Source organism: Panthera pardus, unplaced genomic scaffold, assembly GCF_024362965.1.
Source record: "Panthera pardus isolate Hobbes unplaced genomic scaffold, ASM2436296v1 HiC_scaffold_12, whole genome shotgun sequence".
NCBI lineage: Eukaryota > Metazoa > Chordata > Mammalia > Carnivora > Felidae > Panthera > Panthera pardus.
The window spans coordinates 69,202,558-69,490,915 of NW_026526677.1; the positions used below are offsets into that span (position 1 = coordinate 69,202,558).

Here is a 288,358-nt window from a genome sequence, read left to right on the forward strand (position 1 = left end):
TACTGTTTTCTGTGTTATACAATAAAATTAGTGGTTGGAAGCTGTCATCTCAATAGGTCCTAGCAATTTATTAGGGTTTTTGATTGCAGGAGCTGTAGGCTTGTCCCCACCTCCCCATCCCAGGTGTCCTCTGCTGGACATGAGGGAGGTGAAAGCTATGGCTGAACTTGTCTAAGAAACCCCCAGGACATACTGAAGACATTTTATAAGAATACTGGCCTTGTTTGCTGAATTCCTTCAGAGTAAAGGGTGGGAGACAGAGAATCCCAGAGCCAGGAAAATGAAATCAAGTCTTCCCTAGAATTCCATGGTTCTCTTTCCCTCACTGTCTCTCTTCCTCTTCACTCCTTGGCTTGCTGACCCCTCCACACCCACATTTATTTATAGTTTTCCTTTTAGTAATAACCAAAAAGGAATCCTAACATTAAATAACCCACATGTCAGTGACTATTTTTGACTAGTGAGTTGCCTTCAGCTACTCAGCCTTCATATCCATCTGAGTCTTGAAGGGTGTACATTCTTCCAACAGGGATTGAACTCCCTCATGGGTGGACCATGCTTTCTGGCCAGTGGCTGCCCTTACCTTCCTCATTTCCCCACAACCCCTACCTGTCCTTCACTCCTGGGACTCAGTGTGCACACTTTTCCCCCTGAAGCCTTCTCTAATGTCCTCAGAGGAAGTGTCTCCTCCCTTCTCTGGGCACCTTTGCTTGACCTTTATCTGCACTTCTTTCATGGACTTACCACTTTCTCCCCTGTGGCAAAATGAATTGTGTCCATACCTGTTCTACTTCACTAGACTCTGAACTCTGTCAACGCAGAGTTCTAGAAAGGAGTCTAGCTTTCCCACAAGGCCTAGCTAATTGTTGGCAATTGGATTAAGAAATTCTTGAGGAGGAAGTCAGAAGAGGGTTACAGAAAAGGGAATTCTCAGGGCTTTCAGGAACAAGGCTATCATTCACTGTGTGCCTGGGTAGCTCCCATCACACCAGCAAGTTCAAAGGAAAAACACAGTGACAAAGATGGCCATTTTACAACCCATTTATATTGTCAGTGTTACGCTGGGGTTGTTCCAGCCCATACCAGACTCTGAAACTGCATCAGACTGTTTGAACATTCATGGCTTCCTTGGGCCAAGTATAGCTGTCCAGTGTAAAGGAGTCATAATCTGGAGTGTAGACCAGGGATCTTACAAAAGCCTCCTTGTCCTTGGGCTCTGGGTAGTAGGAGGCCAGGTTGTGTTTGTACGCGAAGTCGAGGACCTAGGGAAAAACATAGTGGCTGAGGAACTGGAACCTGAGGAGGAACCTGCCTAAAAGTTGCCTGAAGGTTGCTTGGGAGCCTGTGGAAGGGGAATTCCCCCTGGAGAACCATGAACTGTTGTCCCTGAAGCCACTGGAGCAGAGGGGTGGTGAGCTTTCTGCCTAGGTAGAAATAAACACTAGGCCAGGATCAAGAGGCCTCAGACTCATGTCTGCCTCTGCTTCCAACTGCTGGTGGGTGCTGAGCAGTGACATTACCATTGCTGAGCCTCAGTTTCCTCATCTGTAAAGTGTGAGCAATGCGACCTTTCTCTGGAGTGGTGTCCAATACTGGACACCTGATTTCTCCCCTACCCCCTGCTAAATGTGGGCTGAATTGGGACAACAGCCTGGACATTGTTCTCTGCATATTAGATTTTGCTTCAGAAGAGCATGAATCTAAATATCCCCCAAAGGAAGGAAATGGACAGGGCAGAGTTGGGACTATCAGCTGAACTGTTGGTCTCGAGGGCTGATTCTGGATTTTACAATGGACAATGCATGGGGAATAGAGGCTTTTGTGCAATATGTCTTCTGAAATTATTTTGAAAACTTATGGACAATGTAAAATATATATACTAATAAAAATGACAGTATAATAAACTCTAATACAATCATTATCTGTATCAATAATTATCAATGTTGGGGCCAGTCTTTATTGTACCATGTTCTGATTCCCCGAAAACCCATCATCTCTGCAGGGTCTCTAGGATGACATTTTTCCTTGGAATATTCCATGAACCTGATCACCCCATGGCCCAGTCATTCTGAGATAAAGGGGGGGAATGAGCATCTACTCTGGTAAGAAAGGCACTGAGTATGGAGCTTTTTCTTTGTCCTCTTTAATGTTTTTCAAACTCTGGGAGAAAGGAATTACTGGCGCCTTTGGAAAAGAGGGAAACTGAGGCTCAGGAAAATGAAGTAGTTGGTGGAGCTGGGACCCAACAGCCTGAACTCTTTCCATGATACTATAAAAACTGACCTTTCTGTATAAATGGGCACTTATGATTCATTTTTTAAAAATTCCACCCACATTTTGATCCACAAGACTATGGACTTTAATGACCTTTTTGCCTGGTGTTTGAGGGGAAATCCAGGAGCTTTCCCAGAACTGGCCTGAGTGGGTGTTGGGGGTGGGGCTCAAGCTGCAGATAGGAGTTTCTCACCCAGCCTTGGGCTGCCTGCAGTGCAGCCCAAGGAGCTCAGGATGTCTCCATCGCTGCCATCCCCTTAGCTCTCCTAAACTCGCAGAGAGAGGAGGCTGTTGAGCCTCACTAACCACATTTCTGGGGGCAGGATGCTCCTTACTTTGATGGCGATTCTCAGAGACACATCTCGGATGGTGCTGAGTGGTGGGTACAGTCTCCCCTGGGACAAATGCTGCTCAGAGACCTCTTGGGCAATTTGCTGGGGAGAGAGAACCAAGAGGAATAAGCTGAGTTTCTGCCTTCCCAGAACAAGCCCAACCCATTACCCCAGAGACTTACCTCACCCCACACAGGTGGCCAACCATGGCCATTCCCCACTGTAGTCTCTGCCACCTCATGGCCCACTGGGAGCTTAATGCTTGGGCTTTTAAGCAAGGACACATCCTTTCTGTACTAAGAGACTGGCTGAAGCTTTAAGCAATATGAGACCCTGAATTCTAAAGAAGAATCACTAAGACCAAGGTGAATAAACTTGTGGCTTGTAAAGCAGACTCTGGGATATCCCCTTGGCTGGTCCAGCCTATTGCACAGAGATCCCTGAGACTCTCACTTCCCTAGTTCCATCCTCTCCCACATGCTTAGTAACATCCTGGGTACCCATCTAGGCCATCTTGTCTGTATTCAGAGCTCCTTGAGCTCTCCTCCAGCCCTGAGGAAAGGCTTCTCCTCTGAGTGACACCACCAAGGGGCCTTGGGCTTTATCTGAACGAATGTTCTACACACATCATCCTGGGAACAGCACCTCCCACAGAGTCTGTCTCTGAGGCCCAACTCTCCCCTCAAGCCTCATCCTTCAGCCTCAGGCACTGGTGCTCAGCCAGCCTTGCAGAACAGCCTCTGTTATGTGCTGGCTCTGAATCCACTCCCACTCAATCTTCTTGTGTCAGATTTAAATTTGGGAGAAGCCATGGTGCTCTCTGAGAACTATGTCCAAGAATGGATGAGCCAAAGGAGTTGGTCTTGCCTCAGAGTTTGGCTGACATTAGGAAAGAGGGCCTCCTCCTCTTCTGCCTCATTTTCATCCTATGTCTCTTTTCCATTCATTGAGTCAAACATTAACTGAGCTCTGTGAGATGCCAGGCTCTGTGCTAGTTGCTGAGGATCCATGGTGGAGAAGCCCTTTTCCTCCTGTAGTCTGGAGTCAGTGGACAATTAACAAACAGGTACAACAATTTTAACATAGAAGTGAGTGCAAGGAGAAGGGGCATAGAGGCATAGAGGAAGGCAGGGCCTAGTCTGCCATCTTCAGAAAAGCTTACCAGGAGAAGAAACATAAGCTAAGACCTGAAGGACAAAGTATGAATTACCCAAAAAGGGATAGGCAATAGCACATGCAATTTCTTGGAGAGAGGCAGGGAGGGGAGAGCGTGAGTTCTTGACTCTAAATAGAACCTTGACTAGGTTGATGGTAGTGGGGAGGCTAAAGGCTTGAGAAGGAAGGAGGGCTCAGTGATGATACATCTTATATAGAAGCCATGTGAAGGAGTTTGGGCTTTATTCTTTAAGCACTGAGGAGCCATTCGAATGTCTGAAGTGAGAGAGATGGACTGTTCTGGGTTTTGAAGGATTTTCTTGGTGGAGGTATAGAAGATGGGATCAGAGGGAAGCAGGATTTCCATGGCTAGATCTGCATCTGGAAAAGGTATCCTGTAGAGTGAGGCATGGTCACTTCTAAGACACTGGGCACTGGTAACGCTCTGCTGCAGCTTGGGGTAAATCAGCTGGGACCATCCTGGTGCTATTGCTCACAAGCCCAGTGACCTTGTGCAGATAACTTAGACGCTCTGTGCCTCACTTCCCTTGAGTATCACATAGGGATAATCACTATGTTTATTTTACAGAGTGGTCAAGGTGAAATATGTAAATCTCCTAAAAGTGATATTAGTTTTTTTTTCCATACGGAAACCAGATTCAACTTCAATTGTCTTAACTTAAAAGCACCCCTTTCAGAAATAGAACTTGCCAGTCCTTTGAAGGCCAGACTGTCAGCTCCTAGAAGGGAGTGATCTTGTCCTGCTTGTAGCAAGAGACTAATACATGCATTGAGGAGAGGTTCCTGTGTAATTGATGGACACTGTTCATGAAATGATGGAGCTGAATGGTCCCACAGCACTAGGAGGTGGGCGTGCAGATGTCTCTTGGGGTAACATAGGAAGGCTCTAGCAATCACGTTTCTGCACAACAGGGGGATCTGCTTTCATGCTAACTCCAAGCAGGAAGTGACTCTTCCATCCCATGGGGGTTTCAAATAGCTCTACCCACGGCCATGGCACACCACCACCAATGACACAGCAACAAGAAGAAATACCAGAATACTCACACAAGATGGTCAGACAGTCATGTCCTGAAGCCACAGCTAGTGTGCATATGGCTTGGGGGCTATTGTGCTTGCAGGTCTATACTACTTGCATGTCCTTGTGGAGCCAGTGCTCAAAGACCAGGATGTAGTAAGAAGGAACCTAGAGCATGAGACAGTTCCTTGTGGGGCCCATAGAAGTGGAGCTAGATAGGGCTGCATGGAAGCCATTCCCATGTCTTGCTGGGTTCAGGGCTCTCATCAGTGCCATGGTGATGGGGAAATGCAAACATGTCAGAAATCACAGCAGAACCTTTGGTGCTCAGTGGGGATAAATAGATTGAGTATTTGTTTAGGGTTTTAATTAGTTTAACCTCCCAAAACAGACATTTCTATGCCTTGGTTTCCTCAGAGTGAGGATAATTGTGAAGTGCCTGGCATTAGTAAACATTTGGTAAATGTAAGCCACTATAGCTGTTATTACTAATCGCCATTATTAGGAATGTGTGCTGTCATTCTTAATATATTCTTTCATTGCTTTCATCATGTCCAGTAAAGAATCATTTTGGGAGAGTTTCTAGTTAGAAACCTGGAGCAGGAGCACCCCCATATCTGTGCTTAATATCCAAGAACTCAGATCCAGACTTGCAACCTATCCCTTAATAAGCCCCTAATGGGGCTTATTCTGCAACAAGTTACCCTAGTAACATGGTCAAGATCAGTGTATGGAAGAATCCAATGCCTGTCATGGTCCATGAGCCTAGTTTCAGATGGTTTTGGTGGCATCTTCTCTGTTCTAGGCAAGTATATGGCAGTGCTGTGAGGCAAGGAGCAGATTGAGGTATGTCCCCTCACTACCAGTGCTTCCTGCCAATGCCTCCTCCCATTGACTATTCCTTATTCCCCCTTAAAAATTGCGTGTTTGAGAGAAGTTTAAGCCTCAAGGTGATGTTGAGAGAAGCTTGAGGTTCAAGCATTTTGAGGATCCACTGCTAGGGTGAGGGGCAGATGGGTAGAAGAGATGAGAGAAGGATTCTTTGGGAGCCCAGTGTAGGACCTGGTATAGATCACAGGCCCTGTTGGGAGCATGCAAGGGAGGAGGGACAGCGATACCTCTGCCGTCAGGAGGAAGATCTCATCTGGGATGTGCCGGATCCCCCCAGCAATGACTCCCAGAGCCACTCCAGGGAACACATAGGCATTGTTTCCTTGCCCAGGAATGAAGGTCCTGCCATCTTCCAGAGTCACGCTCTTAAAGGGACTTCCACTGGCAAAGATCCCTCGGCCCTGGAGGCAGGAAGAAAACCAGAGATGGAACCTGGAGACTGGTTTCAGGCAGTAATGGTGGCCTAGTTATTTTTCCCAGATGTTGAGCCCGTCTTCATCCTCTCCCACAGGCTCAGCGTTGTGCTGAGCACATTACAGGTGCTGAGAGCACACTTGTTCATTTGACCAGAAAGCTTAGCTCCCACTGAGTTACCTGACAGCCAAGAAATCACTGAAAGGTGAAGGTTTTTAACCTGTCACCTCCCGACAGGGCTATCCCAGGACATGACAGGTGTGCAAGTGACCTAGAGTCTACAAATGCCTCAGGTTCTGGTCAAAAGTCTACATTACTAGAGGAACCTTGAGCAGTATAACAGGATGGTAAGAGCCTGGGTTTTGGAGCCAGACCTGGGTTTGAGGGCCAGCTCTACTCCTTATTAGCTCGGTGACCTTGGGCAAGTTATTTCATCCTTCTGAACCTCATTTTGCTCATCAGTGATGTGGGGATTTTTGTTCACCCTCACAGGGTTACTCATAATTATTGTTACTGTGTCCTCTCAGCCTGGGGAAGGAAGGATTCCCCGCTGACCTCAGTGACCCGGTAGCACTTCTCAGCCGTGCACTCGGCCTTGCTGGTGGGGTTGCTCAGGGCAAAGATGATAGGGCGCTCGTGGAAGGAGGCCATGTCCCTCAGAATCTGCTCCGTGAAGGCTCCTGCGATGGCAGCAACACCTACAGGGAAAAGGCGGGGGGGGTAGTAGGGATGCCTACTCTTTATAAACAACCCATTCCTCTCCTGGTGGTAGTGGTGGTGGTAGGGAGCCAGGTGCAACATGAAAGACTTAGGAGTCTTGGAGATAGCGTCTGCCATAGGAATGAAGGGAGCCAAAGAGAAAAGGGTCTTCTTGCTCAAGCTGGGTAAGACCTCCAGTTAATCCCTAAGGGAACACTTGTCCACTTCAGGTCCCTGCCTGGTTAAGATGTACCTGTGAAGGCATTCCTGGGCATTGTCCTTTAGAGTGGGCTGCTCTCCCAGGCCAGGAAGAGGTGCCAGGGTCCCCTCTTTAGGGGAGCAGCACTCATTTGCTCCGAGACCAGCCCTGTGCTTTTCCACTGCACTGGATAATTCTGCATCACTAAGCCCCAACTTGGTGCCTTAGTTCTGTGATTTTTGTACAGTAGTCACTCAATAAAAGATTGTGGCACTGAAGCAGACATGGGATAGGGGAGAGAGCTGTGTTTCTATTGATCACTTAGGCCTCCTTGCTGAGCCTCAGTTTCCACCTGCAAGTCAAGAGGGTTAGCTGGGCTGAACAGTGGGTCTCCTGCCTCCTCCTACCTATGATAGCTGTGGGCTTTACCAGCCTCACCACCTCCTCCAGGGAGTTCACTTCAGGATGGTCCTGGGCAAACATCTCCTTCTCATGGTTCAGGTGGCTCCTCCCCTGCAGGGAAAGGAAAACACAATGCGGCTTGGCATTGAGAACTGCCGGGCAGGACATGGATGCATCTGGAGATCCTGAGAGCATTCCCTGTAGAGCCCTGTGCTTTGGTCTGAGCTATCAGAAGCCTGGTGGCTTATCCTCTTGAGCAGATCTCCTGGTAAAACCTAAGGTGGAACCTGAGGATTTTAATGTGTGTTTGTGTTACCATGTGGGGTGGTGTGTGAGGTTTCTTTAATCCAAGCCACATGTGGAGAATCCATAAAACCTTTCTTTGTGCTGCTAGGGTCATGGCTCTGGGGCCAGGACAGCAAGGCTCTCGTGAAATGTCTGAGACTGACCAGGACCCTTGGCCCCAAGGTGTCCAGCACTCACAGGGGCTGTTGAGTGATGGGGGGCCTGTGCTCCCGCCAAGGTCAGGGAGCTAATGTGAATGTATTTTACAAGGGCCATTAACCTCCCCAGGAACAATAATAAGCTAAGTTCCAGAGAAGGCTTGCCAAGGTTGGCTGTTCCCAACAAGCTCAGGATTCCTTCCATTTGTTCAAATAGCAATCAGTGGGTGACAGTATGGTAAATAGCACAAAGGTTTCTGATGACTCCTTTGGGTCAGCTGGCCTCCTGAGAATCAGAGTGAAGACACCAGCTTTGAGGGATATTTGAGTAGAGGTGAGCTCCATGGGATGAACAAAATAATGCTGGAAGGTGGCAAGAGGGAAGTGTGGCAATCTCTGGCAGCTTTCACCTGTGCCTGCACTATGCTCTGGAATGACCTGGGGTGAGAGGACGAATTCCTTCTAGTGGTAATTGGGCTCTATATGAGACAAGGGAAGGTCAGTTTCTTCTTGAAGGTCTCTACTGTTCTTGGTTGATAGCCCCATGGCTTCCCCTCATCCTATCTCCGTCATCTTATTATTTTTTTTTTAATTTTTAAGAGAGAGACACTGTTAGTAGGGGAGTGGGGCAGAGGAAGAGCAAGAGATAATCTTAAGCAGGCTCCACACTCAGTGCAGAGCCTGATGTGGGGCTCTATCCCACTACTCTGGGATCATGAGCTGAGCCGAAATCAAGTTGGATGCTCAACCAACTGAGCCACCCAGGTGCCCCATCTGTCATCTTTTTAAAAAATCTTTCACTGATATTCTATGTTAGTGAAATTTGGGGCATTAAAACATGGAGAGCTCAGTGAAGTCCTAAAGGAGGAGGCCATCCAATTGTGTCCCTCACCACATTCCAGTCAGAAGCTGGACTGTTTCTCTCTCATTCATTCTTTGGCCCACACCTCAAACATAATTATGTACTCATTACATGCCAGGCATTGGTATAAAGACTATATAGATTAGGGGCTAGAGAGACAATTAAAAGAGCAGCTGCCCTACAGTGTGGCAAGTGCAATGTATGGAGGCTGTATGAGCATAAATGTAGGAAATGAATTGATACCTAGATGTTCAGGGAAAGCAACTTGGAGGAGGTAACAGAAGACAAGGAGGAAACAGATGGGGTTAATGGTTGAGAGTGGGTATGTGGAAAAAGAGAAGGGCATTTCAAGCAGAGGAACAAAATATGCAAGGATGTGGGAGAGACAGCATGTTACTTCTGGAAAACTATGATTTACTGTGGCTGGAGGTTAGTGCAAGGCAAGAAGTGGTGGGAGATAAAGCTGGAAGAGGCATACATATACAAACTTGCTCACATATTGAGAGCTTTTGGAAGAGCTACTTTGGGGTGTGTTTCTTGCTTTGGAGATTAGAACCTTGTCCTCCTGTTTGCCTTCTATTTTGTTTGAGTACTTTGCCCCTTGGAGACCTCTTATAGTCCAGTTCCGATAGCTGTAGGTGTCAAGAAGCCTCTAGGTTTCCAGACTGACAGTACCTTGACAATGAGTCCCTTGGAGTCCACCATCCAGATCTTCCTTGTGGCCTCTGCCTTGGGTACACCTTCTTTCTCTAGAGCCATGACAAGGAGGTGGGCAATGCCCATGGCTGCCTGGGAGGGAACAACCATACGGAAGATGTTCAGATACAAGGCAAATGGCTGCTCACCATTTATCAGATGCTTTACCAAGATTCTCTCTTCTCCATACCTTTCCCCCCACTCCTAGGAGGCTTGGTTAAGTCCTTGAGACACCCAAATGTTGGTGTCCAGGCAGCTGCAATTATCACAATATACCTGTGTTGCTTCCTCTTCTCAGCACCCCTGAACACCTCCCTTCCTTCATGCTTCTCCACCCATCCTTATTCTCCTGATGTCACCTACCTCACCTGCGCCTTGGAAAACAAACACATGATTGGAGAGCTTGTTCTTGGTGATTCGCAGAGCAGCCAGGATCCCCGCTACAGCGACAGAGGCTGTGCCTGTAACAGAGGGCACTGAGATCAATCTCTGGTCATTGGCTCCCAACCCCTAAGAGAAGACCCTTGGCAGAGTTTCCCACACCTAGAATGTGTAGCCAAAGAAGCAACTTTCCTTAGCCCTTAGAGAAGCCTGTAAGCATGCAGGTTTGGAGCAAAGATATGTCCTCTTTTGTAGAAAAATGTCCTTTTGAGAAAGAGCTCCTGGATTGTTACTAGACTCTGGGAGAGAAGATCAGATAGTCAGGTATTGCTACCACCATCATTCATAAATGAAATGACAAGGACAAACATAACAGAGGCCAAAAGGAAGCATGAACCTCATAGAATAATTTGTTGACAGTATAAATGGATTAAAAAAAAAAACAAATTAAAAATGAAACTACAAAGTAGCCATGAGCCATTAAGTGACTATGTGATCTGAGCTATCTTATCAACGAAGTCCTAAGGCTGGGTGTGCCCAGTAGCATAACATCATCAAATGGCTTGAGCCCATCTGAAAGGTACAAATAAGTTGCATGAGCAGGTGGCTCAGACTCATTTGACACCTACTTCTGCTGCATGATGTCCTCTCCTTCAGTGCACACCTAGGGCCTCATATGATCAAGGAGAAAAAAGCTTGGGCTTGGTTTACAGATCATTCTTAATGATATGCTGGAATCAATGAGAAATTTATGTTGCAGCTTCACAGCCCCAATGAAAAGTAGTCCTAAAGGGTAACAGTGAGGAAAATATTCCTAATGTACATGACTTCAAGTTATAAATTTGGTTGTCCATTTTGGTCCAAGAGATGGCTAGACCTATATTGATTCATTGGCAGTTGCTAATGGTTTAGCTGATGGTCAGGGACTTAGAATAAAATAAACAGTAAGGTTGGTGATGAGGAAGCCTAGGATAGGGGTGTGTGGATGGACATCTTGGGAAAGGTATAGAGTGTGAACAAAGTTGTGCCACACATGAAAATTGAGCAAAGGGCATAATGAAATAGGTTCTCTCTACCAGGTGGACAAAATGGCATGTCATGTATATGTTAGTCAGTGTCCTTCTTCTGCCGGTTAGGGTTTGCTCAATGAGTTTATGTACCAAGTAGCCATGGTGGCAAGGACAGAGGCTATGCATGGACTTCCTCTCATCAAGGTTGACCTGCTACTGCTGAATGACTAACCTGTCAATGGCAGATGCCAACATTAAGCTCCTGGTATGACACCATTCCCTGGGAAGAACATCTATCTGGCAGTGGAATGGTTACTTTGGACTCTTTCCATTATAGACAAGAAAGACATTTATCCTCAATGGACTAAAAATATATTTTGGCTATAGATTTGCTTTCCCTACATGTAATACTCTACCAGTGCCATAATCTGTGGATGTTTGGAATCTGTGGATAGCCTATTCACCATTGATATATTCCAGACAAAAGGCTTCTGATCAGGAATTCATTTCACAGTAATAGAAATGCACCAATAGGCTTATGCCCATGGAATTCAGTGGTCTTAACATGTACTCTACCACCTAGGAGCAGCTGGCCTAATAGATCAGTAGAATGGTCTACTTAAGACTTAGTCAAGGTAACACCCTATGAAGATGGTGAAATTCTATTTTACAGGATGCAATTTGACTTAGCACATGCTACACTGTGTTCTTTCTTCCATGGCCAGAATATTTGGGTCTGGAAAGCAAAGGGTTGAAGTGGAAGTGGCTCCTTTCACCATTTCACCTGATAACTCACTTGTACACATTCTTCCATTTTGTGCTCTCTGGATTGGAGGTATTTGGTTCCCAAGAAACAAATGCCTGTATTAGAGTTCACAGCATGGTTCTACCAAATTGAGGGGTGAGAGTGCCACCTGGCCATTTGGTACTTTTTTCTTTCTTATTTATTTTATTTTATTTTTTGCCATGAAACCAATGGGCAAAGAAAGAGAGGGTGTGGTTATTCATCCTGATAACTGAGGGGAAACTGAGGATAGGGAGGACTAGATCTGAGCCCAGGGGATCCTCTGGGGTGTGTCTTAGTACTTCCAGGCTCAACAGTAGATATTAGTGAATACTACTGCAACAAAACAGGGGCAGGACCACTTAGTATTCACACCATTCAGATATAAAAGGTTTGGGTCATCCCACTAAAGAACCCTGGCCAGCTGAAGTCCTGTCTGAGGACAAGAAAGCATGGAATGGGATGTTGAGGGAGAAATGTATAAACATCAATTATGGCCTCACGACTGGTTACAGAAACAAGGAATACAGCAGCCATGCAGCACCCTACGGATGCTGAGTAGCTAAAAGGATCGACTGTGCCAATTACTGGGTATAACTGTTTCTTAGTTTCAAACCCACTCTTTACTCTGCTTTGTCTGCAGACCAGCTTTGCCAGCTTTGTCAACTGGCTTTATGCTGGGCTCTGCCAGTGAGGGGCACCAGAGGGTGACTGAAAGGCTGGGTTAGGGGGAAGGAAGAACGCTTTTTGCAGCATCATCCCCGCCTTGTGAGATTGCCCGGATAAAATGTAGGATACTTAAATTTAGATTTTTGATAAACAAATAACTTTTTTTTAATGTAAGCATTCCCATCCAATATTAGCATAAGTATTCTAAAAAATTATTCATTATTATCAAAATTCATTATTTATCTGAAATTCAAATTTAAGTAGGCATGCTGCATTTTGACCTTGCTAAATCTGGAAACCCCACAGCCTTGGTTTTCCACTTCCACAGCAATAGATTGTTCCTGAAGCAGTGGATGAATCCAGTTTGCAGTCTGTCCATTAGTTGCAGAAGCAGACTCCTAATGCACCCCTCAGAGACAACAACGCTAGCCGGCTGCCACCTGGTCTTCCCTTTGTTCCCTGAGGAGTAGGTCCTTAATGCTTTTCATTTTTAAATACATGATCAGTAGGTTGATTTTTTTTTTTATTTTTAAAAAAAATTTTTTTACATTTATTTATTTTTAAGAAACAGAGTGAGACAAAGCGTGAGCGGGGGAGGGGCGGAGAGAGAAGGAGACACAGAATCTGAAGCAGGCTCCAGGCTCTGAGCAAGCGGTCAGCACAGAGCCTGATGTGGGGCTCAAACCCACGAACTGTGAGACTGTGACCTGAGCCGAAGTCAGACGCTCAACCGACTGAGCCACCCAGGCGCCCCTCAGTAGGTTGATTTTAAATACATAATAATACATAATACATTTTTAAATACATAATCAGCAATTCTTTGTATTTTCTCTCTTAAAGCAACTGGTGTAGACCCTTACTGACAGAGAGTTCACAACACAGTAATCACATGGGGAATGGGAATCCTCCATGATAGTCAAAGAAAAGAAAGTTACAGTGGGACTATCTGTGGAATGTTAAAGTTGCACAAATCAAAGAAACTGATGTTGTCCAAGGCTGGTGAGGGAGTAGTGAAAAGTAAAAAATTCCAGCATAAATTGTATTTTACAATGCTTTGAGCTTTTTTTGGAAAACAATTTCCCAATATAGACCAAAGGCATAAAATGCTTGTGCCCTTTACCCTCATACTTCTACTTCTGGTAATCTATGTATGGAAAAATCCAAAACGCATGTCCTAGGATCTTTATGACAGTGTTATTTTTAATACAGAATGACTGGAAATAACTTAAACATCTAACAAAGGAGTAACTATTAAGAGTGTGGACACTCAGAATATATTGCAGCCATTAAAAATTATTATGAAGATGATGTGGCAACACAGAAGAGGCTATTAAGTGAGTAACTAACATCAGATAATTGTTCTAAGTGCTTTAGATGTCTAACTGTAAAGACATTTATTTGTTTAATCCTAACTACTATCATCCTCATTTTACAGCCCAGGAAAATGAAATATAGAGTAGTTTTCTGACTTGTCCAAGATCATATAACAAAGTGAGGATTTGAACCCAGGGAACCAGCAGGCTCTAGGCCTTGTGCTTTTTTTTTTTTTTTTAAAGTTTATTTTATTCATTTTGAGAGAGAAAAAGAGCAGAGGAGGGGCAGAGAGAGAATCCTAAGTAGGCTCCACACTGTCAGCACATAAGCCTGACATGGGGCTCAAACTCATGAATGTGAGATCATGACCTGAGCCAAAATCAAGAGTTGGATGCTTAACCTACTGAGACACCTAGGTGCCCCTAGGTCTTATACTCTTAACCACTAAACTGCGTTTCACTGAGTTAGTTGGAAGGAAGAGAAACTTAAAAGGTTGTTCTGTGTAACGAAAAACACAGAATCTGGAAGGAACAACAATATACTAAAGGTTGCAGGGTGGGAATATGAGTGAATTTCCTGTTTTCTCTTTCCAGTTTTCTAAGGGATTAGTACTTTGGTAGCTCTGGGGAAGGGCCTTATCCCAGAATGTGGGTTGGATTTGTGTCTGGCTTAGAGGCCATGTATTGGGCAAAGACAGGGGGCACAGCAAACAGTTGGAGCCTAACAAGTGCACGTTCTTCGTTGTGGACCTCAGAAGGTAGGACCTGAGGTAGGAATAAGAAGGTGGGGTGCAGGCTCCAGCCTGCACACAGGAATGGCCTGGGTGGGGGGGACTGCTAAAGTGTAACAGGGTCCTACAGCCAGGGCTGAGGACTACTGGGGGCTTTCCTAACATCCTTTGGAGGGTCCCCAAGAGCTCATTGTGCATGTACTGAGGCTTACCAGGTGACAGGCACCATGCTAGGCACTACAAAAGATGAATCAAACACGGTCCCTGCCCCCAGGGACTCCCTGTTCACCAAGGCTTGGGCAAAATAACTGTAACATAATCAGCAGTTAGAGGTCACTGTTTAGGGTTAATTGCATTCAGTTATTTATGAAGCATAGTTATAGTTAAGTATACTGTCGGCATCAACCTACCTTTGCAGCTTCATGCCTCCCCACATACTCTGTGTCCCAGGCGCACTACTGATCATTCCCTGACAGGTCACGTCTTTTTACACTTCTATGTTTTGCCCATGCTGTTTACCAGCTTAGAACCTTCTGGGTTGTTATTTCTTCCTTAAGACTCAGCTCAAATGATCTCCTCTGCCAGATATCCTCTGCTTTTCCCAGCCAGGCATCCTGAACCTTTCCCTCTTTTCCCAGATCTACTTTTTATCTAACCTGAATAAAGCTGGGCTATGTCATGGCCAGGCTCAGCACTGTACTGCATCCAAAAGGAACACCAAACTGATAGCCAAGAAAGCATCAAAAAGCAATTTAATTACTGAAATCATTTACATAGGTAGTGAGAATTGCATGGTATGGTGCTCCTCTAAATTCCTAAATACCTTGGTCTCTTATTTTCTTGAAGTCTACTTATTGTGTCAGCTAGTCCCCATTTCTCTTTCTGGAAACAACTCCACCCATCCTACTCTCTGGCCCCCAAGAGCTGTTTTCATTTTAGTTCTACTGAGTCAGAGCCTGTATTTCAAAAGGTCTTCAGATGACTTATATGGCCATTTAAGTCTGCGATGCACTGAACTAGACGACTTCTCTAGCTGAAGTACTAGTTTCCTTCCACTGGATAGAGAGGGAGTCTTCTGCTCATCTGATTCTATTTTGGGACATCTGCCTCCGGCAAGGAGATGTGCAAAACATGTGCCACCAGATGGCGCCAAAGATATTCCATCAGAGAAGACACCGTGCTTGATGGCTCTTTACCTTCTCCGATGCCAGGGATCTATTGTGGTTAGAACCTGCAAGCTGAATATCTGGGCTTACCTGCAGAAATCCAGTGCTGGATGGGGACTGGAGAGCATGACCTACCCCAAGCACACAGGTGAGGAAACTGGGACCCCTTTCAGTCAATCAGTTGGAAGCAGAGCAGGGATACCTGCAGTGCTGCTTCCACCCCTTTGTGGCCCATGAAGCTCAGCCAGCCTCTCCTGAGTCTGGACTTGTAGGCAACAGGTGGGGCATTATGAGCTCTCCTTGAGGGAGAACTGAGGGGTGGTGGAGGTAGAAAGAAGTGAATTAGGCAGTGGATGTCAATGGCTCTGGCAGGGGTGGAGAACACAAAACAATGGGAAATCTGATAGGAAAGAAGGGAACATTTCGATGAGAGGAGAGAAAGGCAACTGACATTTATTGATCCCTCTCACTGTGACCTTGACTCTGTGTTATGTATGTGCTTACCTGCATTTGCTCATTTAATCTTCACAAAATAACTACCAAACAAGTACTATGAGCTCCGTTTTCTCCCCATCTCAGAAGTGGAAAGTGAGGTTCAAAGGGAACAGCAACAGTCAGAAGAGAACTTCTGAATCCTCTTACCACCAAGTCTGTAAACCCTTTTCCTCCATATCCATTTGCTTTGTGTTTCCTCCCGTTACCACTAATGAACTGTCCCTGCTCCTAGCTAAAGCCACCCTCAGGTGTGTGTCAGGTCCCATTATTTTTGCCTGCTCTCCTTTGTAATTTTCTCTCCTTTTTTCTGCATCATTTTCTCCTCTACCAGATCACTGCCATCAGCACACAAACATGTCATCAAGCTCCCATCTTTAAAAAGGCTTCCTCTTGACTCTCTATAGTCCTACCCTAGTTCTTATTTGGAAGAGCTGTGTATACTTATTGCCTCTGTTTCCTTTTTTCTCAGTCTCCCTGAAACCCAGTCAAGTCAAGCAACTGTCCCCACCTCTTGACAAGGTCACCTGTGCCACCACCTTGCCACATTCGGTTGTCAGTCCTTAGTCACTTCTTCCTTGACCTCTCAGCAGCATTGGATACTACTGCTTATTTTCCCTTGGGAAACTCCTTCTCCACTTGGCTCCTGGAGCCCCACACTCATTGGCTACCTCGCTGGCTACTTCTTCATGCTCTCCTTTCTGGAACCTTCCTCTAAGGCAAGTTACCCTGTGAAGTGGCAAGTTACCCTGATTATAGACCGGAACTCAAGAGGAAGAACAGCAGTTCTTGAGCCCCATATTATAAAGTTGGCCAAAGACAGTTATCTCCATCATTAACTTTCATTTGGGGCAGCTCTTGGGTAACGTGTTAGGGAATTAAAAGTGGAGAGGAAGGAAGCTGTTTAGCTTTCTGAAGGTAACCACCTGAAGAAACCCAGGGGTGCAGAGATGTTGTTGAACATGGCTTGTGCCCATAAATGCCACGGGCCACCTAAAGTGTGACTGGCTGTTTCCCATTCACAATGAAAGAAAAACAAGTTTTCCTCTTTAGAGGGAGCTTCCATAATTACACTTCCTGCAAACTGAGGATCAGAGGTTGTCCATTCAGGAAATGCACAAAAGGATGAGCTGAAAATGTAATTTCTATTCTGTTTTTAATAGTCACATTTGACGAAGTGATAGGGAACTTCCATGGTGAACAACAGATTACTGGAGAAAAGGGAAAGAATTAGCCATTTTGTAGGTGAGGTGAGACTGCTGTCCCAGACAGGGAGAAGGGCAGGGAGTTACACTTGGTCAGGGTCTGCTCAAAGTGGCTTTGGAGGCCTAGGGCTCTGGGGGACTGGGTTTTGTCCACTGCAAGGCCAGGCCTGCTTCCAGGATCTGCATAATTACCTTCCCAAAGCAGCTGGCTACCGTCACTCACTTGTTCATTAGTGTGTCTGGGGGCCTGTTTCTGGGCCTTCACTGCACCTGGCCTTGCAGATATAAGGATAAATAGAACAGTCTGTCTGTAGGTAGTTAACAGCTTATATGTTCAGAAAAATTCAAGTTCCCTTAATGATACCAAGCAAAGGCCTTCTAAACAACTTCAGTCCTATTTCTGTGTCATGAGGAGAATTTTCTGAAACTGCTGGACCCTCTAGAAGGCAGTTCCTGGCCCATGCAGAAGATGGGTTAGATCTATTCAGACACACTCTGGGAGGAACCAGAAAGAGTAATTACCAGCTTTTTGCTTCCCTGGGCTTTTACCTGATGCAGCAGGCTAATGGGAGGTCACAGAGGAGCCAGGATCAGATGTAAGAGACCCATGGGAATCTCAGGGCTAGAGACGGCCCTGTAAGTGAAGAGCAGGCACAGAACACAGGGCTTCATGAAAAGGAAGGCTGTGGAGAGAGAAGGTTGAAAAGGCCAGGGGAGGCCTCACTGTGAGGGAAAGAGAACAGAAAGGCCAGGAAGTACTGTTCCATGTGTGTGGCCGTGGTGTAGGAAAGAGGGCAGCAGACCCCCAAGAGCCGGAAATAACTCCTGGTATCTGGTAAACAGGACAGATCAGCTGGACAAAGTCTTCAGAGCTTGGTCACTCCTTCCCATCTGCCCCTTTGGTATCATGACAAACTTAGCTCTGGGGAACTTAGAAGCGTTCTGCAAAGTGGGTGACGCCTGAGCTCTGGAGAAAGGTGGGATCAGCCAGACACCAGTGGGACAAGCTTGGCCCTAGGTGTGGTACCTTGGAGGAGGTGAAGCCTGAGACTTTAAGGCCACACAGAAGTCAGCCAAGAGCAGAAGAGAATTCTAGGCAAAGGGATCAGCACATTCAAAATCACAGAGTTGGCAGAAAATTCATAGAACCCTGAGGAGTTCAATGGGTTGGAAGAATAGGGTATATGTGGAAGGTGGATAAACGTCCTGCCTCCTTCTCAGGCTTGCCCAGATCTGTGCTCACACCCATCTCTTTCCTCACCTCCACCAAAGCGCCTCTATCCTGGGTATCAACCCTTCTTCCCTCCCTCTCATACTTATGTGCCAGGAGCATACTATGCACCAGAGGTATTTGTACTAGGTACCAGAACTAAGTACTGTTACGTGCCTGTCCCTGCCTATACATGACTCCTGTCCTTATAATGACCTGGTGCCATAAACTGGGGTAATTCTGGTGTAAAGTCGGTGTAAAGTCCAGCCAACTAGAATAGATGCTGGCCTTTTAAAACCATCTTGGTCATTCTGTACATACTGACGATTATCATTTCGGGCTGTTAATACTATGATGTCCATTTTGCAGATAAAGAAGGCTGTGAGGATTTAAGTCAAGTGGCCAAAGCCAAAGGGAGAAAAATGGGGATTCAGACCTAGGCTTGTCTCAATACAAGGTCTGACTATTAAGCACTCAGACTCACAAATTAAAATTTGAAAGTGTGAGGGGGTGATGATGGCCTGACATGCCACAGGGCACCCTGACAGGCCATCTGGCCCCAGGTATGTGGTAGGACTCGGGAGTAGTGCAGGTCCAGGGCAGGCCGGTGGGGTAGGAGGATGCTGTGGACTGGACACGCCAGCTAGACTTTCACACCCGAGCCACACTGTGTGAGGAGCTAGCAGTGGGGGCCAGAGGTCCATGGTCACTAGGCCAGCAGCATCCTGGATCTGGCTTCTGTGGAAGAAGGCAGCTGGCCTGTCCTCCAGCATGATCATTCCTATTGCTGTCCCCCTTCCAGTTCCCTCCTCCCCTAAGAGCAGGGAGGCTTCTCTGGTCCCAGTTGAAACAAGTCACCTGAGCCTCTGTCTTTTCCACAGTCTCCCGAAAAGACTGCCAGCAGTATGTCAGCACACGAGCAGCCCTGCTCACCGAGGACCAGCCTGGGGCGGCTGAGGCTCTCTGTGAGCCAGCTGGGGTGGGCACAGAGGAGACCGTCAGCAGTCCTGGGGAGCGCTTCACCCTTCCAGCACTGGGTTTCCAGAGGCCCCACCGTGTAGTCAGCCCTGTGGGGTGAGTCCCAGGTGTGTGGTACAGCCGGACTGGCTGGGAGACAGTTCAAATTATGTGCTGGAGCTCCTGCTCAGCTCCAGGCATGGCCCTGCCCTCTTGGAGCTGTCTGCTGTGATCCTCAAGCCCTCAGTCCCACCTTCCTTGTTCCACCAAGGATGTGATGCTGGGCCGGTATTCGGAGCCGGCAGCATGGCCCCAGTGTCATTTTCATGTGGCAGACTGGCTCTAGCCCCTCCCATATGTGGGGTTTCAGGTAGATTCCAATGACGAGTCCTGCTGGGGTGCGTTGGGTCTGTTCCCAGCAACCACATATAACTTGTTTTTGGGGTCTGTTTGCCACGGTCATCCCTCCCTTCTGCCCTCCCTCCCTCTCAACCCTTTTCAATTCTGCATACGGTGTTCCTTTTTCTATTTTTGAGCATGGCTATATAGTTTTATGTTTCATTTCTCTTAACTTTGTATTTGGAGTTAAAGATTAAGCATGAGCTTCATCTTCCATGTTTCCCCCTGAGTCCTGGAATTGCTCACCAATGTCCTAATTGCCCACTTAGCACTGAGAACACACATCATAGGCTTCTGGTCCTGGACTCATCAGTAACCAGCTGATGGTGTGGTCAAGCCCCTTCCCCTCTCTGGATCTCCTCTTTGGTCTGTAAACCAGGGGAGTTGGAGGAGGGGATGGGAAAGATGGGAGCAGCAGGCTTCTGAAGACTAGTGATATCCCCACTTATGTGGGATCTGGAATTTAATCCTTAGCAAGAAGACTCGTTGCACCACCTCACCCACACGGGGAAATAGGCAGCCTGATGTCATGGAGAGAGAGTGGAGAACTGTGAGTCAGAAACAACTAGGTTCTAGTCCCACTTTGTGTCTGTCTGGCTATGTGACCTGGAGCAAAAGTTAATGCTTGAACTCCAGTTTCCTTACCAGTGACAGGGGACAGCAATGTCTGCCCTCCCTGAGGGGGTGGGGGGCTGTTGCCAGGAAGTTACAAGGCAGTATGGATTAAAAAATAGCTCACACCTAAAGTTCTCTGTGCATGCAAAATATTATTTGGCACAGCTTGGGCTCCCTGGGAAGCACATTCTGAGACATGTAGAGTGTTCAGGATGTTACCAAGAAGTGCCCTTGGGATTGGCACCTATGGAAGCGAGAGGGAAAGGGGTGGGGCAGGGGGAAAGCAGGAGGGAGCAGAGGAGAAGCTGGGCTGTGATGCAGTCCCCAAAGCCTCAGCCAACCCTGTGGGGGAGCTCTGGAGTTCAATGTCCCCTCAGACTTGTCCTGCATTGGGCCAAAATGGTTGGGCTTTTATATTCCCTCATCACGGGGTGAGGACATCCCTGGCAGGGCAGGACCGTGGGCGAGGCAGCTCTGGAGCTGGGACTCTGCCCGAGGCAGCTGACAGCCCTGCCAGTAGTTGGGCATCAAGTCTTTTCTCGAAGGAAGATCTGGGTGGTGTGCCTCCACCCCCACCTCTTTACTGTTATTACTTACATGCTCCTACCTAACAGTCAGCCTGTCCTATCAAAGACTTGATATTACAGGGCTCCTGACATTATGATACTATTCGCTAGCTCTCATCACACATTTCAGATGCATGATTTTAGTTTTTAATTGCTGAGAAAAGAATGGGAAAGTCCTCTGCTGTCTGCTGTGGGACCCAGAAAACTATTCCATCCAGCTTTGCCTGGGAGCGAAATAGACTCTGCTGGGACTGGCTATAAACAGGAAATCAAAACCAATGAATTTAACAATGAATTGACTAAATTAAAAATGCTACATGTGTACACACGACGATGTAAATCCATCTGAATGTGAGCACATGTGGGGGGCACTACTGTGTAAGTACATGTATGATGACCTGGACAAGAGAGGCTGCAGGGGCAGGTGTCCAAGGTAGACATGCCCACGGGAATTGGCGGGTATGCTTATGAGAATGTCAATTTGTGTGTGTAGACTTCATTCATTCATTCACTCTCCAAATACTTATGAAGCATCTAGAATGTGCCAGGCACTGTGCTGGGAACTGGGGAATGAGAATAGATGACATAGTTTCTGCCTCTGGAAGCTTATTGTCTCCTGGGGAGACAGACAACTCCACGTGGACATTTGGGGTACAGTGTGGTAAGAGAACTGACAGAGGAGCACAGGTGACTGTGGGAGCACCTGGTGGGCACCTGAATCAGACTCGGGGAGCAAAGGCTGCTGTGAGTCCTTCCCTGGGACAGGAGACCCTTAAGCTGAGTCTTGAAAGGTACATATGAGTGACTAAGGGGCAGAACTTTCACACGCAGAGAGAACTGACAAGGAAAGGGGTTAGAGGAGTAAACATAACAGTGGGTCAGAGGACAGAGAGATTGGTGGGGGTGGAGTGGGGCCCAAAGAGGCAGATCCTCGAGGCCTGATACTTGCAGTGGGGCAGTGTGAACTTGCTCATGAAGAGGGGGTTGACGGCCATAGTTTCATCTTAGAGGTGCTTTCTGGCAGCAGCGGGGGGTAGTGGAGGCAGGTGGATTGCAGGGTCCAGATGTGTCCCCATGTTTATGAGGATGTACACACATGACTGTGTGTGTGTGTGTGTGTGTACATCTGGAGTCTGCACCAGGTGTGCCGCCCATATGGACTTGTTTTCCACTCCCACCTTCTGGTCTTGGCAGCCCAGTGGGCTCAGGGGGATGGCTGTCCTGCCTCTGACTCATGAGTGAGTGCCATGACGGGGGAGCCGGTCAGGGGCTAGCCAGCAGGTGTTTCCTTGAGGGCTGTGGCCACACCCCTGTCCGCGGGGCTGACAGTGAGGTGACCAGCAGGAGGGCAGGGAGGGAATGCTTCCTGCCACCAACCATTGCTCTTGGACTGTGCTGCCCTGTCTGTGCAGAGTGCCCACTTCTCTGGGTAATACTGGGCTATCCCAGGCCCATACATCTAGGGTGACAGACTGGTGACAGGCTGGGGGGTTGCCATATGTCAGCTCTCCCTTACTGGGTCTCCCCTCTCTGGCTACCCACTCTTCAAGTGCTGAACTCATATATTTTGATCTTAATTATCTAAAAATATGCTAAACTGTGCTATCCTGCCTCTTAAAAAATGTATGCCCAATCCAAAAACACACCCCATTCATCACATTTCTTTAGCTCTTAATGTGGGCCACAGGAAAGGAAGAAAGATTTGGTTCTGTAATAGTGCATGGTCTAGGAACAGTACGATGAGTGATTATGTACTTAGAATTTAGGGTCCAGATTTCAACTCTATACTTACTTTCTGCATAAACTACTTACTCTCTGTGCCTCAGTTTCTTCATTCTTAAAACAGAGATAATAAGATCACATAGGATTAAATGTGTAGAGTGCTTAGAACAGTGTCTGATGTATAATACATGTTCAGCTCTAAACCTTACTTATTATTATCTGGGTTTGAACCCTCTTAGGTTTAACCCTAACTCATTTGATGAGAAGTTGTGACCTCTTTGGGTCTCATCTGCAAAATGAAAGGTTGGCCAATCTTTTACTCCCAAGGAAGGACCAACACCTGTCCCTCACCAACTTGTTCTTGTCCTGACATGCATCTTTGGTTTTAAAACATTCTGCTTGCCAAACTCCCTCTATTAGATGCTAACTACATGTCATCAGTGTTTCTGTTGACTTTTACAAAACATTAGGAATAGCTCCCAGTGCTCTTACTGAGAATGCCTGGATCAGGAGAGATGATATATGAGGGACCCCCCCCCCCCCCACCCAACCCTTCCCTTCCAGTTTCACATACTGGCATCTCCACAGCAAGAAGCAAGTGCCTTCAGATACTTCTGGTCCATAGAACAGGTAACCAAGTTGATCCTGAACTAGAAAATGCTTCCCATTGGCTTTTGGAGCACCCTGGGGCCCTGGCATCAATGCCTTTCACAGTTATCATTCTGAGTAACACACATTCTAGCCAAGTTAAGAGAAGGGACTGTCCTGATTCTGACAGAGCTGCACCTAATATTTGGAAAATCCAAGAGCGAGCTATTGGGGCTGGGGAAGGACATTTTTAGGGTAATTGATGCTTTGGTCCGATGAATCCTCTGTGCTAGTGCTTTTCATATATTAGCTCTTTAAATTTTCATAATAATCTCCCAAGGCAGTTATTATCATCCACATTGACTAGATGATAAGACTACAGCTCAGAGATATGATTAGCCCAAGTTCAACCAGCTGGAAAATGACAGCACTGTTTAGTATTTCTTTCATGTATTAAATCCCATAATTCTTACTTTCCTTTGAAGCAGTAATGACATCCATTTTATAGATGAGGAAACTGAGGCTTAGCAAAGTTAAGGGACTTTTTCAAAGTCACAGAACTAAATTTAGCCAAGTGGGAGTTGAATCCAACATTAATGCTCTTTCTTCCACAGCTGCTGGCAGCAAACTAGCTAGGAGGTGCCCCCACTTGGGCATCTAGGGGAAATCTGTGAGAAGGCATGAGTCCTTGGTAGCTTTGTCAGGTGGGGTGGAAACTTACCTTGGATGTCATCATTGAACATGCAATACTTGTTGCGGTATTTGTTGAGCAGGCGGAAGGCATTGGCATTGGCAAAGTCTTCAAACTGGATGAGGCAATTTATTCCAAACCTGTGGGAAGGGAAAGGAAAGAACTCATGATTGTCTCCCCAAGGCCAGTCCCTGGCAGATCCCAACCTGCCCTGGGAGTGGGGAGGCACAGGACAGATGGTGGGGGGTGACATGGCTCATTCAGTGGGGTTTTTGCCACTTGGATGGCTCTTGGACTCCCTGGCTCTGCTTTCTCCATTATGAATGAGGATGGGGAAGGGAGAGAGTAGGAACACCAGGCTTGGTGGGTCAGCTGAGCCTATATTTTTGTCTCTAATGTAGGCTGGTGGCTACCATGAGTTATGGATGGCAGACCCTGAGGGGTGATGGAAAGACTGAGATGGGGCTTATGGCCATCTGAAATTCTAGCAGAAAGCTCACTACCCACCCAAGTGCATGAAGAGACCTCGACTTTCCAACCCCTGGGGGGCCTGGAGAGCCTCTGAAGCCTTCAAACATCTCTCTGGGTGAGTCTTGAGACCTGGAGTTCCTCCACTAACCAATGTGCAGGTATAGAACATCAGTTAGTGAGCTTGTTCAAAATACAGACCACCAGGCCCATCCTCCTGAGATTCTCACTTAGTGAATTTGGGGCAGGGTTCATGAATGTATATATATTTTTCCCTCTGGCTTTCTTGTGACATAATTGACAAAAATCACATATTTTAGATGTACAGTGGGATACTGTGATATACATTATGAAATGATTACCACAACCAAGCTAATTAACACATGCATCACCTCACAGCAACACCATGTTGTGTGTGTGTGTGTGTGTGTGTGGTGTGGACATCTAAGAAAACTCTCGTAGCAAACTTCAAGTATACGACTCAGTAGGAACCATGAACTGTGGTCACCATGCTGAACAGGAATCTGCATCTTTATCAAGCACCCCAGATTGTTTGGATTCTCACAGTCTAGAGAACTCTGAGAAACAATGCCTGGGTGGGTGAAGACAATGCCCATTAAGCCGCCTGATGTGCCTTTTTAAAAACTATGCTACAACTGACTCCTAGATTTCACTCCTAGATTTCAAGGTCAGGGAAAGTTTGTCTTTCCTACAAAATGGCTGTATCTGTAACCCATTTTTCCTGTTGACATTGTGAGAAAGCTGAGAGTTCAGTTTTCTGCTCCTGGGCTGAAGGCAGCATCAGGCCAGCCTTTCTGCACACACCCTTCCCCTTACTCCATTCTTGCTTTTGATCGTCATTTTGATAGTTTTGATCTATTGTGTCTTTTCTTGGAAACAAGCATGACACAAATTATTAAAAATTACCTAATGCACAGACAAAAAAATTTCATCTCATGGGTCCATTTGTGTCGAATATTTAATTATGTTCATGTTCATTGAGAAAAAGTGCCTTGATTGACCAGCCAGGAGTGTTGAAGCATGAGATGGGGAGAAGGGGTCTGTCACTCCCAACCTGGTGTGAACTAAAGGCTTAGGACCAGTGTGGGACCAGCTGTGGAAAGAAAGATTTATGACCCTGCTAGAAAATGTGGGTGGGGCGCATACCTGGTGGGCTTCCTGTGCTACCCGGGGCATCTTTCCAATGAGGCTGTTGTCTATGATGGGTGAGTAGTCCTGAAATAGCCCAGAAACTTCTATTTCAACTTCATAATTTTGTGCCTGGCTTACCCTATATGGTAGGAATCCAGCAGCAGGTAAATATTTGCTCCTGTCATGGTCCTTCCAGAACCTTAGCAAGTTAAAGCTGTTGGTGGGGGGACTTGGAGGTGGGTTCATGTCATAGCGGCAGAAATGGAGAGGCTGTGACTTGCCATAGTCCAGTACTAAGAGTACCGGGCATGGGTCAGCAGGCTTGTGGGCCTCACCTGGCTCTGAATGGTCTAACATCTATCCCTTCACTCCTTTATTCTGCCTCAGTTTTTCATCTGTCAATGGGCACAGTAATATCTGCCTGGCCAACTTCAGTGGGCTGTTGTGAGGATGAAAAGCTGGGGTTATTCTGAAATTGTAAATTGCTAAGCACACATGTCATTTTGGCCACAATTCCTATTCATTCACAGAGCAAGTGCTGTTTGGGGTGGGGAAGGGGGCTCTCTGTATCTCCCAACCCACCATCCAGCCCCGTTCTCCTTTTACAGTGAATACAACTGAAAAATAAAACGTCCTATGCACAAATACAGTGCTATTCTTGCTGACCCAAAATTTACTGTGAATTTTTTTCCAGGGTGTGAATTTCAAGTATTTGGATTGGGAGGGGGACAGAATGTCTTTGGTTGCTGGTGACATTTTGCTATATATAATCCTCACAAGACTCCCAGTGTTGCTCCACGACTGGCCTGGAGCTAAAATGCTGAAAAGGTCAGATAACAAAGCAATGCGATGCACGTTCTTTTTCTTTCTGTCTCTCTTACACACACACATACACACACACACACACACACACACACACACACACACACACACACACACTTGACCTTTAAGCAATACCAATCTGAGATAAAAATAAGGCAAAATTATAAATACCTTTGTTCAATGCACTACTACTCTTTCATATTAAATTCAGTTTTTTATGAGTAAAGTTTTATTTTACTTTTTATTTTTTACTTATTTTTTAATTCCAGTGTAGTTAACATACAGTGTTATAGGAGTTGCAGGCGTACAGTATAGTGATTCACCAATTCTATACATTACCCAGTGCTCATCGTGAAACGTGCACTCTTAATCCCCTTCACCCATTTTACCTATCCTCCCCCCCCCACCTCCCTCGGATAACCATCAGTTTGTTCTCTATGGTTAAGTCTGTTTCTTGGTTTGTCTTTTTTCTCCCCCCTTTGTTTGCTTCATTTCTTAAATTCCACAGGAGTGAAATCATTTGGTATTTGTCTTTCTCTAGCTGGCTTATTTCACTTAGCATTATATTCTAGATCCATCCATGTTGTTGCAAATGGCAAGATTTCTTTTTTATGGCTGAGTAATACTGTATTGTGTATATATACTACATTTTTACTCATTCATCTATCGACGGACACTTGGGCTGCTTCCATGGTTTGGGCTATTATAAATAACACTGCAACAAGTACAGGGGTGCATATATCCCTTTGAATTAGTGTTTTCTTGTATTCTTTGTGTAAATACACAGTAGTGTGATTATAAGATCATAGGGTAGTTCTATTTTTAGTTTTTTGAGGACCCTCCAAACTGTCTTCCACAGTGGCTGCACCAGTTTGCATTCCCACCAACAGCATACGAGGGTTCCTTTTTCTCCACATTCTTGTCAATACTTGTTGTTTCTTGAATTTTTGATCTTAACAATTCTGATAGATGTGACATGATATCTCAATGTGATTTTGGTTTGCATTTCCCTGATGATCAGTAATGTTGAGCATCTTTTCATTATCTGTTGGCCATATGTATGTCTTCTTTGGAGAAATGTCTGCTCATGCCTTTTGCCCATTTTCTTTTTTTACTTGGATTCTTTAGGTTTTTGGGTGTTGAGTTGTGTAAATTCTTTACACATTTAGCATGCTAACCCTTTATCAGACATGTCATTTACAAGTATCTTCTCCTATTCTGTAGGTTGTCTTTTAGTTTTGTTGGTTATTTCTTTTGCTATGCAGAAGACTTTTATTTTGATATAGTCCCAATAGTTCATTTTTTGCTTTTCTTTCCCTTGCCTCAGGACACATATCTAGAAAGAGGTTGTTTCGGCTGATGTCAAAGAAATTACTGCTTATATTCTCTTCTAGGATTTTTATGGTTTCAGGTCTCACATTTAGGTCCCTAATGCATTTTGAGTTTATTTGTGTGTAGGTATAAGAAAGTGGTCCAATTTCATTCTTTTGCATGTTGCCTTCCAGTTTTTCCAACACCATTTGCTAAAGAGACTGTCTTTTTCTCTTTGCTTATTCTTGCTTCCTTTATTGAAGATTAACTGAACATTTAACTATGGGTTTATTTCTGGTCTTTCTATTCTGTTGATCTATGTGCCTATGTTTTGCCAGTACCATACTGTTTTGATTACTACAGTTTTGTAATATAACTTAAAGTCTAGAATGGTGAGGCCTCCAGTTTTGTTTTTCTTTTTCAAAATGTCTTTGGCTATTTGGGGTCTTGTGTGGTTCCATACAAATTTTAGGATTGTTTTTTCTAACTCTTTGAAAAATGAATATGCTGTTGGTATTTTGTTAGGGATTTTATTAAATCTGTAGATGTTTTAGGTAGTGTAGCTATTTTAATAATATTTGTTCTTCCAGGGCATGAACATAGAATGTCTTTCCATTTCTTTGTGTTGTCTTCAATTTCTTTCATCAATTTTATAGTTTTCAGAGTACAGGTCTTTCACCTCTTTGCATATCTATTACTGATTTTAATTCATGGTTACCACTAGGTTTGTACATAACATCTTCTATATATAGCAGTCTATTTTAAGTTGATGGTAGCTTAAGTTTGAGCCTATTCTTTACTCCTTTCCCCACCACATTTCTGATATATGGTATCATACTCTTTTATTTTGTGAGTCTCTTGACTGATTTTTACAGATACACTTGTTTTTACTGCTTTTATGCTTCCTTTTTTTTTTTTTTTAACTCTTACTTACTGTCTTTCCTTTCCATGCAAAGAGTCCCCTTTAACATTTTTTGAAGGGCTGGCTTAGTGGTCATGAACTCCTTTAGCTTTTGCTTGTATTGGAAACTCTTTATCTCTCCTTCTATTCTGAATGATAGCCTTGCTGGATAGAATATTCTTGGCTGCAGATTTTTCCCTTTCCACACTTTCAATATACCATGCCACTCCCTTCTGGCTTGGAAAATTTCTGCTTAAAAACCTCCTGATAGCCTTATGGGGTTTCCTTTTTATGTACCTGTCTTTCCTCTTGCTGCTTTAAATTTTTCGTTGTTGTTGTTATTGCTACTTTTTGCCATTTTAATTACTATGCGTCTTGGTGTAGACCTCCTTGGGTTGATTTTGCTGGGGGAATCTTTGTGTTTCCTGGATCTGGATATCGATTTCCTTACCCAGATAGGAAAGTTTTCAGTTATTATTTCCTCAAGTAAATTTTCTGCCCCCTTTTCTCTCTTTTTAAATTTTATTTATTTATTTTTTAGTAATCTCTATACCCAATATGGGGCTTGAACTCTCAATCCTGAAGTCAAGAGTTGCATGCTCTTCCAACTGAGCCAGCCAGCCCCCTTCCCCCCATCTTTACTTTCTCTCTTTTCTTCTTCTGGAATCCCTATAATGTAAATGCTATCATGCTTAAAGGAGTTTCTGAGTTCCCTAAGTCTATTCTCATTTTGCATAATTTTTTTCTCTCATTTTCTCGTTTTGATTACTTTCCCTTACTCTGTCCTCCAGGTTACTAATATGTTCCTCTGCTTCCTGTAGCCTGCCATTTTATTCCTTCTAGTGTATTTTTAATTTCACCTATTGTGCTCTTCATCTCTGGTTCTTTTTTATGTTTTCTTTTTTTTTGTTAAGGGTTTCATGAGGTCCTCCACTCTTTTCTCAAGTCCAGTGAGTATCTTTCTAATCATTGCTTTAAATTCTCTATCAGGCATCTTATCTATTTTGCTTGGGTGTCTTGCTGTGGTTTTGTCCTGTTCTTTTATTTGGGCCATATTCCTCTGTTTCCTGTGTATTAGAAAAAGTCAGCTACATCTTCTGCTCTATGAAAGTAATAGCTTTATGAAGAAGAGGTCCTTTAGTGCCATGCAGTGCAGTGTCCTCTGTTCATCAGAACCTGGTGCTTCAGGGTTGTCTCCTGTGTGTGTTGTGTGTGCCCTGCTGTTGAGTCCTGACTGCCTTTTTTCCATCAGTCATCTGCAGAGGCTCTGACTATTGTAGGCAGAGTTTGGTCCCTGGCCCAGGTGGGGCATGCAGTTTTAATAAGGTGGGGCCACTGCTGGGACCAGGGCTTCAGGGTGTGGTGTGCAGTTTTAACAATGTGAGCCTTGGGCTTCCACAGAGCCTACAGCCATCACCATAGGGACAGAGGCCCTGCAAAAGCCCAAGTCCAGAGAAATGGTGTTGGCAAGATTTGTGCAGGTATTCTGGGGGAGGGGGACTGCAGTGCCTGGACTGAGGCAAGGGTGACTGGGAAGGGTAGATCTGCCATAGTGAGGGGGAGTGGGGCTTGGCATACACAAGTTAGGTAGTGAATGTTGCCACTGTGCTGGTTCCCATAGATGGTTATATGTTTATGCTAGGGGGTGGGGAAGGGAGATGGAGCTGGTTAGCTCCTTTGTTCCTGGAAGTCCCTCTGGGAGACCTGCCCCTCCAAGACCTGCTCTGAGATGTGTAAAAAAAAAATTCCCTCATGTTTACCCCAGGCGTTTTCAGACTGCTGCTTCTATGGGGGCTGTTTGTAGAGCTTCTTTCTAAGTGCAGGGACTCAGCTTCCTATTGCCCTTTGGGCTCTTGGAGAGCTGAGCCTTCTGATTTTTAAAACTCCAAGTTTTAAGTCTTGCTATATGAAATTTGGCCCCTCTCACTTTCAAAGCCAAATGTTTTGGGGATTTGTTTTCCCTGTGCTAGCTCCTTGGTGTGGTAGTCTGTTTCTCTCCCTCTTCAAAGCTCCCTCTGTCCATGGGTGGCCTTGGTCCATTTAGATCCCCACTGGGTGTCCACCCTTCCTACTGTCTTCGAAGTGGCCTCTTCTCTAACTTTAGTTGCGGAGTTTGTTCTTCTAGTCTTCAGGTCCTTTTCTGGGTTATTTGCACTGACACGAGTGTTTTCTAGTTGTATCCACAGGATGAGGAGAGCTTAGAGTCCTCTTACTACACCATCTTGGCCCCTTCCTACATTCAGTTTTACATAAGGGAACATCCCCAGTGAGCAATTTGATGAAATAGAGTAAAATTTCATTAATTCAGGTCACTTTAATCCTAACTTGGAATTGCACAAAATGTGCAGTGTGCTATGTGAATTGTCCATCTGATAACCTAGACTTAGTTCCCAGACCTCCTTGGATTTAAGGACCTCCAGAACTCCTGTCCACCTCAGATACCCATCCACATGGCTACTCCTTGGACCTTTCTTCACCAGGAACCACTCCTACTCCAGAATGTCATACTGTCTATATTGGTTTCTGACAGCCTGTCCTTTGCCTTCCTCATTCCTACTGCACCTTGCACCTGTTCTTTGTCTCCATTGAGACCTTTGGGCCCTTAACCATTTTCTTCCAGTCTCTCAGTCCCTCATGGCTTTTCATAAAACCCAACCACTGGCTGGTGTGAATCAAAGGTGGCTACTTCAGTTGTTCTCAACATCATCCATCCATCCATCCATCTGTCCATTCACCCATCCCAAAGCATCACTGAGCACCTATGAAAAGGTGATACTTGAGTTGTTCAATAAATGTTTAGGAAGGGGTGGATATATGAAAGAGTTGGTAGAGATTTAGTTTGCCTGCTAATTTGTTAATCTAATTAAAATCCCTTAAGAATAAACACAAAATTTCAAAGTGAAAATTTAAATGGTCTAGGTGAAAAAAATTTGTTCTCATTTCATCCATATATGTTCAAATACAGGTAATGGACCAAAACACCAATTTAAATGTTAATTGTAATTGCCTTACATATTACTTAAAATGCGCTACTACTAACAACAGTAACACAAAGAGCTAAAGTTTATTGAGTGCTTATTCCCCTCTGGGCATCACGCTGAGCTATTTACCATACATTATCTCAATTAATTTTCGTATGACTTAATGAAGTAGGTGCTGTTTCAGAGAAGGAATCCTGAGCTACAGATGTGAAGTTATTTGCCCAGGGGTTATAAACTCTACTGCAGGTGCAAACTGGTGGAGCTGGAATCTGAATCCAGCTCTATCTGACTCTAGAACTTATCTTCATAGCAATATGATGCCTTTAACTCAACCTTAACAGCAGTGTGATTTTGTAAAAGATACAACTAAATAGATAATAATGTTGGATTTCTTTCTCTATTGAGAAAGACGGGGCCGTGTGGTAAGAAAACACTCAACTGGGTAACAGGAAAACCGTGTTCTCTCTCTGTCTCCGACAGAAGCTCTGCATCTTGGGTGAGTCTCTCTCTCTGGGTCTCAGTTTCCTGCTCTGAGTGGTGGAGCTGTAGCATGAGCTACTTAATGGACAGTTGGGGTAGAAACACTATGAGCTTCACTCAGATTTTTCTAGAAGTCTAGAGTAGGGAGGTTTGACCATTCTCAGGAAGAGCAACATGTGTCAGGAAAAGCTGAAGAGTGAGTCTTTCAGAGTCTGTTTTGAGCTGAGACACAGCTAAATGAACCAGCTAAATGAACAGGGCTGAGGCAGGTACCCTCCAGGTAGTGTGGCTGGAGCAGAAGAACCCTAAGAAGGGTACCTATTCAGGCACACTATTCAGGGGGCTGGGCAGCTTTCTGATTTTAGGGCTGGCAGCCTCTTGCTGACCTTTCTTCCTGCTGGAAGATGCCCCTCACCGGGGAGGCTCCTGCTGGTCTGTCCCCTTCTGCACTTTTGAACTCTTCACCCTGAAGCCCTGGCAGGGGCTGAGGAATATCTGATGCCTCTCCAGGGGAGAATTCCTGCAATGGAGAAAGAGGCACCTCCCCAAGCCACACACGGAGCTGCCCAGACTTTTCCACCTTAGGGACTCAGCTGGGAAATGGCCTTGGAGCTGCCAGGGAAGGCATTCCAAGGCCAGGGTTCACTTAAAGTCCCAAAGATGATGGATGGCTGTTCAATTCCACCCCCCAGTGCTCAGGCAAGTGGAAGTGTGAAAATGGCAACCTGTCTCTGGGAACCCTAGTGAGCTTTGTATGACAGTGGACGAGACCCAGGCCAAGACTGACGGAACCAGGTACTTGCCATCTGGGATGCAGCCACCCCAGGATAAGGAGATTCTGAGGTGGATGCTCTGTCCATCCCCCCAGCAAGCTGATGGAATGTTGTGTGAGGGATGTGGTGAGAGGAGAACATTCCTGGCTCTGTATACCTGGTTTCTCTGTTCCGGAGGTCAGGACCTGTCATTCTTCCAAATACCTGGGTCTAACCTCTTTCAGGCCTGAATAAACACAAGGGACCTGAGAGGAGCAGGTGAATTTGCTCAGCCTGTCTCCAAACCAAATGACCAAAAGCAACATACATATTTCCAGGGGAGCCCTCTCTGCTCACCCAACAAACCCACACATACAACATTCTCACAGCAGTGTGCTCAGTGAGCACATTAGCTGTCACCTAGTGGAAAGCTATGTCTTTGATTTATTTTTTCCTTCCAGGAACTACAGCTAACAGAATTATGAAAGCTCTTGGTCTTTTTAAAAAATTTATATATTCCATTAAACTCTAGTCTCTTGAGAGGTTCTCAGAAAGTTTCTGTGGCTAAATATGTTTGAGAAACTCTGAATGTTACATATAGTATAATGCAGTGTATGTTGAAGGCTCTGAAAAATCCTGCATTGAGACACCTGTTTAACCCAGCATTTTTTACACTTATCTGACTAGAGACCTTACCCTGTGTCCCACCCTCCCCACCTATGTGTGGCAGAGACCATGCTGACAGACACAAGTCTCCACACAAAGAACTCTGTACCAGGTAGGGCTGGGTGAATTCAGAGCAAGGTCATCTCTCCCTGGGATTACTTCAATTGTCTCTTCTGGCATGGATCCTATAATAACTAATCTCACTCCCTCCAGGTTTATTCCCCTTCCCCCAATCTATCCTCCCTATCTTTCTAAGCACAAATCTGTGCAGAACACTTAGTTTTTGAAAATCCATATGGGGCTCCCACCGCCCTTGGGATTATGTCCAAACTCCTTGGCTGGTATTCACTTTGGCCCCAACCTTAATGCCTGAACACTGCCCATGTCTTCCCATACCCTAGACACATCCTGCTGTCTTTCAATTATTGTGGGTCCTTGAACAGCTCTGTGTTTTTGCTCAAGGGCCTAGCAGGCCCCCTCTCACCCAGGCCAACTCGTACTCAAACTATAAGGCCCAGCTTAAATGTCACCTCTTCTGGGAAGGCTTTCTTGTCATGTTGCTTTCCCTATTCTCAGGGTAGTACTAATTCTCTTCCTCTCTGGACTGCCATGACACTCTGGGTAGATCTTTATCACAGCCTATGTACCACATTGCATCGCAACTATTTATTGACATTTCAGCTTCAATTACTAAAGAAATGTATCCAGCAGGGTATTCTCTTTGTGTCAGGAACCATCCTAGGTATGACATAAGAATTCAATTTAGCAAACATGTCTAAGTGCCCACGGTGAACAAGGGACCACCGTACGTTACCAGATTATAGGGGCAAACGCAAGGATCTCACAGTCTGATGGGGACGCAAGAAGATAAAGCAGTTGCAGCACACTGTGGCGAGGGTAATGGTAAAGGTACATGCTAGGTATGTGGGAGGCCTCCAAGGGAGCAGGCAGCTCTGCTGGAGGGAAAGGCAGTGAGGGCTTCGCAGGTGTGGCCCGAAGGAGGAGCAGAGGTTCACCGGCAGACTGCGGTGGGGCAGGGGAGGAAGAAAGGTGTCTCAGGCACATGCATGTGGAATGAGAGGAGGGGGCCTTCCGGGGGCTGCACGAAAATAAACAGAGTTGGAGCCTGGGTGGGGCTTGGGGAGGAAGGGAGGTAGTCGGGGGAGATAGCACAGCAGCTGCCATAGGAGCCACGTGACAGGCCGTGGTCAGGAGTGTCAGATGTCGCCAGAATGTCAAGTGAGAAGGGGATCTCAAAGTGTCTGTGGGAGCTGGCATTTAGATGGTCATTCATGACCTCTTCCAGACTACCTGTACGAGAGTGGTGGAGGGGGATCAGTCTGCAGAGGGCTGAAAGATAAATGGGGAGGAAATGTCAGTGATTATGAATTTCAAGAAGGTTGGCTATGAAGTAGGGAAAGGATGACAGCCTTTGGGGGATGAGGGACTGAAGGATTCATTTTTTAAAAATGTTTATTTATTTGGGGAGGGGGAGGTGTGAGAGAGAGAGAAAGGGAGAGCAGGGGAGAGGCAGAGACAGAGGGAGAATCCCAAGCAGGCTCTGTGCTGTCAGTACAGAGCTGGACACAGGGCTTGATCCCATAAACCATGAGATCATGACCTGAGCTGAAATTAAGAGTTGGACACTTACCAACTGAGCCACACAGGTGCCCCAAGACAGATTAATTTTTGAGATGGGGCTGTCCCTATGAAGTAAGGGAGATAGCGTGGAGGAGAGGTGAGAGAGGAGTGATGGGGGAGGTCCCAGGGAAATGGGGGAGGTAGGAGCCAGAGTCCAGTTAGAGCCTGGAGAAGACATGGTCCCTCCCTCCAGGACCTTGCAGCCAGTGGAAGGGTGGACACAAAGCCCTCACACCACAGCCCCACCACAGATATGCCTGAGGGAATGACTCACTCTGCTGGGGCAGGAGTTGGGAAGGGATTCACAAGCATGATGGGGAAACTATCCTGTAGGTGAGGAAACTGGAAACCATGGATTGGAGAAGGTGGGAATACTGAGCCTGGAAAAGAGAAAGCTAAGGGGAATGAGGCATAATGATTTTCTTCAAAGACTTGAAGGCCTGTTCTGTGGACAAGGAATAATATAGTAGACTTATTTTATGTGGCCTTGGAGGAAAAAGTAGAGCCAACAGGTGGAAGTCAGCAAGACACAAATTCCAGTGATATATAAGGTAGAGATTTCAAGCGCTGGATCACTGGAAGGGATTCTGTAGTCACTGAAATGCCACTTGGCACGGAAGTTGTGGAAGGGATTCCAGCCAGGAGGTGCGGGCGGACCTCTAAGGTCCTTCCCTTCCTAGGTCTGGCACCGGGAGATCCCCCCGGTGTGCTGGGCTCTGGCAGCCAGACTGGCGGGCTCCTATAGCTGGCATTCTGGCCTAATGGGGAAAATTCCCATCAAGTAACAAGACAGTCACAGGAAGCAGTGATTTTCTAAGCAAAAGTATCAGAATAATGTGGCAATTCCTCAGTCACTGCTCTGATGGCCACCCCTGGCCAGAGAGAAAACACTTCAGGAACTATTTGCATTTCCTCCTCAATTTCCCAGTTTGTCTGAGTTCCTGGGCAAGCACATAAATGGCGCCAGAAATCCCAGTGTGGAAAGAGGATGGTGGCTGATCTGCTGACCTCTTGACCTCTTAAAGGTCAGTACTGGATTTCTCTTCTAGGGCACAGCATCTCACTCCTTAACCTTCTGCTCAGAAAGCCTGTGCACTTTTCCCAGCAACCAAATTGCTGGCCAGCTCGGGGGTGTCAGCATTTCCACCAGCTCTGGTCTGCCCACAGGCTGTACATTTTAGTTGTCATAAAGCTGCTGATGTTCCATGAAGCTTCTCTGATTAGTGTGGCTCATTCCGATCTCTCTCTGCAGGTGTACTACTCTATCACCTGTACCATACAGTCTGCCCTGCAGTCACAGCTCCAACCTTCTAAGAGTCTCAACTGCCTCTCATAGACCTGGCTAAATTCTACCCTAATTATGACAGTTAGTTGGGGGTGGAAATCCCAGTCTGTGTGTGGGCTTTCTGGATGGAAGTGAGGCACAGCTGGGGAGGTCCCCCCTCCAGGAAAGACTAAGCTAGGTTAGGGGACAGACGAGATCAAAGCAGCATGAAGCAGTGTCCTTGAGGACAGGGGAAAAGTCTTATTTGCCATTGTTTGACACAAAAGCTGAAGAAGGAGCACGGACCCCCTTTCCTGCTTCCAGCTCTGGATAAGTCAGCTTCAGATACCCGTGTTAGAAGACCCAACAAACATGCTACTGTGTGCCCGGTGCCCTGTGCTTGCCTGGCTCAGTAAGTGTCATGAACACATGGAAGCAGGAATGACTGAAAGCCAGAGAACAGTCCCTCCACAGGAGTGCCCCACTGTACACATCGGTATGACATCAGCTCCCCTTGGAGCCACGCGCTCCTCTGAGACCACAGCAAGGTATCTCTGTGTCACCTTAGTTCAGGCCATTCCCTTGAACTCGAGGGTCAACACAAATAAGGCCACTAGTGGAAGACATTCCCAGCCAGGCGGGGAGAGCAGGCAGCAGAGGGTCAGTAGTAAATGACCTCAGGTTTTGGAGTCATATAGGTTTGAGGTGAGCCCAAACTCTTGTTAATTTCTAGCCGGGTGATTTTGGACAAGTTACTTGACCTCTCTGAGCCTCAGTTTCTCTATCCCTCAAGGTTGCTGTGATAATTAAATGTAAAGCACCCCAGCACGGAGTAGGTGCTCTGTAAAAGTGAGTTGCTAGCTCTTTTCTGGGAAGAAGGCCATAACTTTTAAATCCAACCAAACGTCCCAAGTGCTCTGACCACTGTATTCCCCCTACCAGCCTTGAAGGACACTGCAGGCAGGGCCATTAAATAGGCACACATTAAATCTATACAACTCAATAGTAATTATTTGAGCATCTTTCTTTTTTTCCCTAGTTGATTATAAACTCTTTCAGAGCAAAGGATATTTCTGACTTACCACTATGTTCAATAAATGTTTCCTCTGAATGAATATACAGATAAATACATGAATAAATAAACAGGTGCTGCCTTGGACTATTTTTCTGATTATTTTATGTGTCCATGTTACAATCTTAGGAAGAACTGACTTCTTTGGGATGGGTCTGCACTTTGTACTGGCCATACTCTGGGGCACAGAGAAGGAAATGATAAAGGCTGAAGAAAGGAAATGTGGAAGAAATTTCATAAATTAAGTGAAGGAGAGGAAACAACTGGAGAGGTTCCCCTTAATTTCCCACTGCTTTTATCATTGTATGACCACAGGGAAATAATGTTCTTCCTGGGTCTCAGTTTCCCCACTTATGAAGTGCCAGACTTGGATCAAGTGAACAGGTTATTTCTTGTTCTGGGGTTCTAAGACTGTGGGATTACAGTCCTAGGGAGGGAAATGGGAAAATGAGGGAAGACATAGATTGAACTGCAGAAGGCATCCTAAAATTCAGTATATGTGAAAATACTGAGTAGTGACTATCTCTGCTGAGAATGACTCAGAAAGGGAACACTCCCTTGAAACATTATTATCAGGGCTGGGAGTGAACAATTATGCTCTTAAAATTAAGATGAAATCTTGAAACTTTCTTTGTAGTCCAGATGTCACATGCTTTTCCTTTGTTTGTATCATCTTAAAACCACCGGGAGAAGCTTAGAGCCAAAGAGCCTCAGCTTTTCCCTTGGGGGCTGAGTGCATGAGGTAGACTTGTACTTTACGAAAAACCCTGGAGGGGGCACCCAGCTCTGGTGAGTGATGGGGCAATAGGACCACCATTAAAGAAGGAAGAATCAAGAAGTGCCAGATAACTGACCCAGATGCTGGAGAATTTTCCCATCACAAAAAAGAAATGATAATTAAGTGATGTGATAGCTAACCCTATGGTGCATACTTCAATACACACACACACACACACACACACACACACACACATACACACACATACAATCAACAGGTTGTTTACCCTAAATGGACACTATAGGTCAATTATATCTCAATAAAAAATAAAAAACAAAGAAGGTGCTTCCCTCACTGCTGGTAGCTATGGAGTTTTGAAAATGAGAGTTGATGGCTGGTTCCTCCAGAGCCCCCCTTCTGGTGAGGATGGGTGGGGCACTAACCATGCCCTAGAACAAGCCGGAGAGAAAAGACATGAGTATGCTAAGTAGGATAGTTTCCAAAAGACCTTCCTCCCATTTATCTTCCTTGACGACCATATCAAGAAGGTGTCTGGATTATGTTGAACGGTCTTTCATGTAAAATAACAGAAATAGAAAGTATCCAAGTTAGAGGGTGGGTTCTGGAGTTAGACCACTTCAGTTCACAGCTTGGCTCCACCATTTACCGGATGTGTGATCTTGGACACGCTCCCTAACCTTTCTGTGCCTCGGTTTCCTCATATGTAAACTGTGCATTCAGCACATGTTTATTGAAAATCCACAGCATAGTCAGCATTGTTCTGGGTGCTTGAGAGGTAGCAGTGAACAGAAGAGTCAAAGATCCCTCCCTTGGAACTTCTATTTTAGTGGGACAGGACAATAATTGTTATCTACTTAATAGGACTATTGTAGTAAATGACTTAATGTAAGTGAGTTGCTTTGTTGTCTAGAAGAGCCTAGGTTAGCCTAGCATTGAATTCACCAAAGGGAGAAGAGTGAGATTGTTGCTTGCTTCTTTCTTTCTTTAGTGGACTGTTTGTTTGTTTTTTTACATAAGGAACTATTTCTGGGCAACAATCAGCTGCTTAACTCATTATAAAACAATTCATTATTTTTTCTAATCACAAAATAGATGCCTGTGCACAATCAAATGTTACAGAAATGGATGCCTTGGAAAGAAAACACCCCTGGCAACTGCATCCCTTAACTGTAGTCACTGTTCACAGCTTGCTGTAGAAGCATCCAGATAGTTTTTTCTTTTTAGAAAACACTTGATGAAATCATTTGTTTTTCAGAATTTTTACCAGTTATCTAACTTATGAAAAAACAATCTGGTTAAGCCTAATAAAATAAATCTGATAGAATAAGAAAAAACTGTGTGTGAATGAACACAATACAGAGAAAAAGAGAGAGAAAATGAGAATTAGTAATGTACTGTGCTATGGGATTGTTTGGAATTGCTATATCCCCTCTGGCATGGAGAGATGAGGCTTGGACTTGGGGGCTCTGGGCTTATCCATCCTTTCTTTTCTTTGCGAAATGCTCGTTTCATGAGTAGTGGCTCAGAAAAAATCTTTCCTGATAAAACACGTTGGTGTCCCATTTCCTTTCTGGATAATCAGGTATAGGAATGCAGAGTGCCTGAAATACCCCCAGGTAGTACTTTTTTTTAATGTTTATATATTATTTTTGAGAGTGAGAGAGAGAGCATGAGCAGGGGGGCAGGCAGAGAGAGAGAGAGAGACAGAGAGAGAGAGAGAGAGAGAGAGAGAGACCTACAGTCTGAAGCAGGCTCCAACCTCTGTGCTATCAGCACAGAACCCGATGTGGGGCTCGAAGTCACAAACCACGAGATCATGACCTGAAGTTGGACGCTTAACTGACTGAGTCACCCATTCACCCCCCACAGGTAGTACTTTTTGAGGGCTTGGGATTTCTGAAGGTGTCCTGCCCTAATACTAGCATACTCTGCTGGATTTCCAGGACTCTGTTTTTCATTTGCAGGAGGCTTTTGTTTTGTTTTGGTTCCTTTTCAAATTTGCTTGCGTTTTTTCTTTTTTTTCCCCAAGCGTTGGGTACTTTCCTCATTACATCATTCTTGTGAAAATTATCTCCTTAATACATTTAAGTAAAGCTGCTTTACAATCTTTCTGAGGATAATTCATTTTTCTGGGGTTCTAAGTCTTCTATTAGCTGTATATATGATTTTCCCACAGTGTGGACTGTTTCCATGTGGATTATTGTGAAGCATGAATTTATTTTCATTGGGGAGCTATTTTCCCCTCAAGGAATTCCACACAGCATGGCTCGTGGGAGTGTCCCTATAGAGAAGTTTTACTTTTCCTTCTTTTAACTAAAAAAAAATTTTTTGGGGGGCGCCTGGGTGGCTTGGTCGGTTAAGCGTCCGACCTCGGCTCAGGTCATGATCTCGCGGTCCGTGAGTTCGAGCCCCGCGTCGGGCTCTGTGCTGACAGCTCAGAGCCTGGAGCCTGTTTCAGATTCTGTGTCTCCCTCTCTCTCTGCCCCTCCCCTGTTCATGCTCTGTCTCTCTCTGTCTCAAAAATAAATAAACGTTAAAAAAAAATTTTTTTAATTTATTTTTGAGACAGAGAGAGAGAAAGAGAAAGAGGGGCAGAGAGAGGGAGAGAGGAAGACTCCCAGACTCTGTGCCCTCAGTGCTGACCCTGACATGGGGCTCAACCCCACAAACCATGAGATCATGACCTGAGCAGAAACCAAGAGTTGGATGCTCAAACGACTGAGCCACCCAGGCGCCTCTACTTTTCCTTCTGCCAGGTTCCCCAGCTGTATCACTGGCAGGGGAAAATATTTTGTACTCATCTCTTAACCTTGTGTATGTTATAAATGTGGACTCCAAATCACATGTGGTGAAGGCTTAAGGTTTTGGTTTCTTCCAAACATTCTTCCCCCTCACAAGCACCTTGTCGTTTGTCAGGCTTGCTGAGCACAGCCTGTTTCTTCTTCACTGAGAGCGTCAGCCACTGAAGGCTCCCAGTCTTCTGCAGGACTGTCGGTGCCAACATACTGCCTGGTACGGGTCTCAGCACTTGACCCTGCTGTGTGGGTGTGGGGATCCATCTCTGAGCCTGAATGATGAGAAGGAAAGAGCCATCCAAATGGAAGCACATTCATGACGGGGGAAGGAAGCATGAAGGCTCTGCATGCGGCTCTAACAAAATGACACATGGAAGGAAGAGCAAGGCAAGTGTGAGTGGAGCTGAGATGGTGGCAGGTGAGGCCATCAAAGGATTCTTTCCAGCTCCAAGAGCACAGTACAGGGGGGCTAGATGTCAGAACTGGTGGGGTAATCTCAAGGCAGTTTAGTGATTTTTTCTTCTTGGGAAAGTTTCTGTTTCTCATTTTTGTATTAAGAAATGCACACAAAGAGATGTTCAGTTATGCAAGGGGACGATGCTCCCCAATGAACCATGACTCCTGGTATTTTTGTCCTGTGTTATCTCCTCCCTTGGAATCTGGTATGGATCTATAATTTGCTTTAAGTAGTGGAATGTGGTAGAAATTTTATTGTGCCAGTCCCGCTATGGTGTGGCCTCAGGTATCAATTGTAGGATTGTGTGTGTGAGAGAGAGAGGGGCTGAGAGAAGACAAAGACAGAAAGAGAGAGAGACTGAAAGAGAGAACCAGAGACAGAAAGCTGAAGAGACTCAAAAAGAAAATTTTCTTGAACTAAAAAGCACAAATTTTTTTTAAGTCAAGGGGCATCTGGGTGGCTCAGTCAGTTAAGCGTCCAACTTCGGCTCAGGTCATGATCTCGCAGTCCATGAGTTCAAGCCCCATGTTGGGCTCTGTGCTGACAGCTCAGAGCCTGGAGCCTGCTTCAGATTCTGTGTCTCCCTCTCTCTGCCCCTCTCCTGCTTGCATTCTGTTTCTCTCTTTCTCAAAAATCAATAAACATAAAAAAAGGTTTGTTGTTGTTACTGTTTTTTTAAACTCTCATTTGTCTTCTTCTTTATCGCTCCTCTCAACATCTTAGAAACCTCTAGTTTAGAGTTGGGAGCTACAGAGAAAGGGGGTGGTTTCCCTCCCAAGCCCGTCAAAAGGCTGACACGGCTGCTGACCACAAACTCTCTCCAAGCATCAGATGGGGCCAGGGCTACAGGTGCAAACTTAAAACAGACCATTCCCATCCATTCTACTGTAAGTAACCAAACATGTAAGTGGAAACCACCGGGGCAAATGCGTCTCTCAGGTGCAGTGTTCTGGGTCCCACAGTGTTGCAGAGAGAGCAGGGAGGATGGAATGACTAGTGTTCCCTACTGGAGTGGCAGGCTATGTCTCAGCTTTGAGCAGCCCACTGATAGATATTTACTGCTGAGATTCCTTCTACCCTGGAGGGTCCTCCTCCCCAGTGGCCAAACCCCAGGATAGTAACTGAGCTACAGTGACTCTTTAAGGCCAAAAAAACCTTAAGATACACCCCCATCAGGGGATAGGGGCTTTTCATTAGCAGGATGTTTGGAAAAAGACAAGGAAGTTGAAGGCAGGAGTCAACATTTCCCAAAGTTCTTTCTTAAAATACTCTGTGTTTGGTTTCAGGGCTGCTGACTCACCCCCCATCCGGGCATCCGATCTCGGGGCTACTATATTCCCCAGAGTGCCTGGGGAGACCAGCTCATTTCCCACCTACAGTATCCACAGAAACATCTGCTTTAGCTTATTAGAGAGTCAAAACAAGCAACTGTCAACTCATCACCATCTCCACTTGAGGACACATTCCTCTTGGCTGACGCACGCCCCTCCCCAGCCCCCCACCCTGACTGCCTGCATGTCTGAGACTGTGAGCTGATTCTGATGATAAATGGAAGAGCCTCTTATATCCTCGTTTATCTAACCTTCTCACACGCATAGCAAGACTTCTCTCTGGGGAATCGAGGAACGACTTCTGACTCATCAGATAAGCAGTAGGCCCTGGAAACAGGAAGCAGAAACCGGGCTCTCCAAGCCCCTTCCATTCCCTTCTCTTCCTCTGCAGGTAACTGCACTGTGGAAAGCAGTCTGGTTTTGGAGCAGCAGACCCAGGTTCAGCCTGCAGTCCTGCCCGACACTGTGGGACCTAAGACAGGTTCCTTAGCCTCTCGGGGCCTCAGTGTCCTCTTCCATAAAATGAGAACAGTATTACCTATCCTGCCAGCCGTGCAGGAATCTTATGTAGTCCAAAAGTAATACAGGGTAGGAAACATCTTAAAAAAGAGTCTCTGATGCTTAAATTTCCTCCTATAATCACATCACCTATAATCTACTCTTGAACCTGTTCTGTGACGAGGAACTCATTCCCACAGACAGTCTAGTGCACCATGGGATACTTCTAATTTCTTTTGAGCTGAAAACTGCCTCTTTTGGCATTCTACCAATTGGTTCCTCTCTAGGTGGGTATACAGAAACAAGTTGAGCCCTCTTCTGGAACAATTGCTTTCAGCTATCTGGAGGTGTACCTCACCCTGATACTGACAAAGCAGCCCCTAAGCCCCCTCCCCACCAGGCTAAGCCTTTGAAACCCCCCCTCACTGTCATGGTTACTGTTCTCCAAAGGCACTTCAGGTAAGTTATGACCCTTAAGTGTCTTGTCCAGAACCGAATCTGGTGTTCAGGATGGCCTGAAAGGGGGAGAATGAGCTGGGACATTCACCTCTCTTGTTCTAGACACTATGCCTCTATTAATGCACTTGACCCCCAGGTGCTCTGGTGGTTATATCTCAATAGAAGCACTTCCTCTATAATCTCAGTTGTGAGCACCTAGCTTTCTGATTACCACCTCCTTTGTGGCCAGCTCATTTGATCTTTTACCTACCTCAATAATTCTTAAGCCCCATTAGGACTTACCATCCCTTGATCATGTCACTGTCCCCTATTCTCCTCTGCCCCTGCCATGTCCTCATGTCCCTTCTTAGCATAGACCTCAGGACACATCATTATAATCACCCCCTTGAATACACTCACAGTTCTCTTTTTCTCTCTTGCCTATCAAAATCCAATCTTGGTTAAATCCTACTTTCTGCCTCTTCCTGTCCTGCATCCAGATAGCTGAAACTAGCCAGAGGAAAAAAAACCACAGAAATAGGTTAAATTCATGACTAGTGATCTGTGGGGGGCCATAGGGCTGTCCAGCAAGCATCCTCACGTTTGGACATTTCAGGTCATACCTTCTCTAGCCTTAAACCTCCACCTCTGCCCTATCCTTACTCTCTGTGGATGACCTTGTCCTCTGTTAGTGGACCTTCCATCCCCAGCCCCCACCACATCTACCCACCTACCCATGACTGTGCCTCTCTGTCCCTGTGGATGAGCATCTGTGCGCCCATCTAAAGGTAAGCTCTTCAGGTGTGCACCAGACTCTCACCCTCTTGCTTACTTGGGAACTTTGGACCCCACCCCCCTGACCCCACACTCCATTACTAATTTCTGCTTTTCTACAGGATCATTCATATTCCATATAATTACAGTATTATTTTCTTTCATCTTAAAAAACAAAAACCACAACAATAAAATGCTTGCATCTTATCCCAATAGGGAGACCAGATGAGGAAAGTTAAAAGCTCAGGAACCTACTCAATGACGTCACAGACCTAGAGGAGATGGGGTCAAGAGTCAGATCTAGTTTTCCTGCCCCCAAAGCTGCAGAGGCCAGAGCAGCTCTCTTCCCAGCCCACTGCTTTGCTCTGAGCAGCTGAGCACAGGCAAGGGAGTACTTTGCCCCAGATGCCCAGTCCAGCTCTGCCATGACCTGGACACTCTTGGGACAGCAACAAAGGCTGGAGGTTCTCAAGTGACTGGGGGACCTGCGGGGTCTGCAGGGGTCTGCCCAGCTGCTGAAACTGTCTTGACTGACTTGCCTGTCAGACTATACATGGGTGGGTGGAGAGGCTATTTCCAGAACTCCATCCCAGGACCATACCAGCCACAGCAGGGCGTGTGGGTGGCCATGATGGCACACAGAGGGGGCAGGTGAGGGGGGCTGAAGCCACCGATATCACATACCCCAGAGCACAGATGACACCTCATAAATCCTGCAGGCCCATAGCCGTGTGACCTGCTATGGTGGTTCATTAATGCTGCCTGGTCCTCACGTACAGGTAGAAATGACGGCTGATGTGGTAAACTGCCTTCCCAAGCCAGTCTGTCAGAAGGGCACACTTCTTTTCTCCACCGCTCACTATATCCCTGTTCATGCCAAGGGCCCAGAACAGCTCAGCAAAGGGGTTTTCTTTCTGGGACATCGGGCACTTAGGCTCTCAGTCATCAACCCTCTTCTCTCTCCCCTCTGTTCTCAAACAGTCTCCCATGGAACAAACCCAATGGCTTTGAGTCTTCCAGATACACGGGGTCAAGTTGCAACTTACAGAACACTCAGAAAAGCATGCATCTCCTGCCTCTTGTTTGTGCATCTGCTGAACAGTCAGATACAGTGTTGGCCTGATCCAGACCATCTCCCAAGAGTCCTTTTTCAAAAGGAATAGGCTGACCCACTTACTTGTCTGTCACAGCCTGCATGAACTCGTCCAGCAGGTCATCGTACTCCTTCCCACGCACACGCTGGTGTTTCAACCCAATGTACAGAGGGTCTCTGAGCAGCTCCTGGAGAAGACAGCATCTGTTTGTTCAACTGCCCTGGTTTAGTGGGAAGGACCAGGGAGAGGGGGCGGAGGGAGCTGGACGCTGGCTGCCCAACCTGCCTCGCCAGGTGTCATCCCTAGAAGGGTCTGGAGGCTAGGCCACTGACTGACTTGGGACTCCTAGGTGGTTCCAATGTTAGGAAACAAGGATGCTTTGACACAGAAAATCCTCTCTCAGACGTGGTCTTCCAACCCCTGGCTGCAGGTGCTCTGGTTTTTTTTTTAATTAAAAAAAAATGTTTATTTATTTTGAGAGAGGGAGAGGGAGAGAACGAGCCAGGGAGGGACAGAGCCCAAACAGGCTCTGTGCTGTAAGTGCAGAGCCAGACGTGGGGCTCAAACTCATGAACCATTAGATCTGACCTGAGCTGAAATCAAGAGCCAGACACTTAACTGACTGAGCCACCCAGGTGCCCCTGCTCTGGGTTTATTTCAAGGTTTCCCAATACTGGCACTATTGACATTTTGGCTTGGAATTCTTTGATGAGAGGGCGGATCTGCACATTGTAGAATATTTAGCAGCATCTCTGGCCTCTATCCATTAGAAGTCAGTAGCACCCCCAGTTATGACAAGAAAAAATGTCTCTAAACACTGCCAAACGTCTATTTGGGGCTCTAGACAGCATCTGGATTGAGGTATTGGGTCTCGTCCAAAGTCACAGATCTGAATTCAAATTAGAAAACACTTTATTCATTCAAAAGAAATCTCACTGAATACCTACCACGTGCCTGGCACTGTGCTAGTCCCTGAGGGTACAAGGATACAATGATACAACCAGACATTTCCGCTCAAGAAAGATGTCCCCCTGCGGAATACCTCCTGTGTTAGGGGTCCCCCCATTCCACCTCTTGCAGCTCTTTCTGTCACAGCCCTCACACACTCTGGTTATCTTCTGTGTCTGCCACTGGCCAACTTCCCACCTCTTCTCTAACCCCTCACACACACACCCTACACAATCAGTGGACCCGATCATGCACATTTACTGCCGGTCTGTTACTGCTGACACTGGGCCCTCCTGGGGTCTGTAAATGAGTAAGGAGTGGTTGTTGCCTTCAAGGTGCTCACCGGCTACTGCAGGGGGCTCATGAGTAAACAAACTCTACTACAGTGAAGAGTGACACTGTTTTGGCACTAAGTCTGGCACATGGAAGCACAGGGAAGGAGTAAAGTAATTCCCACTGGGGGATAGGCGGTGACTGTCATGGGGGAAATAGTTGAGCATTAAAAGACACAGTGGGGTGCCTGGGTGGCTCAGTGGGTTCAGCATCTGGCTTCTGCTCAGGTCACGATCTCACAGTTTGTGGGTTCAAGCCCCACATCAGGCTCGCTGCTGTCAGTGTCACATCCTCCGTCCCCCTCTCTCTCTCTCTCTGCCCCTTTCCCACTCACGTGCTTGCACGCTCTCTCAAAAAACAAAACAAAGATGGGCAGATTTTGACAGGTAGGCTGGGCTCTTCAGGTGGAGTCAGCATAGGGAAGGGCTGGGGGCTGGAGGCAGAAGGAGGGAAAAGTGCCTGGTATATTCAGGAAACAGTAAGTGATTCTGTGTGTGAGCGTCTCCAGAAGTTTTGTGTCTGCAGCACCAAAACTATGAGCTCTTTGAGGATAAGCATCATGTTACGCTCATCTCTGCATTGTAGGATGCAGAGATAAGGACCCCACAGCCCTGCCCTCAAATGGAAGCTCCCCCCCCCCCCGCCCCAAATCTGACCCCCATCACAGACTAGCCGTGAGCTTGGGCAAATCACAGGACCCCTTGGACCTGTCTTCTCATTTGTCAAAAGGGAATGAGACGCCAGCTGGAAAGTGTGCTTATGATGATTAAAAGAAATAATGTCTGTGAGAGAGCTTTGTGAGTTTTAACATACGCCATAAAGTGATGACAGCAGCTTTAACTTTCACAGCGCTTCATATGTGCCACATGCTAAGGAACATTCTAAGTATGCAATTCTCCCCTAAGAGGTGGGACATGCACAGAGGTGTGTGGCTTAGAACTCCCTTAAGAGAACCTGCTGAGGAAGAGGAGTTGAGTGGACAGCCTTCAGCTGCCATGCTGTCTCTGGGCTGCTCCCAGCCATGGCCACGCACAGCAGATGCCTGGCCAATGCCGGGCCAACCCTCTGTGCAGGCAACCAGGGCTTGGGTTTTCCATCAACCTTCCTGAGGCTTTCCCAGGACCACACTGCAGACTGGGATCTTCTTAATTAATTCATAGAGACAGTGCAAGTGAGGGAGGGGCAGAGAGAGAGGGAGACACAGAATCCGAAGCAGGCTCCAGGCTCTGAGCTGTCAGCACAGAGCCTGATGTGGGGCTCAAACTCACAAACCGTGAGATCATGACCTGAGCCAAAGTCAGACACACACCCAGGCTGGGGTCTTCTGACTGAGGTCTCCTTCCTTCCTTCTCTCCTTTCAAGGGGGTCAGATCTACACTGTAGCCTGAAGGCCCCACCCACTCGCTAGCTGCTCCTGCTTCCCCCTTTATTCTTCCTGGGTGTTCCCCAACAAACCTTTCACACCTCTGTTTCTCAGAGGATCGGGTGCACAGACCTCAGGCTGGTAAGTGGAAGAGTCAGGACTCAAACTCAGGCTGCCTGGCTCCAGAGCCCACGGTCCTCCCCACAGAGCCACACAGCTCGGGCAGCTCTTTTGCACATCCACCAGAATGGAGTTATTTTTGTTAAAGACACTGCTCTAGACCCATACTGTCTTGATAGTGCTACAGACGTGGTTATGCAAAAGTGTAGGGGACAGACAAGACTAGGCAGGAAGTATCTGTCTTCCTAAACCCTCAACCCCAATCCCAAGTGCACACAACCCAAGGTAGGTGTAGAGCTTTCTGCCAAGCACCACACTCTACATTTAGCAAGAGGGTAAGCCTATCCTTCGACTCTCACTCTCTTCACCTCCAGATTATACCTCCCTGAGACAGTTTAGGATTCTGCCCTGGCAGGCATGTGTGTTTATTAGACTAAAGGATGATGGTGGGCATTCAGGTGCCCACCCTTCATGTGCCACCTTCAAGGTGACCCTGCAAAAGCCACTTAGGGGCAGGAAACATCCAGCCAAGGGCACACCATAAAGTAAATGTTATGAGGACTTGATGGAAAGCTAGACAGTCATTAAAGTTAGTGGTTTTTAAAACTGTGCAGCCACCTGGACAAATGTGGTTATTTAATGAGGTTATTTAAACCTTTTTTTTAATGTTTATTTTTGAAGGAGAGAGATAGAGCATCAGCGGGGAAGGGGCAGAGAGAAGGGGAGACACAGAATTTGAAGCAGGCTCCAGGCTCTGAGCTGTTAGCACAGAACCCAACACGGGGCTGGAACCTTCGAATCGTGAGATCATGACCTGAGCCGAAATCAAACGCTCAACCGACTAAGCCACCCAGGCGCCCTGTGTATGAGATTATTTAAAGTGAAAAGAGCAGGATATAAAAGGGCACAGATGTAATTTCAGCTATCCGAAACACACACACACACACACACACACACACACACGGACATGCACACACACAGCCCTGAAGAGCATACACATATAGAAACAGTATAATTCTCAGCATCTGCAGAAAAGACTCACAGTTTTAGTTTTTATACAGACTTAAAGGGTCCAGCAGTGAGTTACAATCTGTAATGTTGCCAAAGTGAAGATTTGAGTCACTGGTACAATCAGGCAGCGAAAAGTGAGTTTCTCAGTGCTGCGTGTGTGGTTTGTGGGGCAAGGCAAATTCTCCAGAGGTACTGAAGAATTTTAGGATTTTCCAAAACTTTTTCAGTATATCTATGTTTAGAATCAAAGGTCAACCATAACGAGGTACTACTTAGACATAAGAGTGACTATGAAAGCTTTAGAAGAGTCTTTATATTTTGCTTTTATATTAAAATGTTTTATGCCTGAAATACTTCCTAAGCACATGCAAAAAATTGGAAATAAAGTTTCTAATGGAGATAATACTGAAATATAAATACTGAAAATATTTGTATAGAACTTTCAAGTAATTTACTACTGAATCAAAAGTAATTCGATCCTTCTGTCTTACCTATTCTCATCCCCATTTCACAGATGAGGAAGGTGGACAGTTTACGGAAATTGCCCAAACGCACACATCCAGAAAGCAGCTAAGCCTTGCTTTGACTGGACCTCATGACAGTGTCCCTTCTCCCCAATATTCCATGTAGGGGGGAACAGCTGACCTGGGGGGGGGGGGCTTGTCCTCTGCCTGGTCCTCTGAAGGAACTCAGCAGTGGCTGGGAAGGTCAGGCTATCATCCTGCAGGTGAGGCTGGGGAGCAGTGATGGAGTCCCCATCACTAGCCAGCTGGATCTCCCTTGGCAGGAGGGAGAATGGCTTCTCCAAAACAGCACAGGGTGGAGCACTCACTCTGTCCTGGCACACCATGAAACAAGAAGTCCATATTCTGCCCTCTGTCCCACTGAGTGACTTACCTGTAACAATGGCTGCCAGCAAGGTGTGGAGCTGTAACTGACCTGGACTCTCTCCTTGCACCCCTCCTCTATCCTTCACTTCCTTACGTATGTGTTTAGAAGTTTTCAGTAGGTAGTATTGGCAGAAAAAATACAGAACGCCTACTTCAACTTGAATCTCAGCTAGGCAATAATTTTTTCTTTTAGCCTAAATATATCCCAAGTGTTGCAAGGAACATACATGGAACACAGGCCAAAATATGATTAGCTATTTACCTGAAATTTAAATTGAATTGGCATCGTATATTTTTCTTTGCTAAATCTGGTAACCCCAGCAAGAGAGGCAGAAGGGATCTTGAAGCTGGGAGGCAGTGTGCTGCATGCAGAGCAAAGGGCACTGCCGGGCTGGGTGGTATTGGTCAGGGTGCTCCCTCTGAGCGCCCTCAGTCTGGTCTGGCTTTGGCATTAGACACACCAGGGTTCGAATTTAGGCTCTGTCACTTAGGTCTGTGACTTTGGGTGTTTCTTGGAGACAAAATGTCACGGAAAACAAAATGGGTTTCCTCCTCTTCACTTGCCATATCTCTGAGTACTGGATTAAATAAAGCTGGAAGAGAGATGAACTTCCTGGCCTGGAAAAATATGTATCTTAAGTAGCAACAGGCATGCTAAGAGGTTACCCAGAGAACATCTGGGGGTCTGGGGAGGTCATGGGATTGGGTTCATGCGTGGATACAGCACACCCCCCCCTCTCAGGATGGCAGTTATGCCTACCACATGTGTCCCTGGTTGCTCAGTCAAACCCATGGGTAAGCTACAAAGATCCCAGGAGGGGCACCCTCAGTGGTCACATGCACACAGGGAGTGAGTGCCTCTGATGGCACCACATGGTGAACACTGGCTGTTCATCAGCCTCAGCAACGATGCTCTCGAGAGGCGGAAGCAGGCCTTCAACACCCAGCTCTGTTGGCAAACCCATGCTTCCTCAGCAGTCCGGTAACACACCCAAGGCTGTTTGCCCAGCTCTGTTGACAGTCTGTTCCCATGTGTCCCCAAGGAGCTCTCCACCCATTAGAATCCATCGAGGCTCAAGACTCCTAAGGCTCAGAGGCCATTTTAGAGCCAAGCCCCCAAGCCCCCCCCCCCGCCCAGGGTTGCCCTGCAGGACCTACTGGGCTCAGAATCAAACCCGGGGAAAGCCACTTCTGCTCAGAGGCCCCTCTTCCTGGGTGGAACAAGGGGTTTGAAGGACAAGTACACTTGGCCCTTGAACAACACAGATTTGGACTGTGCAGGCCCACTTACACAGAGATTTTTTTTTTCGATACAGTACAGTGCCATGCATGTATTTTCTCTTGTGATTTTTAAAAATTTTTTAAATGCTTATTCATTTTTTGAGAGTGCGTGCATGCTCAAGAGTGGGGGAGGAGCAGAGAGAGAGGGAGACACAGAATCTGAAGCAGGTTCCAGGCTCCAAGCTGTCAGCATGAAGCTCGACGCGGGGTTCAAACCCATGAACCACGAGATGATGACCTGAGCTGAAGTTGGACGCTTAACAGACTGAGCCACACAAGGCGCCCCTCTCTTGTGACTTTCTTAATATTCTTTTCTTTTCTCTAGCTTACTTCACTGTAAGGATACAGTATATAACACATACAACATACAAAGTATGTGTTAATCGACTATGTTATTGATAAGGCTTCCTGTGGATAGTAGGCTAGTAAGTTTTGGGGGACTCAAAAGTTATATATGGATTTTCAACTGCATGGGGGTTAGCACCCCTCACTCCTGGGTTATTTAAGGGGCAATTATCATTCCAGTCCCTTCTAATGTGGACAGTGCATGATGCTGTCTGGCCTTGCATGTGTAGGAAATAAAACGTACAAACCAATCCACACACAGCCTTGACAGAGGCCCAGAGCAGGTGGGCCTATCTGGCAGGGGCTCCCTGGCTTTGTCCCTTTAGAAGTTAAGCATGGGATGTCCCCTTTTCATGGGATCACTGCCCACCATATTTATCTTTCCAAACCTCCTTGGGGGTGGCAGGTAAAAGTGACTCAGTTTCAGGGCTGCAGGCAGCAGATGTTTTCCTTCAACAGGAAACATGGAGGGGTGTTTTCCTTGACTCTGATTAAAGCTCCTGTTGCCTCAGGGGTTTTCACAGAGCTGCACACACAGATGGTGTCATCATCCTGACCCTACAGACCCCCACAACAGCACCCTCCCTGCACTGACATGTGAGATGAAAGGTGCAAAATTAAGCCTCTCTCCCGTTGCTCTGGCTTGCTGTGTGTGTGTGTGTGTGGCGGGGGGTGGGGGTCTCCTGTTGCTCTGGCTTGCTCTGGGGGTGGGTGTGGGGAGATATGCCCCAAGACTTCTGGGCCAGGGGTGGGAATCTTGCAAATTGACTCCTTTTTTTAAAAAGAACTGTAGTGTGGGACATCATATAGTGAATGCATCTGGAAAGAGTGAAACCACTGTCTTCCTGATATGGGCCGCTTTGTAACTTTGGATTTTTGTGTCTTGAATTTTGTGAAGAGGGTCTGGTGGGAGCTTGCCTTTCTCTGGAGCAAGAGGACCCTGCAGATAACATCAGCACACCTACGCCTGAGTGTCCACAGGACCCTGACTGGTTGAAACATCTGCTTCCCAGTCTTCATTACCTAGTCTATAACATGAATGCCTGACCCCTTGAAGAAGAGTGCCACAGTGGACAAGGCAACTTTGGAATCAGAGATACCCAGGTTCAATTCCCAGCTCTGACACTCAGTGCTGTGGTACCTGAGGTAAGTAGTTAACATGTTTCAGTCTCAGTTTCTTTATCTATAAAATGGGGGAGGACAATATCTCATACAGCTGCTGTCAGAATTAAATGAGATTGAAATCTATAAAATCTGTTAAAATCTATAAAGGCTATGAAAATCTATAAAGGCCTGGCACATTGCAGATACTGGTACTGGTCTAACTGCACGGGGTGGGAACTGCTTTCTCTCACCTCATGCTGTGGGGGCAGTGCCTCCTCTCACCTTGTGTTTCCCCTCTCAGCGGGGGAATACTCTGGTCCTTCCTGACAGGAAAAGGCAGACCCAGGGGAAGCTCTCTCACTTCCACACCCAGAGGGAGAAGTGATTCAGAGTCCTAAAGCCTCAGGGGGAGAAGCAGACACTTGGTGGAGATGTAACACATTAGCCATTAAAATGATCAATTAGGTGGCAGTATTGAAACACTGACAAGTAGAATATTCCACCCACGCCTGGCTCTCATTTATCTTCCTCATGCCTAGCCAGTGCCTGACACCTACTCAACATCCAATAAACTCTTGCTAAGTAAGTAGAGAGAAAGTGTTCATGAAATACCATTCATTGAAAAAATCAGAACAAAATTATAGGCACATTACTCCATCTATGTTTATGCATAGACAGATACTGAAAGAAACATAGATGTAGCATTGTGGGAGAAATGTCATTTCTGTTTTAAGATTTTGAATAATGTGTTCAAGTGACCTTAGTAATAAAAATTCTAAAAATCAAGAAATGACCTTTGCTTACAAAGCAGCAGGAAGCCAGGCAGGCAGCTGTGGTATGGGAAGAGGAGGGCAGATACAGATTAGGATCCCTGCCTTGTCACTCCTAGCAGATCTTTGTGGGCAAATTAATTTCTCCGGGTTGTCAAGCTTAAACAGGGTGGTCTGTGAAAAGCTGCCTGGCCATGATTTACTCATAGTTTCCTGCCATCTCTTCTGGTGGGTTTATTACAAGCTGGGGCTCTAGATTTTAGCACATCATTGCAAGGGTGTTGGAACTTTAATGACACAGGACCTTATGCATGTGCTACAGGCGACTGACACCCTTCCAGGGGATACAGAGGTCTTAGGATCAGACTCAATGCTGCTTGGAGCGGGTTCTTAGGAGACAGTGAGTAAAGGTCTCAATTAAATCCAGTTGGAGTGGCATCTGGGTGGTTCAGTCAGTTTAAACGTCTGACTTCAGCTCAGGTCATGATCTTGTGGTCTGTGTGTTTGAGCCCCACGTCGGGCTCTGTGCTGACAGCCCAGAGCCTGGAGCCTGCTTCAGATTCTGTGTCTCCCTCTCTCTCTGCCCCTCCCCTGCTCGTGTTCTGTGTCTCTCTCCCTCAAAAAAATAAACATTAAAAAAATTTAAATCCAGTGGGAACACAGCAGGAAGTATTGGATGGGAAGAACAATTAAAACTTTGCTACACTTGGGGCACCTGGGTGGCTCGGTTGGTTGAGCATCTAACTTGGGCTCAGGTCATGATCTCGTGGTTCGTGGGTTCAGGCCCCACATCGGGCTCTGTGCAGACAGCTCAGAGCTCAGAGCCTGGAGCCTACTTCCAATTCTGTGTTTCCCTCTCTCTCTGCCCCTCCCCCACATGCACTCTGTCTCTCTCTCCCTCTCAAAAATAAAGAAAACTAATAAAATTTTTTTTTTAAAGTTCGCTACACTCATCCATGCCTGCATGATTCCATGCATGTTGAGACCAAAGGACAATTTCAGCAAAACCCAGGCACCTGGTCTAGGAAAGAGAACCACACACAGCATACAGCAGACCTTGAGGACTGGTCTTATGGAGCAACTCTAAGGCTTGTGTCTCCATCCTGCCTCCTGTCTCCGAGGCTGGAGGGGAGGCATGTGGAGAAGAGCTTTAGAGGTAGAACACTCAAAAACCTTCTGGTTCAGTTCCTCATTGTACCAGAATGGGTGCAGGGACTCACCTGGCTGTCAGTGATGCAGGACCAGGGTCCTTGCTTCCCACTTCCCTTGTCCTCCTTCACCTCCCACGCCCCACGATTTCCCAGCTCTTAGCAAGGTCTGCCTAGCTGTCCTCTCCTTTGATTCCACCTGTCGATGAAGCCCAAATAAGCATCATTCCTTGCTAGGAGGTACAAGTTCTCATTCATGTTTAGAAATGGGGGTAGAGATGCTTGAGTGGCTCAGTTGGTTAAGTGTCTGACTCTTGATGTTGGCTCAGGTCATGGGATCAAGCCCTATATAGGGCTCTACAGTGAGCACAGAGCCTGCTTGGGATTCTCTCTCTCTGTCCCTCCCTCCCTCTCTCAAAATAAATAAACATTAAAAAATAAAAAAGCAATGGGGATGTACAGTGTACAGGGAGGAGGAAGGCCATGCAAAGACTCGTGGCAAGTATCTTGAGAAAGATCACTGCACAATCCAAGTAAGTATAACGTTTTTGACAGTATGAATCAAGAATCTAAAAAATCACCACTCCCCTTGCCTCAATATTTCCATTTCTAGGAAATTATCCTAACTATATAATCACACCTAGAAACAAAGACTGATCTGCAAAAATGGGCTCAGAGTAAATTTATATTTGCAAACAAACTAGAAGCAACCTGGGTGTCCATCTGTGGAAGGTTTCCGATGCAAAATTTAATATAAACCCAAGTTTGTTTTTATAAATGCTTTGGTGGGGAAAAGCCTGGAAGGAAATACACCAAAACATAAACCATGATTAGTACTGGTTGTGTGACTGATATTTTATTTTATATTTAACACTTCTGATTTTCTCAAATTTTTTCCAATTTTTTAAAATACTTATTTTTTTTTGAAGAGTGCAAGCAAGGGAGGGGCAGAGAGAAGGGGACAGAGGATTCAAAGTGGGCTCAGCGCTGACAGGCTGACAGCAGTGAGCCTGATGGGGGACTCAAACTCCTGAGTTGCAAGATCATGACTTGAGCCGAAGTCAGACGCTCAACTGAGCCACCCAGGCACCCTAATTTTTTCCAATTTTTAAAAGATGAATTTGCACTGATTTTAAACTCAGAGATGAGGGTCACTAAGAAGGAATTCTTGAGTAATTTTTTGTCTTTCCTGACACAGAGACCCAGAGTGGAGCCTGCAGACACGCACAAACACCACTTCCCAGGGTGGTCCCCGTGGACCCTGCCCCTCAAAGGCACCCCCCACCCCACCCCAGCTGCCACCTTCTGGCCCCAGGGCTCCAGTTCAGGGTGGCGTGTTACCTCATTGTTGGTGCCGACGTCCAGCAGGACTGGGAGGCACTGCTGCGGGCTGACCCCTCCGCATGCTGTGTACAGGGCCAGCTTGCCCACGGGGATGCCCATGCCGTAGCAGCCCAGATCGCCTAGGCCCAGGATGCGCTCCCCATCAGTTACCACCACGGCCTGGAAACAAAACAATCGGGAAGCGCCTCTCATGACAAAGTGCTCATCTTATCAACCCTTGCACACGTCAGGCCCGTCAAATGGACACCCACCTCCTCTGCTGCGGAACAAAACCGCCTGTCTGTGGAAAGGCCAAGGGATTCATTCAGCTGCAGGTAGGCTTTCTTCTTCCCGTGCCCTCCCCTTCCTGGCAGGCTGGTGAGAAACCCCACTGAGCTAACACCTTGCCCTGCTCTGAGGTTTGGGACGGGGACTGAAGAAACAGCTGGAGGGAAATCACATCTAGGTGCTCCCCCTCAAAGAAACTAAGCAGATCTTCTCAGCTTGGGATCTGGGGGCAGGGAAGGAAGGACATAATGAACAGAGACAATGAAAAACAGGTGTTCATGCCACTGCCACCAGCCCCCAGTATAGAGACCAATGAAGTCTCTCAGACCTGCTCCTAGGGTGTAATAAACCCACCCTGCACAGGGCAGGGCTCCTATGACAGCTGCTGGGGTCACTACTCCACACGAAACCAGGAGGATTCTAGACATGTACTGGGATTTGTGTTCTGGGAAATATTCACTGAAGGCATCCTAGGTGCCAGACACGGTGCTGGTTCGGGACTTCCTTGCTGTTAACTAACAGATGCCGATGAAGCTGATGGTAACTGAAATTATTGTGATTATGATAGATATTCACTTATTCATTCCTTTAGCACATATTTACACAACACCCACTTCGCAGACACTATGCCACATCCTGGGGGAAGGAGCGTCAGTTTGTGCTTTTGTAATAACAAGTATGTACGGACTCAGACCTTCAAGAACTAAGGGGCAAAACAAGAGATGAAATATATGTATTTATAATTAACGAGTCTGGAAGGAAAGTGGGTACAGCATAAACAGCATGAGGGCAGCAGAGACAGAGAAGGGAGAGTCACTTTCTGTAGGGCAACCCTTCACGGGTGAAGGGACACATGTGCCACACCTGACACAGGAGAAGACTGTCTGCAGGGGGTGCAGCTGGGGAGGAAGGCACTTGATACAAGAGGAAATCAGGATCCAGGATAGAGATGGGGAGGGGGTGGCCTATGTGTGGGGAACAAGGAGATGCCGGTCCTATGAAAGCACAGAACAAAATGCCAGGCAGGAGTCAGACTGTGAAAGCCACAGGGATCCCCTCAGGGTGACAATGAAGTTGTCTATAGGTCACCTCCACCTGCTATCACTCCTCTGTCTTGAAATGAGTTAAGTTTATGAGGCCACCCATCCCTCCTCTGGAGCCTGGCTTTGGCCAGGTCTTAGGTCCAGCTCTGAGCTATGGAGGTCCTGGTGCCCCAAGCATGGTGCTCATGGGCACCACAGGGCTCAGTTCACTCCATGCAGGTACAACTCCAGCCCTGGGGATCAAGAGATGAAGACCCATTCTTGTCCTGGAAGAGTTTATGATCTGGTACCCAAGGGGTCCATGACAACTTATCATTTCTGTTTCTCTAGCTCTCTTAAGTGTGAGCGTGCACATGGGCTGGTGCTGCCTTTTGGTAGAAACAGGTGTAGGGATTCTTTTTTTTTTTTTTTTTTTTTTTTAAAGAGAAAGAGAGGCACAGAGACAGAGAATCCCAAGGAGGCTGCACCCTCAGCATGGAGCCCGACATGGGGCTCAATCCCATGACCCTGGGATTGTGACCTGAGCCAAAATCAAGAGTCAGAAGTTCAACTGACTGAGCCACCCAGGTGCCCCAGGGATAGGGATTCTTAAAAACACTCCTCCTCTTCTGAAAAGGGGACTCACAGGGTCATGGTACAAGAGACCCATGAAGATTATGATATTCCCCCTCAGACTGCTCTACTGCCTCTATGGAGAATGTTCTCAACCCACATGTCACCTGATTCTCTCCACAGCCCTGGCAGGTAGGTGAGTCTGAGACTGTTAGCCCATTTCACAGGTGAGTAAACAGAAGCTCTAAGACCTTCATGTTTGATACGTATTTGTTACGTATCAGCCAGATGCCAGGCACTGGACTGGATGTTTGCACATTGGGTATCTTAGGGGAGTTTAGATGACTTACTAAAGTCACTTTGTGCATGTGGCAGGGCAGGATCCTAATTAGGGTTTGGGTTCCTGGTTCAGGGCTCCTTCTACTACATTTCAGTTGGCAGAAGCACCATTAAAGCACATGTGTTCTTGGTAAAGTTCTGCCCTGCCTCTTTGCCACCCTCCCCACAGCCCGCCTCTGACCTCCCCCTTGCAGCTCTCCCTGGTGAAGCCTGTGCCTTCGTATGAAGGGTGCCCACACTCTGGGAATCTCCCATCTCTCCTAATCCAAGCTTCCTTATCCTGATTCCCACTGTCTAAGAATTTCTCTCCGCTGAGGGGCAGTGAGTTAAACAGAGGAAGTCAGTGACTACTCCAGGGTGTTATCCCTACAACTCTGGGGTCTTTCAATGGCAACGGGGCTCCTGAAATGTTCAAGGGCACTCCACTGCACGCCCACCTCCTCTGAGGGCATGTCTCGCTCCATTTGTCACCCACTCTCAACCCCACTGTGAGAATGGCTGGGTTACTGCATCAGCTTCAAGCCACACTCATCTTCCTTCCAATCTCCCCTCCCAACCAATGCCAGATTCACTGTATCAGAAGCCCATTTTCATTATGCCATTCCTAGCTTCAAACACCTTTAGTGGCTTCTAACAGTCCAAAGAATAGAGTCCAAAACGTTTAACTCTTTAATGATCTGAACCCAATATATGTTCTGACTTATCTCCTGCTACGCATCTGCACACAAGCTCCTCCTCCAGCCAGACTGGCCTCCTCATTCCTCCCAGACATGCTCTGAACTCACCTATAATCTCCTCCCTCTCAGCCCCTATGCTCCTTCTCTTTTTCCAGCATGCAAACGCTGCCCACGACAATCTAATGTGATTTCTCCTAGCACTTCTTATAGCTACTGCACAGGTAGCCTGCTCGCCCTCCTTGTCTGTCTGCCTGCCTTCCACAAACATTGATTAAGCACCTACTGCTTGCCAATCCTTGCATAGGGTGCTACTTTAACATTTTAAAAAATGCACATTTTATCTCACCAAACAACCTAAAGGTTAATGGCAGGGGTTCTGGAGTCTGATAACCAGTATTTAAATCTAGGCTTCTTGATAATGTACCATATGTAAACTTGGGTAAACAGATAATTTTTCTGAGTTTTAATTTTCCATAAAATAGGGATAATAATCATACCTCACTCATCAGATTGTTGTAAAGATGAAATAACAGTTTCATTTTCACCAGGTGCGTTGGGTAAGTGATCAATAAATGGTTGCTTCTCTTATGATTACCATGGTGGTTATTATTTGGGGCAAAGATCCCATATTAAATTTTTAATTGTTTTATTTCTTTCTAGTTCAGCATTATCACAGAAAGGCCATTCAGTAACTATCTGTTAAATGAGTGATTGAAATGGAAACCAAGCGGAGATGCAGTGGCTAATGGCTGAGAAAGTCAGCCATGCAAAACTTGTGGTTTCTGCTGTCATTTTTTATTTTTTTTAATTCAAGTTAGCTAACATACAGTGTAGTCCTGGCTTCAGAAGTAGAACCCAGTGATTCATCTCTTACATAGGACACCTAGTGCTTATCCCAAAAAGTGTCATTCTTAATGCCCATGTACAGCTGGCTATCTGTTGGATATTGCCACTTGGATGTCCAATAGTCCTCCCAAATTCTTGAGTCCCTAACCAAATGACTCTGCTTTTCCCTTTTACTCTTCTAAACCTTTCACTTCTGCTGCCTTCTTGCCCTTCGTTACCTTTATCTCCCAAGGTCAAAACTGTCTTGTCTCCTTCAGCCACAGCCAACTGGTTACCAAGTTCTGCTGATTTGATTTGCTCCTTGTTTTTCCATTTGTTCCATGAACTTTACTTTCACTGCCACTTGCCTTAGGTCAGCCCATCCATCTCATCAACCACTGTAGTGGTCTCCTGACTGGTCTCTCCACTCTTGGGATTCCCCCTGCTCCACTGCAGGTCTCCAAAGCACACCCAGATTTGTCACTTTCTTACCCTAAACCTCCAGGGGCTCTCGATGCCTGTAAAACAAAGCTCAAACATCTTTGACTGGCATTTAAGGCCTTCCATGGTCCAGGTCCAATCTACTCTTTGAATTTCTTCTTTATCCAAATAGAGTAATTCTAACCTTGATAAGGTTTGTACTTTCCAGACTACATGCCATTTTACCCCCTCAATCCCTATGATCTCCCTGATCCACATCCTACCATCCTTGTGTGCTTTAAGGAGCTGTACACAAGTCACCTTCCTCCATGATGTTCTCCCCTTCCAGAAGTCATCACTCCCTCCTCTAGCTTGTCTTGAGGGCAAATAATGGGACTTGTCATCTTTGATTCTTCAGCACTGTGCTTGGTGCCTGCAGTGTGATATGAACTGAATAAACAGTGGCCAATGTGACAGATCTAACATAGAAAGCAAAAGATCTCCAAAGGGCTAATTCAGACCTTTTGTGTGAATGAATGAGTTGGGAGAGGAGATACTGGATCCTATTTTTCATGACATCATTGGAGCTGATGCCAAGGGCCACTAGTGCAGTAGAGGTCAAAAGGCTGAGAACAAATCTGAGTAGCACTGTGGAGTTTTAGAGCCCAGCAATAACTATATGAACTACAGGATCAGTTTCCTTGTTTGGATGGCATGTGCAACTCCTAATTCTTCTTACTTCAGATGACTAGGGGGAGGGTGGGCCACATTCTTCCTCTGTCCACTTAGCTTGGACATACAGCATTTTCTGACTTATTGTCCATGTCCCTTAGTGTAGGTGGACCCAATGGGGCCGACCTCAGACTGCCCTGAGGGTCATGACTCCTTGCTTGCTGTAGCCCTGCTTTCCCTGGACTTGTAGCTATGTCATGGGCTGCCCACAGCCCTGTGTATGCATCCCTCTCCTTCCTCCTTCCCTCTCGTCCTTCCTTTTCTCCTCTTCCTCCTCCTCCTCCTCCTCCTCCCCCCTCGCCACCTACTATCCACAACATAAATGATGCACAGTCTGCAGTTTCAATTCTTGGTTCCACCCTTCACAAACAACCTAACCTCTCAGCTTCCTTGTCTCTACCATAGGGATAATAATAATCCCTACCACTTACAAGTCATGAGGAGAAGTCTGTGGTAATCTACATAAAGCACTTGGCAGAGCTGTGTGAGGTGGATATGGGGATGAGCTGCCCACATCTCCCTTTCAGGACTGAAGGAGTGATTCCCTTAGCCGTACCCTCAGCTGTCAGCCCGCTTTGAGAATTTCCTTGACTGAAGAGAGCCACCTTGCCCAAAGTCACAGCCTGTTCCAAAGGGTAGCAGTCCACAACCAATGACTGGTGGATGCAGGGCTACAAAGGCCTGGCTCCCCTGCCTCAAGTTGGTTTGACTTTGAAGGACGACCCCAGCTACAGAGGCTCCTCATGGGCTCAGCTGAGTCTTCCTTGAGACCTCACCCAGCTCAGCCTCTCTCTGGGCTTTCTCCTGCTTCCTTCCCTTCTAGAGGTGTTGACCCCAAGAGCACTCCCTGATATGCTGATATCTGTCTCAGAGAATGTTTCCCAGGAAACCCACCTTCTGACATTGAGGAGGGAGTGGGCCTGTGCATTACAGGCGGGCACTTGGTGCCAGCACCTCATAAGTTTGCCTGCCCACGTGGAAGGGGCCGCTCCTGTGCCCAGCCACCTCTAAGCACCTCCCCCCGGAAGCTGCTGGGATTGGGATGAGGGAGAGATTTAGGAGCTTGGGAAAGCTGTGGGGAGGAGGGCTGTTCTCAGCCGAGACTTCCTCAGGCTCGAGGCAGTGGCCACTGTGGGAAAGAGTCAGAAAAGCAGTTCTCACTCCTCTTTGTGATTTACGCTGGACAGCTCTGGGCAGCCTGGCCCGTCCCCTCCTCCCTGAACAAGAGGGGCCCACAAAACTTCATGGTCTCCGCAGCCCTGGGCTTTGGCCTCACTTCCCTCCCAGCCTACTTCTCCTGTACCTGTCTGCAGTCCTGCTTTCTGGCTGGGAAACCAAGGAAAGTCATCCTTTATCTTCTGAGTTCCTCTGGACCACACCTCCCCTCCAGCCCAGAGGCCAACAGCATCAGGGTCTAAAGATACCTGTGCCTTGGAAAACCACCTCCTGGGCTCAGCAGCTGGGGGAGAGGAGGCTCAGCTTCAGGGCTCTGTGGGCATCAACACCTTTCATGGCTGACCATGGGCAAGTCACAGCACCTCAGCTTGCTCACCTGAGGAACGACACACCCCAACCCATTCTTCAAGGACCCACCTTGGAGGTGTTCATGGCACATCTTCCTTCCTCCACTCTCATCACAGTGGCTGAGAGAACCAAAGGAAGTAATGATGGGGAATCTGCACCAGCCCCCAAGTACCATGGAAGGGTATTCCCTGCCTAGGGAGGGAGACCTTCATCTCCTCTTTTTTGTCTTATGAAATGTTTATTTTTGAGAGAGAGAGAGAGAGAGAGTGCACGCATGCGTGAGTGAAGGAGGGGCAGAGAGAAGGGGACAGAGGATCTGAAGTAGGCTCTACACTGTCGCACAGAGCCCAACATGGGGCTCAAACTCACAAACCTCAAGATCATGACCTGAACTGAAGTCGGATGCTCAACCAACTGAGACACCCAGGTGTCTCTCACTCCTCTTTAAGGCAACTGGAGGAAACACACCAGCAAACAAGAAAGACTAGGAGTTGGAACATTCTGAACCTTTGAAAGGGCAGCCTTAGGAGTGGCGGGGGTGGGGCAGGGTGGGGGGGGGGGGGAGGATCCTCCAGGAAAAGACTGGTGGGGCAGACCGGAGGCTGGGGTAAGCCGGGGAGCAGCCTGATCAGTCCTAATTGACTTATTTACAAACTATGGACCCAATATTTAGCCCAGCTATGGGCTCCTGGTTTTTCTAGAGAAAGCCAGAAATCCAAGTTTCTATGTTTCCTTTCTCAAATGAAGTCTCCCGATTTTAAAATATTGCCTACCAATTCAAAAATTTGAAAAATCACTGAAGGCCAAGTCAAACATGTCTAGGGGCCAGATTGGCCGGCTGCCCCTTTGTGGCCTGGGATCTGCAGGTAACACAGCCTCCTCCTTGGCTGCTCTCAAGGCCTCTGCAATCTTTCCCCTGCCATGCTTTGCCCTACAGCCTCCCCTTCTACTTCCAGCAATGACCACAACCATGTGAGTGCCTTTCAGTGTTGTACAGACTCTATGGTTAGTCCTCACAAGAAGAAAACAAAGATCAGAGAGCTTATCTACATGTACGGCAAGTAAAGGGCAGATTCAAGATGTCTGACCACAAAGCCAGAGCTGATTCTTCTGTAGAGTTACCAGGGACTGATTTCGGGGTTTCTCCCAAGTGAGACAGACAGAAAGGGTGGAGGGGAGGAGCTGGCCCCAGCCATTCACTTGTCTGCTCTAAGCTACTACAGGGGTAGTGGTCAGCCAGTCAGCACATTTGATCCTCTGTCTCTGGGCTCCTCTCTTGGGCAGCACACAGTCTACTGCAGTTGTTTCTGGGTCAGTCCCTCCAACTAGACTTTGAGCTCCTTGAGTTTGGGCCTGTATACCTTCTTTATCCCGGAAACTACAGGGAAATCATATAGATGTTTACCATGTGGTAGACGGAAGCAACCAAATTAGATGCACCGGTCCAGATCTGCCCATGGAACCTCTGCTTGCCCTAGAGGCTTCAGATGTCTCTGTCTACGGTCTGCTCCAGTCCCACCCCATCTGGGGTGACCTAAAGCTCCGTTTCTCTTCCTCTAAAATCACAAAAGTTGCTGTCTCCAACTCTCTGGTAGTTAGCGCTTAGTCCTTAGAAGGGCCTCAAACTATGTTTGTTGAAGTCAACGAGTATTTTTTTAAGTTGTGCCCTGACCAAAGGAGCAAAGAGAACCAGAAATCCCGTCCACGAGCCCCTCACCAAGCCTCTGCCAGCCCGGGGGAACGGGCACCTTCTTCTTACTGTTTAAGAGGGGATGGCTTTTTGTCATTCTTTTGAATTCCTCGTAGCTTGCACGAAGGCACGGCGTGTGCTGGTGGAGACCCCATTTCTCTGCTCCTGGCACAGTGCCTGGTACACGGAAGGCCCTCATCATGTCCGCTGAGTTCATTCACCTCAGCAGGCATCTACTGCATGCCTCCTATGTACAAGGTTTCACCACGGCTGAACCTCCTAGGAAGGTAGACAGATTCGTCTGCTGACATCAGCAGCATGTCTGCACAGGGCAGGCTGGAGTTAACTTCCCATCCAGTGAGCTGGCTTCCCTTAACATGGTTCAGATTTTATTATAGCTTCACTAGACACACCCTAGGAACTTGCTTTTTCTGGGATGGAGACCAAAACCCTCAGGGCCAAGGCCTGCATATAATTGGAGTCTAAGCAGATAAGCGGGGAAGAGAAGCACAGGGCAAAATCACACCCAGACAGAGACGTATGAAATGAGCTCTTCACCGTGGCCAGGACTGAAGTCCCAGGGTCCTGGCCGTGGCTCGGCCTGGCTCCCAAGAGCCAAGGTCCTGGCCTCCATGCTCTGGTTCTGAATGCTACCACTCCCAGAGAGGGCCAGAAGTGGGTGGAATGCAAAGAGAAGTGTGCAGAAAGAAGCTGTACTCAGTGCCTAGTGCAGAGAGGTGGGAGTCGTTCAGGGAACTGGCAGGAACAGGGAGGGAGGGTCTGGGAGGAAGCAATGCTGGGGTGCCTCAGCCTCCCAGTCCAGCAGGGCGGTGCTGGCATCACCCTGAGAGGTATTTACACTGTGCTCAGTCAGCTCTAGCCCCTCCCCAGCTTGTGGGCCAGAACTACCCTCATGAAGCAACTAGCAGATGTTCTGCATTTTTGCTTCGCATGTTTCATCTGCAGAAGCGACATGATCTTTTTTTTTTAATGTTTATTTATTTATTTTGAGAGAGAGGAGAGAACTCGAGCAGGGGAGGGGCAGAGAGAGAGAGGGAAAGAGAATCCTAAGCAGGCCTCACGCTGTCACTGCATAGCCTGATGCGGGACTCGAACTCATGAACCATGAGATCATGACCTGAGCTGAAATCAAAGAGTTGGGATGCTTAACCGACTGAGCCACCTGGGTGCCCCAAAAGTAACAATGATGTTAAATGTGAAAGCCCCCCGTGCTCTTCCACAAAAGTCCCTATGGCAGGAGGAGATCTGGGCATGTAGCCAGAAGCTAACAAGTTCCTACAAAGCTTCATGTCTTACATTTTAAAACCAACACAAAGTGTGCATTCTATATTATATCCTGCTTATGATATAAATATGTTTTCCACTTAGATATTTTTCAGTAAAACTGATATTCCAGGAAGAAGGTTTATTTTGTCACTCCATATGTATCACCTCCACTAACTGCATACACCCAGGCATGAAGGTACCGTTCATCATAAGCTTTTCCTCTTGTTGAAGAATATCCTCATCCCATGTCCTCTCTCCAAAGCCTACGTGGCCAAACTCTACCCCTCAATTCAGGGCCCTGCTCCAATGTCACTTCTCCCATGAAGTCTTTCTAAATTCCCCTTAGGCTAGAAGTAATCTCTGCCCTCAACCCTCAGCTCTCTCTGTGTGCTTCCTTTACCTCTGATCAGGTTCCTTGTTAGTCTTTTGTATCTCTGTCTTATTTTCCTCGTGAAAAGTCAGCTAGCGGAGAAGTTCTGATTTCTCCCCAAATCCACCATGGAAACTGGCAGTGTATATTTGGTAGGTACTCAATACATGCTGAACATGTCTTCAGACTACTACTGCTACTACCACTGATGATGATGATGATAAGGGCAATTTCACATGGCTGGGGGTCAATGTAAACCTCTGCTCCATGGTGCGCTTATGCTTGGCTCTCACCGGCCTGTGCTCTGGGTCTGGGAAAGCCTTTGGTGTTGCAGTGGCTCATTTTCTAGCTGGGGATGCCTCTGGTCCCGGTTGAAAGGACTCACCCAACAACAGAACAGTAGCAAAGAAAATGGGACCATACCTTAATATTGTCTTCTGGCCAAGAGTTCAGCATTGTTGCAAGGTGGCCCTTGTCATGAATGGTGATAAACAGCCCCCTAGGAAAAACAAAACAGGTACACACAGAGAAACCAGCCAGTCAGATTACGAACAGAACAAAGACCACAATACTGTCTATCACTGCATCATTTAATTTTTCCCCACAGACCTGGGCAAAGGCAACCTCTAAATTGCCTGCCCTGCCCTGGCCTTACTCCAGTGTCTCCTCTCCATAAGGCAAGGAGTCCACGGGGCCAAGTGCTGTGCCCTCCTGGGGCCTGTGTTCTCCAGAGACTGCCCCTCCCTTCTGCCCTGTAGACCAGGCACAAAGGACCCCAGAATTCTCTGAGGGACCCAAAGCTGCTTCAGGAAACTGTGTCGACCTCTTCTCTGAGTCCTCCTTTGAGTACAGCCCACACCACAGTGGGCAGACCCCCACGCCTGGGGCTGTGGTTGGAACATGGACTTGTGGGTTGTGGCATCCAGACACAGGCAGTGGGGGATGGAGCTGGGCAGAGGAGGAGGGGTGGGCTGCCAGATGTGAGACACTTTTCCCTGCAGCACTAGAGCCTGTGACTTCTAAATTCAAACTTGGCCTTCCAGACCAGCATGAAGGTGTATCTGTAAAGGCGGGGGTGTGGGTGGAACATTATTTTACATAACAATTCATTAGCATGATTTAGAACTTCTAAAGTTCAGCCCTCTGTATATGGACCTGAGTCTTTTGCCCTGGGATCGGGGTATGAAGATGGGATAGTTCGTGCCACTTCCTTCTTTCTCTTTTGTCCAATACACCCAAAAAGACTCCTTTTGCTAATGAAGCACTCACTGTTTTGCCAATGTGAGGAGGCCAGGGAGTTGTGGGAGAACAGCCTCCCCCACTCTCACTGCCCTGGTGAACTCAGAGAAGACTTCCCAACAGTGCTTCATGGCTTCGTGAGATGCTCACATTTTGGATCTGTTATTTAAATCATGCCCTAGTCAACGATGTCAACACCCTGGGCCCTGTTCTTTAGTCTCAGCAGTCTTGTAAAACTCCCAACTGTGGACAAACCTCCTCTCTGCTCCCTGTACGCCTCCACCCAGGCGGCCGAAGGCAGGCGGAGAAAGTCTTACCACAGGACTGAATGGCACTTCCACAAATCCGTCACTGTCACCCCCCCACCGTGGACTCCCAACAGCCGACCGGTCTTTGTTCTTTCAGTGTTTCTCCGGTCAAAATCCACTCTTTCTACTCTTTGCAAAGACCATTTTAACTTCTCTGTTCTCAAACCTCCAACAAACAGCCTCACCTTCCCCCAACACCCCTAGTGACCTCGCCTCTGATGTCACATGAAGCCACGGGATGGCATCTCTGTCAACCTCCCACCACCAAACCTGCAAACTTCTGCATCTGCAGACAGTTCCTTCATTCCTTCTGTTCCAATGAATATTATAAAGTCTTATGCTTAATTACCTCTTCTCTCCTCTGCACTGTCCATTAACTTCCCATCAGCCCCACAATATCCCCAAACCTTTATCGTCTTACAAACTTCTGGCTTTTGTTAGTGACAGTCTGTTGAACGGACTAAACTTTCTTCAGATAACAATAATAAAACTATTATTTTTTAAAAACGATTATATTATTGTTACAAAGCTTAAGAGTGTATAAAATATACATTTTGAGGCAATGGAGGTTGGCCAAAAGCAGGCAGAAACTGAAAGGGAATTTACCTTTGAAAGCAGGAATTACACCTCTCGAGATTTACGAATTTGCAGCTTCATGTCTGAGGGGAGTCTAGTCTGAAGGCAACTTAGGGCAGCAGAGAGCCTTCCCAGCTCGAGGTGTCAGAGAGGGGAGTTAGGGCTGGTAGAACAGCCAGGAAGTGAAAGGGGGCATTCTGGAAGGGAAGGAGCCACAGAAAGAATGAACTCCCAGGTCTGGGTATAAAACCCGCCCACATCATTAAGCTGCCGACCATCACCTGGGCACACACGAGGGCCTGGTAAAGAAGCCGCAGCTGCGAGCAGCAAAACCCCAACAGAGATTTCAGTTGCTGCCAATCTGGAGAGACAGGGTTTTACACAGAGCTCCTTTAGAATATTCTGCTTACTTTATGCATGTTAGACATTTTCCATCAAAAAAAAAAAAAAACTGAAACAAAACAAACCAACAAAGACCACCATGGAACCCCAAACTATTCTTGGCTTCCACGTTCCTTGCCAACACTGTTTCTTCTCTCTCCTCTCTTCCATCACCAAACTTCTTTTTTAAAATTTTTTTTTTTTAATGTTTATTTATTTTTGAGACAGAGAGAGACAGAGCATGAACGGGGGAGGGTCACAGAGAGAAGGAGACACAGAATCTGAAACAGGCTCCAGGCTCTGAGCTGTCAGCACAGAGCCCGACGCGGGGTTCGAACCCACGAACCGTGAGATCATGACCTGAGCCGAAGTCGGACGCTTAACCGACTGAGCCACCCAGGCGCCCCCATCACCAAACTTCTTAAAAGCGTGGTCTACACTGGCTGCCGCTGGTTTTTGTCTCCAGCTGCAGCATGCCTTCTCTCACGGTCATGCGGCCAAAGCTGCACTTGCTAAGGCCACCAATGACTTCCATATCCCTGAGTATAACAGGGATTTTCATTCTTCATTGCCATTGGCTTCCCAGTAGCGTCGGACACTTTTACCTACTCCCACCCAACCTTCGGCCTCTGTGACTCTCTCTCTGAGTCTTCCTCTTACCTCTGGCTGCTTGAAGTTCTTTGTCTTTCATGGAGGGCCATCCAGCTATTAGGTGTTATAGTTCCTCAAAAACTTGTACTATTCCACTTTCCTTCCTACCCTTATTACTGTATGTGGCCCAAGGCTTTGGGCCAGTGACGCTCAGATATCCACAGTCCAGAGTTTCTCACCTTTGGTGCTACTGACATCTGGGTTGGAAAATTTTTGCTGTGAGAAGTGAGGTGGCCCTGTGCACTGTAGGGTGTCTGGCAGTATCGCTGGTCTCTACCTACTATGGCAATAGCACCCCCATACTCTGTTGTGACAACCGAAAATATCTCCAGACATTTGTAAATGTCTCCTGGGAGGCAGTGTCACCCCTGGATTTAGAGCCATTGTTCCAGCCCTTTATATTTAACTGTGTGCCTGACACGTCCCTTTGCATGTCTCAAAGGCACTTCAAACTCGGCAGGTCCAAAACCAAGTCTCTGATCCTAATCTCCCACCACTATGACTCAAAGACAGAACAAAACAAAGACCCAAGACAAACCTGATTCTCTTCCCTTCCTCCTTTTCTCAGTGAATATTAACCCCTCACCCCACACTCCCATCTAGTATATACATCTAATTTAACAATCCCAGTCCCCTGGAATCAATCTTCTCCCCTTTAACATAACCCAACGCCAAGTCCTTCAATTCTACCTTCTATGTAGCTCCTGGTTCATACGCTTCTTTCTACCCTAACATCACCTCCCTGGTCCAGGCTCCTATTCTCTCTTCCCTAAAGAGAGAGTGGGGTGTCCTTTGGGGCACCGCCTCTTGTGTGTCTCCAATCCACTTTCCATACAGTATAAAGAGAGGGGTTCTTGAAATCAAAGTCTTACTTTGTTATTCCTTGTGCTTGTCTTCCCATGACTCTTGGAATGAAGACCCAAATCCTTAACATGGCCGACCTGCAAGGCCGCGTGGTCTGGCCCTTGCCAACTTATTATCCTTACTTCACTCTCCCGTCATCTGCCACACTGGCCTTCTTTCCATCCCTCCACGTGCCATGATCTTCTTACCCCAGGACTAGTTCACATACTGTTCCCTTGCCAGGCACACCCTGCGCCTCCTCACTCTTTTTATTTTTATTTATTTACTTAAAAAATTTTTTTTAACGTTTATTCATTTTTGAGAGACAGAGTGCAAGTGGGGGAGAGGCAGAGAGAGAGGGAGACAGAGAATCCAAAGCAGGCTCCAGGCTCTGAGCTGTCAGCACAGAGCCCAACGCGGGGCTTGAACTCACGAACCGCGAGATCATGACCTAAGACGAAGTCAGATGCCTAACCGACTGAGCCACCCAGGCGCCCCTCTCCTCACTCTTTGTTTAGTGGATCCTCCTCATTCTCCTGATGACTTCCGAGTCAAAGCCGGAGCTCTCTGTTACACGTTCTCAAAGTGCCATCCCTGCATACACAAACTTCTTACATTCATTTGTGTGGCTGTTTTGTTAATATGCCGCTACCTCCCTAATTAGACCATAAGCTTCACTGGGGCAAGGTGAACATTTATTTTGTTGTTGTTGACTACTGTACATCCAGGCTTAGTCCATAATAGATGCTCAACACCTGCTTTGCGAATCAATGGAGTGAGCAAGTGAACCTGAGAATGGCTTGAGGTTGAGGGATGAGAATGAAAGGTGCCGAATAAAGTTGGAGAGAAGAAAATTTTTATGCATGTGGGGTTGTTTCATGCACCAGGGATCACTAAGGCTGGGTGGGGCTGGGCTGGGTTAGACTGTGCCCTGTGGCTTAGACCAGGGGAATGCACATATGAAAGTGGGTGGACACGCTGGGGAAGAAGAAAACCCCAGAGTCTAAGACTTGGGGGATGCAGGGCTCCTTCCATCACATTGATGGAGGGCAATGTGGGTGTTGGAATGACCTTATTCACAAGGTTTGAGAGCAAGTTCCAGCATTTGCTGTGCCATTTTGAAATGACCAAGGGGCACTCAGTCATATCAATCAAGATGAAAACGAGGCATTGGATTGGCTTCTTGGTAGTTGTTTTTATGAATGATCTCCAGGAAATGTGAGTTTGGAAAATCGCACTATGTTCATAATAATGAACTTCAAGGAATGACCTGTATGAGAAAAGCAGCCACACATGGGCCTCCTGAAGTTTAACTAGGGGTACTTGCCTAGTGGCAGTAGAAGGGTAAATGGATCAAGGTGAGTACATAAGCCCAGAACTTTTAAAGAACCACCTTCTCCACCTCCCAAACCAGCCACTGCTCTGAGGCCAGGCCTGAGGAGGTCTTGTTAGGGGTGTATTTCTGCTGGTTTTTACTTCCCCACAGTTGTACTTCTAATATCCATAAGTGATTTCCCCCCTGGGGTTGTCCAGAGCTAGTCACATGGAATAATAATGCCAACAGGATGCCAATTCTTTCCAGCTGGAAGAACTGAGTCCCAGGATCACTGATGACTCACTGAGTGACCTTGGGGAAGTCATTTACCTATACTAATTAATCCCAGTGACGCATTCCTGGCCTCTTAAAGCTCTTAACTTGGCTCTGTTCTGGAAATGTCCCCACCCAAACAACTCTGACTCTCAACATTCCCTTGATAAGATCAAGGCTTACTAGTGATACTTAACAAAAAGCTCACGTACTAAGGGGTTTGATCCATGCACACTATTCCAGATCTTAGCAAAGCTCTTGTGTGATTAATCCTAAACACAGAAAAAGTATGGTTACAAAAATTCTTTGGTACATTAAAACAGTCCCTCTTCGTTGAAGATAAGGAGAGGGAGGAGGGACATTCACTTAAAGTGAATGTTTCACATTTAAATTTGAGTTACTAAAATTTCAAAAGATTTTTTCTTTTTGCATATATGATTTTATGCTCTGCAGGGATCATGCTATAAAAAATAACACCTTTTGAAATGCATCAAGAGCTTTTAATCACTTCTCAAAGTGCTCTTCCATCTATTATCAAAACTATAGTGGGAGCATCTCAGTGGCTCAGCCAGTTAAGCGTCTGACTCTTGATTTCAGCTCAGGTCATCATCTCGCGTTTAATGAGTTTGAGCCCAGTGATGGGCTCTGTGCTGATGGTGGGGGAGCCTGCTTGGGATTCTCTCTCTCTCTCTCTCTCTCTCTCTCTCTCAAAATAAATAAATAAACTTTTAAACAAACTGTAGCTACAAATGATTGCCCAAATTGATTGCCCTGGATGAGGATTTTGAAATATCTAGTCCAAAGACTTCATTTTATAAAAGAGGAAATGGACATCCAGAGAGGCCACTGTGGCCAGTAGTGAAACATTCCTCTTTGATGCACGTTGGTGAGAATGTAAAATGTGCAGAGTGAGGGATTCTGATGATAAACAAATGGACAGCAGGTTTCCAGCAGGATCCTATGGGGGTCTCTTGCCCATCCACCCATTTCCTGGCAGAACTGCATCTGGGAAGAAAGAAAACCTCTTAAATGCCCTCAGCAACCTATTTGCAGGTTTAGCCACTTTGTAGTCAGGGGACACCATCTTTTCCAGCAGTACTTGGTGATGGGGTTGGCTGCTATGTCTGTTTCCATGAGGTTCTGATCAAGTGAGAAATGCGACATTCACTCCTCTGCATTCCTTCTTAGTGACCTCAGGAAGTAAATACATAAGCGCCATGGGAGGATCTCCTACCTGCACCTGCTTTGTCTCACCCTGAGACCTCAGACTCACAGGCGTCCCTGAGGCTGGAATAGGGATTTCCAGCTAATTCCCAATAATCCAAAGCACTGAAAATGATGGGGCTGCAAGCGACGCAAGTGTGGTTTTGGAGAAATGGCAGATGGAAGGTAGCACAGACTAGGGGTTAGACGTATGTGCTTTACAACAATAGCCCCTGTGTTCAAAGCCTGCCTCTGCCACTCACCAGAGATGTGGCAATGGACAAGTTACTTCCCTTCCTCAAGCTTCAGTTTGTAACATGACAACATGACACCAGGTGCTTCATATATTTGCTATAAGGACTAAGACAATGCGTATTTAGTTTATCAGAGTATTTGTTGGTATACAGTAAGCATTCAACAAGTGACAGCTCTTAGCGTTGCTGAGCTAGTGTCGTAAGAGTCCAGACTCAGGGAGCACCTGGATGGCTGTCGCTTGTATCCAACTTCGGTTCAGGTCATGATCTCACGGTCGTGAATTCGAGGCCTGCATTGGGCTCTGCGCTGACAGTGCGGAGCCAGCTTTGGATCCTCTGTCTCCCTCTCTCTCTGCCCCTCCCACCTCTTCAAAGATAAATAAATAAAATTAAAAAAATAAAGAGTCCAGACTCAGGAGTCAGACCGCCTGGGTTCAAATGCTGACAAAATGCCAGTGAAGTACCTGGCCCATAGTGAATGCTCGGTAGATTTTAGTAGCTAATTATTAACTTGTATTTTAACTAGAATTATACTAAATCAATGTGCATGTTTTTAAGAGCCACGACTGGCAGTTAGATGTGTCTTTGATGAAACAGGAAAACAGTCATAAAGTTTGGTGGAAAATCTTTTCATTATGTGGGTCACTGAGTGAGGGCAAAATACTGGGGTGATACACACTTGGGACTAAAAGTTTTCCATGTTCCCTGCAAGAGCTAATATTCAATGAAAGTGTTATCAAGGGCAGACTGAAAGGAAATACATGGCACAAATGGGCAATATTCATTCATTCACTCACTTATTCACCATTCATGTACTCATCCACTTATCTCTCCATCTATCCATCCATCCATCCATCCATAGGCTTTTTTGAGTATCTCTCTTCCAGGAACACTATTAGGGTTAGACTCTTTATATACATATCTTAATTCTCATGAAAAACTATCAGGTGGGCAACACCCCCATTTGATAAAGGAGATTAAGAAGCACAGATGTGGAGGTAGAGGTGAGATTGAAGCACAGGTCTCTTGATCCCAGAAACGTGGTTCCTTTAGTGTGTGATTTGGGATAAGTCACTTCAACTCTCTGTGCCTTAGTTTTCTCTTCACTAAATGGGAACAATGGCTTCTCCATTATGGAGTGACTGTGGATGAAACAAGCAAGTTCACAAAAACTCTGCACACAAGAAAACCCTACAGACGTGAATCTTGGTGTTCGTCTGACCTTGTCCAATATGGTGAGTCTGAGAGGGGGTTAACGTGAAGTCCTCCAAGAGCATGCCAGTCCTTCTGGTTTCCTGGGGGCCCTTGATGGATGAAGTTAGGTGTCAAGAAGCTATCTGAGCCCACAGCTGGGTCTATTTCAGCCTTCTTTCCATGAGAAGGAGCCAGAACCCCATGGAAATGAATGATGCCCTGTGAAGCACTACCTTTGACAGCTGGCGTGATGTTATCATCCTGCTCCAAGGCACAAAGGGAGGTAGGAAGGTGGGAAGCTCCAGGAAGCCCAGGGCTGAGACTCAGAGGCGTTTCCAGCTTTTGAATGAGTTATAGGCTGCCCTGGGGGATCCCAAGGTACTGAACATCCTGCAGTGAGCTAATGTAGCCTGAGCATTCATCAAGGCCAGTGACTCCTCTGAGTAATTAGAACAGAATGTCCTGCACCATGCTAACAAAGATGGGCACCTGGGACAGAGGCACTCCTGGGAATCTCTCCTTGTTAACAGTCATTAAGTGGGACAGCACAAACAAAAAACAAAAAATAACCTTGGCTACTGGTTACTTCCCCCAAATTTTTCCTGTTTACTTCAGGGAAACACTTTTGGACCCTGAAGGAAGAAAAAATACATATAGTGAATATGGCCAATTGCCAACCTCTGGAATCCAGGGCTTAAATAAATACATGCCCTGCTTTATATAACATACAGCCTATTCTCAAAAAGCTGTGAGTAAATAAAGTATCTATACGTAAAATTATATTATACATGCACTTTGGAGGTTGCTGTTTTAGGGGGACCTGCTGAGAATTGTTTGCAAATGTAGATCACTGTCCCCTGATTTATGTCTTTCACAAATTTGGGCTTTCATACTTCAGTTTCTAGAAACAGAACTTAGATTCTCTCTTGGCTGGTGCCTGGACAGCAGGACCCACTGACCAAAGTGGTGAAGTGGCCAGAGAAGTGGGGCAGTGCCCTTCTGCATGGAGCTTTGGGATAAACATGCAGAGACAGGGAAGGGATGGAATGATGCTTATGCTCTCTTCACATACGTGACGCTTGTGGCCTGACAGGCGTATCTGTCACGGACTGTTCACCATGGAGCACAGCTGACGTGACACTTAGGGGTGCAAGTGCTTAAGGGCCAGCGTGCGATTCACCACCTGGTCTTTCCCTTTGCCATGGCAACCTGTCCAGTTCCAGATGAGGCTACTTCACTAGCCTGGTTCCGGAGGGAGGAATCCATGAAGCACCACCTCCAGCTGCCCCACAGAGGACAGGATGCAGGAATACAGAATATATTTTAAGAGTTGAGATTCTTAGGGTTGTTTGTTCTGCCACGTAAGCCAGCCATGGTACTCCCTGTGCAACAAGATCTCCCGGAGGTGCCCTGTACGTAAGACAAATGTTGGGGCTCTGGTGAAGCAGTGGCGAGGGCCCGTCTTCTCTGAGGGACCACCTGGTGCTCTTCATCTCGGCACTGTTCCCACAACAGATCTCGGGCAATGACAGCAGAGAAAAACAATTCCTGATTGGAAATGGTACTATGGCACTGTGAGTTAGTAGTTGGTATTTAGGAAATTAAGTATTTTTTTTTAATGTTTATTTTTTTGAGAGAGGGAGACAGTCTTGGCCAAGTATTTTCTAGGTTAGAAAAACTCCAAGCCAACTACTACAAGTTGACTCATTCAAAAGATACATTGAAATCCTAAGCCATGGTACTTGTGATCTTATTTGGAAATAGGGTCTTTGCAGATGTCATGAGGCTGAGGTCGCAAGGAGGACCCTGATCTGATATGACAGGTGTCCTTAGAACAAGAAGTGGGGATACATAGGGAGAAAATGGCCATGTAGTGCCGGAGGGGAGACTGAAGTGATACATCTATAAGCCAAGGAATGCAGGAGTTGCTGGCAAACAGCACGAGTTAGAAGAGGCAAGGAAGGATTCTCCCCTAAGATCTCAGAGAGAGCACAACTCTGTGGCCACCTTGACTTCTGGCCTCCAGCACTGAGACAATAACTTCCTGTTGTTCTAAGCCCCCAGTCTGTGCTGTTTTATTACAGCAGCCTCAGGAAGCTAATGCACCAGCTGTCCACCATCCGTGCAGCAGCCACGAGCAGTGGCAATCACGACTCTTTCCCTCCTAAAACTCCAGTGGGATGGAATGTTGCAAGGGCAGGTGCCGGTGAGGTTTCCTCCATCCAACAAAGGCCTGTAAATTACATCACTATCTCCAGTTTCCATCAGGAGCCAGAAAAATCCGCTTAAATTTTAGAATGCAGTTACACGAAAGAGAAAGAAAAACAAAGATAATGTTCACTTAGGAGAGTGTTATTTCTTGAGAAAAAGACTCTTAACCCTTATCTCTGCCTGCAGAGGACTAACCCTTAGAAGTTTCCTAAAATAGAACTGGGGGGATAAAAACCTAGCAAAATCCACTCAAATAGACAACATTCATTTAGGCTTCTTGTTACCAAGTCCAACACAAAAGAAGGACTTAATTAAAACAGGGTTGGTGACACAAGGCAACACACCGAGGCCGGGCTTAGGAGGAGGGACATACACGTTCAACTCTGGAACAAAGGCTCAGTGTTGCCACGAAACCACCATTCCACACATTTTTGGCAGGACAGACACATTTTTGGGCAGGAAGGGAAGCTATCCTCTGAAATACTGCAAGAGGCTATCTGTAGGGTCCAGCAATGGTCTCCCGGAGCCAGCAGCACAGCGGGACAAGGTAGGTATGAGAAGTGCCAAGGGCTTCTGCAGCCCAGCACCTGGTGAGGCACAGCCTGAGGCCAAGGTGAGGAAGCTGTCCCTGCCTTGGAGAAACTTAAAAATCATATCCTTCCTTGATTCTGTCAAGTGTCCTCAGGGACTGTGGCTAAAGTAAGGGATGAGTTTGTGGTAGGTCTCTCACAATCCTTTGGTTTTATTTTCTATCTTGAGAAACATTTTGATTATTTTAATCCGCTGAACAACCATAGCTAATTTCCTGTACCTTGGACAGCCCATCCTGTTTCCATTCTGTCGCCCTCTAGGTGGGATGTCACGAGGGGCCTGTGGAGGCCCCCTTTCCTTCCGACCCTCCCAGATCACAAGTGATGTGGAGTGTTTCTGCCCTTGGAGTGAGGCATAAGGGTGAGGACTGAGATGTTTGCCACGTGACTCCTTCAGTGGGAGCGCGGAGTGGGCATGGCTTCCTGGATCCCTTGTGCTTGAGGTTAACATCTGCCTTGCCCCCTGCACAGGTTCCATGCATTCTGCTTCCTGCCAGGCATTGTGCAGGGCACATGAATGAGACTGATTCAGTGGGGTTTTCTGATGGAGGCAGATCAGGGGGGAAAAAAATGAAGTACACTGTGGTGTAACAGAGAGCTTGCTGGAGGACGGGGAGAACTACAGAATAAGCAGGCCCAGGACAGCAAAATCACAGGGTGAAAAGAGCCACAGAGCTGGGCTCAGAGTCCCCAGTCTAGGGCGCTTTGGCTCCACTGTCCCCTTTCCCTTCCTCTTGCTGCTGTGGGATGATGCCCCCCACGCAGACTCAAAGCCTCAGATGGGCAGGGACCAAATCCACAGTTTCCATTGACCACAGGTCCCCCAATATAGCCCTATGGACACTGTATCCCTTCAGAAAGGGATTTCCAAAGAGATGATCTCTTCCTTTCTCTCCCTCCCCGAATGTGGGAATGGAGTAGTCAGGACCAGAGTGCCGGTGTGTCCACTACCACATCTAGCCCCGTGAATTTGAGAAAGTTACCAGACCTCTCTGAGGTTGCTTCTCCATCTGAGAAATTTAGGATTCTGTGACATAATCTAGCAAGACCTGTACTTTCCAGGTTGTTATCTGCAAGGATGCAACGGCATGAGCAAAGACAATGAATCAGTGACACCAATACTGTAGTTCATGACAAATATGTACAAAGGGGGAAACTGAGTAGTAAAAACATATAATAAAATGAAAATGAAGCTTTCATAAATTTTTGTAGTATAAGCAAAAAAAAAAACATAATAAAGGAAAAAAGAAAAAGAAAAAAGAAATCCATGCACTTTTTGGATCTGTTGCAAGAGCACAGATTTGGAACAAGAGAGACCCCCAGTTCAAATTCCAGCTCTAACCAACCCTCGCTTGCTGGGCAACTTTGACAAATTACTTAACCTCAGTATTAGTTGCTTATTGTTTAAATGGAGTTCTAATTAGTAATTAATTTAATAATTAAATCCACCTCATAAGTTTGTGTGAGCATTAAATAACATAATACAATGTCAGTCACAAAGTAGCCTCTCCATCAAATCTTAAGTCGGAACCTAATAAATATTTACCAAAGGAACAAGTATCAGTTCAGTTCACCTCAAAGGGACACTGAATTTTCTACCATGGGTCACAGACAGGGTGACTACATATTATGGCTTGCCTGTGTCTTGGCACAATTATTGTTTGATTTCCTTTTCACTTTCAAAAACATATTGATCTGCACAGTCTATGACGCTCAATACTGCAGACATTTATGGGATGCCTAGTGTGGAAAGTCAGGCCCATCTTTCTGGTGCTGTTGTTCTGAATCCTTTCCCTGTGTTGTCATTAATTATAACCCTACTAGTAACACAAGGCACCTGTGAAGTGGCTAATATCACCCAGTCTTTTGCTCTCCCAACTTTTAGGAAAAGTCTACAGCATACTTTGTGCCAAACTCTGCGGAGTTGGTGTTGAACCCAGACAAAGGATGGAACCTTCAAGGTGACAGACCTGCAAACCTTTTAGTCTTGCTTCCTTGTGGGTCTGATCTTTGGCCTCAGGTAACTCATCATTTTTACCTCAGCTGCTGTGTGAAGAAAGAAATAAAGAAAAGGAAAGGAAAGGAAAGGAAAGAAAAAAAAGAGAGAGAAAGCAAGCAAGCAAAGAAGGAAGGAAAGAAAGAAATGAAAGAAAGAAAAAAAAAGAATTTGGGGGGGACGCTATGTTCTGAATGCATCCCCCCAAATTCCCATGTTGAAATCCTAATGCCCACTGTGATTGTACTGGGAGGTGGCGCCTTTGGGAGGTGATTCGGTCATAAGTCCGGAGCCCTCAATGAATGGGAGTAGTGTGTCACAAGAGGTCCTGGAGAGTTCCCTAGTCCCTTCCTCCATGTAAGAATAAGGAGAAATCTGCCACCTGGGACAGCCCTCACCCAACCATGCAGAGCCCTGAGCTCAGGCTTCCAACCTCCAGTGTCTGTTGTTTGTCAACCACACAGTCTGTGGTACTTTGTTACAGCAGACTGAATGGACTAGGACATGCCCACTTGGAATACTTTACAAATACTACACCATTTACTCATTGCCACAAACCTGGGAGCCAGCTACAGTTTCTATTTCCACCTGAAAATACTGAGGCTGGCTGAAACGAGGTAACATCACCGAGACAGAAAGAAGGCACTGTGCCTTCAGGTGTGTTGTTGAAGTGGAAGGAGACATTTGTAAAACACCAAGCTTCTGTCAGCATAGACAAAGACTGGAGTAACTTTCGCCTGGTAAGCATCTGACTTCGGCTAAGGTCATGACCTCACGGTCCCTGAGTTCAGGCCCTGTGTCAGGCTCTGTGCTGGCAGCTCAGAGCCTGGAGCCTGCTTCCAATTCTGTATCTCCCCCCCCCCCCCCCGCCCCCGCCAACCCCCAACCGCCCTTTCTCTCTCCTTCTCTCTCTCCACCTCCCCCACTCATGCTCTGGCTCTCTCAAAAATGAATAAACATTAAAAAAAAATTTTAAAAAACTGGAGTAACTTTCTAATTATTTTTCTATTTTTTTCCTTCCCGGAATTTGCAAATCTCAGCTATTCCTCTGGTGTCATTGATTATGAATGCTTTTTGGCAGGAGAAAATTGTTCAAGGCGCATTCCAAGGGTTGGAGAGGAATTTCTCCATCTATTCTCTTTGAATTAAAAGGATCCTGATAAGGTGTGCAAATAGCTGAAGAAGAAAGTGTGGTTTTCATTTAAGAAGCACACACACGGAAGAGCTAAAGAGTGTGCCTTGTATCTCCATCGTCATTGGCTGACTGAACAATTTATAATCAGGAGGACAAAAAAGGTCCCATAGATGGAAATTTCAGCTGCAATTGACACCCCTGTCCAAACAGCAAATCGGTTCAGAATCTAAACATTCTCATTTTGCAATTCACAGATGCTTCCAATTAGAATAGGGAAGGTTAATGTGGTTTCAGCTGTTACTTGAAAATATTAAAATGTGCCAAGAAAACGCAGACAGAGTTGGTACAAAGGAGTTTCTTTTTCTACTGAAATATTTACTCCTCCAAAAATAATAACCACAGAGGCTTCAGGCCCCCTCTTCCCAGAGAAGTCACACTTAATACTCTTCACTTTCTTTTATGGTGGTGAACATGGTACAGACCCACACAGGCTTCCACTTCATAAAGCAAACAAACACCTTCCTGGGGTCGAGAAGAACTCTAATCTGGGTCTCTGGGCAATAAGTATTTTGGAACATGGCTGTGCTCTAACATAAACTTCTGATTCATCCAAGCAAATAATCATCAAACCTGAGAGTCTGAAATCGCGATACCACCGACTCAGAGGCCAACGCACTGCTTGTTTACAGGTACCTGCGAGATAGGGAGGGAAAAACATCCTGTTTGTTTTTCCAAAGCAGATTTGAGGAGTAGTCACACATATTCTTTTTCCACTGAGTCATAAATTTCTGAGGCCTCAGTTTGAGAAATAGGCTAGGAGCTCAGAACCCTATCCGAACCCACTGAAACAATGGGCCCCACGCCAAGGACAAGCTGAAACTGTAAAAGCTCGAAAGTTTCATGCTAGCATTTATGAGACAATTCTATGGGCAGGCATCTGCATTCTATCTTGAAGCAATTTGTAAGCGGAAGACTCTGCCCACTTTAATTTATTATATAAACATTTCTGGGGCTATCACTGCATATTAGTCATGAAAGCTGGAATTTAATAAAGGAGAACAGAATGCAGTTTTCAAAGAGGACAAAAGTTCACTGGGAAAACATATGTGCAAACCTCAGGGACCCTGATCACTGGAAGCAAATGTAAGAGACAGTTAAGTGCCTGAAACCAAATGTCTGAAAGGGCCGCTCAGCAGGAGTAACAGGGGCGGGGAGACATTTAACTTCACTTGTCATTCTGATGGAGTTGAGTCTGCCAACTATAAATGTTAAGGGAAGAAGTCTCACAAAACTCAAGATCAGGAATGTTCAAGGACAAGAACGCATTTCTCTGAAATGCCTAGGGAAAGCTGTGTGCTTCTCTGGTCAGAAATAAGTCCCAGTTGGACCCACTCAATTCAAAACCCCAGTGTTACTGTCAAGCTTAGGAGCAGAGGCTCAGACAGACACACACTCCACTCTCCAGTCTTCTGGTTAGTAGTTGAGTGACCTTGACAAATGACTACGCTGGAGCCTCAGTTTCCTCATCTGTAAAATAGGGATAACATGACGTTTCTAATAAAGTTGTATGTGACACTTAGAAGAGATAATATACGGAGAACAGTATACTGTGTGGCACATTTGGCAAGGGCTCAATACACGGAAGCTATTTTTCCTATTATTCCGTGTAAACTATCCTAAAAAACCCTTCGCATCCTGAGCTTACTATTAGTAGAAGAAGCATAATGAGTAAAGCTAAAAAAAGCTGACTTGATCTGATTTATGTATGAACTATATGTTTGCAACATTATTGCTTTTTTCTCTATTAGAATACCTTGGGTCTATATAGCTAACACCCCAACTATTAGATGACAGCAATATCAAAAGAGGATCTTAATCCATTCAGGAGACTGTGATAGTATTGGTGCCACTATGAGTAATTTTTACTGTTACACTGAGAAACACAGCATGTCCAGTCCTTCTTTTCTACTGGCTTATATAAGGTGAAAGCAGTCATTCATGAACTATTCCAACAATTACTTATTAAACCCCTCCATGTAGCAGGCACTGTTCTAGGCACTCAGCATATTTATTTCAGTTAATAAAACAGATGAAACCTACTGCTTTCTGGAGCTTATATTCATTCATCCATTCTTGTATACGGGACCTGCCATGCCAGGAGTTACAGAAAGGATGAAGATAACAAAGATGAATAAGACACACTGTCTGACACACTCTCCAGCTTAGCTTTACATTCTATTAAATTCCAGAAACACTGATCCAGGCACTTATTGAGTGCCACTCTGTCCTAGGTCCTGTGAAGGTCTACCTGCTGCAGATTCTTTTCTTTTTTTAATTATTATTTTATTTTTATTAAACATTTTTTAAATGTCTGTTCATTTTTGAGAGGAAGAGAGACACAGCGCCAGTGGGAGAGGGGCACAGAGAGAGGGAGACACAGATTCCAAAGCAGGCTCCAGGCTCTAAGCTGTCAGCACAGAATCCAAGGCGGGGCTTGAACTCACAAACCGTGAGATCGTGACATGAGCCAAAGTTGGACGCCTAACTGGCTGAGCCACCCAGGCGCCCCTACCTGCTGAAGATTCTTAAAGGAATCAAATCACCTTTTACATTAATGTTAAAAAGAAAATTTTAAGACACACTGCATTTTAAACAAAGTTAATAGAGTTAAAGCTCTTTGTCTTTAAGGAATCATTAGTAAAAGAATCTCACTCATCTAGGATTCTATTAACAGTCATCAGGAAAATGAGATTCCAATTTTCTTCTATCCTTGCTCCTATTCTAACTATTGGTCCTTCCTTACACCTTCCTTCCATCCAACAAGGCTCTGTGCTGGGGGCTGGGTGTCCAATGGTAAGCTAAACAAATATGGCTCCTGCCCATAGCAAGCTTACAAGCCAGCAGTGTGGGAAGAGTCCTGCATGGCAAACAGAAATAGTTCAATTCTACCTCTCTCTCACTACCTATACAGCCTGAGGGAGTCAACCTCAGGAATCCTCATTTGCTCAAGTCAAAGGGGCTGCACTATCTGTTTCAGACAGTGCCTGGCAGGACTGTATTTGAATTCATACTAAAACTTCAAGGTACTTTATAGATATAAGTAATAATTATGAGTTATGCTTGATCCCCCAAATGATGGGGGAACATCTATCTCTCTACACAGTAGAAAGGAATAAAGAGGCAGGAGACTTGAGTTCTAGTCCTACCATTTCCATTGACTTGCACCCCTGGTTGAGGAGGGTGTCATGTCCCCTCTTGGCCTCGGTTTGAGAAAGCTGATTTATAGAATCAGGATCGTGTCATTGTGTGCTGCAAAGGGAGGCGAACCTACAGAAATGCAGACAGAGCCCAGGGTGTCTTCAGAGCTAATCCCTTCCGCCCCCTCACAGACAGGGCTCCACCTGAGATATCCTGAGGAGATAGGACTCTTTTCAAAGTCCTCTTAGGAGGCTGATGCCTCAGCCTGTCTTGGAACCCACAGTGGGGGGATATCTGGGAGTTTTGGGGGACTGGGCTGCAGGTGGCACACAGGTAACATCTGTGTTGGTTGTGTAGGGTGCTTTTAAAATTGGAGGCCATTTAATATCCCGACACCAACTCAAGGGAGTATCATGGCAGCAGGAGCCATGAAGTGCTTGGTATGTCCTTGCCACATGCCTAAAAGGCTCTGTCGGTGCAGGTACGAAGGGCCCGCCAAGGTGCAAGCCCTGGCTCTCTTCCTGATGCTTTGTAACAGGGCAGCACAGTTCATGGCCCCGCTTTACCTCGTCTTCCCCCAGGGGACTCCAGCCGACACCTGCTGCTAACTCCATTCAGCCTAAGGAACGTGTTTGCTTTGCCACTGTTGTTTGTGGGGTAAGGGTGTGCACATGATTCAGAAATGCTGAGTTTCAGCAACACAGGACTAGAGAGGGCTCCAATGAGGAAAGCGAGGTAGTGGACAAGGACAGGTTTGGGTTTCAACACTGCCACTCACCAGCCAGATGGCTCTCGACAAGACCCGCATCACCTCTGAACCTCTCCTCTGTGACATGGGGACAATAATGCCTTCCGATTTCTCAGGGCTATTGTGAGAGTCAGAGATGGTAAAGGTACCGTGATCATCACTGTACTGGCCACACAGTGAAAGGCAGTGGTAGTCGTGGCCCTTGTAATCCAACTTGAGGTTCCATTTCCAGAGCCTCATCTCAACTTTTCCCTACTGTCATTATGCGGCGATGCAGTTCAGAGCCAACAAATCTCCCTTCACAGCCACATCACACCGGTGTCCGTGTGCTGCAGTGTCCTGGGTTTTCACCTTCATCTCCACGTCTAGGACTCTCTCTGGCTCTTCTCTCCTGGTGCTTGAGGGAATACAGCACTTCTCTGTGGCCTTGCTCTTTAGTCTTCCTGAATTATCTTCCTCAAAAAATGCTTTTGTTACAATCTCCCTGCTCCAAAGTGTAGCGCCATCTCTGACTGACGCAATCCAAACCCCTCACTCCGCCTCGCATCAGCTCCATCTTCCCCACCCCGTCAATGGAGTGAATTCCTCACACACCCTGCACGTGCCGTGGGCCAGTGTGGTAGGGAGTCCTCCATCCCGGACATGCTCAGTACCAGAGAGAAGAGGCTCGTGAAGGCAGCAGTGAGGGTGTGTGGTCTGAAGCCTGGGTGGTGCTCCCATGTAGCGGATGTGTAACCTTTTTCAGTGACTTTAACTCACGGTGCCTCAGTTTCCTCTTCATTAAAATGGGCCTAATAGGATTAGTTACCACAAGGAGATGTCGTGGGGACTACGTGTGAAGCACCTATAAGAGTGTCTGGTGCATCGGAAGCTCTGAATAAACCAACGTGAGCTACCACTCGGTGACAGACATGACTCAAGCATCCTCTCAGGAAGGGGCACTGCTTTCAGCTGTAAGCAAGACAAAACTGGCTGGGAAGAGGAAATTCACTGCATATAACAAGTCCAGGGGAAGGCAGCTCCAGGATTCGTTTGTTTAGTGGCTCAACCATGTCACCAAGGGTACAAGTTCCCCACATTAATTTTGGGCATTAACAGCCTGGACCCTGAGCTGTTTATCTCATGACCGTAGGATGATCATCACAGTTCCAGGCATCCTAGGCAAACATGGAAGTGTCATGGGAAGAAGGAGCCTTCTTGCAACAAGAAAAACCTTCCCAGAAGTCCTCGGGTGGATGACCGTCATATCTCTTTGGCCAGAACAGGATTGGCTGGGATTAATTAGGACCCACTGCTTGGTGCTGGGAAAGGCCAAGACTTCCTCAAAGCACATGGCCATTTGGGGGGAAAAAGATAATGGAGAAAAAATAAATAAAGCAAACAACAACCAGGGTTTTGTTAAGGAGGCGGAAGGGGCCATCAGCAGTGTCTTTTGTATTCCCAGTGCTGAGAGTCTGTGATTCTTGGCTTGTTCCAGCCACATGTCTTACTTTATGCAGTTCTTCCTGCTTGGAACTCATCCACTAAAGCTTTGTATGCCTGGGCTATGTATGTGCTGGGCTATCTTCCCAACATGAATCAAAATCCTTTTTTCAAGGTTTAGATCAAGAACAACAATTCAGGGAAGAGATCTCTTACCACAATGAATTACTTCCATCCTTTCCAAGTGAGCTAGACAATCCACACCACAATTTACTAACTGGCTTATGTTGCTTTAGAAATGCTCTTCTCCTCAGGTGGCCTGTAAACATCTCAAGGTCACAGGCCCTGAATAAACTATCTTATTCCATTTGGATCTTCCATGTACTTAATGGTGTCCAACCACAAAGACAGTGCTTAATCAATGCTTGTTGAACCTAATCAGAAGACAGCCTTGAAGTGGTCTCTCTGGTAGGTGCCTGGAGATACTATGCTCAGCACTATGGGAGACACAGAGAAGAACAAAACACATAATTTCCCTCCTGGACCTTGTAGTTCAGGACAGGAGCTCATATGATGAATGATATGAAGTTGGAGAAGTCCATCTTCCTCTACCCATGTTACTTTTTGTTCTTTTGGGTTTTTTACTTGTTCCCCTCCAGTAACCTTTGGACGATGTTGAGGCCTCACTGGGGTACTCCGCTGGAGCCCTGTTTCCACCTGCAGTATCACAGACCTGAAATCTTCTTGATCTATGCTTTCCCATCCTTCTCCCTTTCACATAAAAACCTATCCTTCCTAAGTTTCAAGTGCTATGGTTTTAGGAGATTCTGGTTTAAGATTAGTCTCTAAGAAATCAGTTCATCAATAAAGTTTTCAATGTTACCCTTCCAGGGCACACAGAAAATTTGAGGGGACTCCTATAGGTGTAATGAGCCGACCCAAGGACATGACTATGATCACGGATTTTAGGGGTTTGCCTGCTGGTGGTGGAGTTCTTTCCTGGCAAGGCAGAAATCCCCTTTTCTTTGAGAAATTCTACAACAATGACCCTTTATTCTTTCTCTAGTCCAAAAGGTTTCAAAACATTTACACTGTTTGCAGCATCTCTTAAGAAGCCACTCCTTCTGGACTAAACTTAGTGTGAGCAAACACAAGCTTTAGTGCATTTTACAGGTTAATGAGAGATCAAGGTTTTTTGAGGAAAGGTCTACTCAACTCCTGCCTGTATGTACATATTTCCTTCTCAGTAAGGAAATTCTCCCGCCCCTATTCTTTTGATCACCATGGCTGGGATTGCCAGAGACAAAGGAGGAAAAGGACAGAGTCAGATAAAAAAGAAACAAAAATCAGTTTGTTTAAATTGCCAGGGAAATCTGCCTTTGGCTAAAGGAAGTCAAACCCAGAACATCCTGTTCAAGTTACTAAGGCTCATTTACTTCCAGCTTGAGCAGAAAACTATAATCTTTGCATTTGTGTGGGGTGGCTCAATCTTTTCTACCTTCACTCTCAACCCCTACACCTAAACTTCTGGATGGCTGAGGTGTTCCTTTGTCCTCCCCAAACAGCAGTCTGCTCCTTCTGGATGCTAAAGTCCCAAGTAGGTCATGTGCAGTTAAATACAAACTCATTTTTTTCTTTTTTGGTATGTAAATGTTCAAACTTCCTCTAAGAAAGAAAAAGCCAATTCCCTCAGGGACTGAAAGCAAAGTAGTTCAGAAAGGAGAATAAATGCTCCTTCTTCTCTCCTCTAGATCTCTCTGTTCCAGAACGTTTCAACGATGTGGGATCCAGACACAATTTAACTTGTTCCACATGACATTCGTGTAAAATAATAACTGAACAACTATTAAAGTCCTTCATGCTTTGGAAGCACTCCTTGTGCCACCTTCCTTAGATCTATTCCAGCATCAATTCCCCAGCACGGAACAACCCATGAAAAACCCTGGACTGCCCGGCTGGTCTGCCTGGGAAGGTGCCCATGCGTGAGTCAGAGCTCTCAGCAAAATGACACTTTTGCAGATAAGCCTGCAAGCTTTTTCTTGTCAGAAAATGAAAAGTATGTGTTTTCGTCGACTTTTACATTTTCCTCCCTTGAATGCCAGAAACTTTAGAGGCAAATTTATAGCCACGGTGCTCTAATCGGCTCAAAAATTATAGACTATAAGGGTTGGATTTAGAAGGAGCCCTTGAGATCACCTAATAAAATTCTCTTGTTTTATAGATGAGCACAGTGAGGCCCAGGAAGGAGGAGACTTGGTGACAGTCACACTGCTCAAACTGGGACCAGAGCCTAGGTCTCATGACTCCCAGGTTTTGCTACTAACGCACACTGGGGCCTGGCAGTATCCATTCCTTCTGCTTCCTTCAGATGGCCTCCACTTAGTTTTCAGTGAGCAACTTTTTACCAGCTCCTAATCCAGTGGTTTTCAAAGCGTGGTCCCTGCCCCAGCAGCATCAGGGTACCCTGAATGTGTGTTTTGCCAAGCCTCCGGGTGATCCCAATTCTCGCTAAGTCTGAGATGCCCTACCTTAACCTGTTTGCCCCACCCACCTGATTAAGAAGGAGATCAGGGCACTAATCGGATCCATCTAATTTCACAGCCCTTTTTCAGCTTGGCTCTTCCTGTTACCTAAGGCAGAGGTCCACTTAATTTACCTCTGGGGAAAGAGTTTCTTGGAAATTTGGAACTGGGGTGGAAAGCCAAGGACTGGCACTTGCTCTGCCTGCTTCTTCCTCTTGCTGCCACCTGTCCAGTTCTCCTCTTTCCACAGATCTGTTTGTTAACTTTCCTCTCTTCCTTCTGTTCGTTCATAGCTGACATCTGCTTTTGTTGTACCACGACCCGACTCTGAACTCTCAACTATAGCATCCCTTCTGCCTTAATTTCTCTTCCTAACTGCAAAATTCTTCCTATGTAGCTTTTCCCATTTTTCGGTTTACACTCCTGAAAAGGACTCCAACTGACCCAGCACATCTTTTGAGTCAGTTCACACTGGTTCCATGCTTACCCAAAATGCTTGGTCACCTTTGGTCTGATGCTTTGAGTCAGTTCACACTGGTCCCATGCTCACCCCAAAATGCTTCGTCACCTTTGGTCTGATGCTTTTTCCTGTCTAATCAACTATTGACATAAGATAAGTGTACAGTTTGGATGGGGTTTTGGGGGGGCGACTTTCGTGCAGTGCTAAAAGCTTCAGGAGGAAATTGGGGGAGGGGGAGAGAAGCATACATGGGTGACTCTTTCTGACCTCCCCCTCCACTAATCCTGGGAATGAGACATGAGGGAACTTGGCAATGGGTTTAATAGTTAGGCTTACCGAGGGTTGGATCGGAGATGGAAGTTCTGTTATATTATCATGATCCTAATCTTCAGTATACTGCCAGGCCAGGGTGGCCTGGAAAATATGGACTGCTGGTTATCAACTCCCCAGAAGTCACAGAAGATCCAAGCTGGAGGAACTGTAGAGATCACCCAGCTCAGTGATTTGTGGCCCTGGCTGCCATGAGAATCCCTGGGAGCTTTTGAGAAATGAAAGCTGCATGGGCTCCACCTTGGGCATTCTGACTTCAAGCTCCCAGATGCTTCTAATGCACAGCTGTCACTGAGAACTACGGGTCTAACTTGACCCTCATAATTTTACAGCTGGGGAAATAGGCTCGGCTATATAATGTGACTGTGGCTCACTTAAAGATCTCATTCCTACCTTGGTTATAGAGTTTGGGTTATTAGATCCTAAGTGGTTAGAGCTGGAAGAGATCACAGAAGCCACACAGTTCAACCCTACACCTCCACGTGAGACTAAGGAGCTTAGTGACTTGCCCACAGTCAGACAGGAAGGAGGTGGCCAAAGCTACAAACCATGTCTTATGACCCCTCACTCTTCTGTGCATAATACCAAGGCAGAGGAGCAAGGATGCCAGATGAGAAGCTAAGCAGGCCCAGCCGCAGACTTCACTCTTGCTCTGCTCCAGGGAACCTTTGCACAGCACAGCTGGAACAGCTTGGCAGAGAAACCCGATGTAACTGGGTGTGGAACGGGCTCGACCAAAGGAATTGGTACCTTGGGGCCTTGAGGATGGGGAAGAGGCAGCCAGTTTGATGATGCTAATCTTCACTTTCTGCCCGCCTTCCAATCATGCTGGGAGTACGGGTGCCTGTTCCTGATCAACTGACAGCTGGGCTAGAGTCCAGACTGTGATGTGCTCAAATGCTGTGCCCTGGGTGTCAGCGGGCTTCTGACACTTGCTGAGATAGGGTTGTCTTTGTTTTCCAGAGTGGCTTTAAGTCAAGATGTTGGCGTCCATTGGTCCTGTGTATGGCTAGAAATGGCTTCGGTTGTCATTTGGGAAGCAGAGGCATGAACCCTGGGGGCCCTTGTGTACGTGGGTAGAGGCGATGGAAGTGGTGGTGACGGCTGAAGATAAAAAGGTTCCAATGTAAAAATAGAAACAAATAAAAGAGAAAATAAAAAGCATTTAGGGCTTCAACAGCAAAGACAAAAACCAAATGAGGCAACGGCTTAACAGACATAATGAGTGACAATCAGGAAAGCCCAAAGAGGTGAGTATGAGCCTCAACCACACCTTTCTGGGGGGCTGGGGTGAGGGAGAAGAAGCGATGAAAAAGCAATGTCCCTTTACGCTTGTGAGGAACCTTACAGTGGATAAAGTACTTTCACACACACGTAGCTCATCTGATCTTTACAACAACCCTAAGAGGCGGACAGTTCCTGTGGTCCAGACTTGGGGACAGGAGCAGCCGGGCTCCAAGGCCACACGGTTCACAGGGGAGCTGACCCATTCTCTCTGGACTCCAGCCCCAGTACTCTGTCTGCCATGGTACAGTGTGTGTGTGTGTGTGTGTGTGTGTGTGTGTGTGTGTCCCTCATGTGTGCAGGCCATTCATGCAAGGGAGCTTCCATGAAGACATGCATGCAAATGCTTATCTCTGAGGTGTCATGTTCACAGGGCCACAAGAAGCTCACCTGCGAGCTCAGGAGAAACACAGGCATCTTAGACAAGGTAGCCTTAGTTTTCCTCTGGTAAAGTAACAAGCCCCTTTTGGGGTTGTGTAGGGATAAAGTACCCGAAGTGTCTAGCCTAGGGCCCACCATGAGCAGCGTAAGCATTCAATAAATGGTAGCAGTTACTGTCCTGCATACATGTTACTGGCCTGTGTGCAGGACCCCACCTGCCTGCAGATAAGAAAGACAACAGCCTGGCTCAGGGCCAAGGGCTGCTGGCTTTGTCCAAATCCAAACCTGACTTCAGGTATCTTCTACAGGATCTCGACCACCAGTGAAGCCAAGGCCCACTTCCTACCCTCACCTCTCCCTCCACATCTTCCCCTTACCTGCTAACAGGTTTGCTAGTTAGGCACAAGTATGGATCTTTTCAGGTCTGTATCACACAACAGAGGAATGGGGGCACTTCAGAGGGCCAAGATGCCCTCAGCTGGTTTACCCTTCAGACTCTTGGGTAGGGTGACTCAGAGTCAGATGACAGACCCTGAGGGTGGTGTCTTGAGCAGGTCACAGCTGCTGAGCACCTGTTAGGGCTGGGCCTTTTACACGTGGAATCTCACTGAATCCTCGTAAGCAGCCACATGAACAAGCATCATTCCCATTTTACACAGAAGGAGACTGTGTGTGTGTGTGTGTGGGGGGGGGTCGCTAAATGGTCATAAGTCATCAAAAACTGGGATTCAAGTCCAAGTCTTCCTGCTTCAAAGTCTATGCTCCTTCTACTACCCATAACCCAGCCCTCACCGCCCATGTGGATGGGATCCCACACAGAGGCTGGGAAATGTCAGGGTTACAGGCATGTGCATATCTGTTAGATCCCAAGACGATGAAGGTGAAGACAAGGTTGGTCAAGATGGAGGTGCCTAGGGAAGGGAGGGTATTCTCCCACACTGGACAGCAGCCTACACCATACTGGCTTTCCCATCATAGCCCCTCCTTAGCTGAGTTGCATCTTGGACTCCTGCCTGGCCTCACCCTGGGCTTGCACATGTTAATGACATTCAAGGCCATTCCTTCAAGCCAGGCTATCCAGTATCTATGGCCCATGGAGAAGCACTCACGGGAGGTACAAAGGGTGAGGCAGGAAGGGGCAGAGGAGGCTCCACAGAATCTAGAACCTGCAGCTCTGTTTATCCACCCAGGGATACTCAGGTGCCCCAGAGATAGTCTAGCATCTCCCTCAAGGCTGTGAGGCGATGCAGAGCCTGAGGCACTTTGGAAGTTCCATTTTAGCATCAGCTGGACCTAATTAGCTTTGGAGGGGGACAGGCCCTTTCACAGAGGACTCCATTGTTCCTGGGAACCTGGCAGGAATGTTTATCAGTTCAGAAACTGAGAAGGAGCTGGCTCTCTCCCTCCTGGCCTTGGGGCTGTCCTCCCTTCAGATGCTAATCCATAAAGCCATTCCAAGCCAGGCCTCAGATGAAGCTCAGGGCTGGGGTGGAGCCCAAACTCCCATTTCCTTCAGGAGCAAGGCAGGTGTGGAATCAACACCTGGAAAGCAGCCAAATGGAAACCTGGTGCAACAGCTCAGACTGTCACATGTCAAGTAGCTTAATTGGGTAATCATCTGAAGAAGGGTTTGTGCAAAACATATGCGGGAAGTCTGTACCAAGAGTGTGAGGGAAGAATCCAAGAACACAGTTCAGTCTGCCCACACCTGCCTCAGCCCCACAGAGCCTCAGGCTCAGGACCTAGCTGGATCATTCTCTCCCAGGAGAGGCTCAGGAAAAGGTTATGTAGCAATCCCCACCAAAGAGTCCTGAGCAATCAAGCATTCCTGCAGCTGCAAGGGCACCCATCCCTAAATGCCCACCAAATAAATGTGCACAGTCCCAAACCACAGCAGGCAGTGTAGTGCGGTGGTTACCTGTCCACGTTCTAGTTCAGACTGCGTGGGTCTGAGTTCTGGCTTTGCTGGTTATGAGCTGTGTGATTTGGGACAAGTTATTTCTCTGTGTCTCAGTGTTCCCATCTACAAATGGGATGGCAGTAGTAACTACCTCTTAGGGGATTGTGAGAATTAAATAAGTTAATACGCAAAGACTTTAGGATGTGCCTGACCTTCAGCAAACAGTTATGCATTACTATGATGCTTTTTTCCTGCCCCAGTTCAACTGCACACCTTGGGCTGGGACCATGGCACTCTTGTTTTCCCCACTGTGTGTCCAGCTTCTGTAGTACCCTGACGGCCCTCACTCAGGGCTGGCCTGGTTCTCTGGGCTCAAGTGGTTGGCAGGGCCTTGTTTCCACCCATATGAACCCCCACTCTGCCACCATGCCCCTCTCCATTGCTGAGCCATTGGAAAACTGCCAATGGGTCCTGAATCCAGGTGGACACAGCTCTCCCTGTGACTCCAAACACCTTGTGTCATGGGAAGGAGACCAAGCTCGTTCCTCTTTTTGGGCAGAGCCACTGGCCAATTCTCCTACCCCTCTATTCTCCTGTTTCACCCACCGTGGGGTCCTAGAGGACTTGCATTCTAGCAAGGGAGAGAAGGGTATGCCTGGATCACTGTAAACAAATGCTTTTTGTCTCAATTCTTTGCTTTCATCTTTTACAGCCCAACTCAAATGTCATCTCTTTGGTGTGGCTTTCCCTGACTCTGGTAGCCAGAATTCTAACTACCAGTTAGATCTTACACAAGTTCCTTTCCTCTGGCCACCTCAGTTTCCTCATCTGTGAAATGGAGGTACTGTTCCCAGACTAACCTGACAGGACATTGGGAGGATCCACTATGAGCCAATGGATGTAAAAGCTTATCTCCCCTCCCCTGACCCTCCTTGCCAGGCACAGGAGGTGGGGAGATACCCAAGTGAGCTGACCACCCAGGTGTCTATAAAACCTATAATACCAAGCCCTTTCCTGGAATGGCCATTCCCTTCTTCTTTACCCACAGAATTCCTATCCAACCTTCAGGGACCAGCTCAAATATCATCTCTTCTGTGAAGCATTCCTACCACCTCCAGGGAAAAGAAATTTCTCTCTCCCATGGACTCCTGTAATTCTTTGTCTCTATTAAATCTCTTATTTTTTAAACTTTTATTATATTTAACTTATATCATTATTGCCTGGCCCTTCACTGTGCTTGAGGTCAAGAACCATATTTTGTTCTTTGGGGGGTAATTTCACAGCATGTAACATGATGCCCAGCACCTAGTAGTTGCTCCATCAGTGATGAGGGAAACAAAGGGAAGAGAAATGCAGTTCAAATTAAATTCCCTCATCATAGCTTGCAGACCACTGATAGATGTCAGAGACATGCAGCGTGTAACGCTCCCCAAGAAGCTTATGGCTGCCTTAATGCCTTAATGTTTACACTTCCTTAAAAACTAAAAGCAACCTTATCTTGACAATAGCTAAATCTTTAGGGTCCTATGAGACCTTGCTTCCAGCATCCAGAAATTCCTTGGAGACTTAATGTTACTCTACCTCCCCTCCCTGCACAAACTTGAGAGTATATAATCAGTTGTTCCTCACAACCCTAGTGCAGCTCTTTCTGCCCACAGGTCCTGTCCCCGTGCTTCAGTAAAATCACCTTTTTGCACCAAAGACATCTCAAGAATTTTCTTGGCCATTTGCCCACGAACCCTACTTCAAATTCCATCAATAAGTGTCCATTAACTCAAGTTCAGTTTTGTGTGTTCCCTGGATTCTAGAGTGGGTTCTGGAGGCAAAGTCTACCTTAAGAACCTGTTGTATGTGCAGGATCCTGATCCTAGTAACTGGTTCATCCGGAACCAACAACCAAATCTACAATCTAGATTGTAGCCTGGGAGTGGGATAGCCTTGCATTTCCACAGGACCTCAGTGGCCAGCCAGTACAGGCAGTGAGCCATGTCATAAGGGCTGAAGGACTTCAGGAAACAGTAGGTTCTGGAAGAGTCCAATTGTGTCTGTAGTTAAACATATGAGTTCATTAAATGTTCAATGACTCAATTTTCTTTTTAAAAATGTAAAAGTGTGTATGTATGACGCTACATGTAGCAATTTTTCCTTCCTCCTACAACAGTCACTGAAGACAAATAAACACTCACATGTATGACAGATACCTAATCCACACATCACATTTTACTCTCACAATGACTAGTTGATATAGGTAGTATTATTACCTTCATTTTACAAATGTTGAAATTAAGGCTGAGAGAGGATAAGGAAATTGCCCAAGGTCAAGGAGACTAAAAGTCAGGGCTGACAGCAAAGACGTAGCTCTTTCTACTCAGTACACAATGCTACTTTCCCATCAGTGTCAAGTGCTTGCCAAGTACTGGTCTAGTATATGCAAATGGATCTGACATAGTGACTAACACCTCAAGAAATCTGTGTTCTGGTAGAGGGGGCTGATATACAAATAATTAAAAACATGAAGCACAAAAAATGTAACTATGGAATGGAACTACATGTAATGAATTGAGGGGGAGGCAAAGGAAGGAGTAAGCAGATCAGCCCTGGTGGATCAGGGAGGGCAGAGAAGCTGACTCTTGGGTGACCTTGAAGGCTAGCAACAATTCTGATGGACAGAGAACAAGGAAAGAAGAGAATGCAGATGTCTGAGGCAGAGAGGAACACATGTGCAAAGGCACAGAGGATTAGAGCACCAGACGTACTTGGACATGAGGAACAGATCAGTGTAGCCAGAGCATGGGATTTCTGGGCCGGAGCTGGGCTGTGACAGGCTTACTTTCATCAAAGTGCTGGACTTGTTTCTTTAAGACTTGGAGGCTGCTGATGGCCTTGGAGGAGGGAAATGAGCTGACCTGCACCCTGCAGGAGGGAGGATCTGGGAGGATCATTTCTGAGTAAGAACTGGCAGGTAAACAGGGTCCTACATCCTTTAGAAATGTTCTAGCAGCTCCCAAGGTCTCTGCCACTACTGGTTTCAGATGAGAGTAAGAGAAAAGGAGTCTCTTTCCTCTTGAAAAAGGCAGGTTGAAGACCACTGCTACAGGGTCTGGGTGCAGTCCCCCCATAGGACTACAGAAGAATGGCTCCTTTTTTTTTTTTTAAGTTTATTTACTTTGTTTTTAGAGAGACAGAGACAGTGAGTGAGTGGGGAGGGGGAAGAGAGAGAGAGAAAATCCTGAGCACGCTCCATGCTCAGCACAGAGCCTGAGGCAGGGCTCAATCCCACAAACCATGAGATCATGACCCGAGCCCAAAATCAGGAGTCAGACGTTTAACTGACTGAGCCATTCAGACACTCCATGGCTGCTCTGAGTGATGAGGTCAGGTCTGCTTCAACAGCTGGACCCCACCCCCACCCCAAGAAGATGAGACATGACACACTGCCCTTGGCCAAAGGTGGAAAAGAACCGGCATCAGGGCCTCCACGTGCTCAGGCGGCAGGCTCATCCCAAATGCTGGCTTCACAACTGGAACAATGTTTTTCCAAATCAAGAAAAGATGTTCTAGATCCATGATTACATGCTCCTCATATACCAAAGGATTTATAAATTCTATGCAAACATAAATTACACATCAGTGCACAGCACACTGTATCTTAACATATTCTAACACAGACTAAAACAGTGGTCCATTACATATAATAAACCCAGGCCAGTCTTTTATCAGCAGTGCTAGAAATATGTATTGATAATAACCAGGCACCTTGCACTGAGGATCTTTGGAAAACACTCTCATTTTTCCTTTTTTATACCTTTTTAAAAATATATATTCTGAACTCATCATGAAAAAAAAAAACACAAGCAATCTTTTTAGAAAGACTGCCCTCTAAATTCTTTGGCTCTGAAAGAAACTGTAGTGCCAAATTTTTGTCTAATAAAATGACATTTTAAGTGGAATCTGAGTCAAGCCCAAATGAAGGAATACTGCTTCTTTGAGTCAGCAAAAGAATTCAGTCTTTGGTATCCAACACTCCATTATTCATTGGCCCGAACTGGCAAGAGAGCCGTCGGCACTGTGGAGATGACAAGAGACGGGGTAGGTGGTAGGTAGATAATGAGAGAAAAACAATCTGAAATACCTTTCAGGCCAACTTTGAACAACATGTTGAGCATTTATCATTGGGAGGTGGAAGGGCTCTGTTATTCCCTTGCTAGACCCTCTCTCAGCTCATTTCTCTGGGCGTGGAGTAATTTCCTGAGCAAGAGCTTAAGATCAAATGTCTTGTCGAGCCTTTGGCGCAACCAGGAATAGCCTCCAGAGTCCCATTAAGCAAGGCCAGAGGGAAGAATAGATTCCCCAACATGAGACGGCCCCTTCCTGAGCCCACGCCCCAGGATGGCTCACCGGGGCCTGCGGAAGGTCAGGCCATAGTGCTGACAGGCCAGCCCCACGGTGGGGGTGTACACGATGGGCATGAATTTCTCCACGTCTGACGTCAGCACTCGGTAGAAGAGCTTCTCGTTCCGGTCCTGGAGTGTCATGAGAATGATGTACCTTGGAAAGGGAGACGAGAATCACACTGGTCACATGAGCACCATAGTGGCAGAGCAGAGGTCCCTTGATGCAAAGACCCAGGGCTCCCGTTCAGCTACTTACAATGGCACGTTCATGGGCAAATCACTATCTCCCCTAAGCATGGGTCTCATTTCTTGTAAAATGTGGAGGATATTGTCTGCCTTATAGTACTTATCATTATTCATGGCATAGACACTATTCTAAACATTTTATATTAACTCATTTAAAACCCCCAAAGACTTGTGAGGTAGGTCCTATAATTCTGGCTGTTTTATAGATAAGGAGGGTAAGGCACAGAGAGATGAAATGGATTTGAACTCAAGCAATCTGACTCCAGAATCACAACCATGATGCAAGATGGTTAGTTATGTTATTACTGTGTGGACATTACTGAATGAAAAAATAATAGGGGCGCTTAGGTGGCTCAGTCAGTTAAGCTTCTTGACTTTCGCTCAGGTCATGATCTTGCCAGTCAGAGTTCGAGCCCCTCATCAGGCTCTGTGCTGACAGTTCAGAGCCTGGAGCCTGTTTCAGATTCTGTGTCTCCCTTTCGCTCTCTGCCCCTCCCCCATTCGTGCTGTCTCTATTTCTCTCTCTCTCTAAAAAATAAACATTAAAAAAAATTTAAAAAGAAAAAATAATAATATGCTGGAGGTGGCATAGAGTCGAGGAAAATACAGAACACACCAGAGCTGGACTTTCCCACTACAAAGGGCTGGTCCCTGTCACAAGCAGAGCTCCCCGAGTGGCTGAGTACCACTTGACCTCAGGAGGTGTGCTCCAAAAAAAATCTCTTTCTCACCTATTCCCTGAAGCCTGAAATCAGTAAGCCAGGAAAAAAGCCTTTCATTCAGAGTCCTGAAAATGCAAAAACCCTGGGGGAAAAAACCCAAGGGCTGAAATTCAAGGTGAGGTGTTGGTGACTACTGATATCACACCCGTTCTGGACAACAGTGTAGGAGAGTATGGAGGCACTTGAGCCCTGGCATGGAATGGGGTGGGAGAGAGGTACCCAGAGGGGAATGATCCCTCACATGGTATCAGGGTCCTGGGTTTGAACCCCAGTTCTGCTGTTAACTAGCATTGTGACTCTGGGGAAGTCATGTGACTTCCCGGGGCCTCAGCCTCTTCCCTACCAAAGGCCCTGGTCTAGAACTAAAAACAGTGTTTTAGAAGGAAGGGAGGATTTCTGCTTGCGTAGCCAGGATCTCAGCTCGTTACTAGTGTTCTGAGCTCATTCCCTTACTCAGTAGCCATTTGCACACATCTCTTCCCAGTTCTGCATCCAGTGATATCAAGTTGATAACTTGAAATCGGTCATGGTTGGGAGTATTTATATCATGGAAATTGGCCAATGCTATAAATCAGTGTTCTCCTCATGCCCCAGAACCAGTTACTATAAATTTACCAGCATACCATTACCCTTACTGGAAAGAAGCCAGGGAGCTTCCTTAGCATTTCCCTGAGCGCCTGCTGAAATAAGGGACTCTGGGAATGAGTGGGTCAGAGGAGTCAACAGACCATCAGGAGCAAGCCCTGTAGAGCAGCCAGTATCAGGCACGTCCCCTGCTCCCTGAGCCTGGCATGTCTTCCCAGGCATATGAGTAAAGTCTATCTAGCTGAAAAAAACTGGGGACAGGGAAGGGTTTAGGACTTTTAATTCTTAGGAAAAAGGATTTCACATTAGACTTTAATTCTTTGTAAATTTAACAAACAGGGGAAGTTCAGATTGTTCAAAGTTAGAACATGTGTAATGCTGTTGGTTGGATTAATCCTGTACTTTCTGGTTTGGTCTTCAGGGTGACATAGTTACCCTGAGAGGAATAAACAAGAAGGAAAGAATATTTGACCTGGGCTGCAGTATGGCCTTGGAGTTAATGGGAGTGATACCCATAGAGTTTACCTGTTCCGGAATAGAGGGAAGGGGGGAAGCAGAGCTTTCATTATTCACTACAATTTAGAAAAAATGGACTCTATGGGGGAAGCATGGGAAGACAGGTGCAGGATTTGACATCCTGCTGAGGGGGACACCCACACCATCAATGACCCGAAGTCTTGGCCATGAAGCTCTACAGATATTTGGGGGGGGGGGGTCTCTTATCTTCTCCCCAAATTTCTGCCGGAGCCCAGCAAGGCGCTGTATTTATTTTTGCATGCTTTTGCACAGTGCCTAGTGTTGTAAGTTACAGTTACTATGTAACTATTCTGAGCACATTACAAATACTAATGCATTTAAGGCCTTATCATAACCCTATGAGTTAGATACCACTGGTATGGTACAGATGAGCAATGAACCAGAGGGGCTGAGTAAGTTTTGCTGTTAAGTGATAGAATGAGGATTTGAACTCAGTCTAATACTAGAGTCTAGTCTTACAGCCACTGAGCTCTAATGCCTCTTAGCTATGGCACAGCAGAGCAATTAAAAGCAGACTCTGGAGCGAACTGTGTTCAAATCCTGGCTGTACCAATTCACAGCCATGTGACGTGGGAGGTCACCACCTTCTTTAGTAAAACTGACAAAGCTGACCCTATGATCCCTCATTTGGCTCTTCGTGTAGTACCCCCACTGGGAGAACCCAGAGGGGAGGCAGGGTTATTAACGGCTCCCATAAACCTCTAACATATGACATCTGAGGTCCCTTCGGAGGTGTCATTGTGCATTTCCCCTCTTCTCCCACACATTCCCCTTACTGTAGGAACCTGGGCCATGTACCACTTCCTTGACCCACCTTGCTCCCCTTCTCCCCCTTGCTCCCCTTCTCCCTGTTGAGTGAAATGCCTTCCATGAACCCCAGTGCTGTCTGCTGAAGTCCCATCAGTGCTTCTCTGGCTGACTCAGATACCATCACTTCCCAGAGGCCCAACCAGATTCCACTGGTTGGACGTCAGTCTCCCTTCCCAGTTCTCCCAAGACATGTCTACGGTGCCTCTATCATAACAAGCCCTGTCCCTCAGGGAGACCACCATCCTGTGGAAGACAGGACTGGGTCTGGGATGTCTCAGGGCTCTCAGCCTTTCCCTGCTGCAGAGAACCAAGAGAACCTTGTATGGGCCACAAGAAACAGCTCAGCCTGTGGCTCGAGTAGAGAGAGCAGATGTAGGCACTGACTTGTCCAGGTCGCTCTGCTGCCGCTCATAGTATCTCATGATCCGGAGAAGCTGGACGTCCTGGCTCAGGAAGCAGGGGGGAATCAGGCCGTGGATTCCAAGCTGCAGCCTTTCTTCAAGTGTAAAGGCCATCCCCTGGGAAGAACAAGAAAGAAACACACATGCGAAGGGATATGTGTAAAACTACAGAACAGAAAGGTTCCATTCACAGACAGGCAAAAGTCACTGATTCAACAGTGGGCCCTGCATTTGAATCCCACCTCTGCCATTTAAATGACGGGCAATCTTGTGCTAAGTACTTGGATTCTTCTGAGTTTCAGATTCTTCCCGGAAGAATGAGGAAAATATCTACGTGGTCAGTTTTTTTGGTTAGTTTTTGGTTTTTTTTTTTAAAATGTGTTTTATTTTTTAGAACAATTTTGGATTTACAGAAAAAATGAGAAGACAGTACAGAGAGTTCCCATATATCCCCTCAGCCAATTTCTATTATTAATATCGTCTATCACTTCAGTACATTTGTTAGAGCTCAAGAACCTATAGTGACACGTTATTATGAAGCAAACGCCATAGTTTATTCAGGCTTCCTTGAGGTTTTTTTTGTTTTAGAGAGCAAATGAGCAGGGAAGAGGGGCGGGGGGTGGGGCAGAGAGAGCATCTTAAGTAGGCACCATGCTCAACGTGGAGGCTGATGCAGGACTCAATCCCACAACCCTCGGATCATGACCTGAGTTGGAATCAAGACTCAGGCACTCAACCAACTGAGCCACAGGTGCCCCATAGCCTTCCTTAGTTTTTACCTATGGCCCTTTCTGTTGTTCTTTTTGCAGGATCCCACACTACATCTAGTGATCATGTCTCCTTAGGCTCCTCTGTCTGACAGTTTATCAGACCTTCCTTGTTTTTGATGACTGAGAGTTTTGAGGAGTACTGGTCATGTATTTTATACAATACCCTTCTATGGAATATGTCTGATGTTTTTTTCATGACTCTACTGGGGTTATGGGTTTTTAGAAGGAAGACACAAAGTGCCATTTTACACATCAGATCAAGATACATACTGTCAACACGATTTATCACTGTTGATATCAACCTTGATCGTGACCCTGATCACCTGGCTGGGTAGTGCTTGTCAGGGTTCTCCACCGTAAAGTGACTCCTTTTTTGGAATCTTCTGCATGCAAGATTTGTCCCTTCTCCCCATTTATTTATTCAATCATTTGTTTATATTAGAATGGACTCATGCGTATTTATTTTATGCTTTGGGTTATAATCCAATATTTATTTTGTTGCTCAAATTGTTCCAGCTTTGGCCATTGGGAACTCTTTCAGATGGCTCCTGTGTCCCTTTGACATATTCCCCTAATTCCTTCCTCCTCACTCCCTCTTTCTCTTCCTTCCTTCCTCTCTTTCTTTCTCTCTCTTCCTTCCTTCTTTCTTTTTCTTTTCTTCTCTTTTCTTTCTCTCACTTTCTTCCTGCCTCCCTCCCTCCATCTCTTTCTCTCTCTCTTTCTTTCATCTACTTCTTACTTTCTGGCACAAGATGATCTAGGATCACCTTTTATGTTATAGCCTGCTCTGGTCCTAGAATCAGCCATTCATTCAAGGAGACCTAATTCCTTCTTTGAAACATGGCATTGGAAACCAAGGTCTGGTCTCTACTCAATACATGTGCTACTTACTACTGGGGTTTTATTGTTTCTAGTCCCTCTCAGCTAAAAGAGCAAGGAAATGAATCTATATTAAGCTAAACATAACTTCATAGTAATATCTCTAATCCATTACTGCATGGATCATTCTAGCCTCATCACTTTGCTAATCTGTAAATTCTTACTGCACCAGTGAGAGACTAAGCTCCCAACACTAAGTACATGCCACCCATGTACTTAATTACTCAATTCCAGTATACACATTTGGTATCAGAATTGTTAACCCATGCCACCATGGGAAACAACTTAATACACTAGATTATAGTGCTTATAAGCTGTTCCTTTTGCCTTTAGTCTTCCAAACTTCACTTATTTCCACAGCTACTTAGGTCAGCACTTTTCCTTCCACTCCTTCACTGAGGTTGTATCATACATCTATGTATGATATAACACAGTTACATTCTCATGTTACAGTGTGCATTTGATCCAGTAGCCTATTAAATGATTTGGAAAAAAAATCTGGATACACTAAGATCCATTCTTTGTACTGTAAAGTTGTAGGAGTTTTGACAAATGCATAAGGTCTTGAATCCAACATTACGGCATCATGCAAAATAGTCTCACAGCTCTAAATATTCCATGTGCTTTACCTATTCATCCCTCCCTTCCTCCCCCTGGACCTCTGGCAACTACTGATTTTTTGGCTGTCTGTACAGTTTTATCTTTCCCAGAATGTCACACAACTGGAATCACACAGTATGTAGCCTTTCCAGATTGGCTAATTTCACTTAGCCAGAAGCACATAAGGTTCATCCATCTATTTCTGCGGCTTCCTAACTCATTTCTTTTCATCATGGGAGGACATTCCATGGTCTGGCTGTCCCCTAGTTTCTCCGTTTATCTATTCATCTTGGTTGCTTCCAGTTTTTGGTGAATATAAATAAAGTTGCTATAAATATTCATGTGCAGGTTTTTGTGCAGACATAAGTTTTCAAATCAATTGAGTAAATACGTAGGAGTGCAAGTGCTAGATCATATGGTAAGGCTATGTTTAGCTTTTTACACAAACTGCCAAACTGTTTTCTAAAGTGGCTGTGCTATTTTGCATTCCCACCGCAGCAATGGAGTTTCTATTGCTCCACATCCTTTCTAGCATTTGGTACTGCCAGTTTTTTAAATTTTAGTCATTGTAATAGAACTGTAATGGCATATTATTGTAGTTTTAATCTGTAACTCTCTATTGACATATTAATGGTGAGCATTTTTTCATATGCTTATTTTCCGTCTGTGTACCTTTTTTGGTGAGGTATCTGCTCAGATTTTTGCCCATTTTTTTGCTTGTTTTCCTTAATGTTAAGTTTGAACATTTCTTTGATCTGAGTTTCAATGTAACCCATATCAAAACTCAAACGACCTCTTTTGCAGAAATAGAAAAGTCAATCCTCAAATTCATATGCAATAGCAAGGGGCCCTGGACAAACAAAACCATTATTTAATTTAATTTAATTTAATTTAATTTAATTTAATTTAATTTATTTTTTAATATGAAATTTATTGTCACATCGATTTCCATACAACACCCAGTGCTCATCCCAACAGGTGCCCTCCTCAATACCCATCACCCACCCTCTCCTCCCTCCCACCCTCCATCAACCCTCAGTTTATTCTCAGTTTTTAAGAGTCTCTTATGGTTTGGCTCTTTCCCTCTCTAACCTTTTTTTTTTTCCCTTCCCCTCCCCCCATGGTCTTCTGTTAAGTTTCTCAGGATCCACATAAGAGTGAAAACATATGGTATCTGTCTTTCTCTGTATGGCTTATTTCACTTAGCATAACACTCTCTAGTTCCATCCACGTTGCTACAAATGGCCACATTTCATACTTTCTCATTGCCAACTAGTATTCCACATGTAAACCACAACTTCTTTATCCATTCATCAGTTGATGGACATTTAGGCTCTTTCCATAATTTGGCTATTGTTGAAAGTGCTGCTATAAATATTGGGGTACAAGTGACCCTAGGCATCAGCACTCCTGTTATCCCTTGGGTAAATTCCTAGCAGTGCTATTGCTGGGTAATATTTTTTATATAAGATCTGTTTTTAATTTTTTGAGGAACCTCCATGCTCTTTTCCAGAGTGGCTGTGCCAGTTTGCATTCCCACCAACAGTGCAAGAGGGTTCCTGTTTCTCCACACCCTCTCCACCATCTATAGTCTCCTGATTTGTTCATTTTAGCCACTCTAACTGGTATGAGGTGATATCTCAATGTGGTTTTGATTTGTATTTCCCTGATGAGGAGTGATGTTGAGCATCTTTTCATGTGCCTGTTGGCCATCTGGATGTCTTCTTTAGAGAAGTATCTATTCATGTCTTCTGCCCATTTCTTCACTGGATTATTTGTTTTTTGGGTATTGAGTTTGGTGAGTTCTTTATAGGTTCTGGATACTAGCCCTTTATCCGATATGTTATTTGCAAATATCTTTTCCCATTCCATCGGCTGCCTTTTAGTTTTGTTGATTGTTTCCTTTGCTGTGTAGAAGCTTATCTTTGTGAGGTCCCAATAGTTCATTTTTGCTTTTAATTCCCTTGTCTTTGGAGATGTGTCAAGTCAGAAATTGCTGGACAGCAACATGCAGAACAATGAAACTAGACCACTTTCTTACACCATTCACAAAAATAAACTCAAAATGGATGAAGGACTTATATGTGTGACAGGAAACAAAACCATTATTTTAAGTTTATTTATTTATTTATTCATTTATTTATTTATTTTGAGAGAGAGAGAGAGACAGAGAGAGAGAGAGTGCATGGATGGGGGAGGGGCAAAGAGAGGAGAGAGACAATCCCAAGCAGGCTCCGTACTGTCAGTACAGAGCCTGACCCGGGGCTCTGTACTCATGAACCATGAAGTCATGATCTGAGCAGAAATCAAGAGTTGGATGCTTAACTGACTGAGCCACCCAGGTGTCCCCAAAAACCATCTTTAAAAAAGAAGATTTTAAAATGTAACACAAAGCTACAATAATCCAAACAGGGTACTAGCCTAAGGATAGATAAATAGATCAACAGAATAGAATCAAGAGTTCAGAAATAAACTCATACACTGACGGCAAATTGCTTTTTGACAAGAATGCTGAGTTCATTCAATGGGGGAAAGAACAGTCTCTTAAAGACATGTGCTGGGATAACTGGATTTCCACATGCGAAAGAATAAAGTTGGATCCCTACCTCATACTCAATACAAAAATTAACAAAAAGTGGATCAATAACCTAAGTATAAGAGCTAAAATCATAAAACTCTTGGAAGAAAACACAGGGATAAACCTTCATGACCTTGGATATAGCTATGAGTTCTTCGATGTGATATTAAAAGCACCAGTAACAAAGGAAAAATTAAGTAAATAGACTTCATTTGAAAACTTTTGTGCAAAAAGGACACTAACTATTAAGAAAGTGAAAAGACAACTTAGAGAATGGGAGAAATATTTGGAAATAACATAAGGCATTTAATATCTAGAATCTATAAATAATTGCTATAACAGAACCAACAAAAAACAACCCAATTGAAAAATGGGCAAATAAATAACTTGAATATACATTGCTCCAAAGAAGATACATAAATGGCCAATAACACATGAAAAACGGTCAGCATCATTAATCATTAGGAAAATACAAATCAAAACTACAATGAAATACCATTTCATACCCACTAGAATGGCTGTAATAACAACAGTAAATGACAAGTGTTGATGAGGCTGTGGAAAAATTAAAACCCTCATACACTGCTGGTACGAATGGAAAGTGTTGCAGCCTCTATGGAAAAATAGTTTAGCAGTTCCTCAAAGCTAAACATAGAATTACCAGATGACCCCAGCAACTCACACCCAGATATATACCCAAAGGAATGGAAAACAAGGACTTGAATAGACACTTGTACACCAACATCCAATGCAGCATTATTCACAATAGCTAAAAGGTGGAATCAACCCAACGTATGAGGAGATAAACAAAATGTATACAGGAACAATGAAGATTTAGTCAAGTGTAAAAAGGAATGAAGTTCTGATACATGCTGCTACATGGGTGAACCCTGAAAATGACATGCTAAATGAAATAAGCGAGGTATGGAAGGACAAATACAGGATTCCACTTACATGAAATGTCAAAATAGGTAAATTCACAGAGACAGCGTAGATTAAGATTACTAAGGGCTGAAAGGGGGTAAGTTATTGCTTAACGGTTACAGAATTTCTGTTTGGGATATGATGAAAAACTTTGGAAATGGACAGCGGTGACGGTTGGACAACTTTGTGAATACACTTGATGCCACTTAATTGTACACTTAAGAATGGTTAAAATGGCAAATTTTGTTATACTTTACCACAACTTTAAAAAGAATTAATAACATACCCTAAACCATTAAGATGTACACTTTACGTGGGTGAATTATAACTCAATAAAGCTGTCTTAAAAGAATTCTTTGTGTGTTTTGGATCCAAATCTTGTATCAGACATGTACGTTATAACTATGTCTCTGAGTATGTGGCTGGTCTTTTCATTCTCTTACCAGAGTCTTTCACAAACAAGCTTTTTCTGGTTTGGGCGCGGGCAGGGAGATGGGGAACAAGTGGGACGTCACGGAATCTGCTCCCTGGCCTGTTAAGCCCTCTGGAGACAGCGTCTGCTGGCCGAAGTTCAGGGACTGTTCTCTAAGGGACACTGGGAAACACGGGGACCACAGCTGCCCTACCTTTATCCCAGCATGATAGAGTGCCACCCACGGTGTGAAGAAGACCTTTTCTGTGTAGAGCTCGGGCGGCACAGCCTAGAAGCTCCTGGCTTTCTCATGAAGGGTCCTGGGAGTGACGACAGTAGCAAGCTCCTGAGTGGCTGCCACGGGTGGAGGACATCAACAAGGAAGGGAGCAGAATCTCCACAGGGGTTTTGTAGGGGACTGAGAGCAGTTTTTAATTAATTAGTTAATTGCTTATTCTGTCAGTGTGGCTGCCATCGTATCCGAGGCTGATGGCACCTGGAGCAACTCTGGTTAAGCCCTCCATCCACAATGAGCCCCAGGTAGCGCAAGGTTCCTCCCACAAGTGGGGAAGGCTATGCGTGGTAAGCGAGAGCTAGATTGTTCCCAGGGCAGTCTAGCTGCCCCCAGAGCCCCTGGACACCAGAGCTCCCCGCATTGCCCTGCCAGCTGAAAAATACCTCCTCTACTACGACTATTACAAGCTCTGTTAGAGAGAGTTCGGTAATGACGGAGATGCAAGCCCGCATGCTGATCGTCCACACGTTAGGATTGTTGCCATCATCAGCTCCAAGAAAGGGGTCTCATAAATACCCAATCTTACCTTATCCTTACAACCACACTGTGTGGAGGTTTTACAACCTCTACTAGATGAGGTTCTACAACCTTTCTAGAGGAGATGGCTAACCAAGAGAGGTTATATCATGCTCTGGAAGTTGCCCAGCTGTGGCCTGTATTTCATTGCTTCTTAACTAGGATGCATCTTACAATCAGTGAGCACATTTGGTGCCAATCATTTCTTCATGATTTCATTGACTAGGGGCAAGTGACAGAACCAAGATGTGATCACAGGCTTCATGTGTTGCCATTACCATATTTCCCTACCAGGGCCTTGGTGGATAGGCCTCAGAAAATGTGAGTTGGGATACAGGTGGTGACAGAGAAGTGGAAAGAAAGAAAGAAAAATAAAGAAGTGAATAAAAGTTAGACTCCTTGGTTACTCCCAATTTTCTCTTTGTTTTTGTTTTGTAATCTCTAAAACCATGAATACTGGGCTCCTCCAGTGTTTTTAAAAAGCAATAAAGACATCTCAGCTTAGTGAAAATCCTAAAGAGTTGTTCCCCACCTCTCCGATGTGCTGGAGGTGTAAGAAAGTTCTATCCTAAGATAGGCTCCACTGTGTTTGAAAGTATGACTCACAAAGAATTCTCAAAGTACTGTTCACACATAAAATTCCACACTTTTTCTTCATCAAAGCCCAAAGTCACCAGTTCATAAATCCCCTGTGCTGGCCACCGGCTTTGCAAGCTGGTGCAACACTGAGGTCCCTGATCATTTTGCAGGAAACCACCCACCCTGGACACTGAGCACTTTCACCAAACACCATTAGGCAGGAGACTGTTCACTGGCTTGGTAAAGACTGTGATCGTCTCTTCTTGGCCCCGGGGATCCCAGGGAGGCCCAGGCATTGAATTATGACATCATCTTTGCTAATGACCACTGTGGCTTTTAATAATAGTCCTCTTCTCTCTACAAGGCTAAGTGTTTCTCTTGGCTGATTGCCACCAACTTCTTTTGTATTTGAGGGAAAAATTATGACTGTTTAGCAACTGGTAATTTCAGGGATTAAAAAAATACTTCTAGAAGCTTCTTTTCATCCTGAAGCTAATGTGAAGGCAACTTCAGATTTACAAGTTTGTAAAGCAGAAATTCAGGCACGTTAGCTGTATGATGGCCTCCAAAATAGGATTAGCGCAAGATGATTCACTAGCACATAGCAGAGAAGTATTTGAATTTATATTTCTCTAAAAAATAAATAAAATTTGCTAATTGACACTCAAGACTCTTGATCTGTATGTCAAAAAGTCATATAATTCCCATAAGGTATACCAGGAATCCTGAGGTAAAAGTAGGGCTTGTACAACACGGAGGAGTTCACAGTGGGGCCCTTATTCATTTTTACCACGTTGAGAAATTATAGTCTCTGTGTGCCTGGTTAAATAAGAGTTATGCATTGTATTATCGAATTGTAACAAAGCCCTCAAAATAGAACAAGTGGCTTTTAAAAATGGCTGACTCTCTTCATTATAGTTCAACCTCATACCCTTGTGGTATTCAGCCCACATGAGTAGGGACCTACAGTTACTACTCTTAAAATGTTTTTACTGTTACAGAGCCACTGCTCTGACCACTCCCTCAGCCAAGTGTACCTCCCAGCTCTGGCTTCTCTCAGGGCATCTCTGGACCTCGCCAGGATCCAATGACCGAGGAGTTAATGTCTGGCAGAGTGGGTGGCCTCAAGACCCTATTCTAGAACTAAAGGCCTGGGACTGTTTTGATTGGTCAGTGCCTAGCTGTACCAGTGTTAATCTTTTAACTGTCACCCCCAACTTTACTTAGTTTACCATCTTCTCCGAATGATCTCTAGCCCAGCTACTGAACTCTGCCTATGGGCTCAGCATAGCCTAAGTTCTCAGGACAAAACTTTCTGACTTCAAAGAGAAGATGTCTGAATAGATCCCATCATCAAATGGCAGGGCTCAGGGGCAGCAAGCCCCTCAGGCTGTGCCCCTGACCCAGCCTCCTGCTGTTCAGAGATCCAAGCTTCCCAGTGCTCGGTGCCTTGTGACTTAGCTTCTCTGAGGGCAGGCCTCCCCAACCCACTTGGTGACCTGTCTGGTGCCTCTGGATCCAGAGCCTTGCTGGGCACTTGACAATTTCTTCTCATTCATTCCACATGCATTTATGAGTTCCTACTTTGTGCCAGGACTACCACGTTAGACACTGGGGAGTTCGAAAGGAAAGAGGTGTTGGTTGCTGCCATCCTGAGTCTATTAGAGGAGTCACATGGATTAACATATAATGGAGATTCTGGGACTCTGCCCTGAGCAAGCCATGCCCTGATCTCTTTCACCTGTTGTGGGATTCAATGAAATAATGCCTGTAAAATGCTCAGCACAGGTCCCGGCACATAGGAGGTGCTCCGTGAGTGCTAGCTGTTGTTCCCTATTATCATTACTATTGTGTCCATGGGACAGGGTGCACACAAGACCTCACTGGCAGATGCTGGAGATAAGCCCTAAAGAGTGGTCAGGAGCTAGTCTGGCAGAAGGGGCTGGAGGAGTAGGGGCTGGAGTGATGCCACCACATCGAATGTAACTGCCCATCCACGGCTGTGCAAGGCTCCTGCCTTGGCTGCTCTGTGCATCCTCTCCATGCCCCAACGGGCACACTCTTTCTGCCGCCATGCACTGACTCACATCTGTACCCTGCCCGCTATGCTTTGACAGCTTCCCTCCTCCGTTTCCCAATCCACAGTCCAGGGCCCCTCCTCCAGGAGGCTGTCCCTGACACCCCATTTCACACAGCTCTCCCCCTTCCCTCAGAGTCACTGTCATACAGTTTAGCAATGAAATGTATTTTTTGTTTGGTTTCTCCAGCATTAATTATAGGTAATAAACTCAGGGTGGTAAAAAGCAGACACTTCAAAGCAGCTCACGTGGGGCTACAGCACAGCAGTATCATCATCAGTAACAGCAGCAACCATCAGCTTTTATTGAGCACCAGCTGGGCTGTGTCAGGCACTGAGACAGGCACTTTCTACCTGTCATCTCCAATCATCACAGCAACCCTGGGTTAACAATCGTGTGATTAGTATCCCCATTTATGGACTAGGAGACTGAGGCCAGAGGGGTAAGTTAATTTGCCCAAGGTCGCAAAGTGAGTTGATGGAAGAAGCAGGAGCAGAACCCAGGTCCATATGTTTCCAGTATTCACACTCTTGAAGCAAGGCAAGTGCTCCTGAGAGTTAACAGGTTCAACAGGTTGTGGATCGAGCTGGCTTTTATTTCAGGGGAGATGAAATTATTCTGCTTCTCCAAATAGAGCCAGTGAACCTTAACAGTTCAGCTACTGCTGAGTGGACCTCTGTGTCAGCACTGGGCCAGTCAGCCCGTCTGCAAGCAGGTGCGCTTGTACCCGTGCAATCATGTACTCAGCTCGTCACACACATGCAGCCGTGTTTCCTCTGACCAGTATAACTATGGAAGAAGGACAGCAGACACACGTGTAAAGGGATTCCGTTCCACCATCATTACATCACGCTTGAAGCGGACTGCATATGCCATAACCCACTTCCTCCGTCCGTTCACTGCAGCAGCTGGGACAGAGCTGTGTGCCACCAGCTCCCAAACCGTACAGTTGAAGCTGATTAGCTGCTAGAGGACTGGAAGGCGTTTCCTCCTCCTTTTGCATAGTACTTCATGACTCTATCCGTTTGGGATTTTTGTAAGTTAGGGTGACATGGACTGCTGTAGGTAGAAAGTGGGGTGACTGAGGTTGCCATTCTCTCACTGAATCCCAGGTTTGTGAAGGGCCCCTGAGCACATTCCTGGGATGGATATTTGGGGATCTTAGAAACACAGGCATCAGGAAGTCGTCACAGACACAGACCTGAGAATGGCCTTCCCCCCAGACACACTTCTAGGATCGGTGCAAAATCACAGATCCAGAAACAGACTGTAAATTCCCGAAAGTGGAGGATATGCTGTTCATTATGCCCAGAGCTAACCTTAACCAAGTTTTGGGCTCCAAGACTGGGCTTTGGTGCTGTGTGTTGCAAATGTACGGAAAAGTTCCTGTTCCACTGAGAAATACAATCCCATTTTCCTTCCATGGCATAAGGCCCCCGACACAGAGGTGCTGTGCTCATGCAGCCAGTGTGGGGGAGTGGGAAGGGTGCTTCAGGCCAAGGGCCTACATCAGTTCCTCCACTTCCAGGCTGTGGGACTCTAGGGAACTTACTTCACCTCTCCGAGTCTGCTGCCTTCACTGGGTGACTGTATCAGTCAAATGAGAACAGGGATGTTGAGATTTCATTAATTCAAAAAAGTGTCAGAAAGGCTAAAAAAAAAAAAAAAAAAAAAAAGACTGGGACTGTTGTTGTTTCAAATTCCTCTGGATTCAGGACTAGAAGCTACTTAGCAATTGCCCTGGATGGCATTTATTTCCTTTCTTGTCTCTTTTCCCTTCAAGGCAGTAAGTTCCTTGAGGGCAGGGATTAGGACTATATGAGCTGTGTGCCCTTTTGGTCCAGCATGCCTTGCATATTTCTACTGCTTTATTACTTCTGGAATGGTCTCAGATGGTTCATGGCATCTGGTCCTAGATTGGGCAGGTGTTATATCACCAGGTATAAAAGAGACTGAGGCTCTGACAGGTCAATGACATGCTGAGGGCACATGGCTAATACATGCTATTCAAAAGCATGTGAGAATAATGGCCATTTCAACTGTCTTGCCGTCAGAAGACTGGTTTTTGCAGAGTTGTTGGATAAGGACCAACATGCAAGGGAAATGGAAGAATCTGCTCCTGAAATACTTGGCAACTTTAGGATTTTGTCCTAACTGAACAAGGGGAGAGGGGTAGATAGTTGGAAGGCTTATGAATCATTCTCTTGGCAAAATTCTCTGTGGCAGTTGGAATGCCTCATGACCCTTTCTTCCCAAGAGACCATTATTTAAAATTTAAATAATATTGTTCTTGGCACACTGATGGCCCTCTTACTCAGCTGACCCTCAACAGAGTAGCAGCAGAGGAAGGTGACGGACAGGGGACTGGCTGAGGACAAGGGAGGACCGCTTCCTTCCTCCAACAATACAAGAGCTCTTTGACAGGCCCAGCCTGGGAGGATTGGGTCAAAAAGTGAACCATGACCAGGAAAAATCAAACAGGCGCATTTGGGAGGGTCTCTGAATAGGCATTGTACACATATGCCTAGTGCGTGCGGATGAGTGGGTGGGGCAGCCAGTATTGCACGTGAACCTGCCCAAGGCAAGTTCATTCAACAGGGCAACTGTCCATCAGGTCGCTGTTAACCTGTTCGAGCCCTGAGGGCAACCAAATCCTCCTCCTCCTGGGCCTCAGCCTCAATTCTGCCCACTGATCAGATGAACCAGGAAGGAGGTCATTTGTCCTGGAGACGGATGACTGATGTGGCACAGAGGAGATCAGAGTAACCCGTCTCCTCTGTCATTAGGCAGCAGGAGTTCTAGGCCCAGAGTCATTCTGCACTGACTTTTAACAACTGTTTATATTTAACTGCATCTTTGGATTTTACAAAGCAGTTTTATTTCCTTTGCTGTGTTTAACAATCCCCCCAAACAAAAAGAATATCCCTATGACAGTGGTTCCAAACTGTGCTACCCCTTAGAACCACCTAGGGAGCTTTAAATGCCCAGATCACAACCCATACCCATCAAGTCAGAATTCTTGGGATGGACGCCTGGATGAGGAGTTTCTAAACAGCCACAGGCTGTCCCAAGGTACAGTAAAGACCAGTCCCCTATAAGGCAGGCTATGAAAGTGTTATGCTCATCTTGCAGATGGTAACGCTAAGGCTAAGACAATGAAATGATTTCCCTAAAATCGAAGCCCCAGCAATTTGCAGAAATGGGACTTGAACTTTGAATTCCATTTAAAATTGTTGGTTCATTAATTTTTTACATAATCATTCATTTAGCAAGTATGCTTTGAGGATCAGCCACATACTAGGCATCCGATATACAGTGAGGGACCAAATATATATGTCCTCTGCCTCCATGGGATTTCAGTTTAGTGATCTATTCATTCAAACCAGTGTCCTTTACACCATTTTATATTTTGGAATTAATTTGGAATTATGCAGACTAATCTAGTGCCTGGCAGGCTGGGGTGCTCAGCAAAATAACACTGGTGGTGTTTTCTGCTAGAGTTCAGGTACAGACTTGCCCATGAGAGGCCATGGAGAAGGGAGATCAGGCTTCGAAGTCACTGGCCCTGTATTCAAACTGTGGCTCTGTCCCCAACAGCTCTGTGATCCTGGACAGCTTTCTTAACCTCTCTGATCCTCAGTTTCCTCATCTATGGAATGAAGATAGCAATACCCATTTCCAAAGACTGCTGTGAGGACTAACGGATCCCCCTGCATGGTGTGCCCAGCTCGTTGAGGCACTCAGTAAACAGAGCTGTGTCCGGGTCCTTACTAGATGCTGAGCATGGCAAAGAATGCAAGACTTCATGGATATCATGCTCCTGAGAGGTACAGCAGCCTAGAGTGTCCTTAGAATTTCTCATCCAAGGGGCGCGTGGGTGCTCAGTTGGTTAAGCATCCAACTCTTGGTTTTGGCTCAGGTCATGATCTCATGGTTTGTAGGTTCAAGCCCCACATCGGGCTCTGCGCTGATGGCACGGAGCCTACTTGGGATTCTGTCTCCCTCTCTCTCTGCCCCTCCCCTGCTCGCTCTCTATCTCTCTCTCAAAAATAAATAAATAAGCATTAAAAAAAAATTTCTCATCCTGTTTATTGTGCCCTCTCTTACCTCTATCCTCAGTCCAGTGTATTTATCTTCCTTGGTACTCACATTTGGGACACCATTTACCTGGGGGTTAAGAGTATGTCCCTGATAAATTTTAACTAGTAGTGACAACCTGATGGAAATCTAAAATTAATGAGAGAAAGTCAAAGCGGACTGGACTGAAGGTTAAAAGTTCAAGTACCAGGAATGCTTTCTGAACTGTATTTCCATTTTTAAATTAGATTTATATTAAAAGAAAGGAAAAGGAAATGTAGAACCGTAAGCCTGTGAGCTTATTCGTACCCAGTACTTTGCTTCTCTAATCGACGTCGAACTGGTTCTTTCTTCCCTCATGAGACAGAATCTAACTTTTTCACCTCATTAATTTCAAAGTCTTCTAGAAGAGTTCTCATTTCATAAACATTATCAGCTCTGGGACCTATAAGTTTCGGTATAGGTTTGTATGTAATCAAACAGCTCTTTCCACTGATGATTTCCTGTAAGGGCACTGGGATTCCTGCACATGTAACACAGCTGTTCTGGAGTGACACTGTCTACTCTGAAGGAAAACTCGCAGGGTAACCTCCCCTCCAAATGTCCTGAAATAAACAACTCTGTGCCCAGGGCTATATTTAGTGACATTTAGCCACCAAGCTCTTCTAAGACCTACTTCATCCTGTGTTAAGTAAAATCAATATTCAAAGTCTCGTTTAGGGGCCCCTGGGTGGCTCAGTGGGTTAAGTGTCTGACTCTTGTTTCGGCTCTCATAGTTTCGTGAGTTCAAGTCCCACGTTGGGCTCTGTGCTGACAGTGCAGAGCCTGCTTGGGATTCCCTCTCTCTACCCCTCCCCTGCTCTCTCTCTTTCTCTCAAATTAAATAAACATTTAAAAAAATAAAATAAAATAAAGTCTCCTTTAAATGACTTACTAATAGCTTACTGATCATTGAATGATTGGGTCGTTACTAAATATCCTGCAAATTTTAATTTGCATTTACAGATGAATATTCAGTTTGTAAGTTAGTCTACTAAGGGCTAGGCTTGTGTAGCTATTGAAAGAATCAGCACACTATTTCAATTTTATCCTTCTACAATACCCTCTGAAGTAAAGTATCTGCCCCAAATTATACGGTTAATAAGGTATAGAGCTGGAATACGAACCCAGGCCTGTGTGCCACTAAAGCTCATACTGGCAATCACTATTTTGCTCACACTGTTTTGCACTGCATTCTTTGCTGTGATTTTGCACATTCTACAATGACCTCGGTCAGCCACATTAAAGACGAGGCTCAAGCAGTCTATGCAAGTGAGTGTTCCCAAGCTTTTACCTTTAATACCTTCTCTAGAGACAAAAGTAGGACACATGCAGCACCATTTCAGTGTTCTTTCTCCAAAGGTGCAGGGAATGACAAGGACTGGGAATAGAAATGAAATGCTCTCCCCAGGAGAGCAAAATAGAGCAGTGTTTGCCAGACTCAGACTCTGGCTGTGAAATCAATTTACTAGGGAAAAACTGACATTAAAAAAAATGTTTTTTTAACGTTTATTCATTTTTGAGAGATGGAGAGAGACAGAGCATGAGTAGGGGAGGGGCAGAGAGAGAGGTAGACAGAATCCAAAGCAGGCTCCAGGCTCTGATCTGTCAGCACAGAGCCCAATGCAGGGCTGAACCCATGGACCATGAGATCATGACCTGAGACGAAGTTGGACACTAAACCGACACCCAGGCGCCCTGGGAACAACCGACATTTTAAAAAATGATGGATTTGAATAGAAAATATAGGGTTGCATCAGTTTAGTGAGGGTGAGTACTGTTTGGCTCACTGTTTATTTAATTGCCTGTGTGAGTGGTGCACACAGGGTAGTGTGTATCTATGGGTGCTGGTTTGTGATGTAAAGTGCCTGTTTAACTGCAGGTGTGGCTGGAACAGTTGAGAAACAATGTAACACAGGATAGTGATTACCAGTGGTGGACTTAGACAGCTGCTTGAATCCCAGCTCTGACCCTTACAAGATACATGGCCTAGGTACATTACCTAAAAGTTTCAGGTTCCTCCCCTTTAAATCGGGGATGGTAACAGTACCTATTTCATAATGTGTCCTGTGCAACAGGGTGTCTGACGTTTAGTAAGGACTTACTAAACCAAATGCCAGCTATCGTTACGTTAAATACAGCACTTTGGGTGATAAGCTGGTGGCAAGCAAGGGCAATGCTTTGCATCATGTCCCCAGAATCATTTAAATTCCAGACATGTATATCCATCTGCTCCCTGGGCATCACGACCTACATGTCTCATAGGCATGTCAAATACCACATGATCCAAACCAAACTCATCTTTCTTGCCAGAACTCCGTCCTGCACTCTCTCCTCAACAATGGAACTCCAGAGAAAGTCCATTAGCCCAGGGGAAACTCCAGAGGCATCCTGTATTCCTTACAACCCAACCCATATATGCAGTCATTGCTAAATTCAGATGGAGTTTTATCTCCTAAATGGTTCTAATTTTTCCTCTCTTGTCCAAGTGCCTCATTCTCATCCTCTTGATCTCTTCAGTGTCTCCCTGGTCTCTAATAAACCGATAGTTCTTCAACAGCTGGACTCTGGTCTTCCCTACTCTCACCCAAGCTGTCATTGTCCTGCCCCTGGAATATACCTTTTAGAACTTCTGCCAGACATTTTCCAAAAACCAAATTAGATAATTTCACTTCCTAACCTAAAACATCTTTATTAAAGCCTACAAGGCTTTTCATAATCTGTGTGTCATTTCTGACTTCATCTCTTGCCAGCCTCCATGGGTAGCCTTCAATACAGCAAACTAGATCATTCCTAGCAAACTGGGCATTTTCATGCCTCTGTGTGTGTATATGCTGGTTCCTCTGCAGAGAGCACCCTTCTATGTCTGTCTGCCAATCACAAAAGTGCACTGAAGGATGAAAGGTTGAAGGACTTACACTTATAATTAAGGACTCTGAGTCTCTAAGTTCACTGTACATCAGGAGTGCCTGGGTTGCTGGCTAGAAATTCAAGTCCTAGGCCTGTACCATTAAATGCTGATTACAGAGAGTCTGGGCTTTTCTTTCACCTGCACAAGTTCTAATCCACAACACACAGATTCAGGAGGAAAGGTGTGGGTATTGTCCTTGGAAATTATCTCAATAGAGATCATTTAGGACAATTGCTTAATTAAGGAGGATGGGTGGGTGGATGCTGACTTATTAGTAAAGGTACATCTTTTTTTTTTTTTTTTTGAAGTTTATTTATTTATTCTGAGAGAGACAGAGTGAGAGGGGAGGGGCAGAGAGAGAGGGGGACAGAGAATCCCAAGCAGGTTCCATGCCACCAGCGGCAGAGCCTGATGCAGGGCACAAACTCACAAAACTGCGAGATCATGACTTGAGCCAAAACCAAGAGCCAGATGCTTAACCAACTGAGCCAGGCACCCCAGTAAAGATACAGCTTTTTAAATGAGCAGCAATGACAAGAAGGAAAAATACTGCTATTTAATATAATTCTTTATTAACGTTACCGCCTTAAAGTATGAAGACTGCATAGCACAAAAGCACAATGATAGTACTCATCATCATACACTGTCGTAGCAAGATCTCTCTTTGTCCTTAGTGGAAAATCCTAATGAGAGTCCTGGCACTGGGTAGGTTTATAATAGAAAGAGAACATCAGCTTCCATGCCTATGAAGAAGACCAAAGCCAAGTTGTTTCTATTCAGTTGAAACAAAGGGATTTCTCTGTTATAAAAAAAAAAAAAAAAAAAAAAAAAAGGACAGAACAGAAGCTTCAAGTTAAGTATCTGGGCTTTTGGGACAATTAAACCTTGGTGAGAAACCAGGATCAGAGGCTGGCTTTTTATAAGGAACAAATCTCTAAAGTATTTTTATGGCTGAAAGTTAATGCAAACCAGATAACCCACGGCTTACAGATAAGGACCTTAGAATACTTTTCTCATTGCTGTCTCTGTTGAGATGTCCAGCATCTGGCCCACTCTTCTCACACAAACTAGTTGTCATTCATTCATTCATTCATTCAGCACATACTGTATGACATGCACAATTCTAGATACAGGTTTAAAGAGAGATGAAAAAGCCTGAATCTTATGTTCCAGTAGGGGAAATTAACACAGAAGACACAAGACAAAGTGATTTGTCACTCATTCAAACAAAGTTACAAAACAAGTCAACAACATTCATTTGACAAAAATTTGTTGAGTGCACAAGGCAGTGTGCTAGGCTGGGGATACAGCTGTGAAAAAGAGAAGCTCATGTGCCAGCAGGGAAGACAATAAATAAATGATTATCTAAGGAATCCTTTCATGATAAGAAATACTACAGAGCATGCGGAGAAAGAGGATCTCTTTTGCATTGTTGGTGAAAATGCAAGCTGGTGCAGTCACTCTGGAAAATAGTATGGAGATTCCTAAAAAAACTAAAAATAGAACTACCCTACAACCCAGCAATTGCCCTACTAGGCATTTATCCAAGGGATATAGGTGTGCTGTTTCGAAGGGACTCATGCATCCCCATGTTTATAGCAGCACTATCAACAATAGCAAAAGTATGGAAAGAGCCAAAATGTCCATCGACAGATGAATGGATAAAGATGATGTGGTATATATATACAATGGCGTATTACTCGGCAATAAAAAAGAATGAAATCTTGCCATTTGCAACTACGTGGATCGAACTGGAGGGTATTACACTAAGTGAAATTAGTCAGAGAAAGGCAAATATCATATGACTTCACTCATATGAGGACTTTAAGACACAGAACAGATGAACACAAGGGAAGGGAAGCAAAAATAATACAAGAACAGGGAGGGGGACAAAACATAAGATACTCTTAAATATGGAGAACAAACAGAAGGTTGCTGGAGGGGTTTTGGGAGGGGGTATGGGCTAAATGGATAAGGGGCACTAAGGAATCTACTCCTGAAATCATTGTTGCACTATATGCTAACTAATTTGGATGTAAATTTAAAAATATAAAAAATAAAATTAAAAAAAAGAACACACACACACAGAACTACTACAGAGCAGATGCAGAGGATGCGATGACAGCAAGGGAGGAACCAGGATCCCTGATGTGGTTTCCTTTGGAGGGAGGAGGTGATCGGGAGAGCCATCCCTAAGGAAGCAACATTTAAGATGAGATATGAAAGATAAATAAAGAGTTAATCAGGCCATGCGCCAAGGCAGAGTTAAGCAGAGAAAAGACAAACACACTAAGTGGAGAAGAAACAGCATGTTCACAGACTCTGAAAGAGGAATGAACACAGGCCGAACCAAGATGGTGCAGCAGGTGAGTGACTTTGCTAAGGACTTGTTTTCAGCCACAGGGCAATGGGAGAACCCAGAAAGGTTTGAAAGAGAAGAGACATAATTCACTTTGCAGTTTTTTCGCAAATGATCGCTTTGGCTACAGTGAGAATTTTTGGAGGGGACTAAGAATGTGTTAATAACTTGGAAGATCCCTGCAATAATCTAGGTAAAATGTAATGGCAGGTTGGACTAGAATGGTGGGGTGCCGATGGAGAGAGCTGGAAGGATGAGATGTCTGGAGGAAAGAGATGCACAGTAGCTGGTAATGGACAAGATTTGGGGTTGAGTGAGAGGCAGGGGTCAAGGATAATTGCCAACAGAACTGAGTAGATGACTGTGACGGTGTCCCTGAAGTGGGATGCCAAAGAGTGAGGACCAGGATACTTAGGGGGAGGGGATGGAAGGAAAGGAGAACATCTCAAATTGCACTTTGTACCCCCTGAGTGTGATAGCCTGTGAGACAGCCACCTGTAGATGTCAAGTGGGCAACTGGGCATCTGTAAGTCTGGGTCGTAGAGAGAGGGCTAGAGAATGAACCTGAAGCAAACAGGTGGTAATTGAGACTCCATGGAGAGACTTTAGAATGCGGAAGAGCCTAGGCAGGAGCCTGAAGACACTTCAGCATGTGAAAGCTGGATAAAGGGGATAAAGTGCTAGAGGAAGGTGAGAAGGGACAGAAACTGAGAGGCAGAAGGGGAAGGAGAAATTGGGTTGTCACAAGATGGCCAAAGAGGAGCATTTCTGGAAGGAAGGAGGGCGTCGTCAACACTGCTGAATTTCTCTGAAAGGTCAGGTAACATGAGGACTGAAAACTGTCTGCTGGATTCAGCAAAGAGGAGGTCCCCTGTAAGCCAGTGAAGGTCTGCTCCAGAAAGACTGGGGTAGTTGGAAGAGAGAGCAGGAGGCAAGAAAACAAACAGCAAACACACACAACTCTCCAAAAGTTTGGCTACCAAAGGCAAGTGGCTTAAGGTGGAGAGGCTTGAGCATGTTGAAATGCTGATGGGAGGAGTTGCTCAGGAAGGGAGAGGATGGGAGCCAGAGCCCAGGTGGAGGGACTGGTCCTGGACAGAGGAGGCCCCCTCAGCTGCTGGAACAGGAGGGAGAGAGGCACGGCCACGTGGAGGTGCAGTGCTCTTACATGCACCATGCAGAAATCATCTGCGGGGAGGGAGGGTTGGTGATGTCAGAGTGGAGAGGTTTCCAAAGAGAGGTTGTGGAGAGTGTGAGAGCAAGGTGATCAGAGAAACAATGACATCACTGGGCTCCATTCAGACTGATGATCGTAAATTTATGTATGTCCCCTTTCTTCTGTTGCACGTTTTCCTCTAACGTGGCTTGACCACCTGCCTCAGCCATGGAGAAAGTGAGCGCCGGGTTTATCCAGGGTTGTGACTTCTCTCAAAAGAGTGCAATGAAAGATAAAGGTGCACAAAATCTTGGGCACTGACAGGAGGGGCAGGAATGGCGGATCATGAACTCCAAGCAGGACTGGATTAGGTTGGTGGCCAGGAGTGATGACCGAGACACAGAGGTGCACAGGAGACAGGAGACTTGGGGAGTTCAGAGGGCTGGCCAACCACGCAGTGTCTCTGGCCGGGGTGTGTGGTTAGAATCACCAATTTCTATGATTCTAGGATTTATGTGATTCACACAGAGGAATTTCGCCCAGTGCCAAGGTCCAGGGTGTGACTCTGGGAGTCGCTGCGGGGGAATGCAGAGGAAAAGTTTTCCAGCTGGGAGAGGCCAGGGCGTTGGAGGAGCCAGCCGTACCGATGCTGGAGCCATCCAAGATGATGGCAGGGCTGGGGAAAGTCTGTAAGCTCGTGCCAAAGTCCTCAAGGAATGAAAGGTGGTAAGGGACGGCGATGAAAAGGAGAAAAGGTCAGTATCTCTCAACAGCACAACTCTTAAGAAAAGGAGCAGAGAAGCAGACCTGGTTGCTGTGGAAGCTATTTGTTTGTTTAAAAAAGAGGATGGGCGAAGGCAGCTTTAAAATAAAAGGGAACAAATAAAAGGGTACCTACCTGTGTCCTGACTTGGAGAGTTGAGAAGTGCAAAATCAAGTGTGAGAGGGGTTAACAAGAAGTTAGCTCAGGGTGAGAGTTATAGATGTTACTAGATAGAGCTGGAGAGAATGTTCTGGAAGGGACTGAAGATACAAGGGAAGGGTGTTTTTCCCATAACCCAAGTGGAAGGGTATGGAGCAGGGAAGGGAAAGCTGGGTCAAAGCTGGATAGAAAAATAGATGCAAATAGAAGAGGAGTTGGGAGTGTGAAGAAGGGGGCTAATTGCTTGCGGTCACAAATATGGTGGACGGGAAAGTTTTGCAAAGGCTGTCACATCTAAGCTAAGATCAAGTAGAAGATCTGCCGATAGGCAAAGGAGGGAGAATGCATCCCAGGTAAGATGTTGAGGCCCAGGAGATATACTGCTCAAGGTCAGTGCAGCCTGCTTCAGGGGTCAGCTGGGCCCAGCAGGTCAGAGGTCTGGGCAAGCACAGGACAGGCAGGCCCAAGTCATGGAGAACTTTGGGTTCCAGCTGAGAAGCCTGTGGTTCAAGGAACTCCTTCCTATAGGCTTTTAAGTGGGGGCAAGGCATGATCCCCAACTGTCTCTGTTCCGGGCAGGTGGGTGACTTTGCATTCCTCATTGCCCCTTCCATGCTCTGGCTCACACTGTCCCTAGAGAGTCCAGCCTCAGCCCTCTGGTGAATCCTACTCATCCGAAGCCTAACTCAAGTCTTAGCCCTGGAATAAAGCCCTTCAAAGCTACTGTAGTCCACACCTTCCTCAATTTCCCAAGACATTTTCCATTCTTAAAGTCAGAATCACACTCCACAAGAAAGACCGTGGAAAAGGCCACCATTCAGCATTTGTGCTAGCAAGCACCCTCTCTCAACTACCAGAGACCTGGTAGGACATAAAGTTGTAATTATGAGAGGGTAACCTGTTGCTCTCATCTAAAGAGAAGGCAGGGGCACCTGGTGGCTCAGTTGGTTAAGTGTCCGACTTCGGCTCAGGTCATAATCTCACAGTTGGTGAGTTCCAGCCCCGCGTCAGGCTCTGTGTTGACAGCCTGCTTCGGATTCTGTCTCCCTCTCTCTCTGTCCCTCCCCTGCTCATGTTCTGTCTCTCTTTCTCTCAAAAATAAAAAACGTTAAAAAATTTTTTAGGAAAATAAAGAGAAGGCAGAACAAGAATTGTTCCTAGACCATGGAAAAAAGAATTCCTTCTCTTTTATTTTTTATTATAAAAAAAAAAAAAAAAAAGATAAGTGCCTTCAGGTTCAGGTATAAACAAGGGTTCAATTTCAAAGCCCTGGGTTAATAAATGTTGGAGTTAATGACTGGCTATGTAGCCTTATGCAAGTAAGTTGCTTCTTAGAACCTCAATTTATTAATCTGCAAATGGACAATACCAATTCCACAAGGTCGTCAGGAGGTCATATAAAATCATTTGTGTATTCATTCACCGTATGTATTGTGTGCCTTAGTACGTGCCATAGCTGGGCTATGGCAGTGCACAAGACAGGCTCCCTCACTTTCCTAGAGCCTGCAGGTCAGAGGGAGAGACATTACACAGACAGCATCACAGTAATTGCTGGTGTAAGGATCGAGGGAACCAGGCACCAAGGTGGGTGCCCGGTTCAGGATGCACCCTTAGTCCACATTAATTAGCTCCCTCATTTTCTTAACTCCTCTCAGAGGAACGAAATAAGTGCTATTTGCAAGTATATGCCAATCACTTGTTTTGGAAGTGTTCAGGGGCTCTCACTGTCAACAGGTATTATCTCAGGCACTCACAAACACAGATGGGGCCCTGAGGAGACCACGGCAAGGGGACTAAAGTCATGTCCTCTCCAGGCATCTAAGGCAAAGGAGACTCAAAATGACCATATCAAATCACATATTTCAACCCCCAAAAACCTTTGGCTCACTAGTGCAGAAAGGGAAAACACCTCAACTAACGGGGTAAGGCGTTGTCCCGGACTCGGGCTGTGAGAGGGCCAAAATGCTGCTGAACATGAGGGGTGGGGGAAGGCCCTTTCCTTACTAATGGGCTCAATCCATTCCTGGTGAAAGAAATCCTGGGTTTCTCTCAGGTTTACTCATGAGTGACAACATTATTCAAAGATGTCTGGGCACAAAGGCTTTCTTAACTCCCTAGTGCCCTAGGACAAAAGCATCAGGCCAAGGCACTGGCCCTGCTCTTTGTGAGATGGCAGCTGTGTGTCCTGAGCTGCTGGAGAGAGACTTCCTCCCCCTGCCCTCTGCCACCTGCCAGGGCTTGCTCTGTGCACTCCACTGGGGAGACCTCCCTGAGTTGGGAGGCCTGGGCAGGTGCACATGCTCCTAACACAAAAGCTCCCTTTTTTATTCCTTTAGCGGCAGACGCTAGGGAATATATCTCCTGGCTTGGGAATTCCGGCAACCTTATTTTGAGCACTGACTGGAGAATCACTTGCTCTCTCCTTTCTTGGTAACCTCACTGCCACCCTAGAGCTCTAAAAATATCTGTCAGATACTGCAAGTGTTTGTTTACAAGTCTGCCTCCCCGTTTAGACACTTAGGTTTTTACCTTAGTGCTTGCGTTGTAGTAGGTGTTTAACAAATGTTGAGAACAGGGAGGGAGGAGAGGGAAAACTAACGAATGAATATAAATGAATGGTCTTCAAGGTTGAACAACTAGATTAGGAGTTTCCACAGTGGTGTTGTGCAGGAAGTGGTGTGGGAATGGGGGTCTGTCTTACTTCCTCCACCACAGTTTAACCCAGCTTTTATGATATTCATTGGGCTTCCTTATTTGAGATTTTGTTTGAAAGAAGGTTCTGTAGGGGGCGCCGGGGTGGCTCAGTTGGTTAAGCGACTGACTTTGGCTCAGGTCATGATCTTGCAGTCTGTGAGTTTGAGCCCCACATTGGGCTCTGTGCTGACAGCTCAGAGCCTGGAGCCTGCTTCAGATTCTGTGTCTCCCTCTCTCTCTGCCCCTCCCCTGCTCGAGCACTCCCTCTCTCTCAAAATAAATAAACATTTTAAAAAATTAAAAAAAAAAAAAAGAAGGTTCTATGGTAAAGAAAAGTGTCTGAAAATATATTGGGCTGGATTTTTCCCCCCTTAGGTCCCTTCCAGCTTTGCTATTTTTCCACGGTGGGCAAGTACTTGTATCTCTTCTGCTTCTGAGCACTGCTAGAACATTTTTCTGCATCTTATTCTTGGACAGCCCCAGGAGGAATGACATGAGTAAGGGAATTCAATTGCCAAGTATCCACTGTGTGCTCTGCTTGGGCAGGCACTCTGACAGCTAAGCCACTGCTGCCTGGCCCCACGTGTGCTTTTTTCTTCCACATGTGCTGCCCCACATCACAGTGATGGGGTGCAGGGTTACAGCAGTCCTGCTGACTGTCCCAAACTGGGAGGGGGCTCGGCCCTCAAAGGACCGAAGTGCTGTGGCAGGCAGAATGGTCAAGGGACACTATCACAGAACAGCTCATCATTCACGTTTGTAAAGGACATCATCAGATAACCTGGAAAGCCCACAGCACAGGCCATCAGCAAGGTTCTGGAGAGACTCCTGTGACTTCATCTCTTTACTCACCTACAGCCTGTCTATGAAGCACCTACGAGGCATGGGACTGTGTGGGGCAGCGAGATATAGAGATGGATTATATAAAGTCCATTTGCTAAGGAGCTCACACGCCAGTGATGGAGACAAAGTCAAGAAAAGGAAACAATTCAAGATGTTAAGCACACAGAGAAATGTATCAAGTGCTCTGGGGGGAGAGAATGATTCTCCTTGAGGGCTGGGGCAAACAGTGGGGAAGCCTCCACAGAAAAGTGACCTTGACTTTGGGCATTTCTTCAAGCTTCGAAGCAGGAGAAGGAAAGCAGGGCAGACTTTCTGAGGGAAGAGGAGGAGAGCTGGGGAGTTGGACCATACTGGGGGGGGGGGGGGGTGGGGAGGGGCAGGGCTGAGGGGTAGTGGTATGTCAGGCAGTCATAATGGCAGAACAGGTCTGACCAGACTGAAATGCAGGTCTGAGCCTGCAAGCTTTGCTAATTATATTACTCTGGAGGCAGCAGGGAACTCCCGAAGGTTTTCAAGTATGGTCTTCATGTACCATGCTAAGGAATGCTAATTATCCTGTAGGCAGTAGGGAAGGCAATCAAGCAGGCAGGTACTGGTCCAGTCTTCACATTAAAGGAGCCCTCTGACAGCTGAGTGGTGGACGGGAGGGGCGGAGCCTGAGGCTATGAGGTGGGGATAGGCCGCTGTCACTGTCCCTATGGAGGAAGCCGCTCTATACCAGGGCAGAGCAGAGGAAACAGAATGGAGGAAAAGGGAGAGCTTCAAGGTACATTTCAGAGGGAGAGAAAGCAAGATATGATGCCTCCTGATGTATTGAGCTATCTGGGGAAGACAAAACACGTGCAGGCCTTGGATGTTTGAAGCTGGAAAATCGAGGCCACTGCCCATTTCTATTTCTCAGCACTGCTTAGGCATCTGTGCTAGAGTCCTCACAGTCTGCTTGAGGCTCTCCCTTTCCTGGGGTCTGATTAGACACCCCAGCATTGGAGGAGTTGCTGACACCAACCTTCATGGTTTGGAATGTGGCAAGTGACTGTTCAATCATTCTATTCTGATTCTCTGCAGTTTTCTTGTTATGGGCTGAGTTGTGTCCCTCCGTACCTCAACCCTAAATTCATGCCCTAACCCCTAGTACTGCAGAACATAACTGTGTTTGGAGCTAGGGCTTTTAAAAGAGGCAATTAAGCTAAAATTGGGTTGTTACAGTGGACTCTAATCCACTATGACTGTTGCCCTTAAAGAAGAGATTGGGACATAGACAACACAGAGGAAAGACCACGTGAAGACAAGTGGGGAGAAGATGGCCATGTATAATACAAGGAGAGAGACCACAGAAGAAACCCAACCTGCTAACACCTTGATCTTGGACTTTTAACCTTTGGAGCTGAAAGAAAGTGAATTTCTGTTGTTTAAGCCACACAGTCATGGAATTTTGTTATGGCAGCCCCGGCAAACTAATACAACCTCCTGTGAACAAAATCTTACCCAGAGTCGAAGCCGTGCAGGATAAGCAAGGGTTGGGAACTGGGGCCATGTTCCCTTTCATTTCTCCAGCCAGTCCAGCTTCTCCACCGGCCTATTCTGTTACTGCAGTCATGGCCCCATGATAAAGGACAGGCAGGTAAGTCCCCAGAATTCAATCACTGGAAGAAGAATGGCACTGGGTTGTCACCAGTAGTGTCCTGCGGCTGTTTTCTAGAGTCCCTCAATTGGAACCAGCTCTCAGCATATGCTCAGAGCTAGTTTCTTAGCCACTGGGAAGGAGAATGGTCCACTTATACCACAATGATTATTGAGCTTCACTGAAAAAATACAATTTGGAAGAATAATATAAACACAATCCACCTTCCAAAGGCAAAGGCAAAGGCTATCAGAGAGGTCAAGGAACACTTCCCTACCTGTGGTGACTTCACTACTAAATCCAAGGAGAGAGAAGCATGAGGCCTGTGGCCTTAAGTAGGCAAACACAGGGGATCTCATCGGAACCAATGGGAAGCCATGGTTTTCACAGACAATTGCTGGATGTAGCCAGCTCAGTCGCCACATCTGAGATACGCCATTTATCTAAGAATTTTTACTGAAACCAGCAACAAGGGGGCATTTTTACTCAATTCCTATTCAGATTCTGAGATTTTGAGTTTTCTTTGTTTCTGTCTAGGAACCACCAAAAAGGTTTGAACGGTACCATCTGGAATATCTGAGGAAGCCCTCAAATTCAGCAAGACCTTCAGAACAAACTGCCTGGTCACTCCTCTGGAAAGAGGGCCAGTGAGGGGAAGAGTCAAAGAGAATCCTGGCTCCACTGGTCACCACATATGTGCCCTCGGGCGATTTGTTTACCTTTCCACTGGCTTCAGCTTCCTCATCTAAAACCTAGCGTAATACAGACCACTCTGCACAGGGTTATGACAAGGATTCGGTGTGACCGTGTATGACAAGATAACAAAGATGTGGCATGGCGGTGATGTCTGTGAACTAAGCTCACTGCCAGGAGAATGACTTACTTCTGTGCAGCAGTGTTGCAGGTCATGGTGACCCTGACAAGTTAAGGCAGCGGATCAGCAATTCCTCAACCTTTCTGCTCACACAGTGAAAGTCAGCAAGCACCTGCAACATGCCGGCCTCGTACTAGCCAAAAAGGACAGGGTCCCCCTCCAGGAACTGACAATATCGTTCCCAACCTGTTGGGTATTTTACCACCCATCACGGAAGGATCTTACGATACTCTGGACAACTTTCTCAAAAGGTGCCACTTTGCTACCACAATAGTAAGAATGGTAACAACAGCTATCATCACATACTTTGGTTTTATGCTTAACATTTTGTGAAACAACAGCTTCACATATGTCACATGAGCCACACGCAGTCTCTGCAACATCAACACACAATCAGCAAATTGCTAGGTCACAAGCCTGATCTCCATCTAACTCTGAGTTCAACAGGGATTTTGTAACATATATCTTTTTCCTAAATTTAAAAGAAATATATGCTTATTATACACTGAAAAGTTAAGAAAAATTAAATAAAAATTACACCTATTCTCATAACTCAGAGATAACCACTGAATGATTTGGTCTATTTTATTCTAGTATTTTTTCTATGCTTAAGAAAAAAATTGTTTAAACAAAGTTGAGATCATACTATATACAAAATTTCAAAATTTTTTTTCACTTAAAACTACCTAAGCATTTTCCCACATACTAAAGCTTCAACTTAAAACATTATTAAAAAACTGAAAAACACTCCACCTATCTAATAATTCCTGTTTTGTATAGTATAATTGTTTCCAAATTTTCACAAAGTTATGCTTTGATGAGCACCTACTTCATTTGCATTTGTTTTTTCTTTTTTTTAAATTTACTTATTTTGAGGGGCGCCTGGGTGGCTCAGTCGGTTGAGCGGCCGACTTCGGCTCAGGTCACGATCTCATGGTCTGTGAGTTCGAGCCCTGCGTCGGGCTCTGTGCTGACAGCTCGGAGCCTGGAGCCTGTTTCCGATTCTGTGTCTCCCTCTCTCTGACCCTCCCCCGTTCATGCTCTGTCTGTCTCTCTCTGTCTCAAAAATAAATAAACATTTAAAAAAAATTTTTTTTTAAATTTACTTATTTTGAGAGAGAAAGAGAGAGAGAGAGAGAGTGCACAAGCACATATGGGGGAGGGGCAGAGAGGGAGGAAGAGAGGGAATCCCAAGCAGGTTCCACACTGTCAGACACAGGGCTTGATCTCATGAACCATGAGGTCATGACCTGAGCTGAAATCAAGAGTCAGACACTTAACCAACTGGGCCACCCAGGTGCTCCCTGACTTTTTTTCTCTTATTTATTTTTTCCTTTTTAAATATTTTAAAGTTTATTGAGGATGGGGGGTGGGGGAGAGTGTGTGTGCACAGGGAAGGAGCAGGGAGAGGGGGAGAGAGAGAATCCCAAGCAGGCTCTGCACCACCAGCACAGAGCCCAATATGGGGCTCAAATTCACAAACCGTGAGATCACGACCTGAACTAAAGTTGGATACTTAACTGACTGAACCATCCAGGTGACCCTATTTTATTTTTTTCTGACTGTGTTTTAGATTAAACTACTATGGGCCTCTAGAGATAACTCTTTCATTCATTCATTCATTCATTCATTCATTCATTCAATATTTAATGAGTACTTGCTAGGTGTTGGACGACATTCTAAATTGGTAATAAGCAAAAAACAAAACAAAACAAAAAAACCCAAACAAACAAAATTCAAAACAGACAAAACATCCCTGCCTTCATGAAGCTTACATTCTAGAGAGATCAAGCAGTTTTAAGTCTCTTTAGGCATATTGCCAAATCCGTATATAAGTAACTGTCTTACTGCATTTCCACTAGCACTGAGTACTATGGTTTAATTTTTTCTGACAGTTTCATATTAATGGCAATATTGCATTCTTTAAGGGGTTTCCCCCTTTCCTCTCTGCCCTCATCACTTACCAACCCTCAAAATTGGTAGAAGTAGATTAAAGAGACATTTAAATTTCCATCCGGGTGGCAACTTTCAAAGGCACTTTTTTCCTCTAGTGAGAAAACAATCCCCATCCCAAATCAGGGATGGCAACAGTGAATTCACCTCCTATATTTTGCAAGGTAGCCCTTGATGGTAGCAGGGAATGATGATGACTAATCGTGTCCTGTTAGGGCTTGATGCACCTGGGAGCCCAGTCAGCAGCAAGTTTCTCCAGCCAAATGCCAGGTCTCCTTGGGGGACCAGCCAGGACAAGCCAGGTGGGCTCTATGCAGGGCAGGACTGAAGTCAGAGTCAAATCAGTTCTTTCCCTAAAGCACTTGGTCAGCTATAAAGCACTGAATGGTGGGAAGGGAGTTTTGTTTTCTTCATGGAAACCTTTGGAGGATGCTGAAGACTTTAAAACGGGCTTATAATATGTATGGAAATACATAAAAATACGTGAATAAAATAAATAGAGAAAATGAAAACGTCATCTATAATATTTTGGGAGCATTCATCATGTGTTAGAAAATTTCAGAATACTCTTTTTACAATAAACACATAAAGAGTGGTTACTATGTATCAGGCACTGCTTTAAGTGCTTTTGATCCATACAATCATTATAACCAGCTTAAGATATAGACACTATCCTTTTCATTTGGTAGATGAAGACACTTAGGCATAGAGAGGTTAAGTACTTGTGAAGCCAGGATCTGATCCCAGCTGTGATGACTCTAAGGCCTGTGCTCTTCAACACTATCTTATAGGAAGGAAACTGCTGATCAAGTCAGGTAAGTAAGTGCCGTGGTTCAACAGTTTAGGTCAGGAGTGTTCCATAGACTAGGCACTGTGCTGGCCCAGGGTCACAAAGCTTACCAGCGGGAGGCCTGGGAGCCTGGATCTGGCTCAAGATCTGTCTGAATCCAGGCTCCCCCTCTTTCTACTACATCTTGCTTAAGGGAAAATGTTTTCCTGTTTGGGTTGATGTCTAAGAGGCAATGCTGGCACAGGCAAAAGTGCTCCTGGAACAAAATGCTACAGGGAGAAGAACAGAGGCTCTCGGCTCTGCTGTGCTTTGGGAGGGCAGCTGTGCTAGCAGACACGTCTGCGGGGGTGGGGGGGGCCCTCTCTACCCCTTCAAGCCCCCAGTCACTTTAATATGGTCCAGGTGATTCCGAAGTTATCTCCTTGGTCCAGATTCTTCCACGCAATGAACAGTCTCCAGGAATTCCAAGAAGTGTTCTTACAACCCCAGGCCTTGGCATGAGAATCAGCCGAACCTTCAGTTATTGAAAATTCTCTTATATTTTTCCCCTGACAACTCACACTATACCTCAGACTGCTTTGATAGCTCCCTTAATAGTTGCCTTCATATTTCAAAACCTATAAAATTACATATTTGAAGGGATTATTCATTTTTTTTCCTATGGAAAGCACACACACCCCATAATGATTTAATAACGATAACCAGATGGATTGAGGGGTCTTTGACAAGGGGTTTCTTCAGCTAATTTGAGAACATACTGAATTTCAGCTTTTCTGACTAGTGCAAAAATGAGCAGAATGTAAAGTGCCCTATAAATTTCCTACTTGTGCAATTTTAATCCTTTCATCATAGTCAAATGAAATATATTTAAAGCCAACTCTCCCCCTTCTCCATTTTTGAGAGTACAAGTTTTGGGGTTTACTCAGTAAAGCCCAGGAAAACATTTACCCAGAAGGACTGGATACTCCTAAGTAGTTACCACTCAAAATTCTGCCCATAACACCTCCACTCAGAGCCTATGCTCTGGCCTCCTTCCTTACTCTCAGAAGAACCCAAGAGACGTTCAGTAGGTTTCTTACCTACACATAGAATCATAAAATATTGGCTGATCATTTGGCCTACCCCTCTCATGTTGTAACTGAGGAAACCGGTTTTAGGAAGGTTCCAAACTTGGCTAAGGTCACATAGATAGTAAGTGGCAGAGTTTAGACTTGAACCCATTCTACACATAATGTTTATTTATTATGTCACCTGCCTCTTCCTTTTCTGTACTTTCTCTCCTTTTTGGTTATGCTTTCCATTTCCTCGGTCAGAACCAGGCCTTTGATGATGACCAGATGGGTCAAACCAGAGTAGATCAGGTTGTGGAAGACAGCCACAGCAAGGGAGCAACAGAGGAAAGGTCTGGCAACAGGCAGCCAGAAAAAGTTAAGCCGACACGTCCAGCACAAGGCAGAGGCTCGGGGAGATGGATGGTATTCAACATCAGATAATACATAGATGCATATAAGCAGATTAGGTAAGCAGCAGCTAGCAGGGACCCAGACTCACGTGACAGGACTCATGTTCATAAAACCTGAGATATGGTACCAAGGCAGGGATGTGACCACAGGGGTCCTAGTACTTGGAACTGGAACCAGAACCTGGAACTCAGTTCCACGGAACACGTTTACAAGGTCAGGTCAGAACGAGCAGTGAACTGCTCCCCAGAGTCCCTTAAATTCTTCCAAACCTATGTGGGAGAGACAGTTAGTAGCTGACCAAAGAGGCCATGTACCTCCATAAATCTCCTAGCATCCCTTGCAGCTGGATTAGGACCCTGTGATTATTTCTGGCCAAAGGACTGTGAGGGGAAGTGGAGACCATAAAAGCCACACATTTTGTTGTTGAGGAAGGGGAGGCAAACTAGACACCTATTGAGAACAGTCCTGCTGTAGCTCCCTATCTACCCATCCAACTCTGTGAAGTATCAGACACAGCATGACCTTCTAACGTGAGGACTTAATATCTACACGGGAAATGCCTTAGAGGAAGACAGCATATCTTGCTGCAAGGGGGTGGTCTCCTAGAAGAAAAAAGAGCCAAGAAGTTTCCCCTCATGATGCCAAAGTTCTCTGCATATAATAACGGCTTGTTTTGTTGAGAAATAATTGGGAATCAGAAAAAAGTAGGGAATTTATATATGATATAAATGTAAACATATGCAAATATATCAAAATTACATAACGTAACTAGGTTTACATGGATGTAAGTAGTTTACGTAGGTATAGACTTACGTCTCCTAACTCATTTAATCCTCTGGACAACTAAATGAGGCAGGTACAATTATTATTCCCATTTAACAGATGAGGAAACTGTGGCACAGTTCCTGTGAATAATCTGGGAGGCAGTTAACCCTTGAGTAGAAAATCCAGTACGTTAGAGGAAGCTAAGGCTGTGTTGGGGTGAGGCCTTCACTTCATCCGGTGAGTAGCACTGTGCCCAGCAGCACCCGCTCAGCGCTCACCGGCCCATAGCCTCCTTCTCACAGCTCGCCGGCATCTCCTCAGCCCTCAACCTGTACCACGATGCGGTGACAGTCACAGAGGATAACAACGCCCTCACTGAAGCATCACGTGTAAATGCTGAACCTTTCTGGCCAGGCTTGTTTGCAAAGGCAGGCCCTGGCCAGTGTCAACATCGGAAGCCCCATCTGCAGTGTAGGGGCTGGTGGACCTGCCCCAGCAGCTGGCGCTGCACCAGAGGGAGGTCCCACCCCCTCCACCACCGCTGCCCCAGCTGGCGAGAAGGAGGTGGAAGCAAAGAAAGAAGAATCGGAAGAGTCTGATGATGACATGGGCTTTGGTTTTTTGACTAACCTCTTCTGTAACCTGTTCAGTGAAAAGCTGAACTCTTAAAAAAAAATAAACAAAAACACTACATTAGAAATGACATTTTAATAGTGAAGAAAATTACTACTGAATATTAATATACCTCTTACCCTAATTTAAGTTGAACCCATCATCTGTATTTTATGTATCTTAAAAACTAAAATTAACCATTTTAAAATGCACTTCGTACATTCACAAGTTGCTCAACCAACACTTTCATGTACTTTTGAAACATTGTTATCACCCCAAAAAAGAAACGCTGTCACCATTAAGCAGCTGCTCCCCATACTCTCATTCTCCCATCCCCCAGACCTAAGCAAACACTCAGCTACTTTCTGTGTCTATAGACTTTACTGTATTGATATATTTATTCTAAATATTTCATCTAAATGGAATCATACGAGAGAGGGGACCGACTGGGTCCGCCTTCTTTCACTGCCGCACGTCCCTGAGGTTCATCCATCTTATAGCACGTGTCAATAGTTCACTCTCGTTAATAGCTGATTGGTATCCGTTGTAAATGCACACTAAGATGTGTTTATCCATTCACTTGTTGGTGGATGTCTGCGCCCTTTCACCTTTTGGCCTCTGTGAAGAGTGCTGCTGGGGATATTCTTACACATGCATTTGCGTGAGTGCCTGTTTTCCACTCATCTGGCTATTTACCTAGGAGTGGACTTGCTGGGTCATATGGTAATCCTGCGTTTAACTTTTACAGGCACCCCCACAACAAATTCCACAGTGGCTGAATCCAATTTTACATCCTCACCAGCAACGTATATAAGTTTCAGTTTCTCCATATCTTAACCAACACTTGCTATTTTCCCTTTTTGTTTTTAACTGCCATATTAGTGGATGTGGAGTGGTATCTCATGGTGATTTTGATAACGCATTTCTCTGATGATTAATGATGTGGAGTATCTTTTCTGAATGTGCCATTGGCCATTTGTATATCTTCTTTGAAGAAATGTCTATTCTAGTAACTTTGCTCATTTTTTAGTTTTTTTTTTTCTTTTTCTTGTTTTAAGAGCACTTTATGTATTCTGGATGCTGGATATATGACTTGCAAACATTTTCTCCCATTCTGTACGTTATTTTATTACCTTAAAGCTGACTAAGTCTGTTTCCTACTCCAAGAGACTTCTCAGGATATTAAAAAGTTTCTTTCAGTATTTATAAGTACTGTTATCTCATACCCTTGAGACTATAGATGTTTGTTTGCAACGGAAAACTACATTTGTTAAAATTTGCTATAGAAATTTGTTATTAAATTTTGTAGCTTATGGTAGAAAAAATTAACAAGTATTTACTAAGCCATCTAATATGTCTCTTGTCCTTAATGTATTTTAATTTACTTTTGGACCAAATGACTTTTACTACTGACATGGTTACAGCATACGTAGCCCAGTGTGCTGTAGTGGGGAAAGTGCTGGAATGAAAGTCCAGCCTCTTGGCCAGTGAAGCTCAGACAAGGTGCTTTACTTCTGCCCCTTGGTTTTCCTCATCTGGAGGACAGGGCTGATAGTAACTGCTTTGCCTCCCTCTGACAGCTACTGTGAAGATCAGATGAGAAAAATGACAATCTACACAAAGGCCTTTGAGAGCTCTATGGAATACCCCTGCCCACCCAACACCCCACCACCACCACCACACACACACACACACACACACACACCAGCACTTCATAAACTTCATCCACTGTACTGGTGTTGTACTGGGCAAACCAGGTCACATGGTGTCCTCACCGCACTCCTGGAGTGAGTTTTCGAAAACACAAGTCTGACTGTGTTCCTCTGTCTTCTAAAGCCCCACAGTGGCTCCCTCTCCTCAGAGAGAGACTTGGTGATGTGACTCTTCAGACTCTTCTCTGACACTGACCCCCAGGGCCCCAGGTCCAGCTCTGCCAACCTAGTTTCCAGTCTGCACTGCCCTCTGCAACTTCTCAGAGCACCTGCACATGCTGTTCCACGAGCACTCAGAAGGCTTCTGAGTCATGGGATCTGCCACCTGTAACGAGGTGTGGGTCCTGGGAAGGCCTCCATCTCAGAGGCTTGATGGACAGGGAATTACTCTGGCTTTTGAAGACTTGTACTGAGGCTTCCATTCTGCCACCAATCGCTGTGTGACCCTGGGCCAGCCTCCCTGGACCTCAGCTTTCCCATCTGTAATTCAGGGGAACTCAGAGTCCCTTTCAGTCTATGAACTGGCATTTCCTCTATGAACAAGTATTTATTTGTAGCTTTACTGAGGTACAACTGACAAATAAAACTGTAATATATTTAAAGAATACAGGGATACCTGAGTGGCTCAGTCAGTTAAGCGTCCAACTTCAGCTCAGGTCATGATCTCACTGTTTGTGGGTTCAAGCCCCGCATTGGGCTCTGTGCTGACAGCTCAGAGCCTGGAGCCTGCTTCAGATTGGAGTCTGCTTCAGATTCTGTGTGTTCCTCTCTCTCTGCCCCTCACCCGCTTGCATTCTCTCTCTCTCTCTCTCTCAAAAATAAATGAAGTATTTAAAAAAATAAAGAATACAGCATGATGATTCCATATATGTACATGCCGTTAATAACAACGAGTTAATTAACGTATCCATCACGTCACATATTTACTCTTTTTGTGTGTGTGAGAGAACACTTCAGTTCTATTCTCTTAGCAAACTTCAGTTCTACAATACAGCATCATCAACTATAGTCACCATGTTATACATTAGATCAGATCCTTATAACTGAAAGTTTGCCCCCTTTTACTAACTTCCCCCTATTAACCCCACCCCAAGCACCTGCCATTCTACTTTGTTTCTATGTGTTCAACTTCTTTTTGTTTTTAAGACTCCACGTGGAAGTGACACCATGCAGTATTTGTATGAATACAAAACAGGAGTTTTTTTTGTTGAATTACAGTTGACCCTTGAACAACACAGGCTTGAACTGCCTGGGTCCACTTCTATGTGAATTTTAAAAAATAGATACAGTACGGTGCTGTAAATGTATTTTCCCTTCCTTATGATTTTCTTAATAAGATTTTCTTTTCTATAGCTTCCTTTATTGTGATACTGCAATATATAATACATATAACATACAAAACATGTGTTAATCAACTGTTCATATTACTGCTAAGGCTTCCAATCAATAGTAAGCTATTGGTAGTCAAGTTTCTGGGAAGTCAAAAGTTATACATGGATTTTCAACTGCTTGGGGGTCAGCGCCAGTAACGACCACATTGTGTGTTCAAGGGCCAACTATATTGAAATAGTGGTACTCAGCAACAGCCATTATTCATTGATATTTACTATTTTAGGCTCTATTCAATTTCATTATTTACAATCTTTGTAACAACCCTTTAAAAATGGATTTATAAAAATCATGTCTGCTTTACAGTCAGAAGAGACAAGCGGCCTCCCTGAGTCATACAGCCAGAGAGGGAGGGGCTGGCTAGGCTTCAAACCCAGACAGTCTGACTCCAAAGCTCAAAGTTTTTCACTTCAAGTGTCTTCCTCCAGGACTCTCCATGATTTTCTTCTCCCTGCGTTTGCTTCCACACCCCATCCCATTGGCCCAGAAACAACTATTTCTCCACTCCAATATTCTAAGAGCTTCCAGAGCCTATGTGTGTCCCTCCCAGAGAAGGATCTGGGAGACCACTGCACGTTACAGAGAAAGACTCCACCTCCCCTCACCCCACCCCCCCCCACCCCCCACCCCCCCCACAGCTATCTGAGCTCATCTGAGAATAGCAGTAACAACAATAACCTATGACATTTACGTAACAATGAGCAATTGATCCCTTGTTGTATTTTATCTTATGAGACTGCCACAGCAATCCCAGAAGTTAAGTGAAGACTGATTTTATGGATGAGGAGACTGAGGCTCAGGAGTTCACCTACCCACGATCACATACGTGGCTCCAAGTTCATCACTTCCCTCCTGAGCCCGTGACATACTGTTGAGCTAGAGTTTGGGGACACATCTCAGCAACATGCCTTACTAAGTCTCTCCTTGTGGACAGCAAAGAGAAAGTGGTGTCTCTGGCTACTTACAGCTACACACACAAGTGCCACTCAAATGGAACCCTGGCCTTGACCCTAAAGAATCAATCAGTGGCTGGCCTGCAGTGAAGCTATTTCCAGGTCCCCATCAGTGTTCTCACATTCCATTACACAGGCTTCCTTCCTCCTGTGACCCATGAGCTTGACAGTACCTCCAAATACCCCTGACGACCTCAGTGACTGATGCTCACCAGATGCCGCTCGGGCCTTGTGTTCTTACACAGGGATGACAGAAAAAATACACCATTACCCACTGGGAACTAACTGACTGATCATTCACAGTGCTGACAACTCTCCCTGTGTGGAAAAGTGGAGAAGTTTCGGTGCAGTGGCGTGGAGACTTTGGTTGGCTGACTGGCTTTGATTTGGAGGTCATTTGTCTGGCTTGGGATTATCTGATGCTTACCCCTCCTGACTTAATCTTCCCTATTTCTTTTTCTAATCCATGTGTCACCAGGCGAAAGAAGTGTAAACATATGAGATTGCTGTTTTCAGCAAATTCGCCCAGGAGTTGATGCCAAACCAGGCTTCGCCTGAAAACCAGTCTGGCACCACCACCAACAGAAGGAGATAGGGTTACATTTCTTGTAAACCAACAGCCTGATTTTCATTTTGGCACACTGTGGGTTTTGTTGTTATCATTGTTCTGGACTGAGGGACAGGCTTAGTTTCCATAGCTGGGTTTCTGGCTTAACGTAGCATTGCTTCTTGAGCTTGCTGGACCAATTCTACTCAACTGACATTTACAGCCAGCAAGAATTGTAGCAATCCATTCTCCTCTCAGAGTGATCTTTCTAAATCACAAATGTGATTGTCCTACTCCTTGTTTGGGATATTCTGGCCAAAAATTGTTTTAGACATATGGACTGGGATGATATTTACCTGGTATTCCAGCAGCACTGGGACAACAGCTATCTGCCGTTTTGACTGGTTTAGATCCAAGCCATACAGGTCATTAAATATTCTGAATATCACACATGCTCATTAACCTTTACTTCTTCCCTTACTCTGATGTCACTAAGTCAAGCCATTCCAGAAAACACCTCCTGCTTTGAATAAACCAAGGTCTCTCATTTTCTCATAAGTCTGCCTTGGAGACCCCCAGCTTCTCCTAACCCCTCTCATCCTTCAGTGATCTCAGGTATGATACAAGGCCTTCCCTCACCCCTTCTTCTCTCCCTTTCCCACCACACACAATCGCTCTGTCCTGACTCTATAACACTAATGACACCAATATATGTAACACCAATGACTGTATAACACCAGTGACTTAAGAGACACAGTGTTTTCACTACAAGGGAAAAATATCCCAAAAGAATCAAGTCAATACCATCAGCAAGAGGCAAGCTAGGAAAACAGGTCCTTTCCAAAGGAGAGTCACAGAATCTCAGAGTTGGAAGGGGTCTAAGGGTCCCCCTCACCCCCTTCCACAGTATCTGTAATAGATGTTTTTTCAGCTTCCAATCAAGCATTTCCAGAGATGGAGCAGTCAGTGTTTTTTTACAAAGTTTTTCTTGACATTGAGCAAAAGTTGACCTCGTACTACACTCTACCTACATGCCCTTGGTCTGCCTTCTGTACATGCAGAATAAGTCTTTCCCTGTTCTGCTTGATAGCCCTTCAGATACTTGAGGAGGGTGCTCCTCGCCTTCTGCCCTTCAGAAAGAGATTGGGGTTCCAGAATCATTCTTTCAGGCATGCTAGAAAGAAGATCATGCCCTGACTGCCCCATAAGCCATCACATTATTTCCCCAAGTGCCTGGCACCAGGCTGTTGTTTGGGAGGAATATAAATACATTTTACTCCAGTCTTAACTTAGGCCTAAGCAGTATACCCCTCTTAAATATAAGGTTACACATGAAGAAAATAAGAAATAAAAATAACAGGAGGTATTTCTTAGAGACAGAAAAAGCTCCACACATTCTGTGATAAATCTAGCAGGTTTAAGTTTAGCGGCAGCTCGTTATTTGTGAAACACTATGCCTGCTTCTAGAAAAGGGACAAAGAGGCAGCCAAAAGATAAGGCCTACGTGTCTCTCTCGGAGTTCACGCACACTGGCTTAATTTAGGAAAATTCCTAGGAGGGGCCACTGTGGGGAGCTGGAGACCACTCTGAAATGAAACCCAGTTACAGTAAAATTAAGTATGCATGTGATGGAAGCAGGTTGGGCACTGTCTGGATCTATTTTGGAAAATGATCCTGGAATTTTTCTCCAAGAATCTACTCACAGTAGTGATATTTTCAGGTATGGTTTCAAGGCAGTTTTGCCCAGAGGCAGAGCAATGGACTCAAATACCCTGCAAGCTCCCTCTAGAGGCTCAAGAATGCAGCTGCCAGCAGAGTCCCTGGGCTTGGAAGCCTGCCCCAGTGTCCAGCAGGGAATCAAGAGACATATAAGAAGTTACCCTTTTTTTTTCCTGTTAGAGCCAAATCTGATGGTTGAAAAAAAAAGTTAGGGAATAAAATGAAACCTCTCTATTCTCCAAATAAAGCAAGGCTGGGATCAAATACATTGTGAATATACATTCATATAGAAGAGGTAGTAACTGGTAATACCCTAAATTTTTGAATTGGGTAATAGGCTGATGCCTGACGGCACAATGAAGAAAGCAAAAGTTCTTGATGACTCCCAGGTATGCTGACTTCTAAAAAGGCATGCATCTTCCGGTTAATGGATGACATAATCAACATGGTCATCATTATAGCCACCAATGATTAAGCACTTTTCATGTGCCAGACTCTGTGCTAAATACTTTACTTGCATTTTCCCGTGTAATCTTCACAAGCTCCCTTTTAGATAGACACTAGTATCAGCACCATTTACAGACCAGGAAGCAAGGTCTTGAAGGAGCTAAATCATTTCTACAGGTTTATGCAGTTCATACGTGCTGATGCCAGGACTGGAACCCTGGTCTGTGCTTTTAAACACAATGAAATAGTGCTTTCTCATCAGAGGAAACTGGACTCTGTAGGATTAATGACCAGTTCTAAACACCCAACAAGTGAGCAGTGCCATTAATGAGGGGCAGGAGACCAACACATGCATGGTCCATTGCGAAGTTTCAGTGAAAACCTTCCCCTGTAAAATGACATGCCAATCTACCTGGGTCCTGAGTGTGTCTTCTACAGCACAGAGACCCCTGGGAATCAGTCCATGCAATTTAATTTTTATCCTGCCACTTAGACCTGTATGCTCCCTTTACTGGGCACATGAATCAAAGAATGATTGAATGACATTGGCTGCCTTCTATGAGTTTACAATATGCTAGAAATGTTTAAGATTTGTGCAAACACAGACAGACAAACACACACACACAAAGGGCCCAGTATAATCATAATATTAGTTCAGAAGTGAGTTAAAGTATATTAACGATGTGTACCAGCAATTTCACATTCTTGTTCCTATGAAGCCAGGAAAATGTGCCCATGTACAAGGAGACATGTATAAAATTACAAAATTGTTTCTAAGAGCAGAAAGTGGGAACAACTAAATACTCATCAACAGAGGCCTGGAGGTACATTTCAGTTTACTGATAAAATGGAATGTTATACACAGTGATTAAAATAAATGGTCTACAACTAACTGTATTACATGTATAACTCCTGAAAGACAGTTAAGTGAAGACATACCGATAATAATAACTAACATTTATTTAACACTTCTCAGGTGCCAGGTACAATTTTATGTGCTTTGCATGTATTAACTCATTTAGCCCTCAGAACCCTTTGAGGGTAGATATTATCACCAAACCCATCTTTAAAATGACGAAGTTGAAGAAGTATTCCTACATATGACATAATTGCTAAGATGTTTAAAGATATACAAAAAGACTATGATTTAAGAATACACCCATATGTATTAAAACAGGCATGGGAGGGGCATCTGGGTGGTTCAGTCAGTTGAGTGTCTGACTCTTGATTTCAGCTCAGGTCATGATCTCATAGTCATAAGATCGAGCCCTGCATTGGACTCCATGCCGAGCGTGCAATCTGCTTAAGATTCTCCCTCTCTCCCTCTCTCTCTCTCTCTCTCTCTCTCTCTCTCTCTCTCTCTCCCTCCCTCTCTTTCTCTCCCCGCCCCACACCTCCCCCGTGTGCATGCTTTCTCTCTCTGCCAAAAAAAAAAAAAAAATTAAAAAAAAAAACATGCATGGGAATCACTAAATACCAAAATTATGATGGTGATGGTGAAAGGGAGTGGGCCATGATCCAGGAGGATATCAAATATATTTACGGTGCTTTGTTTCTCAAGTTGGATGACTGCTACATAGATGTTCTTTATATTTACACTTTTTCTATGTCTGAAATGTTTTATAATAAAGAAAATGACCAACAAGCATAAACTAAATCCCTAAATACGAAATAGGCTCAAGGTAAAGAAACATCATTCTTGATACTGCATGGAGAAAGGGACATTCAAATTGGACCTAATTCTGAGTAGGACTAGCAAATGTGGAAATTAGGGCATATGCTGGGCACAGGATGCCGTGCACAAAGGTGGAAGGCACAGAAAACTCCGACTGCAAGACCTTCCACTTTGAAATCCAAGTCCCCTGGGAGGCCCAGTCTGAGGGACGGAGACCCAGGACTTGGTGGCTCCACTGTCCATTTGCCCTCCTTTCTGTGGCCAGAGAACTGGGAGGCATCGGCCTCTCTGCTAGGAGCAAGCAGGGGTGGCTGGGGATGCTTGAATCTGGCATCCTGGGGTTCTCCCTCAGACTGTGTGTGTGTGTGTGTGTGTGTGTGTGTGTGTGTATGAGGGGGTGTTCTTGTTTGCTACCCAAAGCAGATTGGCTGGATGTGGAAGTCTGTGTTTATTGGCATGAGTAACGACTGACAGAGTGTCTGCTTTTGAGTCTGGGAAGGAATGATGGGGCCTTGCTGCAACTCAAAGCCCAGGCAGTGACTGGCTGACCATAGGGGGCAAGTGTTTCCTGAATGGAACAGAACCAACCGTTGCTCAGAAAGGCCAGGGCACAATGGAAGACCTCAGACAGTCCAGTGTTAAGGCAGCTGTGGCTCTGGGTCCAGACAGCCCCAAAGTCCAGATATCACCCCAATCCAGATGACACTGTTCCTGAACTCAAGCCTCAGCCTCTCCCTCCTGGCCCCGCCTCCACTCATCTCCCCACCATTTATATCTATGGGGACTCACCCTGCTGACCTGTTCTCTCTGGCTGTTTTAACTGCTGGTGTTCTGGATCAGAAACTCACTGCTGTGGACAACACAACTTAATAGCCTTAGATACTTTGCCACAGCCTCTCAGGGCAAAAGCTCGTTTCCCAAGTGCACAAAGAAAAGTAGTTGGTCAAAAACCACTTGTTTGATTGGTTGAAATGAGAGACTATCTGGCTGGTACTGCACTGAAAGGAAGGCATTGCCTTGTTACACAATGGGAAGACCCAGAAGTTAAGTCTGAAGATGGGGCCTGAATACTGGCTCTTCCTCTGCTTCTGCATATCTGATCTTAGACCTAAGTACTCAGCTTCTCCTAATTTCAGTCTTCTCATCTGTAAAACAGGAGCCATAATGACCATCACCTGAAGGGTTGTCGTGAGGAACAAAGACAATAGTGACCATTGGGTGTGTACTATGTGCCTAGCTCTGTACTTGGGACTTTGAAACAGAATCTCCTGTAAACTTCTCAGCACCTCTAAGAAGGAACTGGGGAACAGACAGCTTAAGTCATTTGCCCCGGTCTTACAGCTGATAAATTGTGGGTCAGGGATTCAAACCCAGGTCCGCCTAGCTCCAAAGACTTATAGCACTAGAGGCTGTGAAGTGCTTTGAAAATGTTATTTCTACTACTCATGTAGAAGTTGCAAACTCATCTCAACTAGGTTAAAAAATCTTTCTTTTGAACTGGCCTGATTTGGGATTAATTTAGATCCAAAACACACAGGCTGGATTACATCCTTGCTGTGAGTCCAAGACCCTTTTGCTCCCTACGAGCAGACTGGAGACCTGTTTTCCTTTCTGTCTGGACACTCAGTGAGCCAGGTTGGACATGAAGGGCTCCCCAAAGCAAGAACAACCTTCCCTGGGGAACCTGGGTCTCCCAATTCCCAGCATGGTGCTTATACCTTGGACTTCAGTTCTTTGTCTGCACAGTTTCTTGGCAATGGTCACCAACCAGGTGCCTGAGGATTTATTTTGTAGTCTCCCAAAGCTGAGTCCTCAAACCCAAACATTCACTTCACTTGCCAAACACTTCCCTGAATTAAGTGCTCTGGAAATTAAGCTTTTCAATAGCTTCTCTGTATCCATTAACCTAGGAACAGTTCAAGCTATTTCTTTTACACTGGTATTATTCTTAATATTGTATTCAATAGTAAGTGTTTGGCATTCCCAGTTCTATAGCGCTTACCGCTTCAAATAAATTAATGAGCTACTTTTTTATATAATGTCTGAAATGTTAAATCATGTCACATGTGGCCACAGGAGAACTTTTAGGATTTTTGGCTGTAAGAATACATCCACTCTGGCAGAACCACATTCTTTTTTTTTTTTTATGTGATCCAGCTTGACAAACCAAGAGCTATGGCCTTCAGTTGGAGGTCCTTTTGGGACACGCTTTTCTGACTTTCAGAAATCTAAGCTGGAATTTCGACACTATTCTTCTACACGTATAGACGTTAGTGAGCTTCTGGCAACATTCAGACCCTACATGTATTTTTCAGAGTCACAGTTTCAGAAGCTATAGCCTCTGGATAATTGGAATCAGAGAGTTTTAGAGTCAGAGGTTAACCGAGAAATCATTTAATAGGGCATTCTCGAATTCCCGGCGAATAAAAATTAACTGTTCTATCACAGGCCATTACATTAAAGACCATTCACTGAGTACCTACTATGTGCCACGTACTGTTCTAAGCACTTTAGAGGTATAGCTTACTTTGTCCCCTCCCAGATTTGAGAAGGTAGATACTGTTATTATTCCCATTATAGATGATGAAACAGATGCACAGAGAGTAAAATTACCTGCACAAGGTTCAAATCCAGACTGTGGGACTCCCCTTAATCACACCTTTACCTTTTGATTCAAGATCACAGAGCTAGTGAGTGTTCACCTTGGTCTCCATCTACAGTCAAGTGGCTCCAGGGGTGTACTTTGCCTCTGAGGCCTGTCGAGGTATGGGCACCTGTGTATGGGGTGTTGGTGCTGTGAGGTGGGTCATGGCGGAGTACCCCCTTCCTCTTCCTAGCCCCCCACACTCAGACTAAGGCATGCTGACCTTGGGTGTGCTATGGCTTGGGGGTTAGAGACAGAATGAAACCTAATTCATGTGTCTTGCTCTCAAAGATTCTTCCTTTGAAAATATTTTTTTTAAACAAAGGAAAACATAAACATCCTAACTGCATGGAATGTATGGAAAAGTGGAAGGAAGTAAAACTTACACGTAATCCCACCACCCAATGACCACTGTTGACATTTTGGTATGTATTTTCCTGCAGTCATTTCTGGACAATGCACACATCGTCCAGACTGTGACAAATACACAGTATTGAATCTCGCTTTTTCCACTAAATATTATCTAAATATTATACCATTACAGGAATATGCTACAATTTACATAAATATTCCTCTGTTGCCGGGCATTTATGTTATTTTTTAAACATCTTATTATCATAAGTAGCACTAAAGAAATTTTTTTTCTGAATAAAACCTTTGCCATATTTAGGCTTACTTCTCTTGGAAGGATTTCCAACATGAAAATAGTGGAACTTCTCTTCACCTGAACATTAGGAATTCATTAGGAATTTCTCAGTGTTGACATTTATTATCGAGCTCTCAGCTGTCAATATGGAAATAAGGAAGCCATCATGTGATTTCTAATTATATTACAAGCTTAAATGAACCTTGACCTTTTTGTTGTTTTTTTTTTTTTCCAAACCACACTACAGATGTAGTTCAGTCTCAGGTAGAATGACAAACAGAAATATTCTGCTCGTCTACAATACAGGCATGACTGAAAGTGACACAGTATCAGAAGTGTTTAAGAACAAGGGTTCGACCTCTGTGATATTCTTTCAAAAAACTCATACCCCTAGTCTAATCATGAGAAAACATTAAACAAACCCAGTTGGGGGGTATTCTACAGGATACGTGGCTAGTATTTCTCAGGACTGCCAAGGTTGTAAAAGAAGGAAAGACAGAAACTATCCAGACCAGACAGGTTAGGGGGACAGGACAACCAAATGCAATGTGGTACCCTGGACTGGATCCTGGAACAGAAAAAGGGCCTTAGTGGAAAAACTGATAAAATATGATAACAACTGGAATTTAGTTAATAGCAATGTACCAATATCAGTTTCTTAGTTTTAACAAATGATCCTGGACATACGATGCTAACATGGGGAAAACTGGGTGAGGGGCATATTACTATCATTGTAACTTTTGTGTATATCTAAAATATTGCAAAATAATAGTTTTTTTAAAAAAGATAAAGGACAAGGTTCTGGAGCCAGTCTAATTTGTTTTTGAGTCCTGGATGTGGCATTTGTTACAGCTGAGTGACCTTGGACAAATGATTTCTTTGAGTGTTGGTTCGTCTACTTAATACAAAGAAAATTCTCTACCACAGGGTGTTGTAGGTCTTAACTATAATAATGTATACAAAACACCTAGCATTATTCCTGGCACAAGGTAAGTGCTTGATAAATGTAAGCCATATGATTATTTTAATTAGTTCGAAGGTTCTTCATTCTAATTCTCTGTTGTCCCTAAGAAGGAATTTTTATGCACAGCTATGTAAAATGTGGAAAATTAAATAGCCTCATTAAAATTTCAAACTCAACACAAAGGAGACAAACTTCTCATGAATCTGGAAACAGTAACTGGTGTGGGCTTTTGGGTCATTGTTCTTGTTTTTTGTGTAGTTATTGGGTCATTTCCTAAGGGTAGGTGTAGTGAGAAGATGCGAGTGAGTAGAAATGAAACTACATTCTAGCACTGATTGCCCAAAATAAGCAACTTACAAATGCCCATTGTGAGACATGGGAATTCTTTCATTTGAACTGCTTAGAAAAACAATCTTGTAGAGGATTGAAAATGGTCTGTGCTTGGCCTCTACCCAAAGGCAAATTATTTTTGTATGAAAGTCTAAGGAAAATAATTTAACCACAAGCTATGTGAGTAGGAAAGGAAAAATAACCAAAGGATACAGACAAATACACTCTGGCTCTACCATATATAAAATTTCTTTTTTGGGTGCTAAACTGCAGCACAAATGTGAAACTTGATCTACAAGTTAGGGTCCAAATGACAAAAGGAAAATAAATAATCCAAGATGTAAAAAATATTCTGAGATGACATTAAACTTCAGTGAAAGACTAAGTATGAGCATGGCCAAAGCCCATTATTCAACACCACTGGTCCTAGCCTGAAGTCTAGGACCTGAATTCAAATCTGCTTACAAGAGGCAGGATCATAAATAACCTAACTAGCTTCAGTCTCCTCACTCCAGCAACTGTGATAAGAAGATCTACATCACAAGATTCTTTAAGAGACAATATAGGGATCAAGTAAGATCGCGTGAAAAATACCTTGCACAGAGAGAGTTCACATACAGGAGACAAAGAAAAATATTAGTTAGATCTAAATTTGAACATACACAATGCTGACTTGGTCACATTTATGACCTTGTTTCTAATGTTAAGGAATCCATAATCTTGTTGGTGAAAAAGAGATTCCTATGAAAAGTTACAGAATAACACTGAAACTGCATAAGAGAGTGTTAATTTGAGTATTAAAAATATGGTACTGACTAAGGTCTGCTTTCTTTCTGCTGCCAAACTTGACCTTCCTTGTCAACACAGTACCTTTTGGAAGTGGATGGAAGGAAGAATCTGGATCAAATACCATACATTAATTAGGGCAGCAAATTTATCCCTTTGGCATAAGGCTGACCGACTGACTAATGCTCCTCTAACTTTGGGATTCACAATAATTCACAGCAACAAATCATGTATCCAGGGAATGAGCTCTTCCGTATAAGTAAATTTTCCAATGTAATTAATTATACATTCTTCAATGCTAAAACGTCAATATTTTTGGACAAAAATTGAAAATACAGTTGTTAACATGATCTGTTTCACACTCCAAACACGTATCATCCTTTCAATCTCTAGCACTAAGCGCAGTGCCTGGCACCTACTAGATGTTCAACAAATGTCCTGGTAAACTGCAGTGTATGATACACATTCTTACTTACCTTCTTAAGTCGTGTTTGATGAACACGATCCAACCTTATCTTTATGACTACAATCATTACTCTAAACGTAATAAATGCATAACATTTCTAACATTTCCTGGACTGAAGTCCTCTGGGGCTATGTGCCTTCATAAAATGGTCTCAGACATGTGATCTAATTTTTCCAGCTTGTTTTTAAGGTTTCCATCTCCTCCCTTGTTGTCAAGGGGTCAGTGATCGCTGCTAGCTGTTGTCATATTGCCACCTTTTTGAGTCTTTCCTTTCCTAAAATGCTGTGAGCTGGGAAACCACAGAGCCTATTTGTTGGGACATTATCTAAAACTAAGGGCCAAGAGGCTCTATGAAAGGGACTCTAGGGCTGCCCTCAGAATAAATCACATGTGTCACATTGCATGGGCTTTTCTGGTTGCTTGGAGGCTTAGCTTTCACTTACTCATTTTTAAAAAATGTGTTGAGTGACTTTTTCTGTGCTAGTCACTCTTCTAGGTGCAACATTCATGAAAAACACTGATAAAAAAGTCTCTACTCCTTTTAAAGGACGTTTTACTTGGGAGACAGATAAGATAGTAAGCAATAAACATAGTAACTTAGCAAAGAGGTGTGTTAACAATTAGTGTTAAGGAAAAAAAAAGTCAAATGTGATATGGAAGATCTGGGACGAGACATGGCAGGTAGAGCAGGCCATGGTATTAAAAAGGTTGGTAAAGGTTGGTAAAGGTTGGCCTCTGGGAAGGTGGACTTGAAGGAGGGGAGGGAGTTTGCCAAACAGCTGTCTGGAGGAACCGGGTTCCAGGCCAAGGACAAAGCACAGCAAAGCCCATAAAGCCAGAATAGAGAAGAGCAAGGAGTCCAGGTGACCAGCTGGTATGAGCAAGAGAAAGACCTGGATGAGATAAGACTGGCTTGGGGAGAGGACAAGCAGTTGGGGCCTCATAGGCCATTGGATTTTCCTTATGAGGAAGGGGCTGTGGTTCCATTTTACAGATGACACAACTCAAGAGCAGAGCATTTAAGCATCAATCTATGGCATCAGTGATGACTGTTAGCTCTTGTCATATGGTCTCCTTCGAGGGTCTTCTCTTTTCTGCTAGTTAGAATACATGTCTTCTCTTTTCTGATATGTCAGGATTTACGCAAGAGTTTCAGGGCAGTATCTGAACTGAGATCTTTGAATTAAAAATATAATCTCTTTCCATCATGCCATACAGTTGCAGGGAGGATGTCGATCACATATCATTTAAGGAAGTTGATCACATGATTTATTTGCATACTGATTCTACTGATTACAAAGGAAGGGGTCACCTTACAGGCATCTATCTCTACCAGGTAATACACACTGAGGAGTTAGTTTCAGCTACTTATGTATCTTAAAATAATACATCTTTTTCTGGTCAAATATTGTACAGTTCAGACATTTCATTAATTCAGACAATCTCTCTGCCCTCCAGGGCCTCAGTCCAATTTCCTGAGGTTTTACATAATGGACTCCATCTGACCCGGGGCCACTTGTCTTCGTACATTTTCCCATCAGAGTGTGAGGTTTTTGAGGCCTCGCGATTGGTTAAATAATGGAACACAGTCCAAGCTCCCAACTAGGCCTCCTCAGAAATAAGGTCTAGGTTTGGATCCAGGACACAACTGATGTCAAGGGAACTCTTCCAGACCTCACAAAGAAGTGTCCAGAACCAAAATGTTTCTGTTTTGAGTCCAGATCAGAATATCAAAACCCACCTACTCACGCCAATTCCAAATTTTTCCATAATTACTTTGGGAGGATTGTTTGCCTGCTTAAAATATTCATTTCCCATCCCGACACAATGTTCTTTGAGGTTAATAAAAGGAGCAAAATCACCATTTTCAACAATTTCAACCCAGGGCCAACAGGGGAAAAAACACAATGTTTTTATTGGCACAGAATTCATGGAACTTAAAAACAATAAAGGTCAACTCTACCATATTTTTTAAACTTCTTTTCTCCTTAGACTTGCTAATTTGTAAGCAATCATTTTGGAATTCTCAAACAAAATGCAAACCTTTGAATTATTTACAATTGGTTTAAGAATTTCTCTTAAAAAATCAGCAGGCCAGGCCTGGTTTCATTGCTTCAGAAAGTTTTTATTTATACTTTTTTCCTAAAATACTTTAAAATTCAGGGCTTTCTTTCTTTCCTTTCTTTTTTTTTTTAATAGAAAATCCCTAACTTTAAACTTGTACTTATAAATAAAGCTGTATTAAATTCAAGCTGACCTAAAACATAATTTTAAGGTCAAGTTAGTCCAAGCTTTTAACATAATTTAATAATGAAGATTTACAAGGCTTTCAGTATAAACAGCACTCAAATCGTAATTATGATGTAGACTGGGATACAGTCTATAATTGGGAGAGAGAAGGTCTGTTTGATACTTAAAAAAAATCAAAATATTAGAACATTTGTCAAATTAATTTTTGTATAAATGAAAATTAACGCTTTGAGGCAAAAAATGAAATTAGTTTTTTTCCTTTCAGAGAACTATGAATTTTCAGAGTTTACAGGAGCTTTGGGGATCATCTATTCTAGAGATAACAAGTGTGTCTGGAGGCCAACTTTAAGCAACTGTTCGTAGATGCCTGGCGCACTGTGATAAACACCAGGAAGTGATTTCAGTGAGGACTGGGTGATTGATTAATGTCTGCCATGGCCAGAGGAGGATGTGGAAGGCTGCAGGACACACGGAAGGACATGTGTGGAAGGACATATTTCAGATACCTTTCGTTGATCCAATCTAACCTACAACTTGACAATGGTCACGCGGCTAGTTTGTGACAGAGCTAGAATCAAAGCTTAGCAGTTTGGGTTCTCATTTGAAACCCTCCTATCAATGGAAGTCATTACAACACGTACTACCCACTTCCCTGCCATGGCAGACAGATTAAAGGAAGACATTGTCATATCCAGTGATGCCTACAGGGTCATGGGGGCGCACAAGGCTGTCAGCTGCTCACTCAGTACAGTCATGAAATGAGAGTCCCTAACAGTGTCTGTTAAACCATGTGGCTTTTTGGTGGATCTAATAGATTTCTCATTCAGTCCCAAGTGTGAGGGTGGGGTGGGCTAGGCAACTGCATTGCTATCAAGAGTTCCAAGCTTTAAATTAGGCCATAATTTAAAAAACAATGGGATGCTATTTCTCTTCTTTCTGCCAGTTCATTCTATGGTCTTCCTGCCTCTCCCCACCTCTTTTGCCTAGTCTCTTTCTCCTTCCATTCATATATTTATCTTTAAATGCTCATTTATTTTGAGAGAGAGAGAGAGAGAGTGCATGCAAGCAGGAGCCCAGCAGAGAGAGAGAGAGAGACAGAGAGAGAGAGAGAAAACCCCAAGCAGGCTCCAGTGTGGAGCATGACGTGGGGCTCAAACTCACAAACTGTGAGATCATGACCTGAGATGAAATCAAGACTGAGCCACACGGGCACCCCTCTTCCATCCATAGTTTCTGATGGTTTCTTGCCTCTTCACTTTCTGGTGCACTTTCTCTTATTCCTGGCTCTAGTTGCCATCATCAGCCAATGAGAGTCCCTCTTGGTTATTTGGTGAATTGATCCATCACAGGATATCTTTCTGGCTTTGTCTTTGGAGCCTTTCAGCCATTCCCATCCACTCCCCCTGGAAGTACAGGCTCTGAAGCGAGGCGGCTGGATTCAAATCCTGGCTCCACCCCTCACTGACGGTGTGATCTTGAGTAAATGATTTCAGCCCTCTGTGCCTCAGTTACCACATCTTTAAAATGGAAAATAATAATCATGTCCACCTGATGCCATTGTTGTGAGGATTAATTTAGATGAATTAACAAAAAGCAAAGTGCTTAGAACAGGGTCTGGTTTATTAAGGTACAATGTCTTTGCCATTATTATTATTATGTTGTTGTTGTTGTTGTTGCTTCATACTGTTTGAAGCTACCAGTCAAGAGTCAAGTAACCAAGGCACTGTTATAGAAATAACAGCTTAGTTCACAGCTCAATCAATAGATAATCTCATGGGGCACTTCCGGCTCAAAAGCACATAGTTATCAAAGACTCTGTGTATCCACATGTTTCCCTATAGGGATTATAAATGCCTTTTTTTTTTAATACAGTAGACATTTTTGGGAAATGTCTGCCCAGCTCAAAATCACCACCACCATCCCACACACCCTCCAGCAGTCATGATGCACAGTGTGACCTCTTCCTTCCAGCCAGTGACTAGACTGGGGCTGGCCACCCAACTGAGGCTGGACCAGTCTCATAATTTATTATTGGGACTAAGAGATGTCTGAGTTAGCATCTATTTGAAACTGGAATTTTAATGTAAACTTGGGAGCTGTGGAGCAGCCATATTTCCCACAATGAGAAATTGAGAATTAGAAGAGGTTAGCTTATTGGCAATGAGAGAACGGAGAAGCTGGAACATTCTGAGGGCCTCCCAGCCCCTGGCCCCAGTATTCCCCCAGGCCTGCCTGAATTCCACTGACTGGGTCTATCCAACACTCCTATGGCCTTTGATTCTCTACTTTTCTTAATCTACATCAAGCCTGTTTTAGCCAGGAGAGATCTAGCACTACTTTTACTAGCAGTGGCTATGAAATCTATGGATTCTCTGACCTAATAAACATAAAATCAAGTAAAAATAATATGCTTACTATACAAATATAGCTTTAAGACCCATATTTCCCCTCTTCCAATGCCCCATCCAACAAGATTATTGCCCTAGGTCACACTTAATACAGAGCTGCTACTGTTCATAGGAATATCTGATACAATCAGCACAGGAAACTAAAATAGATTTCACTGGTTTTAAAGGAGCCCACATAGGAAACTGGACCATCATACCGATTACATTTTATAGTTAATTGGAAGGTTAACAATGAACCAATGTTGGTAAAACCTACCACTCTTCTGCCTTTCTCTTTTTTTTCCCCCTCCAGTTCCTCTGAGCTACTCTGGCATCAGACCGAGGCAAAGAGGCAGGGCAAATGAGCTGCCATGACGTCCAGATCACGGAGTACCTCGTATACTGTGGTAGGGATGTTGGCTGTGCTCTGAGTAGAATGGTACTGCAAAAGGTTCTAAGAAAAAGACGCAAAATGCAGCATGTGGAGCTCTCTCGGATAGAGAGATATTTCAAACGCTTTCAGAAAATCCAAACGTGTGAATGGTATATGGAATAAAAAGTACAAGAATCCTTTCCCCCACCAGACATAACTACAGTTGGTTAACACAGTGTGCATCTCCGAAAGTTTTGCTGGAAGGCCCAGCTCCCTGGCTTTGGTGACTGTATCCACAGAGTACAGTGATTTCTCTCACACGGTGTGATCAGAGAATGCAGAATTATAGCTGGTCGCACATTCTGGATAACCCCAAGACCACAAGGAACACTCATTTGTTCAAAATACAGAGAACAGTGCTGAATGGCCTCAAGGCCATCATCAGGAACTTGACACATCACTGGCTGGCAAGCGCTCATCTGCCAGCCCATGGCTGGGAAGACTATGGGCTCCAGAGTCAAACAGATCTGTGTGGAATCCCAGCGCGGACAGTTGACTGTTGGCCTAACTTTTCTGTGACTCCCATTCTTCATCCATGCATTCATCCACTCAACAAATATTTATTGAGGGCCTTCTGTGTGCCGGACTTTGTGGCAGCCACAGGGGACACAATGACTGGCAGGAAGAGAGCCAATGCCTGCCCTCATGAAGCCAGTCTAGTGAGGGAGACACACACCGAATAAAGAGTCACAAACATTAACTTGAAACTAAGGGGCAGCATAGGGTAGTTGAAGAACACAGACCCTGGAACAAAACCATCTTAAGTTCAAAGGCTGGGTATTCGACCTCCTCGCTGAATATAACCTTGAGTAAGTTACTTCATTTCTCTGTGCCTCAGTTTCAATATCTATGCAATGGAGATGATATGAGTATCTATCTCTAGTTGTTGTGAAGATTTTATCTTGACAAATACATAGAACTGTGGAAGCACATAGCAAATACTGTATAAGTGCTTGCTATTATTTTTTTTTAAGTTTATTTATTTTGAGAGAGAGAGAGAGAGAAAGAGAGAGACAGACAGAACATGAGCAGCAGAGGCACAAAGGGAGAGGGGAAGAAAGAATCCCAAGTAGACTATGTGTTGTCAGCATAGAGCCAAACGTGGGGCTCGATCTCACCAAGGGTGAGATCATGACCGGAGCCAAAATCAAGAGTCAGACGCTTAACTGTCTGGGCCTCCTAGGCACCCCACATGCTTACTATTATTAATTGTTAACTGTACTAAGTGCTGTGGAGAAAAGACACAACATAGGACAAAGATATGATAGAGGGCACTGAGCACATCATGAAGTTCAGAGAAGGCTTCCTGCGCCTGGTACTGAATGATCATGCTCGAAACCTATTTCCCTACAGTCTGTGGTGTGATCTGGGGGCTGGGACTCTGCAGACCACATTCCCTCTTGCAAACTGCTTTTGTGCAAGGCTCACCCAAGAGGATGCAACGGAGGGAGAATGAAAGCCTGGAGGGGAGAGACGGAAGCTGCTTCTTCCTGCCCGCTTCCTGAGGAGTTTCTGTGGACTTCCCGTACCTTTGAGTGCCACCTGTACCTGCAAAGCCTCTTTGCCAGGTAGCAGTGTCCTTCCGGAGGCAGCAGCTTGGTGGAGGGTGCAGTTTTCTGCTACTTGTGACACCAGCTTCATCACACCCACCTCAGAGACAGCAGCGCCACTGGCTGGCGCCCCCTCCTCAGAGGTCTGGATCAAGGGCCTTTGGGTCCCCTCATTAAGCTTCTGAGTTTTATTAATTCCCACTCTTGTTCCCGCAGACCTAGGGGTGGTAGCTGCAACTGCGGGTTGTTACCTCTGTGGGGCACCTGGACGGCTCAGTGGGTTGAGTGTCTTGACTTTTGATTTCAGCTCAGGTCATGATCTTGTGGTTCATGAGTTTGAGCCCCATATTACACTCCGTGCTGACAGCACACAGCCTGCTTAGGATTCTCTCTCTCTACCTTTCTCTGCCCTTCCCTTGCATGCTCTCTCTCTCTCAAAATAAATAAACTTAGAAAAAAAAAAGTTGTCAAATTTTTTCTGTAAATGGCCAGATAGCAAATACTTCAACCTTTGTGGGCCCCGTGCTATCTTTGTTGTATTATTTTCTTCTAACAACTTTTTACAAATGTAAAATCCATTCTCAACTCACTGGTCATACCAGTACAACATGAACTGGACTTGGTCCAGCAGCCACAGTTTCCAGCCCTGCCTTAGAGTTTTCTTTTCACTATTTTTATTATCTAACTAATAATTTTGTACTTAATGGTGTGTTATATGACACCCCCTCGGTTCAGATAACTGGCATGGATTTAGTCCCCTGCCTGGACCCTCACTAATACACTTCCCTTGGGATCTAAGGAAGAGCTGGACCTAACCAGGTGAAGGGTCAGTAGAGGCTGTGCTGTGGATGGCAGGTGGAGGCTGTTGCAGGAGAGAGAAGCACGAGTGTGAGCCCTGCGGTGGGAAGGAGTGGGGCTCATCTGAAAACTGCTGTGATCCGAGTGGACAGACCATGGCTACTGTGGGGCCAGCCCAGCAAAACCCTGTAGGCCACATCAAGGATTGGTTTTCTGTTCCAAAAAGTTCTGGAAGCCAATGAAGGTCTTTAAGCAGATGGATTATAGTCTCATCTTTGTATTTTGAAAACATGTTCATGGGTAACACAGAGTGTGGCAAGTACTGAATGATCTACTCTTTACAAAACAACTTGTAAATCAAACAGTTGCTCAACAAATTTCAATATCCTTCGATCCCTTCTGTATCCTGGCTACAAGGACTGGTGCTGGACTTCTTACAAAACTGTAACCAAATTTGCTTGTCCCTTGTGATTTTCAACTTTGAAAGAATAACTTTTTCAAACTGAAAGTTTCTCTGCTCAGAAGCATACAAATATTAACTATACTATTGCTTTTATTCTTGCCTTACCCAAGACCATGAATATAATTTTTCAATCAGACACACAGTGAAATTACCAAGGCTCTGAGACTCATGTACACAGCCATTTGGCAAGCACATTCTTGGCAGCTTTTTTGCTGACTTGTGAAGTCTGCCCATTTCTCCTCACTCTGAAGGATTTAGTATCAACCTCAAACTCACAACCCACAGGACCCAGTGAATCTCCTTACGGCCTCTCTGCCAAGGCCATCGGCACTAGCAGATTTACTGTGCTGCAGAAACCTGTGTTCCAGCACCAAAGGAAAAGCACGGAGACTAACCTTCTGGCAGGAGACCCGTGGACTTGCCGGGAAAGGGTACCTTCAGTGTCAGCATACACAAACACAGTCCCAGTTTCACACACAAAAGCAGAATGGCTTCTAGAATGAATTCACATAAAAATATTAGTCTTTCCAGGGATGACCATGCCCCTACCTAAAGATGCCCCCATCCTCCTCATGTCTAGTCAACAAGTAGCAGGCCCTGTGCTCTGCAGCCTGGGAGATTAAGAAGAATAACATAGGTCCTACCCTTCTGAGCCTAGAGTTTGGGGATGATGGCGAAGATGGCAGACGTCTTTGGATGAGTACTGGCATCTCAAACTCTGAGGGGGCTTATAATCCATTCTGAGAGTTAAGATTCAGGTACACAAAATAATTACAAGCCGGTAGGTAAGAATCAACCTTTTGGCTCCCACAATGATTATCACAGGTAGTTAGTATGACAATTTGGCTCCCAGCCTTAGCTGAGCTCTGTTGCCTGCCCACCTCCAGGCTTCTCCCTAATACCATTGGGCCACTAGAACCCCCTTCTGGGTTCTATTCCTGGTGCGGCAGATAATTAAACAGCTCCAGCCTCACATTCTAAGATAGCATTTCTGTTTTTCCTCAGCATTGGTTCTCAGTTTGGGCTTAACATCTAAATCACCTGGGGAGCTTTTAAAAATTCTGCTGCCCAGGGGAGCCTAGATGGCTCAGTCAGTTAGGCATCTGACTTCAGCTCAGGTCATGATCTCGCAGTTCACAGGTTCAAGCCTTGCATCGGGCTTTGGGCTGACAGCTCAGAGCCTGGCGCCTGCTTCGTATTCTGTGTTTCCCACTCTCTCTGCCTTTTCCCCCACTCACCCTCTGTCTCTCTCTCTCTATCTCAAAAATCAATAAACATAAGAAAAAAAGTAAAAAAAAAAAAAAAAAAAAAGTAAATCAGCAACAGTAAAAAAATAAGCAAAAAATAAAAATTCTGATGCCCAGGCTATATCCCAGACAAATTTTATCAAAATCTCTGGAGGGGGAAACTGTCATTGGCACTATTTAAAATTCATCAAATAATTCAATGTGCAAGGTTGAGAACCAGCATCCTACAGTGTGTCTGCCCTTGACCTTGTAGATGATTTGATAATAGGGCCTACAACTTGATCCAGACATGAGTCCTCCCTGGAGACTTTAATAATGTTTCTGTTCTGGTAGCCTGCCTAGGATCCCAGCTCCTTTTTAGGTAATGGGTTAGGTAACCAAGATAGGAGGTGCAAATACAGACTTTGGATTTCTGCAGACCAGTGTAGGATGTAGGCCTTGACTAAATTAGGGGCTTCTGAGCCTCAGTTTTACAGTCCTACCTAGAGGAAAGTCTATAGAGGTATAGGAAAGACTTCACATGGAGACAACCTTCTAGATCTAGTATTTCCCACTGGCAAATATGGGATGAAAAAATCAAATAAGTAAGGTGACCGTGGCTGTCACCTGATTAGCCCAAGTGTGGAGCCAGTCCACTTTGCTTCCTTGACGTTCTGCATTAACACACCCAACAGCTCCTGCAGACAGAAACCCGTGGGCCACGTGCATGCTCCTTGCTCCTACGAAAACTGACTGATTATATGGAGAATTCAATGGGCCTGACTGATGATTTGTCTTTTGGGGAAAGAAAACCCAGGCTTGGAAACTGGAGCCCTACTATCTTTCTCACAGGGGTCATGAGAACGTCTAGCATTTTGAGTTCATGTCCCTGAACTTGTATTCCTTTGTTACAACATTTAGAGCAGCTGGACTATTCCCAGAGGCATGGCTCTGTCTACAGGGCTTCAAAACACATTACAAAAGAAAGATGCAGTACTTATAATCATTTGTTTTCTTAAAGAAGCCCTTAACTTTAGAAAACAGTTTTTAAAAACTTAGGAACACTCTCTTAAACTGAAGACAGGTTGACCAAATATCAAGCTTTAGACAAGATGTTCTTTCTCCACCCCATGGATAAAAGACACCAGATTTCCTATTACTTACTGGGAAATGGTATACTCAGACTGGTTACAAGTTCCTTATCACTGGGAGCCTCAGATACTGTATGAAGACCAACCCATTAAAGCTTTAGATTTTCTCTCTGATAGAAACAATGTTGGCCAGTCTACATTGTCTTCCAATCCTAAGGTCAGTCCTGACTGTTTTGCCTATCTGTTGAGCCCTGGGTTCTGATGTTGCAGAGGTCAAAGGCAGCCCGCCCGATACAAGCCAGGGGTGTCTAAGGTTTTGAGCCAAGCCATCATTCTTACCTAATAAGGCAGCTTACAGAAACTACCCTGCTGGCCAAGCTTATCATCCACCCGCTGCTGCCAGGCGCTTCCTAAGTCAGCTTTGATGGACAAGAACTGTGATTGAAGGTGGATGTGAATAACACAATCTGAACTGCTGAGGTTTAATGCTAAGCCTGCACCATGACAATAAAACTGTACGAAGCACGCCTACAGGGCACTTGCCTCAGAGCTCTGGAACCCAGGAACTACAGTGGTTCAGCAAACAATGACTTACTTACAGTAAAGATCTAAATCCCCTGGTGAACCTTTCATTGCTTTTATCTGTTTTCTGTATAGAGTTTCCGCAAAGAATTCTGATGAAAAGAGCTCAAGGCCATACTAATAGCATGTGAACAAAAGACCAGAGGCACCTTGACTCACCTCTGTTTTTCATAAAGGAGAAAAGAGCAAGCAGCAGAAGTATGTGTTTCTGATGGTGAGACCAGGACTGAGAACGCTTGCTTGAAGAGTTTTATAAGTGCAGATGGACTTTGCAGGCTCGGGGCCTGAGCTGGATGCCTCAGAGGGTTTTGTCTCCAGGGGCTCTCCTGCGTGCCTCACGATGCTATGGATTGCACCGCTTCTGGGTTTCCACAAAACAGACCACTGGGAATGTGTTTCTGGCTTGTCCTTTGCTACCGAGGTTAAGCAGCCACTTGGTGCTTTATATCCAAGCTTCCAAGCCCACAGGCAACATTACAATTTTAGGTAAAAAAACCAAACCTCCCACAGTGTTTACCTCAAACATGTCCAAATGCCAAGAAAATGGACAGGATGAAGCAGATCTGATCCAACGAGGCCTCTGGCCTGGAGGAAACACACTTCTTGGCATCTCCTTGGAACACCAACCTCCAGCATTTCTCCTCAGAAACTGTAGTTAGTTCTTGAATAATCATGTTAATAGTGTGAGGGAGCTCTTAGAGGCCTGAGTCAGGATCTGCAAAGGGTTTTTCGGGCTGAGGTTTGTGCCTATACAGTGTTGCATGAGTCTGTCAGCAATACAGAGGCACTGGCGGGGTTGAGAGGAAGAGACAGCCAATCAGGAGCCCCTGCGGGAGACAGATCCGGGGCTGCCCACACCCTGCAAAGGGGCAGGCAAGGCTGACAGGAAGGGCATGAATGGAAAAGATGCTGGAGAGGATGCACCCACCAAGTCACAGACATGCCCAGGTCACCGAGGCTGGGGAAACAGGAGGCTGGGGAACAGCTGGTTTGGGGGGTGGGGAAGATGCCACGCGCTGAGTAGAACATTTAGTAAATAGTTTGAAAATGGTGGTCCTGGGGCTTGTGTGGGTAGATAAGGGAAATTGCTAAATGACACACAGCCAGTAAATGACATACCTTGGATCTGAACACAGGGATTTCCAATTCTGAAACCTAGTGTTTTCTTTTTTTTTTTTTTTTTTTTTTTTTTTTTTTTAATTTTTTTTTTTTTCAACGTTTTTTATTTATTTTTGGGACAGAGAGAGACACAGCATGAGCGGGGGAGGGGCAGAGAGAGAGAGAGACACAGAATCGGAAACAGGCTCCAGGCTCTGAGCCATCAGCCCAGAGCCTGACGCGGGGCTCGAACTCACGGACTCACGGACCGCAAGATCGTGACCTGGCTGAAGTCGGACGCTTAACCGACTGCGCCACCCAGGCGCCCCGAAACCTAGTGTTTTCAATCCCTGCGCTCTCCTGCCTCCCGAGAGGACAGGGCCCCCTTCTCTGCACATCCATGTCTTGGTGGAACACTGCTCATTAGGAGGGACAGACAAATTAGAGACCTCAGTCAGAATTTTCCAAAGCTAAGGCCAGCCCACCCACGAGCCTGCCTTTAATTTGCAGAGAATGAAGAAATGTGAAAGAATTAGGGCAACACTCATGATAGGAAGACAATGGGCAAGGAGGGGGCTCTGTGTTCCCAAGTCTAAATACACATCAGAGTCTCCTTGACAAATGAAAGAACATTCCCAACCCCGTCCCAGACCTCCTAAATCAGGCTGTATCATCTACAGAGCTCCCTCAGCCATTCTTATGCATCTGGAACCACTGGCATAAAAAAGGCAATGTGAGCGAAGGTCTTAAAAATAACAGGTCATCATAAGTAATGGGCACTGCACGTTAGATGCCCATTCTATGCAAGACATTGTTCCCAGGATTGGCTATAATTATCTCATTTAATTCAGCACAGAAGATTGCAGAAGAGGAAACGGGGGCTCCAAGAGGCTAAGCGCCTTGTCCATGGCCCCACAGTGGCATGCCTGATGCCAAGGTCACCGTGCTGTGATCTGGGCACTGGGAACAGAGGCACGTTCGAGAGATGAGGAGAGCCAGAGTGTGCAGCCCAAGTAGAGCCTATTTCCAGACGGTTGTTTCCCCGGAGCCTCACAGCTTGCTGGGGAGAGGGTGGTGAACAGAAGCGAAGAGGAGAAACCCACAGCCGGGTAGAACCAGGGAGTGCAGGTTCTGCTAAGCTGGTACCTGGGACTTGCTCACCTGTACCTGATTCTGCCTCCTCTTCACACCACAGCCAAGCAGATTCATTCTGTAACAGATTTTCCCAGAAGGAACACAGACTTGGGAATCAGTTCTTAGGGGTCCAGTCCTGAAGGCAGTGCTAGCTATCTGCTTCCCCTGGGATATCAGTCTCCATAACTGCAAAATGGGGAGCGGCACTGTGCCCCAATCCCAAGGTTCTTTCCAGCCCTGAAGGCACTGATTGTCTGTGACACCCTGCTGACCCACCGTGAAGGGGGAGCACTGAGGAGACTGAGGGCAGAACGGCCCTCCCAGGGTATTAGGTGGGCACAGGAGGTGTGAGTGGTGGCCCAGGCAGGCGGTATCCTTCAGGGAAACCTGGGGTGTGGTGTAGTTACATGAACCCCTCTGTGGATGCTCCAGGCCATGGAGCAGGGTTGTACTGACAGGAAACACACAGAGGCGTGGGCTTTCAGAGTCCCCACCGCTCAGCCCTCTCATTCCTGAGTCAGTCACCACAGCCAAATGGCTGCTCTTAGTCACTCTCCTTCCCAGCACCACACGAGCCCCAGCGCCCAGGGACACAGAGTCAGGATGTTGAGGGTTCCCACAGAAAAACGCTGTGGGTCTCCAATGTGCATTCCAGCAGTGACCACTGAGTCACCATCGAGCATCGTGTGGCCTGGCTGGGGGTTTGGTTTCTTATTCTCTGGCCACAGAAACTCCTCTTTGCAAAGGATAAAGTGGCTTTATGGTCTCCAGTAGGCTTGTTGACACACAGGAGAGACGTGACCAAGGCCAGATTGACATTTAGTGACTTAGCATGTACCAGATACCGTTCTGAAAGCTTCAGTACTAGCTCATTTCGTTTTCGTTGATGATGACATGAGGGGTACTATTAACAGCCCTATTATAAAATATATAGATAAATCTATAAATATAAAATTTATAGATTAGGAACCTGAGCACAAAATGCCTAGACAATTTGTCTAGAGTCACATAGTCAGGGGAAGCAAAACCACAATTTGAACCCCAATATGCTGGTTTGGGGAGCTCTCCTTGTTAAATGCGATGTTCCACTGTCTACATCAAATAACTAGAAAATAAGGGCATGGAGGAGAAATCTAATTTGAGAAATAAAAGAGAGGCAGAGAGCACATTGAGGCCCCATTGCTAGGTAGAAGTGAGAGAGAGGAACATATTAACAGGTATCTGGAAAACAAATCCAGGTTGATCTGAAATCCAAATGTTTGCTCTTCTCCAGGACAGAGAGCAACATAGAACAGTGCTAGAAAGACTCTGAGAAAGAAGACAGCATGTCCATCACATGCACCATCAAAGTTTTCCTAAGTATCTGCTACGGGCAGGGTTTCTTAGGCACAAATGAAGAGGAGTGGTGGTGGCCTGCAGAGGTCAGCAGACTGGCTTGAGCAAAGGCCAAGAGGCAGGAAAGTCAAGGCACTTCCAGTAAGAAGGGAGAGTTTTGTTTTCCTGGATCACAGTATGTGTGAAGGGAAGTAATGGGGGGAGTCAGTCTGGAGGGGTCTCATCACAGGATACTTCAAGCAACAGACCAAACGGGCTGGGTTCTGACTGTCAGGCAATAGCAGCCGAGTCTCTCCAAACAGGACAGTACACGACAGAGCAAAGCCTTTGGAAGCTGTCTTGGGGCCGGATGTATGGTTGACTGAAGCTGGAGCAGAGCAGCAAACAGCCAAGAGGGTACTGTGACAGACACGCAGCACACAGGGACAGCTGGCCCGTGATGGCGGCTCCAGGAATCCAAAAGTGAGAGGCACTCTGGAAAGGAAGAAGCAACAGGACTTTGCAACAGGAGGGACATGGGGTTGGGGACAAGGTATAGAAGGATTCAACAGCCACAGGTGCCTACCCTTAGTATCTGGTGGACCAGATAGGAAGGAGGGGAGCTTCTTCGGAGACAGTTTAGAATCCTGGAGATGGAGCAGACCCAGAGAGGCGGCAGTCAAGGTGGGCTGCATGGTGGCTCCCAGCAGAGAGGACTGAGGCCACTGGACAAGCGGAAGCCAAGGAATAATGCGGACATCTACTCCACTGGGACCCATGCATCTTTCTCCTTGCAAGGCTACAGCTAATATTTATAGAAGGGTGGTCAAGAGCACAGACCCTGGAGCTAAAGTCCTCTGATGTGAATCCCAGCTTCATTATGCACTGGCTGTGTGATCCCAAGCAAGTCACATAATTCTGTGCCTCAGTTTCAAATTCTGTAAAATGGGCATCATAATGATACCAGTACCGGCCACCAAAAGTTATCATGAGATATAAAAGTTAACATATGTAAAATGCTTGGCTTGGTACTCAGCACACAGAAAGTGCGATGACTGATAATTAATGTTATAAGTAATGCAAGTGTTAACATAAATAGCACTTTCTGCCTCTCAAGCCATATTTACATTTGCCATCCTGGTGGGTTATCACAGTGATACTGTACGGTTACATCTCACTATCCAGACGGGTTCACCTGGGACTCAGAGCAGTTAAGTGACTGGCCTCCCTTTAGCAGCAGAGCTGGGATAAGAGCAGGGCCAGGGCTCACAGCCCTGTGCTGACTCTGACATCACATTGTCTTTGGCATCCAGAAGGGAAGAATCACAAGGACCCAGAATTTCCTTCTTGCACTTAGTCCATTAATTCAGCCCCCAATTCCTATCCCAAATACACCGTCTCCTTCTACTCCAACACACAGCCATTTGGGGCATAAGAAAGGGAAGGAAGAGGAAGAGAGAGGAAAAAGGTGGGAGACCTGAGAGAGGTGTTCAGGGAAGTCTCTACCTGGTCAGTCAGAAGTGGAGGCCCTGATTTAAATCCCCCCCTACAAATAAAATTGAAAAAGTCCCCCTCCCCAAATGAACCACAGAGTATGGGGGCCACAGCCTCCATCTGTGAGCCACCTTCACCCCTGCCTGAGCTCACGCTTCAGCCCCCAGCAGCCTGAGCAGCCGTGAGGCTCCACACCTGCATCCTGACGGTGAGGGCTGGTCATGTCGGCTAGCTGGCAGGCAGCACGACTCTGGGAGAGCATCTTAGCCACTGGACTTCCCAGTTTTCTTAGCTCACAATCAGATCCGCTACTTAGCTGTCTTCCAGAAAAGCTGTGGCGTTTGGCTTGAAATAAATGATCTGTGTCTCCAAAAGAACATTATCCAAATAACAAAGGATGGCAGGCAGCGTTTTAGTCCCATACTCAATGTTTACTGAAGGCTCAGGTAAGAGAGAAGGTCACATCTATGGGCTGGAAAATGGTTGTGGGTTTTGCGTTTGTTTGGGGGTTTTTGTTTGTTTTTTATTCTGAAAAAAAAAAAGAGTCATAGATAGCAGCTGGTTTGTCCATTGTTGTTCTTTCTGGGAAACTTTAGGCAGGTTCCTTTGAACACTAGCCTTGGCTTGCTCCCTAAGGACAAACTGAAACTCTAATCAATGATAAGGAACAATACAAGTTAATTTAGATTGAATTCTCCATGGCAATTCTTCAGGAGTGAGACTGTATCTTTGTTCCATCCTGGATGCCACCAGGCACTGTTAAAAAATTAGGAACTGTCTATGGACCTGAGGCGTGAGAGCTTTGCAGGTGATCTTAATACGTCCCCCAAAGGGGGTATGGGTGACTGGTCCTACAGTCGCCTTCCTTCCCTTCATTAACATCATGATGATGACTATCATAGGCTGAGGGCTGTGGTGGACCGAGTATTTGTGCCTTCCCTCCCAATTCATATGTTGAAACCAATAGTGTGATGGCATTTGGATGTGGGCCTCTGGCAGGTAATTAGGTTAAGATGAAGTCCTGAGGGCAGGGCTCTCAGGCTGGGAAGAAGAGACATCAGAGTGTTCTCTCTCCATAGGTGCATGTACACAGGAAAAGCCATGTGAGTACACATGGCCAGAAGGCCACCACCTGCAAGCCAGGAAGAGGGCTCTCACCAGAACCTAGCCACGCTGGCACTGGGATCTCAGACTTCCAGCTTCCAGGACTGGGAAAAAAAATGACTAGTGTGTAAGCCACCCAGTCTATGGTATTTTGTTAAGGCAACCCAAGCTAAGACAAGAGCTTTATAAATTTCAGAGAACATGTGTCATTTTCTAGAACAATTCAGTGATGTTCTTTTCTTTTTTTTTTTTTTAATTTTTTTTTTAACGTTTATTTATTTTTGAGACAGAGAGAGACAAAGCATGAACGGGGGAGGGGCAGAGAGAGAGGGAGACACAGAATCGGAAGCAGGCTCCAGGCTCTGAGCCATCAGCCCAGAGCCCGACGCGGGGCTCGAACTCACGGACCGCGAGATCGTGACCTGAGCCAAAGTCGGACGCTCAACCGACTGAGCCACCCAGGCGCCCCGATGTTATTTTCATTTTACAGACAGAGAAACAGACTCACAGAGGTTGAGGGACCAGCACAAGCTGGTTAAAGAGCAGAGGCAGGATTGGAACTCTGATCTTTTGACCTGATTATTTCCCTTCCAGGTTCTTCTGGGGCTACGTTGTTGAACCTCGTCCCCATGTCTCAGGGAAGACTCACAAAGTTCCCACGGCATCAGGCAGAGGAGGCCGGGACCATTTACCAGCCCATCAGGATCACAGAGGGGAAAATGGCCCTTGCAGAAGCCTGATGCTTCTGAGTGTTGAGGGAACAGCAGGTTCTGTGGAGTGGTTAAGTGTCGGGAAGCAGGGTGAAGGAGGTCTGGCCTCAGACTTTCTAGGGTTAATTCCCTGTTTATTATACTCTCTGTGCCTCAGTTTTTCTTACCTATAATATGGGACTAATTATGGTATTACGGTATTTACCTCTTAAACAGTCAAAAAGAGAGGGATTGAGGTCACGGTCTAGACTGGAGAGCAGGGGCAGAGCACTGCCTGACCGCTGCAGCCAACACTGGTTCAGGAGGACGGTCCAGATGAGAGGCCACAGGGACGGCACCCCCACACCAGGAGATAGGTGCCAGCCTGCAGAGCATGTGCACAACCGCCAGTCCTTCCCTCATCCCCCAACAGTCTAGGAGGCCTCAGATGGGGAAACTGAGACTGGGAGAGGATAAAGCAGTCAGGTAGAACCTGCACAAGTTTGGGAGTCTCAGCAGCACATACTCTAGCTTTTGTCTGCTATGCAAGTGATCTTGTGCACATGACTTTTCCACTTCTCAGTGTCTTTACCAAAAAAACCAAAAAAAGAAAAGAAACCTTACTAAGTGCCTCAAAGGGTGTTGTGGAGATTGAATGTGAAAGGCATGTCACGGTGTCCCTAAAAATGTTCGTACTGTTTTACTCTAAGTGTCATGCTTGTAGTTACCCAGCAGCTGGTAAGCAGCAGAGTGGGGTCTAAAATCTAGGCTTTCTGGGTGGCTCAGGTGGTTAAGTGTCTGACTCTTCATTTTGGCTCAGGTCACAATCTCATGGTTTAGTTCGTGAATTTGAGCCCCGCATCAGGCTCTGTGCTGACAGCTCAAAGCCTGCTTGGGATTCTCTCTCTCTCCCTCAGAATAAAATCCCGCTCTCTCTTTCCCGCACGCTCTCTCTCTCTCTTTCTCAAAATAAAATCTAGGCTTTCAGGTGCTGTGAGGTCACAGGAGTAAATCAGGAGGAAATGAGAAGCTGACAATTTGTGTGGCAAGAATTGCCATTTCCCTACCACTATTCTTGCATCTACACAAGGAATAAAAGAAGCACAAAATGGAACCCCAAATCAGGAAATCATTAAAGAGGTCTCTATCCAGAATCCTCAAAGGGTTTCAAGACCAACAAAGGCTGGGTCTTACCCACAGCTGATATCTACACATGCACAGTTAGTGCATGAACTCATGAGCTCATTCAGTCAACAAATACTATGAAGCATCTGCTAGGTGTGCAATGCTTCAAGGCAGGCTCTTGGGGCCAAGAAAACTGATGGAACAGTCAGTCTGTGGGGGATCCTATCACAGTGGGTAAGATAAAAACAAAAGCAAAAAAACTCCACTCATCACCGGAGTGCGATAAGAGCCACAGCAGGGGCATAACGTGGAGATAGGAAAAGCCTGTATTTGGTCTGGAGCTGTCAGGGAGGCTTTCCAAAAGAGCAGACACAGGCGCTGTCAGAACTAAGAGAAGCAAGGGACCAGGAGGCACAGAGAAGTGGATGAGAGACAGCCTGGTGTGCACATGAGAACATTAACAACTCTGGAGCAGGCAGGAACACAGCACGTGGTGAGGACGAGAGATGAGGAGGCTACAGTGTGAGTCCCTTTGAAAAACGCCTTGGACATTGTGCTTCAGAGTGTGAACTCTGTGGTAAGGGTGGGAGGAAGCCATAGAAAGTTCTAGGAAGGGGAGTGTCCATGCTTTACAAATCTCATCTAGTGGAGGCTAAAGTAGAAGCTGGACTGAGGGTAGAAGAAACTGGATATAAGGCAATAGAGAAGCTACAGGCATGTCCAGATGAGAAAAGAGATCCCAAACTATGTGTGTGCACGCACATACACACACAGCTGGTTCTGCCTTTACTGAGACACCCTGGCATGAGTCACACCTGGCTTCATGCTCCCACAGAACCCCCCCAGGGGTTACCTTAGCTATGCTCTATCCTCTTACTTCCCCTCGGTGGTAAACCCAAATGGCTTTTCACTTCCAGACTAACCTCAAGCCCAGAGTTTGAGGTGATTAACTACTGCCTGTGAGGTTGTAGTCCTGGAAACCTCCTCCCAAATGATGTAAGCACAGGGAGCGCTGCGGGTCTGGACACACACAGCACCCCGGGGGCTGTGCAGATCGAGCACATAACAGCTGTGTTCACTTCTGCAATCAGACCTTTACATTAACATGGCAATTACAGCTACCAAGGGAAAGGGAAATCAGCATTTACTACTGATTTTTATAAACAAATGCAAAAAAAAAAAAAACCCAAACCAACCACAACTCACAGAATGCACTGAAGGAAATACGTAGTATTTAATGTACCTTTGTTAAACTAAAAGCTCTCAATGGAAAAAGGTAGAAGTTCATGTGGAGTGCAGGGTGCCAGTGGATGACACATTATCTTTCAGATTTCTGGAACTTTTATTATATAATACGACATCAACATTAGCAAAAGAGTATGGGAGCTAACTAGCATGTACTGGGTACCTACTGTGCATCAGATTGTGGGATAAGCAAGCATGGTAGATATATGTTACCCCCTTTTTTTAAAGGTCATTCATTTTTGACAGAGAGAAAGAGTACAAGTGGGGAAAGGGCAGAGAGAGAGGGAGAGACAGAATCCCAAGCAGGCTCTGTGGTGTCAGCGTAGAGCCCAACGCAGGGCTCGAACTCACAAACCCTGAGATCATGACCCGAGCTGAGATCAAGAGTCAGACACTCAACCGACTGAGCCACCCAGGCGCCCCATGTTACCTCCTTTTTTTTAATCCTGAAAATGACCTTGGGTGGTTGGAATTGTTATCCCAGTCTGCAGACAGAAGACTTGCGGAGAGAAAGATCAAGTAGGCTTCCTAAGATCACACAGCAGTTAAGTGGCAAGGGTGCAGACCCAGGTCCCTCCAAGAACTCCACAGCCTGAGTTCCTCCCATTGCTCTACCCTGCTCACCTCCTTAGGGAAATGTGAATGGCTCTGCCTCTCCAGCTGGCTGGGAAGCCCCTGAGAAAGTCATTCGCATGGTGACTATCCTATCCTATCTCTAGACAATGTCAGCCTGGAAAGAGACTTGAAAGCAATCAACTCCCATCTTCCAGAAACAGAAGCTCTGAGATGAGTATGGATCACATTTCCTGGCCCCAGAGCTGAGAACGAGGGCCACTCAAGTCTGTAACTTGGGGTAGCTCTCTCTCTCCCTAGCCAGTGTCCACCTCGCTCTCTCAGGAGTCAGTGCTTCCCCACAAGAGTTTGTTATTCTTGTTTTTGTTTTAATAATGAGATTTCTATACTCATCTGAGTCTAAAACGGAGCTGGGGAGGGAATAATGTCTTTTCCTCTAGCAGATATACTCAATGGAAAAGCATGACCTGAGTCTCCCCACTGTACACAATCTCCTTCCACATGATCCTATAAGAGAATAAGAAGTGATTAATTCACAGCAAAATGATTTTATTTACTATCAGTGCTCAGTGTCTTAAAACACAAAACTTCCACCCAAATATTTGTCCCAGGGATAAACTCTCCCCCACATGTTGTCATAACTGATTCCTGCTGGCACAAAAGCATACATCTAAGCATCCGTATCCAGGATATAAATGATGACTTTCATAAAAAGGACTCAGAGGGCACACTTGTGTGTTCAAGTCCTAGTCCCAGACTGGAGCTTTCTAACGTGTCTGGATTCAATGAGGATTTTTCCTCAAAGGAAAAAAGATAATTCATAAACCCAGTCATGCTGATCTCAATGATGTCTTGAACAGAAATCCCCTCTATCTTCTACAAACTCAAATGCTCAAGGGGATGAAAATGAAGCTCCACATTAAAGCAGAAACCTTCAAGGTGAAAGAAATGTGAATATTCTTTCAAATTAAGCTATAAACATGGTTTTGCTCTAAGAGTCATGTGATTCAAAGTCTCTAAGATGGGCAGATGGTGGGGGCCATCGGGCTTGTCATTGGTGGGTAACCCGAGACAGGTGTGGTCAGGTGGAGGTGGAAGAGAACTGAATGAGTAGAGCTGATGGGAATCAGAACCTACCTCTGGGCATGTGATCTGAAAATCTACCACTGAGCAGAGAGTGGACTGACCTTTGGCCTCAAGGTCAAACCAGAACCATCTACAGGGTTCTGCCCCAGCTTCTAGCATTCCCTTACTAGTAAGGAGGAGGTACAGTTAAATGATAACAATTTGAGAGTCCCCTGATAGAGGAAGAAGACACAACAAAAACACGACTGCAGGACAGCCTTTTGGTGCTTAGATAAGATTCTTGCAAGCACATCTCTGGTACACTGGGTCCTGCAACAGGGGAATTCAGGCTTGGTGGAGATCTGCAGAACATACTAGCTCCTGGCACTAAAGGCTACAGTAAGGAAATTTAAAAGAGTATGGGGTTTCCCAAAGTTGGAGGGCTTCGGGTCTTATTTCCTTGAGCCTCAGGGGCTCTGATGTCCTTCAAGCTGCAGCTATACAACAGGGCAAGTGTTATAGTATGCAGAGGTGAGTGGCCATGAACCCAGTGCTCAGGCAAGAGCTACAGCATGTGGCTACGTTGTGCTCAAATGACACCACCTGGGACCTCAGGCTTCTTGCACCCACTGGGCCATCTGCAGCCAACTGCAGCCCAGTTTGGTTTTCTTAGGAAGCTGCCTTACCTCTTCAGAGGTTCCCAGACCCACCAAAACAGTAATGCTCCTTAGGCAGCCAGCAGTCACTCATTCTGACCTTGAACTGTCCCACCTCACACACCACGGACCTTTACCCTCATTCTTCCCTCTTCACTCCTCTTCCTGTCTGTCATGTTCTTCATTCATTTATGGTCTCCAGCATAACACACAACTCAGCTCTTCTTGGCCTCCCATTGGCCTACCTCCCCGCTTGGGTTCTCTTCTCTCCTTCCTGGTTTGGTGTATCCTGATACTTCAGGATACATCCCTCCCTTCACCTCAGCCCCAGGAGCTCTTTTCCAGGATGAGAGCCTCCAGACTTGAGCATTTCGTTCTGATGGGAAGAAATGGGGGAAAAAAGGTTTCTGACTCCCAGAGGCTAACATCATCATGCTCAACAACAAGCACACATAATCTGATCTCTATTTCCTCAGGGTCAATGAAAGGTATATGTCAATACATCTCAAAAGAACAAGTGAATAATACGTATCGAAATTAAGCATAATTTTTAGTAGCCCTTATGCACCTCTAATGGGCCAAACACCAAGGAGAAAAAAAGAAAGTAGGAGAAAAGTCTTACTCATTTGGTAAGGAAAACAAGAAAGCAACAGTAAAAGTCACAGAACGGTTTAAGGCAGAAGTAGAATTATAACACAAACACCAGAGGAAAGTACATCAGAAGAGGTTATTCTTCCAAAGATGCTAATGCAGCACTTCCTGAGTGGGTTGATGGGAACTCTACTTCAGAGGCAAAGCCAATGAAATAAATGCTTCCCCTGTGGAACGTAGGGAACCAAGAGTCCCTCAGATCTATAAACCATCAGCTAAGTGGATGCAAATGTGTTTACAGCCTTCCTTCTTTGAAGCTACAATATTATGAAATGTTTACAGTGGTAGGCCCCATTATAAAAGTTCATTCTTTTGAAGAGGAAGTCAATTAAAGACAGCCACTGCAGTGATACTAGAGAATAGGTTACCCAAGATCAAAGTCTTGGGAAACCCATGGTGTAAAACCAAAGATCTCTGACAATTTTGTAAGAACTGTAAGATTATTAGCCTCCCAGGAATTTTCATTCTGGAAAGCTTGTTTTCATCATTGGACTTTCTATGATGTTCATAGTTTCATGATTACAGTCATAGCATGTGACAGATGGCTTTGCCCAGATGATGCCAAAGACTGTATGAAAAACAAGAGTTGTTTTACTGTGGCATTTGTGCTGCTGATTCTTTTAAAACTTCACCTCTTTCAAAATCTTTAAATAGTTTTTTACCTAGACAAGTGACTGATACTGGGTCAAATTTGCCAAAAAAAATCATTCCCATAAGCTTTTGATTTGCTATTTTCCTTCCCCAGGAATTATGGTTTACAAAGACAAACCAGGACTCAGCAAAGCAAAAGGCAAGCTAAAATTCAATCCAATGGAGAAAGTGACAACACTCTGCCCATGGAAGGCCAAATTTGTGAAAGGTTCATACTGCATGAACTTCAAATCCTTGTTTCTATTCCACCTAAGTGTTCTCAAGGGGGAAAAAAAATAGAGGAAGAAAAGAAAAAACAGAGGAAGGAAATTCTCATCTAGAAAATACAATTTCTGAACTATGAATATTTTTTTCCATTTTCAGTGTAAAGAATTATTGCTTTTCCAGGGGATTTAAGGAAAACACAGAAGTAAAAGGAAGTCCCTTGAACCCTGTAGGTGTTAAAATAGAATCGCACTCAGTCTTCATGATGGGGGAAGGGCAGCAAGGCCAGGCTTGGCAATGTCCCCTCATGACAAAAATGACCATGTTCTCAGTGAGTCAGCATCTTTTCTCCACTTTGGGAGATAAAATTATAACCAGATTACTGCTTTGTGGGAACAGAATCAGAACAAGGATCAGTATCAGAACAACCAATATTCAGAGTAAAACACTTAAAGTAAGGCTAAGTCAGTAAGTCCTCACATTTCCCCCAGTGCCAAAGTACTCCTTAAGGAATTTCAGGTTTTCAGAAATCTTGCACTTAACAATAATTTTCCAACGTTTAAGACACACAACGTTCTAAACCAAGCAGAATTTCTGATCCTGGCATTAGATAACCAGTATTAATAGTTTTACTCTGTTTAATTCTAGGCAAAGACAAAGAAATATAATATCCTAGTGAAGCTGTATAAATTTATGATGGATAAATATTTGGTTTCCAATTGCTTTTCTTCTTCTTCTTTTTTTTTTTTTTTTTGAATATTGACAATAAATCTTGATCTCCTCCTGCTATTAGGCACTCAAGGAATTCTGGAATGGATGCAGTCTCTGCTTCCTTGGCACCTCTCAGATATGTGTCGGCCTCCCCATCATCACATTAGGCCCTTCTGAATCCCACAGTATCACGTCCCAGCGCCCCCTCCCTTCAGGACTAAGATCAAACTCTTCAGGCAGGCAACAGCAGCCCTAGTCCCCCACCCATGTCTGACCCTGCCTTGCTCTCCAGCCCCATCACCCCACACACTCTGTCCTTCAGAATCACTCACAGTTCTTCACAGGCCATGCCATTCTACCATATTTGCTCAGGATGCCTTTCCTCCACCTTGTCCGCCCAGGGAATCCCTATATACATTTTAGGTATTAGCACTGACACACAGATAAAATTAAGTAGTTACCTCAGGAGAGAGGTCAGAGCAGATTTCCATTTTTACTTTACGTCACACGTTATTTACATAATTTAATATAAGGATCCAAGTCCATCCACTTTAAGAAACTTCACCCTTCTCCCACCAAGGCAAAAATGTCTTGGGCATTACTAATAACATAATTTTAATGTAATATAAAACCTATTATACTGCATGACATTTATGGGTTTTCAAGTCTGTCTCTTCCTCTGAACCCTAAGCTCCCTGAGGGCAAAGATCATGACTGATTCAACCCATTCTTTTTCAAACCCAACACAGTGCCTGGACACACAAGGTGCTCAACAGATGTCTGTTTAATAAACCAGTGAACAGTCTCAGAGAACCTGGATTGATCCCTTCATTACTGCTGCCTGTCATTGTCTTGGATACCTGGGCAATTCACTTAGGCTCTCTGGGCCCTGGTGTTGCCCCCTATAAAACAGATGGTCTGCCTCACAAGGTTTTTGTGGGCATCAAATGAGATGACCCACCAGGAAGCACTTCCAAAGGTAAAACGCCAGCCTTCTATGTCCTTGTTATTATGAGGTGTGCTGAGGAAGTATGGGAAGTATCACCACCAACTATAGCAGCAGCTGCATTGAGCTTGGGTGGCATGACAGGGAAATTTGTGCAGATGGAGTCCTGGTCAATCTGAAGAACGACACAGGGTCATGTCCCATCCAGTCCACCTTCAAACTCGATTTCCAACCCAGCCACTTTTCTCCTCTGCCCTCCACCCCATCACCCACGTGCCAGCCCTGTCTTCTCTCGCTCCCACTGCTGCAGTCACCTCTAGTGGTCTTCCTGCTTCCACTCTTGCCCTCCAACCTGAGGGCAACCAGAGAGACTGTTCATTCACGTAAATCCAATCCTATCACTTCCTCGCTTAGAATCACGTAAGAGTGTCCTGTTATACAGAGAATGAAACCCGGCAGCCAGACTCCACGGCCCTGCATGCTCTGGCCCCCAAGTCCTCTCCACCCTGATTTTAGGTAAGGCCCGCACCTCCCCCTGCCTTGCTCGTCGCACTCCCATTGGACTCCATTATGTCAGGGCTCAGCACCCGGCCTTCCACGCTGCTTGCTGCCTCCAGACTCTGCATGAGCTGTTCCCTCTGCCCCAAACACTCTTACCCTGGCTTCTCCTCTGGTTGGCTCCTCTTTCTTTAGGAACCTTCTCAAATATCGCCTCCTTAAGAGGTCTTCCCTCACCATTGAAGTCAACCCTCTGTTATTCTCTCACATTGTGCCCTGTTTATTTCATCTCTACCACTAATAACCATCTGTATACTTTTATTTACTTGCTGTCCTTCTCTATAGACAGCTACAGGAAAAGTTTACTTCACAATTTTTTCTCTGCTTGGCGATAATATATGTAAGGCATCTATAAAAGTATCTGGCAGGGCAGGCATTATCTAAGTGTTCATTATTATTGTTTCTAATATTATTACTCCAGCAATTATGAGTCCCGGAGGAGGGAGGTGACTCGGTGTCCAGTTGACTGGTAGGAGGTCACAGAATGCCAAACAGCTCAGTCAACAAAGGAACAGCCCATGATGCTCAAGGGCCTCCAGCCTGGGCCAATTCCTGGAGGCAGGACTACCTCTCCGCCCTGCAGGCCCTCCCTCCCAGCGCCCCACAGCAGGACGCACACCCACACCCATGCTGTCATCTCCCACAGGCATGGCCAGGCAGCTCCTGAGGCTTCTGAGACGTGAGGAGAAGCTCCTGCCAGCTCCTGGAGTGTGAAAACAGTGGAAATCTTCCAGCTCTGATGGACAGATTTCAAAGCCTGTTTCTAAAAATGGCTGTTAACAGGGTTTTTTCCCCACACCATATCCATGCCTGCTTTATCAGGGGGCAATGGCATCGTTGTTCACTGTTCTGTGACCTGAAGTGATTTCACCAGTCAAAACAAACAATGATGGGGTGGAAAAGACCAAAAATAAAAGAGATAAGAAGGGAGAGCATGACATTAGGGCTAAGCTCTCTGTCAGCTGTTTTGTCTTCATGATCACATTACTGCAGAGAAAGACACAAAACCTGAAATGAAGGTGGGAATCAGGAGCAGGCCTACTCTTCCTTCACAAATGGACACCCAGCATATGTCCATGTTCAATATTAAAGCATCCCCTTTCTATGGAGAGACTCAAAGGCACGCTGCATAGTCAATGGGGCTGACTCAGGCACTATTTTAGGAGGGCAGACAAAGGCAGCAGGTCAAAGGGACAGACACCAACCTCAACTCACTCCCTGGGCAGGACATCCAGCCCCTCTGGGCCTTTGAAACCTCACCTGTAAAATCATGGTAACTGCTCAGAGATGGAGGGCTGGACAAGATGACCTATTAGTCTTTTGAGGGATGCTCATCCTGAGTTCTAACAGATCCTCATTTAAAATGTTTTTATGCAAGTATTCATTAATGACCCACAGCAGAGTATATGGAGATTGTAGGAGTCTCTTAAACTCTGCCCAGTCTGGCTGCCAGCTTGGTGAAGTGGGCTGTGCCCAATTTAGCTGAATTTGAAGCAACATTTTAACTTCTATGCTCAACTACTATAGCAGACATTCTCTTGTCTTGCTGCTTTGTATCATAACCTCATGAGACAGAGTGTTAGAGACAGACAGAGACCGATGGACTGGCAGATAAACAGATCTGCTAAGTTTGGGTTTGTTTTTCAGAGTTCATTTTTAAATGCTTGGTTAGAATGTGCCAAGATGTTGGGACAAAATCCTGAGATTCCTGCAGGGTTTGATGGTGGCCACTCCCTTCCACCCCAGTCTCAACTTCCAGAAGTACGAGGTCTTCACATGGCTCTTGAGTTTTCTGCTGCCACAGACATTTTTATTCAAGTTTCTTTGAGACAAACATCTAGATCATCCAATTTAAGCTCCATCAAGTACAGAGAAATTATCATAACGTCTCCACCCAACCTGCCTCTTCCCTGACTCATTCCTCTCTTATCAAACCTCTGCCCAAATCGGTTGTATCCCTGCCAATGGAAAATGAATTTGGATCTCTCGGTCTTCCCTTCTCCTTCAGAATGGATTCTCTAAGAGGGCAGGTCCGCAGCCTATGGTGTGATGCCTTGTGTTAGGAACGGAGCAGAAGCTCCAGAGACATGGATTAACTGAGAATTAACTGAGCACTTACAATGTGCTTGACATATATCATTTCATTTAATCACTGGAGTACCCTGTGAAGTAGGTATATTTTATTATCATCTCCCTTCCAAAATGAGAAACTGAGGCTTAGAGAAATGAAGTGGCATTCCCAAGATCCCAAATATAGTGAATGACAGAGCTGGAACTACAACCTTGACTCCGAATCCCTAGACTGTAGCCTGTGTGCTCTCCTGCCTACTACCTGGTCCAGGCCATATCCCTGGAAAACCACAGGCAATCGATTTGAGCTGACTACTTCCCCTCAGCCTCCAAAATCCTTTAACCTGTTGTTAGTTTTAGTGGGTTTAAATCTAATGTCTTTAAAGCGGCCTCAAGGATGAGAAAAAAAAATTTCATCATAAAGGTGCTATTCTTTAGATGACGTGCATCTGGCACAGCATCAGAGCAGAAGACTCTCTTAAAGAAATGGATTTTCAAAATGTATATGACCAGAATAACACATTTCTGCTGGCTTTCAAAATCCTCCAAGTCCCATGGAGAGATCTAAATAGGATTTACATTGTCACCATCTTTTTAGAAGAGACAGGAGATGGGATTGTATACCATCAGTCTTCACCATAGTAGTTTCTTACCTGTCCAGGAGGGAATGTGAAAGTGATTCATGTAATTAATGGTTGTAGAGGGTACTACGAAGAAGGCATTGTAGCTGGGCACATGATGCCTCAGACATGGCTCTGGCTCTGAAAATGATATCAAGATGGAGACAATCATGCATACTATAAAGGTATACTGAGGCCAAATGTGGAAAAGAGCCATGACTGCATGAGCTAAACGCCAAAGGAGTGTAAAGGATGAATGAGTAGCTTCCATGTGGCATTATTAAGGAAGGCAGTGTGGCAGAGGTAGCCCTGAAGAGCCCTAATACCCATGCGCCTCTCATTACACTGACCTACTGAATTCAACTTCCTGCTTACTAACTGGTCCCACCATCACCCCTCTTACATGGTAAGCTCCCTGAAGGCAAAAGAAGGTGGTATTCACCTTGGATTTCCACTGCCTAAAACATAAAAGATACTGAGCAAATGTTGATTGAATAAATTTGATACACAAACGAGTCTTTGGGAAATTACACACATTTAAAGGGTGAAGAGAAGGCATCCAGTGATCTTTAAAGTTCCTTCCAATTCCCAGAGTCTGATCTAACAGAGCCAGTGGAGGTGGTAACAGTTTGTCAGAGGTTCCATGACACGGAGTACCCTGTTAGTACCTGGCAAGACCCCAGAGCATCAGACTCCATGTGCCAGCCACAAGTGAGAGGGCACGTGCAGCCCCGAGGTGGCTGTGCATCATGGAGAAGGGCAGGGTTGGTAGAGGATGCAGGCCTATAACCAGATGGCCTAGGTTCAAGACCCAGCTCTGCCATTATGACTTGCATGACCTTGGGTAAGTTAGCTAACTCAGCCAACCTCCTTGTGCCTCCATTTCCTCATCTGTAAAATAACAGCGTGCTTCACAAGGTTGTGGTATTACATGAAACGTGTTAATCATAAAAACTGCTTAGAACAATTCTGGGCACACTGTATGCCCTAAAAAAATTCTAGCTCATTTAATTATTACTTGAATCCCCTCCACAAGGCACTCCACTATGGAAGGAAATTCGGTACAGTAGGAACCTGGCTTGGAAAACTCAACACCTCCTTCAGAAACCAGAGAAAGAGGGAATAGAGACTGTCTAGTGTAAGTGGAGACCCAGCTCCACCTTACACAATGAAGGCACTTGGCTTCCTTTCTTTCTCCTACTGGGAAAGTCACAGGACACCTCAGCAACTCAGGAGAGATGCGAACTTGTGCAGACAGTGGCTCCGTCCTTCTGTTTTCTGAAAGAGTGAAACAAAACAAAACAAAGGACCCAGCAGGGTCTGCCCTCTCTAGAGTTCCACACCTTTGGGGAGTACGTTTCAGGACCAAGTGTGCTGTGGGCTTCATGTAGATACTAGCCAACAACAGTGCAGAATCCAGACAAAATGCTTTTAAAAAAATAATATTCTCAAGTTGCTAATCATTCAATTCAACTCTACAGTCCCTCCAGCTTTCAGTACAACTTTTAAAAGCAAATGCAGCTTTGATTTTCTCTTATTCAAGTTCCTCAAAGCTGACGATCTTTCCATCAAATATCCCTCTCCTCAAATGACTGGGTACATTTTACTCTTTCCTGTGTCCCTTTTGGTCGGAACTGCATTTTAAGCAGGCTGCCAGGCAACCGTTTGGGTACAGAATGAATGCATGCTTTTAACCGCTGACCTCAGCTCCCCAACAGTAGCGTATCCCTCAGATTTTCATCACACCGTCATAGAGCATCTTTTGTGTTCTACATCAGAGAGGCAGTCAGACATCACCCCAAAGGATTTCCCAATGTACTTTCCACACATCAAAGTGAAGTTTTGGAAGCGGACAACAGTCCATGTCCTTACAAACAAAAGTGCTGCACATTAGTGATCCCTCTGCAATGGCCATAGGAATGAAAGGCCCTTTTCTCCCCCTCGCCACAAAATGGGCATCTGGAAAGAAGAGGGTAGATGATAAAAGAAACCTTTGGTAGCAATGGCAAAAATGCAAAGTAAAACAAAGCTGTAACCCCAGAACCTACAAAGGTCCAAGGGGACCAAGAGAAACTATAAACAGGGAGACTGGAGATGAACCTGGAAATGTATCCACAGACACTCCGCACAGACAGCCCAGAGAGCTGGACTGGCTGAGATTCCAGCTGGTTCAGGTCTGAGCCAGACAACACGTATTTCTGTATGGGACGTGCCCTCCAGTGTCACTATTTCCAAGATCTAGTGGTTGCTGTTTACAATCATTTTTAGAACAGGTGGCAGGGTTCCTAGGTTAACATTTTATTACATGAAACTAAACATATTCCCTCTAGAAGATAACTAATGATATGCAGGCAAACTTTGAAATAGGACACAGAATAAGAATGCCACCCCTGTGTTAGAGATGGGTCATAGTAATAGTGGGCCATAGAGAAGGCCATAGTGATCTACACTCCAGATAGAGGTGATCCTGGGCATATACACACTACACAGGCAGATCTTTGGGGAGCAGAGACACAGGGTGAAAGATGGGGGCTTTGGTGAAAAGGGAGGTGAAATGAAGGAATCTTAGCAGACGTGTCTCTGAATGACTCATTCATCCAATAACTGTTTACTGAGCACTAAGTATGGGCCAGCCATTGTTCTGAGTAGCTTGGATACATCAATGAACAAATATGACAAAAATGCCTGTCTTAACGGAGCTTACGTGATAGTGGGGAAATACAAACAATAAACAAGAGATATTAATTAGGTGAGATTAGGTGAGGTCATTAAATAGTACATTAGGTAATATCAAACACCATGGAGGAAAGTAGACCACGTTCAGGAGGACCAGAAAAATTGAAGGACATTCACAACTGCATCTGGTGGGGCACGAGGGGATGGCCATGTGGCTATGGAGGGGACGTGTGTTCACAGAAGGGGGAACAGCCACTGCAAAGACTTGAAGCAGGAGCATGCTTACAGTGTGTGAGGAACATCGAGGAGGCCAGCTGGTTTGGGCAGTGAGTGAGGCTGAGGAGTAGCAAAGACAAGGTCAGAGAGGGTCAAATCACCCAAGGTGTTCTAACGACTCCGACTTTGTGGGGTTTGAGCAGAAGAGCGACGTGACCAAACAGTTTTAAAAGGATCACACTGGCTGTTGTGTGCAGAGCAAATAAGAGGAGCTCAGGTGTTAGCAAGAATGCCAGCTAGGAGGCTGCAGTTTATCCAGCCAAGGAATGTTGGTGACTTAGGTCAGGGTGGGACCCATGGTAAGCAGGGGTTGGATTCCAGACTTGTCCAAAAACACAGCAACAAAACTATCTGGTTGACTGGCTATGGGGTGTGAAAGAAAGAGAGTGGCTGAGGATGTGTGCACGTTTTAGCCTCTCAAGATGGGGTTAAGAATCGGAAGGAATAAGACTGGAAGGTGGTAGACCGATGAGGAGGCTCCTGCAAAATCTAGACATGGGATGATGGACTGAACAAGGCTGGTGGTAGTAGGGATGCTGAACGTGAGTGGAGATATCTGCCATGTTCAATCTGTGCCCTTGAAAGACACTTCGCCTTCCCTCTGGCTTCTGTAAGGAACTGATGGCAGATGCCAGAGCAGCCATCGTGGACCATGAAACGTAAGATGGATGCTGAAGATGGAGAAAAATAAAATTAAGCCACATCCCCAACCTGCAATCGTCCGTCCCAACTTGTTTATAAGACAGACCTACCCTCTGTCTTGTTTAAGCCTCCCTATTGGGTTTGCTTCGTTACAATTGCCTAACCTTTAGCCAGACTAATACGGGTTCTGTCAGCCATTACAAACACGAAACCCTAACAGCAAATGCTTTCAATCTCATGAAGCCAGAACAGTAGTCAACAAGGTGGGATTTAATTCCAACCTGCCTCTGCTTGTTTGTTCTTAAAATATTGGAACGATAGTTGAGCTTCAATGTCCTGAGTCACTGCACACGAAGCTCAAGTGTAGAGTGAACTGCTGCTAATGGAAATAGTGTTGACTTCCTAACCCACTGCTTCTCTGTCAATCAGGGGTGCCCAAGTCAACATCCTGTCCAAAGCAGAGGTCTCACGAAGACACATGATGTTTTCTGCTTTGGGTGCAGGAAACAGCATCACCAACAAACTTCTAAATGCCCATATGACCCAGCCATCATCTCCTGATTGATCGGTGAGCCAAGTATGGCACCAGCTCCCCTCACGCAAAGGAGGCAAGATCAAGTTCTAAGCTGGCACCAAATAAAAACATACAGCTTAACCAAAGGCAAATCCTAGCTGTGTGAGAATCTAAGGACTCACCACTGAAGACACAAGAGATTCAGCTGAAATGCTGCAGCACTGGCCACCAAACCTTGACACGCTCACTAACCTACATGCATCAGGTCCACGTAGGAAGGTGGTCATCTGCAGAGCCCTGCAGTCTCTGAATGCTGCATGAAATGTGCTGGCACATAATCATGGTGATTTGACTAAGCACCCTTCTCACTCGTTCTTTCCCCATCAAGCTCAAGAGAAAAAACTGCAGAGAGGCAGGTGGAGGGCTGGTGGAAGTTTACGGTGAAAGTCACTGCTGGCATATGGGTCAAAGGAGGAGGCTGATGCACTCCAAGAAATAATGTATACCTTCAGTGAAATGCCCTTAAGTCTGGGGAGGTAAGGGTCCTCCAAACAGGCCGCTGGCAGGCATTTGTCTGGGCAACAAGAGCATTAGGGTACCTGCAAAGTAGCAGCACTAGGATTAATAAAGTTGAGAGGAAAGGGGTCATAACTCCATTGAGATCGTTAAAGAGCATCTATTCATTGGGCATCTCAAGTCAGACACAGAGAACACCATGCGACAAAACAGCCTGTCTGCATGGTGCTCAGGGCCTAGTGTGGAACACCAACCAGCCATTATCACAGGGTGCTCAGTGCCAAAAGGAAACAAACACAGAGAGATAAGACGAATGCGGGGACTGGAATCTAGTATGGGGAGCAGGGAATAGGAAGGCCCCTCCCAAAAGAGGGTACCGGTAAAGGTGAGGCTAGAAATGTTCTGAAGGCCCACTTGCTACCTGAATAGAATGGGGATGAAAACCTGCCTATGAAGACAGCCCTATAAATAGGGGTTGATAGTTACCTATTTAATGTAAGTAAAATATAGCTGACATCTTGTAACATGTATCAAATATCTGCCCTGTTGCCACTGTCAATGGGTAACAGAAGAGGTCCTTACATAAATCTTACAAGAAAAATATAAATGGTAGTAAAAAAAAGAAAGAGAAATTGACGTACCATTGAATTTGCATCACTTAGAAAACCTAGACTCCAATAGGGAACTCAGAATCCTCTAGTTCTAATTCTGTCATTATTAGGAATATGCCTAAATCAGCCAAAGCAGATGTAAATGAGAACTGTCATTGCTATTCAGTGGACTGAAAATCAGAAGGCAGGCTGCTTCTATCCACTTCTGCAACCATGATGATCTCTCTGGGCTTACCTTCTCAGCTTGTCCCTCCATCTGAAACTGTGGAACTGAATGAGAACAATGATTTTCAAAAACTTTTTTTCTTTACAACAATCCATAGTGAAAACTCGTTTTTCACGTGGTGACTTAATACTTTTCTTTATGAAGTTTAATGCATTTGCTCTTTTTAAATTCTATTCTAACCTATTTCTTTAAAATAAAAATGCTGGGTTAGACCCACTAAGCTTAACTTCATGTTCCAAAATTTGTGACCTGTAATCTGAAAACCTGCAGACTAGGTCATTTCTAAGGGCCCCTCCACCCCCACCTCTGGAGTGTCAACATGATCATTAAATATTTCGTTTCTTTCAGTTTGCAAAATGATTTCACAGGTATCTCCCATGATCCTCAGAGCAGTGGTGCGACATGGGCAGAGGGGCTCATGAACTCATCACAGATCACACGGGCAGATTATGACAGAGCTGGAACCAGACCCAGTCATTCCAGAACAGCAGTGATACTTGGCCCATTCAGCAGCTCTTCTCCTAGAGAATTCCATCTCCCAACAATGTGCTGCCCTCAAGCTTCTTATTAAATGCCTCTCCTGACCTATCTAAACTGGGACGCAAATCTAGCGAACACATTCCCTATGCTATACTCTACATCCCTGTGACTTATTTATCTTATAACTGGAAGTGTGTACCTCTTAACCTCCTTTACCTATTTCACCCATCCCCAACGCCGCTCACCTCGCCTCTGGCAGCAACCACACTTGCAACTAATGGAATATCATATGTCAACTATACTTCAATTAAAAAAATAAAGTTAAAAATTAAAAAGAACCTCGTAAACACATTCCAAGAATGTAATGCTAATTTTCATGTTCATGGCCTTGCTAGGTCCTTCAGGAAATACCCCACGCCAGCCACAAATGCATGAAACTCAGCCCCTGCCCTGGAGGAGCTCATCGTCTAGCAAAAAAAACAAAATCCACCCACAGACCCGCCCACTAAGTGCAGCTCCCTTCCAAGCTGCCTTCCTCTTATTTTCTCAGTGATAACCTCAGTTCTGTTTAAGTCAGCAAGTCTCCCCATCTGGCTGATGGAAAGTGCACGCTTCAAGCCTTCCCTGGAGAGTCTCAGAGTGCTGGAGGTCAGCGGGACAGCAAGAGGGGGGGGCACTGCAGGGGGAAGTGAAGGGTGTCAGCAGCAGCGCCCTGCAGCGCTGTTCCTTCCGTTGCTGCTCCTCCCACCCTCCCCAAGGGTGAATGGGGGGGGGGTGCCAACAGACTCCCTTTGCATCACCCCAGATACCTTCCTCACCCCAGACCAGCATCACCTGACTTCAAGGATATACAAAAAATCTTAAATATTATGAAACAGTCAGGCCCCCTAGCTTTATGGACAACGTCCCATTTATATTATTTAGGAAGAAAAAATTTATATCAGGGACAAGGAGAGAGTGCTTTTAGGCAGTCATACACCTAGGGCTAAAAAAGAAGACATTCAAGACCTTATTTTATTTTTTTTAACTATTCACAAAGCAGTTAAGTGCTGACTGGTAACATGCCAGTACTTCTAAGGCACATATTGTCAAAACAATTGGAGTCTGTGGTGGGAATTTATTGTTTTGCTTTCCAGCCCCAACCCCTCCTTCATCTGATGACTGTGCACAGATTTACTGTGCAGAAGCCACATCCCCTTACTCTAAAACAGTTGGTATGAGTGGCACTACCTTAAACTCTATCTTTAATTCTAAGAGCGAACCCTGACAGGCTTAAGTTATGGTAATCAGTTTGAGAATAGGAAGGGAATTCAATCAGAGTTGGTGGGACAGATGACTCTTTTCTTGAGACTTCAGAGACAGTATCCTTCTCTACCAGAAGAAAGTGTCTTTCTATCCCTGCACAGTGTGGTGTGAAAAAAAGAGATAGGACATTTTGGCAGCACTGAGGCTAAAGACTCCCCTGGATGGAGTCTGAGGATAAAGCTGACATTGCAGAAGCAGAGAGCCAGAAAGCACCTGCACCCTTAGAGATGCCATCTGGACTGCTGGGTCAAGTCTTGCCTGCAACCCTTCCTCTAGATATTTAGTTAAAGAAGGCTTTTGTCTGCTTAAGCCAGTTTGAGTTGACTTTTTTAACACTTGCTACCAAAGTAATTAAAATTCATAAAACACCTTAAATACCCCAAAGTAGTAATATACAAAGGACTTAAGGTCTCTTTTGGAGGAGGCAAAGAGTGACGTGATAAGGAAAGATTTTTTTTTTCATAACTTCTATTAATTCTGCAGGAAATAAACCCAATATTTAGCATCTGTATAATTGTTCCTATTTCTCAAAAACACCTCTCCACGTGTATTTCCTCACCTGAATTTTACAATCCTGAGTCAAAGAAATTATTAAAAATGTTTGTTTTGTAGTAATTACTTGTTTATCAAGCACTATATAGTTTAAAGTATCATTTCAACTTCAGTAATTAATTTGTCACAATAACCAAATGAGGTAGGAATAGTGGTCTGTCATGCTATCATTTTAAGCAGGAGAAAGCTGAACCCTGTAGACAGTAAATGAGATGCCCAAATTAATCTGAGGAGGTGTCAGGAGACAGGCCTCAAACCTAAGTGTCTTGCTTCCAGGGTTTTACCATCAGTGATACTAAACTCTACTTCCAGAAACAAATGCGTGTGCTCTTAAGCACCATGTTCTGGATTCCAGTGGCAGAACCAGAACTAACTAGCTCGTGACCTTGAGCTAGTTCCCTTTGTTTTGTTTCCTCATCTGTAAAAGGAGAGATTTGGGTTAGGCTCTCTGATGCCCCGTCAAGGTCTAAAAGTTCTTTAATTCTAGACTTCCTTATTCCCACTCTCAAATTAACCTTAACTCAGAATAATTACAACCTTAGTCGACATTTGTTCTCACTGGGTGTCAGGCACCGTGCTAAGAATTCTGCCTCCATTTTCCTTTTATGTCTCACAACACGCAGGAGACAACTGTCTCTCATTTACAGATAAGAAAACATGAACCTGACAGAGGTTAAATGAACTGCCCAAGACCAACAGAATTAGTAAGCTTCAGGGGAAGATCTGACACCAGGTCGTACGGGCCACGAGGGTATCAACCCAGTTTTTATTGTTCCTGTAGAAGAAATAAGCCCCCCTGCATGACTGGTCACCTCTTTCCACGCAGAAAAGGGGTGGGATGGGGGAGCCGAAGCGAGTTACACCAAGCCTCTGCAAGGCAAAAATGGAAAACCACTGGAAGGGCGCCTGGAAAGATCCAACCCAGACCCAGGGGGCGGGGCGCCCCTCCCCGCCAGCCCCAGGGCCACCCTGCCCTCCCGGACCGTTACCTTGTTGAGATGCGGGTTCCTGGTAACATCGTAACCGCGCTTCTTCAGGGGCACCGGGCGCGCCGCGCCGGGCTTGGAGTGGCAGCCTCGGGCGGGTGCAGAGGGCGCCCAGCGCGGGACGGCGCCGCAGGCTCGGCCCCGCAGGGGCGCCAGCCGTGCGCTCGTGCCCAGCGCGGCGCCCATGGTCCTTGCGCAGACCTGGCACCGGGGAGAAACCAAGGTCAGGGGCGCCTGACGGCCAACCACGAACCACGCGCGCCGCAGGGCACCGAGTCTGAGCCGAGGCTGCGTCCTCGGGTAAAGAGCAGAGGGTCGGGAAGGGTGAAAGGCGCTAGCCCCCGCCCCTCCTCGGCGGCCACCTGCGCCGCTCTCCCGGCTCGCTTGCGGTGCGCAGGCCTCGCCAAACCCCCGGCAAAGCGAAAGCAAGCCCAGGAAGCAGATCCGGTGCGGTTGACCTCCCGCGCCATCCCCGCCCCCATCCCCGCGAGGAAGAGGCGACTGCTCAGCGAAGGGCCCCCCGCACCTCCAGCCTCGCTCAGTGGCTTGCCTCGATCCCTTCCTTCCTCAGCCCACCTGTGCTGCGCCCAGAGCTGATGTGGCAGGCGGGGCGAGTTGCTGCGGTCCAGTGTTCCCCTCCTGCCAATGGCTGGACCTCACCCGCAGCCGCGAGAGCGCTAGGCTCCTGCGTTCCGGAAAGAGAGGTCCCCGAACCTTTGTTCGCAGTGCGGGGCTTCCCCTGAGGACGCGCGTGGAGCGCCTCGTAACCGTGTGCACGTGCCTCCCCAGTGCCTAAATGAAGCTCAGCTTGCCTCCTGAGCCGCTCCATCTTGACTAAAGAGCCGCTCCATCTTGCCAAACTGAACGCCCAGAGGGGGTAGCGTTTAGGGATTAACATAGCCTTTACTGTCTCACCCTTTAGGGAGGCCCTGGCTTTGGGATTCAAAGTAGAAACCCTCAGACACCCGGTGTTCAGTGTTGCTTTGCGCAGCCCAGTACAATAGCCATTAGCCACATGTGGCTCCGTAAATTTAAACAAATTAATTTAAATGGAATAAAATTAAAAATCCAGTTCCTCAGTGACACTAGCCTAGTTTCACTGGCACGTAGTGGCTGTGGGATGGGATCGCACAGGTGTGGAACATTTACATCTTTGCAGGAAGTTCTGTTAGACACCACTGATAACAAGGTCCACAGTTACCGGTAGGGCTCCTGGGTACCCTGTGGAGCCTGTCATGGATTGCTGTGGACAGAGACCTTGAGGTCCATCTAGTCTTGAATTTAACTTTACGCTTTATCCATATAGTAGCCAGGAAATTCCTTTTAAAGCAAACATTTCATCCTATGTAGAATAAAATCCAGACTCTTTGATGCCTGTGGGTTATCCCACAGCCGGGCTCCTTCCAACTTCTTCGGGCTCATCCTATTCCAATCTCCCTCTCCCTGTGCTGTAGCCACCTCTCTCCTTCCTGTGGCCCACCTCCCACCCCCATCCAATCCCTTTCCACCTCAGGGCCTTTGTATTTGCTATTGCCTCTACTTACAGTGTTCATTCTCTCAGGTCTCCACTAAATTGTCAACGTAAGGCCTTTTTTCCACTTCATCCAATGTCAGCCTCCACTAGGGACTACATAGTGAACGGTTTTTCCCTTCCTAGAACTTGCCAAAGCCAATAATTAGCTCATTTCTCTAATTGTTTATTGTCTGTCTCCACCTAGAATGTAAGCTTCTTGAGGAAAGACCCTTTGCCTCTAAACCCCTGTATCTTCACTGCCCAGCTTCACTGCCCAATAAATAATTGGGTGAATGAAGGAAAGTGACAGCCACTTTCATAAAGATTGGACTGGAAAGGAGACTGAAGGAGATTATTCCTGAGGGAGAGGAGAGGATCCTGACTCCAGGCAGGGGCAACAGCAGACACTGTGAACTCTTGATCATTTACATAAGCCTGTAAATGATCTTTTTTTTTTTTTTTAAACCAATTTGAGTCAGATTTTTGTTTGCTGCAACCAAGAGCATTAACTGATACTTTTCTCTCAATACTGCTTTTATATTTGCACATCTTCCCACCAGTCAACAAACATCTCAAGGGGGTAGGTTGTGTGTGTGTGTGTGTGTGTCCATCTTTGGTTTCTGACACATAGCAAATCCTCACAAACTGTTGAACGAATCTGCCTTTGCTTGATACAATGAGCTTTCTCCCACCTGGAGGACACTTAATAGGTAACCTCAGTCATTTGAAACTTTGCTGGAAACCAGGATGGAAACAACAAAGTTTTCCAAACAAGCCAATAATAATTCTTATATAATCTCTTCACTGAAGCATGCACAGTTTATATATGAGAGTCTGTCACAAGTCCCCGTCTGTGGCCTATCTTTTCTTAACTCAGACATAACTTTAGCAATATTGTTTTTCTTTTGTGCACGTTTGATCTTTCGCCACAGTAAAGGAGAGGTGCTAGCAGCAGAAGGCAGTAGCAAGAGGAAGTGACTGCTCCACAGAGCCGTCCAGGGGCCCAGGTTCTCTCTCCAGGGTGTTGTCCACTCTCCCCAGAAGCAGATACCACATCAGAGCCCCAGCCAGAGGAGAGGGGGAGAGAGGACGTGAAGGGCACCTTCAGGGAAGTGCCGTGTGTAAGTTGCCCGTATTCTACTCACATTCTATTAGTGAAAACTAAGTCACAATCACATTAAACTACAGGAAAATCTGAAAAATATTGTCTGTAGTGGGAAAGGCACATATTCTACCACAAGAAAGAATGGGAAAATAGGTTCCTGGGGACTAAAAACTACAAGTCTAGATTTAACACTTTTACATTAAAGTGCTTGGCATGGAAAGGATACACAGAAACTGTTAGCTATTATTATTATCGCCATCCATGTGTCCATCTCTGGTTTCATGACAACTTCTTTACTTTTAGAGATGAACAGAGGATTACAGAGACCAGGTTCAGAGCCATGGAAGCTTTCCAGAACTCTGTCCAGCTCCCTTCAACTCTGACCTCCTTAGCTAGCCAGCCCTGTGGTCTGGTCCAGCACTAGATAGAACTAATGTGTCTCCATAATTCGTCTTGGCCACCCTCCCTTCACATCCCATTTACTGACTTCTTCCTTGATTGTGATGCTGCTTCCTGGGGTCGCTGGAAAGGAATCCCATCCCCGTCCTCCCTGGCCAGTTTCTGTATTCACAGTGCACTTAGTACCTTTGTTTTTTCATTCTGATTACAGAAATTTGCATAACTATCTGTTGCCATACTAGATTGAATTCCTTGAGGGCTGGAACCACTATTTGCAATTCTTTGCATGCCCAATAGCTGGGACAGTGTCTGGCACCAAGAATGCACTTGATTTGTTGAATTAAATAAAATTGATAGGAATCAAATTTGTGCCTAAATTTCCAAGGAGTTGAACTTGATTGAAACCACATTTGGTTCATTGTTAAAAGGGCATCATAATAGCTTCAAATTAGAGTTTTAGTTCAGTCAGCTATCTTGAAACAAGACCATTTGTCTTTTGTAAGCAGATTTTAACGTCTCTACATATGGGTTTAAAAAAAAATGGATGTGCATTACAAACTAATTAATTTTCAGCTATTCCCATTGCTTCACAAATGTGTAATGTTCTACACAACATTTCGTGTTTGTGATTGCCCTAAAAAGAAGTATTTAATTCACATTGGTGCTAGTAATAGTTGAAGATACTTCAACTCTACTGTTTATGCCAAAGGAGAATGGTGAAGAACATTTTTGTCCTTGTCCTCCGGCACACGGCTCTACACACACCCTGTACTCTAAGACTTTGCTACATAGTTTCCTCTGCTTCCAGCACTTGCCAGTTAGAGCCTGATCATTCTTCCCCGACTCTGCTCAAACACCACATCCTCCAGCAGGTAAATCTTCCCAGATTCTCCATTCTTCAGTAGCTTGCACTGTTTCCCACAGGCTCCCAAAACTCTATTGTATGCATCTGTCCTATTGCACTTTTACAGTCTCTCTGTGAAGCAATTTACTTATGTGCCTGTCTTCTCTGAGCCTCCAAGGGGCTTAGAGAAGTAAAAGCAACAGCTTTGGATTCAGACAGTCTTGACTTCACCAGTGCTGAGCTTGTATAACCTTGGGCATTTTATGTGACCGATATAAGCCCCATCATCTTCATGAATAAACCTGGGATTCTAATATTACTTCCCACATTGGATTTTGGTGGATTAATGTATATATTTGTTTTTTAAACACACATTATAATGCACTTCCCACATGCCAGGCACTGTTCTGGTGGTTTACAAATATCAACTCATGTAATCTCATAATATTTTTATGAAATACTGAGCTTGTTATTAAGCTATTTTGCTCAGCTCCAGATCTACCTTTTTATACTTGGGTTGACAGCTGGTGCATGGACTATGCAAATCAGTTCTTCTTTGACGCAGGTTTCCTAGTAATTTCTGGCAAAAGGGGGCACTCCAAGGAGATGACAAGCCAGAGAGGGGGTATTTCCTCCTTTCCCTGTACTTGCTTTTTTTTTTTCCTTTTTGTGTCTCCCTCCCCCCCCCTCCCCCACCCAACACCCAGCATCAGTGGCTGGTCAGCCTCCACTATCCTCCCACATTCTGGAACCAGCCTTACAGGCTGTCCCAGCCTCTTCCCTTTGTTCCTCCCACCTCAGTGGTGGGAACTGCTTGCTATGGTTACCCTCTCAAAACTCCCTTCTCATTCAGCCCTCTAGCACCTGTCAAACCAGTTCTTTCTGTTAAATTCTTTTTGTTGAGCTACACTGACTGCAGTCTGGACTCCTGCCTGGACCCTGCCTGATACGGGTTGGTACAATTATTATCTCCATTTTATAGATGAGGAAACAAAACCTGAAGAAGTCAAATAACTTGCTGAAGTGGACCAGGGTTTAACCTAATCTGTGGAGGCCAAGGCATTCACTAGCACACTAAGGGCTCACATTTGGGAAGCGCTTAGCCAGGCCTAGAACGGGTAAGCACTCAGTGTACCCCGAACGGTCACCCAATCCCCAATTATCATCCTCATTGTTAACTCCTCAGCCTTGTATCTTACACAACACCTAGCACAGGCTTGTGTGCAATAAATGCCCCCTGGACCGAACTTGATTCACCTGAATAGGGAAGGACAAAGTGGCACAGAAGGCTTGAGCTAGAAAAGGATGTGGAGGTTAAAGGGGCCTTGGAGCCTCCCACACCCTCCTTTGGAGCTGTTTCCAGGGTAACTGGCTCTCCCTCTTCTTTTTCCTCCCTCCACCTCCCTGCCACCCTCCTCTCCTCTGATCAGGAGGGAATAAACAGTTCCCTGGTGTTCTGAAAATGCCACAAGGGGAAATGAAAGAGTAATTTTGTTGGGTAACAGAAGAAAACATGTTTCTTATTTTTCTATTGCACTGCATTTTATTTCCCTATTCTTCTGTTGCATTGCCATAATTTTTAATACCTAATTTTAACAAGAAAAGGATATCTTTGAAGTAACCACATTTCTAATAGAGGTGGCCACCAGACTCCATTATCCCTACAGAATGTGATCACAAAAACACTTTGAAATCCTTGTTTATAAACCCATTCAGGCTTCTACTCAAGTACTTGTGGTCCCAAACATAATTGCTTCCAGATAGAAGGATACAGCATGTTGCATTTCTTTCTCATCAGACTCCCTGCCTGATTCTCAGTTACTTCTGTCCTAATCCTCAACAGGTTCATTTCCCTTCCCGGCCTGGCCTACGGGCCGGGCCGGCTCTTATTTTCATGGCTGGTTTAGGCCCAAACAATTCATAATCCATTTCATACACTCCGGCCACTTTTGCCCTGCTACAGAAAGTCTGAGAAGAAAACGCCCTTGATCAGAGTAAGCAGGGAGAGAATGAATTACCAGCACTTCATGTGTCTTTTCTAGGCCTCCGGATTTCCCAGAGGTTGTTTTAAAAAATCTATTTTCTGCCCCTCTTGAAACGCTCTATTCAAGCACTCAGTCCTCTGACCGCCACCACGCCATCTCTCCATTCTGCTCCTGGCCCCTCGGCCTCCTCCCTTCTCACACAAAAGTTAGACAAAAAGGCAACTGTTCGAAAAAGGCAAGATGAGGAAACAGAAATTCATGGCAGCAGCTGCTGAGCTAAGCAGCTGATAAGGGGGAACAAATTTGTGCCCTGGGTGTTGTTTGGAGGTCAGGGCAGTGGCCCAGCAGGGTAAGGGGAGGGCCCTTTGTCCACGGTGTGATTCACCCATCTGGCCCATTCAGCATCCCCTGCACCCGCTGACCCCTGTTTCTCTGGCTCCTTCGCCTCTTCAGCTCCCAGCTTGTTAAACTGTAATGAGCATATCCTGCCGCTTCCTCCTTGACTTTGCCACAGTTTCGACCCACTTCCATAATGGGGGAAAATGTTTTCCTCTGTTGACAGTTTTATTTCTCAGTGGGACAGAAATCATTAGCTTTCTGGAGGAATCTTGAGGATCGCACTAGTTTGGGTCATTTTTTGTCTTCTGGTTAAAGCACGTTTTCTATAATTGGTGAGCTTGATAGGCAATTCCTAGTGAACTTGGGTTCTCTTCGGCTCCTTATCACTTCAAGTGGTTTTTGTTTCCCCTTCTCACAAGATTTAAGCACTCAACCCCTCCCCTCAGCTCACATTCAGCCTCAACCCCACCCCCCTGCCCGATTCACTGGGCCTTGCCTCAAAGAGATTGTAATTTGTTTCCTTTGTGGATTCACCAGCTAGAGCTTTGGCTTGCATAGTTTATTACCGCGCTGGATTTATCTGTCATCCGGCAGCCCCCAGAGCTGCATTCACTGGGCTGTGAAACGAATGTGGATTCTGACCAAAAGGCCTGGGTTTCTCCCTCCAGGTCCCACCAATTGTTCCATGCAGGCTGCTGGTTTTCAAGAATATGAGCTTCTCAGAGCAGGTGGATTTAATTCTCCTTCACATGCACTTGGGGCTTGGATTCAAATCTGAAAGATTGGCTTACAAAGGGTAAAAGTGGAGACCAATCAAGCAGCATCCAGGTGATACGGACTGGAGAGATGCCCTTTTGCTCTTTAGGCTTCAGAATTAGCTACACACCTTTTTAATTTTTTACACACTGGACCCTGATGATAAAAGTGGGTTTTCAGATTGAGCTCCACTAACGTGTTATTTAACACTGCTCAATAAAATAAGGGATATAAACCAAGGTCACCATTTGGGGTTTTCATCTCAGAGTTTTGCCAATATTAAATTTCAAGTTCTTTGTGTGGTAGCTGAGAACTTTCTTTTTGCACTCAGATACATCTGGGTTTGGATCCCTGCTCTGCCATTTATTAGCTGTGTGATCTTGGGGGATTTACTTGTTCCTTCTGAACCTCAGTTTTCTTATCTATAAAATTAGGATGATAATAATAGTACTTAATTCATAAGGTGTTCATGAGGATGAAATATCTGGTAAATCTTCAACAAATATTAACTATGATTATTTCAATACTTCCTCTGTATTCCCACAGAGCAATTCTGGGCATGTAATAAATGCCAAATAAACATTGTTTGAATTGCATTTAACCGAATTTTCAAGCGTTCAGGTTTCAAAGGCTCAGTGTAAAATATTGGTATAGCTCTAAGGCAGGTAACTGTAGAAGCTGAAAGTTCAGTAAGATTTAGCTATATTTTAATTGTCATAGAGGGAACACACACACGCACACATGCATACACACAAGCATAAACCTTTCAGATACTTTATCAGGTTCTGTTAAAATGGGAGTCATGTGAATGTCCCCCAGGCCCTTCTTATCTCGTGTTGCTGCTAAATGCACTTGCACCACTGGCCTTTAGTTTGCAAACTCTATCTCCCTCCACCTATCAAATGCCAGGATCTAAGCTCACTCAGACTGTGATATCTAGGAGTTGGCCCAGAAGACAGGCAGGTTTTATAATCTGAGCTACACCCATGGCTCCTCTGCTACCCTCTGCTCCCTGGGGCTGGGGCCACCTGTTCCAGTCCCCAGCACTGTTGACACTCTGCTCAGATTCCCACTTAGTGAAATTGACCACTACAACTTCTGAAGTTCTTAGGATGACTGCTTTTTCAGCCAGGGAAGCCTGAAAATCTTTGCTATTTCTTCCTGTCTCTGAATTTCTGTGGTTTCCTGCTTTTTTTTTCTCTTGTTGGACTCTTGATGATTATTTTAAATGTTTTATTTATTTTTGAGAAAGAGAGGGAGAGAGAGAGAGAGAGAGAGAGAGAGAGAAAATGAGTGGTGGAGGGGTAGAGAGGGAGGAAGATAGAAGATCCAAATCAGGTTCCTCCCTGACAGCAGAGAGCCTATTCGATTCAGGGCTTGAATTCACAAATGTGAGGACATGACCTGAGCCGAAGTCGGATGCTCAACCGACTGACTCACCCAGGTGCCCCTCTTGCTGGACTCATAAAAGAGTTTAGCTCTTGGGGCGCCTGGGTGGCTCAGTCAGTTAAGCATCTGACTTCGGCTCAGGTCATGACCTCACAGTTCCTCGGGCTCTCTGCTGTCAGAGCAGACCTGCTTTATATCTTCTGTCTCCTTCTCTCTCTGCCCTTCCCCCACCTCATGCTCTCTCTTTTTCTCTCTCTCTCTCTTTCTCGAGAATAAATAAACATTAAAAAAAAAGAGTTTAGCTCTCTTGGTGGTGACAGGGGAAGGTAGAGATGAAGGTCTAGGACTCCTCTTGTTCTTTCAGATTTACCTGGCAAAATAGCATGGGCCTCTGTGGACTCCTGTGTTACAGCTCTGCCCTTCTCAGAGCACACAAATGTTCCTGGGGAAAGATGGGGCAGAAGTGGATTCCAGGACAACCTCCTGCCACACTCTGAACCTCTGCTTCCTCCTGTCCCGGCTTCTGATTCTAGCCTACCCTGCAAACATTCTTTGTCCAATATGGCTTTTCTGGAGCAGAGGCACTTTCCCTGGCTAAAGTCAAGCTTCAGTTGGCCTACCAGGTTCAATAGACTTATATTTCGGTCAATTGCAGTGAAGCCCAAGTATCTCCTCATGAGTCTCCAATGCCTCATACAAATCTGAGATGTGCCCAGACAGTTATTTAAATGTCTGAACACCCTGTCACATTAAAGACATCTGTCTGCCTGGAGCACGGAGGGGACCACCAATAGAAACCGTGCGATTCAACAAAACTGCATTCAAACCCCAGCTCTTAACTCAGTTGAGATGCCCTGACACCTATCTTTAAAAACCTTTCCTTTAACAAGATAAATGTGACAGAAATGAAGGGAGCATTGGAGTTTCTTTATAAACCAGGAGAAGTATTGAAGTGAAGTTGAGGACTTTCTAAAACTTCTGCTAATTACAGAGTATATGAAATTACATAATTCTAATGTTGGAAAGGACCTCAGAGATCATCCAGGTTTTATAACAAATCAGTGATGGTGCCAAGAACAGAAACTTTGCTCCCTGGGAAGAACTTTCTAGAAGCAGGAAGACACTCAGCATTCATGCAACGGTGGAGTTTCTAATGAAATGAAGGAAATTCTTTCCTTTGAGGCAGAAAGCCATTCCTTATGATTAAAAAAGAATGATCACATTCAGCTGCCTTATTTTTTTTTCTCTCCATTTTTTAACTTTCATCAAGCCTTGTGTTGCAGAAAGGTATTTTCTCCTTTATAAGAAGAAAATGAGAGACTAGATTGATAAATAATCTATATGCTGAGCATTAGAGCAGCATAGGGAGAAAGTTCACAGCAATTAATGAACTCTGAGTTGAGATTTTTGATCTAATCACAAATCCCAGTTAGCTCTCACCAAGCCAAGATGAAAATCTTGAACAGAATAATAAGTGATTGATGTAATAGCCAAACTATGGAGAGAGCCCAAATGTCCATCGACTGATGAACGGATAAAGAAGATGTGGTGTATATATGCAATGGAATATTACTCAGCCATCAAAAAATGAAATCTTGCCATTTGCAACGATGTGGCTAGAGCTAGAATGTATTATACGAAATGAAATAAGTCGATCAGAGAAAGACAAATACCATATGATTTCACTTATATGTGGAAGTTAAAAAACAAAACAGATGAACATATGGGAAGGGGGGGTGAGATAAGAAAGGGAAACAAACCACAAGAGACACTTAATAGAGAATGAACTGAAGGTTGATGGGTAGAGAATGGGCCAGATGGGTGATGGGTATTAAGAAGTACACTTGTGATGAGCACTGGATGTTGTATGTAAGTGATGAATCACTGAATTTTCTACTTCTGAAACCAGTATTGCACTGTATATTAACTAAAATATAAAAAAATAAAATAATAAAATAAAGTGATTGATAATAGATTAGAATTTGTAGAGAGATTAGAATTTGTAGAGAATGTTTGCATTTTTTAAGTCTTACTTACCGATCTGTACACTGTATGATGGGATATTGAATGTGATTTTTCTTGTTACCTCAGGATTTCAGCTACATCCCCAAACTAAGGACAATAAATGACACCCCACATTCTATAAAGGAAGGAAAGAGCCATCAGGCATGGCATCCAGGGTCTCTAGGGAGTGGCCATATGATCTTCTAACTCTCACCCCCAAGGGCAGAAGACTAGAGCCCTGATTTCTTTTGTTGGTGGTGGACAGAGAAAGAAGCCTCCAAGGGGACCACATAGGGTGAGGGAGAAGAGGAGGGAAGAAACAGACTATATATATATATATATATATATATACACCCTTTTCTCCCCCGGAGATTTCCCACTGCATGTGAAACAGGCCTTTGGAGAAGGATCTTTGAAACAAATGTGAGATTGAAATTTTAAATTGTACCTCACTAAACTTATATCACCTCAAAGTAACTCTGAAGTTTGGGGATCTGCCTGATATTTTCTTGAGTGATGAAGGGGAGACCTGACCAAGCATAATCAAAGGCCATGATGGAAAGGGATAAAATAGGCATTTCCTGTAGTAGTGGACTGGGTTCAGCATATTCAGTAAACTAATTATACTAATATTAGTTAATAGTTTATGCTTTTCTAATGAAAGAGTTTGGGTATTTTTTTTTGAACAAGAAAAGCACAATTTTGAGGTGAAGCATGATATTATGTTTTCTCAGGGACCATCATATTAGGAGGGGACTAGCTGTTTGGGACAAATATTCATTGGAAATCCAAACTACAAAATTGTATTAAATGTCAATCACTGAAGCAGGAAGAATGAAAACAAGTAGTTCCCTTTTTCTTTTCTTTTTCTTCTTCTTCTTCTTCTTCTTCTTCTTCTTCTTCTTCTTCTTCTTTTTTGAGAGAGAGAGAGAGAGTGTTCTCTAGAGCTAGGGGTAGGCAGAGGAAGAAGGAGAGAGAATCTTAAGCAGGATCTGTGCCCAGCTTGGAGACCAATGTGGGGCTTGATCTCACAACCATGAGATCATGACCTGAGCTGAAATCAAGAGTCAGGCGCTTGACTGACTGAGCCGCCCAGGCACTCACAAGCAGTTTTCTTAATAGCAGATTTCTCTTCTACCTCCCTCACCCCCAACTCTAGTTATGAACTGATGACAAAAGCACAGTGTGACTATTACCTACCCCAATCCATTAAAATTTCAATAATGCAGCCTCAGATTACTTGAAATGTGTAAGAGCTTTGCCATACTGCTTGCTAGATTAAGTTGTTAATAATAGAAGTCCCAAGGCCAAATGAACTTGCTGAAGAGGCGATTAGCTACTTGAACAATTGATTTTTTTAAGATTACAGAGAATTTTAAACCTAAAGACTTCTCTGTTCTTTCGTGTCTTTTAATTGTAATTTTGTTCATGTTCATTCATGTTCAGATCATGTTTCTACTTGTTGCCATCTTCATAGTGTTGACTTTTCTTTCCCAGGTGTTAGCTCTTGAGTTGCCATCATCCACACATTTGGTAAATTGGCATTCTGGGACTTCATTAACAGGAACGTTGGAGTGGAACAGAGTCTGTGGTTTAAAAAAATCAACACTCTGAAACTCTTATTTAGTTATTTTTGCAGCATTGGCGTTTTTAGAGAAACACTAGCAAAATGAAGTAATATCAAACTCAGTAAAAAAAAATTATACCCTAAGGCTAGATTCAATCTCATTTGGCCCAATAGCCTTTCTGTTCTACCCCTATAGATACAGGTCTGCAAACTGAGAATTCATGTTCCGTTTAGTAACTTTCAATAATTTCAAGGCAAAAACAACAAAAAGAATGGATTAATTCATTTTCAATAAGATGTGAAAACAAAAAAAATCCATTTAATTTTGAGTTAACTGAAAAAATCAGTTGTCCAGTCACCACCATTCTCCGACTTTTGGTAAAGTAACCTATTCTCCTTTTCTTCACCTTTAATGGTGGCTTGGGGATATGATGATAAAGGGGTTAGAGGGAAAATTTAGTAAGAGGGAGAACTGACAAGAGAAGTAAGTAACACATGAAGTTCAGAGATGAAGTGACTCTGGGGCACAGGCATCTAGCTTGTAGCTCATGGACCAAATACCACCCCTCTGATTGAGAATTTTAGAAAAAAAAAAAAAGAATACTACTAAATTAGATGACACACCTGAACTAGAACTAGAAGGCTAGAGTTCTATAACTACCTGCCTGACTCCAATTGTGCAGAGGTAGAGGTGTCACCCAGCAGACTTGGATCGATTTATTAATCATTAGGAAGAAAGTGAATGCTATTATCAAATTCTGAGGTGTTTGGGCTTAATTACATTAAGACTCCATCGTGATACCAGAGCATTAAGGATTACTGAGTATGGGAAACACAGATTTGGATTAAGCAAACATGACTCATATTTGAATCTCATTCAATAACCCATTCCCAGTCACGGATCCTCTTGACTCACTATTGTTATTAGTGAAACGTCATGCAGACACATGAAAACCTCTGGGTGTCTCTGCCTTGGATGTCCTGAAAGTGCCTGGGATCCTATACCACATAGCCTTTTCCAGACCGTCTTGGTTCCTTGGGGAGCCAAAGCATATTTGCTCATAACCCTCTCTGACTCATAGGGACAGTACATGGACAGTCCCAACAGGCAAAACCACCCAAATGCCAGAATTGGTAAAGCAGAAAAGATGATCGCATTATGACTCTCAACTCTAAACCCTTTGGTTGCCACAATGGAACACAGTGAATGTTCTGTGCTTAAAATTTGTGGACAACAGTGATCCTCTTTACAAGGTTAAAACAGCTACTTGGTTCTTAGGATAATATAAAAGCTTCAAAAGAAAGACTAAAACCAAATCTTAACACTCAATATATTTAACCCAAGTTTATGGAATTGCATGAGTAATGATTACATCTTGTGTATTTCTTGGAGCAAACATAAACATCAGTGTTTTAGTGACAGGGTTTTAAAAAGCTAACGTGTACGTGTGTGTGTGTGTGTGTGTGTGTGTGTGTGTGTGATATGTATACAAATATAGGGCATAGCAACATGTTCTATTATTTTTGTTTCTTTTTTATTCATTTTATTGTAGGTATAGCTCTATTATTAACAGCCCAAAGTAATAAATGACTTATAAATGAGAAATTAGCATAAGATACAGAATAGGAAATAAACTCCTTTACTTACCTTGGCTTTAACAATCTTATGGTTATCTTTCAAGATATCTGCAATTTCAGTTCATCAAGAAAGGGTATGTTGAAAATATATTTCATGGACCTTCTTTTCTGAGACAGGAAGACCAGGAAATGCATTGATTCTTGCACCCCGGTTTGGTAACTGAGGATTGCTGTTCTAGATTCTCCCACAAGTGCTCTCACCTTGCTCCCCCTTACTTCTTGTTCTAGCAGTTACCTCCTCCTTGAGCACTCTTTAGTCACCAATGTCTAAATCATAGGTATTCTCCGCTGCCTTGTTCATATGCCCCCTCACCCTTCAAGCTTTGCTTAATACATCTTTCCTCTTAGAACTACCACCACTCAAAGCCTTGGTCTGTGCTTCAAGCAGGCCATTTCCCAAATCTTCATCATCAAGACCTGCTCTCCCTTCCATGAATTCCACATTTTGAAAAGGTGCATCTCCCATGTAAACGGAATTTATTAAGAAAAAGTTTGGATGATTCAGTTAGTACTTTTGCTTGGGCAGTTATTGTGTAACTATCAATAATGTCATTTCTATTTAATATTATGAATTGCATAATCACATGAGTCATTGTCATGGCTGTGGCACTAATTATAATAATGAGGGAAAAGTTAAGTCAGCAGTTAGTGGTCTAACTCCAGCTGTTGTGTTATACTTGTGTCCAATGTCATGCCTGTTCCGGACATGTTCCATTGGGACACTGAAGCCATTCAATGTGTGTCAATAAAAACATGTCACCCACCAATGTTATCCCAGAAATTCTAACAATGTTATCAACAAGCCATCAAAGCTATTGATGAACATGAGCTAAGCAGTGTTAATACAGAGTTGGTATATTTTAGCCTGAAGAAAATTGACGTTTTATTTTACCTGGTGGTGGGGCGCCTGGGTGGCTCAGTCAGTTAAGCGTCCGACTGGCTCAGGTCATGATCTCACAGTTCGTGGGTTCGAGCCCCGCATTGGGCTCTGTGTTGACAGCTCAGAGCCTGGAGCCTGTTTCAGATTCTGTGTCTCCCTCTCTCTCTCTGACCCTCTCCTGTTCATGCTCTGTCTCCCTCTGTCTCAAAAATCAATAAACGTTAAAAAAAATTTTTTTATTTTACCTGGTGGGACAAGCTTTTGGTTTCTGTAAAGCTTTATTTAATGCTGAAAATAGCTTTTGAACCTTCAGCTTTACTTTCTAAAACCCTTAAGGTTCTGGGGAGGCTGAACTGAGAATGAGAAGCCTTTATTCTAATCCTCTCTGAGTCTTTAACCAAACCTCCGCTGTATTCAATACTGCTATAACTTTGAAGGTCTGGTTCCAGAAAAACACTGATCATAGACAACTGTCCGAAATGTCAAATAGTAGCTATTAAAGGGAAAACTTGAGAGTCAGCTATAGTGTCCTGCCTTTTCACATACTTGGCTGGGCTTGGAATAAACACTTCTTATCTTCATTCTCAACTGAGATAATATTTAAAGAGCGGGTTATAAATTTATTGCAGTCCTACTGTATGGTAGACACTTCGCATTTATTATTTCTATTCTGCCAACAGCTTTACATGGTAGGTTTCATAATCTCCATCTAATATTATATGAATTTATATTTTTGTGCATTTTAGTATATTTAATGTATCTTGTTCATATTAATTTTTTCCTCTTTAAAACTGGTGCCTTTCTTCTGTTCAAAGTCGCCTTTGACACTGGTTATCCACAAGTTATTACAACAGAAACAAAAAGAGAATCAAAAGAATATGGTTCATGTCTATCACGTCTGATCAACAGACTTGGAAGAACACTTTCAAAATGAATTTTGACCTCAGCTGAAAAGACACATAGTCTCGGGCTAAGGGTCTGGAAAAAGAGGGTTAGAAAGACAAGGAAATACTAATTCTATCCTTTTTAAACAGACCTTTGCTATTTCTAGTTCACCCTCATGTCTAGAGTATAGCCCTTTGGGGCCCCAGTTAAGGACCTGGAATATCGGCTAGTGTCTCTTCTCCTTAGAAGGCCCGGAACTCTCTGGGGGTGCCTGGGTGACTCAGTCAGTTAAGTGTCTGACTCTTGGTTTTGGCTCAGGTCATGATCTCACGGTTCATGGGTTCAAGCTCTGCCTCTTACTCCACAGCTGGCAGTGTAGAGCCTGCTTGGGAATTTCTCTCTCCCTCTCTCTCTGCCCTTCCCTGACTCACACTCTGTCTCTATCTCTCAACAATGAATAAACCTTAAAAAAAATACGTCTATAAATATATTTACTTGAAAGTTCATAGATTTATTCATAATAACCAGATAGCCCCAAATTGGAAAGAACTCAAATCTGGTGTTGATTGTGGTTTTATCAAATTCTCCATCTATTTCAAACAGTTTTGTCATATGCAGTTCACTCCTGTTTGGTTTGGTTCATAAGAATTTGTGGCAGTCAGATTTTCTTTTTATCATTCAAAATATCCTTTTCTGTCTTATTGAAACTTCTGCTCTGAATTCTACTGTATTTGATATTAATTTTGTCTCCTTGCTATTGCTTGGTTTTCATATGCCTTGTACACTTTTCAATGTTTCTCTGCCAGGTCTAACAGGAAGCTGGTATTCGCTGACACGCCAGTATTGTTTATAACAAACATCTGTTCTAATTGGTTAGCGCCCATGCCATTGTTAGTTAACTATTTTAAAAATCATTTTTGTTTTCTTCGGTTTCTTGAAAATACTTAAGAGCCAGATTTTGATTTTTCTTCCAATTTGTCATTTGATGGGATAAATTAGTTTATTACATTTATTATTAATGATATGCTTAGTTTTATTCCTTCCATCATATTTTGCACCTACCATTTACTACATTTTGTTATTAATTCTTTTTTTTTTAATGTTTATTTATTTTTTTTGAGACAGAGAGAGACAGAGCATGAACAGGGGAGGGGCACAGAGAGAGGGAGACACAGAATCTGAAACAGGCTCCAGGCTCTGAGCTGTCAGCACAGAGCCCGACGTGGGGCTCGAACTCACGGACCGTGAGATCATGACCTGAGCCAAAGTCGGCCACTTAACCAACTGAGCCACCCAGGCGCCCCTGTTATTAATTCTTTATTTTCTTCTTTTTGCTAGTTTATTCAAGTTTTTAAAATTTCTTCTTTTCTGTTATTTAGTATGAGAGTTACACTGTTTTTTTTTTCTATTTTAGTCATATGAAACCTATATTTCTTTATTGATATAAAAATATATTATAGTCCCAACCAAAAGTAGACTGTTTACATGCATTAGCTTCTCTACTCTCAACTTCTCTTACCTTCACTAAAATGAAACCTGGACCATGTTTTTTATTTCTCCATCTCATGAGCTCTCTGTCCCGCAAGAGTTAAATTTCCTTGAAATAAATTACAATTTATTTCAAGGTTACAAATAAACTTTTCCTTAGAGATGCCTCTTTTGGCATCTATGAGTTCTCAGAATTTACCATCACCTGCTCAGAATTAACTATACATTTTTAATAGATGAATTATTTATTGCCATTCTTAACAACTGATGCAAACCACTGACTTGCCACAGGAGGTAACAAGTGTCTGGACAGGTAAAGAGAGCAGTTGCTACCTGGTGAGATTGTAGAAAGCCTTGTGGAGAGGTTGAGGTTTCAGTTGAGATAGACGAGACCTCAATAAAAGAAGTCGGCAGAACATTCCAGTTAGAAATGTAAGCATGAGCAGAGAAATCAAGTCCAAACACTGAAGAGTGTTTAGAAGATGGAAAGGAAGCTATTCAAATTGACTGAAGATTGAGGAGAAATAATATTAGAAAATATTCTGGGATCGCCCTGCTTCAGGCTCCACCCTGAGCATGGAGCCTGCTTAAACTTTTTTCTCTGTCTGCCCCTCTCTCCAGCTCTTGCTCTTGCTCTCAAAAAAACAAAAAACAAAAAACAAAAAACAAAAAAAACAAAAACAAAAACAAACAAACAGGAAAAGAAAAGAAATCAGGTCTTAAAGGATCAGAATGCCAAGCTGAGGAGTCTGTGATTTATTCGTTTTTTGGGGGGCAAGCCTGGGAAGGTCTGTGGCAGTGGGGTGAGAAGAGAATAAGCATGGGAGCCATTTCTCTGCTCCAGGAAAAATACGGTGCAGCCCATGCATGGCAGCAAGATTGAAACCTATGCTTCACCCTGTACAGTGAGAGCCAAATAGGGTTCAGCATGGGGTTTGGAGGAGTTTTGCCTCTAACTCTGTTTTGCTGGCATGGAAGATCCAAATAATACACATGACAGCAGAGACTGCCTCTGGACACTAGCAACTCAGTGACAGGTTGGAAGCCAGGGAATGAATTGTTTTTATAAAACCTCCGACGGCTCAACCCATTGCACATTAAATCATATGAGTTAGCAACCACAGTTTCCTATTATAATAGGCTTATTTGCTCTTCCATAAACACTTCTTTCAAAGCTCAGATGCAGAATGCGGCAAGCCTGAATACCGACATTGGGGCTCAAGATCCTATTTTCACTGTTTATGCATAACAACTTCAGGATTTCAGAATTGCAACATGAAAAATGTCATTGCATAAAACTGAAACTCAATAACTTTTATATCAGAGCTGCTACCTACTTAATCAAATTTATCCTTTAATGCCTGCAGCCTGGGTAAAAGGAGTGATGTATTGTTACTTTACATCCATCCATCCATTCGCTATTTATTGAATACCTCTTTGTGAAAGGTACCATGCAAGACTTTGTATACAGTGTCTCATTTAATCCTCAGAATAACCCTTTGAGGAATCTGAGACTCAGAAATAAGACATTTGTTAGCAGAGTCTCTCTCTCTCTCTCTTTCTCTCCACCCCATCCCCCACTCCCCCAAGGAACTGAGCCTACATCTACAGGATCTGGCCTCTGGAAGCTATTTTTGGACAGAATCTTACCTCCTTTGTCATTATTGATTGGCATCACCCATGAACATGTGACCCAAGCTGAGCTAATTAAGTTCTTTCTCCTAGAAATTTAAAATTGGAATTCAGGGACGGAGAGTCTCTGCTTGTGGCTGGAACACATAGATTAGACAGCCTTGTGGAGGCAGATTGCAATAATATGGTTAAAGAAGGAAAACAGAGAAAATGCCTCTTAGGAGGCAGAGAAAATGAGAATAAAGCTTCTGCAAAGAGAGAAGCAGAAATGAGAGACAGTCATGATAGCCTTCTTCCCTCCCTTCTTAAGCTCTAGCTCTATTCCTACCCTTGACTTCCAGAAGATACCCTATATCCTTATGACAAAGTCTCCTTATTAGCATAAACTAGCTTGTTTTTCTCTGTTCCTTGTAATTAAGGAGTCCTAATACAACTAGCATATGAGAGAATTTGAACCCAGGAATAATTCCAGGCCATGTTAATAGCCACTACACCAAATTGCCTCTCTAGGCAAAGAATTGCTTAACTCACAGACAGTGTGTTAATTCTGTGTGAAGATATGAGAAGCATGCTAGTGACTTTTTACCATTAGTTTATTTCAATGGCAAAGGAAGGATTTCACCAATTTATATACTCACTCATATACAGATTTAAAGAAGCAAGACGACTAAACAAGTTTTGGTGGTGAGCTCACTGTCTTGTCAGGAACTTTGATGCATCAACAACCCTACTGTCATCATCATCATCATCATCATCATCATCACCATCATGTTCAGCAAGCAAGGCTATATGGGACCATATGCCCTGGAAGATCTCCAAATTATTGCAAATTACTTGGCTTGAGATCATTGATGTGCAGTGACTTCAGGGACTATGGCAGACACTATGGCAGGTTCACCAAGCCTATTTTCTCTTCCTCCTGGACATGGTTTTATTACATTTCCCAGGCACCCTTGAAGTTAGTATGGCCACAAGACCAGACAATGAAATATGAACACAAATGATCTGAGCAACTTGCAGGCCTGGCCCATAAAATCACCTAATGACCATCCTCTGTGCTCTTTCTCCCAAATCAGTGATCTTGGAATCTACAGACTGAGAATGAAGGAAATCCAAGATGAAGGGGGCATGGATTCCTTAATTATCACTTGGAACACAACCAACCACTAAGTAGGGAAATCCATCTGAACTTTATATGAGTAAGAAGCATATTTCTATTTTGTTAAGCTACTGATATTTTGGAGTTTATGTATTATAGGAGCTAGCATTACCTAAAAAGGGATTATCTCTCTGGTTAAAGTACATATCCCAAGACAAGAGAACTTCATTAATGAATAGATATTTTAAAAGGGAAAGTTCATCACTACTAACAGGTCATGTTTAGAATTTTTCCTTTTAAGACTTGACTACATACCAGGTCGCTGTGCAAATAGGATGACTCTGATTGATCAGCATTCCTGGCATTTCAGTGATGAAAAAGTCCAGTGTTTTCAGCCCTTAACTGATTAATTACATTTCCAGCAAGAAAAAAAGTAACTCTCAATTTTAGCAGTTACTGTGGCTATAGGAAAAATTCTCCCATGCCAGGAGAATTGTTTTTGCAAGGATGAGTTTTCTTCAAAGACTCTGATTCACAGTTCAGGCCATAAATTGTTAAGCAGAGATAACAAAATGTGATAAGGGCCAAGCAAATCCTCTACTGGGAAGAGTAGAGCAATTCTGTGGCTAATCTCTTTAACCACAGAGATCAACACTCCAGACAGTTTAGGCCACACAGCAGGTTATTGTTTTTGTTGTTGTTATGGCTGTTAACTTATTTTTAACACATTGTGGGCCAATGAGCTCAAATAGAGTCCAGTGTCATTTGTAAGAAATGCCCCTTTCTTCTCTCTGTCCCCCATCTCCTTAAGCTAGAGTCAGAGTATACCTAACTGGTTGTCTGCACAGTGCCAGTTCACAGAGAAAGCACAGCTCTCTGCTTTACTCTATCCTGATATCCTTGGTCTGGGTAAGCAACCCCAAAGAAAACCTGGGAGAAACATGCATTTCACACTTGGGAATAGAGCATCTCAGGTGACATTTGATGGTCAAGACTAAAGTAGACCTAGAATGAGTCTAGTTAACTTGCTAGGGGAGCAAGCGGAGATCTGGGATGAAAACCCTGGAGAATAGTTCAGGGCCATTGTTCCAACGCAGCTGGCGAGACATTACTATTCTAGTCAAGGAGGGTCTGTAAGCAGATGGCATGGCTCCAGGCAGTCAGTCACAGAGGGGCATGGATGCAGGAGAATGGAGAGGAAGCCAGGCACTGAGGCACAGCTCCTTGCTTCCCCAGCACACCTCTGTTCCAGCTTTTCTTTTAAGGTGCTGTGATTATTGCTGCTTCCCTCTGGAGATTGTCATCTCCATGAGGACATGGGTGAGTTTTCATGAAAGTCAATTTTAAGGTGTCGATTGCTTGTGCAAAACAACTCAATGGAGTAAGAAGGATAGTCTTTTCAACAAATTGTTCAGGAACAACTTGACCTCCTTTGGCAAAACAAAAACAAAAACAAAAACAAAAACAAAAACAAAAACAAAACAAAACAAAAAACAAAAAAAGAAAAGAAACTTGACCTAAACCTTCACATCATATATAACTACTAAAAAATAGATCATGGATTTAAATGCAAAATACAAAACTTACATAAAAAAAACATAGAACATCTTCAAGACCCAGAGCGAGGTGACAAGTTATTAGACATGACACCAAAAGAGTAATCCATTAAAAAAATGCTACTAAATTGGACTTTTTCAAAATTAAAACTTCATTCTGTGAAAGTACTTCTAAATAGAAGATAGAAAGACAAGCTAGAGACTGAAAAAGAATATTTTCAAAAAACTTACCTGACAGAGGTCTTATATTCACAAGATATTAAAAAACTCTCAGTGTGCCTGGCTCAACTAGTTGAGCATCCAACTCTTGATATTGGCTCCGGTCATGATCTTGTGGTCGTGAGATCTAGCGTCACGTCGGGCTTTGTGCTGACAGCACACAGCCTGCTTGAATTCTCTCTCTCCCTTTCCCTCTGCCCCTCCCCTGCTCGTGCATTCTCTGTCTATCAAAATAAATAAATAAACCTTTTTTTTTAATTTCAAAACTCAACAGTTAAAAAAAAAAACCCTCAAACAATCCAATTATACAGTGGGAAAAGACATAAACAGATATTCTGTTACAGAGGAGATACAGATGGCTAAAGAAGCACATGAAAAGAATTTCTTTTTTTTTTCAATATATGAAATTTATTGTCAAATTGGTTTCCATACAACACCCAGTGCTCATCCCACAAGGTACCCTCCTCAATACCCATCACACACCCTCCCACCCCCCATCAACCCTCAGTTTGTTCTCAGTTTTTAAGAGTCTCTTATGCTTTGGCTCTCTCCCACTCTAACCTCCTTTTTTTTTTTTCCTTCCCCTCCCCCATGGGTTTCTGTTAAGTTTCTCAGGATCCACATAAGAGTGAAAACATATGGCATCTGTCTTTCTCTGTATGGCTTATTTCACTTAGCATCACACTCTCCAGTTCCATCCATGTTGCTACAAAGGGCCATATTTCATTCTTTCTCATTGCCACGTAGTACTCCATTGTGTATATAAACCACAATTTCTTTATCCATTCATCAGTTGATGGGCTCTTAGGCTCTTTCTCATGAAAAGCATTTCAACATCATTACACATTGATGAAATTCAAATTAATCCAGCAGGAGATATCACTACAAACCTATGACAACAGCTAAAATAAAAAGTTGTGATAATACCAAATGCTGGAAAGGCTGCAGAGAAACCAGATCTCTCCTATCTTGATGGTGGGAATGTAAAGTGGTACAGTCACTTTGAAAAACGGTTTGGCAGGTTTTTTTGTACAAAACTAACCATGTACTTGCCATACAACCTAGTGATAACATTCTTGGGCATTTTATCCTGGAGAAATGGAAACTTAAACTTACGCAAAGACCTGTATGCAAATATTCATAGTAACTCTATTCATAGTAACAAAACACTGCAAACAACCCAAATGTCTTGCAAGAAGTGAATGGTTGAACATCTTCTGGGACAATCATACAGTGCAATACTACTCAGCAACCAAAAAGAACAAACTCTGATGCATGAGACAACTTGGACTAACTTCAGGAGGGATACAGGAGCTGTGGGTCTCTGCACTGAGGGATCAGGTAATCTGGCCTTCCTGAGGAAATGATGTTTAAGCTGAGTCTTTGCACCCTGAATAGCCTAACAAAGTGCTTAGATTCTCTGATGAATGAATGAATGAGGTACCAGGCAAGGGGACCAAGGTAACTTCAAGACAAGTAGCAGGAGTGATAAATTACTGAGACAGGGAGCCGCCGCCATGATATCTTACATTTCCCCAAACCAGGGGAATTGACAGCAGGTTTGGAGCTACATGCAAACAAGGGTCATGGGATTCATCTGGAAAAGTCAGGCCTACATAAACAGTAGGGCTGGGAGCCAGGCAAAGCATGCAGGATTACCATCTTTCACACTATTTTCTATGTTATATACATTTAGCACTTTTTAATAACACACTGCTATCATTTCAAATAGCTTATTCCAAACAAACACTTGCTAATATTGACATAGATTGTCAAATTCTTGTTCATAAATTGTTTGATTGGTGTTATTTTGTGTGTGTGTGTGTGTGTGTGTGTGTGTACAAACACATATGTGGAGAATTCCATCTAGCTAACAAGAGAATGCATATTTTCTTATTGGCTAGATGGGAACTCTCATATGTGCAGAGGTGTTTTTTTTTTTTTTTTTTTAATGTTTCTTTACAAGAGCCTCTGTCAGTGTTTTCTTTGTATAAAACAGGCACACACATTTAAGCTGGACTACACCTTAGGAGATCATTTTGTGCTCCCTGCTCTGTCCCCACTCATTTTACAAATGACAAACCCAAGGCCCAGAGCCAAAAGTATCTCTGTTGTTCACGGTCTTACATGGTTTCACGTGCACATTGATTTGAAATCATGAATTATGAAGGTGCTCATATCAGAGAATATTAGACCCGGAAGGCATTCTCAAGGCCAAAATCACACAAGTAATTAGTGACAGAGCCAGGAAAAGAGCCAGGCGTCTCCCAACCCCCAGTCTGATGCTTCCTCCATAATCCCAGGCTCTTTCTGTGGGTCCTCCACATCACTGTGGACTGAGGTGACAACTGTTTCAGGTGAGGTAAACTTCCTGCCCCAATTGGGAATTTTGTAATACAGCCACCCCAAGGCTAGTTGTTGACTTCTCAAGTTTGGATTGTTTTTACTACTGATGGAAATTTTCAGAGGGTTATTTGCAGGTTTGATGGGCCTATGCCATTCTTGCTTTTGAAACCCAGGCAGGTTTCAGCAACAGTCATTACCTGGGATTACTGGCTTCCAGGATTTAGGCCTGGCACGTTCTGAAATCCATGTGCGCACAGCTTCATGTCAGGTGGCATATCAGGCTCCCTTGCCGTGGGAACATACATGAAAGTCTTCTTAAACTTACAGTTACCAATGTGACTTACTCCGCAAGTCTCTTCATGACGTTTCCCTGGAGGTTTGTTTTGCAGGTTTTAATGGTTAAAGTGAAGAGAGACTAAGTACTTACAGCATTTAGAATGTGCCAGATTTTCACTGGTGCAGAGCCACTTTTATGCAAATCAGTTTCCCATTTGCCTGGAGCTTAAAGCTCTTCCTTCCTGGACTGGGGCCCTTAGAGTGAAAGATTGGTTCAATTAAATGAAAAGCTGAACAAGAGATGGGTGTGTGTGTGTGTGTGTGTGTGTGTGCGTGCATGCATGTGCAAAAACAGTTCCTTTTATCAAATTAATCAGGTATGAACAGTTTAATTAGACAGGCTAATTAAGATAGAGACAATCCCAAATTGAAGTTATGTTTTGGCCTCAAATGAATGTGGTGTTTTTCTTTACACTGATATCAGAGACATGAGAAATGATTCAAGCTCCAGATGCAATTCATTTTCCCTCTCTCCTTTCCCTGCCCCTGTGAAAAGACCTTGCTTGCTAGATCAGCTTTTTGGGGGAGGTGCACCCTCTTGCACAGGGGGAAGAAACGGGGTTTTGACAAGTAGGCAAAAGAAAGAAACCACAGACATTAATTAGGCTGATCTACAGAACACTGAATTAAGACAGTAAAAGGAGAGATGATGTTAGAGCTTAAATGCATCGAATTGGGGGAAACTTTGGGGAGCGTGGAGCAGGGGAAGAAAAAATTCTTGGAGCAGATACCATGCATGAGAAATGATGAGGACATGAGATAGGAAAAGAGAATATCAAATAATTTTTATTTTTCATTATTTTGCATTCAGTGTTGCGTGAGAGACTTCAATAAAAAAAATAAACTTCTCTTGGGGCGCCTAGGTCACTCAGTCAATTAAGCATCTGACTTCGGCTCAGGTCATGATCTCACAACTTGTGAATTTGAGCCCTGTGTTGGATTCTGTGCTAACAGCTCGGAGTCCGGAGTCTGCTTTGGATTCTGTGTTTCCCTCTTTCTGTCCCTCCCCTGCTCATGCTCTGTCTCTCTGCCTCTCTCAAAAATAAACATTAAACATTTTTTTAAAAAAATTAAACTTCTCTTTGATTATTTGGGAAGCAGTGCCAAATTTCCTTCAATATGAAAGCATATGAGGATGGAGTCACCAGGCTGTTGAAACTTTTACACATTACACACTAAATGTTAAAGAGCAGGCAGTTTTCAACATTAGCTATCGTGTGTAAACAAATATGCTTTCACGTACATGTACATTATTTAGCCTGATCAACTAGAAGATGAATGCTTTCTGATGGTCCAGAGGGAACGGATGAGAGAGTGTGTTGGAGCAAGACCATCCTCTCCAATGGAAGAAAAACAAATCAAAATACCACCTCTACATCATATTTCAGCCATGGAGGACAGCATTCTTATACAGTATCACCGGCATAGATGGAACATTGTTAACAAAGGCCTGGACCCAGGGAGCCTCAGAGAAAGAGAAACATGGGGATCACGACTAAGGACCATACAACTATTTCCTACTCTTTTGCAACATTGCATTTACATAAAATTACTACAATACATCCAGCTATAAAGAGTCTCTATTATTCCATGTATTTAGTTTATACCTCTAGAAAGCTCTACAGAGGTGATCTTAATATCTGGTAAGGTCAAGAACATCTTTGAGACTCAGATGAAAGTGATGGACCCATCCTAGAAAAATGCACATACCTCACAAATACTTATCACTTGCTGCTTTGTGGGTTCACGAATCCTCCTGGAGTCTGGCTTAAAAACTCCTACATCTTTCTAGAACATCAAAAGTCTGCAACAGAGATGCCCTTGTCCGACATGAGACTTAAGCTGGTAAAGCAATGGGACCCTTCTTTCCTTAACACAATGCTGTCACACACAAGACAGAGAGGAGAAAGTTCTCTGGCAAAAATACTGCTCACCCAGTTCTCACAAATGTCAACTAAAATCAGAACCAGTTTTTCCCTGGTGTGACATATTGAGTCAAAGAAAGACTCATTATCACTCCTAAGTAATTGAAAAAGGAAAACATGCTGTCCTTCCCTACCCCACACACAAAGAGGAAGCAGGCCAAAAATCCTGAAATAACATTTGTGCATCTTTGAGGTTGCAACTAATTATTTCACTGAAGCTTTCAAATGCATATTTCTTTGTTCCATAGCCTTGGGGACCACTTAAGCAAATTCTAGGCTTGTGGAGCAAAAGACACATGAGCAGGAGGATTAGATTTTGCCACCTGAATTTAAACAGAAGGTTTTTTTTTTTCAAAGAATTCTAGTTTTTTTATGTTTATTTTTGAGAGAGAGAGAGCATGAGCAGGGAAGGGGCAGAGAGAGGGGGGACAGAGGATTGGAAGCTGGCTCTGTGCTGACAGCAGCAAGCCCTATGTGGGGCTCGAACTCATGAACATGAGATCATGACCTGAGCCGAAATCAGATGCTCAAACCAACCGAGCCACCCAGGTGCCCCTATACTGGTTATTTTAAGAATCAACAAACACAGGTGCTCTGAAAACTGAGAAGTTCCACATCTTTTTGTAAGAGACATTTACATTTATAGGGGAAATCTCCATAATCTTCCAAGCTGTATCCTAAAGAGAAGGATGACCAAATCGCTAGATGCTGGTATGATAGACAAGGCAGCAACTTAAATCTGCATAACAATCTTACTATTGTTTACTGTACCTTGCTTGGTAACCTCCCGAACTCCCCATCTCCAAACCTTTCATCTTTAGCTGCAGATGGTACTTACGGTGCAGATGGTACTTTGGCCATTTCAGAAAGTTACTCCATTTTCCCGTGTCTCTCCCATGTAATCAAGGGATTACATGTAATTAAACTTCTTGTTTTTCTCCCATTCATCTTATATTAATTGAATTATTAGATCAGCCAGAGAACCTAGAAGGAAACAAGGGAAAACTTTTCCACCCCTACAGACTTAAATGGGATACTGTATATAAAACTTTTAGCAAGGATTTGGCATGCAGAAAGGTCTTAAAATAGAGCCATGTTATTGAGCTGTTCTAAGGCGGCAGGGCCCTATAACTCTTCACTCCTAGTCAAGGGAACAGGTTTATGTACATAATGGGAAAACTATTTCTCTACTCAACACCACTTCTGACACCAAATGTGTGGGGTTTTTTCCACATCCACAACCAATTCTCCAACTCTTTGGACACCGATGCTGGGTGTCCAATGATTCCATTTAATTTTGACAGTACCTCCCAGGAGTCAGTGCAGACCACAGGTTCAGGGCTCAGTCTCACAGGACTGTCCCCACTTCACATGCCAATCACAAGTCTGGGCCTCCCATACTCCCGACCAACTGGCTATAAATGGGGGATTCCCACGACCCCTCCCTTAGGTTCAATAATTTCCCACAATGACCTCACGGAATTCAGGGAAACAATTTACTTACTATCACCAGCTTATTATAAAAGATACAATTTAGGAACAGCCAAATGAAGGAGATGCATAGGGCAAAGTGTGTGGAAAGGGTTACAGAGCTTTCATACCCTCTCTGGGTGGGCCATCCTCCCAGCACTTCTTCATGCAAAGTTTTTATGTAAGTTCCTTTACATAGGCAGGGTTGATTAAGTCATTGGCCAATGGTGAGGCCATGAGAGGGGGAGGGGTTAAGGCTGAAAGTTCCTCCAGAGTCATCTCATTAGCATAAACTCAGGTATGGTTGAAAGGGGCTTAACAATGAGTAACAAAAGATGTTCTTCTCACTCCCATCACTTTTCAAGGGTTTTAGAAGCTCTATGCCAGGAACAAGGGAAGACCAAATATATATTTCTCACTATATCACAATGTCACAATATTCCCATTAAGATCATCTGCTGTGTGTTTTTACATGACCAATTCCACATTCAGTTCCTTCCAAGCAGGAGAAATCCTGTGCAGAGAGTCTGTCTGGTCACTGTGTCATCTTCCTTTACCCCTTTCCTTTTCCTTTCAGGGGCCTCAGTGGAGGGGAGTTGGGAAGTACGTAGGCATCTGGGAGATCTTATGCTTGAGCATGCCATCCCTGAAGGCCCGTGGGCTTGGGCACACATTCTCAATGCCGAGCTCTGACCCTCATATTCTCTCTGGTCCAGCAGGTAAGTCAGTCATCATCCTCATCTTCTTCCTCATCTTCATCATCAAGGCTTAGAATGTATCTTTCTTTTCAAAATCCTTCAGCATGTTGTCCCCAACTGCCTTTCCAGTCCTCTCTTCCACTGCTATTTCCCTCACTCTTTAAAGTTCAGGTAAATGGAATCTCTGTTGTTGAAAAAAAGACCACAGACCCCAAATGGCGTAAATTGGATCAGGCCAAGTCATCATATCAGGACTTGATAGCTTACCTAATTGCAGTTTCAACCTCTCCCAGAAACCTATTAACCAGGAATTTTGAAAAAAAATATTTTAACATTTACTTATTTTTGAGAGAGAGAGATTGTGCACACACTTGAGGGCAGAGAGAGAGAGGGAGACACAAAATCTGAAGGAGGCTCTAGGCTCTGAGCTCTCAGCACAGGGCCTGATGTGGGGCTTGAATCCATGAACCCCAAGATCATGACCTGAGCCTTAGTTAGACGTTTAACCAACTAAGCAACCCAGGCGCCCCAAATCAGGAATTTTGTATAAGCACCAATGAGGTAATCTGTCACAGGGACCCTCTCCATGCCCCAAAGGAACATGAGGTAATCTGCATGGTAAGACTCCCTTTCCTTACCCCTAAGGGAAGGTGATCTAACCTGGAACAGATACTTTCTTTTCTTTTGCTTATAAATTTCTTGCCCCATCCTCCTTCCTATAAAATCCTTCCAATTTTTACAACTCCTGGGAGCACTCCTCTACTTGCTATATGGGATGGAGCCTGACTGATGCGAATTATTTAAAAAAGCCAATTAGATCTTCATATTTACTCAATCGAATTTTGTTTTTAGCACTATCATCTCAAATCCAGCCTCGACTTCTCTCCTGAACTTCAGACTTGTATATCCAACTGCCTACTTTAATAATACCACCTGGATGGAGAACAGGAGATCTCAAACTCATCATGTCCAAAACTCCAGATTTTTCTTAGCGTTCTGTGAGGCTCAGCTTATATTCTCAAAGAGTGAAGCACCTGTCATGTTTTATTTATCTCCTGTTCAACCTTAGAATTGCTATGTGGGGTTTGTTCAATATGAGAGTTTCCTCCACTTGGAGCAGTCTGGAGCAGTGTACCCTCGTCTCCACTGTGTATCACTGATCTGGAATGTACTTCCTTCAGTGCCTGGCCCAATCTCGATGTAATATCACCCATTCATTCCTTAAATATTTATTTCAGTGCCTACTCTGCTCCAAGGACTGTGAGAAGCTGAACTGTATCTTTGAACTAGAAAAGTCTTGGCTCTCATAAACTATATAGAGTAGGGAGACTTATACAATAAAAAATAGAAGTAAATAAAAATCATTCCAGACCATGAAAAGCAATAAGAAGTAAGGGTCAGTACAATGGATCCAGGTGTTTCTGTTGCTGAGTAAACTGAGGAGACACTGGGCTCTGGGGCCTCGACCCAGCTCCTCTCAAAGGAGTTGCCAAAGGTTCTTGGTCTCATCTGAAAAAGGAGTTCAAGGACAGACACACAACAATGTGTCAACAGTGGATGAGCAACACAAGTGGTAAAGGGTATTAAAATGAAAAGTATATGTTCAAGATGAGAGAGAGAGGGAGGGAGCTGCCCACCTTGGGGGTTGGGTTTCCATCTTTTATTGACAGTTGTTAACTAGGGGTGGAATATTCGTTTCCTCAGGTGGGGATTTCTTGGAAGCAGGGTTGTGCACATTTTCTTCCTTATTTGCTCAGTGGTCTCCTGTCTTGGCATCTGCCTTCTTGGGTCTGTCTAGTTTGAACCCACTTCTTGTGGAGTGCTGCCAGGACAGGCCTCTGCATTCCTGAGTAGCTGGCCACAGCTTCCTCTTTGCTGGCCTCCAGGCATCCTGTTAGAACCTCACTAACTGCCTATTCTAACAAAACTACCATTCTCTTCACTGAGTAAGTCCGTCTTCCGTTTAGGGACAACACTCCATCAAATGTAATAAACTTTCTATACTCCCTCCAACTGTTCCATGAGTATCTCTTATTTCTATGTAGGTGAGGAGTCTAAATGAGACTAGTAAGAGAGCACCTATGTAAGGTGCATTCACCATTTGTGATTTGCCACAGATTAGGGAAACCAGAGTCTCCCTATAGATTTATTCCTTGCTTCTGCTGCCAAAATCATGGCCAACTTTGTTTCAGTACTTCCATTTGCATTTAAATGCGTCTACTTAACCTTCCTTCTTGAGTTCTGGTGCAAACTCCTGCCTATCATCTCTATCTTCTAGCATATTGTCTAATTATTTGTTGAATTTGTTGTGTCCATTTTTCTAATGTTAAACTGTTGATTCAGGCTGTATCCCTTCCCTTCCTCCTGGAAAAACATCCCTTTTGTAAGTCTTTTTCTTCATTGTATCTTTCCTCACTCTAAGTGCATTTGGCTTGTCCCGGGTCCCCTAGGCTGGCACCAATTTTACATAGTCCTCACTGAAAGTATTTAGGCCCATGTGGCCTCTCCCACCGTACTCATTGCTGTCATTGTTAATGGTCATTGTCTGTGTGCCATTTGGAAATGTATTTTCTGTCTAGAAATGTTGATTTCTCCAAGATAAAGTTATATGAGTGTCAGTCATTCCTAAATATATCTTAGTCTGAGTGCATCAAAGAGCTTCCAGTAGCTATCCTTAGAAAATGTCAGAGATTTCATTTGTGGGTATATGATCCCACCATGTTATCTTAGCCTCATGTTTCTCTTGATTTCCTACTAAGAGTTGCCATGGTTGAATTCCTCCAGCCCATTATCCCCATTGCACCCTGTACTTCTCCTTCACAGCACTTTGCCCACTTGAAATCATTGAATTTGTTGCTGTGTGTGTAATAATTTGTTTAATTATTGTATTTTTAATTACTGTCACCACTGGTAGACTCTAATCCCAGTGAGGATAGAGACTGTGTTTTTTTTCGTTCATAATTGCATCTCCAGGGTCAAACAAAGTGCCCGAGGCAAAGTAAATGCCCAAAAAAACACAGGATGAATGTCTGGAGATAGTGAAAAGAGCTGATGGCATTGACCATGTCCAGAGTACATTGTCATTTTGTAGATTACTTCTGCAAACTCCACAGTAATCTTTCATTAATAAAGGTCTTTCTAAAATCAGTTACTTGGAAGACAAGGCACACACATAGGCTTCTAACAAGGAGAGTTTATAGGGTCTCTGTGCCTAGATACCACAGTCTTGTCACTGTCAGGTTTTTGGCTACTTTACTCAAGTTCTCTTTTGAAAAGAAGGCTGTTCCTGTCTTTTCCTCATGTATTTACAAGAGTGCTCATCATCTGCTGTAATTAGTTCCAAGGCTTTGGGGATTTTCTTGGAATTCCTCCAAACCAGCAGAACACAAAGAGCAAATTTATACTCCTCTGCCCCAGGCAAAAGTGTGGAGTGGAAACACTTCAATGTTGATGCTACCTCCCAACCCCACCCTGGAAGCCACCTCTCTTTTCTGGGCTCTCTCCTCACTTGGGTTATCTTCTCCACTGTACCCCTGGTGATCTACTCCCTCACTCTGAACCCCAGCCTCTCTCCACTCTCCTCACACTCTTTTAATGCTTCATCTAGAGCTCTCTACTTCAGAGGGCACCGTCCCTGCTAAGCTGTCCCTGCAAGCACTGAGCTGCTGACCATCTGGGGTGATGAGTATGCACTTCAACAAGGCCTCACATGGACACAGTATAACCCGAGTAATGGACTCTACTGATAGGAGTGTCGGGGCTCCAGCATGGAGAAGCAGAGACATCGGGACAATCAGAGCCCTGCAGGAGTCCAGAGGGAATAAAGGCAGCATCAGCAGGGCCAGTAGATCCTGACAGACCAGCAGAGGTGGGGACCCTAGCATATTTGAAACATGGAACAGATAACTTTTCAACACTCTCCTCTATGTGAAAAACTATTTGTGGTGAATAGATTTTAATTAGCCCATTTTTATTCCTTATCTTTAATAAACATTTTATTTACATGGAAGTTAATTCCGAGAACTCCTTATAGTTTCCTAATAGTTCACAGTCATTTGAGCACACTTTGGGTGCAGGCGAAGTTTCCAATCCTAACTAAGGAAGTACGTATTCCCTTGTTGAAACAATGGATTCAGAATACACAGTGATAGTGCAGTGATTGAAAGACAGAGAAAGGGAATTTGAGTCACTTCAATGCTGTCACCCTGTGTGATCATTTGGAATGTTTGTCTGTCCAAATGTAAAAGGGGGAAACAAAGCAGCTGGAGTGATCATCTGAAAATTATGCTCCACCAAATGAGATCCAGGGGAAGCTCCCTAGTTTACAATATATGTTGGAGGCCACTGTGGCTTTCATATATATCATTAAACTCCACAGTAACCACGTAGCAATTGTTTCGAAATCTTAGACGAACAAAACATATGGGAGGTGGCGGCGGGGGGTGGGGGGGGAGTATTTTATCACTAAAAATGTTTGGAATTTTCTGTGTTTGACAATAATTAAAAGCAGACTAATGTTTATTCAGCTTTATTATAGTTTTAAATTCTCTACTGAGTTTGTATTCTCTTCTTGCTGGCACCCAGCACGGGTCACTCCCACTGTCTTCCTGGGTGTCACTACAGACAGCTTCGGATCCACACTCTGCCATTTCCTGTGAGATCTCGAGCAAATTTATATGTTTTTTAAAAGGTTAACTTTCTTATCATTATCAAAGGCTTACAATGTGCTGAGACCACAGCAAGGGCTTTGCACACACTGCCTCTCTTAGTCCTTCCAACAGTCCTATCAGGTAGGTATTATCATTTTTTCCGGTTTGCAGATGAGGAAACTGGGCTCACAAGTTAAATAACTTGTGGGGCACCTGGGTGGCTCATTCAGTTAAGTGTCTGACTCTTCATTTCAGCTCATGACCTCACAGTTCATGATTTCAAGGCCCATGTTAGGCTCTTTGCTGATAGTGTGGAGCCTGCTTGGGATTCTTTGTCTCCCATTCTCTCTGCCCCTCCCCTGGTTTTGTTCTCTCAAAAATAAATAAACACTAAAAAGAGAGAGAGAGAGAGAGAGATAATAGCAACAATTAAAAAAAGAAGAAGAAGTAAACAACTTGCTAGATGTTTACTTGATGAGAGAGTTTCAGACATGACACTTGAATTTAGGACTGGCTGACTTCAAATCATGGGCATTTGATCGACCCTCTCGAAGCATCTCTTTTGTGCTCTGTGGATGGGTGTTAAGATGTCCCTTTCACACACACTTCTCCGTTACCAGTCCTCTGCCTTTCTGGCTTCATTTCCACATCCTCCCCAGCTCCCATTTCAGGATCTGGCAAGACTGCACAATGGTGCCCTCACCTCCCCATCTCCACTTGGCCTTCTCCTAACTCACTCTTTAAAGCTCAGCTCAGACATCATTCCCAGGAAACACTTCTCAACCTCTTCCCTTGCCTGAACCCAAGCCTGGGCTAAGTGGTCCCCTGCATTGTACTGCCATAGTGCCCTGCACAGAGCTCTGGTCCTGCAGCTACATGACCGATGGAGACAGTCTGTCTCTGTGACTGTGTCCCCAGTCATCGCGCATGCTTCTGATGAGATTCTGTCTTTAGCACCCAGCCCTGTGCCCACAACATACAGGGAGCTCAAGACATAATTCAGAATAATTTCAAAACATCGGATCTGGGGCGCCTGGGTGGCTCAGTCGGTTGAGCGTCCGACTTCAGCTCAGGTCACGATCTCACGGACTGTGAGTTCGAGCCCCGCATCGGGCTCTGGGCTGATGGCTCGGAGCCTGGAGCCTGCTTCCGGTTCTGTGTCTCCCTCTCTCTCTGCCCCTCCCCCATTCATGCTCTCTCTCTGTCTCAAAAATAAATAAACGTTAAAAAAAAAATTAAAAAAAAAAACATCGGATCTAATAATTTAGAAATAATTTTCCTGACCTGGTGGGGTGATTAAAACCCCATAATAATGCTTGGCTACTTCTACAATGTGCTGCTCCCCTTTTCCTGGAGACTCATTACTTCTCCGTTCATATAGAACTGAGAAAATGCTTTGTGTATTGTACTTCACCTTGTCTCTTCATAACCTACAGTTAGCCTCCTTGTACTATTGTCAGTTCACCTGAAGGGCATTTTCCAGACTTGCCAACAAATGGATTTGACCAATCCATGGGTGATGTCTTTTTCTATCTTAGTGAATGGAAAACCATAAGGTTTTTGAGGGTTCTATCTCTTAATAATCAAATGGCTACCCTCAAGATTTTAGTACCAATCAATCAATAATCACTGAAGAAGCATATTAAAAATTTATTAGTGGGATGTCTGGATGGCTCAGTCAGCTAAGTGTTTGATTCTTGATTTAGGCTCAGGTCATGATCTCACAATCATAAGATCAACCCCAGAGTCTACGCTCAGCATGGAGCCTGCTTAAGATTCTCTCTCTCCCTCTCTCTGCCCCTCCCCAACTCACTCAAGTGCTCCCTTTCTCTCTTAAAAAAAAAAAAAAAGAATTAAGAATTTTTAGTTTGGGTGGGTGTGAAGATCATGGTAGTAGTGTGTGCCGGTAAATGGCAGAGAAGGATTTCCTCTTCCTAACTCACAGAGCACCTCCTGGAGGCAACCTTTACTGAAGGAAGTACCATGAAGTTTCCCCAGGAAGAGTCTCCAAGTTTCCATTTCCTCAGGTATCATTAGTCTAGAGCAAACCTGTGGACGTTAGTGGTTGGGAGCACCTTGGTTTGATATTTGTCCTTTTTTTTTTTTTTTAAATCCATCTGGGATGAATGTCAATATTCTAAATGTTTTCATCTTGGATGCTGAGTTGTGCTATGGCCAAAGTCCTCTTCAAATGGCTTTCATTGCTCAAACTGTAGGCTAGGCCAAAATCAGTGCAGCAAAGAGGCAAATGTGGGCCTCCCGGGTCCTTCCCTGTACCTTCCCAGGGAACCAGATGTTCAGGCAGATAATGCCTAGATGATCATCTGACTTTCCTCTCCCCTTTTCTCATCTCAGTGCCGTGTTTGCTTTGCTGTGTTTGCCATTAGAGCTCTGTGTATTGAGCAAACTTTCCAGCCTGTGTATCCCTGTGGATGTATTTGCCCTTCTCTGTTTCATGCTGAAGGACTATTTACATTCTAGTCTTCAGCACTTTCGGGGAACTGGAAATGGTTATGAGCCCTGAGCCTCTGGGCCGCAGAAGCCAGTGTTTTCTGCGGTCAAGAAAATGCAGCAGTTTCTAGAGTTCAGAGCCAGAATGAGAACATCTCAGAGTTCCTGGATTCACAATACTGTCTTATTCCAAAGGAGAGCAAGGAATCTTCGAAATTCATATTAAGTCCTTTTTTCAAAATACCTCTAATGAATGGGACACACCAATCCAAAAGCAAAGAGCCCATCTGTGCTCGTATAACTTTTGCTACCATGCAAGCTAAACTCGTGGCTCTAGTGCCAGGAGTGATTCTTGGGAAAGTTCCTAAACCTCTCTGTGCTTCAGTTTTTCTGTCTCCAAAATGGGCCCAATAATATTCCACTTTGGGGGTTGTATGACTAGCAAATAAACCAGTAAAGGCAAAGCATTATTGGAGCACCCAGTACTTAGAAAACAGTTAATAAAGTAGTAATCATTGTTATACTGTTATTGGCTGTTTTTCATCATTTAAAATGCTTCCTTAGTACCGAAGTTACATTCTCTTTTTCTTTCTGATAATCTTCTGCCATAATGGTGCTCATTTGGCTATTGAAAATACAAAAGCTTTACTGTACTATAAAAATATATTGATCTTATAATTTTGACGACGCAGCATCCCCGTTACTCCACGTCTTCCTGTAGCATGTTGCTGGCAACCATCTTTATACTGCCATAGATAGTAAATGCAACCTCAGACACAATAGGAAGGTTAATAGTTTTAACATTCTGCTTTCTTCCTTTTTGTTTCAAAAAATTTGTGTTCTACCCAGAGGCCTGCATTGCATTTAGATGCAACAATGATGACTTTGAAGTTTATAATTCAGAGAGGAGTATACAAACTTATCTCACCTACTGAGCCTCAACTTTTTCATTCATGAAATAGAGATAATATGAGTTTTTATCCATAAGGGTGTGTCTAAGAGTATGTAAGATAAAACAAATGAAGTGCTTACCAAGGGTCTAGGATATAGTATGCATTCAGTGAGTACTAGCTATAATCATTACTATGAAATTTTTGCTTTGAACTGATCCACTTTGTCCTTTTTCTCAGACTAATACTAGTCCATTACTTTATAATTGTGCATGCATTTGACTAGTGATGCATAAGAAAAGTTTCTGAACCTTTCTGGACCTCATTTATGTATTTACTTATTTGTTTGTTAGTAATATGCTTAGGAAATGCCATATGAATCAGAGAAGCAGAGATAAAATCCTCGAAGTGGGAAGAATGACGCTGAGGATTAAGGAGAATAACTTAGGAAGATGGAGGGCTTGATGGTTTGGGTTCCAGTTTCTTCTAGCAGCCACTGTACATGTCTCACATCTGATCTTGGGATCAGTGCTAGCTGCCTGAGCTAGCTCAACTTACTTTCTGTTACTTGCAACTAAGCGGATCTAACATAGTTAGCATCATTAAATGGTTAGTAACCATGTAAAATTCGTTGTGTAAGTTATTTTCTTCCTAATATTCATGGCAGCCCTGATATAAAAAACCTTACATTAAAAAAGTCTAAGGTGCACCTGTGTGGTGCACCTTCTTTTCGTCCTAATATTCATGGCAGCCCTGATATAAAAAACCTTACATTAAAAAAGTCTAAGGTGCACCTGTGTGGCCCAGTCGGTTAAGTGTCTGACTTTGGCTCAGGTCTGTGGGTTTGAACCCCATGTCAGGCTCTGTGCTGAAACCTCAGAGCCTGGAGTCTGTTTCATATTCTGTGTCTCCCTCTCTATATGACCCTCCCCTGTTCACGCTCTGTCTCTCTCTCTCAAAAATAAAACAAAAACTAAAAAAAATTTTTAAAAAGGTATAAAAATCCAACATGATACTCTACATGGAAAACTCAACCAAAAGACTCCTAGAATTGATACACAAATTCAGCAAAGTTGCAGGGTACAAAATCAATGTACAGAAATCAGTGGCATTTTTATATACCAATAATGAAGCAACAGAAAGAGAAATAAAGAAACTGATCCCACGCACAGCTGTACCAAGAACCATAAGATACTTAGGAATAAACCTAACCAAAGATGTAAAAGACCTGTATGCTGAAAACTATAGAAAGCTTGTGAAGGAAATTGAAGAAGACACAAAAAAATGGATAAACATTCCATGTTCATGGATTGGAAGAATAAATAAATGTCAATACTACCCAAAGCACTCTAGACATTTAATGCAATCCCAATCAAAATTGCACCAGCATTCTTCTCCAAGCTAGAACAAACAATCCTAAAATTTGTATGGAACCTCAAAAGACCTCGAATAGCCAAAGTAATATTGAAGAAGAAAACCAAAGAGGGAGGCATCACAATCCCACACTTTAGACTCTACTACAAAGTTGTAATCATCAAGACAGTATGGTATTGGCACAAAAATAGGCACATAGACCAATGGAATAGAATAGAGAAGCCAGAAATGGACCTACAAATCTATGGCCAACTAATCTTTGACAAAGCAGGAAAGAGCATCCAATGGAAAAAAGATAGTCTTTTTAGCAAATGGTGCTGGGAGAACTGGACAGCAACATGCAGAAGAATGAAACTACACCACTTTCTTACACCATTCACAAAAATAAACTCAAATTGGATAAAGGACCTGAATGTGAGACAGGAAACCATCAAAACCCTAGAGGAGAAAGCAGGCAACAACAACCTCTTTGACAGCAATTTCTTACTTGACACATCTCCAAAGGCAAGGGAATTAAAAGCAAAAATGAACTATTGGGACCTCAGCAAGATAAAAATCTTCTGCACTGGAAAGGAAACAATCCACAAAACTAAATGGCAACAGATGGAGTGGGAAAAGATATTTGCAAATGACATATCAGATAAAGGTCTAGTATCCAAAATCTGTGAAGAACTTACCAAACTCAACACCTGAAAGACAAATAATCTATCGAAGAAATGAGCAAAAGACATGAATAGACACTTTTTAAAACAAGATATCCAGATGGCCAACAGGCACATGAAAAGATGCTCAATGTCACTCATCATCAGGGAAATACACATCACAGCCACACTGAGATACCACCTCACACCAAAGTGACTAAAGTGAACCAAATCAGGAAACTACAGATGCTGGCAAGGATGTGGAGAAACAGGAACCCTCCTGCACTGTTGGTGGGAATGCAAACTGGAGCAGTCACTCTGCAAAACAGTGTGGAGGTTCCCCAAAAAATTAAAAATAGAACTATGACCCAGAAGTAGCACTACTAGGAATTTCCCCAAGGGACACAGGAGGGCTGATGCATAGGGGCACATGTACCAATATTTATAGCAGTGTTTTCAACAATAGCCAAATTATGGAAAAAGCTTAAATGTCCATCAACAGATGAATGGATACAAAAGATGTGGTTTACATACACAATGGAATACTACTTGGCAATAAGAAAGAATGAAATCATGCCATTTGCAGCAGTGTGGATGGAACTGGAAGGTATTATGCTGAGGGAAGTAAGTCAGTCAGAGAAGGACAGATATCATATGTTTTCATTCATATGTGGATCTTGAGAAACTTAACATAAGGGAAGGGAAAGGGAAAAAAAAGTTACAAACAGAGAGGGAGGGAGGCAAACCACAAGAGACTCTTAAACACAGAGAACAAACTGGGGGTGGATGGGGGCATGGGGGAGAGGGGAAAATGGGTGATGTGCACTGAGGAGGGCACTTGTTGGGATGAGTATTGGGTGTTATATGTAAGCCAATTTGACAATAAATTATATTCATAAAAAGAGTCTAAAAATCAATACTCTTCATGAACATAGATAAAAGCATTTCTAGCAAAATATCTCTAGATAAAATGCGGCAATACATAAAAAGGATGATACATTATGACCAAGTGAGACTTACCTCAGAAGTGTAAAGATAGTTCAAGATTTAAATATCAGTCAATATAATTATATTAGGAAAATAAAGGAGGAAAACTCTGGGTCATTGAAATAGACAGAAAAAAACCAGCTGACAAAATTCAACACCCATTTATTTTTAAATTCCTTAGCACAATAAGAAGGGAAAGGAAACACCTCATCCTGATAAAGGGCATCTATGAAAAAAACCCTACATTTAACATAATCTTCAATGGTGAAATGCGGAATGTTTTTTTCCCTACAATGAAAGACAAAGTAAGGATGTCTGTTCTTACCACTTCTATTCAACACTATTCAGAAGGTTTTATCCAGTGCCATAAGGCAAGAAAAATAAATAAAATGCGTGAAGATTGGAAAGAACAAAGTAGGACTGTCTTTATTCACTGACAACATAATAGTTGACATAAAAAATGCTAAGGAATCATTCCCTCCTATTGTGCCTGGTGTTGTGCTAGATATAGGGCTAACCAATGACCATGTCAGACTTAAGGTGCTCTCAGTCTTGCAGTAGACAGGGAATCATTATAGAGAACAAAAGATGCTGAGGAGGGGAAAGTACAATAGTGAAAGGTCGAAAACCAGGAAAGGCATAAAGAAGACCAGCTTTTTAATGTAGGTCAATAACAATTCAAATCAATGAAAGTCTTGAACATACTTTCATATCTTAAAAGAAACAATGCTGTGAATATGTATGTACAGCATTTAGATTACTTTATTTTCCTATTCCTGAGCAATAAAGAGAGTTGAAAATTTTGGGTCAAATAAAAATGACTGCTTTACTATTGTGATCACCTTCTATTGTGATTTTCTATGTACCACCTTTTACCCCTTCACCCCTACCCCACCTACATAACTGATGTCAAAGGTCAAGTTGGAAACCAAGTCTGCAGCCTGGAGGTTGAAGTTTGCCCAGTAAGCCTTTGTTCCTGCCAAGGCCAGATCCTTTGTTTATCTCTATTCCCAGCCACTGAAATCACTCTTTCCATGACACTCTTCCTTTCCATGACTAATGGAGGGTGAAGCATAGTGCCGAAATGTGGTTGGACCACAGAATATACCCTGGCCAGCTCCTGAGCCTGAGAGAGGGTGTGGGAGAAGCCAATCCCCAAAGGAGAAGTGAAGACCCAGCTGGCAGCCATCATGGTGCAGAGTACTGGGGGCAAGAAGCAGCATCTCAGACTGGCAAGGGGGAAAGGACAGGCACTCCTCCAACAGAGGAGCAGCCAAGCTTGGGCAACTCTAGAGGGGAGAACTCAGACTTTAGCTGGTAATGCACTGGTTTTCATTTGTGCTGAGTGATGTGGGTGGAATTTCTTTCAAAACTCAATATATACCATCTTAAGTTATGTGTTCAAGGATTTCTAAGTGAGCTGTATAGTAAAATGCATTTAGTTCTAAAGAAAAAAAAAAAGAAAAAACACAAAAACTAAGAGATCTGTAAAAACCTACTAAAATGGAGAAGTGAATTTAGCAAGGCCACAGAGTCAACATACAAAAATCAATTGTATTTATTTTACTTGCAACAACCAATTGGAAGGTAAAATTCAAACAAACATTTTCCAAAGTACATTTACAATAGTATCAAAAAATACAAAATACTTGGGAACAAATGCAAACTTAATGGAATTTAATGGAAACTGTACAATACTGATAGACTGAAAACTATGAAATATGGCACAAAACTATAGCTGCCATTATCCTCCTGTAAATAAACCTTGTCTTTTCTCCTCTTCAATTTGCCTGTTCTCAGTTAATTTGTAGACCCCAAGCACAGGACTCAAATTGGAAGAGGGAAAGTTTGTCCTTCTCAGCAGACACTTAGGTTTTAGTTTTTTTCCTTACAAATTGTCACTGAAAGAGGTGAACAAGATGTTTAAAATTCACAGCAGAAGCTCTAAAGGAAGAAATAATATTGTGACTACTTAAAACCTGTGTAACCCAAATGTCCTCAAGTCCTACTAACCTGAGGGAATGAATAAATTCTCATTGGTAGCCAAGTTTGCAAGCTCACAGCCCCACCTGCAGGATCTCAACTCTTCCTCAAAGATGCCCTCAATTATTTGGTCGAGTCCCTAGATCTCACCGGATCTCAGGAACAAGTCCAAACTCATCTTACTGCCCCAGGCTCCTTGTTGGTGTTCATTGTCCCACAGCACCTGAGTGTTTCCACCACTGTTAATGCCTTCCCTGACTATCCCTGTTTCCCTACCTGGCTCTCTCTCTCTAAACTTCAAAACCCTGGTATGTTGATAATTCACTGTGCCAGAATCACACATTGTGGGTTCTATAGAAATGTAAAGAAAGAGAGCTCCCTCACACCTGTCCATCCTATGAATGACATGAGAGCCATTAGGATATAAAAACAACTTCTGCTAGGCCCAGATAGAACAAAAGGTCCTGAGATAACCCTCTTCTTCTTCTTCTTTTTTTAAGTTTATTTATTTATCTGAGAGAGAGAGAGAGAGAGAGAGACAGAGTCCTAAGCAGGCTCTGCACTGCCAGAGCAGAGCCCTATTCGGGGCTCCAACTCATGAACTGAAAGATCATGACCTGAGCTGGAGTCAGATGCTCAACAGACTGAGCCACACAGGCACCCCAGAGCTAGCCCTTTTCTACACCAAAGTTATCCGATTGCCAATCCATCCATCTATCCATCCATCCACCCACCTACTCATCGATCCAACGATCCGTCCTCCCATCAGTCTTCCTTTCCATACATCCTCAAATTCACCCCAAATCACACACCCTGGTCCCCAACCATCCAAATATAAAACTTCCTTCTCTTCTGTTTCATTGTGCTCCTTAACCCCTTGTAAATCTTTTGCAATTCAAAACGCTCTTGTGCTCAGGCATCTTACTAAGTGCTTTACATATATTATCTCCTGTAATTTGACAACACTTTGAGATAACTATTAGCCTTTATTTCAGTGGACAGCTGAGGAAATTGGCATATAGATATTAAGCAATTTGATCAAGGTCACACTGGTGATTATTGACAGGGCTAGGATGCTAGGATTTGAGCCTGGATTTCATACTCTACATTTAGAGCCCTTAATCTCTCTATATTAGAGTCCTTAATGTCTATACAACCTTGCATTACTAAGGGGGATCAAAGTTGCTACAATGTAGGATGATTACTTTTTTTTTTTTATTGTTTACTCTCCCTCAAACTATGAGCACATTTAATTTAATTCAATTCTCTTCATTTCAACAGATATTTATGAAACACCTCTTGGGTCAAATTCCCTGCTGGCCACTTCTTATAAGGCAAGACCTGTTTCTTAGGTTTCTGTGTAGCTCCAGCTCCTGCCTGTGTCTGGATCTGTAGTGTCTGATGCGTGACAAAATGACTAAGCACATAAAATGCCAAACAAAACTCCTAGATGAGGAGGGAATCAAACAGAAGTGAGGATACTGAGTGAATTAGCAAATCACTATTTCCCCGCAGACATTCCTTCCCTACCAGTCATTGTAGGTGTCCCGCCTTCTTAATAAGGATTAGTTCTATTTTGTTCCGTCGGAGAGAGAAACATCCTTCTTACGTGTGATTTTTTTTCCCCTCTAAATAGTTGGATTCCAAGTTGGCCATTTAAACTGCTGCAAGCATTAGCAGCACAGTTTGTCCTCAAGGTGATTCACTGCCTTTAATCCAGAACTCAAGGAATACACAGGAATACACGCAGGCACATGCCTGACTCCCCCAAGCAGGGCAGCTCACTTACTCTGCCTCGGGGACCACCTGGGGCCTCTGCAGCCTCCTGGATGTTCACAGTCCTCCCCCCACCTGGAAAGGAATGAGGACTTACTCTTCTGAGGACTAACAGCCATGCCACAGAAGAGACTAGCGTCCCGAGGTTTCTGTAATACTCAACAAATATAGTCTTCTGAATTAATTGTGTGGATCTGGGGTTCCAAAAACTTTGGTACCGAATAAGGCTAAATAAAATTGGTACTAAAGGGTATGTCATGAAGATACCTGGGTGAGCTACATCCTATGAAGCATGCTGAAAAGCATATCCTAGCAACTTCACGGCCCAAACTTGCCTGAAGAACTCAAATGTTTCCCTGCTCCCCGTGGATGAAGCTCTAGTCAGAGGCAGGTTTACCAGGAAGCTAATGAGATACAAGCTTCAGGGCCCCTCCCTTGCAGGGGCCTCTTCCGAGGCTCTGCATCTACTTTCTGATTTGTAACTTTGTAGCCATCTTCTTAAAGATCCACCCTCCTCTCTGCCCCAGTTGTATAATAATCACCAGGCCCCACAGAGCTTGGATCTGCCCCAGCTCCACATAGGACTTTTCTGCATAGAAAAGCAATTCCTTAAAATTGGGCTGGAGAGAATTATGGCTTAAACTTTCCAGATAATCCAGGAGTAAATGATTTAATTTGAGGGTTATCTTCATCCTATGCCTCTTTTGTCTTCAGTCTCTTTTTCTTAAGTTTATTTTTTATTTTTCTAGACAGAGAGAAAGCACAAGTGAGGAAGAGGGGCAGAGGGAGAGAGAGGGAGAAAGGGAGAGGGACAGAGAGAGAGTGAGAGAGCGAGAGCCCAACTTGGAGGCTTAGTCCCACGATCCTGGGATCATGACCTGAGCTGAAATCAAGAGTTGGATGCTCAACCAACTGAGCCACCCTCTTTGGTACTTCTGACACTGATTTCAGGTAGCGTTTACCAGTGTCCCCAAAGGTGGAACTGAATCCCAGGTAGGAGGGCTCTTTCAATACTTAAAGGTCATGTGACAGAGGAATTTCTTGTAATTTTCCTAGTAAAGAGGCTTTCTTGGGTTCTATTTGTCATCCCAAAGTACCCCAAAGTCATTCCAGATATATTAGAACAGAACCGTGGAGAGAGAATAATTCTGTACATAATTTTCACTCTGCCTAGACCTCCTGCCATGTGTATAAAATTCCTACCATTTATCCTCTAGGAACTGGCTCCTGTGCTTTGGAGGGAAAGAAGTACCTTTTGTTATATCATGAGCACCTACCATTTTTGTAGGCACTTGATCGATTTTGACGACATAAATAAATGAACAAATGGACTAATCAATGAAATGTGGCAGATGAAACATTAGGAGAGGAGAATAAACCAGATGTCTGCAGAGAAGAACAGAAGTAAAATGCCAGGACATATAAACAAGATTTTGAGCCACGTAAGCAAAACCTAAAGGTACTGTTGAACAGATAGAATTCCTTCTTTAGCTTCATAGGAAATGATACAGGTTTCTTACAAATTTTGGTGAGAACAGGTACTTTGAGCCCTTGAACAAGGCAGCTCTACTGTGTCCTTTACCTTGTAGCTGTTTACCTGCTCAGAGGCCTTCAGTGTAGAAAGGAAATCTGGCAAATAGGGAAAAGTCAATATTGACCTAGAGTCAGGCTTATGTGTTTTCTTGTGCCTGAAATTCATCTGATGACTTTTAACTAGTAAGTAAGACTAAGGCTTTGAGAATTAGTTCAAATAACTTGCTTAAATGGAGTTATAAGTAGCTTAACATAAACACTAACAGAACAGAACTGGCTTTCACTTCGCTTTTTATCTCCTTATCCTCTTGTAACACAGGGAGAACAGATAGGATGATCACCTTCCTTTTTAAAAAATTTTTTAATGTTTGTTTATTTTTGAGAGAGAGAGACAGAGCATGAGCAGGGGAAGGGCAGAGAGAAAGGGAGGGAGACACAGAATCTGAAGCAGGCTCCAGGCTCTGAGCTGTCAGCACAGAGCCCCATGTGGGGCTCAAACCCACAGACCAGACCACGGGATCATGACTTGAGCTGAAGTCTGATGCTTAACGACTGAGCCACTCAGGTGCTCCATGATTACCTCCATTTTATATGTAGTAAGAACTTTCCATAAACTTGGTGTACAAATATGATTATATCCCTTTTCATTTTACAATCGATACTTTGAATATCCACTTGCCTTAAAAACTACTGAAAAACTACTGGAACTGCTAAATGAATTCTGTAAGGTCACAGGATACAAAACTGATGCACAAAAATCTGTCACATTTCTACAAACTAATAATAAAGTAGCAGAAAGAAAAATTAAGAAAGCAATCACATTTACAATTGCACCAAAAAGAATAAAATATCTAGGAATAAACCAAGGAAGTGAAAGACCTGCATTCTGAAAACTATAAAACACTGATGAAAGAAACTGAAGATGACACAAACAAATGGAAAGATATTCCATGCTAATGGATTGGAAGAATCAATATTGTTAAAATGTTCATACTACCCAAAGCAATCAACAGACCTAATGCAACCCCTATCAAAATACCAACATTTTTCGCAGAGCTAGAACAAACAATCCTAAAATTTGTGTAGAACCACAAAAGACCCTGAATAGCCAAAGCAATCTTGAGAAAGAAAAACAAAACTGGAGGTATCACAATTCCAGATTTCAAGATATACCACAAAGCTGCAATAATCAAAACATTATGGTTCTGGCACAAAAATAGACACATAGATCAATAAGAACAGAACAGACAGCCCAGAAATAAACCCATGATTAAGTGGCCAATTAATCTCTGGTAAAGGAGGCAAGAATAAACAATGGGGAAAAGACAATCTCTTCAATAAATGGTGTTGGGAAAACTGGAGAGCTACATGTAAAACAATGAAAATGGACCACTTTCTTAAATGATACACAGAAAGTAGCTCAAAACGTATTAAAGACTTAAATGTGAGATCTGAAACCATAAAAATACCAGAAGAAAACAGGCAGTAATTTCTTTGACACTGGCTGTAGAAACATTTTTCTAGATATGTCTCCTCAGACAAGGGAAACAAAGGCAAAATTAAATTATTGGGACTACATCTAAATAAAAACTCTTGCATAACAAAGGAAACCATTGACAAAACAAAAAGGCAGCCCATTGAATGGGACAAGATATTTTCAAATAATATATTCCATAAGGGGTTAATATCCAAAATATATAAAAAGCTTCTATGACCCAACACCAAAAAAATAAATAATCCCTTTAAAAATTAAGCAGAGGATCTGAACAGACATTTCTCCAAAGAAGACATACAGATGGCTCACAGATACATGAAAAGATGCTCAACATGTCTCATCATCAGGGAAATGCAAATCAAAATCACAATGACATATAACCTTACTAGCCTGTCAGAATGGCTAGTATCAAAATGACAAGAAATAACAAGTTTGGCAAGGATGTGGAGAAAAAGGAATCCTCGTGCACTGTTGGTGGGAATGTAAACTGGTACAGCCACTATGGAAGACAGTATGGATGTCCTCAAAAAATTAAAAATAGAACTACCATATGATCAAGTAATTATACTGCTGGGTATTTGCCCCCCGGAAAACCAAAAACACTAATTCGAAAAGATATATGCATCCTTATATTTTTTGCAGCATTATTTGCAATAGCCGAGACATGGAAGCAACCCAAGTGTCTATCTATAGACAAATGGATAAAGTAAACATGGTATTTATGTATGTATGTATACATATGTGTATGTATGTATGTATGTACATACATACACATGAGTGAATATTACCCAGCCATAAAAAAGAATGAGATCTTGTCATTTGCAACAACATGGATGGACCTAGAGTGTATCATGCTAGGTGAAATAAGTCAGTCAGAGAAAGACAAATACCATATGATTTACACATATGGGGAATTTAAGAAACAAAACAAATGAATTAACAAAGAAAAAAGAGACAAACAAAAATATAGACTCTAAAATACAGAGAAGAAACTGGTGGTTACACGGGAAGGGGGGAGATAGACAAAATAGATAAAGGGGATTAAATGTACACTTATCTTGATGAGTGCTGAGTAATGTGTAGAATTGTGTGTGTGTGTGTGTGTGTGTGTGTGTTTTGTGTTTTTTTTTAAATTATTTATTCTGAGGGGAGAGAGAGAGAGAGAGGTTGGGAGCAAGAGCGGGGGGGGGGGGGGCGCAGAGAGAGAGAATCCCCAGAAGGCTCCACTGTCAGTGCAGAGCCCAACCAGGGCCTTGAACTCATGAACCACGAGAACACAACCCCAGCCGAAACCAAGAGTCTGATGCTTAACCAACTGAGCCACCCAGGAGCCCCAATGTGTAGAATTGTTGAATCAATATACTATACACCTGAAACTGATGTAACACTGTGTTTTAATTATACTTCAATTTAAAAAAAAAAGAAAAAGATGTCATTCTAACTTGCATAGAACTAGAGGAATCACATCTAATCTAAACACTGAAAGAAACAAAGAAACTTCAATAAATCAATTAAAAACAAACAAGGGAAACTGAAAAAAAAAATTAAATATAAAACAAATTAAAATGTTAAAAAAATTTGTAACAACAAGTATGAGTGTATTAACTCTCAGTATTCAAAGACAGAGACTCTCAGCATGGTTAAAAAAGAGATCCAAAGTCACTACTAAAACAAACAATTAACTAGAGAAACTTAAAACTGAGAATGTTAAGAAATAACAGGCAGATGCTAACCAAATGAAAGCAGATGTAGCAGTACTAACGCCAGACAAAGCACATTCAAGGGAACAAAGAAAGATGTTCCAAGTTCATTAAAGGTACAATTCACCAAGAAGATGTAAGAAGTATCCGCCTTTATATATGTAAGACCATAACTTCAAAATATATAAACAAAAAATGATGGGCATAGTTAGACATTGACAAACTCACAATTATAAAGGAAGAATTTAACATATTATCTCAGAAATAGGCAAATCAAAAAGCCAAAAGAAAGTAAGGATGAAAAAGATCTGAATAACACCATTAACTATTTTGGTCAAAAATATAAAAGGAGAGAGGGAGACAGTCAGAGACAGAGAAAGAACTCACCATCTAACAAAGAAAAATACACATTCCTCTCAAATATATGAGGATCATTTACAAACATAAGTTATGTATTTGGGCACAAAGTAATTCAATAAATTCCAACAATAGAATTCAAAACACTCCGTTCTTTTACTACAATGTAATGGTATTTATTAGCAACCAAAGGGTAGTATCCTTTAAGAAACAAACTATTTCTACATTTTAAAATAACTCAAATTAAAAATAAATTATAAACTATTTACAAATAAATGATCATTATTATACTACATATGAAAGTTTGCAGAATGTTGCAAAAACAAGATTCAAAAGAAAAGTTAAAGCCTCAAATATATTTTATCAATAAGAATTGTCTAGGTCAGGGGTTGGCAAGTTTTCTAAACAGAACCAGATAGTATATATTTTAGGATTTACAGACCATGAAGTCTCTGTCACAACTACTCAACTCTGCTGTTACAATGCAAAAACAGCCATAGGCAATAGGCAAATGAATGAACATGGCTGTGTTCTTTTTTTTTTTTTATTTTTTTTAACGTTTATTTATTTTTGAGACAGAGAGAGACAGAGCATGAACAGGGGAGGGTCAGAGAGAGGGAGACACAGAATCTGAAACAGGCTCCAGGCTCTGAGTTGTCAGCACAGAGCCCGACGCGGGGCTCGAACTCACTGACCGCGAGATCATGACCTGAGTGGAAGTTGGCCGCTTAACCGACTGAGCCACCCAGACACCCTGGCTGTGTTCTAATAAAACTTTATTTACAAAAACTGTGGCAGGCAGGATTTGGCCCAAGAACCAATGTTTGCCTACCCTTTGTCTAGTTAGGTCAAGGTAAGAAAGAACACCCAAATCCTAGTGGCTTGTAAAAATAAAGATTTATGTTTTACTCACATTCTGGGTCTTGTTGTTGATAGCTGTCCTTGCTCTGGGATCCAGGCTGATGGAGGAAGAGCCACTTGAAACGAAGCCAGCAGTAGCGGCCTGACAAAGCAAAAACTGGCTCACAAGTTGCTGTCCAGAGTGTTACTTCTGCTTACATTTTATTGATCCAAAGAAATTACACCGCCAAGATTCATTTCAAGGGACAGGGGAACTTCATTTTCCCAGAGGAAAAAAACCAGATACTAGTGGGTAGTAAAACAATCTGCCATATATTTTTCTTAGGATACTTTCTTTTCAGAGATTCAAGTGTTATCTTCCTCTGTTATGGGTTGGTTGTGTTACTCCCAAATTCATATGTTGAAGTCCTAAGCTCCAGTGCTGCAGAATAGGACCTTAATTGGAAAGAGGGTCTTCATAGAGGTTATCGAGTTCAAGTGGAGTAGGTAGGGTGGGGCCAACTACAGCATGACTAGTGTCCTCATAAAAACAGGGAAAATGTGGACACAGAGATACACACAGAGGGAAGACATGATGAAGAGCCATAGGAAGAGTGCCATCTCCAGCCAAGGAGAGATCCTGGACCAGATCCTCCCTCCTGGTCCTCAGAAGGAACCAACCTTGCCAGCACCTTGATCTTGGACCTCTAGCCTCCAGAACCATGAGACAGTAAATTCCTGTTGTTCAAGCCATCCAGTGTGAGGTACTTTGTTACGGCAGCCCTAGCCCATGAATACAGCTTCTAAGGGGGACTTGCGGAGTGCCGCACACCTTTCTCCCTATTGGAGGCTACTCTCTGGGAATTCAGAATGGCTTTCTGATCTTTTCTTTGCTGAAGAGTAAGGAAGCACATATCTCTGATTTCTTGTGGGACAGCTTGCCATCTAGATATGAGTGAATGGAAATGCAGGAAAGTTGAGTCCCTGGCCTGGGGTAACATGGCTAGTGGGAATAGGGTTAGAGCAGGAAGCCCTTAACCTCTGACAGTTAACACACCCTTTACTGAGCACTCGTGAGTCAGCCACTGTCCTAACTTCTTGACAGATGTTATTTAATCTAATCTGCACAACAGTCCTATGCAGTAGACACTATTATTCGATACTCCTCCTCCCGTCTTAAGGTCAGGCTAACCGAGACTGAGAGCTGCTAAGTAGCTTTCTGAAGGTCCAGACCTAGGTAGTTGGAAAGAGAATTCAAACCGGGTGATACGTGTAGCCGTCACCAGAATGACTCCCTCCTCTTGGGATCCCATATGTACTTCTTTCCTGTCCTTATTCTGGCTCTCATCATGCTGTTGAGGGTAGGTGCCTACATGCCACCCAGACAGCGATGTTCTGTTTAGGCATCTAGGACCCCATACCTGGCTCTCTGGCTGACAGACCAGACATCAACCAATGTGTTGAATGAATGAATGAATGAATGAATGAGTGTCTTCACTGCAAGGCTAATGCAGTTGGTGGATTGTCAGATGGAATCAGGTTGGACAGCATGGGCACGTGAAGTTTAACCCCAAACCAGCGAGTTCCCACATGCCTTGGGAAAAATCTCTTAATCTCTACTTGGAGATTTACCCCTTCTCTGAGCAAGCCTCTCTCAGGCTCCCAGATGCTCTATGGATTCATTTGTGAAGTGTTGATGTGATAGATACTATAATTGCTTAGCATGGCTTTGACTTCCAGGCCCTCTCTGGGGTCTCCATATCTCTTTGAAGTACACTGGAATGTACTGAAGAGTTAATAAAAAACATTGAAATAGGTATCCAAAGTCCTTTGCTATCTGTGCTTCATTGTTTTTTTTTTTCCTTACATTTTCCTTGAGGTGCTTAAAGGACAAATGGCTGAGAGTCACGTGGATAAGCAAGGCATTTGAGCGGGGTCTCAGTTCTGATCCTGTCTATGTGTGACCTGATGGGTGACTGTGAGGAGCATGCTTTCCTCCCCTAGGCTTTTATTTCCCTAATCTAGAAAATTATGAAATTTTTCTGGATGATTTCTGAAGTCTCTTCTGCCACTGATATTCTTGGCTCTAACACTCACTAGACAAGACTGAGCGGGGCTCTGTGTTGGAGGCTGTGCACTCAGCAATGAATGGGGGATTAGTGTCTGGGTCTGTATGGCTGAAGGGCCCTAACACAGCAGGGGAGTGGCGAGTGGCCCAATGAGACATGAGACGAAGGACAGGAAATGAGCCCAGAATGGTACCCCGATGAGGAAGTTAGACTCCACCTCATACTCTTCTGTTTCCCAAATGTTGCTCCATTGTGTGCCACCATCGTGGATTTGAACAACCCTGCAATGTGATGATTAAGAGCAAGAGTGCTGCATTGTCAGTCTGGTTCGTAGCTCAGCGTTGCCATTTCCCGACAGTGTGACCTTGGGCAAATTATCCACCATTCTGTGCTTCAATTTCTTCATTGCAGAATGGAGATTATAGCTCATGGTATCGGGATACCTCATATGATGTGTTAGTCATGTCAAGGGCCAATGACAGTGCCTGGAAACTGGAAAGAACTAAAAAACATTTGATTGTTGTCATTATATCTGTGTATCATTGGGAAGAGCATTTGGATGTATGGCTGGAAAATTTAGAGCACTGAACATGGAGATTCAGGGTGTGAGGATGCATGTTCAGCAAACCATATTGCATGTACAGAGTTCACTTCTGAACTGTATACTTTCTGAGCTGTAGAGGCAGAGGTTTGCTTACTGATGTTTGAAAAGATCAGCAGGCATGGCTGAAAAAGGCACCTGTAATTCATGCCAACTGTGTAAAGTTCATTACCATGGGATTAAGTACTTAAGTTTCCATTAGGAAGAAATGTATACAAAATTACTAGTGTAATTTCTGCTACACCTTAAAAAAATATACTACCATTGAAATTGAAATTGTTGAATTCTCTGCTACCCAAAAGCACTTTGTTTATGTAGAGAAACCTTGCTACAGGCAGGGAAGAAATGAACAGATTTTTGATTTTTTTTAATGTTTATTCATTTTTGAGAGATAGAGACAGAGTGTGAGTGGGGGGCACAGAGAGAGAAGGAGACACAGAACCTGAAGCAGGCTCCAGGCTCTGAGCTTTCAGCACAGAGCCTGACATAGGTCTCGAACTCACGAACCACGAGATCATGACCTGAGCCGAAGTCGGACGCTTAACTGACTGAGCCACCCAGGCGTCCCAGAAATGGCCAAATTTTTAAAGCAAGGACGGACATGAACAGATTTGGGCTTAGAAAACTGTAATAATCTCACTTCCTTTTTTGCTCTTTTCTCTATCCTGTGATGTGAGTGCTTGTAAACAGAGAGATAGATAACTCAGTCTTTGAAGAAGTTAGTATTAACTTGCCTTTCTCATATACTGCACTGTTTTACTGTTCAGTTGTGATGTATCATATTGATTTTGACTACAATGTTTTAAACGAAGTAAACAAAACCCTTCCATTTCTCAGAGAGCTGAGGCCCCCACAGGACATTTACACAGACTATTATTTCTGTGTGGCACGCACTTCACTTGCCCTTGACTTAGCTCTTGTTAACTTCAGATCTCAGTGAAGTAGCACTTCCAAGGTAAGCCTTACCTGACCTAGCTTACCAGTCAGATCGCCTCATTATTTACTCATCATAAGGAGTCTGCCTTCTAACATTTATGAAGTTGCAATTATACATGTTTTTGTGTAACCACTTTATTAATATGTCTATTTATAAGTAAAAGGATAATGTCTAATTTGGCTTGCCACTTCTCATAAGTATTTTGTACAATGCTTGACACATAACAGAAGCTCAACAGATGTTTTTGGAATGAATGAATGAAAGAAACATTATTTTTAAAGTATTCCATTTGGCCTACTCCATTTTTTCCATAGCACCATATGCAGAACAGAAAGAGCACAAAATTTGGAATCAGGCACCTGGTTTTATGCCTATAAGCCACCTATTATTAAGCCTGTGATCTGGGCACATACTAACATGTCTCAGCTTTTGGGTCTAGGAGCATCACCTATCAATAGGATTTAGCTGAAATTAAAATAACACAATAGATGAGAAGAGGCATCGAGTAGACTCCCTTACAATATGCAAATATTAAACCATTTATCATTCTGAGTGCTACAGATACAGAAGTTCATAGAATACTTTCTGCTTTCAAAAAATGTGCTTTTCTTGAGCCTTCCAAACACACACACACACACAGACACACACACACACACACACACACACACACACACACACACAGATTACATAAGCTGTCAAAACACACACATGCACACATAATGGTTACAATGATTACAGAATCACATAAAATAGTGTAACACAAATTGTGAGCTAAAATTCTCTGGGACTATTTTAATACTTCTAGAAGTAATGTGGCAGAGGAGAAAGCATGGTGAGTTTGAATCTAATCCCTCATTTCCCATTTAGAGGATTGAAATTTTAATTCCAACTTTGCCACTGACTGGCTGTAAAGCCTTAAATAAGTCAGTTAGCCTCTTTAACTTTCAGCTTCCATATGTAAATGGGGACAATTGTATCCCTCTATAAGTTTGCTGCTAAAATTTGTGAAGTCCTTGAATGCCTATGAAAAAAAGAAGACCTCAGGTCAATAGTGTAAACTTCCACCTTAAGAATCTAGAAAAAGAAGAGCAAGTTAAGCCTAAAGCAAGTAAAAGGAAGGAAATAATAAAGATCAGAACAGGAACAAAATAGAGAATAGAAAGCCAACAGAGAAAACCAGCAAAACCAGGAGTTGTTTTCTTGAAATGATTAACAAAATTGACAAGTGTTTGGCTAGACTGACCAAGAAAATGGGGGGGGGGGGGGGAAGAGGAGAGAGAGAGGAGATCCAAGTTACCAAATTACTAAAATCAGGCATGAGCCATACAGAAATAAAAAAGATTACAAGGAAACACTATGAACAACTGCATGCTAACAAATTAGATAACCTGCAGGAAATGAACAAATCCCTAGAATGCAGCCAAGTATCGAAACTGAATCAAAATGACACAGAAGATCTGAATAGGCCCATATCAAGTAAAGAGATTGAATTCGTCATCAAAAGCTTTCCTCAAAGAAAAGTGTAAAACAGGATCAACTCAGGGGCACCTGGGTGGCTCAGTCGGTTGGGTGGCCAGCTACAGTTCAGGTCATGATCTCGCAGTCTTTAAGTTCGAGCCCTGTGTTGGGCTCTGTCCTGAGAGCTCAGAGCCTGGAGCCTGCTTCCAATTCTGTGTCTCCCTCTCTCTCTGCCCCTTCCCTGCTTGCTTTCTGTCTCTCTGTCTCTCTCTCTTTCTCAAAAACATTAAACAATAAAAAAAAATTTTAAACAGGATCAATTCATTGGTGCAAAACTTTTTTAAAGAAGAATTAAGACAAATCCTTCACAATTTTTTCCAAAGAAGTAGAAGAGGAAATACCTCTTGACTCGTTCTATCATGCCAGTATTACCCTGAAATCAAAATCATAGATGTCACAAGAAGACAATTACCACCCAATATCTCTTATGAATGTAGATACAAGAATCCTCAGCAAAACACTAACAAACCGAATCCAACAATATATAAAGAGGATCACACACCATGACCAATTGGAATTTATCCCAAGAATGTAAGTTTGGTTCAACATACAAAAGTTAAACAATGTAATACACCATATTAATAAAGATTTAAAAACCACATTTCATAGATGCAGAAAGACCATTTGACAAAACCCAACACCCATTTCATGAAAAAATATTCAACAAATTGGAAATAGAAGGGAACATCCTCAAACGGATGAAGGTCATCTATGAAAAACCCACAGCTAGCATCGTACTTAACAGGAAAAGATGGAAATCTTTCTAAGAACAGGAAGAAGACAAGGATGTCCACTTTTATTCAATATTGTACCAGAGGTTCTAGCCATGAGAATTAAGGAAGGAAAACAAATGAAAGGCATCCAAATTAGAAAAAAGTAAAGCTATCTTCTTTCACAGGTAAAATGAACTTGTATATAGAGAATTCCAAGGAATCTACAAAAAACCCTATTACAGCCAATAAACAAGTACAACAAGGTTTCAGTTTGCAAGATCAATATACAAAATCAATTTTATTTCTACTAACTAGCAGTGAATGACCTGAAAATTGAATTAAGAAAATAATTTCATTTATAATTGAACCAAAAAGAATAAGATACTCAGGAATAAATTTAACTTAAAAAGCATAAGAAATATACACTTAAAAACTATAAGACACTGTTGAAAGAATATAAAGAAAATCTAGATAAATGGAAATACATCTTATGCATTTGAAGACATAATATTGGTAAAATAGCAATATTCTCTAAATTGATCTACACAGTCAATGCAATCATAAATAAAATTCTAGGTGCCTCTTTTTTCTTTTTACAGATATTGACAAGCTGATAACATTCAAGTTGAAATGCAAGGATCCAGAAAAAGAAAAGCAGTCTTGAAAAAGAACAAAGTTGAAGAATTCCCACTTTCTAATTTCAGAACTTACTACAAAGCTATAGCAACCAAGACTGCATGTACTGGCAGAAGGTAGACATACAAATTAATAGAATAGAATAGAATAGAATAGAATAGAATAGAATAGAATAGAATAGAATATCCAGAAATTAATTCTGATCAATTGACTTTGAGAAAGGTGCCAAAATATTCAATATAGAAAGAATAATGTTTCCAACAAATGGTGTTGGTACAACTGGATATTCATAGGCAAAATAAATCTGGACTCCTACCTTATACCATATATAAAAAAACCCTCAAATGGTTCAAAATTCAAAATGTAAAAGTTAAAATTCCGAAAGTCTTAGAAGAAAATGTACATGACCTTGAATTAGGCAGTGGTTTCTTGGTTATTGCACCAAAAGCAAAAGTAACAAAAGAAAAACATGGAAAACTTGGACTTCATCAATTAAAAACTTTGTGCTTCATAGGATACTATCAAGAAAGTGTGGGGGCACCTGGATGGCTCAGTTGGTTAAGCATCCAACTTCAGGTCAGGTCATGATCTCACAGTTCTGTGAGTTCAAGCCCTGCGTCAAGCTCTGTGCTGACAACTGAGAGCCTGGAGCCTGCTTCAGATTCTGTGTCTCCCTCTCTCTCTGCCCGTACCTCATGCACATTCTCTCTCTCTCTCTCTCTCTCTCTCTCTCAACAATAAATTAAAGTTAAAATTTTTTTAAAAAGTGTGAAGACAATCTATAAAATGGGAGAAGGTATTTGCAAATCATAAATCTGATAAAGGACTAGTAGCCAGAATATATAAACAACTATTACAACTCAATAAGGAAAAGAAAAATAACCCAAATAATAATGGGCCAAGGATTATATTCATATTTCTCCAAAGTAGATACAAACATCAATTCCACTCACATTCCATTGTTGAGAATTTATCTAGACAGTCACACTTAATGCTAAAGGCCTGGGAAATATAGCACGTGGTTGAGAAGCCACAACTTCATACAATGGAAGGAGGAACACAAATTTTTGGTGGACACTTAGCCAGGTTGGTCTCAGTACCAATTGTTAACCATATCACAATTTCATCGTTCAGGGCAGAAAGTACGTAATGCCTTAAGAATCTATTCAAACTCAAGGTCACTCCACTTGGTGAGGCTCACCTTTGACCTCTCATTGTTCAGATTGTTATTTTATCCTTGAAGTCCGGAACTCTTCTCATCCAAGGCACTTGGTATGATGGTGACATTGGATTTCCTTTCGTCCCATATGGGATATGTAAACTCAGAGCAATAAAATATGTGCTTTATGTCATTTGTACATAAGTCATTTCCCCTTTTGGCATCTCTGAGGCTAATGAATGAAACTTTTTTTTTCTCTTTAAATACTCTTCATGCTTCATGAGCTATAATGAAAAGAAATGACATGCTCTAAATCCATTTGATGTAGGCTCATGCAGATTGAATGTCTTGTCATTAATTATACTTTTTGATTTGTGGTAAGCCATGTGATAATAGCATTTCCCTTTTATTCTAGAAAGAAAAACTTAGTTGAAAAAAAGCAATGCAAAGACTCCCAGCCCAGTTTGGTTACATTTGGATTAGTTAGCTATGTGCTGATGCCAGTAACAAAAGCTTGACCCAAATCCCCAACTAGGGAAGCACTCAGAAAGTTATTTTATTTTTAGAGTGAGGTGATCCCAAACAGGTTAGATCCCTACCCCCCAAAAGTAATAAATCTGATTCTTTGAAGTCAATCAAAAAGATAAAATAGTTAAAAAGCCCTTTGTAGTTTTGAAATAGCTCTCATATACTTTATCACGGTGCGGCAGGACACATGCCCTTAGCCATTCACCCAACAGTGTATATTTAGGGAGTATCTGCTATGTGCAAGGCACTGTCTTAGGCACCGAGTTTTTTATTTCTCTGTTACTTATGAGGAAACTGGCAGGTAAAGTGGTTTGCCCATGGTCACAGTCAGTGGGATTAGAACTGACTTTTCTTAATTCTGGTTCTCCTAAATCAATAGTAGGCTATACTAGCAACTGTTGGTTATTTGCATGTACCAGACAAAGTGAAAGGAATTTTATATACTGCATCTCATCTAATCTTGTGATCCATCTTGTGAATAGGTATTATTTCCCTCGTTTTACAGATGAAGAAACTAATGCTCAGATAAATAAGAAGACCTGCCGAAAGTCACAACACCTGTTAAGTGGCAAAGTTGGCCTCTATATCTATGTCTGTCTATGGAGAACTCCCCTTTATCTGTATTTTGCCTGTATTCCTCTCCCTCCTTATTGATTGGCTATGGCCATGAGGCCCTGCTGTGATTGGATAAGGACTGACACTTGACACCAGGGCAGGTTTCCTGACTAAGACCTGTGCTCTATGTGCTATATCACCCCAAGGCACACTTCAAAGCACAACCCTACTGGGGTGTCACTTGCTGCCACTGTCCTGGCCTATTCAAACTGGGTCACTGACCTCTGTCTGGTTTTATTAGATTCTAAAATCCCTTGATGGCTGCCCTTACCCTTTGCCCCCCATAACCAGGAGGGGTCACTTCTTCATCCTTCTCATGTTCTTCCTATCAGCTGTATTTCTGGAAATGAGTCTTTGGTTCAATTCTCCTGGGCCAGGACCAGCAACATAATTTTCAAGGCCCAGTGCAAAATTAAAATGTAGGGTCTTTTGCTCAGAATTTTTAAGAATTTCAGTACATCAACAGCAGAACATTAATGCAAACATGGGACCCTCCTGAGTGTGGGAACCTGTACACCTACACAGGTCACATGCTCATGAAGTCAGACAAGGCCCTGGAAGTTTCTACTGAAACTTTTGGAATGACATAGAATTCTACCATAGATTCTCCCTCTGTTTTTGCATCATATCTCCCGGCTTTCACCTGGAACAGGCCTGACTTCACCGTGGCTATTAGGACTTCACCTCTGTTAATCCCTTTCCCCATTTGTAGCTCTGTCCCTAATTTCTCAAGGCCCCACTAACCTACCTTCCCTCCCATACCAGTGCTCACACCCTGTCATTTTCATGTATACAGATCAGTTTTCCAAGCAATGACTTTGCAATGTGTATAGTTAGGGAACTGATAGGGAGAGAGAGAAGGCTATGTATGTTTGGCAAAATATTTATGTATAACAATTTCTGGCAGCTGGAGTGGTTTTTGCTTTTTATTAAATATATCTCTGCATTCTGTAGCTGGCTTTCAACTTGGTCTGAGCTTCTTGAGAGAAATTTTGGGATTTTTGCCAAACAACAACACAGAGGTTCATATTTATGTTATAAAAGCCAGCAGTGTCATCACAGACAACTTCCTTCCTTTGTTGGAGCAGTTTTCAAAAAAACAGATCACAGCATTATTCAGTACAGTAAACCACACCCTCCACCCCTTCAATGTTACTGACAACAGCAAGGCAGAGCATGTAAGTCATATCTAAATGGAAAACATTGGCTTCAATGCATCCTGTTGTGAAATCCCCAAGCGTTGGGTTACAGCACTGACAGCAAGGGCAAAATTAAGAAACATCAAGAGGGCAAAGAAAAAAAAATTCAAAATAGAGAAAGACAAAAGAGGGAGAAGTTCAAAAGGTTGTAGTCCAGAATGTGCTATGTGTCCAATTCTCTTAAATCAATGCTAGTCAATAATAGCAACTATTTATTATTTGCCAAATGGATAGTATGGGTTTATGACACATTATCTTTATCTGGTCTTCTCAGCAACCTTGTGAAGTATTATTTCCCTCATTTTACAGAGAAAGAAACTAAGGTTCAGAGAAGTAAGGAGCCTCGCCTAAAGTCACAAGTTATGGAATTGGCAAAGCTGGAATATGTAGCTAGATACTTTGCATGTCAAGGATCCTGCTGACTGTGTGTGGTCCAGAGACTCTGCACCTACGGCCACAGCTAACTGGACAAGGCTTGGACATCTGACACAAGGGCAGTTAATCCATGGTGTGATCAGCAGCCTATGACTTTTATGGCCCATCTGGCTCCTCTCTTCTGAGTTTAGATTATGGAAAAATCACAGCCACTGAGCTCTGGAAGCTAAGCTGAAAGTTGATGAGTTGCACGTAATAGAGGGGCAGCCATTCTGGGCCATGTGTGAAGTAAAGTGAGGAGAACTGCAAGCAGAGAGAGGAAAGACACAGTAGATGCACAGAGAGAAGCAGAGATGTCAAGAGAACTTAAGTGTAAAATCAGAGAGACACAGAAGAAAGACAGAGAAGGAGGAAGACATTAGGAGTAAGTACAAACAGCCGATGAGAGTGCAGCCCAGAACCATCTACATAGAACTGAAGTTTCTATGACAGAGTCCTGGAAGGAAACCTGGCTGCAACATGGTGCCTATCCTTGAGTTCCTGTGAGGACTCGAAAACCTCACAACAATCTTTTCCACCTGAGCTTATGTGAGTGGGCCTCTGTTGCAACCTTCCAAAATTCTAACTTCAACAGCCTGATGCCAAAGCCACTCTTACTGTACTTGGCTACATGTCCCCTCACTCTCTCATTCACAAGGGTGACACCCACCATGTGCCCCAAGGACAGCTGAGATGCCAGAGTTTCTGTCTCTGTTACTTTGGTTAACCTTCCACTGCCACCATCCTTGAGTAAAAATTGGGTATCTGCCTCCAAGCCACTCCCTACCATCCCCACCTTCCCTTCCAGGGCCTATCTCCAAGCCTCCATGGCGACAGGAGTGGCCATAACCTGCCACCATGGTTGTGGCAGCCATCTTCTCTCAGGTTGCTGGTCTGGAGCTCAAGGGACTCCAGGGGACAGGTGGTCAGCCTTGAACATTCCCTCCTGTCTTATTCCTATAGGTTCTCTCCTACCGTGATATCCAGATGTGGGTTTTGTAGAGTCCAGGGATCAAACTGGACATAAAGTAAATAAAAGCAGTGGCAGTTTAGCCATGAGATTGAGATGTGAGCAGACGCTGGCTTCTTGTCTATATTCCTTTCCTAACTGGCTGGGTTACCTTGGACAAATTGGCTGACATCTCTGAGATTTGGATTACTGACCTATATAATGACAGACAGGGTGGATGACATGAGCCAAGGCCCCCACCAGCTCTGACTTTCTAAGATCCAAGTTTAAATGACATTCCCTTTGATTGGCATTTAGAAAAGGGGACCCTGGACCCTCTGTGGAACTTGTACTTTATTATCATACCTGTTTCAGCCAGAAGTATCAAAAAAGTGTCTGTAGCATTGCTGGCTGCACTGTGGAAAAAGAACTAAATCAGCAAGTAAGGTATGTAAACATACTAACTGAAAGTTCAAGTAAGAGAAAGGGGGATCTCATGTCAAAGAGAAGACTTCGTACCAACAGCCCCCCCAAAAAAGTGGGCAACTGAATGGCAGAGGTGCAAGGGCGTGTGCATTGCTGAAGTAGCAAATTCCAAACACATCTATCACAGCAGGCCTCGCTTGCAGGCTTTATTTAGGTAAAACTCCCATTGAGCCTCAGCTCCCAGGGCCCAGTCTGACTCAGAGCTTCAGAATCTTGGCCTGCAGTGCGGTGAGTCATGGTGATGAAATTTTAAGAGAAAAGAACATTCTTAAAATTAGCTTTGAGACAGCAACTGGCTATGCTTTTGCTCTATAAGTGCCTGTTCCAGGTCATTTTGGTAGGTGTCCTCTTTAAGGGACCCAGAATAATTGGGTGAATTCTGCCCCTTGTTGACTGGCCCTCTGCCTCTTGGATTCCCAATGCTCCAGCACTGACTCCTTTCAAGGAAGCAAGCAAGGACTGAGGTACTGACCCTCAGCCCTAGTCTGACCTCTTCTGCCTGTGATCTTGTTGTGATTGCAAGAGGGGATGGAGTTTTTAGAGGAGCCCAAGGCTAGCACTGGGCTGGGCAGGGTTGACCACCCCAGCATAGAAGCTCCACCACAGAACAAAGATGGAGTGTGAGGGTCTCCTCTTACTCAACCTCACAGCCCCTCTGACTCTGCACAGGCCCACTTTGTGCCTTTTGACCAACCCTCCTCCCAGGGCAGGAAATCAAAGCTGACACTGACTTTGCAGTAGGAATATTTCCATGAGCAATGAGATGTGTATGAACAATTTCTCCACTGTTCCCTGTACAATAGTGGGTTCTGTTGAAATCAGGCAGGCGTGGCTCAGCTCCCATTTTTTATTTACCCTGATGGAGAGCTTGTTCTCTTCAATGTCTCCATGTCTCCTCAGGGACATGTGTCTCATGGGTATAATTGGGATTTCCCTCAATAATCCACCTGGGCAAAGAGCTACCCAGGTCTTCAGGGAACATGACTGGAGCCACATGGGGAAACAATGGACAGAGACTAGCTGGTAAGATGTGAGAGGGTCCAAAAGATCTAAATAAATATGTCTCCCTTTTGCTAAGTCCTTCCTATCAACATGCACACATTACGTCATTGATTTAATAAGAATTGACTGCATACCAACCATATGACATCAATGTGATGGTTGTGGAGAATATTATCATCAGTAAGATATAGTTGCTGCTCACAAGGAACTCATCTTTTAATATGGTGAATGCTGGCAAACAATCAGTTAGGATATGAGGTGGCATGCTATCATAGAGGCCTATACAGAATACTATGAGATACAGAGAGAAGGAATGGAAAGGTAGGGATGTAGTCAGGTTCCAAGGGACAGGTGAAGGTATTTATCAGTAATTAGGAAAATAAACAAACAAAAAATAGGCAATACCTTTTCTGGGTTGTGTAATTAGTATGTTGAACAAGCATGACTCATGGCATAATAGAAACGCAACATTATAGTTGACTCCTCCTGTCCTGATTCTTCCCCTCCCACTCTTGCTCTCTGCTATTTCAAGTCAAAGCCATGGACAGGAGGACAGTAAGGTAGAACAGCTTGGACTTGAGCTTGGCCTTTGGTCACAGAAAGCGTCCCTGGCGGACCAGAGCAGGACTTTTCTCATGGGGTCATGCCATGGGTTCTTCCAAGGTCCCCTTCTGGGACCTCTGTCCTATACTTGCCTTGACCCTGACAGATGTGACTCCATTCCTAGTGCTGCCTGAGTCAATGGGGAGAAGCACATCTTGTCTTCCTGCCAAAATCTGTTCACTCCTCTAGCAGGCACTTTCAGACAAGATCTAAGATGACCCGGCTACATGGTTGTTCTCTCTCTGGTATGGCCCACATTTCATGCACAGGAAATAACCGCTTCCCTTGCTCTGAAGAACTCTGGGAGTACATCCAAACTTACCCAGCACTCTCTCCTGTTCCTGTACCTAGAGAGCAAATCACCCCTCTCTTGTCACCTACCTCCTGGGGGCAGGAGCCAGGTGCCAGTCACCAAGCATGACTAAGGCACTATCTCCCTCCTGCAAGGATTAGCTTTCAATGCTCTACTACAGCGCCTCCATGCCTCCCTCAAAGGGAGAGATCAGGAGCAGCTCTTTCCAGAGGAATCTCTTCTCTAATATGCTCCTGCTCCACTCTGTCTGACCCTTTCCCTGTCTTATTTGGATGAGGGTTTGGAGTGAAGGTACATGAGCCCTTTCCTTGACACATAGCATCATCAGAAACAGAGGCTGGCTTCACTGGTGAGGACACCTGAGTTTCCAGTCTTGGTCCACCCATGAACACCTCTGAAAGGTTAAAAGATGTTCCCATGAGCCAAGGGAGATAAGCATAGCCCAGGATCCCTGGTTCACTAGTGTATCACTAACCTTATGCCACCTCTATATAAATCTATCCCCAGGATCCCAACAGCCAAGCTCTGAGCCCTGCGTAGGATGTGAAAACTGAGTCATAGATTGGTGACTCACCAGTGAGAGACCACACAATGAGTCAGGCAGTGGAGGCCTGGGGACAAGCTTTTAAAATCTGAATTCTCCAGACTGCCTCTAGAGAACCACCCTGCAAGGCGACAAGGCTCCAGGGTAAATGGGTGGGAAGGCAGGTCAAGACACCAAACTCCACATCAGAGAACGATGACGTGCCTTGGTTTTTTTGCAGGGCTTACTGAGAGCTTGGGATTTTTTGCAATAGATTCTAATGCTGTTTTGTAATCCCTGACACCACTTACTGATAACAAATTCATCAATCACCTCAGGTCTGCTGCCTGCCCTCCATGACTCATCACTTTTCATTTCATTATCTGGAAACTGCTTGTGCTTCAGTATTTATGAAACCATAGATGCAGAAGGACTGTCAGGGCACAGGGCGGTGATACAGAGCAGCAGTTAAGGACACATCTTGCATATTACACAGACCTGGCATCTCATCTGATGGCATCTTAGGCAAGTCACTTGCTTCATTTTTTCCATCATTAAAACAGAAATAATAGTGCACTTGAAAGGTTGCATTCAGGAGCAAATGAGATGCTATTTATAAGTGGTCCAGAATGTAGCAAGTGCTCTACAATTAGGTAAGTATTACACTATTCAGTAAGGATTTGTGTTTCCATTGATGATTGTTCTTCTGTACACTTTTGCCATTTGCTTACAAAGTTAGGTAATTATTTACCATTTATTTAGGGGCAAAGAAAATTAAATTTATGCCAATACATTAAAAAATTCAAAGAGATGGAGCGATTTAAACCACTCGTGGCACACAAACTTCTTGAGAGAAGGGCTACCTTTGGTCCATTTTGTATCTGCGAGGCCTGGCAAAAAGTGCTTGGGAAGTGGTTATAAAGAAATAAAAGCCTGAATGGTATGTATGTCCATGCCAAACATTTTTGGACTTTGTGTCATGCACATTTGGACACATTCATTCAAGCAAGATACCACGTGCACAGCTCTACAGCTGATATTATGTGAGACACAAACAAAAAACAACACCAAAACAAGTACATGCACAGGTGCAGAGGGATTCAAGGCCACCAAGTGACCAGTAGTGTTAGGGTGGGCCTGAAAAGCCTTTCCAGGGGCAGAGCTCAGAGCTCAGAGCTGGGACTTGAGAGAGTTGGTGACATCTACCAATAGCAGGATGAGGTAGGGTGCCAGGAAGCAGGAGAAGGGCAGAGTAGAGACTGGCCTGGCTAGACTAACTGGGTCTTTGAGAGCCTAGGGTGAAGAGTGGGAACCTTGGAGAGAGAACCCTCTGACCCAGGGAGGCAGGGTCATGCTGCCATGCTGAGGCAGAGGTCTTCATCAGCTAGACCCTTCCTAGGAGAGGAGTAAGCTTGCTTGGCCCCTTGCTGGGCCTGACAGGGACAAGACACAGACGGGATAGATGAGCTTCTATTGATGAAAGGTTTATGACCTTGGCCCAAATCACGTCCCCTCTAAGCCTACATTCTCTTGCCCATAAAACAAGTGGGTGGACCTGAGCTGAGGTTCTCACACTTCAGTGTGCAGATGAATCGCTGGGAGAATGTGCCCAAAATGCAGATTCCTGGACCCCACTGCTAGATATGGATTCTCATATCTGGGGTGCATTTTACAAACAGCCCAGGGAATTCTAGGAACTGCAGGCCTAGAGGAAAGTGTCACAAGCCCTTTTGAATATGTGAAGGCCTTGTTTTGCATCAAAAATATTCATAAGCTATCTCCATATAAATATAGGTGGATTTTTATGTTGGCTGTTTGAAGAAATACATAAAACTAAAAACTGTCATGAATTCAGTGACACCTTGAGAGGTATTTGTAGTTTATTCATCTCAACAGGGGCATGTATATTTAAAAAACAGTATTATATGTAGCGAAGGGGGAGGGGATGTAAGGACTATTTATTCAGAATCTAGACAATGTTTGGCATCCTCTGGATTAGACTTGATAATCCACAGATATCCAAGTATATAGCTCACAAATTGAAAACCACTGACCTAAGTTACCTGTAAATTCCCTCTTCAGAACTAGTCATCGATGATTTTAATTAGAGGTCTTAGGGATAACTGGCTAAATATTGGTTCTCTTTCCTATACTTGAAATCTAATAAGGAATCTTGGCTGAGCAAACACTTGGGGTATTCCTGGCTAAAGAACTTTTAAAAAAAGTGACCCTGCTCCTTTTCATGTGTATTTGCTTTTATCCACTGACTTGCAAGGGGGCTGGAGAGTTCACAAAAAGAGGACTTGAATTCTATCTGTCAGTGATGTTTAAATATAATACATATGAACTGTCAGGTGAGAGCCAGGTTTGCCAAGAGAAAGAGGGGTTCCAACACACCCAGGGTTAGAGAGGAATCATTTTTCCAGATATACTTTAGTAGCTGATAATAGACCTCGGCTACCCTATCACAATGCACAGCTAGAAGGGGCATATGTGTATGCCCCTTCCTAAACTCACCAATTCTACATGGTGGAAGTTGTGGACCCCTGGCTGGGGGTGATACAGCAGGGTCTTCCTCTTCCTTGGCTGCATCCAGCCTTGGGCAGCAGCTGCTACGTTTGGCAAGCGATAACCAGCACTGATTCTTGGACACATGTAAACATCCCTGGGGCTTCTCAGACATTTTTCAGAGGAGTTTCTATCAAAGACTGATCTTACGCTCAACTAGGTAGAGGCTCAGTGCCCTAGAGCCTTGGGTCCTACACGCAATGTGATTGCCTTGGTGAGGACTGGAATGTTCAGATCATAGAAATATATAAGTTCAGAAACAATATCCATCAAATAAGTATTCTTTAGATGTTGCTTTTTTCTTTAGTAATTGTTGTTCACCATAGTGGTAACTGGTCTCAAAAACAAAAGTCTGTTCTCATGCCAGCCGTTGAGGCACTCACAGCTGCCCTCTCTTTCTATGTCACTCAGTCTCAGGGTGATGGGAGGTGGATCCGAGTGAACCTTTGCTCCACAGTGTCCTGCCCTTTGCAGCTGGCTTCTGGTTTCCTGGGTAACAGCTGGCATGTAGCTTCAGAGCTGCGGGAGAGACGCTGAGGATAACTTTGCAGTGGTTCACTGGGCTCGGAGGCAAGCTCCCTCTTGCTCTGCCAACCGGTGTCCGCCCAGGCTTTGGTGAAGGCAGCTGTAAACCATGTGGTGTGGATGCACAGAGTATTCTTAACCTGCTGCCACAACGATGTCAGGGAGGCAGCGCAGAATTGTTGAAATACAGTCATCCCCCATCATCCGCGTGGGGGGCTGGGGGAGGGATGCCTTCAGAGACCTCAGATAGTACCGAAACCGGTATAGACTGTTTTTCATATATATATATATACGTATATATATATATATACGTATATATATATATATATATGAAAACACAACCTATGATAAAGCTTAATTTATAAATTGGGCACAGTAAGAAATTAACGATAACTGATAATAAAATAGAACAATTATAACAATATACTGTGATAAAAGTCATGTGACTGTGGTCTCCCTCTTTCTCAAAATATCTTTTTTATACTATACTTGCCCTTCTTGTGAAGATGCCATCTTGAGATGACAATAGCTGACAGTGACTGACAGTGAGGAGGTGAAGTGAGGGGAACATCACATTCCTTGTGAGACAGTGTTTTGCTGCTACTGCGTATTGACCCTCCGACCATGCGTCAGAAGGAGGATCACCTTCCGGGTCTCTGGATCTCTGGTGACCACGGTAACCAAAACCCTGGAAAATGAAACCACAGGTCAGGAGGGGCTACTGTAATGCAGATTTTGGAAGCTGAGAGATGTGGTTTTGACTCCCAGTTCCGACACTGACCATCTGTGCAGCCGTGCATGAATCACTTAGCCTCTCTGAGCTTCAGTATCATCATCTGTGAACTGGCCTTGATAAATGTACCTCCCAGGGCTGCTGTGAGGATTAGCAGTAGTGCATGTAAGGTGCCTGGCATAGTCATTGCTCACATGATGTGGTGGTATTAGTATAGCAGAGAGGGAGGCTGATTTCAGAGCCTGCATCATCAACTGCATTTGCATTTCTTCATTCCCAAAGATGCAAGAACATCGCCTCTTGTCCCCCTCCCTCATGCAGGGAGCTCATCCAGTGAATGCCCAGTCTCCTTCCCAGTGGCAGCCTCCTTCCCAGAACGTGATGAGTTCTTTCTGCCTCTGGGTGGGACCCGTTCTGGATGCCTCTGACTCGGGTTTTGCTGGGAATGAAAGTAAGATGGCCGTGGGACATAAACAACAGATTGGTGTGGGGCGGCGAAGCTGTCAGCAGGAATGTGAATATGGGATCTTGGTTGAATAGCTGTGGCAAATATTCTTGGAACATTCTTCCTCTGTTCTTAGGGTGAGGAGGAGGAGCTCTCACCCCAGATTGTGGGGGTGGAAAAAATCTGTTCATTAGGGAGACGCTGTAGGCAGACGGACCAGCCCTCCCAGTCCACCTAGTGCTCCCAGCCTCAGTGCTGGGACGCTGGTCCCGTTCTTCCCAGCACGTGGACCCAGGTTCTAGGGCACTGGAGGGAGCTGCCAGTTGTCAACAGAAAGCGTTAGATCTTCTACGCTTCTGTTCCAGTTAAAGGCATGTTTCTCATTATATTCTCCATAAACAGGGGACAATCCTCCTGTCACAATTTATTGAGCACCTATTCCAGACATCAGGCTGAGAAACTCCATGTGTAACCAGTCTTCTCCATGGTAAGCTGTACTCTCCTCCTTTTGCCTGATATCTTGCATAATCGTGCACCGAGAAAACAGACCCTATCAGGCAAATGCATCTCACTCACCACGGAGGTGAGGGTCCAACCAGAAAATAGAAGTTCTCCAATATTCAAAACAGAGAGAATCTAATGCCAGATAATGGCTGTGGAGAAGATGGAAGATGGCAGAAGCCAAAAAGGAGGGGATGAGGCAGCCCACAGGTCAGCCTCAGTAGGAAGCTGCTGACCTCCTTGGCCAACAGGAGGAAGCAGTGTTCCCAGGGCCAAGGTGCTGGCATCAGTCTCTGAAACTAGACCATGGTAGATGTGCCTGCAGAAGGCAGGTGCCAGGGAGAAGAAGTGGCTGCTGTAGAGATTCATTCACCCACAGAAGGAGGGAGGAGGAATACCCCTGGGTCTCCGTTCCTCACCCCGTGTAATCTTCTATCAGCACACCCCGGGCCCTGTTGACCACACCCTGGGGGAAGCCAGCTGATATGGGAGCTGGGAAATGCAGGCTGCAGCACAGGCCATGCAGAGTCAAGCAGGGGAAGGGGACATTGTCAAGGGCAAGCACACCAGGGATAGGAGCATTCATATTATATTATTTTGTCCCCACATAAACAGTCACACTCCCAGGTAGAAATTATTGTTAACCCACTTTCCTGATGGGGAAGTTGAGTTTAGAAGGGCTCAAAAAAATTTCCCATGGGCCCTTAAAGCTGATATATTTTGGCATCCAACCTGATCTAAGTTCTGCCTGAGATTTAAACTCTCACATCTGATTTTCTTTCCTCATGGGACAGCAGGGTAAGCATAATCAAAGTTAGCTAGATCTTTCTTTAGACTAAATCAAAAGCTTTTGGTTTAATTTTTTGAAAACACGATTAATGGGAAACATGTTTGTAACAAAGAGCAAACAACTAAATAAAACAAGGCTGTGGCCTGCTGGAGCTTGACAGCCGGTCAACCTTGGAGAGTAAGCGTGGGGCCTCCAGGGAGGGTCAGCTATGTGTCCGGTCAAGGCTGCTGGAGATCTTGCCGAGTCGTATGAGCATTTATTTCTTCAGGCATCCCTACCTGGTAATATTGATCCAGAACTCCCACTGCTGGGAGTGACCCATGAAGGAACCTGCAGGGAAGGCTATACCGTGCTGCCATGAGCCCCTTTCTCCAGAAGCTGTCTCTGATGCCCAACTTGGATTATTTGATGCCCCTTTTCACTATCTCCTCAGTATCCTATGCCAGCCTCCATCACAAGACTTGATGTCCTGCTTTGCAATGGTATGCTTTCTCATTTATCTGCCCTAGCCGATTGTGAGCTCTACCAGGTCAAGGCCCTGAATGCACCCTGTGTTTAGCACAGCACTGAACATGTAACAGATATGCAATTGAATTTTGAGGAGCGAATGAGTGAAAGGACATATAGGAAACCAGGAAATTTTTAACAGCACGGTTCAGTGGGAAGAATATGCACTCAGATGTCCACTGGACCTAGAATTACAGCCTAGGTGTGTTAGTCACAAAATGTGCAGTCTTGGATAATCACTTGGGAGCTGAACTTCAGTTTTCTCTGCTATAAAATGGGATTAATATTGTCCTCCTTAAAGGATTGTTGTGGCTATTCAAAGAAATAGCATTGCTCAATTATTATAATTTCCTTTTTCCCTTAACATTCTAGAAGGAAACTACTCTGTTCTCCTCTAAAATATTTTGGATCCCCAACAGAATTAAATATTGGGATAGATGAGCCATAGCTTTGAAGCAATTCACACAGGAAATAGAAATCACTCTCAATAATTCAAGAAAAAAAGTGATTTAGTGCAGAGAACTGGGGAAGTGCAAAATTGCCAAAAGGCTGAAAGAGTGGATGTTAAGGGCCACCACTGGACTGCTGAGTTGAAGGGCATTCAGTTCACCATAGCTGCCATACCCATGTCAGGAAGTTACTGTTGCCATAGCTGCCTCAATACCTCCAGTCTCTATAATCCTGTGTGTTAGTTTTCTATTGCTGCATGACCATTTTGCCACAAACCTAGTGGCTGAAAACATGTATTTATTATCTCACAGTTTCTGTAGGTCAGGAACACAAGCACAGCTTACATGGATCTTCTGAGTCAGTGTCTCATAAAGATACCATCACAGTGTCGATAGGGGCTGCAGTCTCATCTGACTTCTGACTGGGGAAGGATCTTTTTCTAAGCTCATGTGATTTTGGTGGCACTCAGTTCCTTCCAGACTCTCAGAGGAAGGGCCTCACTTTCTTACTGGTTATTAGACAGAAGCCATTCTTACCCCCTGGCTACATGGCCACTTCCTTCTTCAAAGCCAGCAGGAGAGAGAGTGTCTCCTAGCAAGATGGATGCTGTAATCTCATGCAACATAATCATGTAGATATAATCCCATCCCTTTGCCATATTCTGTTAGTTGGAAGGTCCCCCCACACACATCCCACATGACCAGGGGTCATGGGGCCACCTGGAAGTCTGTCCACAACACCTTATTTACCAGCAGCCTTAGCAGCAGGAGAATGGCTGCCCTCATTTCTACCTTCCATGTTGTTTACAAATGCATCTAAATGCAAAACAGAATTTACATCTACAACCCTAGTTTCAAAGGATTCTGGAAAAATGTCATATCTAGTTTTCTAACCTCTCTAATCAGATGAAAGGTAGAATTGTAGTTGAGAGACTCAATTCAAAATATCAATACCAGTGGCATTTACTTAGCATGTGATATTGAGTATTTGCTCTTATGGACAATATTATTAATATGTTAATGCAACATGTATTGGATACTTATTGTGTGAGTTATTGTTGCAGAATGGCAAGAACATGGGCTTGTAGTAAGATTGCCTGGACTTGAATTCTGGTTCTGTCCTAAAATCCTCATCTGTAATAAGGAACTGATAATCATATAATCATATAATCAGAGTGCCAGCATTCAGTAAAGGTTTGGTATCATCATTCTTATGGGCCAAGCAATTTCCTGAATGTTTTCCATACATTACGTCATTTGATCTTCATGATAGTGTTATGAAATAGCTATTGTTATTCCCATTCTACAGATGAGGAAATAGTCTTAGGTAGGTTATACACTTAACTCTAACAAAGGTTAGCAAAGCCAATTATTGGCAGAGTTGACAGCTCTTAGTCCTTAGGCTAAACTGCCTCCTCTTTATCCTTTGAAGATAGGTTTAATTTTTTTAATGGTCATATTCAAAATAACAGGAATAATAATAATCCCTTTAAATTGTGTAGGACTTTACAGTTTACAAAATGCTGTCTCACTTGAGCTTTCCAATAGAATGCTGTAATGTGTATTTGCTGTTTTGTTTGAAAATATCCAATTCTGCAAAAGAGAAAAAGAAAAAAATTAGATAAATAAAACACATACAGCATGTAGAAACTATGGCATGTGTATATTTAACATAGATAGAAAGGGCCAAGAGATGCCTCATATTTATGAGGTACAAAATATTCATGAAACATCTGTGCACTAAATATCAGTGATACAAAAGTGTGCGTGAGACCTGAGGCACAAAACGTCCTTGGTACACAAAACATACACAGGCAAACAATATTCATGAGGCCTTGATTCAGCAACACATTAATGACACCCATTCTGGCTCCATGTGTCTTCTGCCAGCTCATGGCCACAACTCATAGCTGTTCAATCGGCAAGTTGGCAAGCTACAGCTAGCGGTTGGTGTTCTTGTCTCTTCATCTCTGCAAGAGCAAGTGTGTGTTCTCAGCTGGGGCACCTTCCAGCTGTAGGCCCTTAGCCCAAATCTCAACTCTGGTCCTGTAGCCAGCCAGCCACGGGGAAGGGCGATGTGGCAGAGAGAGAGAGAGATGGAACAGATGAACACAGCCTACCCAGGATCTGAACAGTGTGGTCCTTCCACCCTGTTCATACCCTTTCTCAGAGTGATAGTATCTTCCCCCTCGCTTCTATGTGTTTTAAATTGATTTTATAATGCATGTGGTTTGAGAGTCTTAATTTGGTTAGTGAGTGACTTTGTTCCATGGCCTTTGGTGGAAAGTACCAGCTTGCCTGGTAGTGACCATGGAGGCTACCATGGCATCAGGGTAATTTCCCAACATGATAAATGATGGAGGTAAGTAAGAATCATGATCCTCTACAGATAAGGAAATTAAGAAATTTGGAAGGTATGTGACTTAACCAAGGTCACACAGCTATTAAGTGGATAAACCGGAATTCACACACAGATTTCTTCAGCTCTAAGCCTAGCTTTTTAAATTCTAAACAAGATCCTTATGGCAATATCTATCTATATCTATGTCTACGTCTCTGTCTACATCTACGTCTATGTCTATATATAGATACAGGGGGCGTACTGTAATAAAACGAGTTGGATTTTTCTTGTGGGCTTCTAAAGAAAATTTGCAAAATAGACTTCCAAGGCTGTTCTGAGCAGTGGTGTCTGAGCAGAACAAGACAGTATTCTGGTACAGGACTTATTTTGATGGAACCACACTCACTCAGCTTGCCCAGCCTGGGAATGTCCTTAAAAGGAACATCTTGTTTCAGATTCAGTTTCCCTTCCTCTCATGGATTCTGTAGACACAGTGTCCTTATGGGCAAGGCCTCCAGCCAACAGACACGTGGAGGCTCTGGTGCTATGAGGAATTAAGTCCAGTAAAGGGGGAGGCTTGGGCCAGAAAAGGTTCTGTCGTCTTCATGTCCTTCCCAAAGCCAGACAATATCACCCTTGATGATTTGGTCTGTGTGTTTGCTCTGGCTCTTTTAACTGTTGACTTTGGGATCAACTCTAGGTTGGCTTGGGTATGAAACTTGGTTTCCCCAAATTAATAGTTAACTTGAATAAGCACTTTTTGGTTTTCCTTCCATTCCCTTCCTTGCTACCTTTGAAACCGTATGCAAATAAACACTGCTGGCCAAAAGGATTTTTGAGCTGTGACCAAGGCCTTTTAAGAGAGGGAAGTCTCTCTAGTAAGGACAGACCAACATGTGTGAATTTTCAAGCTCTTGTGGGAAACATCAGTCTTTTCAGAGGAGGAAATAGTAGGGTTTAGTGGAACCTTGTAAATAATTTTCAGACATCATCAGGCACCCAAAATGTGTATGTTTTTGGCAAATTTGCATTGGCTTTGCTCTCGTTTCCATCTTATCCTGGCCATTTTACCTTCTTCAATAGCCCACCAAATCACTAGGTTAGAAAAGCATCACCATAATTACAAGTCACAGTCACATTTATGGAAAACAATAGCTATTAACATGAAAAAAGAACATAATACAATTCTATACATGTTTTCTATTGTGTTTTTGTGCATGTGTGTTTACATGCATATAGGCACACATAAACACAATATAGAAAAAATCTGGAAGGAGAAACAACAAAATGCTTGAATGTGCTTAGGAAGGAATTATAAGTAATTTATATTAGTTTTTGTATAACTCTCTATTGCTTAAATTCTTATAGTCACCTTTCAGTGCTTTCACCATTTTTTAAAAAGCTTCACTATTTCCTTTTGAATGGAAATACTTGACAAAGTCTTTCCTGTTATCAAGGAGGTTGTTAAAAGGCTAAATAATCTCAGCCAAGCTTCATAATATCCCTGGGAAGTCAGAATCATCATTATATCCACTTTACAGCAGCTCAGACAGACTGTTGCTTACAAGGTTACACAGTTACTAAATAGCAACAATGAGAGGTAAAGAGATATTTCTCATGTTAAAGCCCACTTATTTTCCACTGTGCCATACCTGTTCTAAGTACTTTCAGCACTGAGCCCCTGGTTTCAATCAAAAACTGCTCTGTGGCATAGTGCTCTGGGGGGATGCAAAGATGAAAATCCTGCCCCCTGGGAACTCACAGTCCAGAGCAGGGGTTCTCAGCCCCAGAGGCTCATTAGACTCACCCTGGGCTGGTTTTAAAATTCTTGATGCCTGGGGGCACCTGGGTGGCTCAGGTCATGATCTCACAGCTGGTGAGTTCTGAGTTCAATCTCCACCTTGGGCTCAGAGCCAGCTTGGGATCCTCTGTTTCCCTCTTTCTCTGCCCCCCCTCCAAAGTAAATAAAAAAACAAAAACAAAAACTCTTGATGCCTGGGCCATACCTCAAATACTCTTTAAAACTCCTCAGATGATTCCATTGTGCAGTGAAGAGAATATCTGATCTACCCGGGAGCTGGCCCACCCATAAGTGCACACATCCCATGAAAGACCATGTACACTCAATTATGACAATTCACTGCCTTCCTTCCAGTAATTGTTTCCTGGTATTTTATGGGACTTTGGCATATTGGTCTATTTGCATGGACATCATGTGAATTAAGACAATAGACTATAAATGGCTTTTAGTGTTTATCCTTGAAATTAGTTGGAAATAGCTTTTTCATTTTCTTACTGCATGAATGATTAGGCAGTATTGTGTAGCAAAGAGAACTCTAGACATGGGATTCTGGACAGGTTTAGCCCTGAGTCGGTAAGAAACCGTTTTGGGACAAGTCACTTGTCTGGCTCTCAGTTTCTTCCCCTATAAAATAAAAGGGTCTAATTAGATGCCACCTTATGGTCCCTCCAGCTCAAATTCCCTGTGATTGTCCATCATGTAACCCTAGATTGCTAAAAAGCAGGCAGTCCAAGAGATCATGCATTGAAAATCTACCTATCTCGGGGGTGCCTGGGTGGCTCAGTCGGTTAAGCTTCAGACTTTGTCTCAGGTCATGATCTTGAAGTTCATGGATTTGAGCCCCATGTTGGGCTCTGGGCTAACAGCTCAGAGCCTGGAGCCTGTTTCAGATTCTGCGTCTCTGCCTCTCCCCCACTCGCACTCTGTCTCTCTCCCTCTCTCAAAAATAAATAAACATTAAAAATTTAAAAATAAATAAATAAATAAAATCTGCCTATCTCAGTTACCTATTGGTACATTACAAATCACCTCAAAACTTAGTGGCTTCAACAACAGGCTTTTCTGCCCGATTCTGTGAGTTGACTGGAGGTTCTTTCTGCCGTGTTTGCCTGGGCTCACAGGTGCAGCTGCAGATACACGGAGCCCAGCTGAAGCTGGAAGGTCCAAGAGGGCCTGAGTCAGCCAGCAGTTGATGCTGGCAGCGGACCGGAGAGCCGTGGTTCTGCTCCACGTGACCTCTCCTCCTCCAAGAGGACAGCCTGGCCTTCCTCCTAATGCGGCAGCCTTAGAATTCTAAGAAGGTAAGAGTGGGATCTGCAACGCCTCCTAAGGTCTAGACTGTAACTCCCACAGTCCTTCAGCCATAACCAATTAGTCAACGCAAGTCACAGGATGATCCCAGATTCACAACAACAACATCAAAGACAGGACGGTGGAGCAATAGATTCCACCGCTTCTTGATGAGAGAGGCAGCAAAGAGGTTGCAAAGGGGTGTGGACACAGGGAGGTATGCTTCATGGTGGCCATTATTATAACGATCTTCTGTGTAATTTTTGCCTGGAGATGCCATATGACGTAGTGGTTAAGCGCACAGTCATTGGACTCAGTCTGGTTTCAAATCCCGCTGCCACCATTTACGTGTGATATGGGACAAGGAACTTAAATCATTCTGTGCCCGTTTCCTCACTGGTAATTTGAGGAGGATAATAACTGTGCTCACCTCACGGGGTGACTGTGATGAATAAATGAGATCATGTCTGCAAAGCCTCAGCAGAGTAGACATGTCCTAAGAGTGCTCTGCTCTTACTATTGGCCCTGATTCTCTGTAGGAGTTGAGAGACCTGTTTCATCCCTCAAGTAAAGGGAGCAACGCAGTCAGTGAGACTGACAGTGAGACTGTCAGTGAGACTGACTGCGGCCATTTGTTGCAAAGCTGAGAGGTTAAAATTCATTTGGTATTGGTTATCATTTAGCTCATTTACATACACGGCATCTCTTCCACAAAAGGCCCATATCTGAGCACTGATTTTAAAGCAAGGAATGTGAATTATGTCCTCGATGGGAGGAGTGTGCTTCTGGCACGAATGGCTCTTATTGTTCCCTGGCAGCCCCGGGCTCCTGACTGCCTGGCTGAGTGTGGTTTCAGGTGCAGAGGCAGCCCTCTGCCCCCTGGGGACCACCTGCACACAGCATGCCACCACTTGCTGGTCTTGGCTCCCACCTGGACTCATCTAAATGAAGGCTGGAGGGGCCCGGAGGTCACTGGTGTGGTCCAACCTATTGTTAAGTGCCTGAGGGGCACAGACTTCCTCTGTCAACACTTACCCATGATTTGTTGTCTGGAATATATGACCTAAAGCTTTCTCCAAGGCAGTTCAGCCATACTCAGCAGTATGGCTCTGGGCTTTGGAGTCAGACATGAATCCAGATTCCTGTACTAGCACCTACAAGCATCATAACTTAGGACAAATGGGATAAATTCACTGTGTCTCAGTTATTTCCTCTGTAAAATGGGGACAATACTATCTACCTCACAAGATTGCTGTAAAGATTAGAAGTAGGTGTATAAAGCACCCAGCACAGAGTCTGGACATTAGTAGGATAAAATTAAATAATTCGTTCAAAGTGCTCAAGAGCTCAGGGTATGTAATAAGTCCTCCAAAAAAAAAAAAAGTTACCTCTTTTTCAGTATCAGCGTGACTCTAAGACTAAAGTTATTCATTTATTTATTAATTTATTCAACAGATCACCGCTGATCATGCAGAGAACAACAAATGTATATCGGCATCCAAAGTGGAAGCTCCATGAAGGCAGGGACCCTGCCTTTTTGTGACTCAACTGTTTATGTTACATTAGTACAGTGCTTAAAATGCAGGAGGTATAGAGTGAGCATTTGTGGAAGGAAATATAGTCTAATCTCTACCATCACTAAATCTTCATTTAATGAGAAGGTAAAGGTAAGCAATATACACAAATAACTATAATCCCAGGTAGACCAATGCAAGTGATCAGAGAGGGACAAGGGTTGTGGAAGAAATGACACCTCTCAGGACTGAGGCAAGGCTTCAGGGAAGAGGGTCATTTAGAATCAGCTCCGAGGAAAGAGGAGGATCTCAAAGTACAGTCTGGGAAAAGAAGATTGAGAACAAAGAGGAAGACCAAGTTTAACCCGTGGCTGGAATTTTATTTTCTTTTAGTATTATTTTTTTTAATGTTTATCCATTTATTTTTGAGAGAGAGGAAGAGAGAGAGATGGGGGGGAGCGGCAGAGAGAGAGGGAGAGAGAGAATCCCAAATAACCTCTGTGCTGCAGTGGTGGGGCAGAGGGGTGGTATGAACCCAATCGTGAGATCATGACCTCCTAAGCAGAGCCGAAATCACCAGTCGAGGGTTAACTGACTGAGCCACCCAGGCACCCCCTGTGGCTGAAATTTTAGAATTTGAGGTTCTATGCATCTCCCACTGTATGTCTGTATGTTTATATGTCTGTCATTCAGAAAAACCTCAGAAAGCCTCTCATTATGTGAGTATGCTGTATTTTCCTATCTCTGGATGGTATTCCCAAATTAAATTATACAATCTCTTAAAGAAGTCCTTGTATTCTGGTTGGCTGAGAGATAATAATAATAATAATAATAAGCTCATATATAAATTGAATATTCCTAAAATTCCAAAAATAAAGGGAATTGAGATTGAAATACTGTCAATGTGAAAAAAAGAGATATTCTTATAGAAACCCAGGAAATTTTTTTAATTCAAGTTCTCAGGATGTACATAAATCTTGGGCAAAAAGACTAGTTTGGTAATTTGAGTTTAATAAAAACAGGTCTATTTTCACTTAAAGTTGAGTAAAATACAAACAAACACTCTTATTCTACTTGAATATCTTCTTCCTAAACTTACCCAGATTTACTGATAGAATAAGCTAGAATTACTTCTACTAAATATATATTACCAAAAATGTGAATTTTTGCTTAACCAAACCAAATCATTGTTCTGACAAACTTTATTTGAACAGTAATTATGTTTTGTAGTTTGTCAGCTTGAAGATAATTTTGTTTAAGTAATTTATAATCTTGGACTGGTACTAAATTGAGTTAATGAATACATATCCATTAGATACCAAGATCATTTCTAAAAATAATACTGAAGAAATATTACCAAGTATAATTTAAACTTATATACTTTAGCTTCTTATTTTTATATGCTACAGAGAGGCTATATATATTTGGGTCTGTTCATGGATGTGAACAGGATGTGTCCTGTTTTGCCACTTGGAGAAGTTGTACTATAGTGAAAGTTGCAGAAAAAGGATGTGTTAACAAATACTGAAAGTTGCAGAAGGCTGCTGAAAGGGTATTTCATTGTGGTCAGAGCTAACTACATTTGATGGGCTTATTTATGAGACTTTTATTGCCTTTGAGCTATGCCTCTTTGTAAATTGTAGGTGATTGATATGCAAACTCAGTCTTGTCTGGGAGAGATTAATTGACTTCTTTCTTCCCTATGGAAAAAACAGTTTGGATTTTTGGACTGGATTTTCCTGCAAATTGGACCTGATCCTGTTACCTTGTCCAAATTGTCAATACTCCCCAAATTTTCAATTATTCCAGATTCCTTCAATATCTGGCTACAATCTTCCAAACCAACTTTTCCAGTTTATCTCCTCTCCCCTAACGGTATTACCGAGAACTCTAACCTAACTGTCTTTATCCCTAGTGGGACTCTAGGTTATCTTGCTGCTGGCTATTCATCCCAGGATCTGCAAGCTGAAACTCAATGACTTGATATAAATCTTGAAGGAGTCACCATTGCAGCAGACCATGGGTGAGCCAGAATTTTCTCTGGATAAGCCTGGACTTACTAAGGAAGTCTGACAAAATGCTTGGGTCATTCATGCCTTTATTTATATGAGAGCTAACCTACACTGTGAACTACATCATCAAGAGCATCGACAAGCTGAAAACCTTCGAGAAACTCAATGAGTCACACTGCATAACTGGATGGTTTTCTTCCACTGGCCTGTTGGAATCTACTGGACTCATTACCCTCAGTGCTCAAGTCTTGGTTCTTTACTTTAATACAAACTTAATTAATATTTCCTTTTTTCATTTTAAACATTGTTCCTTTAAGATACCTGATTTCCAGGACTATAAAATAATTAACCTTTGTTACCATCTCTTTGCAGATGATTCAGTTGGTTTTGCAGGAATAGAGGCAACTAAAAAAAGTCCTAGGCACATAACCTCACAGATCCAATGCGCTCTGCATCTCCACCTACCACTTGGATGCATCTCCAGAGGAAAAGTGGGCATGCTCAAACGGACTGAGATTAACTTTCTATCACCAGATAGAATAATAACTTAAAAGAGTAATCACATACCGTTAAAGAAAAGCTATTTTGTATATATTTTTGAACCCACCTATAAATGTATAGGTTGCTACCTTTCAGATGAATGTGCAGACAAAATACCACACAAACCCAAATCTTCCAGGGATCAAGGCCAGGAGATGTAAGGGATGCAGTAATTAGTGGGCAGAGTGAAAACAGAATTGTCTAGGCTTGAGGCTCCAGTAGCCAACCTCCAGCACACCCCTATGCACTAGGAAAAGAAAGTTACTGCTGGAACCAGCTGCCTCCTGCCACTGCCGTGGCCACTGTGTGCCTGGGTTGGCAGAGTCCTGCTGGCTACAGCTAGTGTGGGACCTGGCCCTGGTGATGAGTGGCCAGCCCTGGCCTTCACCCTTACTGACAAGTTGACCTGTCGTATCAGTTTCCTGGCTGGAAAACAGAAAAGTGAAACAGGGTTGTACTGGTGTAATGTTTTTCATGGAATATGGGAATAAAGCAAGAATTTGGGTAAGGTCTAGTCACTCATGACTTATTTGGTATATAAGAGACCAAATGGCCTCACAGAGAAGCATTCTGGTTTCTTCCTATATCTTTAAACCCATCCATTTCCTTCTTCTGTGAAATAATTTGGATCCTTTCCTAGAAGCTCAGAGGGCCGTTTGCAGTGTAATTCCCACCCTCCACCCCCATTCTCTTTTGTCTGAGAGAACTGGGGCAGGTGAGGAATGGGAACACTGCTGGTTGTAAGCCAAGTTTACACACGAAATTGCTGCCAGTGAGGCTCTGACCAGGCCCTGTGCCCCTGGTCTCAGTACCAAGGATTCTTCCTGAGGCCAGCAAAACTCCAGTGGGCTGGTGTGACTGCGCTTGCCTCCCATGGGTTGTGCATATCTGATCTGAAGCCAGAGCAAGATTTGTGTCATTCAGGACTCACAGAGGCACAAGAGACACTGCTCCTCCCCTCCTGTTCCTCTCCCTTCAACAGCCCCACACCATGCTCCATTTGAAAGAAAAGATGTACCAGTTAACCAGGGTATTAAAAAGAGCTCTTAGCCAATCAGAGAAGGTAACTGAGCCTTGTACCACTCAGAGAACGTCTACAGAAAGCCTGACAAGGAGAAAGAACAAAAGAAGGGCAGAGAAGATACCCTAATGGATTCTGCTTTCTGCATGGTGGCCTGATGGAGAGAAAGAGGAGGGCCATTTTCCTCACTCAGCCTTACCCATGGACTTGGGGATACAACAAAGTTACCTCAACACACCACTTTTTAAATCAGTAAAAGTAAAGCAGTAAAATGAAATCTTCTTCTGAGAGTCTTCAGGTCACTTAGATGTAGAATTTGTACCTAAAGTCCCCACAACCCAGACAGAACTCTGATCACCTTTCCCAGGGACCTCTACTCTTACCACTGAAAGATATTTCAAAAAGCTCATTCATCAGATGCCTGGGTGGCTCAGTTGGTTAAGAGTCTGACCCTTTGTTTTGGCTCAGGTCATGATCTCAGTGTTTAGTGGAATCGAATCCCACATTGGACTGTGCCCTGACAGTGCAGAGTCTGGTTGGGATTCTGTCTCCCCCATTCTCTCTGCTCCTCATCCACTGGATCTCTCTCTCTATCAAAATAAATGAATAAACATTTTTTTAAAAAGCTCATTCAGGGGCGCCTGCGTGGCTCAGTCAGTTAAGCGTCCGACTTTGGCTCAGGTCATGATCTCATGATTCCAGAGTTCCAGCCCCATTAGGCTCTGTGCTGACAGCTCGGAGCCTGGAACCTGACTCTGATTCTGTGTCTCCATCTGTCTCTGCCCCTCCCCTGCTCATGTTCTGTCTCTATCTCTCAGAAATAAATAAACATTGAAAATAAAATAATAAAAAAAAAAAAAAGCAAGGGATTTGGAGATGGCTATCTACTTCCAAAGCACAGGCTCTGGTCCCAACTGAACTGAATCGTTCTCAGGATTTCTCCTCTTCCCATATCAGACAAGATCCAGGAATGGCAATGAGCTAGCTACCCACCCAAGTGAGCTGACATCACTTCCCAGAGCCTTTGCCTAGGCCCTCACTTCAAAGCTCCCTGCTGCTGTATGTAAAATGCCACATTGATATCCACCACCAATGATCTTCTTTTAAACATCTTGACTCTTTCCATTGATAAGACTAAAAAAGGGTCCCCTCTCCTGCCTATCTCAAGTTGATTCTGGTACAAATTTTTCCCCCAGGGATTAATGAGGGTGATTTTATTCTTGTAAGGAGGTCACCTACTACAAATATTGGTATGGATTTGCTCCTTTTATTTTTAATGAATTCACTAATTAATTTAAACTTTAAAGCATATTTACATTTCTAAATTATACACATTTTAATATTTAATGCTGACAACAGTCCTAGAAATTAGATATTACCATTATGTCTTTTTTAGAATTTTTTAAAATTTTATTTAAATCTACATTAGTTAACATATAGTATAATAATTATCTCAGGAATAGAATTTAGTGATTAATCACTTACATATAACACCCAGTGCTCATCCCAACAAGTGTCTCCTTAATGCCTCTCACCCATTTAGCCCCTCCCCCCACCCACAGCCCCTCCAGCAACCCTCAGTTTGTTCTCTATATTTAAGAGTCTCTTATGGTTTACCTCCCTCTCTCTTTTTATATTATTTTTCCTTCCCTTCCCCTATGTTCATCTGTTTTGTTTCTTAAATTCCACATATGAGAGGGGAGCCTGGGTGGCTCAGTCGGTTAAGTGTCCGACTTCAGCTCAGGTCATGATCTTGCGGTCCGTGAGTTTGAGCCCCGCGTCGGGCTCTGTGCTGACTGCTCATAGCCTGGAGCCTGTTTCGGATTCTGTGTCTCCCTCTCTCTCTGACCCTCCCCTATTCATGCTCTGTCTCTCTCTGTCTCAAAAATAAATAAACGTTAAAAAAAACGGTAAAAAAAATTAAAAAAAATTCCACACATGAGTGAAATCATGATATTTTTCTTTGTTGACTAACTTATTTCACTTAGCATAATACACTTTAGTTCCATCCATGTTGTTGCAAATGACAAGATTTCATTCTTTTTGATCACCAAGTGTGTGTGTGTGTGTGTGTGTGTGTGTGTATGTATATATATATATTCTGAATCCATTTTATCAGTTGATGGACATTTGGGCTCTTTCCATAATTTGGCTATTGTTAATAGTGCTGCTGTAAACATTGGGGTGCATGTGCCCCTTCGAATCAGCATATGTGTATCCTTTGGATAAATACCTTGTAGTGCAATTGCCGGGTCATAGGGTAGTTCTATTGTTAATTTTTTGAGGAACTCCATACTGTTTTCTAGGGCGGCTGCCCCAGCTTGCATTCCCACCAGAAGTGCAAAAGTATTCTTTTTTCTCATCCTCGCCAACATCTGTTGTTTCCTGAGTTGTTAATTTTAGCCTTTCTGACAGGTGTGAGGTGGTATCTCATTGTGATTTTGATTTGTATCTCCTGATGATGAGTGATGTTTAGCATCTTTTCATGTGTCTGTTTGGTTTTACTCATTTGAATCAAGATTTTACGCTTAATTCTTTAATAAGCAGATAGGGGAAATTATACATCAGGATTCCTCTTATGAAGAACACTGTATTTTGGCCTGAAAGTTGTGTAAGATGGGGTAAAAAAGCTTTTATAAATGCTTGAAGCTTGAATTTGATCTTAATCCTTGGCTCCTAGTCCAGATGTATTTCTAGGTCCGGGTAATGGATGAAATTTTCAGTAACAGAGGGAAGAATTTGAAGTTCCAACGGATAACTCAGGAAATGAGGAAAGGTACTTTGGACTGGATACTGCATGAAAGAGGAATTTGAAGAAAATGGGAATGTCTAAAAGTAGATTTTCATGTGACTGCTGTAAAATCTTCTGACGCCTCTATGAAATCTTTAGTAATATCTACAATGCTCATTTGTGCTTTTATGTGAGTGAGTTATTTTGGATGTTGACTTTCATGTCTGGTTGGGGTCATTCTTGGTGTAACACAAAGGCAGCACTTGCAGAAGACGAAATCTACAGACAGATGAGCCATGAGAGAGTAAGTCCTTGGGAAGCAAGTATTGGGGGATACATAGGGCTTTCCCAGGCTGTGAAATTAGAGCCATGAAGCAGGTTTACCCAGATCATGTGGGCCAAGGAGGCCCTAAATTGACTTCTGAGCTACAGTATGATAACTTAGCATTATAATCCAACACTGGCTCCTCATTGTCAAAAGTCCGCACTCCTTGGTGAGAGAGGGGCTACCCCTCCAAATACCTTTCTGTCTTTCTTCAGACATCTTTCCATTTTCCTCCTAAAGTGGCAACAAATCTCTTCCACAGATTCCTTAGTGAAGGCTGGAATTTTCAAAACAACTAAATATTAAGGGGAGAGCAAACAGGAAAAAAGCATGAGTGTAAATCAATTGAATGATGCAATTCTTAGACCCCAGGGCTCTGCGTCTTTGTATGGATGATATACAAAGCCTGTTAGAATCTGGCCTCCTCAACCCTCCATTGTCATCTCTACCAGCACTCTTCCTTGTCACCGCGCGTTGCAGTATGACACGAAGCCTAAATGACCACTCTCTCACCTCACCTCTTGGAACTGACCACTCTTCCCTCCACGTTTCATTGGAGGATAGCATTCCAAAACACTTTGTGTAAATATTTATTCGTGTGCTTTTCTATTCCAGTAGATTGTGAATTTCTAATCCAGAATCTAACAAGAGCTTAGAAAGTAGTAGAATCTTATTAAACATTTGCTGAATTGAAAGAATTCCAAAGCAGGATGTAAAAGTAGAAAGGGAGCAGACTAGGTTGGAATGCCGATTCTGTCACTTATAGCTGGGTAACTTTGGACCTGTTCCTTAATCTTTCCAAGTGTCAACTGCCTCTTCCATTAGTAAACTACTTTGTAGAGAGAAGTTTAAAGTATATAGAGCATCTGGCCCATAAGCAGATGTATAATTGCTATCAATCAGTAGGCTGGTAGCTTTCAAGATTTTTCTTTTCTAGCAATACAACCCTGTAACAAATGAAGTACTTCACAGGACTGAGTAAGAACAGAGATGCTCTAACTTAGGGCCTCAGAGCCCCTCCTGCTGAGTCACTTCCCCATCTTGACACAGCTCACCTTAGAAGAGCTTTTGGAGGAGAGAGGAAAATTTACTGCCTTACACCAGCACGGGAGACGTGCAACTGGTAGTATGTGAGATAATTTTAAGAGGCATAAAGACATCATTAAACAACACTGATACCTGTAATAAGAAAGTCATTACATTTTAAACTCTTCTTTAATTTTTCTGAATCTTCAGGGGGAAAGTCTCGGTTTGGGGCTAATAGGTTTTTAATTTCTCTCTTATTCCTCCTAAGACTCCAGTATTCAAAGACAGCAGACCTCAGACCTCTAGCCAAGTAGGGTCTGTGCTTTTTCCCTCCTTAGGACACTAATGCTGCTAACAAGACCCACTTAGCAGCTTTTGTTTGAATGCACTCCATCTGTATGGCATCTCTTTGTCATCCATAGAACTCGGCAAATTGTGATATTGTAAAAACAACATGGCTGCCTTACCTTTGGGGACCTCATCTGACTGGCTCATGGATTAGTAGAAGAGCTTGGCAGCAGAAAGGACATTAAACAGCCAAGAATGAATTATAGGAAAGTCAGGCTAATAATAATATTAAGGACTAGCATTTATTGCCAGGCAAAAGTACTAAGTGCTATACATGCGTTACCTGATTTAATCCTCACAAACACCTTTGGAAATAGATACTGATATTATCCACATTTTGCGGATGAGAAAACTTTGGTTTGCAGAGTGATGTAACACTTTTCAGCAGGGATAGGTGAGATCAGTCCCAGTTAGTGCAACAGCAGAGCTGGTACTCTTAACTGGCTAACCGTGGTGCTACAGGCAAAAAAAAGTGGCGGGTGGGCAGGGTGCTTGTACATGCTGCCTGCACCTGTCTGAGAACATCCAGCATAGTTGGGGACATGCTAACACAATCTATGCCAAACTCTGTTTTTGTTGACTTTGTTGACTTATTAGAAGACTGAATAAGATAAGATACACATTGAAGTAATCTGGCCACTCAACCAGTCCCAGTAACAGGATCATTTTTTTTTTTTTCCTGCTTTGAGCCACATCACCTCAGATTGTAGGGTGGTGTCACCTTTATCGATTTAATCTTTCTTGATTTGCAGTCACTAGGGTTAGTCAGTCCCTAACGGGAGAGACTGAGTTTGGAGTTGTTTCTACCTCTGGAATTATAACATGGCTCTTGAATTTGCAATTTTTCTTTGTTTTCCAAAACTAGCTCTTCTTCCCAAATCTCAACTCCCAGTTGCTAGAGAGCAATGTTCAAACTACTAAAAGAAAAAATCTTTAGACATCTACCCTCAAGGCCCCATATGTGATTGGCCTTCAGACCCATCACTGCCTCCACTGGGACTTTGTCCCTTTGAGGTTAGGCCCTCATGATTCTCCTTACATGGAGATAATTTACATATATATATATGTATATATATATATGCATTTTAAATGTTTATTTGTTTTTGAGAGAGAGCGAGAGAGCATGAGCAGGGATGGTCTAGAGATGGTGGGGGACAGAGTTTCTGAAGCAGGCTCTGTGTTGACAGCAGAGAGCCCAACACAGGGCTCGAACTGATGAACCACGAGGTTATGACTGCAGCCGAAGTTGGACGCTTATCCAACTAAGCCACCCAGGTGCCCCCATGGGGATAATTTTTCCCATTTATTGAGAGCCTTTATTTGTCTAGCTCTGAACTGTGCACTTTCCACACTTGACCTCATGTACTTCCTAAAGCCTGCACAGGCCCCGCGCTCTCTGACAGCCCTTTCACAGGGCCTTGCTAGACAGGCCGTTTCTTCCTTACTCCTCTGTTTTCCTCATCTCCTCACTTTCAGGAGATCACCATGCTGCTTCATGAGGGAAGTGGAGGCAGTCAGACAAGAAGAGCTCTGCTCCCCATAATCAACGTAGCTACACGTGTAAGGCTCACACCCCTTCTTTAAACTCAGAGAAAGAGGCAACCCTCCTCCTGTTTAAACTCACCCTCTCCCATCCCAAGGCTTCCATGCTCTTCATTATCTTTTCTCTTTCTTAAAAGTCTACCTGTCCTGCACCTTCCTGACAGCCCCTGTTAGAATCTTTCCCATCCTTAAACACACACATCCTCTCTTGAAGTTCTGATTCCTTCTCACTTCTTTTTCCCTTATCTTTTCTGCTGAGCTGAACTTCTCAGTTATTTCCACTTGTTCTTTTTATCTTCTTCCCTACCTTCCCTTCCTTGTGGACTTGCGTGCTCACTGCTCCATCAAAACTTACTTGGCAGAGGTCATATGCAATCTCCTAATTGCCACGTCCATTGATAAGATTTTTGAAATGGTCTCATTGTGCATCTTTGGGATACTGGGCACAGTCAATCATTCTTGCTAATTACCTCTTGACTAACCTGACTTAGGAGACTATATGCTCTTCTTTTCCTCCTTTTTATTTCTCTGATCTTGTTCTCTCAAGCCCCTTCATAGGACACTTCTCCTCCACCCTGCAGGGCACATCCCTGAATGTCCCCTCCAGCCCTGTCTCCCACCATGCCCTCCCCTCTACTATACCCTGTAATGACACTCAGTTGTATGTGGCTATCTGTACACGGCACGCAGCTTCATGCCTCCATGCCCTTGCTCATATGGTTCCCCCTCCCAGGGATGACCTCCTCACTTACTTTGCCTGGTTAACTCTTACCCTTTGAAGGTCAGTCTGGGCTTTATCTCTGCTTTGAAAACTACCCTGTCTCCTCCCCGTTTTCTCCTGGGTCTTCCTCATAGCACAATGGCACCATTTGCTTACATCCTTTGTCACCCTATGTTCTTTTGGCTTTTGCTTTTTGTTTTTGGCTTCTCAAAAGCCAAACTTTTGGACTCTCCCTGGTAAGCCCCTGGATTCATCTCAGCAAGGCCTGAAAGGGACACAGCAGCCCAGACGGTGGCACGTACAGCTCAAGGAAGAGCAGTGCTCTGGCTTCCTAATCAAAGAACTGAATTAGGAGGCTCTGAGTCCTGAGGTCACTGAGGTCCACCGAGGGGCCCCTCACGAAGAATCCAAAGTCTTAGTGCAGCTCAGGCACTCTGTTTTCTCTCTGCTGGCATTGCTTCTGTTCCTGAGCTGCTCAGTGTTGCTGGAAAAATTGCTATGATTAGCGCGACAACAAATCCCTGTTATCTAATCTCAGCTGGGTCCTCAGTGCTGCTCAGAAGGCCCCACTGATCCTAGCGGATCCCTGTCACTTTCCCCACAGCACAATTTCCAACTGTTTCTGCTTTTCCTAAGTCCCTGGCCCACTCGAGCCCCTTTGCCCATGTACTGCTTTGCTTGGGAGATTTAGGTTGTTAATTACCTCCAGTTAGAAGCTGTCTCATTTCTTCCAGTCTTTCCTCTCTCCTTCGTGCCCCCCCCCCACCCTGAGGGGCCCATTTGCAGCCCTGATGGGGTACTCCCCGCCCCCAGTCCTAGACATCCTACTCCCTGTCTCATTCCCTTGTTCATGCATCTCCTTCTTCAGCATCCTCAGGCCCATGGCTTCAGCTGATGAACAGATGTTCCCCATGCAAATAAATGAAAAAGCAAACAACTTTTTTTTCCAACATGCTTCCCACTCACAAAACCATCCCACCTTTCCCTTTAATGGCCACTTCCTCTTCACCTGTTGGGCTTATAGTTGTGGATTATATAAGTCATCTATGCTCATGGTAAAAGAGTTAAAAACTGCACAAAAGCAAAAGGAGAAAAAATCTACTATCCCCACCCCTTGGAAATAACTTTGTATCATCTTGGAGTGCATTTTCTAAACTTTTTTTCCATGCATATATATGTTCATAAATAGTAAAGCAGATTTAAAAGTAAAGACAAAATCATATTCCACATTGTGTTCGGTAACTTGCTTTTCTAACTTCACAGTGTAAATGGAGCATCTTTCCATGGGGTCCACCCAGATAATCCAGGGTCCTCTCCTATCTCAAGATCCTTAACTTAATCCCAACTGCAAAGTTCCATTTGCCAACTAAGGCTACATATTCACAGGCTTCAGGAATTTGTGTGTTGACATCTTTGGGAAGGGGAGACATTATTCTGCCCATCCCACATAGTCAATAGTCTGGAAAAGTAGAAGTTGGAAAAGAGGTGGGGGGTTCTGGGCATAGGAATTCCAGGCAGAGAGCTGTGATGGGACCTCAGTCTCTCCCCTTCCCCAAAGTTTTTGTGCTCATAATTATAGATCTACATTATATTAAAAAATAAGTTTACCATTATGATGGACACTTTGGTGGGGCACATCATCTCTCTTCCTTTTGGAAGATGCCTTTTCCTCCCACAGTATGATTCTGATGGGTTTTTCAAGGAAGGCATGTGTGCTTGAGCTGACCAATCACAGTACTCCACCTCTTTGGGCACAGAAGTTGGTTGAAGGATGGGCAAGTGACCTAAACAGGACCAATGTTCTTGGGCCAGGGTCCTGACCTAGAAGGTGAGGCAAAGAAATTTTCCCTCTTGTGGAGACAATGAGCTCTAGAAATGCTGGAACCATCAGGGTCATCCTTCCCACCACGTAGAAAGATCTCGTCTAAAAATGAATCCATCTCAGAAAAGAGGGGAGGGGTGGGGGAAGAGGGAGCAGGGAGGAGAGGGTCAGAGAGAAAGATTTCGGGAACAGAGGACATCATCTCAGCATTCAGAACTGCCTAAATCCAATTTCTGGACTCTTCAATTGCATTAGCTAACAAGTTCCTTTTTTCTTTCTTTGCTTGAACTGGTTTGATTCAAGTTTCTGTTACTTAAAAGTTCTTACTAATATAATATTATTCCATAATATAGATGGATTAAAATCAAATTAACCAAATTCTCTACTATTTGGCTTTTAGACTGTTTCCAATTTGTACTAGTACTATTTTAATAATACCATAGTCAACATCCTTGTACATATGTCCCTATGCATACAACTGATTATTTAGAATAATCAAGGAAACCCATCAATTTAACCTACTGTAGTCTGGCTGCAACCCACAGCTCCACTTAAAGTGCCCTCTCTTAAGTCCCCAAGCATCTGAGTGACTATTCCCATAACCCTTTTCTCCATCCTCATGCTCTTCAGCTTTTTCCCACTCCTTCCACTTACAGAATGTCCTTTGACTTGAATGAGCTCTTTCTCCTAGCTTCCCTTGCTACTTCCAGGATTGAACTTGGTGCCGGGTTTGAAGTATTGGTAGGACTACTTAGGGAGTACTGTGTTGAGGTAGCTTTTTGAAATCACAAACAGGCTCAGAGGGAGAATGTTTACAAATGCACTGAGGCATGCAGTGGGGAGGAAAGACTCAGGTAGGGAGTGGTGAGAATTGTTGAACATTTGTCATTGTTGTAACAATGAGGTTATTAACCTGGAAGAGATAGACCAGGGGATCCCCTTGGGGTTCCAAAAATGACTGAGGGGTTTCATAAATCCTTCACAGTTGCATGCAAATATTTTTGTAATTGTTTGTTTTTCTAGAAAAAGAAAACATAGCTTTTATCAATTTTTTAAAGGGATCTTGAACCCAAAAAAGATTTAAAGCCACTTCTGTGGACAGCCTCCTAACCTGTGTTTTCCTCAAATGGCCTTATGGAGCCCCAGGTTAGAGAAGGAGAAAGTCAAGTAAGCCAGTAATTACCAACCAACCTGACACATACAATGACATCATGAAGATGTAGGAAGTCCCTGAGAGAGTCTTCAGGGAGAAACATGGGTGCCACTGAACACTGCTCTGTGGTCCAGTCCCAGAGAAGGCTTAACTGAGGGGGGAGAGCAGGCAGGCAAGGTGACAGGAGGTACAACCCCTCTCCATAACGTGCGTTTCGTTATTTAACTTGTTCTCCAACATTTTCTGTGCTGCTTTGCCTCAGGTTCTCCCCAAACTACTCTTACTCGCTGGTACCCAGGAAGCCAGCACAGTGCATGACCAGGGGCTGCCCTCCAGCTGTGCCCCAAAGCATAGACGTTTACGACACCTGGAAATTTGCACATCCAGGAACAGGGCTCAGGCTAGCTACCATATTTAACTTTCAATATGGTTTCCTCTCTGCCTTTTATGTTCATTGTAGGCCTCCTAAATCATGGTGGCTCTGTGAAGATCTCCTTATCTTAGTGACTATCTATGTTTTGAATTCCTTGCTTCCCTTACCCCAAGTTGAATGGGAAATGTTTCCTGTCAACATTTCTCTGTCCTCTCTGATGACTATAGCTTGAGCCATTTTGTTATCTTCATGAATTCCATTAAAAAAGGATGAAGATCCCTTGTTCCAAGATCACTTGTGAAGATATTAAATAAACCAAGAGTGACCTTCAGGCTTCATCACATCCTGTGGAGACCTCCCAGAATCTGGGCTAATAACTTTGTATTTTTATTTATTTCATGGTCATAACCCATACTGTGCCTTGACAAACCACACTGGATTTTTTCCAAGAATATGATTTCTTGAGACCAATTCAATGTCCCATGAAAATTAATCTGCCTCCTATTCCCCAGGAATGTCTCTAACCCATGCTTTTCAAATATCATTCAGCTTTCCACACAGTGCCTGTGCTTTGGATATTTTCTTCCCACATGATCATATGGAGTATGGCTGCACACACACAAAAAGGCCCATGGATCTCACTCTGGCATTCAAAGCCCTCCGATTTGGTGACTTTTCCTTTTAGATGTTTATCCTCTACAGGGACTTGAGCTCGACTCAGATGACCTACACTCGAATTCTGGTTCATATACTTCCTAACCGTGTGACTCTGGGGAAGCTGATTATCATCTCTGAATCTCAGTTTCCTCTGTCACAGAGGGACTGAAAGGATTAAATTACATAGAGTAACTGAGGGGATTACATGAGATAACAGAGAATGCATTTAGCAAAGTACCTGGTCCATATGACATGTTGTGGTAGAGCGAATGGACTCCCAAAATGTCCACACCCTGATCTCTAGAACCCAAGAAAGAAATAGCATGGATATAGGACACATTAAGGACCTTCAAATGGGGAGATTATTCTGGATTTTGTGGGTGGGCCGAATCTAATTACACAAACCCTTCAAAACAGAGAGCTTTCTCTGGCTGGAGGCAGAGGAGATTTCTCCAGCTGCGCAGCAGCAGGTGAAGTGTGTGCTGGGCAGTGCTGGCAGCTCGGGGTGTGCACCTGGGGGTGGGTTCCGAGGCCAGGAAGTGAGTGGTGCTGACGACTGGCTCAGGGCCTCCCACGGTGGAGCAGGTGCTGGAGGATGTGTGGGAGACTCCTGCCGAGGACCCCATTTTCACCATCCTGGTCCCAGAAGCCTCCCCAGGCTTCTCCGGGAGGGCAGAGGACACTGAGGCCCAGCTGGAACAGCTCTCCCACCAGAGGCTGGCCTACATGGCCATGAATCCGCAGCTGTGGGAAGTGCATGATGGGCTGGGGCAGAAGTGTGACGACCTGCGGCAAGCTGGTGAGGAGTCAGAGCAGGATGTTGGCCAGTGAAGCAGGTGGCACTGCCAGGGGCCGTGGCTGCCTCCTTGGGCTGCCTTGGCCCACCTGCTTGCCTGAGCACATGCCCCCTGGGCAGGGTGTGCCATAGGTTTGCCGGAACCTTCAGTCCTCAAACCACACCTGACCTGGCGCACCTCAGACATGGGCCCCTGGGTCCCCAAAACAGGTTCCAGGCTCTCTGTTCCAGGCCTATGCATGCCCTGGTACCCGGAGACCACAGGGGACAGAGCCTGCGTGGGGTGTGACAGATGCATGTGCCTCAGCTGGGCACAGGGCCTTCCCTGACAGTCAGGTTTGGGACAGTGTGGATGCAGCTTGCTCTGGAGCCAGGGAGACCAGGTTGGATCCATGTGGGGTCCCTAGCACCTGAGGGCCAGTCCATCCATCCTTCCCTCCCTTCCTCACCCTGCTTCACCACATTATTCTGATAGACTGCGCTGGCAAAACTCACCACTGCTGTCTCTGCTCATCTGTGTGTGAACTATGGGCTCCCAGAAGTTCCAGAAGAGGATGGGGGTTCTGTCCCTTCTACCACAGTGGCTGTTGCTGTATGGAGAGCAGTTGCCCAGCAGGGCCCAGACGAGATGGGGCCCCTGGTGGGTGCCACCTTTCAGCACCCCCAGCACCCTGATCTAAGGTATGGGTACTCTTCCAGTAGGCACTTCCTGGTTCATGGTTGGAATGCATGACCAACCTGTTAGCTGTGGGATCTGATCACATGGGGGCACCTCACATGGGCCCCTATGAGATGATGAGCTGGTCAGTCACCCACCTGAGCCCTCACTGGGCTGCCTCGGTCCTGGCAAGCTTCGACTGTGGGTAGTTTGTAGGGGCATGGAATAGGAGAGGACCTTCGAAAGGGTTTTTCACCCTGAAAGGTAAACCATGGGAAGACCAGAGAAGCAATGGCTTGCAAGAGTTGGTTCAGAGGCCAGCCTGCCCATGGGTGTCCCTACTGAGTCCCTCAAGTGAAATCTCTTCTTGCAACTGGCCACCTGACAGTGACTCTGTGAGCTGTGGTCCCTGGAAGCTCAGGGAAGGCTCGGGACCCGCCACGGCAGGGCCTTGACACAGGTGACTCTGAGCATCCTGGTAAGCGTTTCTTTTTCCTTGAAGAAGGGGAGCCAGCCTAAGCCTCAGAGACCCCCAAAACTGGAAACCAGACATTGGGTCATGGGAGCATGGGTGCGCAGACAGTGTGAACTTGGCTCCAGTTATAGCAATTGATGCCAAGGCAAGCCTGTCCGGAGTCCCCCTTGCGCTCAGTGCACCCTTCCCCAGCTGGTAACAGTTTGCCCTTGGTGCAAGGTGCTTCACACCTCCCTGCTTGGCCCTGGCTTCCAGGGGCTGCATGCCTCTGGAGTGCTGTCTACCTTCCAGAGGCCCCCTGGGGTCAGGGAGAGACACTTCCACTGACTTCCCTCCTCTGCCGTGGTGGATCCACACCTTGGCTCTGCCTCCAGAGATCTGTCTGAAGGAGTCTCTCAAGCATGTCATAGTTTCTTTGCTCCTGGAGGAAGCCAGGCTCTGCAGTCAGCACATGGACCCAGGATGGAGGTGAGCAGGATGGAAGGCACACAAAGTCCCTCTCCCAGCCTCACCCTATCCTCATTCACATAGAAATGGGGCCACAGGCAGCACGGAGTGTGACTTGAGAGCCGTGTTTATTAAAGGTGCACATAAGAGACAAGAGAGAGGTAGCAGCAGCAGAAATCAGAGACATTAGAAAGAAGAGGAGGGCCCACCATTGTGGGTTGAAGAAAGGAGTGACCCACAGATGAGGCTACAGAGAGATTTCCAGAAGCTAAAGACAGCACGGAAACAGGTACCTCAGCCTTAACCACAAAGAACTGAGCCCAACACCCTGGATGAGCTTGGAAGTGAATTCTTGCCCAGAGCCTCCAGAAGGGAGCATGGATTTGTTTTTAGCTGGGTGTGACCGGTGTGGGACTTACGCCTCACAGAAACCGAGTGATAATAAATTTGTGTTTTAGTCACTATGTGTGTGGTAATTTATGGCAGCAGCAATAGAAAACTAACACATTGCTCAATAATATCGGCCATCACTATTTGCCAATGACACCAGCCTAAGACGATTTTCCAGCTCACCTGCATTCTTCCAGTCTCTAGAAATTTCCTTCCCTTGTGCACCCATCTTCAATCTCACCTCCTCCTCGGGGCCTTTCCTGATCCTTCCGTGAGAATCAATCCGCCGTGAGCTTCCAGAGAACAACAGTAAATGTTCCACTCCTTCCACAGTCTGTTTTCTTTCAGAGCTGCTCACCTACTCATCTGGTGAGTCCTGGAGGAAATGCTGCCACATTCATCTATATTTTGCCCTGCACGTTGGTCACAGACTTCTCTCTGAGGTACATGTGAGAGGAAAGGGAAACTAGCACTCCCTGAGAGTTTTTTCTGTGTTAGGCTCTGGGCATATAAATTATTTTATTTCATTCTTATAAGAACCCTATTGGATAGATATCTTTTTTTTAACTTGAATTTTTTAACTATTTATTTGAAAGAGAGAAGACAGCATGATCAGGGGAGGGGCAGAGAGAGAGGGAGAGAGAGAATCCTAAGCAGGCTCTGTGCTGTCAGCACAAAGCCCGATGTGGGGCTCAATCTCATGAACCATGAGATCATGAACTGAGCTTGAAAGCATCCAAGAGTTGGATGCTTAACCGACTGAGCCACCCAGACACCCCTAGATACCTTTTTAAAAATAGATGCCTCAAAGACAAATATCATATGACTTCACTCATATGAGGAATTCAAGATACAAAGCCCATGAACATAAGGGAAAGGAAGCAAAAATAATATAAAAACAGGAAGGAGACAAAACATAAGAGACTCTTAAATATGGAAAACAAACAGAAGGTTACTGGAGGGACTGTGGCGGGGCGGGGGGGGGGGGGTTGGGTGATCAGCTAAATGGGTAAGGGGCATTAAGGAATCTACTCCTGAAATCATTGTTGCACTATATGCTAACCAAATTGGATATAAATTAAAAAATAAATAAATCATTTAAAAAAAATGTCTCAATGAGACAAACTTGCCCAAAGTCCAAGAGTAATTAAGGAGAAAAGCTACGCTTTGACTTCCAGTGAATTCAGATCTACCTGATTCTAAATTTGTTGTTCTTTCCATTGTCTTATGGTGTTTGGAATAAATACTACCTTTGCCACCAACACTAGAGCCCCTTGGACACCCCTGTGAGCATCCTGCAGCGCTTCAGAAAGCTGTTCATGCCCCCAGCAACTTTGAGGAAGGCTTTATTTCTGTAATTTTAAAGATGAGAAAATTGAAGCCCAGGGAGTTTAAATGATCTGCCCAAGTGCACCCATGCCCTGAGAGACACAGCCAGGGCTTGAGCTCTGGATTTCTGACTGCAGAAAAAGTTCAATGCCCTTTCTGCCATTCCACAGGGAGTTGCAGTCGGTGTTTACGAATTAAATGTTGTGCAGTCTCAGCCTTGTTCTCCCTTTCTCTTTTCTAAAATTACTGCAAGGCAGTATTTCTAGCGTCTCTGAGTCAGATTTCAGTGGTTTGTCTGTCTTGACTATAAGAGCCACACCTCCCGATGCTGGGTTAGCTGCAGATTATGTTTGTGTCACCCTGACTTCTTCCAGACTACACACCCAGAGAGGCAATGAAGCAGATTCTGACTCCAGCTTCTGAAGCCTCCGGGCCCCACCTTCTTCTTCCCCAACATAGGCAAACCAGTGCCAATTCCCCTTTGTTTAGGGTCTGGGTCAACCTTTACTCAATGTGACTTTTTATAAGTAAGTCTTGATTTAACCTTTAGTCAATGTGACTTTTTATAAGTCAGTCTTAAATTATTTTCATTTCAAAATAACATTATCAACTGTGAAAAAAGAAATTAAACATCACATTTAATCCCACCAGCCGAAAAACTAGAGGACATTACTTTGAAATGGAAATGTTCCTAAAGGCAGCTTAGGGATTCTGTATCTAATACTGTAAAAATGAATACATTAAATGCATAATAATATCTTCCTTTGCCTATTTATAGACCTAGTATTTGAAAATCAATGTGGATTGAACATGCTTTATTTTTTTTTAACATTTGTTTATTTTTGACAGACAGAGAGACAGAGCACAAGTGGAGGAGGGGCAGAGAGAGGGGGAGACACAGAATATGAAATAGGCTCTGAGCTGTCAGCAAAGAGCCCGATGCGGGGCTTGAACCACAAATCGCAAGATCATGACCTGAGCTGAAGTCGGTTGCTTAACTGACTGAGCCACCCAGGCGCCCTGAATACACTTTCTTTTAAAAAAGAAAAAAATCTTTATTGAATTCTATAATTTTTTTTCTTAAAGTCTCTAGGCTTACTTTTTAAATTTCATCATTGTTTCATTAATCTTACTAGTTGATGAAATAAGATCTGCATTCCTCCTTGAATGTCTATCACCTTTCTGATTCTGACCTCTAGACTTACTTTAGTTTTTCCTTAACTTGTTAATGCAAATACTCGCTCCCTTACTGCTGAAACATTCATCTAGCTCTGTGGGTTCTGCAAAGTTCCCATTTGCTAAGTGCTCCCCAGCCTGCTTTCCATCAAGAGTTACAATAGCGTTTTCATTACCTCCTAATTCTCTATACTATTGGGCTCTGGATACCTTATGAACAGAAGCAAATAATAATCTGTGTGATGGTATTTTCTGTTAGTTTCACTATTTCTTCATCTGCAAAGTTTGACTTACTGCAGCATTTTCTGTTTCTGTAATTATACATAGCAAACATTTTCTCAAAGCCCTCAGCCTCGTGCTACTGACTCTCATTGTTTGGGAGTCCCCGTCTTTATTTCAGGATGCCTCAATTTAGGTTACTAGGTTTTTCTCATGTTTCTCCTTTTTATAAAGTGTGGGCATTGCTTTTCCTATCCTAACTTCACAGATGTGGTCCTGTTTTAATTACTTTAGAAGTGAAACATTTAATGATATTTTATTTGTAGAGGGTGTGCCTGACCAGTCACAGTACAATCTATTGAATTGATATTTATTGATGATCTGGGTTGAGATTGTTAAATCATTTATAAAGTATTCCATGAATATATACTTACATATGTTAACTTGCTCATCACAACAAATTTGTGATAACTGTCTTCATTTTACAAACAAGAACATGGAGGCACAAAAATATTAGTATTTTACCTGAGGTTATACAGCTAGTAAGGGACACAGCCACAATCTGTACCCAGGCAGTCTGGATGTTAGGTCAAGTGTTGGTTCATGGGACATGTCAGTGGCTTTTTAGGAATACACATGAATTTTCAAGTAAGTATTATTTCAAGAATTAGAGAATATATTTATATTTTTCAAAAAACAATTAGTAAATATTGACTCTCTGCCTCCACTATGGTATCTAACACTGAGGGAATTTAAATATAGCTGAGGAGTCCGAAGGTACAGATGTGACACAACCAAATAACAATAGAATTAACATTTGAGGAAAAGATTATATGGAACAGCTTGTCTATGATAATGGGGAAATAATTGTGGGATCTATTTTGTCACAGTATAATGGACTAGCACTGCATGAGTAAATTAAAGGAGATAAGAGGAAAACCTTGATACCATAAATTGATTCAATTAACTCAAACAACACTTATTAGGCACCTACTACGTATCAGGCACTTTTTTTCGTACTGACTGTTAAAGTATGGAATGCATTATTGAGGGAAATTATAAAATCACTTTCTCTTGGAGACCTTAAAGTAGGACAATCTATAATTAGTTATGCCCAGAGGCAGGGAGATGAGCTGGGTGATGATAATTGTACCTAATAATACCAGGCTGACCTGAAAGAGGGACACTTCACGGCCCTCTTTATTGCTGTCCCATTGAGGTTTACAGGGAGGAGAGTCAACGGATATCTCAAGACCTCACAGAAGTTCAAGGCTAGTGCTGTGTATTTTCATCATCTAACCCAATCCTTCATCCCTCATTTTCCCCTATGCCCTTTCTAGAGCCTTCCAGAGCTACACCTATGACTCACAAAATCCCCTATGTCCTCATTGCTCTGACCACTCCCTCTTCTGCTGGCCTCGTGGAAACCTGGCTTTTCCCCTGAGACCACTCTTCTCCCACAGCCCCTCAACACCCTGTGCTCTCTCACTCCAGGTGTATCTCAAGTATAGGAAATGGAAGGAGTATCCTCTTTTCACCTACTGTAGCTTAAACCATTTCTCTTAGCTTCCTCTCTCAAAAACCACAACTTCTTTGAAGCCCCTGCCTTCGGATTACACACATTCCTGGTAGTTGTCAGATACCTGCCCTTCCATTCAATGGGCACTTATGCTTCTTTTATCATCGAAGGCTTTGCTTTGGGTCTCATTCTCCTACCCTTCCTGTCGTCTTCCAATGCCTTCAACATACACATGAATGGACTACCCAAATCCCTGGCCTCTCTGCTCCTTGTCTTTCTCACCTTCCCCAATCACAAACATCCACTCCCATGGTCCTGCCCTAAACCTTGCTGTGGTTGGCAGTTCCACCCTGATCTCAAACATCCCACTCCCTGATGGCACCTTATCAAAACCCCCAGGCTACCTACCCTGTCCCTTTTCCCTTTTCTACTGTCACCCCCATCCTCATCCTTCTCGCCCAGTTTAAACAACACCTCCCTTGCAGTCACCCTCAATGCCTTTGTGGAACCAATTTTTTCATTCTCTCTCTCCCTCTCTCTCTCTCTCTCCACTGTATTCATTTAGAAAAGCTTCAGCAGTCCTTGATCCAAGTTATCTGCCTTTTCTGTGCACACACCCAAGCAGCTGAATATTCTTGGGAAAAGGAAGCATAAAACTCAACCAGTTGGTTTCTCTTTAATTTCATGCCCACAAACCTCAAATGAGCACTGCCTGAAAAATTTACTATGCTTGTCCAGCAAATTCATTTCCCACTTGCCAAGCCGACCAGCTCACACCTTCTTCTTTCTCCTTAAACACTCCCCTGTCCATTCTTACCATTTCCTTCTTCTATTTTTAAGGTTTAAAATTTTTTTTTATCACTTCTCAGCCTTTTGGCTAAGATCAAGTGTAAAATTTTATTTTAGAGAGAGAGAGAGAGCACATGTGTGAGTTGGGGAGAGGGAGAGAGAGAGAGAGAGAGAGAGAGAGAGAGAGAGAGAGAGAGAATCTCAAGCAGGCTCAATACTCAGCACAGAGACCAATGCGGGGCTTGATCCCACAACCCTGGGATCATGACCTGAGCCAAAATCAAGAATTGGATGCTCAACCGACAGAGCCACCCAGGTGTCCCATTACCATTTTTCTTCTTAATTGGAGACTTGTGCTTCACTCAGAAAACACATACTAGTGGAGAGGAATGGCCTGAAATAGCCACTAAGAAAATGTATACCAATCTTCTTGCCTCCTCTCGTATTAAAATGGAAGAACGGTCCCTTTTGTATCAGTGCTTCACCCCTTTATTTGTGCTCTCCATCCCATCTCTTCGAAACTCTTCAGAGCCACACTCCTATTTTTCCCTAGATTAGCAGTTCTCAGAGTGTGATCTGCAAACCTCTGCAGGTCCCTGAGACTTCCAAACCGGTTCTTTCCAGACGTGCCCCACCCCTTCTCTCATCAGTGGTCAGTTAGGTGAAATCCTGGGAGTCATCTTGACTCTCCCTTCCCCTCGTTCCCTTCAGATCTAGCACTAACTCTTGTTGTTCTCCTAATCAGCACTTGAACTCTCCTCCCCACCTCTATCGCAGCCACTATCTTCCTTTCCCAAACTGGCATGAAGGTTATCTAACACAGTTCACTGCTTCTGCTTACATCCCGCAAGTCCAACCTCCACACAGCAGCCCGTCAGCTCTTATGACCCCAAGTCAGACCACGTCATTTCCCCCCAAAGAGTCAGTTGATAGCTGTCAATTGCTAAAAGAAAAAACCCACAAGGAGCTGCAAACTTTGGCTCCTGCCTCCCTCCCCCATCTCGCACATTCCATGCAAGTGGAATGCTCCAAGCCCCTTCCACCTCCCAGCTTAGGCACTTGCTCTCTCTGTTCACCAACTCCCCTGATGATCCACATATTCTTATTCTTTGGGCCCCTGACTCAAATATCTTACTCAGAGAGACCTTCCCTGACAGACCTATCTTAAGTGGCCTCCTCAGATTACTTTCTGTTGTTTACCTGAATGTTTCCTTCATGGCATTTGTAATAACCCACAATTATTTATTTGTTTCCTTATTTATCATCTGCCTCCCAGGTAGGCTACGAACTCCATGAGGGCAGGGATCTTATTTTGCTTAGTTGTCCCTGGATTTCCAGCACCCAGAACAATGGCCAGAAAGCAGGTACTTGATCAACATCAAACATTTGCGTGCTGTTCCCTTGGCTATGTCCTTTGAATGCATTACCTCATTTAATCATGTTAACAATCTTGTGAAACATGATTACTATTATCTTCATCTGATCAATGAGGAAACGGTGGTTGAGAAGAGTTACTTGCTCAGCCACAGAGCTCACACGGAGTCTCTTTGTCAGCTTAGTCTGCCATAACCGAATATCATAGACTGGGTGGCTTAAATAATGAAATTAATTTTCTCACAGTTCTGGAGGCTAAAAGTTCAAGATCAAAGCTCCAACTGGTTTCTGGTGAGTGCTCTCCTCCGGGCTTGCAGACAACCACATTCTCGTTATGTCTTCAAATGACTTTTCCTTCATGCTTCCACATGGAGAGAGAGTGTGAGCTCTCTAGCCTGTCTTCTTCTAAAGACACTAATCCTATTAGATGAGGGCCCCATTCTTATGACCTCATTTAACCTCAAATATTTCCGTAGAGTCTCCATCTCCAAACATAGCCACACCGGAGGTTAGGGCTTCAACATAAGAATTTTGGGGGGACACAAACTTTCAGGCCCTAACACTGACAGAACCAGGATTCAAATCCAGACCTGTCCAATTCTGAAGCTCTTACTCTTAATTCCTGAATCACAGTGCCATGTTGTATCTGGGCCCCTAGCTCTGCCCTTGTACTGAATCTTTCCACGTCAGGCTTCACACATTGCCAGGTGCTTGTGTGGCTCTCCTCCGGTGCACACTTGCCTTGCAGTTAGGAGCCAAGGATGCAAAGCCTGGCTTTTCACTACCTCTGTGACCTGGAGCCAATATCTTGACAATCCTGGACATGCCTCCATTTCCCCATGAGTGAAAAATAAACAGTAACAGAAGATACTTCTGCAAATTTCCTGCAAGTGGCGAGGAAGAAAAGAAAGCTGTCCTTATGTGAGTCCACTGAATGTTCTGGAGCAAACACCGCATGATTCCATTCTCTTGTTGTTATGAATATTTCCCTGAGTAACATTAACAGCTGCATGGATGGGGTGCAAGAAATCTGCCTCCACCCCAGCATGGTGACACAGCCTGTGGGAAGGGCACTTACATGGCTGTGACCCATATTTTCCCCTTCTTCCTCCTGTTGAATCATCAAGCTTTTGTTTGAATTAAGCATTTTTCTATTTGGCTGATTTGTTTAGAAGCTGGGAGGAATTGCCCCAAGGGGATCATTCCAGTAGGTGGCCTGATCCCACTGAGATGGGTGTCACCCTTCTGGACGTTCTCAGGAATGTAATGAATCCACTCAAGATCAATGGACATCTGACGGTGGACTAAACAACAGTAATAATCACAACAACAACAATAACAGTTATGAGAACACTTAGCACCGACTGTATACCTGGCACTCTCATGAGCACTACATGACAGCAGTCCACTTACTCTCCACAGTAACCACACCTAGAAGTGAATGATGCCTCTAGGTAGGTAGTATAGTAATCATTCCCACAGTGAGTAAACAAATGGGCTAGGAGATAAACTGAGGGACCCTGGCTCTAGAGCCTGTGCTCTGAGCCATAACAACACAAGGCCTTTCCTGACACCTGGTGTTCCTCCCTGCCTGTCTTATAGCCCTAAGTGCTGGGAGAGGGGGCCATCCCTGAGGACAGGGAAAGGACACGCCATCCGCTGTGGGAGGGGAGAGACGCAGGGAGTCGCATCTAGGATTAAAAGCAGAAGCCATAAATCTGTGTGATCTGCAGTCACCACCTAGAAAGGTTATGGTTGGTGGCTCTCCCAGGGCTCCTAGATCACCCTGTTTTCCCTCTCTCAGCACTAAGCAGCCTGCATCATGACCATTAGCTCACTATTTCCTCCCGGATGCAGTGAGTTTCTTCAGGACAGGGATGGCATCTAGGTCCAACAGCGTCCTTCAGCAGCAGGAGGCGGAGGACCTAGTCCATAACCCTGGGCCCTATCTCAGGGGAACAGGCATTTGTGAATGAGTGGATGAAAAGGCCAGGAAACATAATTCATTAGTGCTAGTATAATGGTCTTTGCACATTTGTGATTTCTTTATCTTTTGTTTATTTCCTTTTAGCACAAAGGCCCTCAAACTTGAATCATTTGAGGAGTTTGCTAAGAATGCATGTTCTCAGGCCCCAAACCCCTGAGATTCTGATTCATCGGGTTTGGGTGTTGTTGTTGTTGTTGTTTTTTTTTTTCAAGCATTTTACTGGAATATAATGTGCAACCATAAAAGTAGTATATAAGTAAATATATAACTTGTTGAATTTTCACAATCTGAATATCCCTATGCACCCAGCAACTAGATCAAGAAACAGAACCTTATTAGAACAGTTTTGAGAGTTTCTAACAAATAACTCTGATGATTCTCATGAAGGTCCCCTGAGCACTGAGAAACTCTGTAGGAGTGATTAGCAGTAAAATGCACGATCTCATGCCTACCTCTTTGAGGACAAGGACAAGAGAACTGGGAAGGGACCCCCAGGGACACAGTGGGACGCTTGGGGTGGGGGGTATAATAGGTCGACTGAGTCACCAACTGGCCTTCAAGATATAAGAGGAGCAGAGCTCATAAACTCCTAATACCTGAAAAAGGGCCCTGAACATTCAATGGGAGAAAAGTCCATGGATGCCAGGTGCAGGCCTTTAGGTTATGAAACTGCTAAAGCAAACAAGCTTTCAAGGCAAAGGCACAGGGGCCTCATGGACCTTCATCACCGAGCCAGCTGTTTCCAAAAGGATATGTGTCCCTTCTACAACTTGTATCTGAACCAGAGTGAAAAGAGGCCTTCATAAATTAATTCTCAATCTCAATCTCTCTCCCTCTCTCTCTTCCTCTCCCTCTGACACACACACACACACACACACACACACACACACATACAAGACTTGCTTTGCTTTGGAATGTTCTTTCCCATGCTCCAATTAAGGTCTTTCAGTATGGGTCAGACTTATTTTGATTCTTGAAATGCTTCTGTCTTTTTCCTCCTACTTTTCCTTTCTTCAAGATTTTTTGATTCCCGATATTTAGATCTAATGACAAAACTAGAAGCTGTGAACCTGGCCATCCAACAAGTAAAAATATTGAGCTGTAGGAAGAGAAAGCATTATCCTGATTAGCTCTTCATTGCCCATCTGCAGATTCACAGGGGTCTGAAGTCAGCCTGAGCATTACAAAGGGGGGTCAGAAGTTTCCCTCCTGCATCCAACATCCTCCAGAGCCTCCCCTATTAACAAGTACAGATTTAAATGGAGGAATGGGGGCATCATTTTGGCATTGGACCTTAAACAGTTTCTCTGGCTTTCGATTGTTAAATCACTAACAATTTCTCCCACTTTAAGATGATTGAAGTGCTGTATATTCAACACAGGGTTGGATGTTTCTTCTGTTTACTGACAGTGGCTCCTGAATTCTTTTCCCAGAATTTGTTTTCTGTGGGAAAAGAGTTTGAGGCATTTCAAATAACTCTGGAAAGAAGCTGCCCAGGCCTTGCAAGATTCAAGATGATTAAGATGAGTAAGTTCCCTGCATAATTCCTTGTCTTCCAGCCAATCAATAGCCAAAATGACAGTCCCATCCTGTGATCCTATGAAAAGCTCGACCAGAGCCCATTCCCAGAAAAGTCACGCAGAGGGCACCCTTCACAGCCTACTATCCATTCATCCAGTCACTCATTCATTCATTCATTCATTTCTTCAACAGATTGTTACTGAGAATGTACTATGTGTCCGGCAACATGTAGGTACAGGTCGCCAATTGCAAGCTCCTTCTCTGGCTCCTCTATCTCTTGGTGGCAGCACTCAAATAAAAGAAGGGAATATAGATCACTAAAATCATCTCTTTCCCTTCCAGCTGCCTCCAGTCTTCCCAGTCCCTAGTTGATAAGCCACATAATTGAGTAAAAAGTTATTCTCTCCTAACCAGGGTCTTCTCTCAGCACTGTTAA

The 288,358-nt window shown here is 44.2% G+C and overlaps 1 protein-coding gene and 2 pseudogenes across 3 annotated transcripts; 2 read left to right on the forward strand and 1 right to left on the reverse strand.

Moving 5' to 3' along the window:
* Positions 1–1,025: 1,025 nt before the first annotated feature.
* On the reverse strand, positions 1,026–185,185 carry ME3 (malic enzyme 3). Of its 3 annotated transcripts, none has more exons than XM_019450034.2 (15): positions 185,070–185,185; positions 184,497–184,694; positions 100,017–100,150; positions 96,737–96,886; positions 66,348–66,423; positions 56,196–56,357; positions 45,625–45,728; positions 23,936–24,045; positions 9,770–9,867; positions 9,386–9,499; positions 7,411–7,516; positions 6,661–6,803; positions 5,919–6,092; positions 2,610–2,708; positions 1,026–1,262 (listed from the first exon to the last, which is right to left on the reverse strand). In XM_019450034.2, the coding sequence occupies exons 2-15, from the start codon at positions 184,677–184,679 to the stop codon at positions 1,101–1,103; spliced, it is 1,815 nt and encodes a 604-aa protein (XP_019305579.1). In that variant the 5' UTR covers positions 184,680–184,694; positions 185,070–185,185; the 3' UTR covers positions 1,026–1,100. The 3 variants fall into 3 exon arrangements, with proteins under 3 accessions (XP_019305579.1, XP_019305578.1, XP_019305580.1); XM_019450033.2 differs by having other exon boundaries at positions 185,020–185,143; XM_019450035.2 differs by lacking the exons at positions 56,196–56,357; positions 185,070–185,185.
* Positions 132,145–132,800, forward strand: LOC109266985 (60S acidic ribosomal protein P1-like; annotated as a pseudogene).
* A 66,039-nt stretch (positions 185,186–251,224) lies between the features above and the next one.
* Positions 251,225–276,327, forward strand: LOC109267044 (UPF0449 protein C19orf25 homolog; annotated as a pseudogene).
* Positions 276,328–288,358: the final 12,031 nt, after the last annotated feature.

What these genes read in the sequence shown, in the direction of transcription:
- ME3 (XM_019450034.2), bottom strand. Translation starts at nt 184,679, where the DNA reads ATGGGCGCCGCGCTGGGCACGAGCGCACGGCTGGCGCCCCTGCGGGGC. An exon ending in GGCCAGAAGACAATATTAAG is followed by an intron (nt 56,358 to 66,347) that starts GTATGGTCCCAT and finishes TTTTGTTTCCAG; the next exon opens with GCCGTGGTGGTAACTGATGG. An exon ending in AGTGCTACCGGGTCACTGAG is followed by an intron (nt 6,093 to 6,660) that starts GTCAGCGGGGAA and finishes TCCTGCCTCCAG; the next exon opens with GGCCGAGGGATCTTTGCCAG.